General features: G+C 44.8%; 6 protein-coding genes and 2 non-coding genes across 14 annotated transcripts; 1 reads left to right on the forward strand and 7 right to left on the reverse strand.

The window, feature by feature from the left end:
* Positions 1-4,724: 4,724 nt before the first annotated feature.
* Positions 4,725-69,038, reverse strand: skia (SKI proto-oncogene a). Its single transcript, XM_006804261.3, has 7 exons — positions 67,711-69,038; positions 14,951-15,067; positions 11,896-12,011; positions 11,092-11,396; positions 10,632-10,966; positions 9,255-9,485; positions 4,725-7,771 (listed from the first exon to the last, which is right to left on the reverse strand). Exons 1-7 carry the CDS (start codon positions 68,614-68,616, stop codon positions 7,634-7,636), a joined length of 2,148 nt encoding a protein of 715 aa, XP_006804324.1. The 5' UTR covers positions 68,617-69,038; the 3' UTR covers positions 4,725-7,633.
* An 11,493-nt stretch (positions 69,039-80,531) lies between these two features.
* si:ch73-70k4.1 (uncharacterized) lies at positions 80,532-90,006 on the forward strand. 2 transcript variants are annotated; one of them, XM_087834477.1, is made up of 5 exons: positions 80,532-80,679; positions 85,302-85,449; positions 87,731-87,752; positions 87,899-88,419; positions 88,991-90,006. In XM_087834477.1, the coding sequence occupies exons 1-5, from the start codon at positions 80,565-80,567 to the stop codon at positions 89,061-89,063; spliced, it is 879 nt and encodes a 292-aa protein (XP_087690603.1). In that variant the 5' UTR covers positions 80,532-80,564; the 3' UTR covers positions 89,064-90,006. The 2 variants fall into 2 exon arrangements, with proteins under 2 accessions (XP_087690603.1, XP_006804323.1); XM_006804260.3 differs by lacking the exon at positions 87,731-87,752 and having other exon boundaries at positions 80,532-80,683.
* Positions 90,007-90,326: 320 nt separating this feature from the next.
* Positions 90,327-192,973, reverse strand: prkcz (protein kinase C, zeta). Of its 4 annotated transcripts, XR_015717055.1 has the most exons (20): positions 192,705-192,973; positions 183,685-183,806; positions 179,454-179,543; positions 177,181-177,231; positions 145,870-145,974; positions 140,974-141,059; positions 130,123-130,254; positions 128,626-128,716; positions 127,644-127,696; positions 127,321-127,515; positions 123,783-123,880; positions 121,228-121,314; positions 118,435-118,570; positions 118,232-118,319; positions 117,684-117,803; positions 111,777-111,856; positions 109,882-109,971; positions 104,352-104,467; positions 103,184-103,361; positions 92,610-92,693 (listed from the first exon to the last, which is right to left on the reverse strand). XR_015717055.1 is itself a non-coding variant. In XM_087834474.1 (19 exons), the coding sequence occupies exons 1-19, from the start codon at positions 192,779-192,781 to the stop codon at positions 92,606-92,608; spliced, it is 1,905 nt and encodes a 634-aa protein (XP_087690600.1). In that variant the 5' UTR covers positions 192,782-192,973; the 3' UTR covers positions 90,327-92,605. The 4 variants fall into 4 exon arrangements, 3 of the variants coding, with proteins under 3 accessions (XP_087690600.1, XP_087690601.1, XP_087690602.1); XM_087834474.1 differs by lacking the exon at positions 103,184-103,361 and having other exon boundaries at positions 90,327-92,693; XM_087834475.1 differs by lacking the exons at positions 103,184-103,361; positions 145,870-145,974 and having other exon boundaries at positions 90,327-92,693.
* Positions 192,974-196,898: 3,925 nt separating this feature from the next.
* On the reverse strand, positions 196,899-200,200 carry LOC102792421 (L-rhamnose-binding lectin SML-like). Its single transcript, XM_006804256.3, has 9 exons — positions 200,102-200,200; positions 199,926-199,958; positions 199,790-199,840; positions 198,885-199,020; positions 198,064-198,170; positions 197,935-197,979; positions 197,700-197,832; positions 197,176-197,279; positions 196,899-196,974 (listed from the first exon to the last, which is right to left on the reverse strand). Exons 1-9 carry the CDS (start codon positions 200,175-200,177, stop codon positions 196,958-196,960), a joined length of 702 nt encoding a protein of 233 aa, XP_006804319.2. The 5' UTR covers positions 200,178-200,200; the 3' UTR covers positions 196,899-196,957.
* Positions 200,201-203,144: 2,944 nt separating this feature from the next.
* Positions 203,145-208,887, reverse strand: dnase1l1 (deoxyribonuclease I-like 1). 3 transcript variants are annotated; one of them, XM_087834151.1, is made up of 10 exons: positions 208,814-208,887; positions 206,700-206,858; positions 206,090-206,178; positions 205,080-205,169; positions 204,885-204,997; positions 204,685-204,797; positions 204,443-204,600; positions 204,123-204,219; positions 203,814-203,962; positions 203,145-203,379 (listed from the first exon to the last, which is right to left on the reverse strand). In XM_087834151.1, the coding sequence occupies exons 2-10, from the start codon at positions 206,847-206,849 to the stop codon at positions 203,373-203,375; spliced, it is 966 nt and encodes a 321-aa protein (XP_087690277.1). In that variant the 5' UTR covers positions 206,850-206,858; positions 208,814-208,887; the 3' UTR covers positions 203,145-203,372. The 3 variants fall into 3 exon arrangements, with proteins under 3 accessions (XP_087690277.1, XP_087690275.1, XP_087690276.1); XM_087834149.1 differs by lacking the exon at positions 208,814-208,887 and having other exon boundaries at positions 206,700-206,903; XM_087834150.1 differs by lacking the exon at positions 208,814-208,887 and having other exon boundaries at positions 203,145-203,962; positions 206,700-206,903.
* A 1,771-nt stretch (positions 208,888-210,658) lies between these two features.
* Positions 210,659-214,457, reverse strand: rpl10 (ribosomal protein L10). Its single transcript, XM_006804254.3, has 6 exons — positions 214,306-214,457; positions 213,258-213,316; positions 212,404-212,511; positions 211,374-211,512; positions 211,128-211,290; positions 210,659-210,868 (listed from the first exon to the last, which is right to left on the reverse strand). Exons 1-6 carry the CDS (start codon positions 214,326-214,328, stop codon positions 210,713-210,715), a joined length of 648 nt encoding a protein of 215 aa, XP_006804317.1. The 5' UTR covers positions 214,329-214,457; the 3' UTR covers positions 210,659-210,712.
* LOC118455252 (small nucleolar RNA SNORA70) lies at positions 210,943-211,075 on the reverse strand. The gene has a single exon (XR_004844076.2). It is a non-coding gene; the product is annotated as a small nucleolar RNA SNORA70 (small nucleolar RNA).
* Positions 213,009-213,141, reverse strand: LOC118455253 (small nucleolar RNA SNORA70). Its single transcript, XR_004844077.1, has one exon. It is a non-coding gene; the product is annotated as a small nucleolar RNA SNORA70 (small nucleolar RNA).
* Positions 214,458-222,181: the final 7,724 nt, after the last annotated feature.

Genomic DNA, 222,181 nt, shown 5'->3' on the forward strand with positions numbered 1-222,181 from the left:
AGCAGGAGTGGGGCAGGTGGAGGTTTGCCCACAGCGGTCATGTAGGAATGTATATCCACCAGTGAGGCCTTTGCTTTCACGCTCTCTTTACCACAACAAACCAGTGTAACATCTGTATCAGTGCAGCTGCAGCTCCAGTCCATCTGTCAGTCTGCTGCTCCTGATAGAAAGCATCAGAATAATAAAAACTCTTTCAGTCTGAGTTTAAAATGATCCTACTGGAGAGTCATTATCCACATCCTGAGCCTTTAAAAGAAAAAACTGTTTTACCAGAGAACTGACGGCACAGTTCCCACAAGCTACACAAGAAGTTCATATGACAACATCTTTTTTTTTTAAGTAAAAAAGTGGGGGAGGGTTGAGTGTACTAGTTTAAGATGTATTTTGTTTCTTTGGATACTCAGTTCTCAGTTAACCTGCAGACATGTCCACATGCATTTGTATTCAAATTCAGGGTCTCAGAGGGCTCCTGGCTGTCTGGACTCTTAGGGTGAGGTCACTTATCAGCTTCTGCTAGTGTGATTGGTTAACAAGCTGCATTACCACAGTGATGCAACATACTGACATGTCTGCTCATTATTGACAGACATTATATCACCGAAACAAGAGTCCAAACTTGTACAGGCTGTAAAAGTCTCCACACAACAAACCGTACTATTTGTCAGATAATTCCATTAACAATGTTCTACAACACACACACACACACACACACACACACACATACAGAGAGAGAGAGAGATCCACTTTAGTGAATGCAGTAAGCAGAGGAGTGGAGGTGAGACCAAGCAGCAGGCTCTCAGCCACAGTTGCCTGCATCAGTGCGCCTGTTAGACTCAACCACAGGAGGGCAGAGCAGCCAGAAAATGTACTCAAGTAATAGTACCACTACCTCAACATAGTTTTACTCAAGTAAAAGTTAAAAGTATTTAGTAAAAAAGGCTGCTTGAGTACTGAGTAACTGATCATAACATCTGATTTAATGTTTCAAAATGAGAAAATCAGACAGACAAAAATATAAAGTTTTGTGCAAATTTTGGTATTTGAAAGACTGAAAAGCAAAAAGGATACTACATATAAATAACACTTTTCCAAATCAGTTTTCACACACACAAAAACATGTGCACACACACACACACACACACACACACACACACACACACACATATATATATATATATATATATATATATATATATATATATATATATATATATATATATATATATATGAAAGATTGCGGGGCTGACTGATTTTTGCCCCCTGCCCCAAGTGGTCATTAGAAATACTGCGGGCCAACGTGGAGTTTGATGAAGTACAGCAGCTTTGTTTGGAAGTAGCAGACGACTTCAGTTTCATCACTGCTTTGCTTGAGTCTGTGTTTGCGTCTATTGTCTTGCTTTCGCCACAGAATGAAGTTAAAAGCAACATTTGAAGGTTGAATATGTCGTAAACCTCATCAAATCTCCACTGAGCAGAGAGAGAGGAGTCTGCGGCTAACATATACTGTATACACACATCTGTGTAACGCCGCTGTGTGCACACACTAATGAATGTTTACATCAAATGCTGTAAGACTGAGTGGGCGTTAAGTGCACATTCCTGTGTAGTTCAGTGCTTGTAGCTCATCTTTTCCTTTTTAAGGTTTTCATAGTAATTACGGAGGCATCTCCAAAGCTGCCCTGAAACCACATCAGCACACACAAAGAAAACAGAAGGTGAAACTAGAAGAACGCCGTGTTTCAGTGATGCTGAAAGCGTCCTCTGCACTGGAAGAGCTCAGCTTTGTTTTACCTGACAGGAGCTCTGTGTGTATTATTTGTTTCATCATCATTATGGCCACGGTACACTTTTAATTAACTTGTTCTGGTTGGAGCGCGCTGAGCTGCTTCTTTTGCTCATTTGATTCTGTCAATCCTGTAATTAGAGATTAGAAGGATGAAACCAACGAGTCTCACGTTTGTTTATTTTGTCTTTCCAGCACATAAACAGCAGAAGCTTCTAGTTTCACATCCAACTCATACTCATATCTTCAAAATCACTCGAGTCATACTGAAAGCGAGGCACATGCCAGATGACGCTTTGTTGTAGTGATCAATCCCCAGCTTTGGACTACTTTCTTTATTTGCTTTATCTAGAGCTTTTGGATACCATGGGGGCAAAGGAAGGGCAACAGGGAAGTAGGGTGGCACATCATACTTCAGTAAAGATCCCCAACATGTAAATCCAGCAACCTATTATCCACAAAAACACAGCCGGGGCATGGGGAAGGGGCGGATCTACAGGAAGGGGTTGCCCCCCCCCATAGCTCCGCCCCACCAAAAGTCCAGGTTTCTAGGTGGAGTCTTTTACAGTAGCTTTAAATTCACAGACAAAAATAATTCTTATGTATCTTTATATTAAATGGCTTTTATAAAGTGTTGCTCAGTCCCACTGACCTCCCAGTGTGTTACACGACAGGCCACATTTGGACTGTTCAGTGGTTCAGAAGCACTTTATCCTTGAATGTTTAAACCAGCTTCACAATCATCAATTCAAATTTCATTAGAGAATCCACACAAACATGCAGACCACAGGGTGAAGCACGTCTCTGAACAATACAAATCAGAGGTCTTATGGAGCGTCACGGTTTGAAACTACAGCTCAGTTGGCGGTTAGTGATGGGATTTCTGGCTCTTTTTAGAGATCCGGCTCTTTCGGTTCGGCTCACTAAAAAGAGCCGGCTCTTTCGGCTCCGAACCGGCTCTTCAGGTTGTTTTGTTGCTTTAATTAATTTATTATTAACAATAATATAAAATTATGCACAAAAGGAATTATTAACGTAAAAAAAGTGGTTTTTGGCAGCACGGTGGCACGGTGGTTAGCACTGTTGCCGCACAGCAAGAAGGTCCTGAGTTCAATTCCAACATCAGGCCGGGGTCTTTCTGTGTGGAGTTTGCATGTTCTCCCCGTGTTTGCGTGGGTTCCCTCCGGGTACTCCGGCTTCCTCCCACTGTCCAAAGACATGCAGCTTGTGGGGATAGGTTAATTGGATAATCCAAATTGCCACTAGGTGTGAATGTGCGAATGAATGTGAGTCCGAATGGTTGTCTGTCCCTGTGTGTTAGCCCTGCGACAGACTGGCGACCTGTCCAGGGTGTACCCTGCCTCTCGCCCTATGACAGCTGGGATAGGCTCCAGCGCCCCCCGCGACCCTGAAAAGGATAAGCGGAAGCGAATGGATGGATGGGATGGAAAAAGTGGTTTTATTTATATATGTTTATATATAAATATATGCGGTGGCCCCTAGAGACAAAACACGTACAAACTCCAAAACACATTTCTAGCATGAACTGAACTTCCAAAGCAGAGCTACTAGATCACTTAAATTACACAATTGAAAGCATGTGTGTATTGTTTGTGTATTTATACACAGGCACTCATATATATTCAAATAATTTAAAAAAAAAAGTTCATTTACCTGTTACTACCACACACCAAATCCGGTCGCTGGTACTTGCTGGCTTGTGTAGCCACTAGGTAACAAAAGCTCAACACTGCACCCTAGCATCCTGGAGCACTTCTGTTGTCTTTTGTACGTGTTTTGAGTTTTTATGTGCTTCTGAGTTTTTACGTGCTTCGGAGTTTGTACGTGTTTTTACGTGTTTTGGAGTTTGTACGTGTTTTTACGTGTTTTGGAGTTTGTACGTGCTTCAGGGTTTGTACGTGCTTCAGAGTTCGTACGTGATTTTAAGTTTGTATGTGCTTTGTCTCTAGGGGCCACCGTAAATATACTTTTATTTATTCACTCCACATAAAATGTAATAAATAAATCATATAATACAAAAATCAACTATTCACATTTCAATTTGTAACTATTTAAATTTTCAGCTTTTTCCTTTTACAAATTTAAAGTGAAACAACACAAAACACTGCAAACCACAACACAATTAAATATAAATTAAAATATGAAAACAAAAAGAACATGCATATTCTCTGTCATATGGACCTGCATGAATAAACTTTCTGAATCCTTTATCATCTGCAACTGAAAATAGTTGTGGATGATTACTATACCTTTCTAATGTGACGTTGTTGTCCCTGGCTCTCTCTCTCTCCCTCTGGCTCTGTTCCTGTGCTACTGAGTGTAACTACCGCCCCTCCCCCCTCTGCCCAGCGTAAAGCACAAGGCTCGCGTGCTGAGTGAAGCAGAAAAAAAGTGCGAGAGAGAGGCTGAGAGAAAGAAAAAGAAAAAAAAACCCCACGTGACGGCTCGCGATAATGAGCCGGCTCGCGTCGTTCACGTCAAAGAACCGGCTCTTAGAGCCATTTCGTTCGCGAACGACCCATCACGGTGCTGAGTATGTTGCCAAACAACACGGTAGAAGCACACATGTAAGATTGTTGTAGTCTGCATTGAGGACATTATAGTTTTAACGGTAAAGACATGGACAGCCACGTTATTAAGCAGCCCATCTTAACTGCAGTTTGATTCTCCACAGTCTCTTTTTCCTTCACAACTTTCTTTGATGGTAAAAGGACACTTTACTTTTCTTCTCTACTGGAACACACAGATAGTAGGAACTATCAACACATGAACACTTTACAACACCAAGGTTTAGACCGAGGTATTCTTGCAGTCTCTTTGTGAACTGCACTGAATCCATCGGTCAGAAGTGAAAACAAAAAAGGCACTGAGTGCAAATAATAGCTGTTTGCTAACAAGGCACCAAAAACAGGAAGCGAGGTCATTCTATCTGGACAAACAACTTTATTTGTGGTAATGCATCTATACACTGTACATTCAGTCACTGTAGTATATAAGCATAGCTATTTTCAAACATAATCTCATAAAGTCCTTTCCTTTACAATATATCTGTATCGTTAGAGAAGGGAACAGTGGCGCTGGAAGAGAAAGGCATGAAGAATCAAGAAAATAAAGGAAATAGATGAATAAGCCAAGCCTCTTTTCATACTGTATGTGTGGCATTAATACATGGGAGCGCTCGCCTCTTACATAAAAATATTTCTAGTACTGTATATAGTATTAGCAGCAGCACAGGGCTAAAAAGATACATGAGGATGAAGGGAAAAGAATCAGCACGGTGATATAGTAGGTGTAGCTGTGTGCGACCTGTACTGCAGGTCAGCTGATCCCAAGCACACTGTTAAAAATTCATGAGTGGTGAAAAAAGTCATGTCATATAAAGACTACAGTAAAAAAAAAAAGAAAAAAAAAAAGATTAAATTCTCTTATGCATGAACTGTTTTTGAAACATCTCAGTTAAAACACAAAGTTAAAAAAACAAACTCCCCACCAGCTATTGTAAGAAAAGAGTTTTTGAAAAAGGAAACACCATGTACATATATTATTACAATATCGTAAATGAAAAAATATTTACATTTGTAAATTCTTATTCAACTCTTCACACTGGCTAGTATACTAATGTGGACTGTTATTGCTGCTTTGCTGCCGTCGTTTAGCAAAATGGTTCTTTAGAAAATAAAATGTGTTTTTAAACGTCAGGAGGACAAAAAGCCAAATGTCATTATTGTCTCCTTCTTTTGTAGAAAACCACAAGCACTGTAAGGCCATTAGCTATTTCGTAAAAACAACTACAAAATGTACCAATTTCAGCTCTGCCAAACCCAGAGTAACAATTTGCCAAAGCAGGTGGCTTTTTTGCCACAGCGTGCACATAATTGATTTCAAGTACGGGGCGAGGAAAGCAATCGCTCAGAAAAACGCCCAGAGCTTTTTAGGATTGTGAAGTTTGTTCGTTGCGCTGAAAGGGAAACATGAGTAAACTGGTGGATTCTCAGAATACTGATATAAAGCGCTGCAGAGCGAGGGTGGGGCTTAATGTGACGCCCTTCCCTCTGACAGCTTCAGCATCACCTGTCCTGCTCTGGAAACCTTTGGCCCTCCTTCAGGCACTTTAGGTTTTCCAGCATTGATTAGTTTTTTCTTTGTGTGAAGTTTGATTTTCTCTTAAGAACAACATACACGTGTTGCTTTTTTTTAATAACATTTCTAAATAAGACAAATTGCTTGATATTGCATAACACAATAAAACCCTTACATGTACAGTATCAATGCCCAATAACTGACTACAAGTATGGCAAACGCTGTCAAATTTCATGCATAAAGAAAATTAGTTTTCTATTAAAAATGTGAACAGAACTGTTAGTTTGAAGTATTCTTCTTTAGAAAGTAAAAACTTCAACACAACAGACAAATAATAAAATATTTTCACATTTAAAACAACATCAATAATTAAAGGAAAACTAGCATCAACACAATGTACATTCTGATTGTATTGCATCCACAGTGTGGCGGCTGATTCACAGCCTCCGGCTTCTGAATACAACGTTTGTTCGTGCTCCTGTTGTCAGACTGGAGAGTGTGCTGCTGCCCAACACCGGCTTCTTGCTTATTTACAATACTTGCCTAATGAAAACAGAGCAGCAATATTCTTTTGAAAATGCATATAATCAACAAAATGCTATATGGTAGTCGCGTATAAGACGATGCTTTCAAAGAAAGATTGCTGAAAATAGTGGGAGTACGATGGGGGAGGGGCTGTTTTCACCTCATGACAAAGTGCGATTCATTATTGTAAAGTTTAAAAAAAGAAAGGTATATTTATATGTACATACTTTAATTCAAATGAACACTTTGTGGTTACGGACAAGACCAACCACCCAGCCCACTGCAACGGCACGAAAACATCTGGAGTGTGTTACAGACTTCAGGACTCAAACACTCAAATAAAATGCGACTTGTATGTGAGTGTATGCAGAGCATCCAATAAAAGAGCTCGTTTAAAAACTCGTCACCAAGTGACTGGTAGGGATCAGTTTTGAGGCTTCATTTGAAATGGAAAATGTGCCTGTTGAACACAAAGCCAAACCTAATCTTTCACGTTAAAATCATTTACCATGTTTTCATATCCAATCGTGTTTGGGGAGTCACCCCAATGGGCTGCGATGGCTCCCTGACAAACCCCCGCAGCACAGTGGGAAGTCCATTTGTTCATTTTTCACTCCAATAGCACAGAAAAACAGAAAAACGCTCTTTGTGTACTCTACATATCGCTATGTAATCTCTTAAATAGCTTATAATGTCTTCAAACTCCTATGGTTCATCGTGGCAGGAGGCGCTGATGGAGGCCTTCCCTCCTGGCCACGTCACTGTAACACCTCCCAGCAGGTGCACACGTTGATGTTATATCGTTGTGAGTTTATATCACAGTCCTACAGCCTCTCCTTGTGTCCTTGTGAAGGAAAATCCAGGCACTGCCGCACTCAGCACTACAGAGCAGTTCACTGTGCTCCAGTTTTCAGTTCTACGAGTTCAGAGGTGCAAAAGTCAGTGCTTCAGAAAATGCATGCTTCCAGTCATTCCTCTACGGTACCACTAGACTTTTCATGCACAAGGACGACGCTCCTCCATTCTTCTCTGTGTCTCCATTTGAAGTCTTACGTTTTGTGTTCAGTAGACTGAGGGGCAAGCACAGGAACAGTGGTGTGATGCGGGTGATCTGTGGGACTCGTGGAGTGGAGATCATGGTGGCAAATGGAAAAGGTTCAGCTGTAAGGCTGGCTGCTTGGTTAGTTGTCACCAGTGGGAATGTCCTTGGGTGTCCCGTCTCTCTTACTGCTTGATTTGCTGCTGTAGCTCCTTCACCATCCTCTCCAGGTGCTCCCGAGCTTCTCGCTCGTGCAGCAAGTCGGCTCGAAGCTGCTCACGGTCGGCCTCGGCATGCTGCAGCTTCATCTGGAGGTCCTCGATCTGGAAAACGCAAGGCACAAATCAGCTGGGACTGTACAGCAGAAGAGAGCAGGACGGTCTGGAGTCAAAAGCACTGACCTCACTCTACACAACTCAGACTAACTGGGCTCACACTCGGGGCACACGTACTCAAAAAAAACTATAAGAATATACTGTAAAAATTTTGGTTCAGGGCTAAAGAATGAACGACCTGGGAGTTTCCTGCGTTTCCTCAAACAGCCACTTGGCAGTGGCTCCAAGTGGGAGTCAATGTTAAAACGAGCGAGGCTTACAGCCAATGCTTTAACAAGTTTGTTCAAACTGTAACAAAACTAAAAGTGATGCAGAATAAACGGTGGCTTCATTTTGACACACAGGTGTGTAGCGTTGGTACTCAAAGACACCCAAAGGAGTCCATTGGTTTGAATCTTGCTTTTCACAAGCAGAGCTGACGTCACCTCCCTGGAATATTGATCCTATATTCAGGAAGTTTCTGTCAGCAGGTTACATCCTGTCACCAGGTGCTTGCTCATAGAATACGAATGCAGTGAACTGCCAATCTCTGAAAGCTGAACTGAAACAACAACAGTGGCTGTCCCTCTTTTATCTGTGCTCTTTAAAGCAGACCAACACACACACGCACGCACGCACGCACACACACAGCCTCTGCTCTCCTGTGGAAATCAGTGTTTCCAAGCCCCATACTGCAGCACACTGTTTATATCAAGCAAGAGTTACTATGTCGATCAGTGGCCTCTGAACTCCTACAACGAATGACGTTTTATTTTCTCTGAGATCATTAGAGTCATTATTAACTGATGTGTCCACATTTGTATCAAGCTGATGTCTCCAGACTGTTGGGTTTGAGTTTTTCTCATTGAGAAAGTTCATGATCATCATGTTCATGTTCATCCTGTCTTAATGACAGCCTCTCACAGACGACTACAGTGTCTGCAGGGAGGTACACAGACACAGCTGTCTAATCTGTATTTCCATGGTGCCTGGGGGACGTCTCGTTTCCTTTTGGAGGGTGAATATCGTACGTCTCAGGGATACATCCCTTTATTTTTGACTGGGGAAAAGGAATCGTGGCTTTTTTGTTCTTGGCTTCTCTGCTGGACTTGAGAATATCTGGGACAGTGAAACATTCACATTGAGGACACTGTCTAGAGCTTCTACCATCACAACTGGTCTCACATCTCACTGTTAGTTAAGGGGATCACAGAGATATGATATGGTTTTTAAATAACAGATTCTCTACAGCAGCGGTGTCCAGGTCTAGGCCTCAAGGGCCGGTGTCCTGCAGGTTTTAGATCTCACCCTGGGTCAGCACAACTTAATTCCAATTTTGTGTTACCAGGCCTCTGGAGAACTTCAAGACATGTCTCAACATGTCCTCGAGGGCTGCAGGCCTGGAGTTGGACACCCCTGCTCTACTACAGTTTCTATCCTGATCTTTTGGCTCACAGGGATTACACACGGTATTTGAAAGCTGAATTATCACCTGTGCAGAATACTTTGCACGGAGTCGCCCAGCCTCACAGCCTTTATCACAGACCCTCAGCTGTCGGGCCTGCTCTAGCTCCCGCTTCAGGCGGATCCTTGACTCGTTGGCTTCCTTCATCTTCTTCTCACTCTCAGCTCGCAGACGCTCAATTTCCTTCCTGAGGTTCCGCTTTGCCTCAGTCGCCTCCCGCAGCTTCTCCTTCTTGGCCACCCGCAAGAACTCCAACTCCTTCAAAGTAGAGAACACAACAGCCGGGGGTTAGCAGCCTCTTACCATCCACGCTCAAACTCAGAGTTACGGCTGGTCCTGGGTCTGCTTAGCGTTCTGTCCTAAAGCAGAATATGTTGTCTTTGAAATGAATGTCTCAAATGTTACAGTCTTTCTGTTTGTCTTCCAAACAGGCACGTTTTTCAATAGAAGGAATGAACTAAACTATGTCCGTAGACATGGATGTGTCACTGAGAGAAACTTGGAGTGCCCACAGAGCTTAAACAACATCTTAAATGAGCATCGTAGGAACGTGACCCACCCTGCTGCCTGTCACAGTCCTGTCTCTGAACTGCTCACACTTCAGTGTAAGTGTTTACACTAAGCCAGTTCAGCTGACAGAGTCTGGGTTTACTTCCTGTAAATCTCTAAGAGAGAGTCAGTCTGTGCCATGGCAACACGCCCATCGCCTTCTCATGGGAAACAAGCAGCTGGGACTAACTTATCTGTCATCAAGCTTTGTTGGTTCCTACAGTGACAGCTAAAAGTCCATCCCCATCACAGCCTGCATTTCACAGAGACTTGAAATGAAAACAAAGCTATGAGGATGAACTGAGCTGAACACAGGAGGAAGGAGAGCAGAGGCTCTGCTGCTGGTTTAGCTTGTGGGGGACATGGATATGCACTAAGCTCTAATGGAAAGTGAAAGTGAAAGACTTGCATCTGGCTGCTTTTCTTTCTCTGCATGCATCTTGTGTTGCTCACCCACACCGGCTCTGTTCTGCCAAAAATGGTTCAAAAATAAAAATGGAAGTCTGGCCTTTCCCTTTGCAGCAGCATCCGCTGCCATTGTTATCATTTGCCAACTCATGCTAAGCTTTGCGAGGAACGACAGCGACTTCTACTAAAGCTCAGTGAATCTCCTGTGTGTGCACACTCTGTGGAGTGTAGAGTTTTTGTTAAGGTCAGCTAAAACAAGCCAAAACACAAGTCGTTAGTGATAAATCTAAATCTACGGCCCCTGTAGGGTAGTCCGCTTCATGTCACACAATGCAAATGTGTTAGTTCCCATTTACCTCTGCTTCCACTCTTTACCTTGCACTTTGTATTTAATGCAAATACACAAAAGTTAGGATAATACTCCTGTTGCCTTCCAACAAGGATTACCTGCTGAAGGCTTCGTTTTGCCTGCAGGGCCGATCCCAACTTCTCCTCCTGCTTCACCCTCATCTTAACAATTTCGTGCAGAAACCTCTCCTTCGACTCCTTGGAATCCAGCCCACTGTCCAGCGCCTGCCTCAGGCTCTCCAGCTCTGACTCCAGGCCCGACTCTGAAGAGGTGACAGGGGCTGGTGCTGCCACCGATGTGGCTGCGGGTGCCGTGCTTTCGGCTGACGCGATAGTGCAGATGGGACCTTGGACACCGGGCGAGCTCAAGTCTTTGGCTGAGCTGCTGGATGAGGTAAAAGATGGCGACGAGAGGGAGGACATGGACGAAACAGCTGTTGGAAAAGGCCATGGAGATGAGAGAAGATGAAACGATCACCTGACCGGGGCTACATGTATTTAGCCAAACAATGAAACAACCTTTACACATCTGATTATCGTTAAAGCGTTCTTTTCTTACCTTCGTCGCGGCTCTCCACCTCGATCTCCACCTCAGAGTCTTTGTCATCCTGAGGCAGCGGAGGTTTGCAGGCTGCTGAGGAAGCAGGCCCAGAGATTTCATGTGCTGTGGACTGGAGCTCCTCGGTAGCTCTCCTCTTGCGAGGCCTGGTGTTGGGGTGCGCGCCCTCACCTGGAGGTTCGCTTCCACTTGGGTAGGAAGTGCTGGGTATCGACGGGGACAGAGGCCCTACCTTGCCTAGTGGTAGCGGAGTGAGGGCGACGTTGGGGGCCACTGCATTCTCTAGGGTCTTGTAATTGTAGAAGCTAAAACGAAACCAGACCAGCATGACGCGTGTTGTTTTACATACAATAACCTAAATCAAGGTTACGCGATTATCAAGACAGAGATCCAATAGTACGGATTGTTACTGCTGTGTTACACGATCCAATCTGAACAGCCTCAGCAGCCAAACGCGTTGGGAAACAGTCAAAGCGCCCGCAGCTCTTTCCTCCCACTTCAGGAGAAACTGGGCCAGATCATCTGTGATATTTTGCAGACTGCGCTGGCAGCACCGTGCCAAGTGAGTGCCCACGGCATGAGTGTGTCAAATGTGTGTGAATGGTAGAGTGTGGGAAGCTGTGGAACAGTCAGACTTGACCCCTGTGACACCAGCCCACCCAGACAAGTGAGAGAGCACTCCTCTGGGTGGGAGCTCCACATACCCAGCTGAGTGAAGCAACTGCCATCCTCATGAGCAGCAGCTTCCCTTAGACCGCACATCTACTGAACCCAGGTTTATAATGGACTTGGTGCTGTTCTCACCTGTCTCTCAGCAGAGCCAGCGGGTTACTGGAGGGCTCCTTATCACCCGCAGAGATGTGGGGGGACCAGGGTCTGAAAGCTGAGGGCCTCTGCCTGGACTGAATGCAGTTCAGCCCCTGGAGAACAAAAGTGATTCAAGTTAGTGAGGAAATTACACCAAGCCACAGAGTTTAGGGTTAACAAGGACAGAGATGGCTAATCCAATTACTTTTTTCAAGTAATGAGTAAAGTAAGGGATTACTATTGCAAAAACTGTAATTAGATTACCGTTACTTTCTCGTAAGCACGCTGCGTTACTGCATTACTAAAACCGTTTTTTGCGAGAATGTCTCATGACAGTGACGTAAGCGAGTGCGACGTTCGTGACAACAGCTGTGTGCAGATCAACAACGGATCATATATCGAGTGCAGGAAAGAGTATGAGCCTGCAGCGTTTAAAGCGTGGAAGTACTGACCTTACTTTGAGTTTGATTCCATAAAAAGTGACAAAAACATTAGTGTCCGTTGTGCGTGGGAAGAAAACTTCTTTTTACAGCGAAAAAAACCCCTAAACTTCCAAGCAAGCACCGAGTAGCTACGACGTAATGAGAAACTCACAGAGAAACTCGCGGATTCTTCAACTGACCGCTGCGGCACACCTGCACCAGGGTAAACCACCACCTACGCCACTCCTGCTTTACAGGTGAAAATAGAGCAACAGGACCGCTAGTCTTTGATTTTATTTATTTTCTGTTGTTTTTTACTTGCATCTATTTGAAAGACTGAGTGTAAACAGAAAAAAAATATTTTATTTTATGTGCTGGAATGTGCAGAAAATAGGTTTAAATGTTAAACAAATTTCTTCCAGTCAGAGAATGTTGCATATAATTACATTTTTTAAAAGATTAAAAATAATAAAACAAGTTTTAAAAAGAGACTTTTCCATTTGATTACATTTTGTATGATGGATTATGTAGAAAAAGTAGAATTGGGATGAAAGATCTATCGCTTTATCACCTATTCAGGTTGTAAATCGTGTTTTTTAAAAGTAACTAAGTAACTAATACTTGCAATCAGTAAAGTAACAGGATTACTTTTTGGGGGAAGTAATCAGTAATTAGTTACTGATTACTTTTTTCAAGTAACTTGATCAACACTGAACAAGGACATTCCCATTGGTCACAACTACTAACCATTAAAAAACTACATAAAATGTATTCATTTTTACTATCACAGGAAAAGTCAATAAGCGTGTGAATATTAACATAAACATCTTTATAACTTGGCCATAACAACAATATGCAGTGAAGAAACTGTTCCCTGTTGTGATCATGGGAACTCCTGCTCACAATCACAGGTCCACTGCTACAACAAGAACAGGAGCCCACTTACACTATGAACCTTCTCTGGCTGTGGGTGAGGACGACAGCTTTTTGTTTCTACTTCATGGTATTTAATATGATTTTTTCTTACTAGTATTGGTTTACTATAATAATGGACTCTGATATGTTGGGGAAGAGAAAGAAAAGACAAACGCACAAAGAAAAATCGGTCGCAGTGTTGAGAGGTTTGTGTCACAGCGATCTCTGCTCTCTGAGAATCTCCATGAACCTCCAAACTGGGAGGTGAAATTACACCAGTGGACTGTTCAGCAGTCTTGACAGCAGTTTGGCACACGCCACCGTGGTTAAACACAACAATGACAAAGTGCCTGTTTGGGTTATATATGTATCATTTGTTTTTTGAAGACCTCTATTATGTGATTATATTTATATTTCTGAGGATTACTTGATGAGATTTTGTTTACTTCTGAAAAATCATAACTTTATTAGGACTTATTAACTTTACCATGTTACAGCTGCAAATTACTGTAAATGTTTTAGGATGTTCAAAGAAAAAGAACAAATATTAGTTTGCACAAGGTTAATATTCCCAATATTTCATTTTGACATAATGTAAATATGAAACATGGATATTAGACAGGTGTCACTGGTATCAGAACATTTCCCTCCTGTTCTTATGGTGAAAGCTGCCGTTTATTCTGGGTACAAAGAGTAGAATGAGTTACTTCAGTTGTTGGTGTAAATGTGTTACTGTGTTGGACACACTGGACATGGGTCAGCACAACCAAGCGTCACTCAGCACGTGGCCTCCATTAGCACTGCATGCCAAATCTAAAGGTAGTGCTGTGTGTCCTGATTTCACATGTTTTTGCATATTTGTCAGTTACATGTTTCACATCGTCACACAAATGTCAGTAGTAGAAAAAGACGACTGAGGTGAATACAACATTTTGACTTTTGATTTGATTCATTAAGAGAAAAACGGCTATCCAACCCTGAACTCTCAGTTCTTTCTTTAGGTTGTGGCACAAAGTCATTTCTGAGGCTCCACAGTGAGAGCCTGCATCCACACATGTGGAAAACTTGGAAGAGTACTGGACCTTCCGAGGAGAGGAAAGAGCACATCATCGACTCACAAAAGAAAGGGAAACAACATCTGAACAAGTGCAGGCCTAATTTGCCTCAGCTAAGGCTGCATTCATGATTCAACAATGAGAAAGAGACCTGTGGAAAACTGTCACCAGTGGGAGCGCTGTGAGGCAAAGCCACGCCTGAATAAAAAGAACAAAAAGGCCAGTTTCAGGTGAGCCTCAAGCACACTGAAGTCGTGCAGCAGGACAATACTCCACAAGACACCAGCAGGTCGAGGCTCCTAAAATGAATGAATAAAGTGTGGATCTGAAGTCAAAGAGCACACTTCACTCTGAATTTAAACTTCATACTCGAAAACTGTCCGATGTGGCTGACTTAAAGCACTTCTGCACAGTTACTGCAAACATTTGAGGTTTCAGGGATCAATACTTTGTCACATAGACCAGGAAGTTTGGAGAGCAGAATGAAAACTGGACTTTCTCTCCACTCTGGTTATGTGTCTGATATAAAAATGAGCTTGATGATCTGAAACAGATAAATGACAAATCTGCAAAAGAAAGCAAACCGTTCATCTTCACATGACATCACGTGTCATGTCGTGCATCATGATCACCAACACGTTCTCCTGATTTGACACTAACCTTGTTGGGAGTTGGCAGGGACTGCAGCCAGTCATGCTGCTTCGCTCTGTCGGCCAGCAGAGTTTGTGATGAGAGGTCGTCATGTTTAGACCTTTTCATCGGGATGGGATCGGACACCTGAGAACAGAAGAAGGTGTGTTTAAAGGATCAATCAGACTATGCCGATGTCTGCATCACTCCAGTGTCAGTGAACTGAGCAGCCTGTACTGGGGAGTGCCAGCAGGGGTCTCCGATGGCTGAAGTTAAATGTAGGTGTGCCGCTTTCTCTTCGTGTGTCATTCTATTTCTGGCAAAGTTCACACACCTCACAGTCCGCTTTATGGCAATGTGTCACAGAGTAACCAATGTGAGGGCATGTGCTCAGAGGCAGCCAAGAGAGGGTGTGTGTGTGTGTGTGTGTGTCATCCATATACACACACTCATACCAACGAGTGTGTGTGTGTGTCCCATCCATATACACACACGCATGTGTGTATTTATATCTTTGTGGGGACATCTCATTGACATAATGCTTTCCCTAGCTGCTTAACCTAACCATCAAAAATGGAGGCCTAACCCTGACCCTAACCTAATTGTAACCCTGACACTAAAACCACATTTTGAGTCTCAAAAATGCCTTCAAACTCGTGGGGACGGGATTTTGGTCCCCACAAGGGCTGTTTGTCCCCACAAGTATAGCAAACTACCAATTTTTGGTCCCCGTGAAGATGTTAATACCCGTCCACTCACACACTCGTTGGTATGAGTGTGAGTGTGTGCGTGTGTGCCATCGATATACCCGTACAGACAGACAAGCAGGGGTTTGTTTCTTTTCCTCCCCGTTATGCTGACTTTGTGGCTATGACCTCAGCCTCTCTAGGCTGTGACTGTCACTAGTTGCCACACACACACACACACACACACGCACACACACGCACACACACGCACGCACACACACACACACACACACACACACCAACTACGAGTGATTACAGTGACTGAACAGATTGCATTCAGCTACACTTTAAATATGATAAAGACTGTTTTAATTGTAGAGTATTTACTCAGTAGCAGCCATAGCTCCAGGAGCCACAGACTGCCCGGCCCTGTGGCCCTGTGGCCCTGTGGCCCTGTGGCCTCGGGGTTCCTGACACTCTGAGGTTGGTGAAACCTTTTTCATGACTGACCTACTGTCACACTAAAGTAGGGGTCACGGACAGTGTGCTCCACTTCATGGCTCTGCACAGGACATGGAGGAAGCCTATTTTATTCTTAGTGACTGCTGAACTTAGTCCTGGACTTTGTTGAGGTCACGGCTTGGACTGGAGGTCACATGTAACCAGGTTTGCCTCGGCTCCGTCAAACCATTAACATTTATGCATAGCTTAAATGTTTTGGCAGGCACCTAAAATAAAATGTATGGATCTCAAAATCCTTATCATCGGAGATAGATACACTCTCTCGCTGTGGTTTTCTCTGTGAGGACTTCTCTTGAGAATCAGCGATGTGTGCAGGAGTAGCACTATCTTTACACCATCACACAGAGCAGCCCTGCGTGATGTCAACAGGTGGTCATTTGTAATGGGCTGGACGCTGCTTCTGTCGACTGTTGGCAGTGTGTCACGTCTGCCACATGTCTGTGTAATAAGAGCTGCTCTCGTAGGAAAGTGGCCAGACGATCAAATACCACTGAGGTATGCCGATGTGACAGCTGGCCTCGATTTGCCTGACGTAAGACTTCATGACTTTCCATAGCAGCGTCACAGCATTGAAGCAGCCTTCATTATCTGGTCTGCTGGTGTAAGGGAACCGTTATCTGGAGGCTCGGGTCTCAGAGGAACACAGCTGTGGTTCCTTTAAATGTGAAACCACACTCAGCGCTCAGCTTGTTTAAAGACGTCTTTTCTATAAGTGTCTCAAAGGTACAGCAAGCACCAACGTACAGTCAGGTTTTGTATTCCTATTGTTTGCTAAGCTCTTTGATAGAGAACCTTAAACTATCTAACAGAGTGATTCATGGCATCATTACACTGACTGTTAATATATAAACTGCAAATTTAACCATTTTTAATTAAAAATGGGTCCAAATAGCTTTTTTTTTTTTTTTTAAACTAGGCTTTGCTCTGGTGTAAAAAACAAATATATTCACACACATTTATCACCTTTTTACCGCCTTAGCACTTCAATCAGCACAATTATAGCTTCAATTTTTCCATTAATTCTAACTAATATTTTTATCTGCTGTCATTTATAGTTGTAAACCTGCCCTGCCATGTGCTTCTATGGAGAGCATCGAGTAGGAGCCCAGAACAGAGCTCTAAGAGAACAAACACAGCACGAGGAGGAGATACAAGAACCTGTGGCCAGGTGGAGGTAGTTAAAGTAGCAGAGATGAGCAAGTGTTGGACGTAGGCTGGGACTGATGTCATTAAATATGGCGCGAGTCAGCAAACATGGGTAAGCACCCCGAACCAGCTATGACACTTTGTGTCCACTCATATATTTTCATACTATGTTACCTTTCAAACAGGCTTCCACAGTATACTGGAGTCCCACACTCACACAATAATAAAGACATTACCATTTTTCATAGAAAGTAAACAAACACACAAACCCCTATAATAGCACACAAGAGTCTTGGTCGCTATGATTGTGGGTTATCAAGAGATCAAGACGTGTCCTAGATTTGACTGCAGCCGAGCGGGCCAGAGGCAAGTGGCTAGAGCCTGCAGCTGAGAGGGAGAGGGGGGTGGCAGACAGCTCTGGCTCTGGGCAAAGTCTCCGTGCCACGTGCCAGTCCTTGTCTCGTGGATTAACAGTTGCCAACACCGCGGTCTCCATATGGTCCCGGTAATCACGGGCACACGGGAGGAACAGGGTCAACAAAGCCGGCAGCTGAGCCTGCGCGCTTCAGCGACGCAGAAATCCGAATGTCTCGTTGATTGAACAATGGGAGGCAAAGAGTCAGGAAATTCCTGTTTGAGGCATGTCAGTGGGACTGGTTCTCAGTCCAAAAGTGAGCACTGGTGTAATCTCTACTACTGTGTCTGACGTCACGGTGTGTGTCATTGTCTTGCTTTCTTCATGAGGAATAAGTCTCTAAACCAGCGATGCCTGTTGAAGCGCAGACCCAACAACTACACCAATCCTACCCCCCTAACCCTATTATAGTTTGATTTCTGACATCATCTTTATACGTGAGAGTAAACGTTATCGAAACGCTTGTGTGGGATGAATGACGAGTCTTTGAGCAAACACCAAGACCTTGACCGAGATGTGAGCGACACACATCTTGTTTATTGGAAACTTCACAGTCCTCTCCAGATAAGACGCTGCGCTCAACAGGGCTGCTGTAAGTCAGAGTTCAAAGACGTGCCAAAGTATGCAAGCGTGCACACACACTTGTGCACTTTGCAGCAAACCCACTCCCTTTATGATCCGGCGTGGATTCCACAGCAGACAGGATGTCACACTTCTAAGATAAGACTTTGTGATTAAGCAGGGCGTGTTAGACGTGTCGAAAGTGCACCATCTATGTACTGCTTTCCAGTGCTTGTATTATCTAGGCACAGGCCTTACTGCGATATCGAGAGGGTGGCAGTGGCTCTTATTGAAAGTCGCACGGGAATCGCACAAAGGATCGAGTCACGGAGGAGCATATGTTGAAAAGGTCTGTCCGTAGCATGTGTCTGGCAGAGCGGTGGTGGGTGTGTATCTCTGTTAGGAGTGTTTGCGGCAGAGACAGGAAGGGTGGAGTGAGAGCAGTCTTCTCAGTTTAAGACTGTCTGAAAATCCTCACAGTTTCACTTCCTGTGTCTGCAGGCCATCGCCGTTTGTCTCTATGAATAGAATCTTTTTGTCAGACTTTTGTGTCTAAACCATTTTTACACATATGTGGAGAAGAAAATCCTGAAAAGAGCATGACCCCGAGGTTACCACGGAATCCCCCGCACCACGAGTGCTGTGCAAAGACATTCAGTTCTTTAAAAACTTACATAAGTCTTGCAAGGACAAACGGGGAAGTGAAACTTTTAACAAGACTGACACTGCTACACTCTCACTGCGCTGACCTTTAAACGGTTAAATAACATATATACTTGTGAGGCTGGGCACAATCTGAGATGGAAAAGGAACGCTAGAGCAAGATTCCAATGTTGATGAAAGCTGTGCTTTCTTATTGTGTTGTACTCACAAACACAGAATCAGTCTGACTACAGAAACATGTTCAGTTTGTCTTAATTATTCCCTGCATGCTCCGATACATCGATGAGACGAGCAACACTAGCTGATCCTGTCTGCTGACGTCTGCTGAAAACCATGACTGAACACGGCGGACGCACACGCTCTTTCTTGACAGCCCACTGTCACCACCACATTGTTTCCTTTGCTGCCACTCCCTCCTCTTGCTTGTCTTCCCCTGAACCTCCACCCACCTACCCAGCTCTTTTCGTCTATCTGTCTGAGAGCGTTTCCTGTGTCATAGATTACAGGATGTCCTCTACAAACAAGCTAGATTCCAGCTGCAGAGAAAAGCGAGCAAAACAGAGCCTCGTAGAAGCATACTCGCAGCACAGCCTCACAGAACACGACAGCTGGCTTCAACTAAACGGTTACATTAAAAAGAAAACGTCACTGAGTGTTTTTTTTGACTCATACACAAACATTAGTGCAGGCATTAAAGTGTGCTGAATGTTGTGCGTTTCCTTGGAAAATCAATTTCCTTTTGTGATTTCTGTTTTGACTGTGTATCAGGTGGTCAGACCGCAGATGAATCAGAGGCAAACAGCTTGCACGAGTAAGGAACCAAAACAGGTCACCTAACCCAAAATCCACCACATGCCAGGCTGACATGAAAGGGGCAAATAACTCTGCTTCTCCTTCACTCAGGAGCCGCACCCTGCCTGTGACCTGACTTTGGCCTTGCTGCATGTCTTGCTAAGGGGCCCGCTGCAGTGGAAAGGGAGGGGCTCTTCCTGAAGACAAAGCGGGAGCTTAGCTGCCTTTGTACATGAGAAGCCACAAAACCCAACATATGCTGGGGAAACAAACAGGTGTGAGACAACATGCTCCATTTTTGATGCAAAAGAAAAAGGACGGACCCTGATGCTCTGGAATCAGTTCATTGGCTCTGGATGAACAAACAATCTCACTAAGTGGCTTTTATTCAAGAGATATGTGAAGGTGAACTCCTCTGTGTGTGTGTGTGTGTATGTGTGTTTCAGTGTGCGTGTGTGTGTGGTGTGCATGTGCGTGTGTGTGTATGTGTGTGCGCACACGCTGAGCTTCAGTTTTGGTTGGTAGTTCGACCCACCATCACCTCCTTGGCCGACAGGTCACAGAGAACAATCGTGCCTCTGTCCTCTATGGAGTAAACAGAAACACACTTTACATAATTACAGCACTGCATCAGATCACTCTTATTATTCAAGACTTCCCAGTGTGCTGAGGTGCAGTTTTCAACATGAACTGGTTTGCTGACTCCACTTGAAATGGCCTCATCTAATATTCACTTTGATGTGGTGCAAAGTCATTTCTCCTGCACTCAGCACATAAGTAACTGAGTTTTTCTTTTTTTGGGAAGTTTTGAGTTAGAAGGAACAAGTAATAAGTTGTTGAGTTCACTGGGTAACAGACAACTACCAGCTGTATACAGAGAGGAGGCCCACGCACGCCGGATATAAACACAGACTAGGACAACTGACACCGACAGCCAAGGACTCCCTCCTGTTATCCTTCTATGAAGTCTGCTCGAGCCTACCATCATGTGCAGTTGCTCCAATGTAAACTGGCAACAGTGCAGTCAAACCAGGCTAAACAGGACATCGGTGCAGATGGAGTTTATAAAGTCTAATCCCCACCTCCATCCATTCTCTTCCAAACAACAGGGTAGCCTATCCCAGCTACCATGGAGCAGCACCCTGGACAGGTCACCAGTGTGCCCCAGGGAGTGACCAATTAACCTGACCCCACTAACTGCATGCCTTTGGACTGTGGGAAGAAGAACCCATGCAGATGCCGTACAAAGGCCCCGGCCAGACAGGCCTCACAGCCTTGTTGCTGTGAGGCAACATTGTGCGACATGTTGCCCTAATCCCCATCTGAGACATCATTTACCCCACCAGCTGCAAAATTTCTACACTGCCAGTTTCCCCTTCTTCCTGGAACTTTGACCCAATGTTAGATCTGACGATTCTGTTTATTTGAACTGGACATGTTTTTTCCAGGAAAGATGTGGCAGCAGGTCTGTAGTTGTTTTTAGGCCTTTTCCAGGAAGACTCCTGAGAGGCCAGTAGACAAAACAGAGGTCCAACTTCCCAGAGCCGGTCTAAAGTTCAAACACTTGTAGCAACTAACCAATACAACCCCTGTACAACACTAACAGGCCAAATATAATGGTTAAATTACATACTTACATCCCTCCCACATCCTTTGTAGACATGAACTATACTATTTCAGGAGTCTCAAAATCACCTGACCCTCTAAAGGGAACGCGACGCCTCCGTCTCAAACACACATCAGTAAAATTAAAACCACCAAGTCTTTTTAATAGGTCATAAAAACCTATAAACTGACAGATTTGTGACACCTCATGGAGGGTAAGCTTTCATTTAGAGCACCAAAACTGTCAGTTTCACATGACAAGACTGATAACTGTGAGAGGAAGCATAACGAGAGGGAGGACAACACACGTATTGTGTTGTATGCAGGCCTTTCCCACTGGTGCCCTGGAGGCCGTGCAGATCCACACACACACACACACACACAGAGTTTAGGAAGGGAGAGGGGTCTCCATTTCCTGTCGCCAAATTTGCTTTGGCAACTCTCTCCGTGGGAATGGTGAGAGACTAGCTCCGCTGAGCCACAGAGTGCTGCAGATTAGCTTTCCATCCTCTCAGTGGGGCCAAACCCCCCAAAACACAGAGAGAGAAAGAAAAACTAAGATGGAGATAGAAGAGAAAAGGTGGGGGTCAGGGTAAGCACAGACATATGGGTATTTCCATAGCTGTGCTTTATTATTCTCTCCTTAGTTTTGCAGTTCAGAGGGAACTGCTACTGCTAACGTTAGCAGATGCATTGACGCTGCATGTTGGATTTGAAGGACTGACAGTGAACTGTTATATAATACAAAAGTGTTTTATCTCTTTCTTTTCTTGACCGTGCACATGAATTCCTTTGTGTGTGACGGTGCCACATCGAGCTCTTTCAGAATAAAGAAACCAAAAAATGCCTAAAATATCGCTGTGATGCAGAGAGGCAGAACCACAAATTATGGATATTATGTGCTGGCAAGCACAAAGACTTGTAGAACTACTTATATATTTTTCCTCTAAATGTATTCAAAGTATGGTCCATTGCTATGCTACATTTGCCTTTAGGAGCGTGTCCATCACAGCCTACATTATGTATGTATATGTATGCTTAGCCAGTCCATCCATTTATTAATGTCACAAAATGTGAATCAAAAGATGCAAAATTAATTCAAGTCATGTTTTATACAACAGTGACTCTGACTGGCATTTAGTAACTTATCAAGGCTCCTGTTAACAAAGTGAGAAAAGAACCCTACAGCACGGGTACATGATCTCACACAGTGGGCGTTTCCTCGGTTGGGTGAGTGTTTGCATGTATGCACTTCATGTTTTGTGACCAGTTTCACACAAAGACGTCTAAATGTTTATTATGCTCTGATATTAGGTGACAAATTTAAACCTGTACAAGCTGCAGACTGTTCAGCTGGAGGATGTTTCAGGTAAAGTATCAGCTGTTTTCATATCTCAGCTTGATTGTCAAAGGTGATGATGAGCCAGACTTGTGTTTGGAGAACTGTGGGATAGCACGGAAGAGAAGGTTGAAGAGCAAGGAGGAATGTGCTGATGAAACAGCTGTCCCATTTTAAAGACGGCCAGATGTGAATTATGGGTAATGAGGGCAGGAGTGTGATTGTGTGTAGGCTGCAGAAATGGGAAATGCAGAGCATACATCATATTTCTTCTTGGTGTGTAGTGTGCCTCATGGCTGAGCAAATACATAAGTAGCACTGTGTGTGTGTGTGTGTGTGTGTGTGTGTGTGTGTGTGTGTGTGTGTGTGTGTGTGTGTGTGTGTGTGTGTGTGTAGGAACAACTTCTTGCACACCAGTCCAGTTAGCAGCAGTATCCACACACACAGTGGTTTTCCAAATTACTGGCACTGGAACAGCAACAGGCATTCTGGGTGCCTTCATCCAGACTGTAGCACATGCCTTAACATGTGACAGCCACACACATGTTAAAGCACTCACATAAGATAAGATAAGATAACTCTTTATTGTCATTGCACAGTCATACATAGTACAGTAGTACAATGAAATTGGAAAACTGTCCTACGTCGGCTCTACATATAACACAACACGACACAATATGACACATCACAACGCAACACAAACAACACAACACAGTATAATAACTTAGTAATAAAAAATAAGAATAAGTGTATTTGTATTGCACACTGTTATTATTGCACATTAATTATTATTGCACCTTGTTATAAATATAAATATTATTATTGTTATTGTTTTAAACATTGTTACCTCCCCCCTAAAAAAGTCCAGGGAGGTAGCCAATCAGGTCAGCTATTTGCATTGATCAGGGCTATTGCCCTGTTGTAAAAGCTGTCCTTGAGTCTAATTGTTCGGGACCTCAGCAGCCTGAACCTCCTGCCAGACGGCAGCAACTTAAACACCCCATGTCCTGGGTGTGTACAGTCCCGTAGAATGCTGCGTGCCCTCTTGAGACAGCGAGTGCTGTACAGGTCCTTCAGGGAGGGAAGATGATGTCCAATGATTTTTTGGGCCATATTGATGACCCTCTGGAGTGCCTTTCTGTGTGCTGTGGTGCAGCTGGAGAACCACACACCGATGCAATATGTCAGCACACTTTCAATGGAGCAGCGGTAGAAGACGGTCAGCAGCTCCTTCTTCAGGTCCATTTTTCTGAGGATTCTCAGAAAGTGGAGACGCTGTTGGGCCTTCTTTAAGACCGCAGAGGTGTTAGAGCTCCATTGGAGGTCTGTGTCTATGTGCACACCCAGAAACTTGAAACTGGAGACCCTTTCCACGCACTCCCCGTTGATGCTGACAGGCTGCAGCTCGGACTTCCTCCTTCTGAAGTCAACTACCAGTTCTTTTGTCTTGGTGGTATTAAGGTCCAGGTTGTTATCTACACACCAATCTGACAGCCTCTGAACTTCAGCTCTGTACGTCGTCTCATCTCCCCCTGAGATGAGCCCCACCACGGTGGTATCATCTGCAAACTTGATGACTGTGTTGTCTGGGTGGGAACTAACACAGTCATGTGTGTACAGAGTGTACAGTAGAGGACTCAGTACACAGCCTTGTGGAGAGTCGGTGTTGAGGAAAGATGAGGCCCCACTCTAATTCTCTGTACACGGTCTGAGAGGAAGTCTTTGATCCAGCGGCACGTGGTAGAAGGAAGTCCGATTTCCAGCAGTTTAACTATTAGTCTGTCCGGGAGTATCGTGTTGAAAGCAGAGCTAAAGTCAACAAAGAGCAGCCTGGCGTAACGGCCCTGCACTTCCAGGTGAGAGATGGTGGTGTGGAGCGTTGTAGCAATGGCATCTTCAGTTGATCTGTTAGCTCTGTATGCGAACTGGAGCAGGTCGAGTGTGGGTGGCAAGCAGGACATGATGTGACGTCGGACCAGTTTCTCAAAGCACTTCATTATAACAGGTGTTAGAGCAACTGGTCGGTAGTCGTCGAGGCTGCTAATGTTAGTACGCTTTGGCAGTGGGACAATTGTGGCTGACTTTAGGCACGGCGGGATGCAGGACTGGGACAGTGAAGTGTTGAAGATCTTAGTGAAGACCCCAGCCAGCTGGTCTGCACACTCTTTTAGGACCTTTGCAGTTACCCCATCTGGTCCGGCGGCCTTCCTGGGATTCACTGCCCTCAGTGTGCGCCTCACCTCATATTTCTGCACTATGAGGCTTGGGCTGCTGCTGCTCTCCGATGTTTTTGCTGCTGCTACCTCTGGTCCCTTCACCTCAAAGCGTCCGAAGAAGTGGTTCAGCTCCTCCGCAAGCTCAGCGTTACCCTCAGTCAATGTGGTATTGCAAGGTTTGTAGTTGGTTAAGTGCTGAACTCCCTGCCATACCTGTCGTGAGTTGTTGGTGCTGAAGTGGCCTTCAATCCTTCTCTTGTATGCTGCCGTGGCCTCTCTGATGCCTCTTTTCAACTCAGATCTGGCTGCACTGTACTGCATACCATCACCGGATCTAAAAGCGGCATCACGTTGCTTCAGCAGGACCTGGACCTCTTTAGTCATCCAGGGTTTCTGGTTGGAATACACCCGGAGACGTTTGTCCACAGTGACACTGTTGACACAGAAGTTAATATATGAGAGCACTGATGTTGTGTGCTCTTCAAGGTCCTGATGTTCGAACACGCTCCAGTCCGTGTTTTCAAAACAGTCCTGCAGCTGATGTGATGCACCTTCTGGCCAGGTTTTCACAGTTTTTGTGACTGGGGTGGCTCTTCTCCTAATGGGAGTGTATGCAGGGATCAGCAGCATGGACATGTGGTCTGACAAACCTAGATGTGGTAGAGGGGTTGCTCTGTAGCCTTTTTGGATGTTGCTGTAGGCTTTATCCAATGTGTTTTTCCCCCTCGTTGCACATGTAACATGCTGTTCAAATCTGGGGAATACTGACCTTAAATCAGCATGGTTGAAGTCCCCAGCTATAATGTGCACTGCGTTTGGATGGGAGTTCTGCTGGTTGCTTATTGTCTTGTGCACTTCCTCCATGGCCAAGTTACCATTAGCATCGGGTGGTACATACACGGCTGTTACCATGACAACAGTAAACTTGCGCCGCCATCTTGATAGCAGACATACACACACATATATATAATAAATTGCACACTCCTAAATACACACAATGTGCACAGGTTTATGAATAAGTAAAAACACGGCCACTCTCAAGCATCAACAGAGCTGGTAGCTTTGTTGTAATAATGTGAGAGTCACCGTGAATCTCTGCAGCACTGAGCATGGCAGCATGCAGCTGACTGAAAACACACTTATTCCATTACTTAGTTGGGGGTAGTCAGCTGCAGTCACCCTCTGGTCCTTGCAGGTGGCCGGGGGTGGTCTCTGGGGCTATGGCAGTCTGGTGCCTTCCTGGGGGCTGGAGAGCTGCCGTTTTGGGGCATCTGTGCGTCTGCCTCGGCTGGTGGTGGTTGGTGGCTGGGGTGGGTGCTGCCTTGCAGTTTTGGGATGTGGGGCCTGGGGGGCTTGTGGTAGCGGGTGCTGGCACAGGGCCAGGTGGCTGGCCTCCTCTATGCGGGTGCAGGTGCAGGGCAAGGGGCCCTGGTGCCCGGGGTTACCTGATTTTCTGGCTGTGCGGGAGCGATCTGCAACCTTTGGCTGCTCGGGGAACAGTCGGAGAGGGAGCCGTTGAGATGGCGGTTTGGGGAAGTGGCTTGTCTTGGACTGGGGCCAGTCTGCATTTTTGGTCTTCGGTGTTGGTTGAATCGGTTACTGGTGTTGGAGCTCTGCGTCCGGTGGAGTCCCCAGAACTGGGGACTCCCTATTGTTTACACCTCAAAGAGGTCACCTTCAACACTGACAAGCAGGGAGAGGAGCAGGCAGGTCTTTCCACAGTATTTAGTTTGCTGTAGTGTTGACAGCAGAGCAGCAACAGAGGGACTCACTGCTCAAAGAAAGAACCTGCCCCCCACTGTACCTGTCGGGGGGGGGGGGGGGCTTGCAGCAGCAGAGTGAAGCTGCTGAGACAAGACATACTGATAAATCATAACCAACATCTAAAACAAAGCCTCTGGTCTTCTAAAGGGAGATCCAAGATGAACAACCAGAACAAACCTGGTGCTCCCAAACTCTGTACCACATTGTTCCTGCAGGAAGTTTTCCCTCATCTGAAGGACTTGGCAAAGCTTTGTGTTGTCTGGATCTATGTCACGTTAAAATTCGACATCACTGTGAGTCCACCACGTGTCCTTGAGCTGGCAGTTTGCTGTCTGTAGATCCTCCTGTCAGAGAGGAGCATGGGTGGGGGCTCACAGTTAGTCTCCCATCATCTTGCAGGCATCATTAGGCCTGATAAAGTCTTTGTCCCTGGAGCATTGCACTACCAGGACCAGGACAGACGCCAATTACAGTCTTAACCTTTCTCTTGCACTTCCTGTCTCTACTTCACTGACTCCTCTAGCTGCAGGGAGGCGGGGCCGATACAGATGCCACCTCACTGGAGACACTGAAAGCTGCCATCACTGCACACATGTAACACGCAGTGCTTCTGCTACATGGACACAGCCATCAATGGGCCGCCTTCACAGGTTCACTGTATCTACAATGCATAATTTTCATTTGACATGTTCAACCTGTCAGAAATGACACATGTGCTGTTATAGCAGATGGTAACCAAGAGGAAAAACAACCTTCTTTTAGTGAACTGCAGAACTGGTCGTGCCTCGGTCTCGAGTCTAGCCTCAAACATGTTGGACAGAGGACCAAATCTCTTCATCGAAACTGTGAGACTGTGCTGTGAGGCCTGAAATGAACCCTAATAAAGTTACATCAAAAACGTTCAGGCCAGATTCATTATTAAACATGATGTAATAGTTAACAAGAGTTACAATGTTCACAAATGTGCTTGTTTCTGGTTCTAGTTCACTTTTAATTGCAACAAGGAGAATATGGAAGAAATAGCAATGTCTGATCACATATAAAGCAAACGCTGAATGAGCTGAATAACCAACAGCTACACAGGCTGAACTGGTGAGACCTGGTGTGTAGTCGGCTCGATGCTTACACTGCACAGCTCTAATATAAATAAAACGTCTCACGGGGAGATAATTTGCAGATGGAGTGGTCTGCTGTGACTCAGTAGCTGTAAATGAATTGTTGATCGCATAAACAAGCCTCTGGCACTTGAGACAGCAAAGCTGATATGCTGAGTTGGAGGATAATGAAAGGTGTGAATGTAACGATGTGCGAGCCGTAACCACACTAAGGTCGGAGAGCCGGAGGAAACTCAGCGGCTTTGAAGAAATGACAAGAAATGTATGTGTAATGATGACACAGACTATGGGTGCATGTTATACTGCAATCATGTTTCTCATTCAACAGCAGTGACGAGCTGCAGTAACAGACGACACAAAGATCCAGCCCTCGTCACGGACGGGCTGACCTTTCCCTTAAGAGTGACCTGGTGAGAGTCAAACGTGGCGATGTGATTAGGAGTGTGTGAGGGGTGGACATCAGACGAGGTCAGCAGTGAGTCCAGTGGTAGTCAAACATCGGATTTAAAAAAGCTGCCACAGAGACGAGGTTCAAACGAATGAGCGAGAAACAAAGTAATCTAGCCTCAGCGTTTACATTACCGAGAGGATGTGGATGTGACTCCAACTTAACTTTACAGTTAACCCCACCTCATCGAGTATCAGCAGGATGGGCTCAAACAAAGCCACAGTCCACAGCACACACGCCTTGTGTCAGATGATCTTTGCCGCCTCACAATATCATTCAGGTTGTTATGGTGCAGCTATGACACAGTTTGCATGTCCATCAGTCATCTATAGCAGCTACAGCTTGCTTATAACATCATCATAACTAGTAGAATATTTAGAATACAATAAATCAAAACGGGTTGAAATTCAGATATCAAAGACTGTGTCCATAGAAGAACCTTGTAATGCTCTCACACAGTCTGAGAGCAACTAATAATTCATGTTGAAGTGTAATGAATGTGTCATATTTGTCTGTTTGACCCTTCAGCGGTTCTTTGTGCTAATCCAAATATTAAGGGTCCAGGCTGCGAGGGACCCGGGTCGCCGCTCTAAATAGTCTGACCCAAAAGTATCAGAACTGATTGCATCAGTCACAGATGAACACAAGCAAAGCTCGCCAAATCCCCTTTAGCCATGCTGGTTCTTAGATAATCTTGCTGTTTGCCCACTGACTGAACCCTCGTGTTACTCAAAAATCAGATGGGCAGAAGCTACGCTCGTTCCCTCGCTTCCTGTGTGCGTGGTAGGATGAGGTACAGCCTCCAGTTTCAGACACCGCGACTAGCCGCTCTCCTAACCAGGCTGCTGTCTGAGAGGCCCTGCTTTTTAGACAAACCGCCCTCACAGGCAGACAGCAGCTCACTGTGCGCTGCGTAAAAAGGCGGCTATATTTATTGATGGCAGTGTTTGTTGTAGTTGGGCATTAAGTGGGCCCGAGTACAGTCGCACTAATGGATCTGCAGACATGCTGGGTCAATACGAGCGCTACACTGAGCCAATCATCTGATGTGGAGAAACAAGCTTTTACACATGCTGGCTGCTGAAATGCAAGCTGTGGTCCTCAAGTGTCATTATGTAGAGAGACAGAGCACAGTCAGGGTGTGGTAGGGTTAAGTGAATGAAGTGTGCTGTGTAAAATGCAACTGCCTACATGCACAATATAAATATGAAGCTATACAGGCTGCAGAAAATGTTTGCCAGGAACTTTAGAGACTAATTACTTTGTGTGGTATACACACAATCCTCACTGCTGCTCTCATGCATTATTTCCAACCCGACCCCTCCCTCTCCACACAGCAATGTAACGTGTCAAGATTACACCAAGAACATGCTCCATCCCACTGTTAGCCACGCAGACGATTCCTCTCCTCTCTGAGATGCAGAGGACAGACGATGCCTCTCCTCTCTGAGACGCAGACAATGTCTTTCCTCTCTGAGACACTGTCTCTGCCAGCACACCTCTATTGCTGGTCCACGGTTAAGACAGCCCTCCTGCTTCTATTCCCACCACAGTGCAGTCATGTACCTGTGACAGCAGACAGTGCTTACCACTGATCTCCTGTGACAGTCGGCCATCACACAGTAAATGCTGCAGCACAGCACTCTTCTCCATACAGTTCAGTTTGGTTTATATAGCACCAAATAAAAACAGCTGTCCCACTGTGCTCTACACTGTAAGACCTTACAGTAACACACAGTCTGCATTAATACATCAGTTCCATGAGTTACAAACTTACAAACTGCGAAAAGGGCAGAGGCGATGAACCAGGCCAAAGAGACATCTATGTAAGCGGAAGTGTGCCAGACGAGAAGTTCACAGTTGCAAGGTGAGAAACGAGAAGTGTTTCAGCAAGAGACATTAGGTCACGTCCTCCTAGAGCAAAGTGAGTGTCTCGGGGGCAGGAGAGACAGCCGCCATGTTCCTGCAGTGCTACAGCAGGAAACGGTGCCTGTTACACGTTATGAGCTGAGTTCAAGCCAAGATTTATGTCCAGATTCATCCTACAGTGTGAAAGACTTCCATCTGCAGCTGTAACACTAGTTTGGTTTTAAAGAGTCAAACTCTGACAGTTATAGCATGGCTATGGTCACAGACTCTCCACTGAGCCTCTTTGACTCAGCTGAGAGGAAATGTGTGCAGCTGGACGTGTGCTTAACATGCCAACATCACACCTCAGTGCGAGGCCCGGTGACTGCTGGCCCAGTCAGGGAGTGCAGGCGTAATGGTCCGGCTTGTTAGCGAGCACTCCAGTTGTGCAGTGATGGCAACGCTCGCGACAGCACACTCATCAGTAATGACGTTGTGCCTGTGGGAGCAAACTGGGAGCTTTCTTTTTCCTCTTCCTAATCAGCGAGTCCAACCGTCGTACCTGCAGCTAACTCTACTGCACTGCTGTAGGCACTGTTAAAGTTTTACTGTCCAGCCATGTTTAGTTTAAAGTTAAAACAGACAAATGACAAAATAATCATGTTTGTGTGTTTACAGATCAAACTGGTCTCTGATGAACAAGAATGAAATGAAATCTTTAGACAGGTATAGTTTGGTAAGGCAACACTGAGGACTAACAATGTTGTTGGTATCTAATTCTCTAAATGTTTAAATGAGAAGAGCCACAGTGGAGCTATGTCCTGTCGGAGGAGCACCACCCTCCTCTGTAGGCTAATATCTATGCAAACAGACAGAACCTCTGGACCACAGAGCAGGAATGACTTCCCCCCTTGTTTTCTTTCATTCCTATCACAAAGAGACACAGGTGCTTCCATCCAACCAACGCAGTGGAAAACGTAGCGACACTTAAACAGCTGGTCTACTCTTCCCTACAAGGGCTCTATGAGCAGGTAGTGTTTGAATTAGCTGACATCCAGTTCACAGTTCAAGATGCTCACTCGGACGAGTCAAACACTTCTTAATAAGCCTCAAGTCAGCAAAACCTCTGTGATATTGATGTGGTCATTAAGGGAGCAGAGGGCCTGATTATCAGTTTGAGCTGCTTTGTGATTAATGAACAGCTGAGCAACAACAACACAATCGCCAAAGCAATAATGGATTCACAGACATTTTCCCTCTTTTCTGTTTTTCACTAGTTTTACACTTGGCTAGGGCCAGTGTCACTACTGGTAAAATGAATACTAGGTTTAAACTGGTAGTCCAACTCCTCCAGAGCAGCGCATTCAAAAGTCTGCTGTGTCTCAGGAGTATGGAGGGGACTCCTGTAGACATTCATTTAGTGTAGGAGAGCCAGACAGAGCAACACATTGGTATCTATAGTATCGCTGGGGCCACAGAGTACCAGATCTGGTAGGTCCAACACTGGCACCCTGTGCCTTTCACAGATGATTCACCCTGAGCTCGTGTGACAGACACTAAAGGGCCCGTATCAGAAAGCAGCAGTGACATGTTGACGTAGTGTAGCCTGGGTTAATGTTAGACTCCGTCAGACACAGGAAGCACAAATCAATGAGCACCACAGGCTCCCCGAGGCTCAGCATGGGAGGGGTGGGGGGTTACTGTAAATCAATTGTTGGCCAATTCATTTTCCATCGATAGCATCAGAATAATGCCATACTTTAATAATCAGGGCCTGGACAGTCAGCTGCTGGGACACAGGGCAGTGGCCCACATTTCCCCTTCTCCATTGCATTGCTGAACACGTGTGCACCTATTCATGTGTGCACAGGGGTATTAGCATGAATTATTCAATACAATGTGTCATTTGTTTTTATTATGGCTGGATAAGAGTGTGTGTTGTGTGTCCTTGGCTGGTGTGTAGCTTGCAGAGCTGCAGCTATCAATTAATCAGGCAAGTAGTTAGACATGTGTTTGCTATTAATGGGCAAAGAGAACAGACTGATCATTGGTTTCCATTTAGGAAAGTGTTTTCCTTCTGTCAGTGGACGTTACACTGCTTCTGTATTTTAACATGTTGCAGTTTGTTGAACAGGTGGTTTCAGTGAGCTTTTTCCCAGTACAGGTTTCTGTGTTTCCTCTCTGCTTTACACATCAGGTCACATTTTGGTTGCACACATGGGTGAAATGCTAACGAGGTAATAACTGGGCACTACAGAGTTTCAATGAAGCGTTGAAGCTAAAATCTTTCTTTATCTTTAAGAATAGTCACTGGAGTTACTCGATGAATAGTTGTAGCGTATATGTTGCCTCATGTGCTGCACTGCATCCAGTTTAGTCCCAGAGACGAGCGACAGATGGGCTGTGATCGCATTCAAAGCTAAGCTCAAACCTCATGCTGATCCAAACAGACAGAAAACTGAGACAAATACTGTCACATCTATAATATATGAGTGTAAGGCGAAAAGAAGACAAAAGATTACTTGGCTCAACAGAAATCAGAGTTACCCTAAACTGGCTTCAATCGATGAGTGAGGGAAACGATGCTCAGGTCAAACCAATGAGCTGGGTGTTATAAGAAGAGCGGGACCACAGGAGCAGAACGTCAGTGTCAAGGCAGAAACTGAGGATAAAGTTAGTGACTACAGCTGTCACGATGACCAACAGGTCATTTCTATAAAAAGTCGAGTTAACTTCATTTTAAAAAGTAACAATTTTAGATGAAGTTTAGAGGTTTAATTCAGTTTACAGATGATGATTTTGGTTCAGATTGTTAAAGTAAAACACATCTGAGAACCTACGAATGAACCAAGGTTACAACAAACAATTCCTCACATGTAAATAAAATTAATTTAATAAACTATTAAGTGTGAATTATGTGTGCCATTAGTTATGTTGAATTAAAGGACGTATTAAAGAAACAGTGCTCCTGCTGCTGAGTGTCAGAGATGTTAGCTACTTGATCTTTTAGTGAGGGGAGAAGCTGTGTGTCTGCAGCACTGCCTTCTGAAGTGTTTCCAATGATGATAACCATTCAATATTAATCTTAGTATTGACTAATATCTGTGTACTGATGGTTTTTTGACATCCCTACTAGTGACTGTTGTACTGCAGGACCAGCCCAAGCTTTAAATAACAGGGCCGGTATTTCAGCAGAGAGTCTGGAAACCACAGAGTTTAAATGTGAGCTCTATGTGACGTCATGTTTGTGTCCTATTGGGTGGGTGAGTAAAGTTTTTGGTGCAGGACCAGTAAAAACATACATGTACAGGTTCATTTGCTGAAACACGCACTCTTACTGCCAGTGCAGGTCGAAGTCAGATTTCCTTTTAGGAGTAAAAGCCGAGTAAAACTAAAGAACAGGACCGAACGCAGTTTTGTCTCCTTATTCTGTCAGGAAACACTGTGTGTGAGAACACTAACTGCCACTCTGCTGTTAGCCTCAGTGCCCTACTTCCACCCGTAACACACAAATCACACAATGAATGTGCCAGCCTCAACAGAGCCAGCGCCACAACCTTGGAAGTAATTTCAGGGTACTAACACTAAACGATGGCCATCCCTGGTGTTTGAGTCAAGCTCCAGTGTGGACCATCAAACACACACTCAGCTGACAACATGTATTTATACATGACTCTGTCTAAATACAGTGTTTGACAAGAGCAGCAGGAAAAAGAAACAAAGGTAAGAAAAGCAAATATGGCTGTGATTACTCACAGGTCTCAGGGAATCGCCATGGTTACTGGACTTCCACATACTGGAAACTTGGACAAAACTTGTTAGAGGCTAAGTTACTTTACATTATCTGTTGGGAAACCTAGATCCAAAGCTGTACTGAACCACAGGGAACAGAGACAGTGTCTCTCTAAACGCTGGACAGAAGCGTGAAGACACTGAAGTCATCCAGAGGGCAGAGTGGACAGGGTGAAGTTGGGGTCATGTTGTTCTGTGCTCCAATGAGAGGGAAGAGTGGTGTCTGTTGGTGGAGTTCACCGAGAGGTGAGCAAACAGACCTGCGTCATAAACAAGTCTGAAGTTTATAGCCACTATTTGGGTTTGTTGTTCTGCCACATTCTGGGGGGTTGGGGACGGCAAAGACACAACAAGAGACGGGCCGAGCAGGGACGCCGTAAAAAACAAAGGGACGTTTGGAAATAAAACCAAATGGCTCACAGCGAGGCCAACTGGCCACTAAATGTTGGGGTCATTCAGAGAGCAGCTTCTCCAGGTCAACCTGCCATCCCAGGTTTGGCTCTCGTTCTGACTCCAGGTCAGTGCTTCAGCCACATACGTCCCCACAGCAGGAAACAACGTGCAAGCTTCCAGAAATAAACAAGAGAAATAACTGACAGGATGTAATGGTTGTGTGTGTGGGCAGCGGCGTCTCTTCTTCCCTCACTGGAATCTGTCTCCATTAAATAATTTAGAATCAAGTGTGAGAGTCTGGGGGAGTCACTATAAACGTGGCCGTGCAGCCATGCTTGGAGTTTCGAACACTCACTTAAAGAAGAGCTCAGCAAGGAGACTGGCTGAAGCAGGAGTTCTCTCTGGATCCTACAAACCCACACATGCTTTTGGGATTTGTCTCTACAACCTTGAAGAAGCATGTTTATATCCAGGTGTGAGGCTGTGCCAGCAGGTGATGAAAGTTAAATGAAGTGCATTAGCAAACCTGGAAACAACTAGCTGCATGCTGCTGTTGCCATAGCAAACAGGAAACCCCGGCGTGGACGCACACACACCAGGAACGTCAGACTGGCTGCTGTCTCACCAGTTTGTTTAGTGGGATGTGTTAACTGCCATGCTTTCAGATGCTCCACACTTGCACCTGGATTAGGGCCATGCCCTTATGACTAGCAAACAGGCCTGAAGTCACAGGAGTTTTAGATCTGGAAATACCACACGACTAACCATCTGGCTGGTGTGCTGAATGACAGCAGGGCTGCAGCTAAGAAATGAATCGACTTCAGGGTTAGGTTCACGTCAGTGAGGCCTACTGCTCCCACTGGGCACAAGGGTTTTTTAGTTTATTTTATTCAGCGCGTTACCTGCCACCAGGTTGGCTACTGTGTCTCACTGACCTACCTTTGCTGCCATCCAACATACCTAAAAAAAGCTTGAAGAAGTAGCTCAGTACTGCTGTAACATCCATCCAGAGATTAGGCCACAATAACAGGATGGTGTAAGAGTAGTTCTTAAGCTCACAGGTAGTATTCCACCAAACGTGTCCCAGTGAGGGGGACCTGCCAACAACGTTAACAGTATAAATAGATCCATCATTATCAATGTGGGTTACCAGAGTCAAGCACAGTTCACTGTTTACTGGCAGTGAGCAATGGAGGAAGCTAATCAGGCAGCAGAGGACCAGAGCGTCACCATGGCAACCAGCAAACCCACAGCTTTGCCAGAGAAGCGTAGACTAAACTGTTAATACAGAGCCAAAGCAGATCCTGATGTGAATGACCTCAGAGAGTGGACACACAGACACACTGCCCACAGCAGGAAGCACAGGGGGCGGGGCCACCTCAGCCCTGGATTAAAGTGTGTCTACACACCAACCATGTGTGAGCGCTGGCACGTTTGGTGTGCGGGAGTGCTTTTACTGCAGGTGAGCTGCATGCCACAAGCTCCACTGGCAATGGATTAACTGATAACAGACAGAGACATGACGTGCACACACACACACACACACACACACACACACACACACACACACACACACACACACACACACACACACACACACACACACACACACACACACACACACCAAGGAATCAGCAGAGCTGTATCCGCAGCCAGACGCTCACAGCTGACCTTTAACTCACTTCACTCTAATTAATAAAAAGCACCCCATCAATCCAGCTTTGACACAGCAAACCTCAGCTCTGTTTCTCTCACACACACACACAAACACACGCACACACACTTATTCACTCACTATCAATCTCATGTCACCACGCACTAATGCGCCTCATCATTCATTCATGGAGGGGAAATAGCATGCACAAGCAGCAGCTTTGTTCAGAGCAAACAGTGGGATTAGTGCTGTTGGACTCAAGTGAAGCTCACACTGGATCGAAAGTGACTCACAACAGTTTACACTGAGTGGAAGTGTCTTGCATGATGTTTATATTTTCCTCTGTTATATCAAAGTGACCGGTCAACCCATCGTTGTTAGTCTGAGCACAGATGGTTCTTCTCTGTGGAAGGCAGCAGAGATTGCTGCTATACAAGAGACTGAAACTACAACACACAGGAGGTCGTGAGCACTGACCACTCCCCTTCCTGTTCAGGCTCACCTTTCAATCATCCAGCATTTGATACAGGTCATGTTAGCCCATTGGGCCATGTTGGCAAGCCTCGTATTCACTGAACATGGTGCTTCAGATTACCTCACTGACCCCATCTTTAAAAGTTAATATATAGTCAACAGTTAACAGTAAAAAAAACCCACCCAGTTAAGTGGAGACAGGGGTGTGTGGGAGGCCTGGGATTTATGCAACACTTTCACATATACTCCATGCACTGTAAGTGCTTCAGGCGTGACGCAACAACGCCTGAGTGCGTGAGCACGGCAGAGAGCAGCAGAGTCAGGAGAACACGTTTTACATGCTGTCCATGGCTCGTTGATACATGCTGTCAGTGCGCTGCAATCATTTTGTATGGTTATGTTAAGTTTACGTGTTGACTTCCTGACCTGCGACGAGGCTGAGCTCTCATATTTTGAAAAGAAATCAAAGCCACCAACTTTTTCCCTTCATCGATTTGCATAAAACAAGCAAATGATTATAGAAGTCCTCCAGACAGTGATTGTATTCATTGACAGCTCATTATACACGCTTGCTTCTTAGCTTCAGTGAGGGCAGACATATGAACCCGATTCGCCGTCTTCATTGGTGGAATAACGCACGACGTACAGCCGACAGCTTCAGTTTGTTGACAGCGTTCAGAAGTCTTGGTTTGCTGCGGTGGTTCAAAGAAGGAGCAGCTGAAACACTGGCTTTGTGCAACAGCAAAGCAGCTTCTTTGCTGCTGTTTTTCAGTCTGCTGCAAATATACTTTCTATCTGTCGCGTCATCCTCGCCATGAATCCACACCCTCTGAATTCTTGGACTCAAATTTCCCTCGCCCCCCCGCCCGCCCGCCCGTCCTTGCACATGCTTTTCTCCCGTTTTTTCACTCCTTGTACTGCTCAGAGTCTGGCATGGCCTGTGTTTTTCACCATAGAAACCGACATAACACACCAGCACAGCCAAGCCTGGGCTCAACAAACAGACCAAATAAAATCAATCATTCAGTCGGTGTGTGCAAAAGCCTTTTCTCTTCACTTCACAGCACTTCCAACAGGACGAGGAGGGTCAGGGCCAGGCTGCGCACATTTTTGACATCATTCTGGTGTTGAAGCCAGACGCAGTTTGACATAAAACAAAAGCAGTCACATACATCTGCCCCAAAAAATTTCTGCAGATGGAGACTTTATATTTGTATTTTATATGACTTGTTCTGACTGTCCCAGGCCCATCCACATAACCTGCTGAGATAGGACACTATTATGTCTATGACGTAATCTGATGATTTGACGAATCAAAACACGCTGCTATGAGATCAATCTGTTCTTTTAACAACAATCTTGTTCTAAAAACACAGTCTGGCACCTTCTTGGCACCGAGGCAAAACTAAAATCAAACCAATTTGCTCCCATTCCTATGATGTAATCCCCGAAAATGTCAGATATTTGTTTTAGTTATGTAAGCCTTCCTCAGCCCTCTCCAAACCCTCCACTGTGTCTGCCAGATGGAACAAATGACGAATCTCAAGACGTTTGGCGTTTCCTGGCCAGAGCCAGGAAAAAACAGCAGTGAAGTGTTGGTGCTCCTGCCTCCATGTCTTTCTCGGTGTACGTGGAGATGCACCATCAGTGATGCCAGAAAACTGTTCACATTATTATAAACCACCAACAGCAAAGAGTATCAGTCATGTCCATGTGACTAGATTTAGGAGGACTAAATCCAGTGTGTTCTTAGGAGGACACACAGGCTCAGCTGACAGTGGCCAGCGCCAGGCCACCCGGTCATCCTATCACTGAGGACAACCAGCTTCTCTGCCTGGAGCCAACCCTGCAACCAACCGGTGTATCCATGCTAGGAGAGAGGAAGGAAAGGGAGGGAAGACTCCTGCCGAAGGTGCCTATGGGAAAAGTGTACATGACTCTCAGACGAGAGGCAGAGAGGTCGGTGGCAGAAGATCTCGTGGACCATCAGCTGTCTGTTAACACGTCTCCTTCTCTTCCTTATCCTTAAACACCATGTGCCATCCCCTCGTCCCATCTGTCCCTAACAATTGAATATTACTACATGGGGTATGAGACTTTAGCTTGAGGCTAATCTTTCGTTTCAAACCAATTCCTTCAAATGAAAGACTGACAGAGCTCCAAGCTGCATTTACTGACTATGAAACCTAGATCTAGTAGATCTAGAAAATATAAATTTGGGGGAATAAAATGCAGAATGACACTATTTTTATAGCTAATGAGTCCTTGTTCAGCTTCTTTATGTTTCTTTGTGGAGTCTGTCTCCTACTGCATACACATTTATGTGAACTACCAGATCTTTTCTGTTGTCCTTTCCACCCTTCTTATTTCCCCAACGTCTGCAGCCATGATAGTTACATAATTGCTTTGGTAAACTGTGTGACAACCCCCCCTCTCCCCCCTCCTCCCTCCAATCTCAAATCACACTGATCTGTTATGTCTGAGGCCGAGGAGACCAGATTCCCAGACACACATATCACAGTGGGTGTTTTTAGGGCAACAGTTACTTTCATGTGTCGCTTTGAAGAACAAAAATAGAAACTAATTCCTTCAAATCAAAGATTGAATGTTGCAGGGCTGTCGTTTCTATGGTGAGAAACTCAGTGAGATAAAGTCTCCTGGGCTGTAATCTCCATTCTATCAGGTAAGCACAATGCACCACAGCTCCTCGTGCGTTTCTGTGCGCCCTCCCCTTGGTGAGCTCATTGTGTTTGGCTGTGTGGACTTTACTGGTACTGGTGGACCCAGCTGTCTTTCTCATGCTCACACTGGTTCCACAATGTAAGGCCTGACCAACAGCTCTGGATCGCCTAAGGAAATAAACATGTTGTGTCCATAGTTACCTTTATGGTAAGGTAGGCTGGTGATTGTTTTGTAGGATGATCACTTTAACCTGTAAAAACATGAACTCTTTCATGTCATCGATTTTTAATTTCTCTTTGCTATTTGGGCTGATTGGGACCTGATGAATGTAAAAACAAAGAACTACCAGATTTTTTTTTTTTTTTTACCTTATTTTTGTTTCTGAGAGAAATGAGATCCACATATGAGGACATATTTCGATAGAGCAGTGGCAGTAAAATGTCCTCGTAAGTGGATATCAGGCCCTTGTGGAGCAAAATTTTGTATTTTGGTCTAAGCAACCCCAAATGTGATGTCCACATATGTGTACGCCAGGTCCTAGGAGGCTAAAAATCTCACCCTGACATCAATCAGCTCTGCTTTGAGATTTCCAATTAAACAAAAAGTAAAGTAAACTTTGTCCTTTTTAAATGAGTCATTAGAACAAAATGTTACAAATGTAAGGTTGGCGGCTCCTTCTCATCCAGCCAGAAGGTCTAATGCACCAAATATATGTTGTTTGGTACAAACAGTGTGATACGTGATGGGATTAATGGACTTTTCCATACAGACACTTCCTGCTTGTCATTTATTAAACTCCTAATGCAAATAGTCCTTTTTACCACATTTGTTCAGTTTGACACGAGGCCTGGTGGCTGCAGCACTGGCTCCAAAAATCCAAACTCATTTTCCCACTGGGAGACTGCGAAAGGTCACGAGCAGAGGGGAATAGCCTAAGCTAAAGAGTAAAAAGATGGAACATCTGTCTTTCTCTTAAAGGACAAAGGAAATAAATGTGTTGTGTCCAGAGTGTACCAGCTGGAACTGGTGGACATTTTCCACTCGCTGTGCTTCCCCAGAGGTGTCTCTCTTTCCTCTCTCAGGCTCTCTCCTGAACTCTCCTTTACTTATCATTGTACAGTCTGCTAATTTTATCTTCACAAATACAACACGGAGCGATAAGCCCCCTACATATGAACACCAAACAAAGCCGTGTGGGGGGGGGGGGGCATGAAGTCAGTGTGGTCGGGGGGGGGAAAGGGGAAGGGGGCAAAAGCAAACAGTCCTTTCCTCCACTTCTTCATTCCTTCCTCCCAACATGAGGGAGTGAGATTACAGCTGCAGAGCACACATGCAGCCAACAGCAGCTCGTTCATCACAAACACAGTGCTGTGGAAAAGTCTTTGTCTCCTTCTTCATTTCTTGGTTTTTGTCTAATCAGCAAACTTTAATGTGTCAGACAACCAAACACACTGACTGAGATGCTTTAAATAAGCTGTTCCTGCTCCAAACACGAGTCTGAAAAGAGGAGTGGGCCAAAATTCATTAGCAGTTATGCTTGATTGCAACACTCGCAAGGGTGGTGCAAGCAGTTATTAGGTTTAGTAATGACTTCTTCACAGAGGGGCAGGTGATCCTCAATAAATGAAATCATCTTTGAAAAACTGCATTCTGTACTTTGTACGTAATATAACATTAAAACTGGTCTGAAACATTTAAGTGTGACACATATTTTTTTTTAAAAAGCTCTAATAACATTATAAAGTCGACCTACACATTAAACTATTTAAACTATAATCTGTCCCACAAGTATTGAAATATTATTACATGCTGCCTACAGAAGCATGCAGATTCACAGCACACTGTCCACAGTGCTGCGAGCACAGAGATCAGGACAGTGCATCTGTGGCCCAGCATTAGAAAAACAGAAACAAATATGCTGTTAAGTTTAAACCGCACATGAGTCTTCAGACGAGATGTAACTGCAGGGGCAGAGTTTACAAGCAGGAAGCAGGATGGACTCAGATAGCTGTGGTCAGTTTAAAGGAAGCTGAGGTGTTAATGGACCCAGACTGATAAGAGTGCTTAAGCCAATTAAGGGAGGAGTACAACCATCATTGCTTATCTGGCTTCATGTGTCTTCTTATGCAGTCGCCTACAAAGCCAACAGTTCTGTGTTATTTAACTGCATTAGTCATGTGAAATGACTTGCAGCACTGGAGCGTGTGGTCCTGTGTTGCACTGATAAATAACAAACAGGTTATCAAACAGGTTAACAAACCGGGATGTTTCACAGGTTTATCGTTGCAGCCGCAGCTCGCAGCTATCGGGGCCGAAAACTGACCAAAAGTACGCGTTTTTACAGCCACAGCTGCATGTGAGCCCCACCTAAGCACCGGGGAGGGATCAAGCAGGCAGCACAGCACTGGCAGGTCTGCACTGGCTGCACTAAGCAGTGACGCTGATCGATTTCATTGTGCAGATTAGATTTGGGGAATGCAATGGGATGGAGCTGATGGTGCACTGAGTGGAGGTGGGTGGGTTCATCATCATCATCAGGCGCCAAGTTGGTCTACTGAAGCCTTCCAAAGCCAACACACACACACACACGGGGGAGGTGGATCGGTGGGTGGGGCCATATCACGACTGGCTGGGGGGTGCAGTTAGGCAGCTGTGAGCATTTCAGAAAAGATTAGCACCAGGTTCAACTGTAAACAATGAGCTCATTCTCTCTGCTAGAGCACCGCAGAACACACCACATCTGTTTTTGAACAAGCAGGCTCATTCAAGGCCCACACTGAGGTAATCAACACCCACACTTGTAAAAATTAAACTGGGGAAAACGCTGGAGACTTAAAGTCATGCATTGTCCTGCAGCTACGGGAAAAAATATGCACGACTAGTGTTCATTAAAAGGAATATTAATGAAGACTATAGCATGGAAAGACTTGGAGCGAGGGGGAAGGACGGTGGAAGGTTTCTCAAATGTCCCTCGCTTCTTAAAAATACCAGTGTGGTGAGCACCATCGGTTTCTGTCTGAATCCTCCGAGCTGTTTTTCTGACTATTGCAGAGCCCCTGGCAATATTGTTTCATCTATTAAAATAGTACAGGACTCTAAAAGCCATTGTGCACAGCACGCTTTAAAATGGATTGAGATTATTTCATTACACTGTAAAAATCAGCTTTCCCAGATGTGACTTGCTGCAGATGCAGAAATCTTCAACACAAGCCTGCATCAGTATGTCCTGCAGGAGTTTAGACCTGGATCAAACAGAGCATTCGATGGTTAGCTTTACAAAAGGATCATTATGAGGAAACTTTTGATAAATGAAGTGGATTATGGAACAACTGTGTCCAGGATTAACAGAGGTCCAGTTAAATGTCCTTACTACAGAGGAGTGGAAACAGTAGACTGGCATGCTTTGACTCCACCGCTGGCCCCATCCCGCCCCAAAAAACAAAAGTATCATATGGCCAAGGAGGACTGTGAACCATTCAGCTCAGTTCAGCTCTAATTATATAGTGCCAGTTCACAACAGCAGTCACTGCATGGTTTCTTTACACCGTATACTTTACTGTATACAAGCCACACTGCAGCCCTGCAACTCCTTTGTCGTCTTTGACATGCTGGAGCTGTTTTGTGCAGAGATATGATGAAGATGACGAGCTTGAAGGAAACAAGCATTCACTGCTGATAATAAAGCTGTGCAGTGAGACTCAGAGACAAAACACACACGTACAGCCAGCTCACGTGCACAAATCTTTCAGTCAGTTAGGAGAGACTACTGGACGTTTTCAGAGCTGTATGCAGCACAGATCGGAAACGTGTGCGTGACTGAACTCATTTCTGACAGACTTAACTTTTCATTAAAAAACAAAAGGCTAACACAAAGAAGGCATGAAAATAGAAAATGAGAGTTTTTCATTACGTGGGTCTGTGTGTGGCAGGCACGAGGGTCAAGCAGACACCAGGAGCAGGTGTCACCGGGGTAGGTGCTGCTGGGCTGACGGGTGCTGATTGGTGAGCGCTGCCCTTTCACGATCCACGTGCCATCTGCCTCGGCCGGCAGTGACTGCATCCCCAGTGACAAACAGGCAACAGAGGGACGGAGGCTGTACTGCCACGTTAGAAAGCTTCCAGCTCTCTTGCTCATTTTCACCACCGCCCTCTGCTTGGTTGTCAGAAACAGCTCGGGCCTCTGTGGCACCGGTACCTGGGTGTAACGCTACGCCAACATCGTCTCGTCCAGCGCGTTAGCTTTGACTTACACTAACCTATCTGTTTGGCTGCATGGAGTAAAATGTAGGGAAAGGCCCGGTCTCCATAGAGAATTGATGTCACACTCTGCCAATTTAATTTGGCAAACCAATTTATGGAATAGTTAATTGCAACACTGCTCTATTTAACAGTCAAATGAGGTCTGGAAGATGTCCTCGGTCTTGTGACCTTAGAAATGTCATATAGTTTAATCAGAGCTGGGAGGCAGCAGCAGTTCACTGTGTGCACTGTCCTGAGTGGAAAAATGGCATTTTTACTTGGCAGTTTGTGTGTCTTTTGCAGCTTGGGGGAGGGGGTTGGAGGACAGTCAGAATGCCTGTGCAATCTGCTTGCAACTCACACTCACGAGCGGCTCCAACACCTGTCTTTTTTGTGGTAAAAAGGGCAACTTGCAGAAATAAAACGGGGCCTTGTTGCGGTACTTAAATCATCTCAGCTTTCTCAATCTTCCTCCCATTGGAACCGGGTTGGAGGCGGTGATGAGCTATTTACGAGGAAGGTCATGCTGAGAGGGCATGGCAAGGAGCCAGCGCTCTGTCTCTCCTGCTCCTCTTCCTCCTTCCTGCCCTTGTCTTTGTTTTCTCCCCTCTGCGTTCCTGCACCATCTCTGAATGCTAAAATCAGAGAAGGCAGAGTGTATCATGCAGCAGCATGGATACACTCTGTGTAACCACACAATCAAAAGTGAGTTTGCAATAGCTGAGACTGTTTGCTACCAGCTCTGAGGGTGATTTCACACATAACTTCAGTGGCTTTGTTTCCTATTGGTGTTCACCGTGTCACCGTGTCACCAAAGCCTCACAGTGAAGAAGAAAGAAAGAAAAACTCTAATTTGGCTGTTTGGTTTCTCAGCTGACCCTCCAACCTTCCTGCAATCTCCTCAATCTGCTCTTATCCATGAATAGGATCCATGGATGGATGCATGGATGGATGGAGTCTCTGATGAGGGTCTCAATAAAAACAGTGGGACCGGTGGGATGGGCCTAGACTGCAACCCTTCCATGCTGTAATCTTCCTTGCCTCCACCCCATCAGCACTATGAGCATCTCTCTCCCGTCTCCACCTCTGTGTTCGGTAAATTGCACTAATGTACTGTGAAAGCTCTCTCGCGCTCCTTCTCGGAGCTGCACACCTCCTTCATCTCACACCAGTTTAATTAGCGTAGCCAACAAAGCAGAAAACAGATGTCTGCTTAACACGTACTTCTGGCCAAATATGGAGTTTAATTAGAGGTCGAGCATCAGGTGCCAATGAGTATTTCACCATTTTACCCCAACCCTTACCTTTTGTTACAGTATTCCTTGTTGTGTGTTTGCAGCCGTTGCAGGCGTTGACATAAACGAGAATACGCCCTAATTTTAGGAAACGAGTCAACCTTGACTTGTTTTTTCAGAGCATCTTTGGCCACATCAAACACACACACACACTTGAAAACTGGAGATGGCACGCCATCAGGAGCAGGCAGCGGGGGATGGGGATTAGATTGGGTGTGGAATGCATTTCACTCCCAGACTTTCAAAGAAGGGAAGAAGGAGCTGTGGCATTCCTGGGTGCACCTAGTGGAGGCTCTCCCTTTGATGTTTAATTTAGAGGCAGAAGGAGGGACAGACTGAAAGGCTGGATGGAGAGAGCGATGGTGGAAGTGTTGAGTGTGCTGAAACTCTGCTGCGCTTCATCAAAGGCTTTGGGTTCCCTCTCCTCTTCATTTATTCACCGACAGCGATAAAGGCGAATATGCTCGAACGCAGCAGAGAGAAAGGCCGGGGTATGAAAGAGGAGGGAGGAGGGAGTGAAGCGAGGCTCATAAACGAGGCTCTAGTGGGGAGCTGAGCCAAATCTGACTCATGGAAGCAGTTTTGGCTGCCATTTCCTCTCTTCCTCTCTCCTTTATCGTTCCTTCCCCCTTCCTCAGCTGGGGAGACCTTCCTCCTCCTTTCTGCTCACTGAGTGAAAAGTGGAGCTGTGTGCCAGGCGGAGGAAGCGATTAAAAATTAATAGAAGCTGAGTGACAGAGAAACCTGCAAGGGCGTGTGTGTCGCTCTCTGAACACACCAATCCCCAACAGGTCAGAGTGCTCAGTGTGTAGGGTCTAACACAAGCCCCCCTCATGCTGGGGCTGCTGTTGCCACTGTAATACAGTAAGACAGGGTACTTATCAGCGTTTACTGTGGGCTGGATGGAGTACAGAGCTGCTGAGGAGTAACGCTGATGAGCGCCCACTAAGATATGGAAAAGAGCTGGTGTGAGAAGACGAGTGTTTACAGGACAGTCAGTGAGCAGCAACAGACAAAGAGTGTGCTTTGGCTGAGAGCAAAACAGACGATGAGAAGTTGGACTGTGTGTCAGGGCCTCTAAGCCCCTCCCTGTTTGTAAGAGTGATGCACATCCATCACCTTTTTTGCTGTTACAGGCAAAACAAGTTTTAAAAAGCAGAGCACCCCTGGTGACCTCCATCCACAAATACACTGGAAATTCACCAGTGTTTGGATTTTTCTAAGTACAGAAGTTGATGTTGCTAGATTTCTTCAGCGAACATGCAGCGAATGAGTTTGAAACAAACACACAATGTAGACTTTAATTTAAGATTTCTTTGTCAAACTGCTGATTGGATGGTGAGAAGCAGCGTGCTGCTCGGGATGGATGAGACTGTATAAAACGAGAGCTGAATTAGCGAAACACAATAAAATATTTCAGTTAGTCTCGGCTGTTGGCTGTGAGGAGCGCTGATGCAAAGTGAAAGTTAGCAGGTGTAGCTGAGAAACAAAGCTTGTAAGAACAAAGGCACTGCCTCGCCGTGTGCACGTTTGCAGTTTGTAGGTTGCACCATGCACCAGTGCAAAGTGGTAGATAGCAGAAGCATGTGGTTACACCCAGCTCCATCTCACAGAGGCCTGTGGCGGGTGGCCATTTTGGTTAAACCTAAGTCGGTCTGCGCTGGGGGTTTCAATACCGCACCCTTCCCCAGCCCGTTCTGCAGCTCCTCCCTCCCAGAACTACCACACAAATCTCAGTTTACAGCATCTGAAAGGTGGATGTGGGCCATCAAATTACCAGTATGTAGTCCATGTAACACAACTAACCAGGGCTGCAGCTCTACTGGCAGCCATCGCATGAAAGGCTGTAGTTATATGAGTGGCGTCAAGCACTCAAGGTGCTTTATACTGTAAGCTAAAGAGCCCAAAATGCCACAGTAACACAGAGGAAACCCCAACAATCAGACAGCTGCCTGTGAGGGGGGGGGGGCTGTAAGTGAGATCATCTTTAAGAAGAGATTTTGACCTCGTATGTGAGGAGCCGCATCTGGATTCAACAGGGAGCCAATGAAAATGAGCCATTACAGCAGAAACATGCTCTCCCTGTCAGGACTCTCACTGAAGCAGCCTTTAACTGGAGGTTTTTCACAGAGGTTTGAGAACAAACTGATAATAATGAAGCACAGCAGCCAGCCTAAAAGTCAAAGAGCCATCCTCAGAGACAGGATGGGTCTCGTTTTGGAAGTACTGCAAAGATGCAAGGAAGCACTAATGTCCTGAGTGTGACGATGGACGTGCAGGGGACCAGCAGACAGTGACACTCACCTGTAGTTGGACAACAGCAGGAACACAGCAGGCAGCCATGGAAGAGAAGAGACAAAAAAGGGGAAGTTAGTGCAAACTAATTGCATAATAAAGCATTGACTCACAAAGTGGTCATTTAGGGGGATCCAGCAAAATGAGCTTAATTTCACTCCAAGTGAAATGATCCTCATTAGCAGCATGTACATGATTCATTTCACTCATCATCTGTGCTTCCCCACAGGAAGTGCACAAACTCAGGTCTGGGACCCTGGTGGGCTCTAAACACATGAAAGTAAACAAGCTCCACTGAAATGAACCAGCACACATAATCTTTTCCATGTTATCTGTAATATATACTGAATGCATATATGCTCAGAATATACAGTGAGATCATATGAGACACCAGAAACAAGAAAAAAAACAAACACATTCGTCCTCTTCTGCTCACGGTCACATGCACATATGAAAGCTAATGTGTGCACTCACATCAGCTCAGTGTGCTGCTGTCGTTCACCAACACGAGCACTGCACATGCTCACGCTCACATATGTTAGTCAATCAGACTGAGGGTAAACCACGAGGTCATCTGTGTACACACACATTTCTCTCATTAAGGAAACACCTGGAGGTGACCTGGACCGAGTGCAGTGAGACGGACAGAAGGACGCCGTGGCTGAAGATGATTTGATAACAGTGTCTGAGGAGGAATCCAGAAAGAGGCAGCTTTTCCTCCCCGCTCTCTTTATGGCACCACAAAGATAAGAAGAAAAAAGACAAAGACCACAAGAAGAAGAAGGAACGCTGGAGGAGCAGGTGCACGGTTCCTGCAGACTTACATGTACACAGTGCTAGTACATGTGCGCCAATCTGAGCGCACATTCTGTGCCATACACACACACACACACACACACACACACACACGTTGGTGTGGCACTGACACAAACAGATGAAGTGAGATAATATTAACGGAGCTGATGACAACACTCTATGTTACTGTAAGTGCAACGACAGCTTCCCAGCAAGTGTTAGACCAAACACACGCAGAGGAGCCGCCACAGCTATCAGGGGCTCAGTGCAAAGCTCACTAAGGACGTGTAAGCATGCTGCCAGCGTCTGCAGTGCACAGCCAGCTAACGTCACCGCACACTGACTGTGCGGAGCTGTGAGGGGATGAGGCGTCTCGCTTGGTTATCAGCGCTTTTATAAACATCCCTTTAACCACAGCCCAGGTTCTTACACACACCCACACATACCTGCATGTGGGTGCTTGAATGATTAATGGGGCATACAGAGCACAGGCACCCACACGGATTAGCTACTAACACACGGCCGTGACTATCTGCAGCTAGGCTGTAGCTGCCTGGCACAATCTGCCCCACTTCCTTCTTTTTTCCTAAACTCTGCATTTCACAGGCCCGCCGACATCGCTCTCCAAGCATATGAGCACCTTCTCCTTCACTGCACCCCCTAATGAGGTAATAAGGGTAAAACTGGTCTAAATGTGTTTGTTTTTCACACCAAGGGCCTGTTAATTAGCTGCTCCTGCAACCCCACAGTTTGCACAACGCTGCCATGTGCACGTTCCTCAGGTGTGGGTCAGCATCTTATTTTGTTTCACACTGCTTTTCATACATGTGGAGACAAAAACATGAGAAAATAAAAGTACGCTGTGGTCTGTGTCCCAGACCTGAACCAACAACTGCCTTCTGTGGGAATAAAAACAGCAGCAAAAGGAGGTGTAGTTTAAGTTGAGGTGGAGCAATCCCTCAGTGGGTTTCACTTTCACATGGTGATTAATCACTTAAGAAGATTTGCCCCCCCCCCCCCCTCACTTCCCTGTGGTTGTCTGGCTAATGTCTCTCTGCTTAACCCATTTGAAGCCCCGGCTGCAAAGTGGCAAATTTTCATCTGAAAGGACAGATGACTCACTAAGACAATAGACAGAAGGGGGTGTGGGTTTGGGGGGGGTCTTTCCTCTCCCCACAGGCTCTCCTGTGTTGTCAGAGAAAGCTAGCATGTGGTCTCCACCTTCTCTGCAACTAAATGAATGATCTGTAATCGGGACAAAAGCGCTTCCCTCACTGAGCACACTCAGCTCCACTTCAGGAACTTTATCAGTTCAGATTTGTCACGTTTGTTTTGTGTGAGGTGCTTTAAGCCCAGATGCAGAAACGCTGTACTCTACATGCTGTGTGGTTTACAGGATGGGGGGGGGGGGCTGGAAAATTACCTTTGCACTTAGACCGACTGTTTCTTCTTTGTGGTGCTAAAAACACTCACATTTCCTTTCCTCGCACCTATCAGAGGCCTCAAAAGTGATGACACTAACTCTGATGTTGAATGGTGGGAAAATATCAGAAAAGTGGAAGCAGACAGTACAGGAGTGTCGAAAAGCCTGTCTGTGCACGTCGGCTATTTTAGGTCTCTGAGTCTCTTCACTTTCTCAGACAGTAAAACAGGAAACTGGATGTGCTGAACATTACAGCAACATCCTCCCTGTAACTCACAGCTCCTTCAGCAGGTTACTACAGCAGGCGCTGAGGTCAGCTACTCGTCTGAGCACACAGAACTCTTAACCAGTACAAGAGCTGGGCTGGCTTTGTTGCTGCCAGTGAGGGGGCAGTCTGTGAACGAGCCCCCACCCCTGTAAAATAGTGACCAGTTGGCCTTGAGCCTTATAAACCTACATCTAAGACAGCAAGGCCCCAACCACAGAGACTAGTCACTGCAGTCGAGTCACCTGAAGAGGCCCACTCACACAGGCTGCTGTTTGATTTCTGCTCTTTTCCACAGGGCAAAGGTCACCAGGAAGAACCTCGGGACTTCTTCCAACATGCAAACCTACAGCTGTCCTTCTTTTCTGTCACTTTGTGCTTATCACAAAGATTAACAAGCTGTTTGCTGTGTTAGGGAGCGGAGAGCACCACCCTGCCTAGGTCACACCCTGTTAGGAGCTCTAATGATGTGGCCTGATAGAGACACGTGTTGCATACAGGCCACAGATGATTGACGACCTCACAGAGAAACAGCAAAGATCCTTTAGACTAGCATCAATCTCTGAATCACTCAAAACTGCAAAACTGGGGAAAGGTGCAGGATGGTTGTATCTGGGTTTTAGACTTTATTGAGAAGTAAGGACATCCAAATGTCCTTTAACAAGCAGAAGTTAGTCCTGCAGAGGTTGGAGAGGGGTCACTGCAGCCCACTGAGAGAAGCTGCTGTGCCTTCGGGGAGCAGAGTTTGTTCTGGAGACAAGTCAGCGAAGAAAAAGCTCACGCAGCAATGCTAACAAAATGGATTCCTTTGCAGAGTGAGCAAATGAGGAAACTGTGGTTTGAGGCTAAGATATGAGGAGGCTAAATAAGGTGGAAGGGGACACACCCCCAACCTGACCACAGGACCGACTCAACCTGGAACCAGAAGACTCTTCACGCTGACGACAGTCTGTTTGTGTTGCTGCGCTCTCTTTTGTCCGGCCTGTTCTCCTCATTTCCCTTTTCTGCTCTCACATCTGGAAAGCAGGACTGGTTTCCCTGCCATTCCCCATGCATCCACACACACACACACACACACACTGACGTCATGCAGTTTGCTCTGCCTGATGGAAAGCATATGAGCTGAGAAAGGAACACTGGAGGAAGGGGTGTTGTCACTAGAACACGCAATTTATTTGCCAGAACTCGATTAAAATTCACTTTTTCCAGGACTTTTTCCCCTCTTTGTACCTTATAATGCTGCTGCTTCTTCATGACAGTCTTATTATTCCAAACTCCAACATTAGGACCTGGTGCAGTGTTGGGATTACGGATGAGTGTTACATCTGTCCTCCTGCATGTAGACCCAGGTCTGACACTTCTACCCATAGGAGCAACATTAGCTGGTTTCAGAGCCACACATCTCCAGCTTTGCATATGAAACTTTCTCCTTTTTCTCTTGCAAAATCCTGCAGGAGAGGTGGGGTGCACTGGAGAACATGCCTCCAGCTGGACAATACCATTGGCTGCCTCCCCAACGCTCACTGGCTACATTTTTCCATAACATCAAAGCCAAGAAAAACCTCCTGTGTTGCTTTCCTCTGTTTGGGAATTTGCCACCACCACCATAATCACTTCTCCTGCCGGAGCCAGAATGGTTGCTAAGAAGGAAAAATAACACCAAAGAAAGAGAAAATAATACAAACGGAGGTGGTCTGTGCGTGTTCTTGGCAAAGGACGCATCTGATCTGGTTTGGATTTTTCCTCATTGCGAGCAGCAGGACACAGATGACTCACTGTCAACTTTACAGGCCTTATTTAACATGTATGTGTTTGTGCAGGGCCTTTTTTCACTTACTGTGGTGCAGAATTTCAACACTTCCTGCAAATTTAGCCTGTGAAACTCCTGCACACAATTTTACTGACTTCATAATGTTCAGGCGCAGATTTGCACAGGTGAGGTGTGGCGTGGACAGTACCTACCCACGCTCCCCCTCTGTGAGCTCTTTCTGCTGATTCAGAACCAAATCATTACAGATTTGAACTTCAAGGCAGGTTCACATGTAAGCATGACACTTCCACCCGTCATGCTACACCCGCTCAGCTTTATAATGCTAACATGTTTGATCTGGTCAACACACAGTGCCTTTAGAGCGTTTAGTACCAACAGCACCTGCTCGCAATCCAGCGACACCAAAACAACAAAAACAAGAATGCGATTAAAGCAGCGAGTGGCACTGCACACGAACTGTAGGTACACTGCAGCTGGTGTATATAAGCCCTCTCATGCTGAGGGGTGATTACCTAGTTTGCAGCGCTGGTAATCTGAAAAGCAGCTTGGAGAGTTTTTTAAAGACGCAGCAGTGGTGGCAGTCTGTTCTCTCTCCCCCTGAGCAGCATGGCCAGCCTCACAAGCCTGCCAAAAAGAACTACCAGGAGGTATGATTCACCACATGGACAATATTTCACAATATTGTTAAAGTGCTTTGTGAAGTAGGTCAGCTGTACGAGTAGGTGCAAACGATGGTGATGAGCCTCCCACAGAGGTGCATTAGTGTTGGTGAAACGTCTAAAACTGATAAGAACGGCAAGAGAAAACACAATGAGGCTCCAACGGGCGTCAGCAAACGCTGCTGTAGTTTGGAGGCTACACCAACTCTCAGGAGAACAGAGAAAGCAGGTGAACACTGACATTTGACTTTGGCTAGGGTCAGTGTCACTCCTGACAGCACGAGACAATGCCTCGACCGCTGCACAGGTAGTCCAGCATCTCCAGGATAGAGCGCACCATTACCAGAAGGCGCAGTCACAAGACCAGGAGACAGGAGAGCTGGACAGGTCCTTAACCCGTCAGCAAGACCAGGAACTGCTCCTCTCTGCAAGGAGGAACAGGTCACAACCACAGGCCTAGAAATGACCTCCAACAGATGACTGGTGTGAATGACTCCTCCCAGCAACATGGAGCCTGATTAACATTGGTCCTTTATTTCTAACATATTACTCCACCCATATCAGCACAGACATGCAGAGTGATTATTTTCTCTTTCAGATCTGTGTTTTCAAAATGTTCCTTTCCTTTTTGTGAGCAGCATATCATCTAAAGGGTATTTATGGGCTCTTCCTTCTACAACACAATGCAGGACGAGTACAGGAAGGTAGCAGGACTCCAAGCTTGAACGCAGCCTGGGTTTCAGCATCGTGCTGCTCCTGACTCCTCGGTGACACTGCATGAGTTCTAACAGAGTCTACTGCCACTGACGACACAAACACATTAACACACATACACACAAGCGTGTGCGCATCGTCTTTCCACCAGCTCAGAGAAATGGAAATCAAAGTATTTACGCCTTGTGATCCACGCTGGCACCCTTCAGCAACACAAACTGGGCCTTCACGACTCCTCCACCAAGATGCTTTTTTATGGAAACAGTTTTCATTCATCTTTGGTAAAGACGCCATGTTTCTTAGAGTTTGTTTTAAAAGAGTAGAAAAAATGTTGTGGTTTGATATCTAAAATAGAAAACAGGATGTCCTGTTTTCTTAACTTTAACCCAGATATGGAAATTCTGTTATTCCCATCAGTGGAACAGTACGGGAGGCAGACGCCGCCATCCTTGCTCTGTCTGCCGTACAGCCACTGTGAAATTGTTCGCTTCTCTGAAGTAAGTGTGCCGGGAGCCTATGGAACCACACGTGTGGGCGTACGTATGAGTGAGCGCACTACAGAGTGTGTTCAAGTGCACAGCACGGGCACACCGTAATGTGGAGAAGACATAGACTGCAACAGAAGAACGGATGAGCGAGTGAGAGCGCGAGGAACGGATGGACGGCTGAATGAGAGAGCAGAGAGAAAGCTATGGTCAGGCATGCGATGCTCAGCCAGAATCAGGTCAGAGGCCTCCCTCACATTCACGCTCTGCAGAAACGCTCACTTCTGCACGGCTCCGCTAAGTTATACGCTGCTGCAAAGAACCACTTAAAGGTACAGTGCAACATTTTGGAAATCTGTTGTTTGCAACCTTAAACAGACACAGAAGTCACCGTGGATAGGGCCTTAAAGTAAACCGACTTATATACAGTATGTAGTGTCAAAGGTTTGCTGAGACTCTTATTTGAGCTTGAAGAAGTGTTTCACTGTCACAGGTCTAATCTCACAAACAGACCCTCACCCCATGGAGCCACAGCCATAAAATGAATGATTACTTTTGCTTTTCTATGTATTAATCAGTCACTTGTAAAAATCAAGGTATGCACGCCTCACCTTTGCAAATAGCACAGCTTCATTGAAGCTTAATTAAGTTTAATATCCACATAGTATCCTGATGGACTTCCACCAGATTGGGTCCCACAGACTGTGACGTACTTGTGAATGTAAGGACACTAGAAGCAGGTGACACGATGAACAAACAGGCACGCGCATACACAAGGAGAGCTACATTGGGGTGGCTGCAGCTCAGGAGGTAGAGCAGGTCACCTACTGATCGGAAGGTTGGAGGTTCGATCCCAGGCTCCTCCAGTCTACATGCCAAGTATCCTTGGGCAAGATACTAACCCCAAGTTGCTCTCCGATGCGTCCATCGGAGTATGAATGTGTGTGAATGTAGTTAGAAAAAGCACTAAGTATAGATAAAGTGCTTGTGAGAATGGGTGTGACTGGGTGAATGTGGCATGTTGTATAGAGCGCTTTGAGTACTCCGGGAGAGTAGAAAAGCGCTATATAAGAATCAGTCCATTTACCATTTACCATTTACATTTCTATAACATCTGACAACTCTCACTGCAGGTCTGTGGTCCCTACAGTCGACATGCATGACGTGGATGATCCAATTATTCTCCACCGTTGCTCCATCAAGGTTGGAGAGCTGCACTAATGAAGATGCGATGAATATTAATATAAAGGTTTCCCTGTATGCAGATGACATACTTCAACATATCCCTGGGAGGTTTGGACAGACAGCTGACCCACAGGTGCCTGCGTGGAGTGGGCTAGTCCACCACAAGAGACCCGACTCGATAACAAGACACTGGAAGTGTGACACTGGAGCATGGTCTCTGAGTCTAATGCCGCTGCAAGGAGCATGAGGTCACAGTATAATCCGATTGTGGGAATTTTATAATTTAGTGATTAGGTTTCAAAACACAAGCAACTATTCAGTCCAAGTGTTTGTGCTTTTTCAGCTGAATATCACAAACCCTTTGTCGTGGCCCTGATTGCCATCCAGCCCATCCTTATATTTCTGTTGTCCAGCCCTTCGGGCAGTCATGTGTTGTCTTTATTGTGCTGTATAAATAAACTATGGTGTGGTCTTCCTGCACTAATAAGTGCACCAACTTTGGCTGAAATGACCTGTTTCAATGACTTCATCCGGTCTAAGAAATATAATTACAGCTCTGAGAAACAAATAAGTACTTTTAAATGAACATAAACAGGAGATCCAGCTGGGATTATGTCTCTGTGCTCCTCCCACCAATCACCTGGAGGTCTCCTCTGCACAGAGACAGCACACAGGGCTTCTTTCTCATTGGAGTATTTACCTTATAATATAAAGCACTACATGAAATTACTGTTATTGTGAAACGGCACAACATAAATTAAGAGCTGTGCCATATCATTCCGTTGGCTCACTGACAGAGGAGGACGGCCCTCAGGCTCTCTGTACTAATAAATGCTGCCAGCCTGAAGCTGAACTGATACATTAGTTTGGTATGTTTTTCTATATCATAAATATCATTATCAAAAATGTGCTTAAAATAACACGGCATCACTCTGGGGCTGTGTGACCGATCCTAATCCAAACTAAAATGGAATTATCCAGAGCTTAACAAGGTTCCTCTGGAGATGCACTGCTCCAGCACTGAGCACTGCTCGTGCATGCACAGTGTCGCAGTGGCACTAAAGCCAGCCAGTTCCTGATTCTGCCCTAGAAGGCTGCATTCGCTTAGCAACCACATCAACGTTCAGCCGCCGCAGCAGTCAGTGTAATGTAGGCCAAAATGCTGTGTGGAAGCAGTCTGGTGCTTCTCGTCACCTTATGCTGCAGTAAGCATTAAGGAAAAGGAAGCCAGCCCCCCCCACCCACCCCCCACCCAGCGCAGGACACGTTGTAGCCCTGCCTGTGTGTGGAGCACTGAGGTCACAGCCATGTTTAGTGTCACACCACACAGCTGCTCAGGCCTCGAGACAAAGGTTATTAGATCTACTGTACAGAGGGACAAAGAGCAAACACAGGCCGGTCCAAGCAGGGTTAATGGAGCAGTCTGCAGATTGCATCTGGATTCCAGTTTGTGACTGCCAGAGGCGCTGATTGTCATGAGTTTAGGATTTCTTTTGAAAACACTATCCCTGTTTGTCATTGTTCTGCAGTGCAGTTACCTGAGGAGGTCATGTGACGGAAACATTTCACCATACGCCGGTTCAACTCAGACTAGATCCATCAGCAAGATGAGGAACATACTACCATCAAACAGGACAAACAATGACTTTAATGTGACATGTATGCAGACAGGAGGATACTCAGTGGCTGTCTCAGTACAAGGGCTGAAAACTTGACTAAACAATGAATCACCTGAATTAATTCTTACGTCTATTTTTCTCCCAGAAACACCAAACACTGACATGCTCAAGCTTGTAAACATCACAGGCCATCTTGTTTCAGTGGTAGCTGAACTTTCTTCGTGGTTCAGACTGTTGTTTCAGCAAAATACGCTGAGTGAAGACGGGCAATCGCACCAAACGACCACATGACACCGTTTTGAGACAGAATGATGATTCTCAGCTGACCACTCTGATGGCGTCACGTCAGTCGTTTCCCGCTGCACATTAAATCACTCGGACAGACTCCTGCTCTACAAGGTCTCGTTGTGTTCTGCAACCTCAGTGAGTTTAGCACGATGCAACAACAGAGCAGATCTCCACCAGGGCTGCGACGCTGATGTCAGGGTTCCAAAGTCAAAGGTCATAGTAACAGTGCACCAGTCAAGGTGACATCTCATACTGTCATCGTGGTGAAACTCATAATGAGTTTAAAGCCATAGTTTCATGTCGCACCTCCACCTATGGCCTACATTTGCAACAGAGACGTTTTTGGGCGTGTGTGTGGCTCCACTGATTCATCACGATCCTTACATGAGAGAAAACAGGAGGAAGATATTTGTGGCTGCTGATTGATTGTGAAATCAGTGTTTCCACAGTGTTGGTGAGGGGAGCACACTGAGATGATTTTACACATAAAAGCCAAATGAGCTTATCGTCAGATCACCTGGGGCTCCAAGATGAGATTGACTAAACGAGCAGATTAACTAAAACCCTGCTGGACGTGTTTGATATATGAAGCTAGCAGTTTGTGCAGATATGTAACAAGGATTGGATGAAAACCACTGACCAGAATGCAAAGAGTTCAGCTCTGTACACACAGGGAGGAGTGAGGGGAAGCCCACTACGTGGCCACTTTCAACTGTCATGGAAAACTTCCTTCCCCAGTTTTCCTCCAGCAGCTCTTAGTCATGACAGCCCCGTTTACTTGGACAGTGTGTAGGAGGCTGCATCCACCCCTGGCTGCATCCACCCCTGGCTGTGACACTGCTGTTTGTTTTTATCTTGAAGAGGACTACTTTTTTTGCTCTGCTCAGTCTACATCTTTGTGAGGCCACAACACAAAGAGCCTCTTTTGGTTGGGTGTGGGGAGCCGGGCAGCCTCAGATTCACGCCAGCACGTACTGGTGCTTTCCACTCTGGAGCCGGACATTTTGTTCCACTGCTGAACTCTGGAGCCAAATCACATGATTTCCAGTGGAAACGGAGAAGGGCTGGAAGTGAGTGAGGAAGGATTCGACTTCCACTCCATTTGATTCTAACCCATATACTTTTAACCGGGCTCCATGCTTTCTTTTATCACACATGTTGATAAGAATGTGACAGCATGGAGCTGTACTTACTCCTCAGTTCACACAGGGAGGGTTACTACAAAGCAAACAGAGATAGTAGATAACCTGCTGCAATTTTGGTTGTGAACACGATGGGTCGGGACCAAAACTGTGGAGGAACACAGAGTGATCATAGGAGACAGTTAAATGAGGAGTGCTGACGGTGCTTCCGACAGCAGGGCGGAGGCGCCACAGGAAGCCAGTGTGGTGTCGAAACCAGAAGTCTAAGGCTCGCTGCTTGCCACGGCTCTGCGGTAGACGCTCGCCCTAACAGTCTGCTGGGTTGTTGTGGCCAACAGCCGACACACCGCTCAACCCTCACTCTGTACTGAGAAAAAGGGAAGTGGGAGGGACATCGCATAGGTTCGGTTGCACACATGTGCATTCATTTTGAACAAAGAGGCCCATCCCTGAGCTTCGGCCTGTTGTCTACAAACATCACACTGACGAGGTGCAGCAAACTCGATGAGCGCACACGGGCCAGGAGCCACAGAGGGGTCCCTTACAGCTGTTTGTGCATTACATCAACGTATGGAGTCGACGGGGTTATAGTGGATGGTCTTTACAGTCCAGTGAGTCCAACGATGCTCCTCCCTGCTGGCAGCGACATTTTTATCAGCTTAAAAAGCTAAAGCCAATGATAATGAGACTGAATTCAGACAACAAAAATGTTAAAAATGTCACATTTCCTGCCCTCTGTCTCTTTCACCAGGTTGGTCTCTGCTCTAATGGACACATTAGCCGCCGGCTTGTCACTCCATCACAATTAGGTGGCCATGAGGTCATCCCTTCACTCCTACTCCCATCTACATCAGGGAGCTATCATTTCATTAGTCCTGTTGGGGAGGGCGGTGGATGGGTGGAGAGTCTAGCCCTTCCTCGGGCCTCTCTGATTCACGACATGAAGGAGAGAAGGACAGGATGAGGATTTTACTGGATGATGTGAGAAGGAATTTAGCTGAATAAACCTTGGAGTCAGCTGTACAAACACGTCAGAGAACTGTGCTTCTTGGCATTTCAAAGGTTGAACGAGCTGCCCATCAGGGCTTTGCAACCAGGTCTTCTGGCCTTTTGGAGCTGAGGAACAAGAACACGACTGTGCTGCGTTATGTCTCAGCAGCGTTTGCACCTGCTGAACCTGAAACGTATCGATCGCTGCAGGAAGTGGAATCTGATGTTTCACTGCACTTCCCCAGCTGGACGGTTTGGCCACGAGCAGCGGAGCTCTGGTGGAGCACAAGACGGGGCTCAAATCAGGTTAACAGAAAGAACTATACTCGAAAACACAGAGCACTCATGACTCTGTCCTTGTGCTGAGACTAAACACTGGCTCACACAGACCTGTGCTCTGCAGAGAGTCAGACGCTGGCCTGTGTCACACCGGGTTTCCTCTACCATCAGATAGCATCCAGCTCCAGAATAAACCTCAGTCTTCCTTGAAAACCGCCTTTGATCAGATCGACCATCCTCACATTTTACAACTAGAAAATTGTAACCACTTCTAAAAAAAACCACATCGACACTCAGACATGCTGCCAGGGAGAAGAAGATACACTGTCACAGATTTTCCATATCCCAGTCAACATGAGTGATTTGTGGGAATTTAGTGATTTTGTCTCGCCGGTTGTTTTTGCCCATCACGTTGTTGTGTGACGGTGTTAACCCCGCAGGACAGGCTGTAGACAAGCACAGTCCAAGAAAACATGCACTGACACTACACTGGTGGGATGGTGGGAAAAAGTGTGACAGCTACGCAAACCACAAGTGCTTTCACACACTCTCACACACACACACACACACACACACACACTTTAATCCTCTAAAAAACATACAGATAAGCGGCTTTCATGCAGGGAGAGAGGGAGAACTGTGAGATGAGTGGGCGGAAGAATGGGAGTGGGAGTGGAGGTGGCGTGGCAAGGTTCAGCTGCAGAAGCCCTGACCTCTGCACGTGTGAGAGGGGATAATTAAAGCCGAAGGTCACACTCGTCCAAACGTGACACACACCTGAGCGGCAGCATAAAAGCTGCAGCGGGGTTTAAATAAACAGATGTGCTGCTGCTCCAGACAGCCGTGGCAGCGTTTCTATGAAAGAAGATGCTGAGAGTAACGCCTCTGTGCCCGGAGGTGTTACACATGCAATGCATTACCTCGTCTCAGAGATCTACAATTACATTAATTATAAGCAGAGGGCTTCGAGAGGTCTATTGTCTGCTGTGCAGGATGAGAATGAGCATGGATGCCTAAACAACCGTATGCACGTTTACAATAAGACACAAGCAAGAAGCGCGTAAAAGGAAGTGTGCAACGTACAAAATCAATGAGATAGGCTGAAGCAGAGGAGCAAGTCTGGGCCTGGCTGGAGACGGCTTCCTGAACCTGAGAAGCAGGCATCGGTGCCAAGAGGAGGGATCGTCTTTCAGCGTATTGTTTTATTTAGCATTCCTTCATTTGCCAGAGTGAGGCTGGCTGATTTCATTCAGAAGATTGGTGACTTGGAAAGCAGGAACAGCCCAGCCGGCCTGATAAGCACATTAAAAGCCTTTGTTTCCAACACTCGGTTCCTGAGGAGTAACCTTAGCCTCCGAACCCCTGATTGCCTCTACCAAGACGCCCTAATTTGCTCGCACACATCCATCTTCCACCTCAACTTCCTGACAAACTGAGGCGAGGTGTGGCTCCACTTTATAAACTATGTTACCGAAGCGGTGTCGTCCTGTTCTGCCCGGCTGTGCGCTCCCGTCTGCGCTCAGCAAATCGAACCAGCCCAAAGCTTCTTTGCTGGTTTCACCTCAATATCACTGATGGCTGCGTTTGATGAAGCAGCACTTATAAAAGCGTGAGAACACTCGAACGGTGAGTCAAAGTTCACCGCCGTGCCAATTAATCCTGTTTAACATTAACTCGCTCAGCTCTAACATAACTAACAGCGGCTAGACATCACAATGACTCAGAGCAGACTAAACAACAGTAAAGATCAGATGTGTTTGTGCTGCGTGCAGCCAGGAAACACACCATTTCTGAGAAAAGACATGCGCATGCACTCGAGTCTGCTGCATACTTTCGCAACTTTGCCTTCTCTCGCAAAGCTGCCATTTGATTTCACAAAGGTGAAGTTTAAGGGATCAAAAAGGTGCATCCAGAAACAAAGACGGAGTTTTCTGTCTTTTATTAGCAGACTTTGTTTCAGTGTGAGACAAACAAAGTGCAACACTTGCGTCTTACACAAAGGGTGACTCACGTTTGTTTGTCATTCCATAAAGTGGGTTTGATTGATGCATACAGCAGCTCTCCCCCCACGCCTCGCCTGTGCGCCTCCTGTCCTACAGACGCGGTCCTTCCTGCAGCAACTTGTCTCTGGTTGTGCCTCGGGCCCTTCACCCAACGTGTCCCCCTCATCTCTCACAAGCACATACTTTCATCAGATTGCTGTTATTGTTTTTCCGACTATCTGTTAAATAAGTCAAATGACTAAAAATACCATCAAATGTCAGAAGTAGACGGGCTGTGTGGTGAGGAATATGTGTCTGAACAAAGACAGGACAGGAAGCATTTAATGATAGAAAAGATAAATGATGTTTTAGCTCATTTCCATCTGCAGGCAGAAGGTGAGATGTAATTAAAATCAATAACAAACACACACATACTTACCTACACACATATATCCACACACACAGGTTTAAGCACCCATGATAACAAATATCAAGCATCCAAATGTTAATCATGGTGGGTTATTATGGGTATCAGAAGCAGACTGATATGATAGGATAATTACATTTTGTCACTCAGTAGTAAACCTGCGTTAGCCTCCTGACACGAGAGCCCACTGCTCCCTAACCAGCAGTGCTGGAACCAAAAACCTAAAGCTAAATGTCTCTTAACATCCACATGCAGTGGTAGAAAGCAGACAGCGTCCACACTTTCTGCTTTCTACCACTAAAGATGAAAAACAGGGGGACACAGGGTTGAAGGGGGGAGTCAGGCACTTTGGGATCACTGATCCCCGCAATGAAGGGGGATGGGACTCAAAGCAACAGATCCACAGCTGATACTGGTCACAAAGGATGTGACAATAGCTAGCCAGTGGACAACTGCCCCGAAACCACACACATAACACAAACACCACCCCATACCTCCACAACAATACCCCGCCAACCTCCTGGGAGCTGCCCTTCCACATGGCTGAGGCCAAACCAGTGCACCCTCCCTCCCCACCTCTGCACCCCCCCCCCCCCCCCCCCGCCCCCAAAATCCCTTGAAGATTGAAAAAGAAAGAAAGGTTTCCAAGAACCGAGCCTTTCTCTTAAGAACAGAAAGTATACCTGATGCCCTTTCTCTCTCTTTGCTCTGACTGCTTTGGACAAATGCTTATTTGGAAAGCTGATATACTGTTACTGCATTTCAGTACATTTAACGTCCCCTTTGGTGACAGACAATCAAGCTCCCCAACTAACAGAGTGCACCATCATGGAGAGGACAAACAAAAGATGGCTAAGGTCAATCAGCTTTATTTTTAGCATTATAAACCTAGCTGTAAAGTTTGGTAGTGCATGCAATGTGGACTAGATTTAAGAATTTCAAATAGAAATGAATGTGAGTCACATGATGTCTCTTTCAGTGGGATTTTTTGGAGCAGTGTAAAGAAAAAGGACGACAATGCTATTCTACATATTTTCAGCCAGAGTAGAAACATGAAGCTTTGCTGCTCTGCTTCTTAAACATAAAAGTTTCTCACTGCTGTCCCATCCACTTGACAGAGACTTTGTTGCTTAGTTGACTTGGCAGCTCCTGCTCGGAGGAACCGTGCCCGTTCAATCAGACGTACGATTAGCACCGTTTATTATTAGATTGACAATCTCCCGGCATCTGCCTCTACCTGTCCTTCCCAAACTTTGAGATGATTCCGGAGATGAGCTAGCACTCATCCCATGGACTGAGCTGGACCACTGGCTCGTGACATGATCTTAAAGGAGGACATTGTGGATGTTGTATTAGAGAGCTGCAAGGCTGTAAATGCGTGCACGTATGATTCTTTGGGCTTCTGTATCATTTATAAGACTTAAAAGGAATTGCGGGGGTGGAATCGGGTTGCTGTGTGGAAGTCTAAGCTCAGTATGTGTGGCTGGGATGGGGGAGGGATGGGAAGCATCACTGTGGGAGACAGGCAGATGGAGATGGAAATGAGTAGGCATTGAGCTCATGTTAATCTCCTCCTACAGCTGATGCAGGCACAAAACAAGAACACATATTTGTCCACATGCGCACTCGCATGACAGATCATAGACCCGACCGGGCCTGTGCGCCATCGCGCTCCAAATGAGGCTTTTGCTATTCACACGTTCCCATGTGTGCTTTGTGGAAAAGTTTGCAGCCAAATCTGAAATGCATCTGAGCACAACTTCCACTGTGCAGCATTCAGTTTACTGTATCACGGTGGATCTCATTTATTTGATAGTATGTGAGACTAGCTGCCTTCATCAGACAGCCATCTGCCCCGTGGGAGCGGCTAAGCCACACGCCATTGGCCGACTGGTCGTCAAGAGAGGCGAGGGGTGAGGCGGGTCACCTCTTTATTTGGGGAGGGAAAGGTCATGCAATACTAGCTGCCCTACAAACAGCATGAGGGGGGATGGGGTACCTCCAGTGGCTGCTATCATACACAAAGGCTGCTCCTGGTCTGACACAGCAGAAAGTAACCTCCCCCCTCCCATCTGACTCCAGTTCATCCTGGATCCATCTAGACGGCATCCCTCACCAACGATGGCGGCGTTTATTGTCAAAGATTAAGAAAAGCTTAAAGAAAGACAGCAAGAGGGCAGAAGATTGGAATTTTCCATGGAAACGCATGTCCTACATACACATCAGATTATCTCCACAGCCTGATCTCGCATCTTCCTTTGCACTTTATACAGACATGGGGAAAAAAAACTTTTACAGATATGACTCTCTTTTAATCATCCATGCACTCCATACACAGAGTGTGGACAGGCTGCACCATTCAGTTAACATCACCCAGGTGCTGGGTTAGGCTTCAGTGAGTCAGGCTAATGTTCACCTGTCTTTGTAGGACTCACACTGAAATCTTTTTACTGAAAAACCTGTAAGAAGAAAATGTGACATGTCTCAACATTCAGCACTGGTGAGCTCACCAGCAGGAGGACTGGAGGAAGCCTGACTGCTTGATTCACTGATGTTAAAGACCAAAAAACTGTCAAACTTTTTGACCAACTTATTTTCATGCACATCACTAACACTGTCCCCTCTTGACAGCTCAACCTATGTAAACACTCCCGGGGAAGGAGCTGCAGGGGAGAGCGCGCTGCTTGGGCACGTCCAGTTATGCTGATGAATAATTCACAGACCACCTCATTAAACAAAAATGCCTATGGTTACCTACCATCAGCTGTGGCTAACAGCCAAACTAGACACCAAATTCCATAATTTGGCTGAGAAAGAGCTTCTGTCCCACGAGACACCTGTATCAGGTCACTGGGTCTTCTCTTACCTGTGCTATAATCCCAATGAGACACACTTAAGGTCCTTTGAAAACGTAAGAACAGCCACAGCCAGCCGTGTGTGCTTGTGTTATCATACGGCTCGGAATATTCTCACAGGAATGTCAAAGACTGGAAGGAAACACTTGATTGTCACGCACGCTACTGGCTCGTCAAACCGATATTCAAACTTTCCCAGATGACCTGCATGCAGCCACGCACAAACCTTATCTGGCCTTCTCTTTTTTCACCCCTCCATCTTCTTGAAATGGACAGGCAGACACTTATTGACTTCAAGCAAGTATGTGTCCATAGCAGGCAGAGATATGACTGCAGCGCCGTGTTTCGGCACCACTGCTCTTTGTATATTTCACCAAAGATTTCACTTCTCACATGTTGGAAGAAATAGTTCTTCTCAGCTGTGAATCCAATCAAATCTTACTCAAGCAACGTGTTGCCACTGAACATCTCACAGCTTCTGTAAATTTGAAGCCCTATTTGAAATAGCTGATAATCAGAAATAAGGACTGTGCACAGTACATGAGGAAAGAAAAGTCCTTTTGTTTGCACAAGTGAAAAACTGTTGATACAAATGGCTTGTAGCAAGGAGACATGCTGTATGAAGACAATCACTGCACCCAGTTCATTTCCACCACCGCTGGAGTCGCAGCCTTTTGAGAAACGTTCCAAGCAAACCTAATAGCCGTACACCCTGCTCCCACAGAGAGGCCTGTCCTGAGAGCAGCTGCAGTGGAAACAGACTTTTCATCTTATGGCTGGTCCTGAGAGTTTTTGTCATGGAGCACAATGATTCATCGCTGATGTGTTTTTCCATATAAGAGAGCAAAACACATGCTTTTTGTTGTTCACTGCCAGCATAGAAGAAGAAAGCAGCAACCCTGAATGAAACACTCTTTTTAAATATTCTTAGAAAGTGAAGAATACTTTTGTCTTTGAATGTGCTCCATACCTTCAAGCAAAGACTGAAGCACCATTCACACAGTGAGGTGGTTCATTTCCAACACTGTTCTGACCCACAGCTCGAACCAGAGACACGACTCTATAATGTTAGTCGTGTTTTTAATGGGACGGCCCAAAATATAGTATTTAATACAGCAGCAGAACTCATTACAGAGCCCTGACTGAATGGGTGTCCTCTCCCAGCACAGGGCACAAAATGCACTTTTTATGAAAAGGAAAATAGGAAAGTATACAAACTGACCGAAACAGCCACACAGTTGGGCTCCATTGCAAACTGCTGCACAGGATCAGAATGGAAATATTCCCTGAACAGCCACTGAAACGCACAGCTCCCAGCTGTTGTTCTGTCTGCTGTGTGGACATGGCTGACTGTCAGCAGGCTTAGCCAGCACTGCGCCTTGCATATGAAACAGGACATGGGCCTATATCCCCTGTGGGAGTTCACTTCCTCTGAGCCCCCACCACCACAGCCCCACGTCTCTCCTGAAACAAGCAGCTCCTTCAGCTGGAGGCCAGATATTCCAAGCACCGGGGGTAGGAGGGTGGGGGCAGCAGAAAGGGAAGTGCTGGCTTCTGCACGTTAGAGATTTAAGAAGTGCCCTGACTTGGAAGGATATATTCAGACTCGACAGTTGTGCGTTCCAACCCTACACAGGTTTGGTTTGAGCCTTTCCTCAGCCACACGTGGAAACAGCCTGCAGGAATGTGTTGGTTGTCAGCACAACAACGCAGCATATGTGGAGCATCGATGCAAAATGGCCTCTGCTATTGTTCTGGCTGGTTTTTAGTGCACATCTGTCTCTGAACAAATCCCATCCCAGCACTTTAGGAGGAACCTGGAAGCTCCGCAGACACACACATGCTTCGCTCACGACCAGTTACAGTCGTGTACACATGCTCACCACTCTGAGGAGGCGCACATCTGCAATATGAGCACAGACCGATGAAGCAACAATAATAATAATAATACAGTAACCAAGAAGCCCGAGGACGACCCTCTCCACGTAGGAAGGTGCCAAAACCCAAACAAACCAAAAAAGTCTGAGGTAAACTTTTTTCAAAGCCAAGCACGAGTCGAGCTTCAGCTGCCCACCACCATCCACCACAGCCACCCTCAGTCCTCATATCTCTCTAAACCAGGCAGACTGTGCAGAGCCGACGTCACCGTGAGGCCAAATTATAAAGTTAGTGTCACACTAAATCTGCAACCACAAGCCTTATCTCCACATCCTGATGTGGAAACCCACTCATTATGTGTGCCAGCCAGAAAGCAGAAGCCTGGCATGGCAACCTGGGGCAGGCCTGCGCAGGAAAACCTTCCCCAACCTACGTGGAACGCTTCAATGCATTTGTGCAGCCTGCACTGTGTATGCATCCTACAAGACAAAAAAAGTAAAAGTGAACTTGAAGTTCACACTTTCTCCACAACTGGAGGCACGCTGCTAAATGTGGACAGCTTTTTTTACTCTGTGATTCACTCGTCTCAGGAGGAAGCTTTCTAAAGAGCGTCTGCAAGGAGGGAAGTGTGGCAATATCGCTTCCTGTGTCTGTCTGCTATGCGAGACTGCTGCTGACACTTCTCTATCAGTCTTATTAATATTCACTGAGCTGCCCTCCTTTGACAACAGTGACGCATTTCAAAATAAGGCGTTGTGGCGACATCCTCCACAAACATTTCCTCAGCTGTGCCCAAATGTGTTGAGAAAAAGGAGAGCAACAATATTTCTCAACCTGTGTGCAGTCCCTCAGATGCTCGGGGGCGGGGCTTGAATTAAAAAGCATTTCAAACAAGCCTTGAGCTTAACATTCGGGCGCCCCGTCAGCACTTGGAAAAACACAAGAGCCCCCTGAAAGTGGAGCTCCTTGAGGTGTGTCCACTCAAGTCTGAATGAAAGTGTGTGCCAAGAGTGTGTGTTCACCGTGCATGGTAGGACTCTGGCACTCTTCAGGACTTCAAGGGCCTCCCTGATCTCCCTTTCTTTGGCAGGTTTTTCTGAAAGAAGCCTCAGTGGAGAAGTGGAGGAAAACTCTTGTAAACACTTGTGCTGTTGCTTTCTGAGCCTCATCAACAACTCCGCTCTGCTCTACAAGTCCACCGAGGAGAGGGAGAGTAGGCAAAAGGAGGAGCCCTGTCAGAGGTGGGTGGCTGGCCTGGTAGAGGGGGTTCTGATGTTTGCTGAATGCTTCCCTTTGTTGGGATCATGTTATGTTTCCACCACAATACTCCTAAACCCCGCTTCATCAGCTCCATTCATGTGTAACAGTTCATGCAAATGGGATCACTAGCCTTTTTCCCCCTACAGGGGTGGGATCAGTCTGCAAACACCAAAGCTAACACAGAGTCCTTCCATGCAGCTTTAAAGCTCAGAAAAACAAACCTGATGATTGAGGCTGGAGGTGTGTGACCACTGAAAGCACGCAGAACCTAAAACCTGATTACTGGGACTGTTCAAACAAGAACACAAGAGAACATGGATAAGACTAGAGAGAGGGGAAAATGACATCAGCACTGATTAAACCACAGACAAGTAAAATGACACATATGATACCAGCTTGGTCTGTCACACTAACAGTCAGGTCTAGCTCACCCACTGGAGATAGAGACAGTCACAGACAGCAACCCACTGAACCACAGTGTTCTGAAGAAGGGACAACATTATCTCACAACTGTTGTTTACTATTTCCCATTGAGCCATTTGTTGGGAAATGAGATTATATTTATTGTACAGGCCAATAAAAAGCGACCCTTTAAGGTCAGATAATGGCTTTATTGCCACCAGAGGCATATTGTTGTCGCTGCTGGATGACGCCCAATTAGTAAGACCACAGTAGCAGCAGTGACCAGACACTGTCAGGCTCAGCATCCACTCCTGAAACGTGTTTGCTCGGACATGTTTCAAGTTTAGTGGCCCACGCTCGTTTTAACGTTAAGGAGAAGGGTGGCGGATAACAAGCTGCAACAGTTAGAGCTCGGAGACCAGCTCACCTTGGATGATGCTTTCCTCTTGTACTTGTTGGCGAAGTCGAATTTCTCCTTAATCTCGTCCAGGAAGAGCTCGAGGCGGGCCTTCTCCTCTTTCTCCGTGTAATCCTGGCCCAGGAGGATGTACGCCCTCCAGTTGGCCGAGTCGAAGCCCCAGTGGCAAGTCCTGTTCTCCTGCGCCTTGTGGCCGTGCACCACGAACTTGTGGGTCGGGTACATTAGTCTGCAGTCCATGCACTGGATGCACGCTGCGTTCGGGTTGGTGTACAGCTCCGGCACGAATAAGCCTTTGCACTTGCCGAAGCACTCGTGGTAGACTTTGAAGCTCCTGTCGGTGAACTGCAGCTCCAGCGAGCCTCCGTTCATCTCTTTCTTGCAGCGCGGCGGGTAAGCGCCTCCGTAGATCAGGGCGTTGCAGAGCCGCTCTGCGTCCGTCTTGGTGATGAGACCGCAGGACGGCGCCGAGAAGGGCAGGATCCCCATGACTTTGAGGATCTCCAGCTGGTCGGCCGTGCAGCGGGAGCAGTAGATGTGCAGCTCGTCGCACACGGAGTTGATCTGCTGCAGGGTAAAGTCCCGCAGCACCGTGTTGAGAATCTGCGGCAGGCACAGCCGTTTCTCCCCGCCGACCACAAAGCAGGAGATGGTCTCCCCCTCCAGGACCGTCTCGCACCTCTCCGTGGAGCGGTCCGACGGGATGAAGAGCGGGCCGGGCATCACGGGCGGCGGCAGATGCTGCAGAACCGGCTCGGGCTCCTTCCCGTCCTTCTTAAAGAGCAGCTCATGTTGCCAGCGAGCAGAGAAAGCGGCCGGTCCACCCAACGAGCTCATAGAGCTGAGGTGAAACTGCTTGAGAGTTTGTTGCAGTCCCGGATGAGGCTGGAAGCTCGGCCGACTTACAGTCTCCATGCTTTTCCTGCAACTTTAGATGCGTAAATCCTTCCTACGGTCGACCGGGAATCACAACCAGCTAGGCGTCCTTCAACCTGGTAAATCCACCGCGTCCCAGAGCTGATCAGATGTGCGAAACGCCTCATCAACCATCCAGGAAAAAAGTCCCAGCTGCAGTTTTATTCCCGTGTGTGAGTCAACACCGACCAGTCGCTCCCTGTAGCAGTGAGCCGACTGTCCATATTTGAAAAAACGGCTTCCAAACTCCACCGAGGCGAAAAGTTCCGTTTGTCAGGCTTGAAAACGAAATGTAAAAATCCTTATTTCAGGTTCTTTCCGCTGTCGAGGACGAAACATCCACCTCGTTTGCCCCCGCAGTTCACTCTGACTGCGCGGAGAGAAGTCTGAAGAGCCAGTCCGCTCGCGAGAGCTCTCTCTCCCCCAGTCTGAGTGCGCGTGTCTCTCTCTCTCGCTCTCCCTCGCGCTCCGTCTAGGTCTCTCTGTCGCGCGCTCACTCACACGCCCCCTCCCTTTGCGTTTGTGTGTCTGGCTCAGTCATTGAATCCCGGCCAGGAATGTGAGTGACTCTGCAGGCAGGCCGGGCTCTTCCAGGAACAAGCCGCCACCCCCCGCACGTACACGCGCGCACGTGCACACAGAAAAGAGAACAGCAAAGAAGAAAAAGAAACCAACTGAGCAAAGCAAAGACAACGACGCATTCAGGCCGTGGAAGAAAGGGAGAATTTAGACGTTTTCCTACTTTTTCTAAGGCGTAGATGGGAAATGGTGTTCTTTTTACTACGTGGCACCCCAAGCTGTGACTATACAGTCTAATATAAGATTGACTGCATGGTTGGATCTTAAAGGAGAGACTCTTCTTTTGATGAAGAAGCTTTATTTGTCACTCGCAGTTGCCTGCAGCGAAACAGGACCTCTTCCGACTATACATACATTACACAAACGTCACGCCGGTGAGACAAGTCAGAACAGGTAGCATAAAGAAAAACAATGAAATGTACAACACAATAGGCAGAGGAGGAGAGAAAAAGTAAAATATTTTAAAATATTATTGCATTTACTTTTTTATTTTGTACTCTGTTCCTTTATTATTACTATACACCTTTATCTGAATGATTTTAGACTGCTAATAACGTTTTTGCATAATCTTTTGCATAACAACATTTTTTGCATCTTAAAAATTATTATCATTAAGTTATTTAAAACCCAATTAAGCATATCCTATTACTGCTGCAATATTATAACGTGGGTAAACATCTGGAGCACACAGTTTACACATTGGTGACCAATTTCGACTTTTGTCTGCATTTTAACTCAACATGCAGTTTGTTTACAGCAGCGGTGCAGTAATCCACTGACGAAACCCCGACGGGAACGGAATTTTCACGCAAACCAGGAGTGCTCGTATTTACCACATTTCCCGTGTACCCTGAATCTAGCAGAAGAGCTGGGCGTCTATGTGAATCATTTGGTTCACGGCTGCTGTCAAGACAGAGAGAAAAAATCGAAAGAGGATGGGTGGTGTTTTGCGAGACAAGACAAATTTAGCTTTGGAAGAGGAAACGCAAATTGCACGGCTGACTGCGGTTTATTTATTTTCCCTTCTGCCTGAATGTGTTAAAACTGTTTGGCAAGAGGCGCCGAGTAAACAAGTTTCATGTGTTGGCGACCTTGAGAAACCATCCTGCTAATGAAATGGCTAGAGTTTTGTTTTTTTCCACAGACCAGCTATAATAAGTTGTTAGTGGACATTTGAACGTGTACCTGCGCTCTCGGCATCTCAATTGTAGCCTACATTTAAAACTTTTCTTGTATTTGCTTTAAGTAGCAGGTCGCCTAATATATCAGATCTGTAAATACCAACCATATAAATAGACAGAGGCCGTGCACGGTTGACTTATTTGTTTTCCCTGAACTTTGCTATAACAAGTGAAGAGGAGAAAAATAAATGGCTGATTCAAACATACAAGCTCAACCTCAGCGGGTCCGAGTCGAAGTTCAACTCCAGTACGAGTTTGCTGTTCCTGTGGCGTCCCCTACCCACACAGTGTTGTAACTGCAACGTTATGGCAGGATCGGGGGTCAAGGATCTCCCGCTGCAGACCAGCAACAAGTCTGACTAAACATGATTAAATATCTCTACTGCAGCATTTTATTATTTAGTCACCAAAAACTCTATAGCACTGAAATTATTTATTCATTAATTAGTTACACTAATAGAAAAGTATCTTTATCCCGCCTGTAACAATAAAATAACATATTTAAATTACAGTAGTTCTCAGTATTTGTAGAACTGCAGAGTAACTACTCAGTTATATGAACCCCAAAGAGTTTGTGGTTCTGACTATCAGTGTGCTGTCTGCAGCAAGACAGAACATGAGATTTATGACTGCACAGTAATCTGTGCTCTTTGACTGTATGTGTTAATACAGCGAGAGATGGCTTTAAAAGGAATGGGGTGAGTTAATAGACACAGCCCCAACAGTGACTGATTAGGTGTAAAGTTTTAAAATAACCGTTATACAGTGTGCAGCCAGTGGACCTGATGTGTTGGAGGCACCGGTCTGGGCTCCAGCCCTTACAAATGGCAGATTTCTTAGCAGCAGGACACCATCCTCTTAGCCAGCATACAGCTGTGGCACCGATTCTGGCACACTGTGTTTGCTGGCTGTGTGTGGATTTTGTCTTCTCTCACCCACAGTTTCAAGTGAGATACAAAGCTTTTGTTTCCTTTAGGCTTCTCATTCCATCAAGGCCAAAGCTGTTAGACAGTGCAGAGTGTGTGCCAAGCCTCATTTTCAATGATTCATGTTCTTACCAGCAAGCAGTGCTTGTTACCCCCCCCCCCCCCCCCCCAAACATCCAGCGAGCTCATCTGTGATTATCATTTACTCATGTGGTTAGTGAGGTAAGTTCGAATTCAGACCTTCAGTGTCACAACAGTGGCTCGCTTCTTATCAGGGTACATCACCATGGTAACTTGTGCTGTACACTAGCACGCTCTGCAGCAGGTTATTTTTGACAGAGCTGAGACAGTGCTTAGAGCTAATGCTTAAAATCTTTCCTCCCAGGACTAATCCAGAAAACCCCAAAGAACGACGGCAGCCTTTCCTCACATGGTCATGGCTGCAATTCCATGTTTTTGGAACGTAGGCATAACCAATTCCTTTTTTTTTTTTTTTTTTTTTTTTTTTTTTTTTTTTTTTTTGCCTGTCCCATTTGGTTCTTTAGCCGTCAGAATTGTTGTCTGAAGACCAACAAGGATACCCAATGGATTTATTTTGCCAAATGGATCATCATGGCATTGCCGTATTGGTCCATTTGATCGACCTTTGTTTTTATTATTTATTTTATTTTATTTTCAGTTCTGACAGACGGGACAGACATGAGTGAGGGATAGGAAAGGGAGAAAGAAAGAGGAAGGAAAAGAAAAACAGAAGGGGAGAGGGACAGTGAGAAAGGGGGGGGAAAAAAATATCTCCGGGATCACCTGTTGAGAGAAAAAGAATAGAAAACAAGCAAAAAAAACCCAAAACAAAGCAACATACTATACACAACACCATCGCATTAATCTAGCTAAGTGTAAACAGCAGTAAATACTAAATATTGAATGTTGTTGTGCAGCACGCAGGACAGACAGCGCACAATGTGCTTTGAAGTAGCAGCCAAGAAAGGTGTGATTTAAGTCTACGAACAGTGAACACCTGTGTGCACACCTGTGTGGATCGGCGCGCTTGTATTCAAATGGTTTCCCCATGTAATGGTCTGCAAGAGGATGTAGAGAGCCATAGCCCTGTCCCCCAGGGCATGAAGCAGGCATGGGGGAGATCCAGGCCCCAGACATCCAGAGGTCCCAGAGTGCAAGAGCCCAAGGAGGACCACCGGAGGGGCATCCGTGCCACCTTCATGGGAAGGGCTGAGGATACCCAGGCGAGGGGTCACCCAGTAGCCACTGGGCAGAAACTAGAGGGGGCTGCACCGGCGTGCCCGCCGGCTCCGCCGGCAGCCAGCTGTGCCAGAGTGAACCGAGCCGCAGGCACAGAGGCCGGAGGCCCAAGGGCCCTCCGCGCCCCGGAAGAGGCCTGACTGAGCAGCAGGCGCCAGGCCCCGCCAAGTAGCCACCGGGAGTGAGCTGGCACATGACCTGAGCGCCCAGCCCCGGACACCAAGAACCAACAATGCACCGACCCCTGAGGGCATCAGTCACCGGCAGGGAGTGTGGTGAGGGGAGATAGGCCTCCACACTTGGAGGGCCTGGGAGTTCCCAGAGAGGTGGAGTCTAAGACCCGACCTGACATATAGACACAGACAAACAGGCACACACAGACACAGACATGCATTCCCACCCTCATGCACACATATACAAACACTCAGCACTCACCCAACGTAGGAATAAACGTAAATGGACATGTACACACAATCACACTCCCCAAACATACTCTATACCCCGGGTCCAGGTATCCTCGCCCCCAGAGGGGGAAACGGCACCCAGACCCAAGAGATGTTACCCTTCCCTCCGGGGTGGAGGCCAGCAGACCGCCCCAGGCTCCGCAGCAGCAGGGAGGCCAATTGGACAGCCAGCATCTCTTCCCAGCCCCCCCGCCCCGATGGCTAGCAGAGAACGGGGGTGTGTTAAGACCCCATACCCTCCTCCTCCCGCTCAAGTGTAGTGTTGCTGCGTGTTGCTCTGAAGTGTATTTAAAACAAGGGAGAGCATGGTGCTGCTGCCAGAGAGCAGCAGGTGTTAGCACGGCCCCTCCCGAGAACCCTCAATGTCTACATGGATTTAAAATTGAGAGGTGGGCACCGGCGCCAGAGGTAGGTTTGAATACACAGACCGTCTACTGGACGCCGTTAACGTGCCCACCCTCAAGGCCCTATATATATATATATATATATGTGTGTGTGTTATGAGAGTGTAAGTAATGTGGATGTCTAAGTTGTGAGATAAAATTGAGGCACAGGTGGCCAGAAGAGGACAAAGGGGGGGGGAATGTCTCCCCTGCACCCTGGTGACACACCCGCACCCCAAAGCCCTACCTGTGTGGGTGGGTGTGGTGGAGCGGGAAGAGGGAGGCAGCCGGGGATGGGGAGGAAAAGAAGGGAGGGGAGGGTGTCCCTCCCTAGGGCCAGCTCCCCCGCTGACCCCAATAGGCACCCCCGTCCTCTGGTATCCACCAAGGCAAGGGAGCCCAGGCCCATCCAGACCGGGGCCTACGGCAGCAGCACCGCCAAGCCCCACAGGACCCGGGGCAGCCCACCCCACCCCACCGCAGAGGAAACTGTACCCACCCCAACATTCAATCATCTCCCAGACTACACAAGACACAGACACCCAGGTTAAGTTTATTCTCCACCTCTCCTATGTCTCTCCCCCACCTGCAGAGTGGACTCCTGCAAAGATGGAACAACCTCCCTGCCAGTTGAAGAGCCCCCCGGTTAGGCCGATGCATAAGAGGCCCCCTGCGCCAGGGCTGAGCCCCCGTGCACCCACCCGCCCACAACCTCGGCGACACACCGACGAGGACCGAAGCCCCCAAGGCCCAGCCAGAGCCCCAGCACGGAGGCGAAGCACCCCCGAACCCCAAACCCCCACGCCCGCCCCGGATCCACTCAGGGGCAGCCAGGCCACCAGGCCAGTAACCTACGTCCGCCAGCACAGACCATCCTCCAGCCCCGCTGCACGCGGCCACGAGGAGAACAACCTCTGAGAGCGACCAGAGCCACTAACCAGGTTATGAAAACAACCCCCGGGTTAAGCCCTCCAGGGATAACGTCTCTAGGGGTCCTCTAGGTGTCCTAAGCCCATCCCAACCTCCACATCAACCACAATAGCCAAGGCGGGACCAAACCACGACCCCCCTAACCCCGCTAGGTGATGGAGCCGATCAAAGGAGCCCAGAGGGATTGATCTAATGTGGTGGCAGAGGCTATATCGAGACTAATGTGATCTATTAGATAGTTTCTATATTGGCTAGAATTAAGATTATTTTTATTTTTCCAGTTCATGAGGACCGTTTTCTTGGCGATGCATAGGGCAGTAAAAACCATGTGGACTGTATTAGTTTCTGTAGTGACATCATCCAAATTTCCCAACAAGCATACTAAAGGGGAGGTTGGAATTTTACATTTCAGACACTTTGATAAGTCTTCACATATCTCGTGCCAAAACTTCTGCACTGGTGGACAGAACCAAAGAGCGTGGATGTAATTGTCTGGTGTATTGCCTTGACAGTGTGAGCAGTTGTTGGCGGATGTAAAGCCCATCTTGAACATTCGATGACCTGTATAGTGCACTCTATGCAGTATTTTGTATTGTATTAATTGCAGATTGGGATTTTTAATCAATTTAAAGGTTTTTAAGCACATCTGAGACCAGACGTTTTGGTCTAAGCTGACTGATAAATCTGCTTCCCACTTTGCAATAGGAAGGGATATTGATTCATCTATTTTAGAAAGTGTTCTGTATATTTTAGATAATAGTTTGGGGGATTTAAGAGTAAGAAATTGAACCACACTTGGTGGTGTTTGTAATTCAACTTGACTGAGGTTAAATTTCTTTTTTACTATGGATTTAATTTGTTGATATTCTAAAAATCTTTTCTTGTTGATCCCATATTGTGTAACTAGTCTGTCAAATGGAATAAATTCTGTTCCCTCTAATATATGTTCTAAGTATTTAATTCCTTTACAACTCCATTCTGGGAAATTAATCATATTATTGTTTTGTAATATGTCAGGGTTATTCCAGATAGGTGTACGTTTGCATGGGATTAATGAAGACTCCGGCATAACCAATTCCAAAGGCTGTCTCCAGATAAAAGAGAGTCTGGACGACCAATGGTGAAATGGAGCAGATGTGTGGTACAGTGTATATAATGTTACAGTGAATGTTCGAGTAATATGGAACCAGGTTTCAAATAATGGGGTAAGAAAAAAACATGTAAGTGTATATTATAAAACATACAGACACATAAACCGCAAACACAATCAGCCATAACAACAGACACTGGTTCCAACATGCATGCATGCATTGTTGCAAACTATGGCCAAAAATAAAGGGGAGAAGATTAAAGAAAGCCTAACCCATAAAATCCAGCTTTGCTGCTGTGTGCTGCACCAGCTGGAGATGAGCTATGGAGGACTGAGAGATGCATGTGAAAAATCAGTTGCAATAAGACAGAATTGAGCTGTGAGGATCTTCTCCTGTGGAACCAGCTTCCAGTTTGGATTGTGGAGGCAGACACGTCTCTAATTTAAGGATTAGGCTTAAAGCTGTCCTTTTTGACAGAGCATACACCTCATAGACTCTTAACCATCTCTTAGTTATGTTATTATAGTCTGAGGCTGTTGGGGGAACTTTCCACAATGAATCGAGCAACTGTTTCTATTCCACTCTCACTCCTCACGGTTATAGTGCCATCACAAAATATCTGCATCCTTCTTCATTTCTTAGTTTTCTGCATATTTGTTGCATAACCAGCACTTGGGCCACGGAAATAGATCTCGGGGGGGCAGAGACCATGCAGTTTAGTTTAATATATTTATCTAAATTAATATTAATGGTCCTGGGTCTGTTACCCTGTGTTACTGATTCTCTTTTCTGATCCTTCCAGTTCTGTGTATTATTATATAGCTTGTTTCTTAAGTTTGCTTTTCAGGTATTATTCCAGAACTTTGGTTTTATCTGTTTTGTAGGTTACATTTGTTATTTATAGTAACCCTGTAAGTTTGTAATCTGGTTTATGTTCATGGTTGTAGTTTGTTGTTATTTTTGTTTTTCCTGCCTTCCCTGTTTTTAATTAAGTCTCCATCACTCTGTTATTGTTCCTTGTTTATTACCGTCCATGTTATTTTGATAGTCACGTGTTCCTGTGCTTTGTATTTTGTTTATTTCCATGTTTCATTTTATTAGTTACAACTGTATCATCTCCATTTCCCCTGATTGCCTCATTCGTGTATGTGAGGTGTCGGTTTGTCTCCGTCCTTTGTTGTGTCGTGCTGTTTGCTCGCTGTGGTTCTTCCTGTCTGTGTCTTCTGGTTTGAGTTTGTTGGATTTTGTTACTTGGTGCTGTCAGACTTTCCATTTGTCTAAATAAAGGTTTGTGTTTTTGTTTTTTTTTAACTCTGTAAACCAGTCTGTATCTGGGTCCACATCTGCACTCTACATGATACCACATCACTGGAGATGTTGCACTTGCAACATCCATCAACCTCACATCCCACTTTTTCCTCAAGGCCACAAGACACTCAAAACACATCCACTTGAGACAAAAACATCCACTTGAGACATGCAATCCAGACTTTCCTAGCGATGAACCCTAGTTTGACATGTAGTAGTGTGACTCTGCCCCCGTGGAACCTGGGGTTCACTGCTCAGTGAAGCCAACAGGACCACTTCATCTACTAAACGCAAGCCCAAGTAGCCAGAACTGGATATTCTCTTAGCTAAGCCAAGAACTTGTATTCATATGATAAATCACAGACACTAGGCTGGCTCAGTGGCAACAAATCTAACTCACTGCTGCCAATGTGAACCAAGCCCTCACTAAGCACTCCCAAAGGATCCCCATAAGAGAGTCTGATGGATGCAGTGATACGCTTCTTCAAGTCCTCAAGTACTTGGGGAAACTCTCACATGAGATCCCCCAATCAAACATGAAGTATTCCTAGATGTGGAACAGCTAACCCAAAGACTCCAGTGAGCAACTCTTCCTCACATTCACCAGGGGGAAAGCATGTACGCAGCACACTATTGAGCAAACATATTAACAGTGTCTTTTTAGATAGAAATGTTCATAGTGTACACTCTGCACTGTCCCTGGGGCTGCCTCTTAGCAGTCGTCCGGAAGTTGGCAGATTGAGTTTTTTTGTTAAACGGTGACTCCAAAGCTGTTGTTGTGAAGTCACAGGAAAAAAAGAGTGAGCTGCAAATGAGGATAATAGAGGAATTGTTACAATTGGCTACAATCGATCAGAAGCTGTGAATAGTTAGTTGTGGAGCGATGTTTTCATCACTCCATAGGAAAACTGCTAGCAGTGTACCCTTCCAAACTATTGGTGCTGCTGCTGAGGCTTCCTCATCGTCTCTATGGAAGCCGAGCACAACACAGCATCATGTGTGAGGAGTGACATAATGTTTCTTTCCAGGCGCCGGGTTACTTCTATGTACCACAGTCCTGGCCCACAGCCCTGCTTTGTGTGTTCCCCCTCTGTGGCTGAGGTAAAAAAAACAAAAAAAACATTGTGAAGTCTTTCTGCAATACTCATCTTACAGGGAACCAGTTCAAAAAAAAGCTCTCATCTTATTTTAAAGTAGCAAGTTTTCACATAGTTCTGTTTTCCATTATTTTGAATAATGCTGTCTTCTTTCCTTTCTTTGCTTTTCCTTTCATTCAGTCCAGCTTTGCCTCGTCTTTTTCCATTGCATAATTGTAGCCGCTCTCCGTTGGTCCCTGTCCTCTGGCCAAAAGCATAAAAGGCTCAGAAAGTCCCACCACTTCAAGTTTCCACTTTATGTGTGTCCTAGCAAAGGAACAAAGTCTCATGATTACAGTAACATTTCTTATGATGTAATCTTGCACTGAATGAATCCTTGAGCAAGACTGACACAATATTGTTAGTGTATTAAGTGTGACAGTTGGTGATTAGGTCATGCATTCAAAGGCTGCTTTTCCATTTGATTGATGCTTTAAGTCACATCAGGTCATAATCACATCACACAGTTTGCCTGGATTGTGCGTTACATGATAAAGCTTGCAAACATTTTGTGAAACGAGGATTTTCCTTCCTAAGCGCTGCTGTTTAAGCTTATTTTACAATATCAGTTCAAAAACAGACAAAGTGTAGCACAGAGCTGGGCATGTCCTTACTATGACAAGTGGAAATGAACTTGGAGCACTTTGCAGTCTTACTGACGACTAATAATGGATTGCACACAAGTACAGGTGCAGCTTTTTCCAACCGGACATGATGGAGACAACAGATTTGACAGCTGTTCGACTCAAGCCTGCTGTCAAAAGCAACAGCCACCTCTGGACACGACAGTGCAAAAACAGGATGAGTGTAAACAGGTGAGGTATGAAGCCATTTAGGGGCCGACCAATGTTCTGGGCTTCCTTCATTGTCTGCCTTCTGCGTCCTGACCGTATGCCCATGAAGTGAAGACATAGAATAGGTTAGGCTCACATAATCTGAATGGTTCATTTTGTTCATGCTGTAAAAATCCAAAGATCCCTTTGATTTTTATCAAGTTCACTTGTCGTTTCCAGTGGTCGTTTTTAATAAGCACAGATTAACAGAGCTGATCTTCTGCTAGCTGCATTAAGGACAGCAATGCCAACTGACCTGTGTGGATCTGCTCCTGCTGGTTTATTGACAAATACCTTAAAGACTACTATATCTTAAAGAACTCATTGTGTCTTACAGTCACAACAGAGCACTTTTTCATGAGGCCACCACACACCAGCCTTTGTGAAGTTCAGTACCCACCGGGAACAAACCCAGCCTGCTGCAGTAAAGCCTGCAGCCCAGGCTCTCACTCTGGTTTACAGGGACTAAAGAGCACGCAACAATGGACCAGATATTCCACTCTCCCCAAGTGGTTAAAGCCTTCTCCATGTAAACAATGAAATGGATAGACTCTCCTCTTCAGTACCCTGCCATTAACCTTACCAGGAAAGCTGAGTAATGTGAGCACCCCCTTATGAAAGATGGGAACCTCCATTTCAGCCTATCCAAAGGCACTGCCCCAGATCGCCATTCAACATTGCACAAGTGTGCCAGCCAGTACAGCCCCACAACATCCAAGGCTGAATCTCATTCACCCCAGGGGCCCTGCCAACAAGGAGTTGTTTAACCACCTCAGTGAGCTCGCCCCCGATTCATGGACGAGTCTTTTTTCTGTCATGCCATGAAATTTGTCCATTTTCTTTCCTGTAGTTTGTGCTTTGCTTGGGTCACAATTAGCAGAGGCAGATCGTGTGAAGTTGAGGTGTGGACCCAAAAACAGACGCGTGGAACAGCGTGGGATGGGAGATGAGACACGGAATACAGAGAACGTGACAGCTAGGCTGAACACAGCTGACAGACTCGAACACTGAAGATGCGACACCATAACCAACATAGTGGAGAAGACACAGACCTGGGAGGAACCTAAACAGACCTAAACAGGAAACAGAGAACTAACTAAAGCCTAAACCAGAACTTCATAACACAAAAAGGCATGAAAGTGGAAATGCTAGCTCAAAAGCCCCAGAACCATGACAGCTCCCGTGTTTCTGCACACATCCCTGTCTCCACAGTTAGAATGATGTATGTGAGGATGTGGATAACTTTCCATAAGGTGTGTGAAGGTGCTGCAGAAGTCATAGAAAAATCAAAAAATCTCACATGTATGTTATTCTTCTCTGGGTCTTACTGAGTCAGAGTACTTCTAAGGAACATATCTATTACTACCTGTCTCATTAAGTTTTGTAACTTTTCTTTTTATGCCATTAATATTTGTAAAAACAGTATGCTGGTCCAGTCCACTTAAAACACACATGTTCTACAAGTCCCAGTTTAGCCCAGCCCTAAATAGTTAAGACTACTTAATCCGAGGCCAGTGATGTAAGTGCCACAGCGTCAGTGAAGCTTCAAATTCATATTTTCCCTCTCTCAGTATCTAAAGTAAAGCCAAAGTTGAACATTTTATTATTATTAATATTCATAAATCTGTGAAATCCACTAAGAAGAAAAGAAATCTTTGAACGAGCCCTGATTCTTCTGTATCAGTTCGTGCAGGACTTTCACGTGACTGCTCCGTTATCGTTGTAGAATTCTATTGGTTCGAGTTCTCGTGCTAGACGTAGCTGATTGGATGTAATCGAGTGACGTCAGGTTGCGGGATACGGAAGTCGTTGTTAGAATAGCTGGCGGGGAGCTGTGAGTTGTTGTGAAACGCAGATATGGAAGAAAATCACTTGAAGTCCAGACTGAAGCGAAAGAAGTCAACGGTCGAAGCTTCCGGGGGAGCACCGAAGAGGAGCCCGACAACGTCCAGCAACAACCCGGCAAAGAGCGGTGGGTGAGTCTGTTTGCACCGACAACTTTATCTTAAAGGTTGAGAAAACACAGTCTGGGCTGTTAACGGTAGTGATGGGCAGATGAAGCTTCATGAAGCACTGAAGCTTTTCATCCAATTGGTTCACCCCAGCGCAAAGCGTCTTGAAGCTTCATTTGCTCTAGTAGGACATCTACTGGACGTAAAAATATTAGTTGGCATGAATTTGAAGAGTGTGGCCTTTTGCACACAGCCCGTAAATGTCAACAACAAAAGGAGTGTGTAAAACATGTATATTGTAGTGATGGCAGTATACTGTGTATATTTATACTGGCAGTATGGAAAATGATCATTTGGAAATCCTTAAAATGGAAATGATCATTTACTGTGAGGTGAGGTGTGGTTGGGGTGTGGACAGTGGTTGTGCTTTTGTAACGTTGAGGTATGGACAGCTAGCCTCAGTCCTGCCTGTTCACATTTTATTCTGTAAAAACTAAATTTTCACTGCTTTTATGGCCTTTTTAGTGGAGAGAACATAGCTAGGATGTAATGATTTAACAAATCTTTTAAGTCTTTTGTCCTCCACAATGCTAAATGGCTGGGAGTCCTCAATCACCATGCTAACCAGGTCTTCATCTATTTGAGATTGTTCTCCTGAGGAAAGACAATAAAAACAAAGCACAAATATAAATATCACACACGTAACTTATTACAGTTGTATAATATTGTTATATCATTTAGTAACATTACGGCATGCTATATTATCATGGCATTTGATGGCTCACCTGGTCTTGCTTGTTGGGAGGAATAAGATCAAAATGTTCCCACACAGCGGAGGACATCCTCCTCTTCTTAGCTGGCTCCATTCTCTCCTGACTTTCTCTCCTCACTCTCCTAAACTTCCACACTGTCTCCAAACTCTCACTAACCGCAACTCTCCATCAAACACACACATTTTGAATGAAGTCTGAGGGGTTTATATCGCTGTCAAGTTCGAACCGCTTCCTGAACCAGTCACGTGGTACAGCCGGGCAGCGAGGCTTCGGACGTCATCATTTTCAGCTCCTCCCATAAATGAAGCAAGCCTCGCGGAAACGCCCCCTTCATTACTCGACACAAGCTTTGAATCCTCGATACAGAACGTCACATCACTAGTTAACGGCATTTGATCTGCACTGGGGAAACGTAACGCGTAACTCACAAGCCGAGTAACGCGAATCACTGAACTCTGCTCATTAAAGAGCAACAAAGTAGTGATGGGATTTCTGGCTCTTTTTAGAGATCCGGCTCTTTCGGTTCGGCTCACTAAAAAGAGCCGGCTCTTTTGGCTCCGAACGGGCTCTTCAGGTGGTTTTGTTGCTTTAATTAATTAATTATTAACAATAATATAAAATTATGCACAAAAGGAATTATTAACGTAAAAAAAGTGGTTTTATTTATATATGTTTATATATAAATATATGCGGTGGCCCCTAGAGACAAAACACGTACAAACTCCAAAACACATTTCTAGCATGAACTGAACTTCCAAAGCAGAGCTACTAGATCACTTAAATTACACAATTGAAAGCATGTGTGTACTGTTTGTGTATTTATACACAGGCACTCATATATATTCAAATAATTAAAAAAAAAAAAAAAAGTTCATTTACCTGTTACTACCACACACCAAATCCGGTCGTTGGTACTTGCTGGCTTGTGTAGCCACTAGGTAACAAAAGCTCAACACTGCGCCCTAGCATCCTGGAGCACTTCTGTTGTCTTTTGTACGTGTTTTGAGTTTTTATGTGCTTCTGAGTTTTTACGTGCTTCGGAGTTTGTACGTGTTTTTACGTGTTTTGGAGTTTGTACGTGTTTTTACGTGTTTTGGAGTTTGTACGTGCTTCAGGGTTTGTACGTGCTTCAGAGTTCGTACGTGATTTTAAGTTTGTATGTGCTTTGTCTCTAGGGGCCACCGTAAATATACTTTTATTTATTCACTCCACATAAAATGCAATAAATAAATCATATAATACAAAAATCAACTATTCACATTTCAATTTTTAACTATTTAAATTTTCAGCTTTTTCCTTTTACAAATTTAAAGTGAAACAACACAAAACACTGCAAACCACAACACAATTAAATATAAATTAAAATATGAAAACAAAAAGAACATGCATATTCTCTGTCATATGGACCTGCATGAATAAACTTTCATAATCCTTTATCATCTGCAACTGAAAATAGTTGTGGATGATTACTATACCTTTCTAATGTGACGTTGTTGTCCCTGGCTCTCTCTCTCTCCCTCTGGCTCTGTTCCTGTGCTACTGAATGTAACTACCGCCCCTCCCCCCTCTGCCCAGCGTAAAGCACAAGGCTCGCGTGCTGAGTGAAGCGGAAAAAAGTGCGAGAGAGAGAGGCTGAGAGAAAAAAAACAACAAAAACCCACGTGACGGCTCGCGATAATGAGCCGGCTCGCGTCGTTCACGTCAAAGAACGGCTCTTAGAGCCATTTCGTTCGCGAACGACCCATCACTACAACAAAGGCACATCCGGTTTGTTTATGGTCGAAACGGTTCCTGCTGCCTGGAATAAACTGTATGTAGCTACAACCCGGGCCTGTAGGAGAGTCAAACATAAGATGATAATAATGATAAATATATGATATATGAAAGCTCTTTGAAGTAACCATGCACCGATCCGACTTTTTGCATTTCCGGTACCATAGCTTGGCTTTAGATATGTGTTGATGATGCTGCCAACCTGTTATCAGACTTCAATGACTGAGCGGTCCTCATGGAGGACAGGACTGAGATCTGTTACTGTAACGACAGCAGGCTCCACTCAAACCTTCTTTTACTAACACTCTCAAATTAAGCGGAACTAGTCGGGATCCAAGTTAACCGAATGATTTTTACTAAACAAACAGGCAACAGAATTCCAGTCAGTAAAACGATCTACTTTTGTTTGATTTTTACAGTAAATGTGAATTTCTCCTTCTGTGTTAAATCAAAGTATTTCATAACCACAGAGCTTAAACTCTGCTGTAACCTGATGTGCACCTCCCTGCACCTGACACTAGGTTTGCACTGAATTAGATCCAGTACTGTACGTAAAGACCCCCTATGTTAGAGAGAAAACCCCAGCAGTCCCCTCTGAGCAAGCACTGGGCCCTTATGGGGAGGAAGAGTCTGTCTTTTAATGGGAAGAAACCACAGCAAGGCTCGCAGGGAGGGGGATGTGTCGGGGGTTGGGGGACAAGGACAAAACAGAAACAAGAAAAGACAGAAGTTATTGACATACAGCAGTGAATGCTCGCACCCTGAGCCCTGCAACAGAAGTAAGGCTGGCTCAGGGTCACGTCTGAGCTGCAAGCTTTATCCAAAGAAAGCAAGTTTGGGTGTAATCGTAAAAGTAGAGAGAGGCTCCGAAGGCTCTGCTCCCCGATCTACTTGTAGTCTGAGAGAATTTTACATTACATTCAGAATTTAACAGGAAACCAAAGAAGAGAAGCCAGGGTGGGAAAAATCGTCTGTTTTTCTAGCCCCTGTTTCTGCGTCTAATGTAGCATTATTCTCAAACAGGATAATTCTCGTTTCACAAAGATGATAGATATCAGCTCTGGGTGTTTAATGGGCCCACTGAAGCACATTTCCGGCTCAAAAACTGCTTTAGAAAACAGTGACAGTCACAGTGTTAGTGGAGGTCATCCAGAGTATCTGGTTCGACACTGAGGCTTTCAGGGCAGAGAACAATAACAACAATAGTACAGTTTTACAGAAGAAAATTATAGGTGTTTAGGACGTGTCTGTAGTTTAACCAGCTGTCATCTGTGGCTCCATAGACAAAGATAACTAAGTATCAGTTTGTATATTATCATTGGTCACGATTCAAGAAAGAGACTGAAGGACAACAGCGACACATCAAGTGTCCTCTCACATCCTGAAGAGCCTCAATACTTCCAAAAAAGTTGTGTTATAAGGTATTTGTGCGTGGCGTGGTTGTGATGTCTATGGATGTCATGTGACAGCTCGTATCCATTTAACTGCTCGAGGCTGAGACATCGGAGCGTGTTGATGTCATCCAGGCATCATTAAACCGGACTCTACGCCCGATCTCACCACTGCTGCCTTTGGGGAAAATTTATTTCACTGAAAAAAATATGACTTGCTGTCCTTGTTTATGTTTTAGTTTTGCTCAGTGGAATTCTGGTATTTTATTAGTCTGTTGTTGTTTTTAGTATCTGATGTGATGGCTGGAGTTTGGTAACCAGCCATCAAGCAAATTCAACATTTTTAATTGAATTTTCTTCCCTAATGGAAACAAAGAAAGTAAAAAGGCACACATACAACTATTTACAATGAGGTGTTTTTAATGCAGTTAATTAAAAACCAGCTGTGAAGCTTTGCTGTGTTATTAAATCTGTTTCGTTTCGTTTGCAGTGTGCACCAGATCAAAGAGCAGCTTCAGAAATAATCTGATTGACTAAAAATTCCTACAGATTGATTAATAAAAGGAAAAATAACAAATGTGTGTGGAAATACTCGAGTCAAAGTTGTGTCGTATTTGTTTAGTGATGGTTTGTATGGAGATGCATGCATGAGGAGCGATGTGAGGAGAATGCAGCAGTTCACAGTGTGGATGATCTGCTTCACAGGCCGACGCTTCCTGCAGGAGCGTGGTGGAACAGACAGCAGCTGCTTGCTGTGGAGAGCCTGTGGGCATTCACACTCCAGGCTGCTCTGCCATGCCTGGAGGAGCAGCTCTGGGACCAGGTTCCTGATCTTCCACATGCATCTGCAGCGGTATGTTACTGCATTACACAGCTCCTGCAGGGAATATGATGAAGCTCCCAACAAGACACGAGCACACAAAGTGCCAAATGCTCACAGTTCTAATATTCCAGAGTGTTCCTGCTGTGTACTCTGTATGACAGCGTGTCCGCTGGCCTCTGACAGGTGGAGTTTCTCTGTCAGACACAGGAGCCTGTGTGCTGTGATGCTCCTGTGCAATTTGGAGACAACAGGGAGAACATAGTGATGTTGCAAGTTCTCGGTAGGCAGTGTGGAGAAGATGGGGCGGGAATTATCCACCTCAGGGGTTCATATCATTTCAATCATTGTGATATTTTATTGGGATGCATTGCACATTATAGAGATGTCACCATGATACAGCACATAACAAAAAGCCATTTGAGGTTAACATCTTCTTTGTCTTGTTTTTCGTTTGATAGTCGCCACTGTCAGAAATCCTGACTTACTGCTCAGACACTAAAGGAGCACATCTGAATCAGAGTATAGCAGCAGGTCATTTCAGCTGATGTTATGAAGTTAACTTCAGGTGCATTCGAGGGGCAACGATCCCAAAAAACAGGCATGCTTTCACAAGTGGAGGCCGGTGACTCTGTGCACCAGTTATGCATTTGAGGGTCAGAATCACTGCTGGTAAGTCATACCTGGACCCTATAAAAGTTGCAAGGGTAGTACAACTCCTCCAGGATGTGACATCACTAAGTGCTATTCGCAGATTGTTTGTTGTGTGTCATAGCTGTCTTTAGCTCATCAGCAGGGCTGCTATCTGCTCCTTTGTGCAAAGAGGAACTGGATGAACACTGCCAGAGTCCTGTTAAATGATACCTAGTAGACTACTGGTACAGATGTTTCTGAAAATGAACTCCTATGACACTCGATTTTCAGTTTGAAGATTTTCCGGCTGCTTTTGATGAACCTATAGAGGGCTTAATTATTTGTAGCATTCTCTTATTCCTTACATGTTAGCGTGTCCACAGCAGTATAGATATCAGCAGGATTATTTTCTTTTTCCGACATCTGATGTGTTTTCTTAGTGTTGCTTTCATTTTTTGAGCAGTATATTTCTGTATCCATGTGTTGACCCACTCCTAAATACATCTCAAAGGATGCAGGACTAGATAGGATGTAAAAGAAGGCCACCATGTATGAATGTATGAACCCCAAACATGTTTCATTGTGTCAGGAGCATAGAAGTTATCAGAAAAGACTAACAAGCTTGGTAATTAGGTTGCATCCACAAACTGCATTGTATTGCACTGATGTGTGTCTGTATAGATATAATGTACAAATATATGTGGTAATTGGTTTAAACGAACAGGAGGGGAAGAGAGAGAGCCAGGAAGCGAGCAGCCTTCATTGCCAACCCCTAAACGGGCAAAGTGATTGGTTGAAGTGTTCCATAGGGGAAGTGAATGGTGTCCTCCAGGTCACTTTGAAGGATGCTGAGGAGGTGATTAAGGCAGCTTGCTCAGCATCTGCTCCAGGCATATGTTAGATCTACAAATGTTGCCCAGAGCTTCTTCAGCATGTATGGAAGACCTTAAAGATGACTTGATGGGAAGGTCAGCAACCAGTGGAGGATGTTTAGATTCCCAAAGAGAGGAACTCATCCAGTTTGGGCAATATTGCTGTTGAGTGTTGGAGGGAGGATGTTTTTAAGCACTGTATTATGAAAACTGAATTTTTCCAAGAACAACTATATCAACCCATTTATTGAGAAGGGTGGGATTCCTGGTTTTGTATGAAGTTGATTAGGGGGTGGTTCTCGTACACCAAGAGTCAGATTAAAATGCTAATTCTATTCAAATGTTCAAAAGGGTCCAATCAGTGAAGTTAAAGGATGGATGATAGCTTATATTAAAGCTGATGTGCCCCTTCCTTCCAAAGTATAGTAACACTTGTTACCAGGGGGAAACCACACCCCTGACTTTGAGAAACACCAGGCACCAAACATCCTTAGTTCAGCTGTAAAGTTGGACATCAGAACATGGAGGACCTGCAGAGCTGCTCTCCAGGGTGGCTGTTAGAGCAACCGTGTTTGTTTGACACCTCTGTCTCATTTTTGAGCCCTTGAGGTTGAACCAACACTTAGTTAAACACTGACACTATAGAATAAAGTCTTTTTTTTTTCCTTTTTGAAGGGAATATAGGGAAATGTAACTTCTTTTGTAGATCTAATCTTCATGATGAAACTAATATCTTTGGACTTTTGGTTGGTTAAAACATTCAAAATGACACCTAAACAAGTAATTGTAATTTTTTTCTATAATGTTAGAGCTGCTGGCCTATTTCCATTGGTGAGGAACATTTACATGACACACACACACCTGTGTATTCATGTAATCATCCAAAGATCAACTGTCCACAGCACGCTCCGCATGACTGGCTGAAGTTCCACACACCCGTTGTCAGACCCTTATTCCTGTTTTCTCCTTGTTTTTAGAGACCTGCGGGACTTTGGGTGGAGGAACAGGGGTGGTGCGACCTCAGCAGTGAGGTTTCTACCTTCCCTGAACCGTCTCATCTTTCTCTGAGTACATCACGGATCCCAGATCCTGTCGGGCTCAGCTCCTCTCCAGAGGACCCCACAGCACACACCAGTGCGGTGCCAGAGCCACCTGTCAGAGGCCCGTCCTCCCACAGCATGGAGAGCTCCACTCACTCTCCTCAAACCCTCAGCAAAACACGGCGGCCGTCCCTGCACAGCTGGGAGGAGGCGCTGCCATCACCAGGATTTTCCAGTGCTGGGAAGGAGGAGGGGAGGAAAGCGACTGGACCAGTCAGTAGGAAGCTTCCAACATACTGGGTGAAGGTATCTGACAGAGTTCCTCTGCAGAATGAGGTCGAAGCTAAAAAGGAAGAGGAGGTGCAGGGCTGCAGCAAAAAAGATGGAGGAGGAGCAGGTGGAGGAGCAGGAGGAGGACTGCAGAGTTGTCCCATGTGTCTCCAAGTGTTCCCTGCTGGGTAAGAACTGATCGGGTGCTTTTCTTTCTTCATTCACATCAGCATAGGGACTTTTTTCCTTCGTGCGTTGTTGCTGATTTTTATGAATTTCTTTTTTAATGATTTTTTTATGACATCAGCAACCAGCCAGATGGCATCCAGCTGAAGCTGGTCACCAGTTAGATGTTTGCAGTGTGTGTAGCTCTTGTTAGTTAAATGGATAACGACAAGTAAACAAACTAGTTTAAGTTTTAGAGGTTTAAAAGTGACAGCATCACAAAGCTGACTGCCCAGCCTCCAAAGGATCAACATTACCTTACAGCAGAACTTCCATATATGTTTTTATTGTGCAGGTCTTGCATAGCATCATCCCGTGACCTCTGCTTTCATGTCAGAATCAACATGACATAATTACATAAATATAAAGATGTTTATATGCTGTCTGAGGTGCAGTGCAGTTTCAGCACAAGGTCCAAACAAATAGTTGTCCAGATTCTGCTGCATAAGTGGTGCCCACAGATGGAGAGGTCCAGGATTCAGTCAGGTCCAGTTCACCACATCCAGTACAGTCCAGTTGTTCTTGGCTCTCCAGGTTCACGCAGATGGACTGCGATGGTCACCTGGCCCAGTGTCTGTCTGAAATGAATGTGGACATGACCTGGTAAGCTGAATCGATGCCGACGGTCTACAAGGCGCCCGGTTGCTGCTCCGGGGTCGTATCGCACAGAGGACGACGGTGCAGACAGCAGCCTGTGCAGAGAACTCAGCTGACTGAACTGCAGTGAGATCAGGAAACCAGAGTCCACCTCTTCGGTGCACGAGCACACCATGTTTTCATGAGTGATTAGTCGTAATGAGTGTTCATTCATGACGGCACTGCAGTGCACGTACACCCACTCAAGTAGAGCTGTGCTCGCAAGGTCACCCACCCTGGTATAGACTCTGCAGCTATCTAATGCAGTTCTACAATGTCATGTTCTTCATTTCTCTGCATTGATGGTGTGACTGCAGTGTAACACATGAGCCTGACTATTCTCATTCAGTCCTGATTCTTGCTGCCTGGATTTCCAGCTGCTGTTTCTATAGTCCCAGGGAGCAGGTGCAAGCGGTGCTTTTACTGGACAAATGTACATGATGTATGATCCTTACTGCTCTTTTTGCATTGTGCATATGTTTTGTGGGGAATATCCAGAGTTTACCACTATAATATAAATATGGCAGTAACAGTGTGTGCAGTCTTTCATTGGTTAGGATGAGCCTTGGTTTTCCCAAAATCCCGACGGTATTTGCCATCTCGTTACACACCTGTTTGTTATGTGGTTCCCATATAGGAAAGACCCTTTCAGTGGATACCTTATCAACATCTAGTTCCACATTTATATACATTTCTCAATTTAATTTACAAACAACATAAATTTGGTTTGGGATAAATTCAAAGAGAACTTATTTTATCAGTTTCTTCACTGACAACCTCCAAGAACGGCTGTATCATGTGCAACACAAACCTCAGTATGTCTGTCACTCTACACATGTCATTGATACACACAGGAAACAGTCTGGGACCCAATACTGAACCTTGTGGGACACCACAACTAATGTTCAACCAGTTATGCAAACCTGCCTTTTCACAAAAGGCAGATCTTAATAAATAAATGATATAATACTCAGATTATTTGTCTAATATTAAATTATTTGTTTGATAAATCAGGAAGGGGCAAATCATTTTTCACCGAGTGTGACTGAGCCCGGTGTCGTTAGGTTCAGGGTGACTGTGCTTCTTCTCCTCTGCACGAACAGAGCTGAGGGCTGATCAGAGGAGCTGTATGCGCCCAAGTGTTCACTCGCATGCAAATCTGTAGCATCTGCACAGATCTTCCTGCTGTCGTCAGCACAAATAAAGGACGTCAGTGAGAGAAAAAAGGACTCGGTTCACAGAAAACCAGTTTGATTTTTAATAATTACACATATTTACAAAGATGCGATGAAGCTAAATGAAGCAGACCTGGCCAGCATTATGTAAAAGCAGAACTGTAGTTGAATAATCCTTCATGGGGTTTGAGCAGCCTTCATGTTCTGTAAGGTGGAGTCAAGAGCTTCCAGTTTATCCATTGGTCCCTTAAGGGGAAAAAAAGCATCACTAATGTATCACCTGTGTGCAGGTAATAAAATACAGTCTGTGAGATGGAGTGTCGGGGTTGGAGGAGGAGGATGCTTCTTTAGATTAGAGGTGTGTATTTTCATTGTGACTGGAACTTCATTACGCCGTCTCCCTGCCTGTACAGGGCCTGCAGCTAATTGAGGCCCTGTGACTGATCAGCTAATTAATCCTATTATGAGGTTATTAAATTAGCGTCGGTCAGGTTTCATCACAAACAGCCAATTGAGAGCTTCTCCCTCAGAAGAACATGTATGCAGATACACACAGCTTGCATCAGAAGCACCAAGTTGTGTTGGAGACATGAATGTGTGCTCACTGATGTCCCAGCATTAAAACATCAAAGCTTCAGTTAGGTACTGATATGTTGCTTGCTGTGTATAAAAGGAGGCAGTATACAGAGTTAAAGTGTCCTGAAAACTTCATTATATAGTAAAGACAAACTCATGGCTTCGTACTGGTTTTATAGCTGTTGTGCACCAGCAGCTGCATGGTGGAGGGCATGAATTATAATAGTGACCTAATCCTCCAACCCCTGACTAGCACTCATCCAGAACATTCCAGCTGAGACTGGGAATGACCCACTTTTCTTTCTTTAGCGCCCCAGCAGTTGTCTCAGGGCACTTTTTTACAGTATCTCTAGTACTGTAGGCATAGTCCTCAACAATCAGATGATCCTCTATAAACAGAGCTTGGCAACAGTAGGGAGGAAGAACGCCCGTTTAATGGGAACAGACCTCTGCCAGAACCAGGCTCAGGGAGGGCGGCGAGACAAACTCCAAAGTAAGACACCTGGAATTTAACCCAAAATAGCTTTGTTCCCCCACACAGGGAAGACCCACTAATGTCTGTGAACACCACGGAAAAGCTCTCATGGCTTTTCTGCTGTTCTCCCATTTCATTTAGACTTGCAAACAGATTTCCAGCTGTCGTTGCAGCAGGTCACTGTAGACATGGAACCACACAGTGAGCCCATAAAGGAAACGGTGACCAGTTTCCCCCAGCAGGTCACACAGATGGTCACGCAGCAGCACCTGGTGAGGAGGAACCCAAAGCTGCATTTACTGTGAAAGCTGAAGCCAACGTCTGACAGCAGGCATGGGCCAAGTCTGTCTGCTGCTCCTCACCTATGTGACGATAACGCGGACCTTCACTGGGAAATATTACAATTACACATGTGTAAGGAAAGAGGTCAGGTCTCCTCCCAGCTGCTCGTGTCAATTACATATTCACAGGAAATGTTGATTATTTGAACGATTGGTTAAAAATAAGAAGGTTTGTTTGTGTGTGGGGACTGAGGCAGCTTAGCGAGCTCCACACGCTGGACGAGAGTTCAGACATACCCTGGCAGAGTTTCAGCTGCGTTACCTGCTGCAGCCATAACAGGTGAACAGAGAGGTGCAATCAGAGACACGGGAAATCATTTGATCTTTGAGGCACTTCTTAAATAAAAAGTTGTCACCCCCTTGTTTGTGAAAACAACAGAACACAAAGAAAAGTTTGTGGTTATGGAGGAACATGTGCCGCTTGCATCAATAAAAGGCATCAATTTTGGATTCACTAGCTACATCATAATACACAATAACAACATTTTCTCCTTTGTCATTGTACATTCTTGTGTGTGTGAGGCGTGGCCCCCCTACCAAGATAGAAAAAAAAGAAGAATAAAAAATTGCACGTAAAATTATTTAAAGTTGTTTCGCAAAGCCGTCGTATTCATCCAGGGCGTGAGATGGGCTGAAACGTGTTGATGGTGGCAGGCACAGAATGAAACGCTCACACAGCCAGTCCTGCTCTGACACAAGGATGGACTGACAGGGACAACAGGACCGAACAAAGAAAAGGAGAAGACAGCATAAAGTCAGGGAATGTTCCTGTAGTCCGGCGTCCGGCTCCCCAGGGAAAAACTCTCCGTCCTCCCGTTTGCCTTGTGGACAGGTCCAGGGGGAACTTCCTCCTTGTTGTCGCCTTTCTGAGTTGAGTTGGCTTGCAAGTTTGTTTGTTTGTTTCTGTTTTTGAACAGCAGCTCGGAGGAGGACGCTGGTTTCTCCTTCATACAGACTCTTCTGTGGCTAGCAGCAGGGGGTTGATGTATTCAAATCCCTCAAACTCGGACTGGTCTATTCTCTTGATGACGTCCCTGAGGAGAGAAGGATGGAAAGAACAATTAGAGGACTTGCTTTACCACGGAGCTACTGAGAGTAAACCAGGTTTGCTCCTGGCGTCTCTCAGGTGAGCGTCACCACATCTTTTTCCAGGTTTGGAATCTGAAGGAAGTAAAATTATGTTTTTGGGAGGGGTGGGGGAATGTCCATGGTGATTTGCAGACCATTGTTTAGACCATTTTCGGGCTCTGTACCGAGTTATGGTTCTGTTTTCATTTTCTTGGCAATCAGTACAGGTATCAATAGAACGTACCTACTGATACAAATACCACTAAATTTGCTTTAAGAAAGATGATTGAAATGATAGAATGTAGCAAGGTGATTAACTCAGTAATTCAGAAAGTGTAGCTCTGCGGGGATTTTCCACACAATCATCTTTCTGGTTTTAGAGAATGGTTGAGGGAAAAAAGAAAATATGAGTGAGTGGCGGTTCTCTCGGCACAAATTGTTGATGCCAGAGGTCAGAGCAGAATGCACAGACCACAGTGTATGCTCCTCCTGTCAGCTATGAACAGGAAACTGAGGCTACAGTTCACATAAGCTCACCAACACTGGACAATAGAAGATTAGAAAAACACTGCCTAGTCTGCTGAGTCTCCATTTCTGCTACAATGGTCACAAACTGCTAATCAGCATAAAGCATGGATCCATTCTTCCTTGTAGCAGCACTTGGTGTAATGTGGTGTGGGAGACAGTTTTTTGGCACAGCTCAGATCAGCCTGAACTAGTTTTTAACTGGCTTGAACCTTTCAAATGGATTCCACAATGACCAAATTTGAAATGTGTACCATGACGACTCTGTAGTATCTGTGTGATACTATCATGTAAATATGGACCAACACGTCTGAGCAACGCACAAAGAATTAGCAGAGTTGTGAGGATGAAGCGAGGTCCAAGCTGTTAATATCAAGGTTTACCTAATGAAGTGGCCTGAGCCACTTGTTGACCTTGATGCCTAAAGTTTGGCATTTGTCCATGTGCCAGCCTGTCCTATAAGGTGAAGGCTGCAGCAGGGTGGGGAGTGTGTGGACAGAAGAGTGCCCACAACAGCGTAACAGAGATCTGAAACATGCCCTGCTGTTCTTACTCTGATTGGGATAAACGTCGTGCTGCTGAAAATGATTTTAACCCTGGAGAACCCATGGGGTCAGAGCCGACCCCATTGGTTTACTAGGGAACCCATGGGGTCAAATTTGACCCCATGGGTTCTCCAGGGTTAAAGGAAAATGCTGACGTATGACATCAGGTTTGTTTTTGGAGGATTCATTAGAAAGGCTGCAGGTCTGTGGAGACACAGCAGGTTTTTAAGCTTGTTTTACTCTGAAACTTTTGCACGTTTATTAGCTTCAACTGCAAACACTGTGGATCAGTGTGTGGATCCCTCTGTGGATCGCTCTGTGGATCAGAGTGATCCACACACTGATCCGCGGTGTGATCCACAGAGCGATCCACACACTGTGGATCGCTCTGTGGATCACACCGTGGATCGCTCTGTGGATGACACCGCGGATCGCTCTGTGGATCAGTGTGTCCACGGCTCTTTCTGCACTCTCTCTTCTTCGTCTCCATCTGGTAACGCTTTCACGTTTTCCAAGTCAGCAAAAAGAACCATTTACATTGGTTGAACACACTGTTTGTTTTGGTCGTCTCCCAAACCTTCTCCACTCTCCTTTGTGTTTCCCCCTCTGTGGTCTTTCACTCTGCCTCCTTGTTCTCCCTGAAACTTGAAAACAAAAAAGCCCACTTTCTAAATCTAATGGCGTTATTGTTGCTTGACCTACTCCCACAGTGCGAGTCCTTCACATGAGATCAGATGGAGAGAAAATATTTGCTTCATCAATATTCCAGTCTGCACACTCAAAGACACTATAGCGTTTCATTCACTTGTGCCGGTGCTCTCTGTGGGTGGGATCTGCAAGCTATCTGACAAAGCGGTGGCCCTTAAAGTGAGACTCCCACCCACCTGGTGGAGCAGGGAGAGGACCAGTGAACGTACCTATTGTTTTAACTTCAAAGCCCCCTGCTCCATGTCTGCAGCGAGAAAACATCTTGGCCTTTCCCAGCAAGAGGCCTCCCTTCGGCAAGAGCTTAACCATGCCCCGCTCCCTTCCATTGGCCAACACAACCACACACACACACACACACACACACACACACACACACACACACACACACACACACACACACACACACACACACACACACACAGATGCACGAGTAAACAGCCTGTTGCTGCAGTAGGGAGAAGGCGGTAGTGTTGCTAAGGGACTGCATTTTTTTACCCAGCTGCTCCTAATCCACAGTTTATAAAGTTCCACCTGAGATTATTCCTTCGTTAGTGGAAGAAACAAACACATAAAGTATTCAGCCAGTTCCTGATTCATCTGCACAGTGGTTTTTGTTTTCCTGACATCATGTCAGGGTCTTACAAGGATGGAAGGATCAAACGAACCAGCAGTGTGGAGGCTAACACAGCTCAAAAACACATCCTCTGTGGGAACGTGCAGCTGAGCCATCAGCTGATGTGGGCTGAGATCAGTGGACCAGTCTGAGCTAACGCTAACTGATGGCAATGTTTCAGCTGGGCTGGACGAGCACAAGGGTGATTAATAAAACGTTACACATTAGGTTATTCTTCAACATTACTAACCTCAGCTGTGCTATGCATTTTTGGAGACTGTGTGTGTTTCATTGCAGAACTGATCCAGAACTTCATATGAATGAATCGAGGCAGATATACCATCATCACAGCACACAGGCAGGTTTCACAGGAACTGAGGAGCCTCTGGGGTTCAGTTTGGCCAAAACTTGAACTCAAAGGTTTGATTAGTGCAGTGGTTCCCAAACTTTTTTTGCTAGGCCCCCCTTTGTTTTACAAGAAAAATGTCCCCCCCGCACAAACACATCCGCCAACCACACACACCCATATTTTGCTCCATTGCGGTTTATTTCACACCTCAAACATTTAGTAAACAATTAAGCAAATACAAGTAATCTGCAATAAATTAAGGTAGTAATAAAATAAACTAACTCTTTTACGCTACGTCCACGCCTACACGGGTATTTTTGAAAACGCAGCTGTTTCGTCCACACGTAAACGGCGTTTCGAATCACCGAAAACCGAGATTTTTTAAAACTCCTTTCTTGCGTTTACATGTGGACGAGGAATACAGAGTTCGTCACACAACATCAAAGGTATGTGCCTTTGTTCGCGTCATGCTGTGCGCCACGTTATTGTTTACATGAGATAAATTGCAGAATGACAGAGACAAAATACTGTTAATCTTACTATCTTCAAGTTTTACACGCTTACATATAAACACGCAGTTACTGTCCCTCCATTTAGAAAGGCAGAGGCATCACGGTGTAATTATTTTACGTGTAGTTGTTTTTTTCCTGTGTAATAATGTTCAACATTGCTATCAATACATTTTTCAAAAAAATGTCTCTCTGTGCAAAAATGGGTTCAAAAAAATAAACAGCTGTAGGATACTGTTAGTCCGTGATTTAGACAGGGGGAACAAAGTGTGGCAGGATCAGACTGATTTTATTTGTATCTCACTGTAACTTTACTGTATAAAGAGCTAACATCTCCAAAATGTCAGGAGTAGTTAGTCATTACAACAAGTGTTTGTGAACTAAAAATCAAGAATGTGGGATACTGTTTGTCTGTGATTTGAACAACCCAGTGCTGCTCCCCACGAAGGGAAAACCAATTCTGCAGGGGAGACCTACCTTGGCACTTGTGCAGGTGAAACCAAAGGGCAGATATGCTTCACCATATTTTCTAGTCTTTGGCTTAGAATGAAGTTGGTTTGGAAACATATTCAGCGATGCTTCATCTCCTGCTTTGCGTTTGTGTGGGCGCCCCGTGCTAGCAGTGTCCAAGAGTTTTTTGGATTTTTTTCCCCTTTCCATACCGCGCCTCCCCCTGCAATGGCTCTGCGCCCCCTGTAGGGGGCGGGCCCCACACTCTGGGAAGCTCTGGATTAGTGGGAGCTAATCCATCTAATCTTTTCACACCAAAAAACAACAGGCTAGGTTTGTAAGCTGGAAGCTCTCCTCTCTAAGCCCACGCTGAAGACGTTAGCGCTGACACGTCCGTGTTAAAGTGGACAAAGAGAGAAAAATACAAACGTGTTGCTCAAGTTTATGTCTGCATCGTTTCCTCAAATTTGTCTCATGTCCATCTCAGTCACAGTTGTAGCTGAACACTAAGCTGATGCACATACTTACAGGTGTACACTACCAGCTGTAATTCACACAGCTGTCTCCATTAGGTAAATGGAAGCTAAGGTGTGGCCTGGACATGTTTCCCCAACTATAAATGGAGCAGCTGAGCCATCGGTGATGTGGGCTGGCATTCAGATCAGTGGACCGCTCTGTAGTGCAGCTCTGTAAGTGCAGCTTTGTAGTGCAGCTCTGTAGGTGCAGCTTTGTAGTGCAGCTCTGAAGTGCAGCTCTGTAAGTGCTTTTAGCTGAGTAAGAATGTGTTGTGTTGACAGTGGTGACTTAGATAGCCACACTTCATTTTAGAAACAGCCAAAGCAAATATCCTAGTAAATGTCCCAGTAAAAGAGTTTCGTTTTCTCAGATCTAAAGGTATATTACACTACGTGCGACTTCATTATCATCATCCATACTATTATTGAGTTGAATCTCCTCCCACCCTCAGAACCATTTTAATTCTTAATGACAGATTAACAGACACAGTGGTACATATTAGAGATGGACCAATCCGATATTACGTATCGGTCCGATACTGACCCAAATTACTGGATCGGATATCAGCGAGAAATAAAAAATGTAATCCGATCCATTAAATATCAAAAAAGCACCTCACAAAACTTGCTACACGGCGTAACTCGGCTCATAACCGTAGCACGTTGCAGCAGCACGTGATAGAGCGGCTGTGTGTATTTGTAGCATCCTACCAAACCAGCATTTCATCTCCGAGGAAGTTTTCCCAGAGAGAAGTAAAGCAAGTGTGTAAGTTCATCTCTGAATATTTGTAAAGCATTCCCACGTTAAGCGTAACAACCGATATATGGAGTGACTGCCTCTCTCCCTCTCTCCTGCTGCTACTTCAATCGTGAAACTGCTTAATGATCAGCTGATCGGCTTTTCTGTGGCGAGTCTGTCTCTCTTCTTTGTTTTTGGCCCACTTTGCACCAGAAAGAGGAAACCAGCAGCTGAACAACAGCAGCACGTTTAAGCTTGATAAGCTGTTGTTAGAATTTATTTAATATTACTTTCTACACCAGGATCGTTTTCTACGTAGCTGACGGCTGGTAACTGTGCAGGGGCGGATCTAGCAAAGTTTAGCCAGGGGGGCCGATAGGGCATGAACAGGGAAAAGGGGGCACAAAGACATACTTTTCTTTCTTATTCTCATTTAAAATATGTAGCTTTTAATAAATAATTATCTGAATCGTACACCCAAAGTTTTAATCTGATGTAAAATATATAGAAGTCCATTACTGTATATAGTAACTGTTAAGTCTAATATACCCTAGTAAGCTATAGTACTTTTTCCTTTGGGAAGGTACCATCTGTGCAGTCTGCAATTCTGTTGAAGAAAGATTTTGAATCTATTTAATTATTCTTGAAAAATAATTTATTTCTGTGCATTTTCCCCCCTGCATCAAATTAAATTTGATTACATCGATTAAGCATCATGAGCTGGAGGGTGGTTCCCTATTTTTTTTTTGCTGGGAGTTTGCAACCCTATTAGTTAGGTTGTTTAATATTTCTGCTAAGTACTCTTTAAAATACCAGAATAGGGAGGATGGAGTAGGTTTAAGTTTATTAGATTGATCAGTTTTGCTGAACTATGAAATATTTTGGGCGCAGTGTATTTTTTACATACAGGTATAACAGAATAGCTTTAGTGTTGTTATTTATTTAAACTTGACTATGAACTTATACAAAATGCAGCAAGATATTAAAAAAACATTTTATTGATTAAAAAACACACTATATCGGATTCATATCGGTATCGGCAGCTATCCAAATTTATAATATCGGTATCGGACATAAAAAAGTGGTATCGTGCCATCTCTAGTACATATACACAGCTTTAATACTTTCTTACTACAAGCCTCATACACACACACACAAACACACACACTCTTTCACCCTGACCCTTGCACTTGCCCTGGATGCATCTATCACACTGTGTGAGTGTGTAAACAGGTGCTACCCCTCAGCCTCCACGTAGCTGTGCGTACAGTTACATTTGAATGTCCTTGGTGACTTCCTGCTTCAGTTATCACAGTCACAAGAGTTTCAGAAAGCTTGACCTCTGACCTTGAGGCTGACCTCACTGAAATTCAAACTTTGAGTAGCGGCACCTTTGGTGTGAATTTCAAAACCCTGCATCATCTTCTCACACTCACAGTCGTGTCAGACACATTTTAATTCAATTCCATTTTGCTTCTATAGTGCCAATTCACAACAAGGCGCTTTATTGTAATAAGCTAACAGTCGGCAAAGGTAGGAGGGAAAAACAGCCTTTAAACAGGAAGTTGATCAGAACCAGGCTCAGGTGTGGCAGCCATCCAGTGCGACCTGCTGGTAGGTGAGAGCAGAGACAAGACAGAAAGTCTCACAGTTTGAAATATGACCAGTTTATCCTTATTAAAGGCCTTAAGGTGGTGGTAATGAAACAATTTCAGTCTTCCTTTTCATGGCAGATGGCTGCCCCTGAGCTGAGACAGACAAACCACTCACATTCACACCTGTATGCAATTACAATCACCAGTTAACCTCCAATAACTGCTCGTCTTGGACTGTGGGAGAAAGCCACATCAGTCGGAAAGAAGCGAGGAAAACATGCAAGCTCCACACAGATGGTGGATTCCAACCAGGACCTTCTTGCTGTGAGGCATCAGTGCTGAGCACCTGGTTATTTCTCTGTGTTAGCCCTGTGACAGACTGACAGCCTGTCCACAGTGTACCTGGCTCTCCCCCTGTGGCCCTGAATTCAATGCATAGATAGGTGGTCTCACCAAGGGCTTGCTGATAGCAGGTTGTCTGATTGTTGGGTTTTTTAGCTACGATGTGGTTGACTGTGAGCTGGCATTATGTAAGGGAAGATGAAGTGAATATATCAGAGATTTAGTCCATAATGATACAACAGCATCACACAGTTGGGGCTGGATGTACATGCATGATTCAAATTATTCGTGCAATCACTAAAACAATGCAACTAGCTGCAACACCTGCCGGTGAACATCACAGACAGACATGCAGCATCAGTGAATGCAAAGTAACGTAGGGAAGAGTATGACTGCACAAGTCTGGAAAGATCTGTTCATCCAAGAACGGGAAAAAAGGATTTAACAAAAAAAGTGAGCTGCTGCAAACACGTCATCGGCTCTGTGAGGACGTGCCACACTAAAGCAGTACTATAGTCCTAGCTGCTATATATTCAGGCCCTTGAAATCCATCACTAAGGATCAAGGCTAGTGAAGACAAAGGCCTCGTTTCCTAAGCACAGGCAGAGCTTGGCCATTTTCTAAGATAGGGAGCTGGCACAGAAAGCCTCTCCTGCACTCCTCTCACACGCTGCCGAGGGCCCCCAGCCATCCTGGCTTTTAATGTCGCAATGTAAATCTCTAACATGGAGGGTTTACCCTTCTCTCTCCTTTCATGGCTTTCACTTCTCTTTCTTCTTGTGCCAAAGCCATCATGAGTGGGAGAGAGGGGAGACTGGAGAGCTTTTGCATCACCCCCTCCTAGCGAGAGTGGGCAACGTCAGCCCCTCTCCTTGGTAACAGGGAAGAGGAGGGGGTGGGGAGATAAAGTGCGAGACACAGGGAGGAGCCGTGCATCTTCTTTTGACGTGCTGCAGTTTTTGATGCCAACTTGCTATCTCTGCTGCTGAACTGGTCACGTACTCCCCACCCCGTTCTCCCACTCATCTCCCTCTTCTCACCACTGCACAATTTGGACTTCTTCTACGATCGTCTTCCTAAGAGTTAGTCGCAGACTCCCGTCATCAAAGTCTGACACAAACGAGCTGGGATAAACTTCAGAGACATCTCGCTGCAGCCCCTTAATGAGCTGCGAGACACAGCCACTCCGAGGCTGGTTTTGAACATCGATATCTGCTGAACAGCACAAACTTCAAACTGGATGCTTCCCAAAGACATCTGCCGTGGGTGCAGATCATGACGGGCATGTAATAAGGCCGCCAAGTGCAGCACAGTCAACAGCTCTGCAGTGATAATACCAATTACTGACAGCACGAAGGGCGTCATTTATTTTGGAGTGAATTCCAAGTCAAGACACTGCGGAGGTACAGATGATCACGAGCAATGACAGACAGGCCCCCGGCAGGCGGACAGCTCCAGGAGTTACACAATCTAGAGGTTTTTCAGCCATACTTTGTAAAATTCTGCTGAATTCCACATAAACTGTATATGAAATATGGAGGGACCATGAGCTATGTGGTGCTGCAGTGGGCATGCATTGTTCTTAAACACAGTTTAACGCATGTTACAACTTCACTCTGAAAGACCAAAAACAGCCCAAACAAGACCAGCTGTGTGTAGCACGCCACCAACACCCACATGTCCTTCAGTTTTCAGGCCCCTCTTCTGTGGAACCAGCTTCCAGTTTGGATTCAGGAGACAGACACTATCTCTACTTTTAAGATTAGGCTTCAAACGTTCCTTTTTGCTAAAGCATATAGTTAGGGCTGGACCAGGTGACCCTGAATCCTCCCTTAGTTATGCTGCAATAGATGTAGGCTGCCGGGGATTCCCATGATGCATTGGGTGTTTGTTCTTCACTCACTATGTGTTAATAGACCTCTCTGCATTGAATCATACTTATTATTAACCTCTGTCTCTCTTCCACAGCGTGTCTTTATCCTGTCTTCCTTCTCTCACCCCAACTCGTCGCAGCAGATGGCCCCGCCCCTCCCTGAGCCTGGTTCTGCCGGAGGTTTCTTCCTGTTTAAAGGGAGTTTTTCCTTCCCACTGTCGCCAAAGTGCTTGCTCATAGTGGGTCATATGATTGTTGGGTTTTCTCTGTATGTAGTATTGTAGGGTCTACCTTACAATATAAAGCTCCTTGAATCGACTGTTGTGATTTGGTGCTGTGTAAATAAAATTGAATTGAAAATTGAACGTCCATGCAAACAAAAATTACACAGTCCAGCAGTGTGCCAGATCCAATTATTTTAGAAGGCTTCTTAGTCTGTCGTCATGCTAGCAGGGATCCCATTATTTAAAGGTGCCTAATGGATTTAATTATAGGTTCGGCTTCTGCTTCTGAGCAACAGTTGTGCTGAGTAACAGCAGGCTTGGACCGGCCTTATAAAGCTCAGAAAGTGCAGATAGTCATTAAGTTATTCACATAAAAGAAAGACAGATGCCAACAGGAAACAGGGAGGGAAACAATAATGAAGAGCAGGGCTGTTAGCAGGGAAACAATGCTACCAGTGCACATGCTCCAGGAAAACCGTTCACAGTGTACACCAACGCACGAAACAAGTCACCAAGGCCACTGAAGTGTGGCTCGATCACACGTGCTGACAGGGTTTCCTACTCTGCAGTGACATTTTGTTTAATACTGCACTGTCATATTTTGGTTTTGGTGACCTCAGCTTTTTGTTGCTGCACAAACATCTTACTCCATCCTGTAAGAGCCTTCAGTCAGAGCCCAGCAGTGTTTACCACACAGTAGCTCTCTAATGTCCACCATGTAACTGTCACAGCCAGACAGTAACACCTCTGTCTGTATTATCAACTCGGACTTATGTGAACCGTTCCATAAAGGCATTGTGTTCCTGCCATCATGATCACAAGCTCCATAAATCCTCAGAAGGAGAAATTCAAGTTTTGGAGCATCGAGAATCAAACCAACATGATGTTTTCTAACATTGGCTGGGATAGATCTGCTGCCAAAGCCTTATGGAATCTATTTAGTGACACAGAAAGGAAAACAGGATGATGTGTTCCTTCAGTGTGTCCGTGCTTGTGTAATATCTTTAAGCCTTTTCTCTTCAAAGTTCAGCCTTAAACAAGGGCTCCACTCAGATCCTGGAGCTGCATGTTTGCATTAATCAAAACAAGCCCCCAACATTGGAAACTCACATGGGGGCATTCTTTATTGGATGCAGGAGTCTGCTGGGAAGATGGTCCACCCAGTGTTTGTGTGACGTTACAGAGTGAGCTCTGTTTTTAGGCTCTGTGTGACCAAGACAGGATGGACTGTTGTCTCCACTGAACACCTCTATAGTGGCTGCTGAACATCTGTATGAGAAACACAGAAGCAGCAGTCCTGGGACTTACATCTTTCCTCTTCCTTTCAGTTGACCTGATCTACTCATTTCAAATTCTGTCCATCCTGGTCATTCCCAGTGAATCTCTCCCACCTCCAGCTCATTACAATCTTCTGAATATTTGCTTTCACAAATCACCCATAACACACATCTGCACCTACTCCACTCTACCTGCACGCTCTTCTTCTGTCTGTTGTTGGATGGTTGACTACAGGCATTTAAACTCTTCTCTGCTCCTTGTAGCTGCCCGTGCCTCTGTCTCATTCACACTCATTATTCTGTCATATTCTGCTGATTTTCATTCCTCTCTCTCCAGATCTTGCCTCCACCTCTCAACGGTCTCATCCACCTGTATTAGAGCGATTAGAACATGCTGTAGGTATTACAGGTACTGCGCTGCAGTGGTTTGTATCATATCTATCTAATAGACTCCAATTTGTGCATGTAAATGGAGAGTCCTCTTTACACACTGAGGTTAATTATGGTGTTCCACAGGGTTCAGTGCTAGGACCAATTCTGTTTACATTATACATGCTTCCCTTAGGCAGTATCATTAGAAGACATAGCATAAATTTTCACTGCTATGCAGATGACACCCAGCTCTATCTATCTATGAAGCCAGATAACACACACCAATTAGTTAAACTGCAGGAATGTCTTAAAGACATAAAGACCTGCCTTCCCACTGTCACCAAAGTGTTTGCTTATATGACTGATGTATTATTGTAGGGTCTACTGTACAACATAAAGCACCTTGAGGCGACTGTTGTTGTGATTTGGCGCTGTATAAATAAAACTGAATTGAATCGGATTGATCGTGCTCCGGCAGATCCCACTGTCCTTTGGGAACATCAGTGTCTATGGATAGTTGTGACCTCACTAGCTGTCTATCACTGCTGCAAACTAGAGGAGCTCAGAGCCGACCCCGATGTTATCCCACCCCCACCTTGAACCATATGTTACTCCCTCTATCATATGGTATGATCCACAAAGAGACAGGACAACTTGTGTTTAAACTGTGATATTATTATGTTTTCACTGCTGCACACAGCGCTGAATGCTCCGTATAAGAAAAACAAAGACTTATTCTGAACTGGGAATCATGCAAAGCTACTCTAAGGGAGTCCAAGAACAAAAATATGGAGTTATCTGTGAGAACCCTCCATACAGTTCTTCTGAGTGCTTGATGATGGCAGTAACTGATCACAGTAAAGAGTTATCATGACAAAACAACAGTCATGCTTACATTAAGACAGATGTGCAGTTCCACACATGAAACTTTATTCACATAAGCTTGACTTTAATGAAGGCTGTGTTTGAGCTGAAAAGCAGTACTTACTCATCGTCTGGTGTTAGCTGCACTGGTTCATTAGTAAACTGCGTGTCAAAGTTTTCTAGGCCGTACTCATCAGAGATTTGAGGTTTGAAGGGCGGCGTCACTTCTTTCTTCTCCAGCTGAGTGAAAACAAACAGAGTGTATTATATATAACAGTTGCTTTTACTCACTGAGAGTGGAGCCATGAAGTCAAATAAAAAAGGCACATTTTCACAAGTGTAGACACCCCCACACCCACATTTCCACAGTGGAGGAGTTTGTGTCCCCTCTGATCCTGGGAGCTGTGTTACCCAGGGAAACAGCCCCTGGTAGGGTCTGACATGTCCACTTGGTCCCGGGGAGGCAGGGAGGGAGGGGGCGAGGCAAAGAGCAAAACCCAGTGAGTGATTCTGTGTGAATCAAAATCACCAAAAAGACAAAGGACTTAATGGCACATATTTGACATCCATCATCAGTGTGTGATAGCCTGATGTCACTGAACAGGTAACGTGAAAGCACAAACATATTCTAACACATCTGCACCAACATTTGGCCAGATGTGAAACAGTGAAGCTTGGGCTCGTGTTGCTGTATTTCTGCGTGGCGATGAAGCCAAACAACAGAACGAAGAAGGTTGAGGCAGCAGAATAATTATGCCTGAGTGATTCAGCCAGAGTTTTTGTCTGATTTGTTTCCATGGTTTCACATTCGTCCCTCATCCTGTTCAAATGTGTGCTGAGGACATTTTCTAAGAACACAATGAAGTCAGACGGGCACAGAAAGACCACAGGTACCCAGCTTCGCTCGTCATGCTGCGTTTCACTGTTTTCTCTTTAGAAAGCTGGGTGAAAAGAAGCCCTAAAATAGATGTGACCATCTGGGATTTGGAGGCTGAGCCAGACCACGGGTACCATTTTCTTATAGTTGAACATTAAACAATGACCATATTACGTGACGTCATAGATCAAGGCGTGTGCCCAGCCTCATGCTTCACACAGTGAACATGGGCTCCAGCTATTCTGCCAAAAAGTTGTATTCTTATTTTAAAGTATTTTAATGTCTACACTGGATCAGTGGGGACGCACAACCCACAGCATCTGTGTTCTGAGACACTGCTGCTGGAGACATTTCCATTTTATCTACTGTGTGTCATCGGTGACACATACTGGTTCTCCTCCACTGAGTCATCTTTCAACTGGGATTTCATTTAAAACAGAGAATCACAGAAGCTAAATGTGGTGTGTAGGAAGGGTGATGAGCGTCAATTGTGTTGGTGTGGTTGAAAAAGTCTGAGCAGGTGGAGTGTTCGAGGACGGCTGATTGAGCCTTACCACTGTTCAGATGGTTCGGGCTTAGTGTTGGTGGGTGGAGTCTAAAAGGATGATGATGCTCCTTGTAAAGGCTGAATCATCCAAGACTTTTACACAATGTGTCTGGTGTTATGTACCTACAAGAGAATCTCGATGTTTAACATTTGACACCATGTGAAATCCAGACTTCCCAAAGCCTGCAGGAAACTGCAGCTCCTCTCCAAGAATGAGTCTATTATCACCTCTACTACATTAAAAACCATCTTTATGACCTGATACAGGAGCTAAACAAACAGTTTCCCATCATAGAAACTTTGTGGAGGGCATGTTCTCCACACCAGGTGGTGTGAAAAACATTACAGATGAAGAACATTACAGACATTACAGATGTGACAGGCAGCTGTCTGTAGGCCTTACTTTCAGGACCTGGACTCACAAAAACCTGGCCCTGATCACAGGGTGGGTCAATCCTAGCACCACAGCTGGGAACCAGCCAGCTGTGGTGCTTAGCTGTGATTACTGTGTGTGTGTGTGTGTGTGTGTGTGTGTGTGTGTGTGTGTGTGGTTTAGTAGTTGAGGCACTTTCTAATGTTATTGGTTCAAAGTGTTTTCAGCTTCAAACAGATAAACACCAAATAACTCACTTTGTATGTTTTTCTATCCATCAAATTTGCCCACATTCTCCCAAACACACACACACACACACACTCTATTTGTTCATTTCTTTTTCAGGTTTTCGGCGCCTACCTACACACTCTGTCAGTTTCACCCCCTCACATCCTGTCTCCATCTTTCTCCTCTCGCCTCTATCTTTCTTACTCATTCTCCATTCTTTTATCTTGTTACACTGCTCTCCTCTCTCCTCCTACTTTCCCCACTCTTTCTGATGTGTTGCTGGGCAGGCTTAATCACTGTGTGTTGGTAATGAAGTGAAAGCCTGGAGTGAGCCCACACACACACACACACACACACACACACACACACACACACACACAGGCAGGATCTGAAACATTAGTACTACACACATGTTGAAGTGTGGGGAAAGTGTCCCTGAGACCACAGTGGGAGATGCAAGAGGTCAGTGAACGTCAGGGCTGTGCAGGTGTCTGAGATCACAACACTGACCGTGTGTGTGTGTATGTGCGCAGGCGTTAGTGTCAGTGACGAGCTGTCATACATGTCTTTCTCACACATGTAAAATGACGGTGTGCCACGCTCGCTGTCTGAGTGCTGCTCTCAGCCTCTCCATCATTCTCCAAAACAAGGACAACATCAGGGAGGCCAGTCACCATTCATTTACTGTTGGTTTGTTTTTTTTATCAGTGAACGTCCCACAAAGAAACGTCCTGCATTGTTGGTCCACAGCTGGAGACAAAGGGACCCCACGGCTGTGAGACCCTCTGTGTTTCATCGAACCTTTGAAATGTGGGAGGAGCTGTGACAGCAGTAGCTGGGCACCTACCTGGTGTCTTGTGTCAGCCTTTGCTGCTCACTACTTTTAACTTCACACTTGGCCTTGGACTAAAATAAAAGAACTGTGGAGAACGGACGTATTACAGAGAGAAAACTTCCCTCAGGAAACGTGATGAATATTAATATGTGGTAACACAGTGGTGGTACACCACGCCTGTCAGGTCCTGAGACAGGTCTGGGGGCAGAGAGCGTTACCTCTCCAGCTCGCTCAGCTCGCTGTCCCTCTGCTCTGTGTGGACTCTGCTCAGGAGCTCTGCTTCCACACATCACCCACTGTGTCCTTGGTGTGCACACAGACACACTAAGACTTAGATAAGTTTAAAACATATCCTGATACATAGTTTTTTTTAATGTGATACTTAGAGATCAACATTTCCATATGCACCATCGTGAAACTGACAACACAGCTGTGTTTTCTGTTTGGAGACTATCCTCAGCATCCACGTGTATCATGTATCATCCAATGAAAAAGCTGAAAACTGTCAGCCTCCAGTCTGCATGGTAAGGGCCTCCGACTTCGGGCCTCCGACTTCGGGCCTCCGACTTCGGGCCTCTGACTTTAGCCTCCGGGGTAGTTCACGTCTCACTACTCCAGGTATCATGTCTTCTAATAGTATGTTCAAAGTGCACACATGTAATTTTCATCAGAGTTATGAGAGCAGCCACAAACAGAATGCTTCAATTTGAATCCCAGTTATTGTGCACCACCATTCCTATCTCGAGTCCCGCGTGGACACTCCCTGAAATCACCATTTTCATAGTAGATGTTTGTTAAACCTCAAATTAAGACAGCAGAAAAGTGTAATTACCCTCCTAAGAAAAGTGGAGAAGAGGAAGCGTGGGTCTGAGACGGAGGTGGGGGGACGGGGAAACATAGCTGTGAAGAAATCTGCAGACATTACATGTGTAGTTCTGTTTGTCAGCACACAGCCATCACCTCTCTTCCTAAGCTCGCTGAAACAGCTCTTTCCCCACACCTTCATGGTATGACTCTGCACATCATCTTTGTTGATCAGAACCACCACTCGCTCCTCGACTGCTCGGGCCTCCTCTGACTGCAGGCTTATGTTAAACAATCCTGTCAAAGGAGCTGCTCTTTCTCCACAGGTGCTTCACCTGGACCAACCACCTGTCTCCATTCATTGGCTTTGTTTTTATAAGTGCTGGATAAAGTGCTGTGGTATGGTACTGTCCACTGTCTCCTGTCTGTAAGTCTTTTTCCTTTTGCCAGCTGTTTGCTGTTCGCCTGGTCTCTTGTTTATGTTGATCTTCCTGACTTTTCCACTTTTCCTTTGCTAACCTCGTCCTTTGAATACTTATACTTCCTCAAGTCTGCTTGTCCTCTTTCCTCCACACACACCAAACACCTTCTTAGCAGTTTTCCTAACCATTTCAAATATACTTTCCCAGTCATCAGGCAATATTTTCTTACCACTCTGAGCCTGTCTCCAGTTTTCCTTCCTCAGCTTCCATCATTTAATCATTGGCTTTATCTTCACTTCCTCTTCTTGGTTTCATCCTACAGACTGTTCACTGCTGCCTAAGAAGATTTCCTCCTTGCAGTCTCACATCTCTTTCTTAATGCACTTTCAACATAAGATACAGTCTACCTGTGTGCACCTTCCTCCACCCTTATAAGTCATTTATTGTTCCCCCTCTTCTTCAAATGTGTGTTTACTGCAGCTGTTTCTGTCCTTTTTGTCTACTATCATCTGTCTGTCTCCATTTCTCTCCACAAGCAGAAACCTCCTCATCACCTCTGTTTCCTTCACATACATGTAATTCTATTCTATTTTATTTACACAGCGCCAAATCACAACAACAGTCGCCTTGAGGCGCTTTATATTGTACAGTAGATTGTACAATAACACATACAGAGAAAAACCCAACAATCATATGACCCCCTATGAGCAAGCACTTTGGTGACAGTGGGAAGGAAAAACTCCCTTTTAACAGGAAGAAACCTCAGGCTCAGGGAGGGGCGGGGCCATCTGCTGTGATTGGTTGGGGGTGTCCACTGAAGTCTGCTCCAATCAATTCAAGTCAGTTTTATATAGTGCTTATAGTTAGTTGCTTAAATCACCTCTCTCCACCATTTCATCCACCCCAGTATTCCTTTTTCTCTTCTGACGCCGAGCTTGTGGGGCACACACACTAACAACACTCAACAAGTCATGGTCCTGTCTGTGTGACACAGTCCCTATCCTCACGTCCATGCTTCTCCCAGCACCACACACAGTTGTTGTTAACTTGGATCCCAAATGATCTGGTACAGGAATCTCATTCTTTACGGTCCCATATCATCAGACCTTGGCACTCGGAGTACACTGGCTTGTCACCTCCATGTGGCTGGGTGACTGTAGTACTTTTATATAACATTTCACATTACAGCTCTGAGATGGAAGAATAGTATTGATTATATTGATCTTGAGAAAACTGTTTTCTTAACCATCTCAGGAACTGATCTGAAACCAAAGGCAGAGAGTGAGACAAGCTGCAAACCAGTAAAAACATCTTTACCAGCACGCTGTCATCAGCAGTTGTCCAAGAGCTCCATACAATGACTTTATGTAAAATCAGTTAAAAATGCTGATGATAGCCGTAGCAGGTGATTTAATAGAAGACTGCAGTAACCGAGTAGATTTGTTCCCTGCTCCTTTCCAAGCCCATGCATTTGGAAATCATTGTGAGACTGCAGTGTGTATGTTGTGTTTAAGATGAAATAACTTTAATACACAACGATGCGTTTTCACTCAGACTTTAGTTCTTACCTGTTCCCAGTCTATACTGCGGAAAAACGTGTGGGACTTGATGTCTGTGAAGCCTGTCTGGACCTGACAACCCAGCCGCTCCTTGGGATCCTGTTGGAGCCAAAACAGCTGGTCAGGAACATCAACAGAAGCTGCTGTAGTACACATACTGTAAGAACTGCCAGGAGTGTGATGAAAAAGACCAATTATTATATTTTATTATCATTCAAATGTTGAACTATACATGAAATGACTGTCTTGAGGACAACAACAAGAATTTCATTAAGTACTACAAAGGTATGTGTACATGTGGCACAGCCTCCCTGTGCACTGCTCATCACAACAATCATGCAGGTGACATACAGAGGTTTAAACAGGACATGGAAAAATGAAACCACAGGCTCAAATGCAGTAACGGTCGTTGTTCTGTAACCTGGTCTTTAACCAAAGACACCTTTGCCTTTGTCTCCTGTGCACGTGGTTTTTCTCGTTGTCTAAATATCCCACAGTAAAGTGATGCATCCATCACGGACACTTTTTATCCAGCTATCCAATCACAGCAGAGGGGAAAAACTACAGTCATCAACTCTTACTTGTAGTCCACAGGGCTGCTTGTACCAAATGAAAGTTTCATGTGCTTACAACACATTTATTTCTGCTATTCTGCATCACTGCAACCAAAGCATCTCAGGTTCAAACAATAAGTGCTGAGTAGGGATCTCATCTGGACGTTTGCAGTAGAGCACCTGGTTCTTCAGCTGATTGATATGTACACCCCTGACTCTGGTCACAAGAGAATTAGCTTTTATCAGAGATGGTTGAATATGTCAAAATAAACTGTGAGTAACAACATGGCTCTCAGATGAGCTCTTATACAGAGTAGATGATGAATGGTCTGCATTTATAAAGCATGGTCATCCAGGGTTATGCTTGACCAGTTTACTGTGGACTTTCTGCTGAATCATGCTGGTTATTAATCTCTGTCTCTCTTCCAAAGCATGTCTTTATCCTGTCTTCCTTCTCTCACTTCAACCAATCGCAGCAGATGGCCCCGCCCCTCCCTGAGCCTGGTTCTGCCGGAGGTTTCTTCCTGTTTAAAGGGTGTTTTTCCTTCCCACTGTCGCCAAAGTGCCTGGAAAAACTCCCTTTAAAAACTCCTGAAACTATGTGTCAGCCTCAGGCCAGACTGCTACTGGGTCTGTGGTGTGCCTGCTTTCACTCCTGGCTTTAGCCTTGTACTTAGTGCACAGACATGATGCTGTTCTTAAAAAGCATGTGAAATTAAGTCACTACATTCAGTTTCACACATGGACTAAAGTTTTCTTGGCCTGACAGAGGTGCCTGCCTTTAAGCAGCAGCAGCTGCAGCAGCAGCAGCCTGGTCCAAAGACGTCGTGTGAATAGTTCAGCTTGTATTTTGGTGCTTTCACTGTTATCGTGTGTGCTGCTTCTGTGGAGCCAGCTCTCTAAATGAAATCATGCTGGAAGTTTCCCTCATCAGAGTGGGTCTGAGGTGGACTAGTTCCTGTCAGTGTTACATGTGAGAAAGTGCTGCTTATCCCAGCAGTAATCTAATTACTGTGTCACTTTCACCCTCTTTATCGTCCACTTTCAATGATAAGAAACAACCAGTCTGGCAGGAGTAGCAGTCTGTGTTGTTGTTCTTCCAAGTCGAGTGATCCAGCACGGTCCTGACCCCGGTGCCAAGAAACCCTCGAGTGGATTACCACATATCCTTTGTTGGGTAACTGAGTTGTACTGTGTAAATACTAAAATAACAGCGGCACAACCGTCCACTCAGAACTAAACACCGAGGCCTACATTGTAACATAGCCCATGCTCTGGGCCACAATCCCACACAGTGAGCAGCAGAGTGCACGCAGGAGGAGAGGGTGCTTATGGGAGGGACTGTCTCACCTTGTTTAGAAAGCCCTTGAGCACGCCGGCAGCTTTCACCGACAGAGACCTTGGGATCCGAATGGGCTTCTCGAGAATAACTGTTGGCAAAAAGAAGGACGGCAACAAAAGAGAGAGCGAGTGAATTAAAAGGACAATCGTGAGGAGGGAGGAGAATGATTCACAGTCCAACCTGCCTGTGGGTGACTGTGTCTGCTGCGTGGGAGGCAGAGAAAGGGCGGAGATGCAGAGGACACTGTTCTATTCTCTCTCTCACACTTTTTGTGGTCTACTAATAGCCTTGAGACTCCCACAGCTAACAAGAACAAAATGCAGTAAAAACAGTTTCTCCCTCAAAACCCAAATCCAGAGATGAAGAACTGCATCACAGCTCCTTTTTAAACATGCTATTCACCCATTTTATTATTATTTTAAACCAGTGTGCGTGAACACTCACCATCTGAGATCCAGTTTCTCTTAAACCCAAAAGACATCTGCACCCAGGACAAGGCAAACACAAAAAGAGGAGAGCTATGTTTTGTGACTAGAAAGACGGGTATTTTACTAGCTCGATGTTCCACTTAACTCAAGTTTTATTTATGCAGCACAGAATCACAACAGCAGAGCCTTTAAGGAGCTTATCCTGTGTAGATATTACAGAACTGACAGTAAAGTTGACCTTGAGATGTGCTGATGCTCTGAACTGCAGATCTGATGTGAGAAATGAAAGTTGTCCTGTTGTGCATCTATAAAATAAAGTCTTATTTATCTGATACTGCTGTGTGGTGCTGTGCCTTTGACCAGGTGATTAAAGTTGATGGTCAGCTGTAGTAGAAACAATCAGACAGGTAGTTTCAGGTGAGTCATGACACTTAGAGAGAGGAGAACTCCCAGTTGCTAGTGCTTAAAGGCTACTGGGAAAACTCATTACAATGCAATCATTATGCCAACGTTAATGACAAAACCTTGGCAAGAATAATGGGCCAGTTTCATTGGCCGCACATTCAGGGGTCGTTGTGAGCATCCTGACCTGAATGCCACTGCAGCCTTTACAGGTGGAGGGTCCATCTGAGCAAATTAGCATGGACCTGATTGGGCCATTTCACCAAAGTCAACATGGGTATCAGTGTGCAGAGCATTCAAAGCCAATAGTAGCACCTACCCACTGGCACCCTGCTGGCCAACAGCATCAACGGCACTCTTTAATCCAGGGATGGAAATGTCATTTCTGATGGCAGACGTGTTTGCTTTGGCAGGGTGCCCTGCCTGATGCAGCCCTCCATATTTATCGAGGCTTGGAAACGACACTAGGAGTAAACCAGCTCGTGGTCTCCCTGGAAACCACGGAGCTAAGACAAACAAAACATGTCAACAAAATCAAATAATCGCTGGTGCTGACCTTTTCATGATTTGTTGAATAACTAGAAAGAATTATAAATGTTACCAACAATAAACATTTCTGGTTTATGTCATTTTTTAAGAAGGAGGCCAATTACATGAAAAGGGAAAGACCATCTCTGAATCGAGGAGGGGGTCTAAGGGTACATCTGTCACCATCTTACAATGCTGTGACTGCAGCCATTCCCCAACTCTGTGTGAATGGGACTCATGGACATTGATCAGTGGGTTTTGATCAATTTGGATATTAATTATCATAAACTGACCTCCCAGCCCATTGTTAATCAGTGGGCTGGTTTCAGTCATTGTGCAAATGTGCTGTTTATAAGGTTGGAAAGCTGCAGTCAGCTGAGACTGAAGAAGCCACCTGATGATGAGGAAATGTTTGTTCCACTGAGAACGTCCAGATGAACAGAATCAACCTTCTGGGAAAATGTTCAATTGCTCCCAGTAACATATCAGAGCCACAACAGAGAGATAATCAGTGTTGTTCACCTCATCTGTCAGTGCTCATAATGTTGTGCCTGATTGATCTCTGTCACTGTGTTTACATATTAATAATCTTTTAATCTTGGCAGCCGACCTGCTTCAAACATGGACGTGTTTACTGGTACTTGGTTTTGTTTTTTCAGACAGAAACTGTTGTTATATCATGAAGGTAAACTACATCATTTATCACTGTATGTGTGTGTATGTATATATATATATATATATATATATATGTATAGTTGCTATCCTGTTGGTATACACAGTTGTCTTTCTGAAGCCAGTCTTAAACCATGACGACTCCTTTCAGTGTAAAGGAGAAAGCCCAGTAAATTCTCTCTGTTGTCTGCGTTGGTTCAGCTGAAGAAATTTCAGATATTGCTACAAAACAGTGAGTTGAGACGGCTGATGAATGCCAGCTGGAGCCAAACTGACATGGGGGGTGGCTGCTATTGGCCAGTTTTAACAGACAGATAGTCTGCTGTATTAGCCCATTTTATTTTCACTTCAGCTTTAAAAGTAAAGAGCAAGCTTTACGTTACACGTCTCTGAGGTTTAGATTTAACCATTACATTCAGGTCTTGTACATGTTAGCTGTGAATACAGCCTTGTGGCTGATTCCTGAATCAAATGTTTCTGAGTGTCTATCTAAAGCTCCAGGGTTAGCATGAGGTGCACAGATACCCAGAGTAAGGCCTGGCTCAGTCTAGCTCGGCGGCATATGGCTGGGAGCTCCTATAGTGAAGGGTTGGTTTCCATTGGCAGGCATTGATCCAGGAACCTGCTGCTGTACTGGTAAGGCCGCCAGGAGGACGGTGACAGATGCTAGCTGTGGTGCCGCACTATCCTCCTTTGACACAATGTGTAGCATGGAGGAATTTCTGTCACAGAGGACAGTCTGGGTGGCTTCGTGCTATGTAAAGAGACCATATGGCTCGAGGAAACACATGCAAGTAGAAGTTCCTGAGGTTTCTCTATTATAAACATGCGATCACACCAAGGTTATTTTCTGCTGACTTCTACTTCTTCTACTTGTCACTGAGTTTAAGATCTGGGACACTGTAAAGATCGGCTAAAACTCCACCATGATGAAGCACTCTGCTCTGTCTGCATGTGAAGATTAATGACCAGACTGACTGTGGATCGCTTCATTACGCACCAAAGTCTAAGTTGTGCACAGTTCAGTAACAAGCAGTGGGTATCCTGAGTGCTGTCATTGTGTGTACTTCAGTTCTACTAATGAGCACTGCAAACATGCTGCAGGCCATGAAGAAGAGTGAAAGCAGCAGCGTGATGCTGAAAGTGTGAGCAGGTACCAGTGTGAGGAACAGGTTTACGATGTAGTGAGATATATACAGTGGGGCAAAAAAGTATTTAGTCAGCCACCGATTGTGCAAGTTCCCCCACTTAAAATGATGACAGAGGTCAGTAATTTGCACCAGAGGTACACTTCAACTGTGAGAGACAGAATGTGAAAAAAAAATCCATGAATTCACATGGTAGGATTTGTAAAGAATTTATTCGTAAATCAGGGTGGAAAATAAGTATTTGGTCACCTCAAACAAGGAAAATCCCTGGCTCTCACAGACCTGTAACGTCTTCTGTAAGAAGCTTTTCTGTCCCCCACTCGTTACCTGTATGAATGGCACCTGTTTGACCTCATCATCTGTATAAAAGACACCTGTCCACAGCCTCAACCAGTCAGACTCCAAACTCCGCCATGGCCAAGACCAAAGAGCTTTCGAAGGACACCAGGAAAAGAATTGTAGACCTGCACCAGACTGGGAAGAGTGAATCTACAATAGGCAAGCAGCTTGGTGTGAAAAAATCAACTGTGGGAGCAATCATCAGAAAATGGAAGACATACAAGACCACTGATAATCTCCCTCGATCTGGGGCTCCACGCAAGATCTCATCCCGTGGGGTCAAAATGATCATGAGAACGGTGAGCAAAGATCCCAGAACCACACAGGGGGACCTGGTGAATGACCTGCAGAGAGCTGGGACCAAAGTAACAAAGGTCACCATCAGTAACACACTACAACGGCAGGGAATCAAATCCCGCAGTGCCAGACGTGTTCCGCTGCTGAAGCCAGTGCATGTCCAGGCCCGTCTGAAGTTTGCCAGAGAGCACATGGATGATACAGCAGAGGATTGGGAGAATGTCATGTGGTCAGATGAAACCAAAGTAGAACTTTTTGGTATAAACTCAACTCGTCGTGTTTGGAGGAAGAAGAATACTGAGTTGCATCCCAAGAACACCATACCTACTGTGAAGCATGGGGGTGGAAACATCATGCTATGGGGCTGTTTTTCTGCCAAGGGGACAGGACGACTGATCCGTGTTAAGGACAGAATGAATGGGGCCAAGTATCGTGAGATTTTGAGCCAAAACCTCCTTCCATCAGTGAGAACTTTGAAGATGAAACGAGGCTGGGTCTTCCAACATGACAATGATCCAAAACACACCGCCCGGGCAACAAAGGAGTGGCTCCGTAAGAAGCATTTGAAAGTCCTGGAGTGGCCTAGCCAGTCTCCAGACCTCAACCCCATAGAAAATCTGTGGCGGGAGTTGAAAGTCCGTGTTGCTCGGCGACAGCCCCAAAACATCACTGCTCTTGAGAAGATCTGCATGGAGGAATGGGCCAAAATACCAGCTACTGTGTGTGCAAACCTGGTAAAGACCTATAGTAAATGTTTGACCTCTGTTATTGCCAACAAAGGTTATGTTACAAAGTATTGAGTTGTATTTTTGTTATTGACCAAATACTTATTTTCCACCCTGATTTACGAATAAATTCTTTACAAATCCTACCATGTGAATTCATGGATTTTTTTTTCACATTCTGTCTCTCACAGTTGAAGTGTACCTCTGGTGCAAATTACTGACCTCTGTCATCATTTTAAGCGGGGGAACTTGCACAATCGGTGGCTGACTAAATACTTTTTTGCCCCACTGTATATAACTTGTTGCTTTTTTAAAAGTACTCTGTCGGGAATGTGTGTTTGCTACAGCTTTACTGCACTGCTGGATGATGACACTGTGATGTATAGAAGGATGTCGCTCTCTGAATGCTAATCCTTTTGTTCCACTTGGAAAGGCTGAATTTCTGCATCCTTATCCTTATAGGAAGAGAAATGCAATCAGGTGTAAGCATCGGAGGGAAGTAACTAACACCTCTTTAAGAGATAAAAATCACAACCTGAAACACTGTAAATAAGATTATGATGGATGGAAGATTACTTTAACATGAATGCCAGTTTGAGCACAGCTTGATAGAAACATATAGATCTTCTTCCCCCAAACAGTTTCAGTTAGAAATGATTTAGAATGGAGTTTAACGGACGTCAAAACAAAAAGCTGCATATTTAGACTCAACAGTCAAACTGTAAATGACTGTGAGCAGCTACAGGAGGAAGCTCTCGTGTGCCCTGACTTTTACCAATGAACAGGATGTGCACCTTACTCATTTTCTTCTAACAGATGATGAAAGGCTTCAGATAAAACTGCACCCCCGCTCATTTTGTTTCATGACGCTTTAAAAGTAACCGCCGTCCATCAGATTTACACCTCCTGATTATGACACAGCGTGTCAGTAAACATGCTCATGAACCTCTACAGTAGCCTCAGTGTGATTGCACACGTTGTGTAAGGGGCGTGGTCTCCGGCCTGCGTCAGTGGAGGAAGCCACGGAGAGAGCCGGCTCCGGGCTACGACACAGCGGCGAACATAAGAGGAGAGCTGGAACCACAACAATGGCTCTCTGTGTGGGTCGTTCACACACATCAGTGCACGTGTTTGCAGCAGGGCATCAATCCTGTTCGTTTCACTATATTATAATATTCAAACTCACCCAGCCCTTTTTTATTTTGGAGACATTAGGTCGAAAGAATTCAAAAAGCCAAAGTGCAGATTAGATTTCCTCGACCTGTAAAAGCTCCCTGTAATCTGTAGACTGAGTCATTATTGATGATGATCAGTGATATCTCCTTAAACAACAGGCTTGAGTCTAACAGTCAGTATTGATCATTTGTCTGGCTCACCCTGAAAGAGGTACTCCTCTGTGTTCATGTCAGGATTGTCAGTGATGATGTCGAACGGGGACCTTCCAGCCATCATCTCAAACATCAGCACGCCCAAAGCCCACCAGTCCACGCTAAAGCCTGGGAGGAACATCACATCACATTCAGACTGGATGTGACATGTGATCAATAAGCTATAAACCAGGGGTGAGAACAGAGGTCAGGTCTCTGTGGTGTTTGGTACACTACATGGCTCTGCACATGTACAGACACACAACACGACATGCAGTGTGGACAGGCTGACACACGGCTAACGTTAGAAAGAGATTTAAAGACACACAGAAAATGTCACACATGCAGGAGTTACTGCTGTATCATATACATACATACATGTTTTTATGATGTTACTTAATAAGGTAGCACAGGAGCACATTTGGACCAATTAAACACATTCACATGTATAACATGAAATGTTGTTAGACAGCACATATTAGTTTGTAATTGTCTGTGAATGGCTTGATTTAGTAGGATTGTCAAAGTGTAACCCTTTACACTGCTCCTGTACTCACCATAGTCTTCTCCTCTCAGGATCTCAGGCGCTATGTAGTTTGGAGTGCCACAGAAAGTACTGGTGGTATCACCTGGTCTGATCCCCTCCTAAGAAGAAGAAGACAGCAGCGTTTGGAGAGATCAACAAGAGCGTGCCAGATTTTCCAGTCAATACTGACCTAATGCATTATTGATAATGCTACAGCTGCCCGCACTCTGTTACCTTGCACATGCCATAGTCTGTGAGCTTGATGTGTCCCTCGTGGTCCAAGAGCACGTTGTCCAGCTTCAGATCACGGTAGATGATGCCCTTTTCATGTAGGAAGTTCAAAGCGATGCAGATTTCAGCAGCATAGAATCTGTGACGAGATGAGAGGTGAACATTTCCACTCGCACATGATAACATGTTCAAATCCTTCCTGCACAGCTGCATGGATTTAGTGACAACGCAAATCGATGTTTACAGACCGTGACTAAGAGTGACTCGTCTCAATCGTTCAGAATCGTTCTCCAGCATCTGCTCGTGATGCTGTCGAGCGTTTGTGTTACATTTACAGAAGCTACCTGTGCTACAGCCATAAGAACAGCAGTGACTTAAGTGAACCACAGGGTTGGAGGGCGCATGTAAAACACTCTCCAAAGCCTGATAGCATCCACACATTTACTTAACGAAAATAAGAGACGCAGCAGGAAGGTTGTTAGATTTCTAACCTGTGTGTGTTTTGGGGCCAGGTCAATGCAAAACGATGACGGCCCTCAGTGCACTAATGCCTGCGGTGCTATATCTAACCTGACTGAATGACTGTTTCTCTTCCTGTTTCTGATTAGTTGTTGGGATTTTTATTGTTCTTCTTTTTTCTTATAATGTAGGAATTGTGAAGATTTGGCCTTGAAGACACAAACACTCATTAGTTTTGGTTGTTTTTTTTTTAAAACCTGAAGCACACCTGCCACCTGGTTCAGTGTATGCAAAACTTTAAAAAGCTGAAAGACCAACAAAAGTCCAGCAGGTTCAAATCTGTAGCAGGCAGTGTTCACCTCTGCAGAAATGTAAGACATGTCCTCCCAACAGCTGTGCACATCAGTGGGACTCAGCATCTGCTGCAGGACTCTTTGTTTGTCTTATAGAACTAATGAAAACTGTTTTTTATAGCTCTGGCTAAATGTTGGTGTCATGCTCCAAACAGAGCCTGCGACGGATAAGTACAGTTTACAGTTCCCAGAGAAGGACGTCCCCACGTGGCCTCTGTCCTCGTTCCCTGCATATAATTTACTCAGCTGCTGCCAGAGCGCTTAGAAAGCTAAAGAAGCCATCGATAACACCTCCAGCCGTGTTACAGTGGGCTTTGTAAACACTACTATTTACTACTGATAGCTGTCACTGGGTGAGAGGACACCCTGGACTGAGACGTAACTGAATTTGTGCGTCACATTTGCAAAGTGTGTGTGCGTTTCATGCAAAAGCAAAGCCACTGTGTAGTGGCCGTGTCTCCAGCTGTGTGTACATGAAGGCCCACTTCACAGGTGTAGTTTATTCCCTGTCAGACGGAGGTCTGTCAGTACCATCACTCCTCTCTGAGGCCACGGTTCCTAACAGGTCAGCATGTGTCAAAGCACCTGCAATACTCTGATACGCTTTGACTCCTGGGTCCACACAAAGTAACAGACATTAAAGAGACCATGTTCCTCGTGCCAAACATTTCTTCTTCTACTATGTCTATTGTTATGACAGCTAGTCTATAAAGTGTTTGTAGTTTGGGCCATCATTAGATGTACTTGGAGTGCTTCTTCGGTGAGTCAGTCAAATGTTTTCTCTCCATGTGTAGGTTGTGTGTATTCTGTCTCTAGGAGATAAGCCTTCATTAAACCTGACAAGCCTCTCGCTGTCTGCTGCTATAAATCTGTGAAACACTGAGGCAAAAGACTGCAGTGGAGAAGTCCCACGTCGCTCCCCCACATTTTCACGGTGACAGCCTCCATTGTACGCTGTTGTTTCTTTGTTGCCATCAGACTGATGGAAGCTATGGCCTATCAGCAGCACAATCCCCTGCCCACCAGCCCGCCTCCCCCACGGTGTGGGGGAATGTGGCAGGGCGCTCTCTCCAAGAGCGCTGCTCATGAATATGTACCATCATTATGAGTAATTAACATGCTGCTTTGCATATGTACAGCCACTGCCTCCACAATCCAGATTGCATGAGCTGATAGGGGTCCAACGGTGCCTCTGTAAATTACACAGCCTTTGATCCACTATTTATCAGAGACGCAGCTGGAGCGCCCCGCGAGTAGACAGCCACAATGAATTATGGGTGCTCATTATATTTTAAAAGGAGGGTAAAAGTGTTGAGACCTGTTAAAGCATCCTATGAAGCATATCTTCAAACATATGTGTTTAAAAGAAGACACACCCAGTATGAATGTGTAGACCATCGTGAAAACCGCTGATCTAGTGTGGTTCAGGCATGCAGCTGCTACCTGAGGGCTCTGACGTCTAATACTCACAACACTTTTGACAAAGACAGCTGAACATGAGTCTGCCTGCTCTGCACAGCCGTGACTTGAACCGGCCCAATGCTGCACGTACACATGGCTGTATCGTCAGAGCTGCCCTCACGAGTTCCTGCGTGTAAACTGAGGCTACGTGAAAATATAGGTTACGCTGTCCCTGAACTCGCTCCGCTCCAGGGATGCAGATACAATGGTTTGACCCTTCTGGAAGTCGTTTACCCCAAAATTGTTCACAATTATACAAATGGGTTTTCTGTGTCATGTCAGTGTAACCAAAATCAAGTGTACCCACTTCAGTGTCATCCTGCTATCACAGAGGCCTCATTTACCACCTCAGACTGAATCAGCTGCTGTTCAGTCTTCATTCAAACATGCGACCTGTTCATAATGCACATGTGGGAGTACACCTAAACACCATGTACCCTCTAAAGATTCTCACATTGTGGACAGGGACCATATTTTATGTGGATAATGCCTGGAAACAGCTGGCGTACATCTGGAGGTTTACCTTGCGTGCTCTTCCGGGAGCTTCCTTTGTCGTTGCATATGAAACATCAAATCCCCACCGTTCACATACTCGATCACTAGAAATAACCTGGAAACAGAGCGAGAACATTTATGAACAGACGTTACATCAAATACTCTTAATATGAACGTTATGCAAAAGTTTAAAAAGAGCATTTCTTGCTGGTCTTCATTATATCAAAAGAAAACATGCACCTTGACTCAAAAGCCCTGTTTGATGTTATTTAATCAATAAGAAAATATTATTGTATTATGATAGTATTAAGGTACTATTATGATAGTATTAAGGTACTATTGTGATAGTATTAAGGTACTATTGTGATAGTATTAAGCTAGTATTATCATAGTATTATGATAGTATTAAGGTAGTATTGTGATAGTATTGAGGTAGGATTGTGATAGTATTGAGGTAGTATTGTGATAGTATTATGATAGTATTAAGGTAGTATTAAGCTAGTATTGTGATAGTATTAAGCTAGTATTGTGATAGTATTATGATAGTATTGTGATAGTATTAAGCTAGTATTGTGATAGTGTTAAGCTAGTATTATCATAGTATTGTGATAGAATTAAGCTAGTATTGTGATAGTATTATGATAGTATTGTGATAGTATTATGATAGTATTGTGATAGTATTAAGCTAGTATTGTGATAGTGTTAAGCTAGTATTATCATAGTATTGTGATAGAATTAAGCTAGTATTGTGATAGAATTAAGCTAGTATTGTGATAGTATTATGATAGTATTGTGATAGTATTATGATAGTATTGTGATAGTATTACGGTAGTATTGTGATAGAATTAAGCTAGTATTATGATAGTATTAAGCTAGTATTAAGCTAGTATTACGGTAGTATTGTGATAGTATTAAGGTAGTATTGTGATAGTATTAAGATGCTGGAAATACGACGTGGGTGGATCCTGACATACACTTTTCACAAATGGGAGTCGAGCGATTGAAGCGACTGAAATGTGAGCCAAAAATAAGAGGGAGTAGAAAACACATTAGTGGGTTGCCTAGGCAACCGAAGCCTGGGCTATCCTCTGGTGACCAACCGTCGATTAAAGCAATGCACAACGAGTGAATCTCTTCATATGTGCACGCAGTTTAGAGGTGGGACACAAACGACCTGAGCAGTTCCACAGCATGTGCATGTTACATCGTAACCACGTGTTTCCAGCACTGTCTTTTCTTCCTCTTCCCCACTGAAAAATTCATGATGGAGAGTCACTGTTTTAAAAGAGTGGAGGAAATATAGTACAGCTGCAGGTGGTGCCTGGAGGGGTGTTGCTCCACATGTGACACTGCATGTTGTATGCATGTCTTTATCCTGTCTTCCTTCTCTCACCCCAACCAATCACAGCAGATGGCCCCGCCCCTCCCTGAGCCTGGTTCTGCCGGAGGTTTCCTCCTGTTAAAAGGGAGTTTTTCCTTCCCACTGTCGCCAAAGTGCTTGCTCATAGGAGGTCATATGGTTGTTGGGTTTTTCTCTGTATGTATTATTGTAGGATCTTCCTTACAATATAAAGCACCTTGAGGCGACTGTTGTTGTGATGTATAAATAAATTGAATGCATGAAAATGTCCTCATATAAATTTTGAACTTTTGGGGAAGTTGTCAGTGTTTATTACAAATCATAACAAAAACAATAGTAAAGTAAAAAAAAGTTCAGCTGTTTGATGTGACAGCTGTTGGTCACGTGATCCTTATGAAGGGCTGTTATGGGTGCAGCCCTGCTGGGTTCAGCACTGTTTGAGGAAAACAGTAAAGTCCTGAGTGTGAACTTTAGTCCTCACATCATGAACAGGTTTTAATAGATCTGCAGAACCATCGAATGGAGCACATTACAAACCTGAGCCGTGGTTATTTCCCAACTACAACAATGACCTCACTGTGAAAACACACCACAATGTCTAATCGCTTTCAATTCAGTTAATTTAGACACACAATGTAAACCTAGTGACACAAACTACAACTCATTTGAACTTTGACCTCGGTGCATGATGGAGCTCCGGGGCTGCCTTGAGCTGGACCCTGCACAGAGTTGAATCAGTGTCAGAGTGCAGCGGCATTGTTGCTGTGACACAACCCTAACGACACACAACATTGTGCTTTCTTACTAAACACTGAGGCCCAGAAAGCAGTTTGAAGACTTCACTACGCAAAGTTAAAAAAGGGAGGAGCTTCTGGAAAACTGTCAACCTGTCTTCAGATACGTGTGGAGCTACTCAGGAACAGCCTTCCTCTGTTTGTCAGGTCGCCTGAATCTGTGCTTTGTTTTAAACAACGGCTCAAAGCTCATTTTTATACTTCACAGCCGTGAGCCACAGTTTACAGCTAATGTGTGTATGTAGGAAGACGTACAACTAAATATGTGACTGTATGCTGGAACATATACTTTGGATCTGTGTGTTAATACGAAGTTAGACGTTAAGCTTACGTCAGCAGACTGAGGTAAGAACGGGCCATGGTCAAAGGAGTATTTAGTGAAAAGCACTGTACCCGACAGCGCTCACAGTGTCAGCTTTATCCTCTTACCGACTTTCTGTCTGGAAACAGGAGTGGAGGCCAACTAAGAAGGGATTGGTCGAGGCCTGCTCAAAAACATGCTTCTCTGTCTGCACCCAGTCAATATCCTGCAGAGATGAGACAGACACAGCATGAAAGACAGATAATGTGGGAACAATCGGTTTGTCAGTAGGTTTTCTCAGACAGATCGATGGAGATACATCAGGTCACTGGTGTCACTGGTTTGAACAGCCCTCACACACAGAATGGGAGATTAATGGAGTGCAAGCCATGAACTCAGGAAACAGAAGAGCTCTCTATTGTCCTTTAACACGATGGCAGGTTTAAGGCACTTGAACCACAGTGGCTTACATTCACTTCCCAAAGTCCATCTTTTATCTACAGTTTGTGATTTTGGACTAAAATACTGCCAATAGTAAGTGACGTTATTACAGGTATGCAATCTACAGTGTTTGCTGCAAAATTTTACATTATTTTGTGACATCAGCATCTCATCGTATCCAAGCTTTTATACTGAATCGCCTTTCTAAATCAGGTGTCACAAAATAACAGCTGAAAGCACTCCAACTCCCAGAAGTCCTTCAGAGTACCCAGGATGTCATGGATGATGCTCAGTGCTTCGCCTGCAGCGAGGACTCTGAATCTGGAGTTAAAGCATCATTAAACTGTGATCAGGTGTGTGTACACTGTGCCGTGATACAAAATTCCTTTTGGTCAAGTCATTACTGCATCCAGCCATTATTATTATTGTTATTATGCAAAATAAGTCATTGTAACACGTCTGACATTTCAGACTATTTGCCTCTCAGTGGAATCACCTTCCTGCTGTCCGTGGATTGTTGTTTGTACAGAAAGTGAAACTTTGTCATGGAATAAAACGTGTCCATGTGGGACAACGTGAGCTGGTCAGATCATGGACGATGCTGTATTATAGGACGCTGGTCCTCGGCCTATATGTTGAGCAATATTGCCATCTAGTGGACTTTCATCACACAACCACAGCACAGTCAGTAAGCTTTCTTTATTCAGGCCTATCTCACCTCCTTACCAATCTCTCTCTCTGTCTTTCTTTTAACATATGTTCCAGCTATGATGTTCTAGGACTACCTGATGACTTTTGAGGCAGAGAAGTCACAGAGTCTAAAGAATGTGATCAGAGTCTGTTAACATAAGCTAAGCTTTGAGTTATCAGACCAGCAAGCCAGACGAGTCGAGAGCAAGAAGTGAAATCAGAGTAACACAGAAAACAGAGCTGACTCAAAGTATTTCAAAGTCACTGAGTCTTATTGTATCCACAATCCACCCACAGAAGTCACGTGTTGTTTCTAAGGTTATGATCAGTCCTGGAGGACAGGGAGCTGTCAGTACTGCTAACGTACCATGCAGACAGACTCTGTGTCACAGACACTTTCAAAGAAAGCTGTAGGTGTGGGCATCACTCGTGGAAAATGAAAAGACACTTTGGCTCTTGTAATGCTTCTGTTTCTATGAATATAACATGTTTTTGCCTATGGAACATTATTTATGCAGACTTCATGTTCATCTGGTTATTCATCCCTGCAAAGAGGATGTTATACCTGGATTTCATCTGCTGCTTTCAGTCACCCACTCACTTCTTCCTCCTGAGCAGCTCTGTGCCACCTCCACTCCATATTTCCCCTTCTTTGTTCCATTCCCTTCCTTTAGCCAATCCTGATTCTCATATTTTCATACATCCCCACTGTTTCATCGTCACCCTTCACTTCCAACTTTTACCCTCCTCTCTCCTCTGAATATTGACCTGTTACATAGTCTAGTGCTCCTAAATCTCTCCAGAGCCCTGCTGTCTCCATGCAAGGTCAAAATAATGAAACAGACAGCGTGCAAAACCAGCTGCCCTCTGAGTATTAGAGAAAATATAAACAGAAGTATTGAAAATTCCCCACATTCTCGATGAAATGTGTCCTGCTATCCACCACTGGTCCAGTTCAACCCTACATGTAAGACAGAAAAAAGCAGTCCGTGGCTGGGATGTGCCAACATCACAGATCCTGACATCATCTGTGTATGTGGACTTCAGTGGAAATCACTGGGTGCTGAAGCTGCTGTTTACACACTTTTATACAAGAATTTACTAATGATTACCAAATCTGTTCCAAAGCATTTCAAAAGGAAAACAGCAACAGCTGTCTCCACGTAGGCTGACTTGTAGAGTTATATCCCCTCCTGAAGGCAAACATTACACACTCAGTCTTTGTGCTTAGAAATCTTTGAAACCTTCAGTGTTTGGAGTTTGTAGTTTCCTTCTCTTGTTTTTCTTTTACGCTTGCAGCTGTGGTGGTTAATGTTTTCAGTCAGTTGTTCTGGACTGTTACAACACAATGAAGATGGATGAAGTCTCCAGGTCTGAAAACTCACAGCAGTATAAATTCTGCATTCTCTCTAATGTCCAGCAGGGGGTACATTACCTGTTGTAAAACTAATAGTACAGAAGTCAGTGAGAAACACTAATTCTGATGTTTTCAATCACTAACTCAGTCTTCTGTATAACACACGGTGGTAAATTCAGGCCTCTCAGTGGGATGCTGCACAAGAAGCCTGTTGTTGTAAAGCATATATTTTATACAATATTTGATCCTCTACATAAACCTAGGATTCAGGCTCTCACAGACCAGCTGTGCGCCACATATAATACTCCTACTGTTTACAAAGCACACCTGTCCACAGAAACCCATTGGAAGACCAACAAATGTCAACCAATGTCAGCCTCCATAAGGCTGGAATGCAGCTGGATAGGGTAGTGGTAAGACTACACACCTTTGGAGCAGGAGTCGCAAGTTTGATTCTCACCCAGTATCCAGTAAGGGTCCTGGCTAGACCCCCGATGCTAAAAACCAGGCCTAAACTTGTTAATGATCTAAAGGCAGCTGGCACCACAGTCACCAAGAACACCACTGGTAACACAACACACTGCCATGAACTGAAGTCCTGCAGCAAAGTCACCCTTCAGAAGAAGGCACGTGTCATCTGACATTTGTCAGTAAAGATCTCAATGATTCAGAGAAAGCTCAGGAGAGAGTGCTGCGGACAGATGAAACAAAGAAATGAGGTTTTTGGCATCAACCCGCCCTGCAGTGTTTTGGAGGGAAGAGAAGTGCTGAGTATGAACCAAACAACACCAACCACACCCTCAAGCACACAGATGGAAACATTATGCTTTGAATGGAGCCGTGACCTCCTCTCCTCAGCCAGAACACTCAGGACGGGTCATGGATGGGTCTTCTACCAACAAAGAAGTGTCTAAAGGAAACGCGCACTAAGGTCATGTATTGGCTTAGCCCGATTCCAGACATTAATTCTTAATTAAAAACCTGTGGAGGGAGGTGAAGCTTCACGCTGCCAAGCGGCAGGATTTCGCGAGTTTCTATAGAGAGGAGTGTGCTAAAATCCCTCCTGACATGTGTGCAAACCTGGTGACCAGCTACAAGAAACCTATTACTGCTAATGAGTACTCATGTGGTTCTAGGGGTTTAAGTACTACAGTCAGAGTTTCTCCGGGTGTTCTCACCTCGTCATCATGGACCAGCTCCTTTTTCACCACCTTCATGGCGTACATCTGCTCGTTCTTCTTTAGCCGCACCAGCAGAACTTTGGCATAGCTGCCTCGTCCTATTACTCGAATCAGGTCAAAGTCAGCCAGCCCAAGAGCCAGTCCCTGGGATATCTTAATGCCATCGATGCCATCAACTACTGCTTTGATGTCCTACAGGGGCAGAGGTCAGAATAGCATCATCAGCATAGTTTATGTAGAAGAATGATCGCACAGTCATTTTCAAAGGGATGGGCAGCTTTTACATTATCAGCGTATTATCCTTAATGAGTCGGTCTTACCTCTGTCTCGTCTTCTGCTTTATTCACTGCGCAGTTGTGTGGTAAAAACGGTACTGCAAAACACAGATCCACACCAAACTATGACCATCTGGAGACTGTCGCAAATGCTTTCTTTCCCTCAACCAGCAGAGGGAGGCAGAGCACACAAAATAAAGACCCCTGTTCTTACCAAACTAGGCTAATCCACAAGGGGCCCCGGAGCATCTCATGGGCACAAGTTTACACATAAGCATCTCAGAGTTACATAAGTGATGACAGCGAATGAGAAGTGAAGAGACCAGGCCCACTGGTCCAAGCAGCCACTCTGGTACTCATTTCTTTGAGGACTCGTAAAATGACAGCGAGGGCCACTGAGGGCTCCTCAGTTATAAATTGTACAAGTAGCCGTCGTTTAAGGCAACACTAAAGAAACTGGTGTAGTGGTGCACATCTCTGTAGAGAACAGCACTCTACTTTATTTTTTATTCACTCTCAAATTTAAGTTTGTGTACTTTCAAAGAGATTTTGTCACCCTGTTTATCCACAGATATCACAGTTTACTCTGAGACAAACTCAAATGCATTCTTATGCTAAATATTTGTAGTCATTTCAAACAAAATTACACTATTATATTTTATTGTGACATATTTCTTAGGGCCCACCCAACGGTCAGTTCACCGCCTACGAAGGACCACAGAAGACATCAGAAAGTGTGAAAAGTGTTAAATGTCCTATGTGTTAGAGTCCAAACAGTCCAGGACATGAATGCAGTCAGACTGGGACATGTAGTCCACAGTTTCTAGACTTGCATGGACTGGGTTTGGATGCTGTGTCCAGGATCCTGTCACGCTCTCTGCTGACTTATGTCTCATAAAAATGTAGCAGAGTTCAGAATTTCCCTTTTTCATCTGGATGTCAAAGAAACCTGCACTCATACAACGATTAGCTTCTCGTTATAGCTTTCTTAGGTAACTCAGTGGCATATAAAAGAAATGCATCTTACTCCCATCTGTGTCCTCTGTGTCATCCAGTGGAAGGTCCACCTCGGCACTCTGGGCATCTGAAGGGGGCTTCTGTGATGGCATGACTGGATCCTGAAGAAACGATTTCAGATATTCACCTACATTTCTTTGCAACATGCCCTATCAGATATCCCGTCATGGCTGTGCAGTCCTGGACGAGTGGATGATGGCTCATGTTTACGCTCAGGATGAGGTCTGTATTTCAGCTCATGGGCAGAAATTTGCTGCTCTAATGAAGTGTGGGGGTTTCTCCAGGAAAGGGATTTAATCTTATCCAGGAAAAAAGGCAGTGAAGATAGCAGCACAGTCACGGAGCACATACTCCATTGACTGCATTGATTTTCTGCTCAGGATTTGGGTGACTGGGGTCAAAATTTTGGATCTTCCTGTTTGGCCAGACGCTCGCCTAGCGCTCTAATGGATTGACTACGTGGAGCACACTGGTCTGTGGTCACGCCGTCCTTGTTTTGTATCAGTTAGGATATCGCTATATTGCTGGTCTTTGAAGAAAGACTTGTTTGAAAGACTAGCTTGTTGTTTCCCAGCTGTTTCAAAACCATTTTAATTCCTTTTTATAAACTGCTTCACTGATAAGATAAGAAGGAAGACATAACTACTTGATCTTTGAATCTCATGTAAAGCAGCACACATACCAAACACAAGTACATTTTAAAGACATTTGTGACAAACTGTTCTGCTGTGTTTTGTTGTTGCTCCTGTGCAGATCCTGTGTGGTTCCACTTGATGCTGAGGCCCGAAAGGTGTTACTGTGAAGCAAGATTAGCACGGTATGCTGAGCCCAAAGCAAGAGGTTTCAGTTTCACTCACTTTATTTACACTGAGAGCTGACTGACTCAGAATGACACCGAGTAATGAATTAACCCTGAGAGAGTCAAACTTCAGTTTAACATATAGAGTTTGAGAGCTCTAAAATGTTAACCTGATACTTAAAACAACTACTTGTTACACTGTTTCCAGCGTTGGTCTGACACTGTGTTCACTCTGATGGGAAAGGAGATTGAATGTTCCCAAATAGTGCAATCTGATTGGTTGGGAGGGACTTTGATGCAGTAGCTGTTCAACAATCCCTGCCATGGCCTCCACCTTAATGTTTGACAACAGCTTGAGAACATAATTAGTCCCATCAGTAACACTGACTAGCTAACTTTTGCTCTACATCATTAGCCTACTGCTAACAAATTAAAGAGAGATTAAACAACAGGGCCAGTGTAGCAGCTGCTCTCTATCCACCTATGACCAAAGAAGGGTCAATCACTGAGTGCACCTAAGGTTAAACATTATTCTTTGCATGTCCACAGTTTACGCACACCCCTCACTGATATGAGTGTCATGGTAATTTGGGGCTTTTGATGGTTTCTTTGAACAGTTCTTTGGCCAGGGAGGGAAAGGCTTCCACAATGATCCATGCAGACAACAAGAGCCTCTGTGCAATTTAATGGGCATAATCACATACTCACCATAAGCCTTTGGCAGGTCTGAGGGATGAGTCTGTGACAGCGCTTATGGACCAGCAGTTTGCAGGTGATACACTTGTAGCCCTGACTGCCCAGCCCCCATATCCTGTCACTACAGTGGGCACAGTAGGCTTTCTGTAAGACAAAAACATGCACCCTTTTTTAGCAGAACATATATGTCAAAGTCAAACTTTGACATTACAGGACGGACAATGAGACTCTTCATCGTTTAAATGAGGAGTCTGATTTTCATAGTTAGCCTTTATGGCTGAATAGCACAAAACACAGCTGCAAACATCCACATTTGTAATCAGTATTTATTTTAATACAATTATTATCATGACAGAATAAATACACATCGTGCATTTATAACAGAGAAAGTCAAAAGACATTTTCAACAATAGAACTCTGTCTTCATAAACAACAAGACGGCGACTGTGCTGTCTGCTTGTTCACACTACAAATAAAATGTGACAGCAAACGTGCTCTAGTGTGAACCCTCAAAGCGGCCCGCATGCGCAAAAGAAGACATCACACACAACGCGCTCTGTTTACACCCAGACCAACAGTATTGTTTGACTGATGGCCCTTAATATAAAGACTTGTTTCGGACTTTCCGTTTCCCAATTTTGCTTTAAGTTATAAAGTTATTTTGTTATTTACATATGGCCTAATAATGATCATTATTGCTGTTTTAGAGAGGAGCGGTGCTTCAAAGGATCGTTGCAGATTTCTGTCAGAATCTGCAGATTATACAGTACAAATAAAATGTTCACGTTTCTCCAACGTTGTCTTCCCAACAGTTCATGGGAAGGAAGCGTTCACGATGTCTTATCGGGCGCTTCTCCGGCGCTGATAATTGGCATCTGTCTTGTGTCAGTGATGTAAAAGACGGATTTAATGGGACATGACCATTCAAATAGCCTCGCTTTCTAAAACATCAGATATGTATCGGATTCAGTCTTGGCAGCCGGGGGTCAGTCCGCCAGGGCCTCCGCTCCTGGCCGCCACCCGGCACACAATGCACCCGACCCCTATGGCGCCTCCTGCGGGTGGTGGGCCTGCGGGAGGATGGGCCCATGTCTCCTCTTCGGGCTGTGCCCGGCCGGGCCCCATGGCCTAAGGCCCGGCCACCAGACGCTCGCCCTCGGGCACCCTCCCCGGGCCTGGCTCCAGGGCGGGGCCCCGGTAACCCTATCCCGGGCAGGGTAAACTGTTCCCTCGGTGTTCTTTTCATTAGGGTCTTCGGTCGATCTACGTCCCTACCCTCACCTATGGCCACGAGCTGTGGGTAGTGACCGAAAGAACGAGATCGCGGATACAAGCGGCAGAAATGAGCTTCCTCCGAAGGGTGGCTGGCCTCTCCCTTAGAGATAGGGTGAGAAGTTCGGCCATCCGGGAGGGGCTCAGAGTAGAGCCGCTGCTGCTCCACATCGAAAGGAGCCAGCTGAGGTGGTTTGGGCATCTGACAAGGATGCCCCCTGGGCGCCTCCTGGGTGAGGTGTTCCAGGCATGTCCCACCGGGAGGAGGCCCCGGGGCAGACCCAGGACACGCTGGAGAGATTATATCTCTCGGCTGGCCTGGGAACGTCTTGGTGTTTCCCCGGATAAGCTGGAGGAGGTGGCTGGGGAGAGGGAGGTCTGGGCCTCTTTGCTTAGGCTGCTGCCCCCGCGACCCGGCCCCGGATAAAGCGGATGAAGATGGATGGATGGATGGATGGATGTATCGGATTCAGCACCACATACGAAAGCGACCCAGATCAGATTTGAAAATATCGAATTTGTGCCGTTCACACTGTCATACCATGATCGGATATGGGTCGCATAGGGTCAAAAATGTCAAATTTGATGCGCTTTCGCCTGCAGTGTGAACGTAGCCTTAGACATGTCATCACCGCCAACCCAGGAGGGTGATGACATCACACCTTTTTATGGCTGAGGCGTAAAAACTGCAGTTTGTGTTTATTCCTGTTTGTCTAATGTTAATATTTGTTTGATAATCTGAAACATGGAAGTGTGACAACATGCATCTAATACTAATGTTTCAAATGCTGCGTGTGTGAGTGTGTGAGAAAAAGGTGATTAACAATGGAAGAGAGACAGACCATCATAACACTTATAAATGTCGGTCTGTCCTACAGAGAAACTGCAAAGAAAGTCAAGGTGTCAGTGAGTACAGTTTCCTTCACCATCCAAAGGCTCAGAAACAAACTGTGACAGGAAGAGGTCTGCAGACCCAAAGACACGACTGAATCAGAGGACAAGTTTCTGAGAGTTAACAGCTGTGTGATAGGCGGCTGACAGGACAACAGCTTCAAGCAGCTTTACAGTGGTCGTAGTAAGAAAGTCTCAGTTTCAACTGTGAAGAGAAGACTTTGAGCTGCAGGTTTGACAGGATGAGTTGCAGCAAGAAAGCCAGACGTCAGAATAAGACAAAGAGGCTTTGTTTGTTCTGTGAAACGCCACCATTGGACTACTGAAGACTGGAAGAAGGTATTATGGACTGATGGATCACATTTGAAACCTTGTGTTCATCACACAGGATCTTTGTGGTCGAGTAGGTAAAGGATGGTTCCACAGTGTGTGGTATCAACTGTCAAGCATGGAGGAGGAAGTGTGATGGTCTGGGGCTGTTTGCTGGATCCAGGGTCAGTGACTTGTACAGAGTGAGAGGCTCCCTGAACCAAAACGCGTACCACAGCGTTGTGCAGCACCATGCAGGACCCTCTGGTATGAGCCTAGTTGGTCAGGGCTTCATCCTACAGCAACATAAAGACCCAAAACATAGATCCAAGCTGTGCCAGAACTACCTCAGGAACAAAGAACAAGGTGGTGAGCTTGAAAACATGGAGTGTCCAGCACAGTCTCCAGACTTAAACCCCATCGAGCTGGTTTGAACTGGACAGAAGAGTGAAAGCAAAGCAACCTACAAGGTCCACGTTTATGGGAACTTCTGCTACAGATATGGGAGAATATTTGATTTCTATTGTAGAAAGAAGCCACGGCTGTATTCAGCTGCTATATCTGCCAAAGGAGGCGACTCTGATGGGTCAAAGGTTAGAATACAGTTTGGTCTATAAACTGATTCCATGATTTCATTTTTAATTCCAATTACTTATTTGTGCTATGCTTTCATTTCAGAGTTCAATGAGACATTAAACTGCATCATTTTCAATAAAAAACTGGAAAATTTTGGGTTTTCTTAAACTTTTGAGCGGTAGTGTGTATACACATTACATTTCCAGAACGTGTTTAAAAGAAAACAGCATGTATACAGTGTGACATTCAGTCAAATCAACCACAGACACTACTTCATGCTGAAAATATGGTTTTGTAATGTTATTAATACGATAGATTTCTAACTGGACTGCACAACCTCAGCCTCACCCTTTATGTACGTGTCTCTAACTCAGACTCGTCCTTCCTCCTCGTGTCCTCGGCCAGGCCAAGGCTTATTGTAAGTTTACTCTGTTACATGACTTGGTGTGGAGTCCTTTCTGTGTAGTTGTACCAAAGCTGCTCGGTGTCTCTGGGGAGGCTGTCACCAAACCGTCTCCCTGGGAAGTGAACACTTGAGATGCAGAGTGTGTGCTCGGCTGTACTGACATCATTGTAAAGAACAAAGTCCCAGTCAGTACTCTATTACCATGGAAATGCTTCAGCAAAGACTTCAAGTCCTTTTCCTCTAACACTAAACAGAGTTAAAGCACAAACCTTCACCCACACCCAGCCTAACAGCGATGTCAATCTAAGCTTCGGGTTCTTTTTAGGATTTTTTTGGATGATACAAACACCAACATGAGAATAATCACAGGTGCACCTGTACGCTGACTGGATATCAGCCCTTGATTGACATCAGCATAAAAATACCAAAATAACTGACCCATATTTACACTGGTTAAATGATTAAATATTACATGGCCATGATGAGTGTACGTACACGTCTGTACATGATAATACACGCAGTCTCCTTGAGACAGAACAGTGAAACACTGTAAAACAGACTAAAGTTGCTCTAGTTTCTCTGGTGCATCAGAACGGCTCACCCCAAACGCTGTCCCTGACTTAGCTGGACCACATCTCACTGCTCTGAGCTGCTGCAGAGCACATACATGTGGCTGTACGGGGAACCCTGCAGTGTCAGGCTCCAGGACATTAGAGAACAGTAAGTGGTGTATTAGTGCACACCACTCTTCTCTAACATACTGACTCTGCAAACCACACCTTGGCCTCTGCCACTGTTTTTTTTTTTTTTTTGCCTGTCCCATTTGGTTCTTTAGCCGTCAGAATTGTTGTCTGAAGACCAACAAGGATACCCAATGGATTTATTTTGCCAAATGGATCATCATGGCATTGCCGTATTGGTCCATTTGATCGACCTTTGTTTTTATTATTTATTTTATTTTATTTTCAGTTGTTACAGACGGGACAGACATGAGTGAGGGATAGGAAAAGGAGAAAGAAAGAGGAAGGAAAAGAAAAACAGAAGGGGAGAGGGACAGTGAGAAAGGGGAAAAAAAAATATCTCCTGGATCACCTGTTGAGAGAAAAAGAATAGAAAACAAGCAAAAAAAAAAAACAAAACAACATACTAAACACAACACCATCGCATTAATCTAGCTAAGTGTAAACAGCAGTAAATACTAAATATTGAATGTTGTTGTGCAGCACGCAGGACAGACAGCGCACAATGTGCTTTGAAGTAGCAGCCAAGAAAGGTGTGATTTAAGTCTACGAACAGTGAACACCCGTGTGCACACCTGTGTGGATCGGCGTGCTTGTATTCAAATGGTTTCCCCATGTAATGGTCTGCAAGAGGATGTAGAGAGCCATAGCCCTGTCCCTCAGGGCATGAAGCAGGCATGGAGGAGATCCAGGCCCCAGACATCCAGAGGCCCCAGAGTGCAAGAGCCCAAGGAGGACCACCGGAGGGGCATCCGTGCAACCCTCATGGGAAGGGCTGAGGATCCCCAGACGAGGGGTCACCCAGTAGCCACCGGGCAGAAGCTAAAGGGGGCTGCACCGGCGTGCCCGCCAGCTCTGCCGGCAGCCAGCTGTGCCAGAGTGAACCGAGCCGCAGGCACAGAGGCCGGAGGCCCGAGGGCCCCCCGCGCCCCGGAAGAGGCCTGACCGAGCAACAGGCGCCAGGCCCCGACAAATAGCCACCGGGAGTGAGCTGGTACATACCTGAGCGCCCAGCCCCGGACACCAAGAACCACCAATGCACCGACCCCTGAGGGCATCAGTCACCGGCAGGGAGTGTGGTGAGGGGAGATAGGCCTCCACACTTGGAGGGCCTGGGAGTTCCCAGAGAGGTGGAGTCTAAGACCCGACCTGACATATAGACACAGACAAACAGGCACACACAGACACAGACATGCATTCCCACCCTCATGCACACATATACAAACACTCAGCACTCACCCAACGTAGGAATAAACGTAAATGGACATGTACACACAATCACACTCCCCAAACATACTCTATACCCCGGGTCCAGGTATCCTCGCCCCCAGAGGGGGAAACGGCACCCAGACCCAAGAGATGTTACCCTTCCCTCCGGGGTGGAGGCAAGCAGACCGCCCCAGGCTCCGCAGCAGCAGGGAGGCCAATCGGACAGCCAACATCTCCTCCCAGCCCCCCCACCCCGATGGCTAGTAGAGAACGGGGGTGTGTTAAGACCCCATACCCCCCCTGCGCCAGGGCTGAGCCGCCTCTGCCACTGTTAATGTGATGATCAACAATGTTCATGATGACCCATGTGTATTCTTGTCATCTACGTGGCAGCATGTGGTGTTTCCAAGACTCAGAGAGGTCACCAGCTTTTAAGAACACGTAATAAACCAGCCAGAATAAGCTGGGATAGAAACCAGCACAGGGGAGAAGCATCTCTCAGAGCTGTGCTTGTCACGTGGAGGTCCAAAGTCCTGCCTGCAGCTGCCTGCAGCTGCCTGCAGCCTGCAGGCAGCTGCCTGCAGCCTGCAGGCAGCTGCCTGCAGGCTTCCTGCTGCAGGCTTCCTCTTTAATCTGAAGCCTGCAGCTTCAGATTAAAGAGCAGAAGGCGCTTTATCGATTGATCCCAGCAGGCAGTGGTACAGATCGTGCGAGTGCCCGCACACTGACGGGTCCTAATATTGCTGAGAAATGATGTGCTGTCTGCTTTGCTTTTAAGAAAACTCATCAGCGCAAAATAAGTGATAACACCTGCACAGAATCAGGCCGTTACAACAGCAAAGCATCATTTACAACAGGGGTGTCGCACTCCAGGCCTTGAGGGCCGGTGTCCTGCAGGGTTTAGATCTCACCCTGGGTCAACACACCTAAATCAAATGATTAGTTCATTAGCAGGCTTCTGGAGAACTTCAAGACATGCTGAGGAATTCATTTAGCCATTTGAATCAGCTGTGTTGGATCAAGGACACATCTAAAACCTGCAGGACACCGGCCCTCGAGGCCTGGAGTTCGACACCTGTGATTTACAGAATATAATGTGCCCCAGAAACCACCATCCTTACTACTGTACTGAACTCCAGCATGGTACAGTTACAGGATGCCACGTGTGCAAACAGTCCAGTCAGAAAGTTTCATCACTACTAAACACTCCAAAACTGTTAGAGGTATTATAACAAAGAGGAAGTGATTGGGAATGACAGCAACTCAGCAACAGTGATATGGCACGTAAAACCACAGAGTGGGGTCCGAGGATGCAGAGGTCGTGACCTTCATGTTAGCTGAAGAACAGCTGAGCAGCTCCATCCAAGCCTTACACCACCGAGCTCAAAGCAAAGCCTCACATGCATTTCAGCTGGCAGAAGCACAGAGTAACAAATGGGAACTGGTCTGATTCTTACAAAACACTTTTCTACTCTCCCAGAGAGCTCAAAGCACCTCAATACAACATGCTACATTCCCCCATCCACTTCCTTCTATGGCTTTAAGTCCTTACTAACCCAAGAGAGACAGGACTCGAACCCCCAACCTCCGATCACTGTATGACCTGCTCTACCTCCTGAGCCACTTCTCCATCTGGCAATTCGATGGGTGAATATGAGTTTGACTGTTGCCATGAGAACGGTGCTTATCTGACTACATGTGCCAGGTTTTAGGTTTGGTGTAGGAGGTATTTTGGTGTGGGGTTGTGTGTCAGCAGTTTCCCTTAAAGAAATGCTTCAGCATACCAAGACATCTGGGACGACTTCATGTTTCCAACTTTGTGGGAACAGTTTGGGGATGGCCTCTAAGACTGCACACCAGTGCACAAAGCAGCTCCTGAGCTGACTGGCCTGCACAGAGTCCTGACCTCAACCCAAGATCTCATCCACCTTTGGGATGAATCAGAGCAGCGACTGCGAGACACTCGTGTGTGCTGTGCACAGATTCTGGAAGAATACTCAAAAATCCTATGAACACTCCTAAACTTCAACATTCCCAGATGAGATGAAACTGTTATAGCTGCCAAGGTTGGGCCACCATTGTATATGAAACCCTATGGATTAACAATGGGGTGTGACTCAAGTTCATATGCATGTGAAGGCAGATGAGTGAATACATGTGGCAAACCTGTGTCTGCCTGAAAATGGCTTTGTTTTAAGCCCAGTGCCCAACACCTGCAGGTCCTGTATATGGATGCTGTTCACTGAGGAGACAAAGGTCAACCATGAACCATGAACAACTCTCTGTCCCACTCCTCATTACGCCCTTTTCCCACTGATGTCACTGTGGGAAAAGACCAGGCTAGAAAGCTAAAGATACAATATAATATACTTCATCTGATTCGGATTACAGATCTGTAACCAGCAGTCACAAACATGCCCCTCTCATGTTTGAGCTAGCATGTTTTGTGGTTGCTTGTGTGGATTTTATTCCATGAGAGGACGCTGTCAGTCATCCTCCAACGCCGTCCTCATCACATGGGAAACAGGAGCTAAAGACTGCCCACGATGTCAGAGGGGAGAGAGCCAGAGAGCAGCTTTGCCTCTGCAACATCAGACGGAGAGGGAGGGACGCAGATGTAAAGAGAGAGAGTGAGAGAAAGGAGGAGAAATTTGGCCTACTTCTCCTCAGCTCTTATTTATATGCTAAGGACAACACAGTAACCAACCAGAATCCTGGGAGCTGGCATAGCAACAGTCACACAAGTCCCAGTCTGAGAGGCAGCTGCTTAACAATTCAGGCGCCTGCTGTTATGAATTCATGAAGGAAACAGCAGGAACATCTCCTGACTTGATGTACATTTCCTAACGTGCCCCAGTCTGTAAATCTAAATATCTATACACAACACTCCTTACATGCCACAGCTGCACAGTCTTTGTATGCTAAATTAGTTAAATGCCTGATTAATATGCACCACAAAGCTCATGAAGGTTCAGTAAAACTAGGAATGTGAAGCTGTGTGTCTCATTGCCTCGTGTGTTCAGCCTTTGGAAGCAATGACAAGCTGAGCTCACAGAACAGCTCTGGCTGATGCTTTCAATATGCTGTCCAATCAAACTGATTTACCACATGTGGAAAAGACTTGAGTGGTGACAAGCAGTGGGCAGCTGGTGAATACATGTGTGCAGCGTAATGTTTGGCTTCTAATAAAGGTTTAATCGTGTTACCTGTAAGAGCTGCGGAGTCACTGAAAGCATTTTAGATTAAAGCTGTGATAGAAGTAAACGTGACTTGGTGTAGTGTGGGTTCTGTATGTTCCCATCTTCACAGCTGTGTGGGTTCTCTGGGGGTACACCAGCTTCCTCTCGCAGTGAAAGACACACATGTCAGGTTAACTGGTCATTGTGACATTGGCTGTAGTGAAGAATGGGAGCACGGCTGCTGCTCGCCTACCTAAGGTGGAACCACCTCTGGTCCAGTGATGGGGGGAATGGATCGAGAGATTTGTGCCAGGAATCTGATGAAACCACCTGTACACTATCCCACCCACCTGATTGTGCCTCTCAGTCTACATCCTACCAGCTTTCATCTTACATCCTGGAATTCTGTCCTGGATAGTCTCTGGAAGACCTCTGCACCATATCCCCACTATCACCACCATGGAAACCAGTGAGTTTATATATACCACTGCCACAGTAATGCCAGAAGCACTTGAGTATAAGATAAAGCTAGAAATGCAGGCAGATGACGCCCCCTGTGGAGAAAAGACCGCTGTCAGGCTGTTAGCAGCTGAGTGTTCAGCTGTGGTGAACACTTTGGGCTATCTTGGAGAAAGTTCAGCAGGATTACGACAGGAAACGACCGTGGATGGAATATTTCCTCCCACGTCACTCTGCCATGGTGGTAGATGTGAGGGGTTTAGGGGAGTGTTCCACATCTGCTTTTCATTCTATGCAGCCAGGCAGGAGACCTGTCTCTGCTCATCCTCTCCTAAACTAGTGGTAGTTGTGCAGTGTCAAATTCATTTACAGTTCTTAGAGTTTGTTTTGTTTTGAGTTTGTTTGTTCTGTCTCTGTGGTGAGTCTGGGTCTGGGTCCCAGGGTTTAGATCCCGTCGTACTGTTTCTCCTTCCCTGTGTCAGCACGCTGTGTATTAGGGTGCATTAGTCCCGGAGACTCTGGGCAACTGGTCCTGTTAAAGCTTCTGTACACTGTGTAGCAAGTCCTCCACCTTTATGTCATTCTTAGGACCTCAGTGCAAATATTAAAGGTCCTGAATGGGAACATAATCAACATAATCAAGGCAGGGATTACACTTTCTCCTACATATTTGGTATTTTAAGATGAAAACTGGTCTTATTTGTATAGGCAGCAGTGAAACTGTACACGACAGCAGCATGAAGCGAACAGCAGCTCTTTCACTGTGATGATAGTTGTTGTATGTCACTATAGTGTATACCTGCATACAGTTTATTTCTTCATTGACTAAGGCAGAGTGCATCAGTAATAATAACCCTGAGAGCCATAGTGCTGAGCCAGCACTCTGCCTGCACTCAGCTTATCCACTTTCTGGTCCGTACATTAAGACCATCTCACTCCAAGCTGGATTACAAACCAGGAAAACAAGCACACAGCTCTGTCTGTGAAACTGTGTGCACTGATTGGAGGGCGTTTACATTTCCATGATCATGGGCATATTGTCCTGACACAGGAACACCAAATATCATCCTCTGAACCACAGGGCTGGCCTCATTCATCATCATGTTCGCTGAGGCAACATCAAATGGAAAACTAGCCCACACAGAGACACCCACTTGTTTCCAGGTCTGAGCTGAGATGAGGGAACCAGCCACAACGAGGACACCGTGAATTATGCACCAGTGTTCAAACAGCTTAGCTGTGAGGTGACTGGGTTACCTGTCATCATTTAAATGCAGGATGTTTATGACACAAACATACCAGTGTAACACACTAAATCATGATATTTCTAAATAATTACCACAAAGTAACAGTTTCCCCAACTAAACCTTTTATTTTCACAGTAATAGACAGTCCAGGTCAGAGCCTGTATTCACCCTTCTGACACATCGCTCAGCAGCATCTTGCACTAACACCACTAGCTCTTCAGTAGTTAGCAGTCCTTACTGTGTCTGCAGCAGCTAGGTGCTGTCATTCAGGTGTGTACGTCACACCCTGTAACGCTCAGGGTTAAACACACCTGAACACAGCCTGACCCGTCTGGACGCTCTTTGGACACATGAGGCCAACAATACAGCAGCACAAACACCAGTGTCAGTATTTCGTGACTATATGTTGCAAGTCCAGACTGGCACAGGGCAGATGTTCATACGCACGGCTACAGCAATGGTTAACATTATATATCTCCAGTGGCTCGAATGACCCTGAGCGAGGCAGAGTGCAGGCGTTACCCAGTGTTCTCCTCAGCTGCCAGTGAGCATTAGTAAGACCTGAGGACACTCACCCTGTTAAAGCGTTTGGCCTGGAAGAGATGTCCGTTCACTCGGTAGAGCTTCCTCCATCTTCTGGCCCCCCGTCGGTAGATCGATTCTAGGAGAGAGAGGAAACGGTTGTAGAGCTGTAGCATGATGAGGGACTAATTGAGAGAGGGATGGAGGGGGTGCTAAGATAAAAGAAAAAAGTGATACAATCAGGTAAAAAGTGAGGTAAAGGTCCAGGTTTCATGCACAACATCAGAGTTTGAGTGAGGGGGGAAGATCAGCGTCGGGATTCTCTACAGCAGTAGAAGCTCACACTGCTCTGCCTTATCCACTCCCTCCTTCACCACTCTTCAAACTCCTCCCTTCATGTTTCTCCCTCAGCACCTCCATCACTGCTTGTTTTACCTGATGAATAGACTCATCAGTACCTTATAATTCCTTTTATTCAGACGACACTGTAACGGTGGAGCTATTTATAACAGGACCGTGCAGTCTGCTAAAAATAAACTGCTGCTTCATTTAGATGTGTGAGAGCTGCTGCTGTTGGAAACAATATTTAACATTATTACAAAGGCTTTTCTGGGCTCATCAATAGTGTGACCGTCTGAAACAATCCTATCAGACACACTGTTATTAATATTATCAGGCTCATTGAATGGAATGAAGAAGCACTATAAAGACTTCTGTTTGTGTTTATTCTCTGCAGGATTATTTCATCACATTGCTGTCATGTGTGCTTCCATCCTCACACAATGCTGCTTTGTCAGATGTTGCCTCACCTGCTGCACACAAAGGTGTTGATGGCTTAATACAGAGAAACTCTTCTGGTATCCAAACTGGAGAACAACAACAAGTCCTCACATTTGTAATCAAACCGACCTGCTAACATTTTCAACATAATGCATGAAGCTGAGTCGTGTGGGCAGTTTTCTTATAACATCAACAATACTAAATCCTCTAAACTATGAAGGAATAAAAAAGAAACGGTCTCCTACAACCCAAATCCTGATCCTGATACACTCACTCAAACCAACACTATTGAAAACACCTCTGTATGAAAGAGGACTCCAACCCCCAAACATGAAACTGTATTATTGGCCACCACAGACTGCTACTATACCAGCCACCGCAGTGAGAGGGGTTATATGCATATGGGAACTATGGGTGAGAAGCACCGAGTAGCTCACTGCAATAATAATAGAAGACAGCTACAGCACAGTGGGAACAACAGTATGGAGCCAGCCCTGGGAGAACAGAGCAGAAGTGAACTGGTTAATGCACAGTCACCAATGACAGACGGACCTGCTGAGCTGAGGATGAAGATTGTGGTGAGACTCAGGTAAGACCCCAACAAAGAGCACAAAGTCCTCGTGCAGATACTTGCATATGCTGCCTCACAGATCACTCCTAGTACCAAGTGTCCATGAGTGTGGCTCTAGAAGCTGCCAAACACAGGCTCACAGCTCCGGCCAAGAGAATAAATCACCTGTTCTCCAAAGACCCATCCAGGCTGCACCATCATCCAACAAGGGAATAATAGCAGAGAGTCACCCAGAGCCAAAACTGTAAAAAAGTCACCATCCAGTCCTCACACTGACTTCCAAACTGGTGACATCATCGGGGTTTAAGCCTTTAGTCAGAAGACGACACCGTTTCCACGGGCTGCTACACCACTCAACACGCTGTAGTTATTTTTACTATGGCTGAATTCACCATGAGTGTCATTAACTTGAATCAAAATGTACGCTGACAGTTAGCATTACACCAGTCAATATTACCTGTGACCAGTTCATTAAAACAAAAGCAGAAATAAGCATGATGACATCTTACACCCACAAAGCTGATCTGTCCCTGTCAGGTCAGATACCTTCTCACTGAAAAGAACAATACTAGTTTTCATTTCATTAAACTCAATCTTCATAAGACTTCATAGAGATGTTATTAAAGAGCATAGTGCTGAGCAGCAGCACGTTACACAGCCTCAGGCACAGCCTGTGTGTGCCGCCTCCTGCAGTTTACTCCAACAAGCCAACACAACCACCTCACCACAGTATGAGCCACAGCCATGTGGCATCACCATCTCCCCTCTCACTAATTATTCATTAGCTGCTCTCCCAGTGTACCCCCCCCCCCCTCCCCATCTGTACTAGCTTTCAGTCTAGTTAGTTTCTCCAGTGATGGGCGTGGCCTAATAACGTCCTCCACTCACACATCTTTTGCCTCTGTTGCCATGGTAACCCCAGCCCATGCTCATGTTGTCATGAGAATGTCAGAACCTGTCAGTAAAGATGCACCCTGACGATAAATCTTCTGAAAGCAGACCTCACTGTGGTGCTGAATCTGATTTCTACTCTGCGTCGTGTACACGTCTGTGCATTCTCATGTTCAGCATCACTGTGTGTGTAATATATAAAACAGTATTTGTGTGTTCATCAGGCTCAGGTCCTCTACCACAGGCCAGGCAGTGTGAGGGATCTGTGCAGCTGCTCCAGTTGTTCCTTCAGTCCCTGTTACTCCTCAGATTTTCGGTGTAGATGTTAGCGAGGTGGATCAGTGAGTCCTCCACAGGAGGCAGCTGATGGCCACGCCACTCCTGAATCGATATCCTTATCCACTCTTAGTGCTGAGCTGACGTAGGGGGGCTGACACCTCTGCAGAGCAGCAGCTGGGACAGTGCATCACCTCCATATACTGCATGCTTGTGCTGTTGCCTGGGAGCTGGCCTCCATGGTGCGTGCATGCTGTGCACATAGATAAAATGGGCACGCTGTGGTCACCATGGATGGTCGAGGTTAGCCACACAGAATTCTAATGTTTACTTTGAATTTCTGCAGGTCGTCCATGTTTACAGGCTTAAAGCTATGTGACTGGCTGATTAACGAGCAGCTGGTGTAGCTAACTTGCTTGCACGTCACTTTAAAGCGTGCAGTGTGGTGCGAGCCTCGACCAAGCCAAAAACAAAGCGCTCGTTTCTATTTGCAAATGAGAACCATAGAAACAAGGACTGAAATGCACCAAAGCACGACCAGCTTACTGGGCATTAAAGGCAAAACTGAAGTCACAGAGACCTCGTGTCACTAAAGTAGCCCTGCTGTAGAGTGACTCTGCTATGTTCAATGCACAAACAACAAGAAGCTGTGGCTGCTTTGGGTCTGTGTGAAGCCAGGCTGTGGAGATCTGAAGCACAAACAGGCCTCGCTCTTTACAGTTTTGTCTGTGAACTCCCTTAAATCTTCTTAAGCCCTCCAAAGAAAAAGAGAACCACTGCAGTGTGTTTCCATAGTTACCCACTATTTTCTTCTTACTGGTGGGTGAGGGAGATGGGGATGAGACACCACATGCTAATGTGGGGAGATGTGTGAGGAAACCTATGTGTGATTTAACACACAGCACATGCCCACACTAAATGCTAAATACAGTATGATTAAATCATTAAGTGCAAAGTGGTAAATTGCAGCAATTAGCTCAGTGTGTTGATAAAACCATGAGACAGAAGGAGCTTCAGCACACGAGTTTCCTCCTTTGTGCCATACAGACTTGTCTGGGGGAACCTTCATAATCAGAGCATTAATAATAAATCAGTAGAAAGACTCTGATGGTTACAGCCTGCTGCAAACACTGCTTTGGTGTCTGTGCACCACAGCTGCACTGTGGAATGTTTTATCCACTCAGATCCTGTGTGGACCTGTGTCACTGACACGTGTGTCACGCATGTCCCCTCTGACATGGCCAGGATCATTAGGACACACTCTCAGTTTCAGTGTTTTCATTCTCAGTGCACTGTATTTGATTCCTGTGTTAACAGAGTGGCTCTACCACTCAAACTAATACATCACAATCGATCAATATTCAATGGCTGTGAATATGTAAACGGCTTCTTTAAAGGCACTGGCCCCAAAAGAGATGCTTCAAAGAATACACCTGCGTGTAAGCATGTAAAGGCCACCTGTGGAACCAGGTCCTGGTGTGGATTCAGGAGACAGATTAGACTGAAAGCTGTGTGATAAAGCTTATAGTTGGGCTGGATCAGGTGATCCTGAACCATCCCCTACTTATGGTGCAATATGCTTGGGCTGCTGAGGGACTTCCCATGATACACTGAGCATTTCCTCTTTGCTCCTCTGTGTTTATAAATCGGTTAAAGTGTGGCCGTCTCTCCTACAGTTTGTCCCGTCTCTACCCCGACCCTCTCTCCTGAACCTGCTTCTGCCGCAGGTTTCTTCCTCTTAAACGGTAGTTTTTCCTTCCCATTGTCAACAACTGCTTGCTAATGATTTGCTTCCTAATACTGCAGGGTCTTTACCTTACAATATAAAGTGGCTTGAGGCAAGAACTGAGTTGAATTTATAATGACTGCCTGATTCGACTCCTGGCCTCAGACACAGCAGGAGCACATCTCAGTCAGCCAGTGAAAAGATCATGTGCTTGGTAAAGTAAGAGTATTGTTGAAGGAACCAGTAGATGCATAGTGCTGGAGAACAACGGTAATGTTAACCTGAGAGTTAGCATGATGCCCCTGTCAGCATCGTGATATTGTGCAGTTTTAACTCAAACATTGGTGTTAACCACAAGATATGGTAAATAGACCAATGGGATTCCCCGGTCTCATCCATGTTCCTTTAGTTCCTTTAGGTGTTAAAATTCAGATGAGCAGCTGTGAAACACAAACAGTCGACTGTGGTTAGAGCTCCATGCCTCCCTTTAAAGAACCATCACAGGACCTCTCACAGCCCAAATGTGCTGTAAACTCTGCTACACTTCACTTGCACTAACTGGCAAAGCTTCAAAGAGCTGACCTAGTACAGCATACCCCTGAGGAGAACAAGTGTTGCATTGTCCCACATTTCTCCCAAGGTGATAGTAAGAATGGCCCAAAGTGAATGAGCAAAGCAGAGCAGGCGAATCAAACGATACCATACCTCCAGATGCAAAGGCCAAAGCACACAATCCCGCCATCTTGTCCACTGGAGGGATGAAGACGAGCAGACAGCCTATCGGAGATATACTGTGACTTACGCAGCGAGCTGTGGAGCAGGAGAGCAGGGTGGTACTACCAAATCTCTCCAGAACAGGACATTTACAAGGGTTTGACTCACTTCCAGACATTGTTCCTCTCACTAACAGGAAAGTAGCAGCATATACGTTACCAACAACACCCGCCCCTCCCCTCAGACTCACGCAGAAAAAAGGAAACAGCGAGCTTTAAGAGTCAAACTGTTTGTTTTCACTGACTCTTAAAGGAATTAACAGCAGCGTTCATCAGCGACACAGCGAGCACGTTCTCAGGAAATACAGACCGACTGGGCCAAGTTACTCTCTGCTGCCAGTTTTTAAGGCTGTTACATAAAGCGAGGCTATTATTGGCTCCCAAAGAAGCTGAAGCAGATCAATAAAACAGCCCCGAGGTGTTTTTGACACCGTTAGACCGTCTGTGATAACACAACAGACTTACTGTGCTGGAAGAGACGGAGACAAAACTACACAACAAAGTCCCATAAAATCTTTATTATTAGTATTATTATTATTATTATGGGATTATTATGGACAACTTTATACAAACTTTCTATGGAATCAAATGAACTGTGACAATATGAACTATTTATTTATTTATGAGCAGTTTTTATTCAGGAGCCATCTTTGAATCTTATCCTGAGATAATCACAGATGCAGGGTGTGTCCTCAGGTTTGTTTGCTGCACCCTCTGCTGTTAAAGCAAACACTCGCCAACATGCTGCCTTAGAAATCTGTGAAAAGTTCTTGTTTCATAAAATAATATGTGAGCATGGTGTGATTGGGAACTTCAGCCTATGAAACAAATTTAAGCATGTATGAACTTATAAATGCTCATCATAGTCAACAACACAGATTGTTTCCAGCGGTACCTTCAAAGTGTCTGTTTTAAAGTCAGATGCTCAGTCTGTCGTGCTCAGTGATGCATCTCAGCTGTAACATCTGAATAAATGACTTTCAGCAGGAATACAGCGTGTAGAGCGTGTACGGGAACTTAACTAAAGCCATCAAGTCACAAAGCTGAAATACAGACACAGCCTTACTCCTGGTCCCAACTGAGGATAGGGAGACACTGTGGGTTTGACACTGGTTGTACTGGGAACGAGGCTGTCAGAGAGACTCCCATACTCGCAGCAAAACAGCGTTCAGTTAAAAATACTTCCTGTTATTCTCTCTAACTGATATAATGAGATGGATCTCGTTCTTGTGTCTTTGCGCAACCAAACCAAAGGAAGTGTTCAACAATTCCACTAATTCCAGGATTAAAACGCAGAAACATCCAAACAAGCCATTTCTTTTAATGACATCATCATCGCTGGCACCTTCGCTCAGCCCTCGTGTGACCTTTCTCTGCACACGCCTCAGATGACCCGACGTGCTCCACGCTCACCTTACCTTTGACTCGAATGTAGAACAGCAGCAGGAGCAGCATCCCTCCAGCTGAATGTTCCGGCTCCTTCATACTGGGAATTTCATGGTGCTCTCCTGCTGCTGCTCCCCTCACGCTGCCTTTCTCCTCCTACTCCTGCTCTCAGCGAACAGCTCCGTGTTCTCCTTCTCTGTTTTTCCTCCACAGTCCCCTGTGGCTGCTCCTCTTCAGCCTCCTGTCACCTCAAATGAAGCTCCGTGCCATACAAACACCATTTTTCCTATTCCTTCTTGCCGTTGAGCATCAAATGTTTCTCACTGAGAAAGGATCACATCACATGACTGAGGCTTTTCATCGTCTGCACCCACGCTGCAGTTACAGCTGGCTGCCCACAAGATGGCAGAGCAAGCTCTGACTCCAGCAGCACCACCCTGCTCTGCAGGCAACACGTTTTACCCTAAATATAAAGCTCACCTCTATTTTTAGTGACTGTGCCTATTGCAGCACATCCTGCATGACACTTCCAGCCCTGATTCTGGACACGGCCTGAAGAGCGTATGTGACAATGTTATTTTACTCCATCATAAAAAAGGACTGTGAGATCAAAACTGTGCTGGACAAAGATAATTATTCAGTTATTGAAAGCACAACGATCATTATATGAAGGTCAGCCAACAGTAATGTTTGTTTCTTTGGACATACGTTGGGTCAGTTCAGCTCTAACGCTTCGTGTTGTTGGTTTGCATCACTGTGTGGACCTTTGCAGTGACGCACAAACAACTTTTAACTATTATTCTACTGAGACACAGAAGCAGCAGCGCTGCTCACTGAGACCATGTGACCCTTTTCTGTTTAATGCCACACGTTCAAATTCAAGGCTTCTGGTGAAGGTTGAGGCAAAAAAATGAATTACAATAAATAATCTACTTGGTGGCAACATGAAATATAAATACATGAACAACTTCTCAGAGACGAGAGTAAAAACATTACCAATAGCTAATACTGTCCTGCTGCTATATGTGTGTGAATGCCCTGAGCGCTGAGGCCAGCCTATCAGCTCAGCCCTGTTCGTTTTCTGCTCTGGGCCAGTGCAAAAACATTTTTATCAAACAAAATGAGACAAAAACAAAGACGCTGAGAACGATCACTTCCACCTGTAGCATGAAGACAACATACGTGTGTATGCTGATACTCCAACAGGAAAATAGTGTTCAGAAAGCAACTGTGTGATGTATCAGGATGTGAGCAATAAACAAAAAACATCTGTGATTTGGCTTCAACACCGTTTATCAGGTAACAGCCTCTCTGTGACTGAACTAAGTCTCTGTTTGAGTCTCTGTGTTTCACATGTGACCACGATCAAGTCCACCATAAGAACACGCTTGCCTGCCCGTGTTGCAACACCAGGGGAGGCTGAGCAAACATTTTTTGCATTCCTTCACAGTGACGGAGAAAGGTTATACACAGTGTTAGAAAAGCAGCACTGCAGAAGCGGTCAGTGCAATGCTTCCACTCTGAACGAAGACGAGCTGCACGGCTGTAAAGAGGCGCTCTGCTGGGATGGGACAGGCTAACATCACCCAGCTTTTGTTCACATGACTTAATACTATTCACTGTCACACAGCTTTATTTATTTCACACTGATGAGAAACAGGGTTGTAAAGTAACTTTTAATTTTGGACACCCTGTCAAAGCTAATGAAGTTCTTGATTTGAAGGCTGGACTAAAGTCATGGTAAAATCAAAAAGTACACCCTCTTTAAATCCTCAGGTTTTACATATAATGAAACAAAATCATCTAGCAGATAGCTATAAGCTCAAATGGACTACTGCTATAATATGATAACGCCATGCTGCACTAAGTCAAAATGCAGAAGAAGAAAGCACAGCTGTGTTCCACAGCTTTAGGAGCAGCAAGCTGCTGCTAATCAAATGACTTAACTAATCATCAACGAGCATTACAGCCACCATACGACGGTCCAGAGCATTTACACTGATAAGGAGGAAGGACGACAACAAAGGAGTAACTCTTGCTGCCGCCAATGAGGCTGTCGAAGTTTAAAAGGTGATTTCCAGTTAATCTGAATCAATCATTCTACAGTGAGAGGGCTTACTCAGAAGTGGAACAAATTTAAGACAGTGGTCAATATTTCCAGCAAATTTTACCTCAATGTCAGACTATGGGATGCTCAAAGTCACATCTCACACTCTACAGGCCTTAGTTAGGATGTGTTACGGCCCAGCTCTGCTAGGCCACCGTAACAGGATGTTAAATATTACAGTTTGTGGCTTCTTTGTAAGGGTTGCCAGGGGAACGCCTCTGTTCAGTACAGAGAACACAGCAGCACAGGTTAGTGTTGGAAAGTAGCCTCTGAACAAACCAGGAGATTTCTGGAACAATGTCCTTTTGGACAGACGAGACCAAAGTGGAGACGTTTGGCTATCACGCACAGTGACTCCTTTGGCAAACCCAAGAACAGCACCAACACATCATACAAGCTATCAAGCACAGCGCTGATGATTTGGGCTTGAATGCAACCACAGGACCTGATCATGAACTCGTCTGTACAACAAAGCATTGTAGAGTCAGATGTGAGGCAATGCAACAGGACACTGATCCAAGCACACCAACAAGTCTACATGAAGCAACGTTGTAGAGTAGAGGGGGCTAAAACGGATGAAGTCATTAAAAACCATAGGACACTGAATGACTGTTTTACTGTTTGAATGACTGGTGATTTTGAATTTTACAAAGACCTAGTCTGTTTGGACACATATTCATACAAACCTCCATTTGTCTTATACGTAGTCTATACAGTGGTTGATCTTATTAGATTGCTTATTATTAGGCTGCTGAAACCTCGTAATGTTAAGAGCTGGAACACACGCTGCACATACACAACAATATACCAGACTACACAAATCTTTGGTCAAATGCTCCTTTGTGTGTGCTTCTTCTGGACCAGATCAGGTGGTGGATGCTGACTTCAGAACTTCTACAACAACAGAGCAAAGCAAAGTGACCTGATCAGGCATGTGGTGCAATGAACAGAGAAATTAAACATAAATGTGAGTAAAACAGTGATGCAGTGAAGAAAGAGACACTGCAGGGTAGATAATGGGGAAACCCAGAGTGAAGCTTTGGAAACCAGCTTGCTTAGCAGAGCAGCTTAGCCTAGCTCTCTTTGGCCAACGCTAGCTTCAGCAACACTATTGTTGTACAGCTTGTTTGTGCCAGCTGAAGGGGTTGCTCAGTGGGCGCACAGAGACCAGCCTTTTGTGGATTAGCCCTTTGAACAGATGTGCTCCAGGCTAACACTATTTACTGCAGAAGTTCAATAGTGGGACATGCCAACCACTTTAAATGCAGGAGATTCATCAGATCAGATGTTTTCTTCAATTAGATATTTGCAGAATTAAAAATTAGACACATTTTCATTAAATGGTAAATGGCCTGCATTTGTATAGCGCTTCTACTAGTCCCTAAAGACCCCAAAGCGACCAGTCATCCACCCATTCACACACTGGTGATGGCAAGCTACATTGTAGCCACAGCCACCCTGGGGCGCACTGACAGAGGCGAGGCTGCCAGACACTGGTGGCACCGGGCCCTCTGACCACCACCAGTAGGCAAACGGGTGAAGTGTCTTGCCCAAGGACACAACGACCGAGACTGTCCAAGCCGGGGCTCGAACCGGCAACCTTCCGATTACAAGGCAAACTCCCAAATCTTGAGCCACGATCACCCCAGCAATTACAGCAAAGTTTTGTTTGGAAGTCAGGGTTATGAGAACAAAATATTGACTTTCAGTTACTCACAATTATGATCAGTTGTGACACCGTCAGTATCAACAGTGTCTGTGGTGTTCCAGCTGCAAACCACCTCACCATCACCTGAAGCAGCTGAGCTTCACAACACTTTGTCTCAAGGCGGCAGTAAAGCTGCCTGGCTAGCACACACAGTAATGTTAGCTGCTCAGCTATTAGCAATTACCCAATAGCTATTAGCTAGCTCGGAAAGACACAAGCTAGTGTACTCCCATTGCTGGTCCCAAGCCCAGATAACTGGGAGGGTTGCACCAGGAAGCACATCCAGCGTCAAAGCTTTGTCAGATGGAAAAAGCAGATCCATCTGATCCATCAGACAGGGATGCAGCCAAAGTTATCATTACCCAATATTAGCGATCTGTTAAGCTGTCATTAAGGTAGCATTGAGTGACCATCTGTTAACAGTAATGTGGGTCATCAGTCCTGGCAGTTTGTAACAGTGTATTAGATGGGGTAACAGGATGAGAGTTTTTTGTGTCTAAATCTGTTGTGTTTCTGACTAAAGCTGAAAAACCAACAACTGAACAAAGAGTCAGCTGTATGTGATGAGCAGGAGCACAGTACCACCTCACACCTAACAACATGTTTCTGGATCTACACAACACAATTATAAAGTAACTGTCAAACAATATTTATAATACGATGTGAAAATGTGAAAGAGTAAGAGCAACGGGGTGTGTATTTCATCACATGTCTGTCTGAACGCTCTGTGAATGTAAGGCTATAATTCCTTCACTGTCATCTTCCTCAGTGCCATGGGCCGACACAGAGCAGCTACTCCCACAGACGCACAGCATTAACACTGTGTACCATTCTGCATACTGTGGCTCCTCTCAAATAGAAAACCTCACATCAGAAGTACTGGAATAACTCTCAAACTCACACCTGCGAGCTGGAGAGGAAACAGTGCGTCACTAACTCACAACAACTTCCTTCACAGCACAGCTTTAGTCTGATTACTCCGACTGTGACAACTGGCCTCTGTCAGCGGTATCATACACCACCATCTTTAACAGGTGTGTTTCATCATGTTTGACAATCAATGTTGTAACACTGGATTATTTATTCATTTTTACAGTGAGCAGAATAATAAATGAAGCTTGTTTTTAAATATCAGGCACAGTCAGCAGTAGGCATCATTATTACTGTCAGTCAGATGTGCAGGTAGAACTGTTCAGGTGTATCAGGTGTCCTCAAATCCTGTCACACTCAGGTGTGTTCAGTTTGTCAGGCTCCAGTAATTAAAAGCAGCGTGTAATGTGTGTATGGGTGTTAATAGTTCAACAGACACTGACATGTCACACATCTCCAGTTCAATAATTCTTTAAAACAATGCAAACTCACTGCAGACCTCAGCTGGCAATGCTGTGATTGTGCATCTACAGTCACACTACACACATTTCACCTGTAGAACAAAACTGCTGCTTACTAACGGACACAGACAATAACCAGGCCTTGTGGAATAATCCTCCTGCAGAGCTGTGGTCAGTGTCTAACATGGTTGTGTCTATACTGGTTTAAGCGTCTCTTCATTGAAACCTTGGCTTCCAATCACCTGCAGCTCACTGTCAGGCTTCCAGTGTAGGAACGTTCTTGTCTTTAGACTTGGAAACAGAACCGAGAACAGCGAGTAGAACACAGAGCAAAACACGTGACCAGCAGCACTGCAGTAAATCAGTAACAAGGTTGGTGTTAGCTGACAGCGATAACCAGTTTATGTAAGACAAACACTTCCTGTTCCTTATTCAGACTGCGTTTCCTTAAAGATTTGGACTTTGCCCACATTATGCCCCTGTGGTAATGATGTACAACAGCTGCACAGGTGCAAACCTAACAGGTAACAGGTTCCCATCACTCTGATTCATGCTCCTTGTTTTTAGCACCTAAACTCCTCCCTTTCAGTTTTTTCATGAGCCTCCTAACTCATCAGCTCTACCTGGAGAAACTCATCAGATCTGTCAGAGAGGAGAAAGCTTCAAACATGCATAAATCCAAGCACAACAGAGCCCAGAGGGCCTTTATATGACATGGCCCAGTTCTCAAAGCTCTAATCATGTGTTTCCTGCAGAACGGTCAGAGAGATTCAAAACAGCTTCAATCATCAGCTTTTAATACAACATTTTCTTATCCGAAGGGTGACGTGACCCAAATTCTGGATGGATCAGACAATTGCTGTGTTACTTAAAGGTTTATTTCCAACCCAGTTAGCAAAAATAAAAAGAGCGCTCCTCCCAGAAGACCGTGACCACGGGCTTTTCCACTTACAAAAGATAAAATAGATTATTGATCTGAAGGAGGAGGAGGGTGAGTGTGTGTCCTAGAAAAAGCATGTGTCTCTGACAGTGTCTCAGGCTGAGTGAGTCACTGAGCCTCTGTCAGGCTGACGTGAGATCAGGGTTAGGGTTAGGGTTAAACACCAGTCATCAATCACGTATCCAACCACGACACAGTGATATCAACTATTCACATTAAATCATTTCTCAATTTTCGTACCTGCGAGTCGCCCAAGCTGAGACTGTCCTCCCATTAAAACCACAGCTGTTTATTTATACCAGTCTATGGCCGTGTACTGGAGCAGCACTCGGAGACAGACAGCCATCCCCACAGGCTCAAAGGAAATGCAAAAAATTGCAACCAGGAAGACTCTAGGAAAGGAAACTACTAAGGAAACATGAGCAGAGGGCGGCAGAGGACACGAACACACTGAGGATAACCAGACCACAGGTGGGAACACGGCTCAAACTAAGGGGAAACGGAGACAGAGACTATCAAAATAAAACAAGAAGTAAGGTTATTGCTTTAGTTTTGACTATAGTTCTCCCTCTACAGTGATTTCACTGACTGACTGTTAAGCCACTCCACAGTGCATACACTGACCCTCCTGTGCCAGCCTCAACAGTGATTAGCAACAAGCCAAAGTATAATTTATCCCAAACTGGACGAGCTTTTCCAAAAACACAGCTCTGCACAGGGAAACTGATGAATTAACATATCTAATATTTAACCAGTATTAACTCAGTGCATACCATGAAGTCAGCACACTGAGTCCTTATCAAGCTAACTTCAGCCTGCCGTTCATCTGTTTGCTCCTCGAGGTGGCCGGGCTCTTTTTCTCTGGTCCTCTGCTTCAGGTGGACTGATGGGCGGCCGTCACCTGCTCTGTGCTCCTGGGTGGAGCTGTTCCTCCATCTGCTCGTCTGACTCTCAGATCACTGTTCATCATTCCTGATGCTGCTCACTTTCATTCTCACCAGCCTCCTGCTCTCCACCTCTACAGGCCAGTTTCCACTGGACAGCAGCCCACGCCCTCAATAAGCTTTACACAGGTGTCTTCATCCAGAACATAAGTAAGAGATCCACACACCCACACTAACTGGAAATCTGCCTGACTGCCACTGTCGTTCTCTTCACCACGCTCATCTTAATATCACTGTGTAAACTTTGAATTTCAGTCTGATTCTTGGGTCCAAATAATACATCAAAGATCATCAAACTCATTCTAATATTAGACAAACTGAGCTCCATGATGCATGTATCAGCATTTTTCAGCCAGGTTCATGAATCACATCCAGCCTCCATTATTTCTAAACCAGCTAAATAAAGAAATCACTGACATGTGTTAGCAGGATCACAGAGCTGCATCACTCAGGTTCACTAACTTATATAAACTGCTGTGTGGTTCCAGTTTATCCAGTTTACAGTGGTGAAAATGTGGCCTTGGTTACAGCTACAGCACTCGTTGATTAAAACCAGAATGGCTTTAATCAAGTGAGACAAACGAGTGCATCTGTATAAATATGAAAAGGCTTTTCTATATGAAAGGTGAGCTTTCCTATATTCATTACACTGAATCACACACTTTGTTTTACGTTTGCTGATTGTGACCCTGACGAAACACTGATAACTCCAGTTTCCTCCACTCAGGGGATTCCCATGTGCACCAGTAGGAAACCAGCTCCCCACCACTGAACGACACACAGACCAGCTGATTACATTAGTTCAGCATCCAAGAGTCGGTGTTGAGCCTGCAGTTTGGACCTTAGCACGATTTAAAAACAGGGATTATTAGTGTGTGTACATTGACAGTGACTCGTCCATACTAAGAACTGAAGACATCAGTCCTCCATCTTTTCTTAGCCTGTCTCAGAAGGTTCGCCTAACTCTTGGACTCTGGACATGAGGATCCATCGTTATTCCATCAGAGAGTTAGCAGCATCTGCAGGAACGACCAAATCAACCATTCGATCCAATCTTACCAGAAGTTAACACTCATCAGTTCAGCAGGACAAAAGGAAGACCACTCAATGGAGACCATCTTTCCCTGGGTTGGCAGAGAAAGGTTTACTACATCAGGTTACGGATCAAAGCATACTGCAAAAACATCCAAGACTTTCCAAAGAGATAGAAAGTTCCTCAATTATCTGAGCCCAACAGGGCATCTGTACAGAAGAAACAGAGAATTTTTATGTTCATGGTTTCTAGACTTCAGAGAGTCATTAACTACCAAACAAACAAGAACCTACATTTAAAATGATGTTTTCCCATTTTTAGTGTCTGAAATTGAGTTCTTGTTTATAAAAATGGCTTTAATTTTGAACCGTGAGCCCAATACGTTTGTTCTCCTTAAAGGAAAGCACTCGACTGCAGACACATGTTGACTGCAGTACTTCAGGACCCAGCAGCACACTGGTCTCTGGTTCCAGTTCCATGGTAACCATGTGAACACCAGTCTGTAGATGCCCAGAAGAACAGTCCCTGTTACGGACACTGGCTTCCACACAGGAAGTGATGACATATGGCTTTGCTGCTGATGCCTTATCACAGGTACAGTGGGGCAAAAAAGTATTTAGTCAGCCACCGATTGTGCAAGTTCCCCCACTTAAAATGATGACAGAGGTCAGTAATTTGCACCAGAGGTACACTTCAACTGTGAGAGACAGAATGTGAAAAAAAAAATCCATGAATTCACATGGTAGGATTTGTAAAGAATTTATTCGTAAATCAGGGTGGAAAATAAGTATTTGGTCAATAACAAAAATACAACTCAATACTTTGTAACATAACCTTTGTTGGCAATAACAGAGGTCAAACGTTTACTATAGGTCTTTACCAGGTTTGCACACACAGTAGCTGGTATTTTGGCCCATTCCTCCATGCAGATCTTCTCAAGAGCAGTGATGTTTTGGGGCTGTCGCCGAGCAACACGGACTTTCAACTCCCGCCACAGATTTTCTATGGGGTTGAGGTCTGGAGACTGGCTAGGCCACTCCAGGACTTTCAAATGCTTCTTACGGAGCCACTCCTTTGTTGCCCGGGCGGTGTGTTTTGGATCATTGTCATGTTGGAAGACCCAGCCTCGTTTCATCTTCAAAGTTCTCACTGATGGAAGGAGGTTTTGGCTCAAAATCTCACGATACTTGGCCCCATTCATTCTGTCCTTAACACGGATCAGTCGTCCTGTCCCCTTGGCAGAAAAACAGCCCCATAGCATGATGTTTCCACCCCCATGCTTCACAGTAGGTATGGTGTTCTTGGGATGCAACTCGGTATTCTTCTTCCTCCAAACACGACGAGTTGAGTTTATACCAAAAAGTTCTACTTTGGTTTCATCTGACCACATGACATTCTCCCAATCCTCTGCTGTATCATCCATGTGCTCTCTGGCAAACTTCAGACGGGCCTGGACATGCACTGGCTTCAGCAGCGGAACACGTCTGGCACTGCGGGATTTGATTCCCTGCCGTTGTAGTGTGTTACTGATGGTGACCTTTGTTACTTTGGTCCCAGCTCTCTGCAGGTCATTCACCAGGTCCCCCCGTGTGGTTCTGGGATCTTTGCTCACCGTTCTCATGATCATTTTGACCCCACGGGATGAGATCTTGCGTGGAGCCCCAGATCGAGGGAGATTATCAGTGGTCTTGTATGTCTTCCATTTTCTGATGATTGCTCCCACAGTTGATTTTTTCACACCAAGCTGCTTGCCTATTGTAGATTCACTCTTCCCAGTCTGGTGCAGGTCTACAATTCTTTTCCTGGTGTCCTTCGAAAGCTCTTTGGTCTTGGCCATGGCGGAGTTTGGAGTCTGACTGGTTGAGGCTGTGGACAGGTGTCTTTTATACAGATGATGAGGTCAAACAGGTGCCATTCATACAGGTAACGAGTGGGGGACAGAAAAGCTTCTTACAGAAGACGTTACAGGTCTGTGAGAGCCAGGGATTTTCCTTGTTTGAGGTGACCAAATACTTATTTTCCACCCTGATTTACGAATAAATTCTTTACAAATCCTACCATGTGAATTCATGGATTTTTTTTTCACATTCTGTCTCTCACAGTTGAAGTGTACCTCTGGTGCAAATTACTGACCTCTGTCATCATTTTAAGTGGGGGAACTTGCACAATCGGTGGTTGACTAAATACTTTTTTGCCCCACTGTAAATCAAAGCAAACATGTTCTTCAAGTGTGACTTTGAAGGCCCAGCCCTGCCTTATTATCAGTTAAATGACTTTTCAGTCCATGCATGAAAACCAGTAACACAATTCCATCAGCTCTGGCAGGCTCTGCAAGAAAACCCTCCTGGAGACTGGAAGCTCTTATATGAAGAGACTGGTGCATCATAATCAGAGGCAGGCTGTGTGTACAAGCCTCATCTGTCTGCTCTCACAGTGACTCAGGCTCTGCTCTGACTCGATTTACTGCTGAGGGCAGCCAGCAGGAAAACATCAGATGCTAGAGCTTCATACCAAAGTAGTAAAGAATCACACTGGGCTTCATGGCACCTGGGTCATACAGGCTGAGTGGGAAGACGATGGGATGACACCCAGAAGTCCCTGTGGTAGCAGGTGTGAAGATTTATTACCACATGAGGGTCTGCAGGTTCTTGTGTCCCACAGCAGGAACCCACAGACTGTCATGTGGACATCAGCAGACACAAAGTCACTGCAAATACTTCTTTACATCAACGGAATCACTGAATCTCTGCTTTTTATTTGTTACGCTTTGTTTCAACCAAGTCCCAGGAGACATTGCTGTGTGACCCTCTGCATTCTGTTCTGTTAACAGTCTAGCCATTAGTCTGTATAACACAGACCCTTCCTGTGTCCATCTGCACAGGAGGGACGTACCTTTTGCTACTATTTCACCAGAATATGCAGATAACTGTCCATCACATAGTCAAGCTAGGACAGCTGCATGGACACAAGAACACACAAAAGTATCTGACTGCAATTAAGCCTGAAAGCGTTTCTTTACATCTAAAAAAATAAAACAAATCTCCAAACTGAGCTGAGAATAGTTCTGCTACTGTAGGCCAACAGTAGAAGGCTGCCTCAGACACATCCTGTGGACAGCTCAGTGATGTGCATGGGAACAACGAGAAGCAGGCAAGCCATCGACTTTTTCTCTGGTGGTTTGTGCACAAACTGCTGCTCTCTGACTGTAAGCTGATGGCAGACCAGCATGCTGTGAGCTCAGTCTGTGCTTCAGAAACACAGCCAGCCTGAGTAAGTGGAGGCTTTTCAGTGATGTGTCAGTGTGACACAGTAACCGCTGGGCCAGCGTGTGTGATGCAGAGAAGCTGGAGTTTGATAACGCTGTTATTAACTCATTTAGTACATTAGCAATGACAGCTGACCATGTCCCAGCAACAGTTTGTCTGTACACATCGATAGCCAACTGTCACACTCATGAACAGCTGATTGTACTCTGACACGTTCCTTATGGACGGCTGCTATAAACACAATATAAAGTCTTTAACATGATCTCATCTTTAAACATACGCAGCAGTAAGATTAACCTGTTCAACACTGACAGGGAACATTTTTATGAAGATATTTAACTTTGATACACAGTAGTACAGTTTGATGTGTTCTCAGGTGTTTTCATCATGTTTTGTTGCTTCTCTTTCTACAGTGTTGTTTGTCATTTTCAGCTCATAGTAAATAAATAAATAAATAAATAAATATCTACTATAGCAGTAATAATAATTTACAGCTGTTCAGCCAATGCAGACTAAACAGGTAAATGGAGATGTTTTTATTTGGGTGTGTCCTTCTTGTCTATAAGTTCCTGCATCACACCATCAGATCTCTGCTCACAGTCTATTCTAGACTTGGACCATGCTCAATTGAAAAATAATAACTGAGGTCATTTTTAGCTTTTCCAAAGCTTTCAACAAGAGACACAGAAATACAGTGTAGCCACATGTAGACACTGTGCATTACCACAGAAGGAATAACAGTACCTCAGTGTCTGCACTGTTTGAAGGCCACCACTGTAAGTAGCGCTCACACTCACAGTGCCAGCTGCTTAAAAACATGGCACAGGGCAGGCAGGTCAACTAGGAAGCTACCAGCACGCAGCAGTTAGTCCCAGCCTACAGCAGTGTAGTGCCAGCCTACAGCAGCCACAAGTGGATTTAGGTGATAACAAGAACGCTCCTTATGAAGACGGCAATGCAACTAAACATACACAGTGCTACACTGACTGTTTCCTAGCTTATTATTTTTAGCCTTACTGAGCTTCTATTTACTGATTTTGCAGCATTTGTATCTGCGGCTCCTGCGGTTGGTTATACGTGAGCCGTTTTGTACGTAACAGTTATTTTTTGGAAGAGCTTATTCTCTCTGTGTGCGAGGGTGGCTTCACACAGTGTAACTAATCGTCTCACTGGGACTGACGGGGCCATAAACTGATGCCAAGCCAAAATTTGAATTTGTTTGGTAAAACATCCTGATGTTCTTGTGTACAATAGCACACACTGTAATTCTTTAAGAATCAGAATCAGAATACTTTATTGATCCCTAGGGGAAATTATTTTTCGTTACAGTGCTCCATTATAAACAAACATTAACAGAGACAGACAATAACTAAGAATAGCACAATATATACAGGCATATATATACATAAAAGTCACTTATTAATAAATAGCTGAAAAAATCATAAGATTTACTGTCATCATTGGAATAACTTTATCAGAACAAATGCTTATCCTCAGTGTTTCAGTGAGACGTCCAGTCTTATTGCCCAGCGCTGTCTCAGCAGACACCACAATGCATCATTCTGATAAGTATAGAAGCTACAGTGTGTTGGAGAGAGAACAATGGTGCTCTGCTGTGCCACAGTCCACGCTAACAAAGCTACCACTGAGAGCGTTTTAGTGTTGATAGATGCAGATCGAGAGATGTCCAGCAAACACACAGGCTTCACCCGCTGTAATCTTTAACATGCTAAATCTGCAGTGTGTCTCTGAAACTGATTCAAAGTCTGATTTAAACCGGTCCTCACAAAATGAACAAAATTCTCTCACAAAATCCATTTTAAAAATCTGTGACTGAATTTTCCTGAATATGTGTAACTTGAGTAACAGGTTAAGGAGGCAGCATTACACTGATATTGAACATCTGAATAATTCGGTCACAGACTACAAAACAATGGACACAAAGTCCATCTAAAGAAAAGATTCAAACGCTGCTCTTGTTCCTGAGCTGCTGATAATATTTGGGCTCTGGATTAGTCTCAGTCAACATGTGACCAGATGATTAATGCTGCATGAAATTCAGCTCCATGCACTTAAATAGTAACAAATTATGTCACGTCTGTGCAAATCAAATACATCCAAGCAGATGTGGGGCGCAAGCAGATTCCACATTCAGATCAATGGCAGAAAGCTTCCCAGCTGCTTCGTTAGAACAAGCAGCGAGAACATATGGGTGTGCTGCAGTGCAGCAGGAGGCCTGACACATTACTAAACTACTGTTGCTATTTCTGGAGCTAGAGATGCTTAAAAGTGAAGAGGTGTGCTCAGTGTTGTGGGTGTGGAGCCCGGACATCCAGCTGCCTTATTAGAGAAAACTACAGCAAACTGAGCTACAGCTGAAATAAACGGTGACATATCTGTTAGGTCGCTTCTGCAGCTTACACAGAATGTCCTCCTGAGTGGACGATGAACCTCAGAACAGCCGGGCTTTGTAATCAAATCAAATTTCTAAATCCTGTTAACAAATCAGTTCATACAGAAATCCATCCATTTGATTGGATGGCAGTGAACCAGGTCAGAGTTTAAAGGATAAACTAAAACCTGAAGAGAGCATGTGAAGCACCTTCCATGGCCGGGGTTACCTTCATTGATCTGATGCACAGAGACAGATAATACAAAGTACAATTAATAGTTTCATCATGACGAAACTGAACCAGGTTGTTTTAGCCACATCTAAATAGCTGCACTGATAAACATCTGCAGGAGAAGAGATGTTTGCAAACCCATGTACACACACTTATTATTACAAAAGTATGAGCTCATTCTCAATTTGCTGGCAGCGATACGTCTTTAAAAAAGTTGGATGTGGCAACAAAAAACAACAAGAAACAGCTGAAGGCAATTTTGTAACTAATTACGTTAACTGGTGACAGGTTAGTAACATGATTGGGTATAAAAGAGCATCTTAGAGGCAGAGAAAGGCAGAGGGTCATTAAGCTTCAGAAAACTGACAGTTTCAGCATTTGGCTCGTCCTCTATACTATAACAGCAGGACGCCAAGTGAATGCCTGTGATAGGCGGGTCCTCACTGCATAGAAACAGACGTGTGGTAAGTCACTGCATGAGCTCAGGAACGGTTACAGAAATCACAGTGTGTGAACATGTGTGATGTAACATCACGTATGACCGTACAAGACACTAGAGCAGGGCGATATGACCAAAAACATGATATACATTTGAAAATTTGCGATAATGATATAACTGACGATATAATTGACACTAGACAAAATACTTTACAACTCCACAACTTTATTCGTGCCAAAAAAAAAAAAATCTATGTATTTTCACTTAAAGAAGCAGCTGTTTTTTTATGTGCTTTAAAGTTATATAAAATTTAACAGTGCAAATGCAAATTCCTTGCTGACAGTTTAACCAAAAGGCATTTCCAGTGGAAATTGGCCGACATATCCTCAGCATAACCATGTATAATATCCACAAAACTTAAAAAAGAGGTTATACACACACAATACGGTAATATTATGTTGAAGCACAGTACGTATCACTCCACGAGGCTCCTGCCTACGATAGCCGTAATGCCCATCAAGCGGTGCGGGTTCGTAGCTTAGCAAAGTCGTACTAAAACATTTTCCAGCGCCGTGTACATAAAATCGTTTCGAGGTCAGTAAACACAACCAGAATTCATACATAAGGCACACGGGATTATAAGGGGCACTGTCGATTTTCAGAAAAATCAAAGGAATGATTTTAAATGTGCCGTATTTTCCAAAAAACACGGTAATAACGACGGCCCGCTAGCATGCTCTACCAAAAATAGTGCTTTGTTGTGTAGCTGACAGACGAAAGCTAAACCAGTTCTACACCACTGAAGTTGCAGCATTTTTACAAACCAATTCTGGCTCATCTGTTTCATTCAACGATCCACTTTCGCCCTTCTCATTCTCTGTCGCCGGCACGCGTTTTCATACGCCGTTTGCGTATGAAAACAAAGGCACTGCGCATGCGCGTTTTACCCATATTCTATTGCAATATTTCATTTTCTTATCGTTGCCCGACATTATACCGGTATGATATGAACGGACATAACAGATAACGGTGAATACTTTTCTGGGCACAATTGTACTTCGTTATCACTCTGCACGTTAAGAAACATAAACCTGAATATTGTTTATTGAGCATTTTAATGATCGGTGTGAGTCTGACCTGAGCAGCTCCTTGGTGTATGATAGAGGTGGGAATCACCATACATCCCACGATACGATATTATCACAATACTTAACGCACGATACGATATTATTGCAATTTTTAAAAATATTTTGCGATATTCAGATTCTGTACATAAAGGTAAACTTTATCAATATTCATTTTATCTAATATCAAAGTCTCACACTCAGTCTTTCTCTCATTTCAGTTTTATTGTTGACAAACTGAACGGTTTGTATTACAGTCTAGTCCAACTTAACTGAATGCAACCATCTGGTACAATTATAGCTATTCTGAACTATGCAATTTATGAAAACTATGCAGCCCATTCAACAACTGAAGAATTTGAAAGTAAATTAAAACAAAATATAATTTTGCATTAAATAAAAAAGTTTTAAACTTAATTAAAATAAAACATGTCTTAAATTAAAATAAGTAAACTGTCATGTTTATTGCTGCCAAAAAAAAGTTAAACACATTTGGACAGTGAAGGAATGTCAGGATTCTTGCTCAGAAAAAGGATCAACATGCTCTGAAGTCAGAGCATGTTCCAGTCCACAAAACCTTTTTTGTAACAAAATATCTATTTCTGCTGTCCCTGTATCGATACATTATTAGCAAACAAAATATCACCATACTACACAGTATCGATTTTTTCCCCCACCCCTAGTGTATGACTGACAGAGGTGTAACTGACTGATGTGGTTAACCCTCTCTGTCATGTTCAGCATGTCCCAGACTGAACTAAGTCATCGCCGGCTCCTGCTCTTTGACAGCTGAGCTCTGTGATGTGTGACTGTCACACTCACACACACTTTTCTTTTCAAACAGGGCTTTTAAACTGAACCATGTACAGAACAACTGCTTAACTAGCAAAGACAAAATGACAACGTTACGACCACTCGGACCACAGCAAAGCTTGAGAAGAAGTGCACACCTGGGTCGGGAGATACGATCAAACATCGACTAAACCCCACAGATTCACGTGCAGAGCAATCACACTGCAATCAACGTACAAAGATCACCTGGTACTTTTGTCCTGAACTGGAAAAAAATGCAAGATGTCCTTCAGACTTCCCAAACGGGAGCTGATAACAGGTGAAAATTATTTATTTTCCAGACAGCTGATTACTGTTACTACCTGATATACGTGCATGTTCTACTCCTTACAGTTTCAAAACTCTTGCTGCTTTAACAGTTTAACAGATTTGAGTTTTTATTCCATGTCATTGTGCATCTTCCAACATCAAACATGTGGGCACAGTGACACATCCAACAGCAATCCTACTGATGCCTTCATCACCAGGGAAAGAGGAATAAATGTCCCATTTATGGATCATCTATAGTTCGATACTTGAGGCTTAAAGTGGGCAGCACATTTCAGCAAACACACAAACTGCTTGGATGAAGTTTGTCACCGTGTGTTTGCTAACTGTACAACAATGAGACATAACTGCACTTAGAGCTGGAAAAAGTTTACTGCAGGACAAATAAGTTAGTTAGTTGTACTTTGATGAATCTACAGCAAAGCAGTGTGTGGGACTGTTCACAGTGACTGTGGGGTTCATGGTCAAAGTTGGGTCACATCAAGAACACAGATGAATTTGGATTTAAGCTGATGATCCATTCACTGAATAACACACACCAATTAGTTAAACTGCAGGAATGTCTTAAAGACATAAAGACCTGGATGGCCACTAACTTTCTGCTTCTTAATTCAGATCAAACTGAGGTTATTCTACTCGGCCCTGAAAATCTTAGAAATATGGTATCTAACCAGATTCTTACTCTGGATGGCATTACCTTGGCCTCCAGTAACACTGTGAGGAACCTTGGAGTCATTTTTGACCAGGATATGTCCTTCAACGCACATATTAAACAAATATGTAAGACTGCTTTCTTCCATTTGTGCAACATCTCTAAAATTAGAAATATCCTGTCTCAGAGTGACGCTGAAAAACTAGTTCATGCATTTATTACTTCCAGGCTGGACTACTGCAATTCATTATTATCAGGAAGTCCTAAAAACTCCCTGAAAGCCTTCAGCTAATCAAAAATGCTGCAGCAAGAGTACTGACAGGGACTAGAAAGAGAGAGCAGATTTCTCCTGTATTGACTTCCCTTCATTGGCTCCCTGTTAAATCCAGAATTCAAAATCCTGCTCCTCACATACAAGGTCTTAAATAATCAGGCCCCATCTTATCTTAATGACCGTTTAGCCTCATTAGAGCACATCGCTCTTGCACTGCAGGCTTACTTGTGCTTCCTGGATCTATGAAAGTAGAAGAGGAGGCAGAGCCTTCATCTTCTGATGAACCAGCTCCCACCCTCTCTGGTTTTAAGGTTAGGTTTAAAACTTTCTGACAAAGTGTACAGTTAGAGCTGATTCAGGTTGTCCTGTGTGTATCCTGAGTGTTTACACACCACTCTGCATTTAATTATTAGCTGTTATTATTAAGACGAGCTGTGAAATGTATACGTTAGAAATGTGCAAAGAAAAGAAGAATCACAAAGCGGCAGCCATGCACATGGTTTGAACAGCATTCAGCTGTCCTCAGATAAGCACAGTAAAATTCTTGATTTTAGGTCATTAAAACTATCACCATGGATGTGGGAAAAGTGTTCCTTATACTCGCATTATCGGATGAACTGCAGGGGTTGGATAATGTGGTAACTGTACAGGATGGGTCAGTGATTCCTGAGAGCCACCTAAACAGCTAAACTGTGTTTCTGCATTTATCAGTAAAAGCCTGCTTACTTTTTGCCAGGACAAACAAAGCTAGCAGGCTGCACAATGTGTGCCGCTGCAGTTGTTGCTTTTTGTTTCCAAGGTACAAAAATTCTTCGATCAAGGTTCCTCAGCTCTGACCTGCTGTTGTGGGAAGGAGCTTGAAAAGCATCCTAATTTTTTCAGGATTCCTTCTGCTGCACCAGCGACAGCTCCTCACAACACTCAAGCATTTTAAACCATATTTCTATCTGGTATCAAACCTGTTGACAGTTGTCAGCAGCTGCAGCTTCTGATGAGCGACATTAAAAAGAGCTTTTAAACCAGGACGTCATGTGACATCAGGCTGGGGCTCTGGCCTAAAGCCTCCTTTAGTTTGTGTCGTTATTATAACTGTTGCTGCAGGTGCAGCTAATGTGCTGGTTCCACTGTGCAGCATGCAACAATAGATCAGGCTGCACTGTTGCTCTGAAGTGAAGCAGTTTGTTCAGTACTGCCTATAACACATCACTGACTCACACATGATACTCTGTGAGGGAAACACTGGAATCCAAGGTGTACCGGGGCTTTAAGAAGTATTTAAGATCACTCAGTGAATTTTTTAATTAATACAAGCGATAATGATGGTTTCTGTTAAGCCACATTATAGACATTAGACTGGCACAGTCCTGCTACTTAAATGAGGAAACAGCCCACGAGCAAAGCTGGTCATAGAAAAGATGATTTGGGGGTTTAGATTGTGATTCATGCAAAACTGATTTGGTTCCAGTTTTGAACTGAACTTAAATGTTTTTAAGCCCTGAGAATTTCATGACCCTGGTTCATGTATTTAAGTTATCAGGGATCCTAAAAAAGGGAGCAGCGACTGATTCCGCCTATGCTTTGAGCCCACACTCGACTCTTTGAAGAAGTGTGTCAGCAAGCACAGAGGACAGTTTCCTTTCAGTGGAGGTCACGATAATGACCCTGTCACAGCTGAAATACAGGCTGACAGCAGAGGCTCAGACTGGCTGCAAACTTCATCTGAACGATTAGGAGGTAAACATGAAGTACTGTCTTTCCAACTTATTTCTGCTGAAACATTACTCAGCGGCCTCTTTAGTTTGATGTGTTCACTGTTGATATTCTTGGACTTTATAAACTCCAGCTGGTAGAATGAAGATGTCAGCTGTCAGAAGCATGAAGCATCTTGACTATACATACATGACCTGGATTAGTTGGTCAGATAAAAACACTTGACTTGACTTGAACGACTACCAATATGAGCTATAGTGTATAAACCAGTCGTTAGTTTTGGGTTGCCATGGAGCTACATCAGTTTACAGAAGCAATCAGATTATATCGGTGAGCTGAGGCATCCCACAGGATTACATTAGTGACTTCAACTTAAAGCAAGTAATGAGTACGCTGAAAGTGGATTTTCAAAGCACTGCCTAAGCCAGGGCTGATGAGATGATGTAATCCCCAAGTATGCCAGTACTCAGCCAAATCAATGCATTCCTCATTATAATGTAAATAATACATTGGGACAATAAAGGGCTCAGTTTAAGGGACTATATTACATCAACAGTGAAAGCTGTGCAGACTATCACTCGACACTGTTTGTACATATTAATGCTAATCAGTATATAGAAACGCTCCAAAGAAAGGTCAACCAGCATGGTGATTAGGACCAGGATGAGTGCTGTGTGCATTTCTAATTGGGGTGTTATCTGAAGTGCTGATGATGGAAACACTGTGGTCTCTGCACAGAACACCTCCCAGCACGGACAGAGCCATCCTTGCCTTTAAGGTTCAGTAATAAGTAACAAAAGGCAGACAGTGACCAATACACAGCCTTTAGTTTGTGGCCTGCTCTGTCACATATCCTCTCACGCTGATCTTTTAACACTTGGAAGTGTGTGCACATGCTGGGACTGCAGTAGCTGCACAATACCATTACACGCCACATGCATCAGCTTCTAACAACAGTGTGGCAACACAAAGACTGGAAACAGATGCTGCTCCCTCTTTAAATTAGGGACTCGTTGTAGAAGAGTAACATGAAGAGGTTTCCTACTCCACGGTTAGCCTGATATTAAAGCAGCAGTTCACTGGGCCAGTTTAACCAGATTAACCACTTGCAGGCTGACTGGAGCCCCATAATGCAATATCAATGGGCCCTGCAAAGGAAGAAAACCAGGAGACAGCTGTTGTACATGGTACAGATGATACTGACAGTCACATCACTATCCAGCACATCTGTTATTATGTAGCATTACATATCAGTGGCTACACTGCTGATAGACAAAGCTGTTCAGCTGATCCATAAAGAGCTAATAATAGGTCAGTGTCCAGTCAGCAAAACTGGCACGCATGACAGAAACTTCCAACAAACCTTCTGTGCCAGTCCCACTCAGAAATAGTTAGAAAGGATCAATATCCAGCATGACTCACGTTGCATAGAGCACAGCCACTATAGGCCCAAGAAACCCAGAATGTTTCCAGAGCCAGATATAGCCTCTGAGATGTAATACTCCCCCCAGCGCTGCAGAGAACAAGCCAAGGAAGGAGAAGCTGAACGCTAAAGTGCCTCGTCACTTTGGGCAAAGAAACATTCAAAGTACGAGCAACTGATCAAGCACAGGAAGAGCGTGCTGTAGTAACACCCACAGAGCATGCCATTAAACCATGAGCACCGCGGTTTGGAGATGCTGTCCACATGGATGCAAACCTTTTATCTACATGACATGGATGCACCTTGCTAATCAGCTGCACCACAATCTCCTCAAACATTGACAGGTTTCTCTCCAAGAAACAACCTGGTGGGAAACCAGTGGTAACATCACAGCAGGGTGTCCACAGTGGACACTAAATACCAGGACATGATCACCATGAAGCTGCTTTGGATCCTCATTCTGCCGAGCTGCTCAACCTGGTGACAAATACCATTGTTGCTATATGACTATAATGTAATGTCTCCAGACAGACTGTGACCCAAGTGTGTGTTTACAACCCGAGATAACCCCGATGATGTCACCAAGTTCATTTTCTCAGATTTGATAAAGCTCCTGCACACACAGACAGAGACACTTCCAGTATTGTCATGTAAGCCTTGTATGGCATGTGTGTGCGCATTATTTGACAATATACACACAGAGAAAATGAAGATTTGGGGCTTTTTAGGACATTGATCCTTACACATCCTGTGTAAGGCACAGAGAGAAACAGTGACAGGTTTGTGAAGGTCACCCATAGCATCAACAGACTGATCACTGCCCTGTTTTCTATCCTAGCTTTAATTGTTATTGCATTTTATACCAGTGACATTTGTGTCAGACAGAGACACAGTCTCAGTCACAAAGGATTAGCTTTCCCAGTCAATCTAGGTTAAGAAATCCCAGTGCATCCAGTGGAACAGAGCTCTGATGTGCCAGTCTGCATCGCTGCCATTAAATCCCGTTGATGTCACTGAAACACCTCTGAATCGCAGCACTAGCAGACACCATAACAATGCAAGCCCTCACTCACATGTAAAGCAGCACTGTGTCACCCTCGTCGGCAGGTGTAGCCTCTCGTTTAAGTGGCACACAGTCGGCCCTTCGTGACTGCGATACAAACACTGCCCTGCTAGCGCTGTTAGCAGCTTACATTCAGTCCTTGCCTGCTGTGCGTGGCCCAACCGGCTATAACGCAGACATCAATCACACATCCTTGTTATGGATGAAGATTCACACGCTCGGCACAGATCCATTGTCTCTGTGGTGTGACATGGAAGCACAGACTGATGAAAGATGGATGGGTGGAAGGATGGATAGCTGATAAGATAGCTCACCGCCCGGTGTGCCTTCTCCTCTCTGTCCTCCTCTGTCAGCACATAATCCACGCTCAGTGTTTGTGAGTGTGTGTTCATGTATGTGTGTGTGGCGAGCTGGCGAGGATACACACTGCTACATCCCTCTGACGATCCCTCCCTCTCTCTCTCCTCTCTGGGATTTATTTCATTATATCCTCGCCTCCCTCCCTCCCTCTGAGATATTCTCCTTGCTCTTCACAAGGCTCTTTGATTCTCTCGCTCTGTCTCTTTCTCCCGTCTGCTTGCAGAGCTCGTCCTTGATGAAGTCACATCTCAGCCATTTTTTTTTCTTGGCTTTTGCAGGCAGAACAAAAACCAGAGAAGCAGGGAGGAAAGCGAGTGCCCGTGTTGGAGCCGATGTCTGTACGGTACAATGCACCCGCCCTCGCTCTCGCACCACATCTCATGTCAACCTATGTTGTGATGCAGCAGCACTCGAGGCTCCTCCCTTGCCAGACAGCGGTGCCACAGAGAGAGGGAGGTGCTAGGGTGGTGTGGGGGTTTGTGCTGGGAGGAGGGGAGGGGGGATGGGTAGGGCTTGGTGGTGGTGAGGGGGAATGCTTTATCACAGAATCTGGTGCAAGGCAGGGCAGCCTCCATCCACTGAGCACATCATCCGGGATTTCAGTGCCTCCTCCCACCTTCCATCGCTCTGTGTGCACACAGGAGAGTCTGTTTCCTCTTCACACACACACACACACACACACACACACACACACACACAGAAAAAGAAAGCCAGCTGCTTTCAAGCGGAGCCTCATCTGTTGTCAGCACAGAGCTTCACATTAGTAACACGTTGGATTTTCTTGGTATAATTTTGGTCAATTTACGAAAAACCACAGTTTTATAAGGAAGTGAGCTGAAAGCCACCTACAGTTTCCAGGTTTGATCTGAGAGGAAACCAAAGGAGAGGTGTATGGGCAGAAATCTGTGCCATCAGAAACTGAAGTTAAATTCATATTTGAATTGCTAGGATTGAATCTGAATTGTAACTTGAATAAATACTTTTAAAAACTGAATTTGAATTAGCCTAATTTGAAATTCAATTTATTGGTTTGAAAATGATCATCACTAAATTGAAATTGAATTTTATATTTTGAAAATGAATTCATTTGCTTTGAAATCGTATTTTATCCTTTAAAAATTTAGTTCTCGAATAATTTCAGATTCACTTCTCACCATTCAGTTTCAGTTCCAAAATTCAGTTTTTTTCGGACTTACATCCTGTTCCGGTTCAAGAGTAATTGAACGCAGATTAATAGAACTACGTTTTACTAGCGGACCGAAAGCATTACTGACGGGAATCTACAGCATCTTGAGCTGAATTAAGACTTCAGAAGTCATTCGTCATGTCAAATGACCAGCGGATAAACTCAGGTTGGTAATAAATGTATTACATGTATAAGAACAAGCATCATGTTAACAAATGATAGCCGTACAGTAACTTTTATGCTTATTGTAGCTGTTAGCTAAAAATGCTAATTTAGCGTAGTTCGCCCTGGATTCAGCTTTGACAAACAAATATGATCGACTGTTTCTAGTAGAAATCCAAAGTTGTCATGAGTTAATGTAGCGGCCACTGGATGGATTTATTTAATCCAAACCAATTCCTTTATCTTACTCAGGCTCCAAACCATAGCAGGACCCATGATATTAGAGGGAAATCCCAATAATCCCCAAGAGCCCCTTCATCTGGAACCTGGAATCTGTGCAGGGAACAATGAATTCTCAAGACGACCAAAAGAGCAAAACACACCGAACAAAGTCACAAAGTCAGGCCTCAGGTGTCCACAGAGCTTCTGACAACAGCAGAATTACACGGAGAAGCACGAACACAAACTAGGCACACTTTTATTAACAGCAGTGTTAAATGTAACCCGCTGCAAGGTTTAATTATTCAGTTCAATTCAATTTTATTTACAGTGGCTTGCAAAAGTATTCAGCCCCCTTGAACTTTTCCACATTTTGTCACATTACAGCCACAAACATGAATCAATTTGATTGGAATTCCACATGAAAGAACAATACAAAGTGGTGTACACGTGAGAAGTGGAACGAAAATCCTACATGATTCCAAACATTTTTTACAAATAAATAACTGAAAAGTGGGGTGTGCATAATTATTCAGCCCCCTGAGTCAATACTTTGTAGAACCACCTTTTGCTGCAATTCCAGCTGCCAGTCTTTTAAGGTATGTCTCTACCAGCTTTGCACATCTAGAGACTGAAATCCTTGCCCATTATTCTTTGCAAAACAGCTCCAGCTCAGTCAGATTAGATGGACAGCGTTTGTGAACAGCAGTTTTCAGATCTTGCCACAGATTCTCGATTGGATTTAGATCTGGACTTTGACTGGGCCATTCTAACACATGGATAGGTTTTGTTTTAAACCATTCCATTGTTGCCCTGGCTTTATGTTTAGGGTCGTTGTCCTGCTGGAAGGTGAACCTCCGCCCCAGTCTCAAGTCTTTTGCAGATTCCAAGAGGTTTTCTTCCAAGATTGCCCTGTATTTGGCTCCATCCATCTCCCCATCAACTCTGACCAGCTTCCCTGTCCCTGCTGAAGAGAAGCACCCCCAGAGCATGATGCTGCCACCACCATATTTGACAGTGGGGGTGGTGTGTTCAGAGTGATGTGCAGTGTTAGTTTTCCGCCACACATAGCATTTTGCATTTTGGCCAAAAAGTTCCATTTTGGTCTCATCTGACCAGAGCACCTTCTTCCACATGTTTGCTGTGTCCCCCACATGGCTTGTGGCAAACTGCAAACAGGACTTCTTATGGTTTTCAGTTAACAATAGCTTTCTTCTTGCCACTCTTCCATATAGGCCAATTTTGTGCAGTGCACGACTAATAGTTGTCCTATGGACAGAATCCCCCACCTGAGCTGTAGATCTCTGCAGCTCGTCCAGAGTCACCATGGGCCTCTTGGCTGCATTTCTGATCAGCGCTCTCCTTGTTCGGCCTGAGTTTAGGTGGACGGCCTTGTCTTGGTAGGTTTACAGTTGTGCCATACTCCTTCCATTTCTGAATGATCACTTGAACAGTGCTCCGTGGGATGTTCAAGGCTTGGGAAATCTTTTTGTAGCCTAAGCCTGCTTTAAATTTCTCAATAACTTTATTCCTGACCTGTCTGGTGTGTTCGTTGGACTTCATGGTGTTGTTGCTCCCAATATTCTCTTAGACAGCCTCTGAGGCCGTCACAGAGCAGCTGTATTTGCACTGACATTAGATTACACACTGGTGCACTCTATTTAGTCATTAGCACTCATCAGGCAATGTCTATGGGCAACTGACTGCACTCAGACCAAAGGGGGCTGAATAATTACACACACCCCACTTTGCAGTTATTTATTTGTAAAAAATGTTTGGAATCATGTATGATTTTTGTTCCACTTCTCCACACCACTTTGTATTGGTCTTTCACGTGGAATTCCAATAAAATTGATTCATGTTTGTGGCTGTAATGTGACAAAATGTGTGAAAGTTCAAGGGGGCCGAATACTTTTGCAAGCCACTGTATATAGCACCAAATTTCCAACCAAGAGCGATGAGAGGAAGACAGGATAAAGAGTGCTAGAGATTGATAAGAGAGCCAGAAACTGAAAATAGTTATTAATGTAATCATCTTGATCCATTCTCAATCATCCAGGAAAATAAATCTCCAAAAGTTTATTCTGTTCATCTGGACGTAGCGTTTTCTGGGAGAAACGTTTCGTCACTCATCCAAGTGACTTCTTCAGTCTCAGCTGATTGCAGGTTTCCCCAATCTTATAAACAGTACATTTGCATAATGACTGAAACCAGCCCACTGAACGAACAATGGGCTGGGAGGTCAGTTCCTTCATCATAATTATGCAAATTCTCATGACCATTGATCAACAACCACTGACCAAAACCCACTGATTAAGGACCACTGATCAATGGCCATGAGTACCATTCACAGAGAGTTGGGGAATGGCTGCAATCACAGCATTGTAAGATGGCGAAAGATGTACCCTTAGGCCCCCTCCTCGATTCAGAGATGGTCTTTCCCTTTTCACGTAAATGGCCTCCTTGACTCCACGCTCAAACCAGCGTTCTTCCCTGTCCAGGATGTGTACATCCTCATCCTTGAAAGAGTGTCCACTAGCCTGTAGGTGTAAATAGACTGCAGAGTCCTGGCCTGACGAGGTAGCTCTTCTGTGTTGTGCCATCCGCTTCGCCAGAGGTTGTTTGGTTTCCCCGATGTATAAATCCTGGCAATCCTCCTGGCACTTAACAGCGTACGCTATGTTATTCTGTTTGTGTCGGGGGACCCGATCCTTGGGGTGGACCAATTTTTGGCGCAGCATGTTTTGGGGTTTAAAAGCCACAGAGACCCGGTGTTTCGAAAAAAATGCGTCTCAACTGTTCCGATACTCCTGACACATATGGGATCACTACAGGTTTTCGCTTGGGCAACGGTTGTCCTTCTCTCCTGGATCGGCTGGAGCTTTCTTGGATGAGTAACGAAACGTTTCTCCCAGAAAACGCTACGTCCAGATGAACAGAATCAACTTTTGGAGATTAATGTAATCACATTACATTACATTATATTACATGTAATAAAGTAATGAAACTACAAACAGCCATCCATTGCTGTGAGCTACTGCACATACAGCATGCTAACACAAAGCTCGTAGCAAACAACCCAAAGCTAAATATGTGGAAACTCCAGCTCAGAAGCCAAAGGATGAACTTCAGCAGATAACAAGATGAGCAACACCGGCTGATCCCAGTGATCCTTTCTACCAGTATCCTCACAGTGACAGCTGCTCTCACCTGCTCTTTGTGACAGTTTTCAATGTGAGTTGAGTTGCAGAACAATTACATTACTACTTAAGTATGGCGTTACTTTTGTGACACTATTGTGAGCGCACGTAAAAAAAATTTGAGGGCACGTAAAAAAAAATTGCAGGTGCAAGTGTTGCATTTTGAGGAGAAATTTATTTTGAGCGAAGAAAAGCTAAATTCGAGTGAACAAAATTCATTGCTGCGTGCAAAAGATGTATTTCAGTGTTTGCTATTATCTACACACATACACACAACAGCAGCTCCTCTCGCTCAGTGTTTGCATTTGCGCTTGCTCACAGTTTACACAGCAACATTCTTGCATGAAAATATCTTAAAAGTTTATTTTGTGACCCAGAAAGAGTAATATTTCAAACTCTGCCACTCTGTGTTCCTCCGCCACTGCCTCGTTTGAGTTTTGGATGAAATGGATTCTGGGATTGGAGACCAAAACAGCTAATCAGATTTTTTTTGCATCCAAGTCTGTGATTGGCTGGTTTTGTGGCACAAATATAACGGTGTACAGAAAGAGTTGAGAGCGCGAGCAACACATTGCGAGCGAGCGCAAATGCAAAACCTGAGTGCGAGGGGCTGCTATTGTGTGTGTGTGTGTATAATAGCAAACACTGAAATACATCTTTTGCACGCAGCAATGAATTTTGTTCACTCAAATTTTGCTTTTCTTCACTCAAAATAAATTTCTCCTCAAAATGCAACACTTGCACCTGCAAATTGTTTTACGTGCGCTCAGAATAGTGGGACAAAAATAACGCCATACTTAAAAAGTATGAAATAATCTGTGATACCTTTTGAGAATATCTAAACCATAAGACCAATGTAGGCTGAACCAAAGTTAAAGACATGAAGAACAGAACTACACATAATTATAAATCAGACAAACAAGAACAAAGTCCATGGCTCAGTCCCACAACGGAAAACTGGGAATTATTTTAAAGCATTTTGTTTGAAGTGAACAAAGCCTTGAAAACTGCTTCAGTACATTCAGTTTAGTAGCTACTAGTGCTGTCAGCGCTGAGTCTGCCTTGAAAAACAGACACAGTCTAAACATTAATGAGCAACAATGTTTCCCTGCTTCCTCATTCTTATTCTGTCCTCCTCCCTTCAGGAGAAAGCAGCTCAGTCCTTCAGTCCTTGTTTCCTCCTATCAACACCAGCACTACGTTAAGGAGGGTTAAATGACAAACAGCCAAACAGGAAGCCACAATTAGTACAATGTTAATGTACATTATTACATGTGTCCACAGGGTGTGACCAGCACAGCTTAGAGCACAAGAGTGATCTAACTCAGTGTGTGTGACCCTGATCCAGATCCCTCATTACCTACCTACAGCTGTGGTCTTCACACTGGTTCAAGTGGTATGGCACAGGAAAACAGCACAGGGCTCACCTCCCCTCAAACACATACACACAGGCTTTTCTGCACATGCACACTCAGGAGCGCCCAACACAAGCTGCTGAAACATGCTGTCACAGCAAATAGGCAGCGAGGGAGTGTAGCAGCAACCTGACAGTACACTGGTGGGGATGGGGAGCCAGCAGCGGTGACGACTCCACACATGAACTCAGCAAAAACACAAATGACACAGAAACATCTTTGCAGAAAAGCTTCCTGACCGACACGTCTAAACTAGTTCTGCATGTGTTACACGGACAGGATAAACTCCTGGTTACCTCAAACTGCTTCTCAAGTCCAACCATAAAATCCCCTCATACACCAAAAAGATTCAGTTAAGGTGCTTTCTTACTGAAATCCACCCATATGGAAAAGAAATAGTAAAAACTTATAAAAGACTTGCATCAGATGTGGCCTACTTCATATAGTGAATCATATAAGCCTTATATGATTTACTCATGAAAGTGGCCATTTTCTCATTACTTTCATATATTGTTTTAGTAAGTATCCAAAACATACAAGTTTCATTTATATAATTATTCAAGGGATCTTATATCTGTTTTCACTCTTGTATGCTTTTCATACAAGTTTCACACAAGACAGATACAAACTTTATATGATTTATATATATCTTTTCCGTATAGGCATGCTTGCCATATCATGCTCAATTCTTCAAGAACCAGCTGATGATCACCCTTAAGAAGTTTAATATAGAGTGTTTGATGTTCAGAGCCCTGCACCTGCAGACTTACATGAAGGCCCAAAATCCACAGAAATGAAATATCAGCCAGAACATTAAATGTTGCAGTCTGGCAGGGCACACACACTCAACCCAGGAAGGTGTTCATGGTGTCTGGCAGCAGGTATACTGGGACTGGGGATATATGGACTGGGTTGGCTCTACACACCAATCCACTGCCACCAGCTTGGACTGAGATCTAGGGTCAACACCACTGCTGCACAACATGTTCCTGTTATACTCCCATCAGAGTGTATACAAGAACCAGAACGCACACACACGGGTGTCAATGCACTGAAACACACATGCATGGACTGAGATGGACACGTTCATTTTATTGCTACAGTAATCGCACACGTGTAGGATGGAACTGCAGGGGCAACAACAACAATGACAGGAGAGGTGCAAAACAGGTCAACACACCTGATTATTGAGACAGAGCGCACACATCAGCTGTGGAAACAAAGAAAATGAACGCGTGGATATTAGAGCTGTCAGCGTTAAGATGTTAATGCAGCATCAGGATTAACGTGATTCGAATCTTTAACCCATCTGCAGCGCAGCACGGACAAACTTCGGCCAGACTGTCTGAAATGTGTTGACAGAGTCATTGCAGGGATTTTGAGTCACTCTGCGCTCCAGACGGGTTACATGTGCTACACATTTGAATTGTGATGACACGTTAACGCTGACAGCCCTACTGGATATCTATGTGTCCAGGTGTCACGTGGACACATACGTGTCCAAGGACATCCACTCTCACTTGGTCTCACAGAATGAAAGCAGAGCAGGTTTACTCACTGTCTTCTCCGGGGCAGAGCATTCCCGGCTGCTCTGGAATACTGGGGAATACTGGAAAAACAGGAAAGGAAAGCAGACATTTGTTGTTGTCCTCATACCAAGCAGCACAGTTTGTTTTGTCAATGTCATTACTTCTATTTGAAGAAAAGACAAATAAACATTTGAGGACCAAACCACTAAATGAAAACTAAATAACAGTGTGAAAGGTCAATGAGCAGAACTTGTCTGTTTACACACACCTATAGAGTCAAACAGCGTTCCTCCTGAGTGAGATGGTTTCCACCCAGAGTGGACGGGTTCATACACAGTGCTTCCTGCTGAGCTCTGAGCGCAGGCTTTTATACAAAGGTTCACCCAGTCATACCTTTTCTAACATTCATACTCCTTTGGATGCAGACACTTGGGGTTTGAATCTTGCCCAAGGGTTTTTGGCAGCCGGGTGTCGACTCTACCTTCTGAGCTACAGCCACCCCGTTAATACAGTTTTTAAAAAAGCAGTGCGGCATGCATTAAAGTAATATTTAAGTAATCTTATCTGATATCAGTATACAGTATGGACCGGTAAGCTTACACTGGCAATGTTATTTCAGTCAGTCTTAACTCAGAGGCCTGAGACCTGAATACTTATGCATGATGCATGTGTCAGAAGAAACAGGAACAAACAAAGTTCAAGCTGTTTTATAGACCCTAAAGGAACTCAGCTGAAATTAAACTCGGGGCTAACTCCATGGCTAATGGTGACTGGCCAGCAGCCCAGCCTTGGACCAACACCGTGCTTAAGCACCTCCTACCAGAACAAACCATAGAAACATTGACTCACATTAACTCATAAAAGCAAAAAGAAGATACTATAATTATCATTTTAAAAATCATGGTAATTAGTAAATATATAAAATATCCAACCACTTAAAAATACACACTACCGCTCAAAAGTTTAAGAAAACCCAACATTTTCCAGTTTTTTATTGAAAATGATACAGTTTAATGTCTCATTGTTAGCACAAATAAGTAATTGGAAAGAAATCATGGAATCAGTTTATAGACCAAACTGTATTCTAACCTTTGACCCATCAGAGTCGCCTCCTTTGGCAGATATAGCAGCTGAACACAGCCGTGGCTTCTTTCTACAAAAGAAATCAAATATTCTCCCATATCTGTAGCAGAAGTTCCCATAAACGTGGACCTTGTAGGTTGCTTTGCTTTCACTCTTCTGTCCAGTTCAAACCAGCTCGATGGGGTTTAAGTCTGGAGACTGTGCTGGACACTCCATGTTTTCAAGCTCACCACCTTGTTCTTTGTTCCTGAGGTAGTTCTGGCACAGCTTGGATCTATGTTTTGGGTCTTTATGTTGCTGTAGGATGAAGCCCTGACCAACTAGGCTCATACCAGAGGGTCCTGCATGGTGCTGCACAACGCTGTGGTACGCGTTTTGGTTCAGGGAGCCTCTCACTCTGTACAAGTCACCGACCCTGGATCCAGCAAACAGCCCCAGACCATCACACTTCCTCCTCCATGTTTGACAGTCGATACCACACACTGTGGAACCATCATTTACCTACTCGACCACAAAGATCCTGTGTGATGAACACAAGATTTCAAATGTGATCCATCAGTCCATAATACCTTCTTCCAGTCTTCAGTAGTCCAATGGTGGCGTTTCACGGCCCAGCCAAGCCTCTTTGTCTTATTCTGATGTCTGACTTTTTTGCTGCAACTCTTCCTGTCAAACCTGCAGCTCAAAGTCTTCTCTTCACAGTTGAAACTGAGACTTTCTTACTACGACCACTGTAAAGCTGCTTAAAACTGTTGTCCTGTGAGTCGCCTATCCAACTCTCAGAAACTTGTCCTCTGATTGAGTCGTGTCTTTGGGTCTGCAGACCTCTTCCTGTCACAGTTTGTTTCTGAGCCTTTGGATGCTGAAGGAAACTGTACTCACTGACACCTTGACTTTCTTTGCAGTTTCTCTGTAGGACAGACCGACATTTATATGATGGTCTGTCTCTCTTCCATTGTTAATCACCTTTTTCTCCCCATTCTTGTACCATCACACTACTTTCTGCAGTACAACACTGTTCAACGGATGCTGACGAGCTTATGGTACCACAGTGTGGCAGTTCACCCTTTGTACCATTTTAAACTATTCACTGGACTTGAACGACTTGAATTGCAATAAATAACTGGAAAAATTGGGGTGTTGTAAACCTTTGACCGGTAGTGTATTCCTGGAAATATGCATGCAGATCCTCTTTAATGAAAAGTTTTCCCAAACTCACCATGCAACAGTAATCCAGACCTTTTGGTTCGACTGTAAATCCGTAGCGCCTCCTCTAGCTCCATCTGAGAGGAGATGGTACACGGGTCCCCTACACAGACAAACACATGCATGCAATCTTATCAATATAATCTTCTGATCAGGACTACAGACTGTTCAAGGTTTAACGGTCCAATTCAGTTTAAGTTCTCAGGAGTTTTTACTTTTGACTGGGGCTGCAACCATCGATTAGAGTAATAGTAATATGTAATAGAGTAATCTAGCCTTAATTTATCAAGTAAACTGAATTTCCCAGAGGAACCCACCTGAAGGATTAATAAAGTTTCATCTAACCTAAGTAATTGGATACAATACTTTTATTACTGAGCAATAATAAATATTCAAAAGAGAAAAAACCCACAGATCCTTCATAGGTTTCCATTTTAGAAAATATAACAACACAATAACAACATCCTTCATCTGTGGAAACAAACCGAACGCTTTAATTGTATTAATGGATCGTCTGCATGAGGCCGATTTTACATGTGTGTGTGTCTGTGTGCTTGTGTCTGTCTGTCTGTGTCTGCAGGTGTCTGTCTGTGTGTTTGTGTCTATGTGTGTGTGTCTGTCTGTGTGTGTCTGTCTGTGTGTTTGTGTGTGTGTCTGTGTGTGTGTGTCTGTCTGTGTGTTTGTGTGTCTGTCTGTGTGTGTGTGTCTGTCTGTGTGTGTGCGTGCGTGTGTCTGTCTGTGTGTGTGTGTGTGCGTGTGTCTGTGTGTGCGTGCGTGTGTGCAGTGGCGGTCCTAGCCTGTTTGGCGCCCTGGGCGAAGACTCCCTCATTCAAATCATGAATACATAATGGGCTTGGATTTACAACATTATGAATGAAATGTGTTCTATTTGGAAGCAGCAGGGCCCCCCTCCCCTTCCCACGGGTTGTGTGTGAGACATTAAATCATCAAAATATAAAATATAAATTTTAAATTGTTAGTGATCCCTTTGCCTCGAGTTCTAAAGTGTGTATTTATTTTCTTACTCTTCTTATATTTATTGTTTGTTTACTTGCACTGCTGTAACTGGAGCCTCGTCGTCTCGTCTCTCTATATACTGCACTGTATGTAGCAGAGATGACAATAAAGTTTACTTTGAATTCAGCAGCGAGCAGGCGCACCGAGGAAAAACATCGGTGCAAATTATAAGTCTGTATCATAATGTCTGGTGTTTTCGTGTTTGTTGGTTTGTTTTTATTTTCTTTCATTTTGCGAGCTGGTTATTAGATGCTACTCCAGCCAGCCAGAGAATCCTTGCCACCCCTCCCTCTCCTCCCTGTGCCGCCAGCAGCAGGTGCACCTCGCAAACGGAGGGCGCCCTTACTCCCAGCAAATGGGCGATAGAAAACCGATCGGTGCCTATGCCATTCCGAATATGCGCTGGCATGACGTCGCACAGCATGAGTACGAGCAACTTTTTAAATTTTATTTATTTATTTTTTATGCCGCCCCCCACCATGATGCCACCCCGGGCAACCGCCCGTGTAGCCCGTATCTAAAACCGCTACTGCGTGTGTGTGTGTCTGTCTGTGTCTATCTGTGTGTGTGTGTCTGTGTGTCTGCAGATGTCTGTGTGTGTCTGTGTGTCTGCAGGTGTCTGTGTGTCCGTGTGTGTCTGTAGGTGTGTGTGTTGCAGTGAAGGTTAACCTCTGCAGGAACAGCGCTGCACTGTTTACTCGACCTGAGGTCACCGGCTCTGTAACGGCTCCGCCTCTTTGCTCTTCACTGTGTATAGCTGGACTCCATGTTAAACTACATCATCATCATCACTGCTGCTGTTGTGTGATCAGTGTTTTGGTTGAAAAACCTGCAAGTCTATGTTGAGTCACAAATGTGGGCGAAACACACGTCAACATGGTGACAGCTGAGCGCTACAGAGCGTGTTTTTATAATCACGTTATTCAAATTACTCAAAGGGTGCAGCCCTGTTCCTATAGTGGCCAAAGATCTAGACAGTACTGAAAGCGCTTCACTTCTTCACATTTTTAATGCTACAGCCATATTCCAAAGTGGATTCAATTCATTTTTCACCTCAACATTCAACATATCCCAATATGATGACAATTTAAAAAAAAATTCGCTTCAAATTCTTGCAAACTTATTTTACAAATGATTAAAAATGAAAAACAAAAATATTACAGTTACATTAAAACATGTTCATTTTAGACGTACTGAAAGGTTGTTACATCCTGTCTCATCTGTGAAGCGCTTCTACAACTTGACTGGAGTCCAGTGGTTAACTCTGCTTGTCCCCATATTCAACCATCCATCATCCAGCACGATGTGCCAGGACCTGTCTGTACACCTCTGAGTTATATCAAGCAAAAGAAACATTTGTGCAGCCAATATCCACAAAGGCAACAAGTTTGTAACAACAAAGGACTGTTCCCAGACCACCCCACCCATCTGAGTGATCTGGGTAGAAGGCCTTACTCAAGGAGCGGACTAAAACCCAGACGATCACTCTGACAGAGCTCCAGAGAGGAGAAGCTTCTCTGCAGCACTCCACCAATCAGGCCTGTTTGTTCGAGCGGCCAAGAAAAAGGTTCAGCAACATCACATGTGCTCTGGAGCCACATTGTGATGTTGCCCAGCCAGAGCCCAGACTCGATGTGAAGATGGCATAAAATGCTGCCCGTCCCCCGTGATGGAGTCTGAGAGGACAAAGAAGGACGCGAAACAGCCAGGCTTACAGTGTCATACCCAGTCCTCAGACTGTAAGTGCTGCCAGAGGTGCTCCAAAGCAAACACTGTGACTATCCATGTACATGATGTGTTTTTATTTGTGATACGTTTTCTTTGTTATTATGGGATGTGCTGTGTGCAGAACATTAAGGAGAAAAATAAAGTCTCATTTCCAAGGATAAACATGGAAAAACAAAAGTCACGGGTCTTTGTTTCTATCACTTTTTTATCTTGACAATATTAGACAGCATCTCTTTGAATTACTGTGGTGTGTTTGGTAACAATACTAATGATCAGTCACTGTGACTGTGAGTATTTCCATTGTAGTCGAGGCTTAGTGGACTTGGAACACAATAACAACATTTATTTGGTTTATTCATCATAAACTGTGTGACAAACGTTGGATCCATTTTCCTGACACAGCTTTGAGGGAAATGTGCAGACAGTGAAGTTACGATAACACAGGAACTTGTAGAAAGTCCACTTGCTCCTCACTGTGTCGCTTCTGTGCACAGTCTGCATTGTTAGTCTGCGTCTTTGGACAGCCTTTTACATGGTGTGTGACATTTATGTATCAGTTGATGCTAGCATGACATAACTACTTAATACTACCAACAACAACTCAGGTACTGTCCAGGAGCTGCAGGATACTGTCACATCATCAAAGTGAACCTCCTGTGTCTCAAAGCCTATTTGCATTGGATGATGTGTTTTTGCCTCAAGTGGTGACACAAGTTTAATGTTTCCACCTATCGCAGGAACAGTTTTCATGTAGAATTTTGCCAACCATGGTGCTTTAATGGAGGTTATTGAAACAGCTGACCTTCTCTGTCTCTCTCTACAATACATACAGACATTCTTATAGGACACTTCACTGTCTAAGCTAACACAGCACAGACATGCTTCGCCCTGCACTGCTTTATTCTCTGTTACGTGACATTCATCACTGATTGTGTTTTCACATACAAATGCTGCTCTCAATGCAACAAGTGCCACACCACACTCAGATGTGACACACACACAATCCAGAGAGTCTCTGCTGTGAGGGTACCCTGCTACATGGGGCACTTATCAGACAAACCGGTTGGGTGCAGGGTATTTTTTAAAAATATGAAACTGATGTGCACTGGAATCATTAATACTTATCTGTTTATCAGTTGGTTTTGATTGATAAGCAGCTTGTATTTTTTACAGGAGACGACCACAAAGCCAAAACTGACCAGGAAACCAGGCAAAGTGAATGGCAACAATGCAGGCTAAACATGTGTCAGGTGGGGGAATGTTAAGAGACGCCTCAGAGTCAAGGGTGTGAAGAGAGGCTGGGAAGTTGTTCCAGAATTTTAGAGCTAAGGACAGGAATGTACAATTCCCTATAGTTTTCACTGGAAGTCTAAGAATCTGGCTTGGAAAATAGAGGTGGAGTAGTTTGAAAATATAGGTGGGGTCTCATCTCCTACAGCCATGAAACCAAAAGTAAAGTGAAATCTGACAGGAAGCCTGTGACTGTGAGGCACACCCACCTTCATCATCGATCCATTTGAGTGTGATGGGCTGCTGGCTGGCAACACTGCACATGGTTTTCACCTCCTCACACAGTTCCACAAAGGTTACTGTTGCAGCCAAGTCTGTGATTAAAATGTCCCTGAAAGTACACAAACACACAGACGTCAGGACCCAGTCGCTCTGTCGCCTCTGCAGACATTCCTCTTTGGCCCAATCAGCTGTTATCCTTTAAAGCAGGGGCTGGAACTGTCATCTCATTGGAGGGCCGCTTTAGTGTTCAAGTAGTACAAAACAAAGAAACAATTAAACACCCACAAATATTAGTGAAAATGTAGTGTTTTATACAATATTTAAATTTAAACAAAGACAAAACTGCAAACGTGAGCGCAGATGTCACTGAACTGTCCGATAAACACACTGCTCTTTCAGGACAGACACGTGTTCGTATTTAACAAAATAAAACACAGACATAAGTGTGCACATATGTGTGTGTCACTGCACTAACACAGCCTCAGTGTGTGCTCCCTGCTCATGTCACCTTCATATTCAATCACTTTTGGCTTTTTAAAGAACTTATTTTAACATTCAACAACAAACAAAAAGTCGCTTCAAGGGACAAACTGCATTAGATTATATTCTGTCAATATACAGGCCGCAAGTGGCCCCCGGGCCACGAGTTTGACACCCCTGTTTTAGGGTATTTACACTGGGAGAAGTCTGACAGAGAGAAAGATGTTGGCTGGCCTCTGCAGCGGAGTTAATAATTCACTGTGGGCCCAGGTCTGTGGGCTCAGGACTGTGGGCCCGGGTCTGTGGGCCCGGGTCTGTGGGCCCGGGTCTGTGGGCCCGGGACTGTGGGCTCGGGACTGTGGGCCCGGGTCTGTGGGCTCGGGTCTGTGGGCTCGGGTCTGTCTTAACGGTGCACCAACTGACACAATCACACTAAGTGTTACAGGTGTGAAATGAACCACCCACTCAATCCACTCACAGCTGAGAAAGATAAGCACCAAGATTCTCTTTCTTAACTGTTTTCAGACTGTACTGAACAATATCTGTTACCTTTAGGCATTAAGTAAAGTGCTGCCTTAATCTGGACCACCTCCTTATTCCAGGCAGTTTTTACTAGAGCCCAAACACTTGGTGTCTGGTTGATGATTTCTTGCTGTAACACTGCTTCTTGGCAGAAATCGTACACCAGTGGAGTTCCCTGTTAAATGGAGCTGCTTGTAGGGAAATGTTGAGCAGCAGAGTGGAGCAGGTGGATTGTGCCCACAGAAAACTTGCCAAATGTTCTCTGCCAATGCCAAGATTAACAAAAAGGAAATACTCAACCCAACAGGTCCCTTCTTTCTGTGCTAAGGTTATATAAATCCACAGAGCGATGGATGACATGTACGAGCCAATAAGCATGGCTGAATCTGTCGGCCTGAAAATGAAAGCACTGATTTCATATCAGCACTGACCTCACAGCCCTTATCAGCTGTCAGCATTAAATAAGGGTGCGTATGTTGAGTGTCAACATCGGCCTCACTGCTGTGCTGCTGACTAGGGCTGCCACAAACAATTATTTTGATAGTCGACTAGTCACCGATTATTTTTGCGATTAGTCGACTAATCAGATCATGCATCCATTGGACGTAAAACGTACAGCTTATTGCACCAGCATGCATCTGCTCTTATATAACTATCATTAGCTTACAGCTTGAAGTGTTTAAGGTATGTGCTAACTAAAAATAAAGACAAGATGAGAGTTTATTAAAGTTTAATGAAATCTGCAGATTGTTTCGGTGGAGTTTAATAAACTCAGTCTCATCTGCTCCTTGCTATCTAAAATATAACGGGACACCGGAGTATATTCTCGAGCATCTCACACTTCTGATAATCAGTCGTCTGCTTGACGTTTATTCAGCTGTGTAAAAACTATAACTTTATTTCTCAGCCAAAACAATTTACTCAGGAACAAATAAAATACTAAAAAAAAAAAGCCAAACAATAACATTTTTAAGTTATCTAAGTGACTTATATTACATGTTTAACCTGAGTAGCGAAAGACAGCGGTGGCTTTGAAAACGATTTGCCGGGAGTCCGGTGTTCTCACGGGCTCTAGTGAGCCTAGCCCCCGGCTAGCTATCGAGCTGGTGGGTAACAGACGTCTCCGAAAACGTCGGCGCGCTTTTGAAAATATGTGGTGTCTTGATAAACTGAGCAGATATTTGAGGTTTACACAGATAAATTCTCGCCTGAAAATATGTTAAACGTTTATTTTGTGACCCAGAAAGAATAATAAGAGTAACATTAAAACTAACTAGCTGCCGCCATTGTTGGCAACTGCGCTGGGCCGTGCTATGAATTCTGGGACAGAGCTTCTTCTTCTTCAGGGTTTAACGGCAGCTGGCATCCTTGTACATGCAGTGCTGCCATCTTCTGTTTCAGTCCATTATTACACTCTTAAATGCTACTACTTATTCCTGCGTCTTTTGGGCTCTTACAAAGCTTCAAACGACGCGTCGACTATTAAATCAGTCGTCGACGATTTTAATAGTCGACGTAATCGTGACTAGTCGACTAATCGTGGCAGCCCTACTGATGACTGGAGCAAAGTCTGCAGCCTGCACATACCACACTGTTAGAATAAACCTTGAGTTAGTCAGCTGTGCGTTAGAGCTGTGTGAGCAGGTGCTGCACTGACAGCTCCCAGGCAGTCTGTCGGACAGGTTTCTGGGTGTGTGTGCACAACAGTTTATGGCCAGTGTTTGTTGGACTCTGACGAGGTGGGGCACAGACAGCTTGCTTCCCAGCAGGCATTGCTCCACGCAGCCGGCCAACACACAGGTCAGCGTGGAATTACATCACACATACACACATTGTTTATCATGCTAGCTCATATTTATCCAGAAGCTCTTTGGCTTTAAACAGCTCTCATTAAATGTGTTTAATGTCGTTTAAACGGTGCCACAGTTTTGGGTGTGAATGTATTACTGTCATCCAACATCACACTGAACAGTTTACAATGCATCTCTCTTTTTACCAGAAAATCTGAAATTATTACATATTTTAATTCAACTAATGTGGATTCAAAGCAGCCAGGAGTGAAATCCTGAGAGGCAGTCATCATCAGCAGTCAGCACACAGTCTGGTCGGTCTAATAAACACGAGCACCTGATGCAGTCTGGAGTCAATTGTCAAAAAATGAATAAATAAAAAACACTTAAAAATCTGATCCTCAGATATTAATTGACTCTAAAATCAACAGACAATTCAGATATTTCTGTGCTAACATAAACCTGACAAGGGGAACAAGGTAAGATTAGTGGTTTAACTAGCACCAGTTACCCGACAGCCACATTTGGATGTGTTATCACTAACACTGTGGGGTAGTGGACTGTAGTGGGAGAAAAGAGGAATAATTATTGCAGGCTGTGGCAGAGCGGGTTACAGATGGGCAGCTCAGCGGCTGTAGATGTACTGAGCAGAGTGTGCAGAGCTAACGTGAGCTCTAACCTGGGTGCAAAGAGCTACAGACGGAGGCAGAGCAGTGGGAACTGTGAGGCAGAACATTTAACTTTAAATACATTAAAAATTACTGACAGGCGGAGCCCACAGAGAGAGCACCTCTAACAAAGTGTTTCTCTTTTTGTTGTTCATGATCCAGGACCAGTGAGTGCTGTGTTACACATCTGTATTTATCCACATCTGTACAGCTTCCATCATGACCTGCTGCTGTAATCATTTCATTATGAAGTTACTATTACATTACTTCTGTTGTTGCAGGATGAGATTAAGGTTTCCCCATGGTACACATATACTCAACTGAAAGGAACGTTTACTCAAATATAACCTCTAACACTGCCTTCCATTACACATGATATTGGTAGAGTTATTAATATTACTGTAGTAGTAGTAAAATGTGTGGTAATTTGCTGTGTGAATTACATAATGTTTCATTGTTTTATTCACCTGCAGCAGGAGCAGCACTGAGCTTTCAGTTTACACTGACTGTTGTGCTGTTTCCCACTCAGCAGCAGCTCCTGTCTCCACCACTACACTCTTAACTCTTTATGCATTAATGCAAACACTGCTATAACAATGTTATTAACTCATTAATAAGTAAGTAGCTAAGTCGATAAGTAAAAGGTAAACAGTAATTACAAAGTTGTTTTTTATGATATAAAATGTCTCCAGAACAGGAGGAGATGTGAGCAGCATGAACTCTGGTTATCCTCCCGTCTGCAGTATTCCTGTGAAACCCTTCCTGCTCTGCTGTTGTAATAAACTTAAACAGCTGAAGCCAAATGTGCATTAAACTCTCTCAGTCTTTAACTAAAGGCTAGCTGAATGCTGACCCTTGCACTGTGTGAACATACTGAAGAATGCTCTCAGGGATTGGTCATGTATCAGAGCATAAACATGCAGCACCGTGATCTTTGACCCCACTGATGAGAACACTTCACACACTTTAGTGATTGTGTGCTGGGTCGATCACACGCTGCATTACTGACTTTAGTTTTCACAGAAACTTTCTCTACTTTGAACCTTTTTGGGGAAACTCCATAAAGACCAACAAGTTGTTATACCACTCAAATAAATCCAGGTTTTAGTCAGATCCCTGCAGGGTCGGCACATCTGTCAGCAGCTGTAAGTCATCTCAGACATGATGCTGACAGCCTTCACTCATCCTAGTTATTCATACTCATATTGTTTGCTATTGTTTACTATCACTGACTTACTTGAATGAATGTCATTCACATCATTTGCATAAAGCTATGCATGCTGCAGAGGGAATGTTATTAGCAATAAGAATATATATTTAATTAGGACGATTCATTTCAAAGAGTCGGGTAAACATTGAATTGTTGCCTTACAGATAAAAGAAGTGGGAAACGCTGGACTGGTTTGTCTCCTGATATCAATATTTACAGAACAGCTCCGGCTTAAGACACACTTTAGTGATTAAAACACACACACTTAAAACGATTTGGGACAAATCAGATTAAGGTATCTTCCAGTTGGCCTGTCTCACACGTAGCACACAACACGAAAGACTGCAAAGACTGTATGTGGATGCTACACACCTGACTCCCACCCATGCTGGAAAAACCCACTCCACTCCCACACCGCCCCAAACGTTGGCAGAATGAGTCTGGGTAAATGCATCTGTAGCAAACGTGCTCAGACGCCGGGTTGCTGTAGAAGCAGCTCTTTGGTGCTGGTTATCACCAACACAGAGTGAAGCTGGGCCTGAACCGTCTGCTGTGCAGCAGGTAGATCAGGCAGGAAGCTGAACACAGAGAAAGGCTGACTGTCTGAACTCAACATGAAAAATCATTTCAGAGCGTTGTGATTAAAGATTATACTGGTAGGATTAACCTGAACAACACTGGTGACATCACCACTGGCTCCTTAACACACAGGCCTCCAAAAATATGTGGAAGGGTTTTAACACGCCGAGAGCTGAGCAGCGTTTCTGAGCCAGAGTTTGGAGACAACAACAACAACAGTGCTGACATTCAGAGGAAACGTGATGGTTCAGTCACTCGGTCGGGATCTCCTCTTACAACAGAACAGAAGAAAACTCATCACATCCATATTTAAGCCCAATGCCCCTTTAAGGGGGATAACTAGATTAAAACATCAAATCATCTACTGCGGGGTCAGAGGTCAGAAGACAGTAGGCTCGACCGGGGAATCAGAAGAAAAGACGTGATGAGCTTTGAACAGAGACAGCGCCATCAGCAAACACGTGTGACGACTGGTCGCTATGGTGACTCCTGCCACACACGCGTGTCTGTGTCTCAGGTTCAAACTCAGAGAGCCTGGCACACAATAAATCTGTGAGCGGCAGAAACTTCTAGTCTACAAAACAGTCATCGCTGATGTTTGTGGCGTTCATCACACAGACGCTGTGACGGTGCAGAGGCAGCCCCCCATGCTGGTTTCACAGGAGCACACTGTGGCAGAGGACACCAGGCTGCACCGTGTGCAGAACCACACCGGTGCATACGCTCGGCACACTGTGCTATTCCAGCACTCATTCACTCAGTGAAACAGCAGTATACAAGCAGATTAATGGGATAAATACTTGCTGTGCCTCATCTTCAAACACAAACTAAGGACAGTGTGATATAGTCATCATCATCCATTCTCTTCGGGGTCGCGGGAGGTGGAGCCTATCCCAGCTGTCATGGGGAGAGAGGCGGGGTACACCCGGACAGGTCGCCAGTTTGTCACAGGGCTAAAACACAGACACACACAACCATTCACACCTGTGGGCAATTTAGTGTCACCGACTAATCCCACTGACTGCATGAGTTTGGACTGTGGGAGGAAGCCGGAGTAGAACCCACGCAAACACACGGAGAGCAAACTCCACAGAAAGACCCCGGCCTGATGTTGCTGTGAGGCAACAGTGCTAACTGCCATGCTCCTAACTGCCATGCTGCTAACCGCCGCGCTGCCCATATCTGCGTCTCATCTTGAACCACAAAACTAAGGACACAGGCCAGTGCCATGTAGCTGTCATGCTAGCTTTAACCGTCGACCGTTACGATGCTGATTCTCATGTTTTAACTTTTAGATTGTACTTTTTTACTCTTGAGTGAAGATGTTGTTTCATTTTGATGTAAATATTTTTTCCCGTCACAAACTGAACATATGTTGTACACAGCTGTGTTTTAAATAAACAGCATTGGTATGTGCAATAAAATAAAACTAACCAATCAGAAAATCCAAGTGTTGTAGGAAATGAAACTAAACTCTGAGTGTGTCTTTGTTGTAAGGTGTGGGGCAGGATCCTGTACCTGGGAATGTAAAGTCGTACACTGAGCGTGTGACAGCCGGGACTCAGCCCGGCACAGTCAACAATCTGGGCCGCTTTGGAAAATGTGAAGAACGGCATACATTTTGGACTTTTAGCTGTACTTTCACAGGTTTTACAACTTTATCTTTATTGATACTCATGTTACACCAAAGTAATTAGGTAATAGGTACACAAAACAGAACCACACATAACAGAGTATCGTCTGCTTCGTCCAAACATCTTTCAAAAAGTGTCAATTAGAACAAAGTCTGGACACTGGGCTGTCATGATGGACAACTTTGTACTTTAGCTGTTCATATCTTAGTGTTTGACCATCACATTATTATGAATGTGTAGCACAAACACTGCCTTTGCTAACGAACAGAAAAACAAGGATTCAAGAGAAAGACATAGCAGACTGCTAAGTCTCTGGTATGAGACTGCTCCATCTAAACACAGTTTGGGTGGAGGCACAAGAAGCCGAAAAAGCGCCCGAAGAATAATAAACCTAAATCTGTGAGTGGATTCTGTAATGCAAAGATGGCAGTGTGTTTGCTCCTCGCTCTCACGAGGTCACCAGCAGCACGTGTTGTTTTCCATATTCACACAAAAGTAGTTTGGAAAACTGATCAAACTGTGACTGTTTCCCCAAGTGCAGTCGCAAAGACATCAAGCGCTACAACGACACTGAGTGCCCCAACAAAGGAAGACCAGCAGTCACCTCTGCTGCTGAGCATATAGACATGACCAGCCTCAGAAATCACAGATTAACAGCAGCTCAGATTAGAGCCACACTCCAGTAGCAGACTCATCTCTACATGTTCAGACTGTGTGAATCAGGCCTTTATGGTCAAAGAGCTGCTGAGAAACCATGACTCAGCAACAAGGAGCAGAGATTTGTTTGGGCCAAGAAACACGAGGAGTGGACATTAGACCAGTGGACATCTGGGCTTTGGTCTGATGGGTCCACATCTGACATCTTTGGTTCCAAAAGGTGAACGGAGGGTCTCTGCATGCACGGTTCCCACCGTGAAGCATGGAGCAGGTGTGATGGTGACACATCTATGTGCCAGCAACCATTATAGCGCATTATTACAGCTCCAGTACTACAGTCAGTATAAATGAGACCATATCACCCTAATTCTTCAACAGGTTGCCCATAGGAGTCAAGGTAAAGTGTAAAATCTTAGTCCTCACATTAAAGTGCATCCATAACCTTGGCCTCCTTATCTGTGTGATCTGCTTCATATCTCCACTGTTTCCTGCTCTGTCAGAGCTTTCACTCATCTTGTTCCTTCTGCTCTTCTGCCCACTGTGGGAGCAGAGCTTCAGTCGCTCGGCTCTGGACTCACTTCCTCCGCTCATTAGAAATATAGATTCCCTTATTTAAGTCACAGCTCCAAACCTACTTGTTTAAACTGGTTTACTTTAGTACAGATCTTACTCACTGTAAAATCTTTGTTTTTAGTTTTTATTTGATGGTTTTTTATTTTAATCTACTGTTTTATTGATATCTTTTTCTCTTTGTAAGGTGACCTTGGGTTTTAGAAAGGCACCCTCAAATAAAATGTATTTTTCTTTACTTATTTATTTGTGTCATTTTGGCAGCATTTGGGGCATTGTGTGCTTTAACAAACTCCTCCTGGAGATGTAATTGGTTCAACCTAAAGATCCTGCAAAGCTTTTGAGTTTTGGTTTTGGAGCCCTCCGTGACGGGACGTCACACCTCCAGTCCAGTCTGTCCCACACACGTGTGTCAGTATTAGGTTACACTCAGGCTTTATCAGATATACGTGAGATTTTCACTGTGGACTCGATACCATATGTGACATACAGCAACATGGCGTGTAATCTGCGTGTTCTGTCATGGTGATGGTACACGGACTGGTTTTCTGCTTCCACGATAATAAACTTGCCTCGTTCATACAAACACTGTTCCTGCGTGATGAGGTGATTCCACAGATAACTGCAGGAAACTCCTCTAACCAGCAGCGGCCCACTTCCACTGCACCTCCACATGTCCCCATCTTCAACACAAACGCTGACTTTATGTGAGGGTGAAAAATATTCTCGAAGCTTCCTCTGATGTCATTTTTCACGCACACAGTGGGTTAAACACAGGTGCCACAGGTACTAAAGCCTCTCTGACTCACGAGCTCCAAGAAGCCCAGGCTGCGTGCTGAATAGCTGTTAGTGTCCATTCCACAGGTGTTTCCTGCTTACCCACGGAGAGTTACTTACCCGCAGTAGTGCGCTTTAATCTTCACAAACTCCGAGTTCAGGTCCATTATGGATCCGTTTGACGCTAGCATATGCATCGTACAGTTCAGCTCCCCCGTGTCTACGTGAACAGGCCCACGCTCGCTGTGTGATACGTGGATAGAAAGTGGTTTCCACTCGCCGATGACAGAGGACCCTGTACGCCCAGTGCGCTGAAAACTAACCCGAGCGGAGCAGCTTCAAACTTTCTGTCGTTAAGGTAACATCGGGGACTTTGGGGAAGTCTGTCACGTCGCGTGAATAACGGTGGTGTTTCCGGCCCCGACTTTCAGAATAAAAGCTAATGCGCAAGGTTTAAAGTAGCGCTCTTATTCTGAAACGGAAAACTCTTCACCTGTCATCTGTCGAGCTCGGAGTGTGATCACACTTGACGGGCTTTCTTCCGGCTCACTATGGTTACCGTAATCTAAATTCACCTGTTCACCTACCGGGGCTTCCCGCCCGTCCCGGCAAACACCGTGCTAATAATCTGAAAAGATACGGACAGTGTGCGGTCGGGTTCATGACTACTGTTCTCTTTTTATGCAGTTTTCCCTCATAGAAATTATCCTCTAATACTGTAACTAATACTCTAATATGTTCTTATCATCTCCCAGCGTTACAGTCGGTTCCTACGACATATTTAAATAAACAATCACATTAAATGTACGCGTTCATTAACACTCTGGTCAGTATCACGCGATCCGTGTACACACCAGGTATGGACAACCTCTGGGCAAACAGAAAAAATTCCGACATAACCAGTCGTGTTAATATGGTGTTTAGCGCCCCCTAGTGGTTAATGGCAAAAACGTTATATGCATGAAGTGTGGAAAGTGACGCTCGTGGTCAGGCTAAAGAGTGACCTGCTGTAATGCTTTAATGGTCGGTGCTGAGCCCAGAGAGGAAGCTGTTGTTTGTGCATCAAAAACCAGAACAGATGTCCTTCTGCAGAGGCTGAAAGTACGGACACTGCCCCTGCTCACCGAGAGGAGCCCGCTCAGACCGCGTAGCCGTCTGAAGGATACCGCCTGGACACCTCCCAGATAAGATAAGAAGGGCACACTGAGCCAAACCCAGGACACGCTGGGGAGATTGTTTCGTGGCTATTTTAGGGACACCTCGATGTCCCCCAGAAGAGCTGCAGCGGAGGAGAGAGACATCCGGGTACCCAGACGAGCAGCGGATGGAGGATTCACGAGTTATTAATCATGTAGTTCACTGTTTCACATTTAGCGCCATAATTATTTGGATAAAGTAACAACTTTGGTCGTTTTGCCAGCCTATACCATCAGAGTGATCAGAGATGTAAATATCAGGAAAAAATGGAAATGAAAATCCAAACCTGTGAGGACAGAGAAGCTGAGTTTGCAGCTCCAGACAGACTATGAAGATGTTCACCCTGAGTTAATTGCATGGGTCAGTAATTTACTAATAACAATAATAATTAGTGAGGTCTGACACCAGGATTCACTGCCTGAACGGTTAAGTAAAGAGCAGTTGGCCCTGGGCCCACATCCAGATCTATACTGCTTTTACAAAATCAAATTATTACCTGATAGAGTACAGTAATCAGATATTACCTGATAGAGACCAAACAGACATAACAATTCTCAAAGATAAAGATATGAACAAAACTGATAAGATATAACAGTCAATATGAGCTTTGGCGAATTCAATCTAAAGATGATGATATTATGTGATATTAGTCAGACACAGGATGATGGACTTTGTTGATTTTCAGTGAAAAAGATATTGAGGTTTGATTTTTAGTTGTATTCAAAATGCTGTTTAATAGCACTTACTGACTATGAAATTTCAAAATAAAATGCTATCAGAGAACATTCAGGCTGGGTTCAAAAAGTCCTCAAACAGGGATTCATTGGTTTGTTCGTACCCTCAAATATGACCCATATGAGTGTTTCCAAAATGAGCCCACACAGGTCACAGGACGTAGCTGCAGCATGGTGCCATGCAGATGTAATACGTGACACGGTTTGCATTTTAAGCTTGTTTCCTGGCATCTAAAGCAGCTCTGCACGAAGAGAAGGCAACCAGCTCTCACTAAATGGACGACAGGCCTTTTCTACTCTAATTAAACACTCCAGCACATTCTACACGTGATCTCACACAAACACAAGTATTGTCTTTATTGTGCAGGCACATCGACAAGCAGATATATGGTAGACGGCTTCGGAACAAACATTACAAATTAGAAATAAATAAGCGTGACTAGTAGTAGAGTTTGAAAATGAAAACGTTAAAAATCCACCAATGAGCGTGACCAGTTTAAACTGAGTCATCCATTAATCAGCTGACTGTGGTTAAGTGGGCAGGTGGATGACTTCCCTGCCTCTCCACTTGTGCCCAGTGACACCTCCTTAAATGAACATGAATACAAGCATGTCAGTGTTGCTATAGTTTCTCCTCAGCTGATGATTCACTTTTCATCAGTGAGACGGCTGCTCTGTTATCAGATGGTGCTGAGACCTGGACCTGGTGTCTGCAGTATAGATCATTTATTTATGCTGTAAAACCTGGACGCACCACGGCGACAAGAACTGATTATTAAACATTTGCAACAGCATTCATGTTACATTTTATGAAGGGAAAAGAAAGGAAATACAATGTTAGTATGTTGTTTAGACACTAGAAATAAACTAATAGATCACCCATCAAATCAGTTTCACTTGATCATTTTTCAGATTGTTTTTACAAAGATTATAGATCAGCATGTTTTATTTGCACTTTGTCCACTGATTATGTCACTGATAAACACAAGCAGATTGTTTTAGACTTTTCAAAGGTTAAAATATGGATTCAAATTTAAAAGGTGACTCTGTGATCCAGGTGTTTGTGGGTTTTGGTAGAATCTACATGGATCTGATTGTGTTTCCGTTCTGTTAATCTCATGTATTTCACTAATATTCCTAAACGTACCAGCCAACAGTGAGAGAAGGAAATCTTATTGTATGTTATATGTGTAGTGTTGTTGGTCCTGACGAGGAGCACCTCAGGGTACCGACTCACACATTCTTTATTATTCAGTGAAAAGCCACTGACGAGGCTGCAGCTTTGTGTAACTCAGCTGTGAGTCTGTATTTCTGCATTCATCGTGACATAATGTTCATCACTTGCTTATTTCAACTAATTTTCTTTTCATGAATCTGATGGTTTCTAATGAAAGTGGATATGACAAAGATCAGGAGACAGAAGAAAAGGAAGCAAACGGGTGAAGGGCGGAGCCGCTGACCCCTCACAGAAACCTTGCTAGGATTTTGTTTTCTTTGCATACATTTATTTTGTTCATTTAATTTAAATTTTTAGCACTTTGTTGCTTGTGGGTTGTTTTTTACATACCTGTAAATAATGACCAAAGGCCAAGGCAACTATTATCAACTTCTAGTACTAGTGCTATTACTGGTAGTATTACCTTTAGACTTCTGTGTAACACTGCCATGGTAGTCAACCGTCCCCGTATTCCAGCTTGTCCAGCATGCTTGAGTCTGTCAGAGCTCCTGTTGGTCTGTCACGTCCGCTCCTGTTCAGGGTTCTAGCGATTGTCTTATTTGAGACTGAGGTCCTCGGGTCTCGTGGCACCTCTGGGGTCCTCAGACAGATCTCCCAGACTCGCCCTGTGTGCTTCTCTTTGACTTTCAGTCCAGCTGCTGACACACTGTGATCAGCTTGTATCAAACCTGCTTTGTGAGAATCGCCTCTTTTTCTCCCGTCTGTTTCTTTTGTAGTTTGAACTTGATTGAGTGCTCAGCAGCAGTTTGCTTGTGTCATAGCTCAAAAAAGGTCAACTTTTTTTATTCATTTTAGTTTTTTGTGTGTAAATAGAAATCATTTCTCCAGGAAAACAAGTATTTTTATAAATGTCATGTTGTTGCACTAAAGATTAAATTTCATTTCATGTCTTCACTTTGATCCTCTTGTCACCTCTGACCTGAGCGATCAGTAAGAATAGAAATTGGAGATAAAGTATCTGAATTTCAGGAGCGGGACCACGCCTCCAAACACGCCCCCTCCGGTTCTCATCTCTATACGTTCCCCCAGTTCTACAAGCTGATTGTTCTCGTTCTTAAATGAGGACGTGGGCCCAGTGAGTGAAAGCTCTGTATAGATGTGAGGACACATGAAAACGCTGACGAGTCACAAACACACAGAAACCTGTTGTTTTTCATGTATTTTATTTAGTGAAGGATACTGTTACTGCAGGATCTTTATTCCTCTCAAGCACCTACAGATCCTGCAACAGATCAAACACACACAGTCAGATGTGGTTGGCTGTTCACTGTAACAGTTCACATGAAGAAGGACGCTAAATAAAGCAGCCTGTTATTGTTGGCATCACAGGTGGATCACTGAGCAACTGTTTGGCTCTGCTGCTGGTTTTCCTTCCCCTTGTGTCATGAACGTTCACATACTCTTCATCCTTTGAGCTACTTACTCAGACAGTTGTAGGTCAGCTCCAGGTATTTGTACATACGCGGACAGGTGTCGCCAAGCATTCCACTGCTTGCTCTCATGGAACAGGTGCGTTTCCCATTACACCTGTGGATGCAGAGCAGCACAGTGCAGATGAAACACTTAAAGGTAGTTAGTAAAGATCCCCAGCTGACAATGCAAATTAAAGACACGTTTGTTTGTTGTTTATCTCATACTAGACGATGTGTATGAATGATGTGCAAAAGAAGTACAACACTAATTATGTAAATCCAAATACTGCTGATTAATAACACTGATCAAACCCAGGCTATAACCCCTGGCTGTGTGGGGACAGCAAACGCTGTGAACACAAAGTGATGGTTGCACGTCCCAGCTCACCCAAATCATACTTTCAGCTCCGCTAGCTTCAGAAATATGTGTCGTTAGCTACGAGAGGAAAGTGCCAAAGACCAAAGACTTCATAGTCATGTTTAAGATCTCGTTGGTCACTCACAGTAAAATATCACATTAATGTTAAAGCTGTACCTTTCAGCAACTTTGCTAGTGGGGTTTGAACACTTGATGTTTTCCAGGCGTGAGGCGTCCCGTCTGAAGGAGCATATGTGTGGATCACGGCGCCCAAAATCAGCATGGTACACGTGGATGACATGGCCCTGGTCTGTCAAAGAAAGCAGTGCGTGCTGTTGAAAACTGAAGAAGGGTGCTTGGAGAGGCAGTTATCAGGACACGTCAAAGTTTGTCGGGTCACATGTGATCTTACCGCACTGCAGTTCGACCATAGACTGCTCGCAGGTTATCAGGTGAACTGCCAAAGTAACATCAGTCAGATTAGGTGGAGCACTCAGAGCCTAAGTGATGCTTTACTGTTTAAAGCAGGTGCGTGACTCACTTGCTGGTATACAGGTGTAGGTGGTCTGGATGTATTTAAAGGTGTCATTGCAGGGATCTCTTGCAAAGATGGCCGGGGTTACTTCACACACCTTCTTGCCGTCACACCTGAACAGATAATAGAAAGTAGAGTCAGCAGTGAAGCACCATGGGAAATCCCACCAACGCTGAGAAGAACAATCTTTCATTGGGTTCTACGTGATTATGGGGTCTTGTAAGGTAAAAGGAATTCCCCACAAATATCATCAAAGTGAAATCGTCTGTTTTGTCTGAGGCGAAAGGCTCGCAGTCCCAGCTTTGCACTGGATCTGATAACCTGGCATTTCTTACTCCACGATCACTATCCATGAAAGCAAGAAGGCACGCTGATTCTTTTATATTCACTTTTCAAAAAGCATCTCGTCTTCCAGACATGATCTCTCACATCACTGAAGTTTCACACTATACATGCAGCACATTTCATCCCCTGTTATTCTACAGGACCTGTCCCGACTTCTTTGATGTTGGGCTGAGAAACAAACTCAGAGCAGGTCCAGTCAATCAACAATCATTTATTAAGCACATGCATGTGGCGATGTACACAATACCACCTTCTGTGTCGATCTCAAGAGGAAGCACTTAGATACACAGTTTCATATGTCAGGGTTAACGCTCCTTCATGCGTAGGCAGATAACATAACATGCATCAGTTACAGTTAGCGACAGTTAGACATAATTCCTTTTTTGGTAATCTTCTATAACACTTAGAAATATCTATATGTGGTGATCAGCAGCAGTGACATCCATTGATAACAAATACCAGTGTGTTATTGGGACGTATACCTTGTCCTGATGGTGTCTTCGGCACCCTCCAGAGAGCACGTAGTATTGATGGCCACCTCTTCAGCTTTCTGTCCACTGCACGTGTTCCGGTCTCTTCGTCCATACATGGACTCCTGGACACGAATCACTCCAGTTTCTGTTGGACATCACAGAGGCAGGTATTCAAACACAACGACAGAGCTTACCAACCAGGGACGTCTGCAGCTGCCGTCAGCCTCACAAACTCACAAACACAAACTGCAGAGCTGCTCACTCGCTGCTTTGTATGCTTCCCAAACCCAAATGTCATTCCTGTCTTACTCTTCAGTACTCTGTACTCATAGAACCAAATCAAGGATCCCTTAAAGAAACGGGAGTGTTTTCCAAATCTAACTTGGTGGTGATTATATTAAACTCATGTATGCCACTTATTTAGTTTTGATGCAATGTTGTGTGGAGGTTCTTCCAGGCGGTGAATGACAGTGTATGTTTGTTGAAACACTTCACAGGGTTTAAAATCCACCCGTCCATTCTCTCCCGCCTATCCTCAGAGTGGGGGAGGGGGGTAATGTACCACCGTGTGTGGCTCCTGGCTCTATACGACCACTGTGGCGTTCTGTATGGACACAGCTGAAGAAATGTGAATAAAAACTGGAGGAATAGGACACTATGGTGTAAAGCTTCTGCTGGATATCAATTCAATTCAATTTTATTTATATAGCGCCAAATCACAACAAAAGTCGCCTCAAGGCGCTGCATGTGGAGTTCTGTATTCATGGTTTAAAGTCGGTCCTGAGTGTTTCTGCTCTCGTACCTCACTGTGTGTCTATGATGTGATTCGTGTTCGATATTTGTCCCCAATGAATAAATAACAATAACACGTAGAAACACTGCAGCGCTGAGAAACACGAGTGGTTGGGTCTTACCACAGCTCAGCCGGTGGACGTGGTTCCCACACGTGGTGACTCTCTGCGCACCTTTAAAGCACACATGGAGCTATTAGTCTAACATACATATTAAAACTAAGCACACTGAGAAACAATCAGACTAGCAGACACTTACCTGTGCTAACAAGCAGACAGGCTGCTGCCAACACTGAAAAACAAAGGAGCAGCACTCTCAATTTATAATGTGGCCAAATATGAAAACACGTGATACTTTACCCTTAAATACATGAACTGAAGAAATCTTCTTCAGCTAGAAAACAACATGAATGAGAAAATGCTGACTGTACTCACAGAGCGTGCTGCTGAGGCGGAGCATGGTTTCAGGGGACTCAGTGAGACTGATGCTTGCAGCAGAAACACGCAGCATTTATAGCTTTGAGTCTGTTTGCAGTCTCATCTTATCGTGCTAAACAAACCTTACCCCCCAGACTTTTGTTCAGCTGGATACGTGCCCAAACATGTGGTCAGGTGCTCGCCCAGTGAAGGATTTGACATGATTATACACACATGCAAAGAGCATACAGTCCTGATCATGGAAATGCTTGGATCAAACATGCTGCAATGAATGTTTGAAGTGATCGATAACAGTGGAGCTCTTTACTGAGTTCATGTTTGGACCTTTGCTTTCTTTTCTTTCTTTTTTTTTTGGGGGGGGGGGGGGGGGGGGGGGGGGGTTACAGGGTTTACAGGGGGTTACAGCCTGTTTCAGTTTAAATGTTGTTTTCAATAAATTGCATGCTCAACAAAATGTTTTGTCTCAGTAACATTTCTTCTTGTTGCATGTTGAAGCTCGACCTGGAACCTTGTTCAGATCCAGCCATGCAAAACAGGATTTAGTCATTTTTCATGTGGTCTATGTGGTAGAGGGCCCAGGCCTGAAGGATAGACCGACAGGTCTGTGTAACAATGACACTTGGCTCACTGTAACTTCAAAAAGTCATTTATTGATTTATTAACCTTACAATGTTTCACAGAGCTCAGGGTGTTCGTCAGCTCAAAAACACAGCAAGCATCCCACCTCGGTCACTTTCCCCGCTGATGCTGACATCAGCCTGCTCACGATGCCCAAATTCCCTTTTTGCTGATGGGCTCCATAAAATACTGTTTCCACTGAAGAAGGTGTGTTTTTATTTTATGGCCAACAGCTAAACTACTCTTTATGCTGTTTGATTGTCTGCACAAAGTAGAGAAATTGATATCTACCTCAGTTTTATTCTATTGTATTTATTTATGCCTTTTTTATTTGATCTATTTGTACATATTAACCTGCATCTGTGTGTGGACAGCAGAGAAAGACTTTCATTGCACAGAGAAATGCTTTTCTTTGTACACGTGACAATAAACGCTTGAATCTTTGAATCTTGAATCTTTGAGGACACATGGTTTCAGTGAATCAGGAAATACTGAACTGGCTGACACACGATTTACAAAGTGAAAAAAGACAAACCTGCAGATTTTCCAAATGTAAGTGTGCAGGTTTGTTTCTGTTATCTGTGCGCTTCTGTTTCTATTAGGATTGCATACCAGAATAAACAGAGCAGAAGAAGAGCAAACAGACAAGACAAATAGGACACAAAAAGCAGATAACTCAGCACAAACACAGGCACGCTGCCACCACACGCAAGCATCACTGACAGTAAATCTGATCCTTGCAAGACACAGTCTGCACTATGTCCTAAATAACATGGAATTGTAACCCTGATACTGTGCAATGCATGCATGCCAGCACTGCTTTAGAGCAGTTTGATGTGCAGAAAAATAAATCAGATATTTTAAAAATAGAGGTCGTTTCCTTTGATCTGACTTGAGACATTCAGCTCCATGCAAAAGTCTGGACAACTCGAACTTATGCAGCAGACACACAAAATGTCTTCTTCTTCTTATCTTCTAATGTTTACGCCAACAGAAATACAAAAAGTATTTCTTATTTCCAAAGGTCAACACAGCCGTAATATCTATGTTACAGCTCCGTCTCGGAGGATATGACGATGATACTGTCACAGTTACAGCTGCAGGCGACATCCCACAGGTCAGCCGGGCACTCCCAGGCCTGACTCTGACGTAACACAGTTAATATAAGTGTGTAATGCAAAGTGACCACATCATAAGAGTTCTGCTCTGTGTCATAGTTTTTACAGCACACGTTGTTCTGATCAGGATTATTTTCAAATCTGTCCTTACTTATTTTACACGACACTGATTAAAGTATACACCTATTCAGGAAAGCTGTGATGGCACAGATGCATGCTGGGAAATATAGTACTGGTACCTTCTGAACTTGCTGCCTGGTCCTCAAACAATTAGATCCTCAAAGAATTTTGCCTGAGAATTTGGCAAAATCCCTGCAGACCTGCTGACGTCAACCATGTGACAGTTTTGTCTTATACAGCAGCATTTTATTTCATGTTGAGCGAGCAAAGAGAAAAATGGTGCTCAAAAGAGGAGAGAGAGAAGAGAGCAGGATGAGTACAACGACCCGCAAGGCTCAAAAGATACAGTCTGAAACATCGTTACTACTGTTGTTATAATATGCGCTCATACTGTAATATGAGTGGCTGTTCCACTGTAAAGTAACACAGACTGAGGATGAGGTGACCCACACAGTGGGTTTGTGGACACTTCTTTGTTCCATGATTACAGACATCGTGGTGTGACCTTATATGACGTGTACGCTCCCACAGCCTGGGATTGCTGTTGTTATTTTCCACGTGTGATTTAGAGAGAGAGTGCTTCAGTACAACATGATGGTGAGGATCTATCAAAGTTACGACTTCACATTCATGTAACGCCAACACTTTCATGTCAGAGTAACAAACGACAAGCTCTGTAGCTGCAATAAAACAAAGACTGGGAGGCTTTGTTTGTATATTAAGCAAGAAAAATGAAGCCTGTCTGTTTGGGTTGTGCTCGGCGTGTATGTCACACTGTGTCTGTCTAATACTGATCGATTGGGAAAGGAGCAGAGTTCAGCAGGAAGTGTGAAAACATCAAAGACGGTCAAACAAATAAGAAAAGTGCGAACGGCTGTTACAGTTTTCAGGTTTTCACACTTTTTTCACTTTGTCTCTGTGGCCGACGTGTGGACGATCAGAGCAGCAGCAGCACATACAGACGCTCTCTGTACGCGGACCAAAGCTATGCACCTCTGTTGTAAACTTCTCACTCAGAATTAATCAAACAGTCTTCTGCTGCACAGCTGAGGATTCTGACACTATGTAAGAACACAGGCAGGATCTAAGCCCACAGAGCAGTCGTCCACAGTGTCCAGTCTGACACATGATGATCTGCAAACTGTCCATGAAAACATCTCAAGAAGCTGGTCATGACACAATAATGGGAATCAATGATAGTTTAATAGTGTGTGCAGGAGTAGAAAAGTCCAATTTGGCTGTCCAATCAGAAACAAGAAAGGAAACGAGGTTAGCGTGTCCTCGATCGTATTTAGAAACTCCCCTGCTCATCCTGGGAACACACTAAAGTTTACGGCCTTTAGGCCTGTGTTTGAATCGAGCCTGCAGCCGTGAGCTGCATGTCTTACTCCTCGTCTTTCTGTCCTGTCGCACTAAAGGCTGAAAAAACAAACAGAAAACAGCGAAACATGAAGTTTACACATACCTCTGCACTGAAAACAAACCTGGCCTCACTCATAAATATTTACAGCAGGTGAGAAACTTTCATTGTCAGTTGTGTGTACAGTTTTGTGTGCTGTGGATGAAATCATGTGTATTTGATCTTTGAACACTTTGGGTCCAGCTGCCATAAACTGAGTGAATCTGCAGCCTAACACTGAAGTCACGCATACACATCCACACACAGCTCGGCCATTGTACACTGCAGTCAAAGACATATTGTTGAAGGTAAATAGTTGTGTAATTTTATCTTTTTTAACCTGCAGACCAACATCAGGGGTATTTGGAAAGTTCAGCTCCGCATGTTCTCATCAGTTCATGAACTTGGTTATAACACAGACCTATCTCATCCTTGAGGTTTATTATTTAACTACCTTGTCAATATTTGAAAGGCAACATGGCTTAGGACAAACAAAGTCATAAACTGGTTTCCACTGGTAATAGATGAGCTTCCAAGAAAGGCTCTGGAATCCTTGACCTTTAGCAGGACCTCCACCGGGTAATGGTCGCTGACACCCAGCGCCTGAATAAAACAGGAAGAACAGCCAGTGTCAACTAATGAACAGAGTTTGATCTGCTTCAGTAACAAAATCACAGCACACCGTGTTTAACACACTCTGTAGGTGTGTGTTTCTGTACAGTCCACACACACTGGTACAGACATGCAGAGCGTGGACTGTTACCTGCTCCTCCGTCAGTCCGTATTCCTCTTGAAAGTTAAACGGTTTGGCTGAAGCAGGCACGATGGCTCTGTGAAAGGTTTCCCCATTCACAACAATCCTGTTGGCACAAGCAGAGAGCAGCACACATTTACTCATGTCTCTTATTTCATTCACACGGTCACATTTAAGTCTGCTATAGTCTGCTTACATTTACATATTGCATATCAGCTGCAGTAAACAACAACGCACCTTTTTTAATCAAAGGAAACTTTGTTTCTTGAAAAGTTCCAGGGATCCTAAAATCTTGGGAACCCTCTTGAATCAAATCTTTGTGCGTTTACCTGTCGTAGGGGCAGGATGTGGTTGATCGCACGGTGGTGTCAGCGTCGTCTGGGATGAGCCAAATAAGATTCGTGTCTGTGATTAGGCGCACATTCTTCCTGTTCTTCTTAGCGAGGTAGCCACAGCCCGCATTAAAGTCTCCAAGAAGCATCACATTCTGCCCATTACAGCACAGCGGTCACCATGTACACCTGTGGTATTGACTTCTTATCTGTTTGATGAATGCCAAAATAGTCTTTACCTCAGTTTTCCACATGTTTCTCACATGCTGTAGAACATCATAGAGGGCATCGAGCTCCTTGGTGGTGTTGGAGGGCGTGGTGTGCTGAGGTATGAGAACAAACTCCTTTATAGCTGAGGATGGAAATGAGGGTTAGAGGGAGAATCCATCCAACAGCACCAATATTTCCATTCTGTCACAGGGAAGCATCGGGGACCGACCTGTGCGGTCCGCTCTGAAGCGGACAGCAAACGGCTCTCTGGAGAAAGCGTCGACGTCTCCTGGTTTATTATCAGGGTACTGATACTGGTCCGTGACCCTCACCGTCTCCTTCCTGAACACATTCAGGTTCAGTGAAGCCAGACTCAGTCACTATATCTGCACTTAGATGTCCTCTGCACAGAGGTGTAGCTCACCTGTACACAAACACGTACTGCTCCTGGTATGTCTCAGACCTGCCCAGTCTCTCGCTGGCCACAGTCTCATATTTATACTTGGTGTCAAACCTGAGAGTGAAACAGCACAGACGGGACGGGGATGCAGTCACTGCATGTGTCAGTCGCTAAGTTTGAACATTTAGAGTCCAAACCACTCACCTCCAAACTGATGCAATAACATGTGTCTGTGGGTGTGTGTGGGTGTCTGTGTGTGTGTGTGTGTGTGGGTGACTTTGGGTCTCGGTGGGTGTCTGTGGGGGTGGGTCTGTGTGTGGGTATCTGTGTGTGTGCGTGTGTGTGTGTGTGCGGATGTCTGTGTGTGTGTGTGTGTGGGCGGATGTCTGTGTGTGTGTGTGTGTGTGTGTGTGTGTGTGTGGGTGACTTTGGGTCTCGGTGGGTGTCTGTGGGGGTGGGTCTGTGTGTGGGTATCTGTGGGTGTGCGTGTGTGTGTGTGTGTGTGTTTGGGTGTCTGTGTGTGTGTGTGTGGGGGGGGGGGGGGTGTCTGTGGGTGTGTGTGTGTTTGGGTGTCTGTGGGTGTCTGTGGGTATGTGGGTGTGTGTGTGTGTGTGTGGGTGTCTGTGGATGTCTGTGGGTCTGTGTATGTGTGGGTGGGTGTCTGTGTGTTTTTGTGGGTGTGTGTGTGGGTGTCTGTGTGTGTGTGTGTGTGTGTGTGGGTGACTTTGGGTCTCGGTGGGTGTCTGTGGGGGTGGGTCTGTGTGTGGGTATCTGTGGGTGTGCGTGTGTGTGTGTGTGTTTGGGTGTCTGTGTGTGTGCGTGTGTGTGTGTGGGGGGGGGGTGTCTGTGGGTGTGTGTGTGTTTGGGTGTCTGTGGGTGTCTGTGGGTATGTGGGTGTGTGTGTGTGTGTGTGGGTGTCTGTGGATGTCTGTGGGTCTGTGTATGTGTGGGTGGATGTCTGTGTGTTTTTGTGGGTGTGTGTGTGGGTGTCTGTGTGTTTGTGTGGGTGTGTGTGGAAGCGAATGAATAATCACCGTTTTAGGGAGTCGAGCAGCAGTGGTAAAGCTTTTCCTCCACTGTCTCTCACTTCCTGGAGCAAACACACATCACAGCGTGTGATGATCTGAAATGGAGACACAGCACAGCCATGAAAAGGCGAGTGGGAGTGGGACACACAGAGGAGCCACTCATTATTCGTCCCGCTGGTCACCTGCAATAAAATAAAAATGTCCTGCATCCCTAAAAATATTTGTTATATTTGTTCTTTTTGGTCCTTTTCCCAGACCACCGCGCTAAATTAGAACGTGTTCATTCCGACTGATGTAATAAGGAACGCGTTGGCATTGACTCTGCGCCACCTTGTGGTGCTAAATGATAATGCATAGAAGTGTCTTCATAGCCTTTGTTTGGTTGCTTTGGTTAATTTCACAATGTGGTGAACAAATTTTCAAACAGGAAACAAGTTTCTCTAAACAAATCATTTTTACTGATTCACTGAGTAATTCTGTCAGTTTATTAGTGTCCCCACTAGCTACAGCCATGTAGTGACTATCGTCCACTAAAGAACCACGACACTGTCCCTCAGCTGTTTGAGCCAAATACAAGAACACAAGCACTCTTACCCAGTCTTTCTTTTTACCTTACCCTGGCAAGAGTCCCCATAACGTCACTCTTCTTCGACTTGGATTCACCAAAGTGTTGTGTGTTGAAGGCACAGATCCTAAAATCTGAACCAGCTTTGGTATCAGTCACCTCCACGAGGACGGCGAGCAGCAGGAGGAGAGACAGACTCATAGCCCACAGCTGGAAGGAAGCACAGTCCCCATCGAGAAACATGATGAAACACATGAGCTGAGGGCTGCTACGGGACAAATTCAGTTTTGTTTGGTGTTAAAAAAAACAAAACTTTTTATGGAAGCTTTGATGTCAACATAACTGAGACATGGACTAAAGATGAGACAGACCACTGCATCTCTGATGGTGCAAAGAAGACGGGAGTTTGTTGCTGCCATCAAATCCAGAATATTTTCCTCTAATGGTGTTTCACCATCTCTGTGTTTTCCATGTTTGATTTGGGAACAACATTTTTGGAGCTGGGGTTGTATAACTAATAAAGGTTTTTAATTTGAATGATTTTAATTGATAAAAAGAATTAAACAGCAAACCAGCACAAATCTAATGGCTGTTGTTTCTTGTGGTTTGACTCAGCAGTGAAACTTCCTGTTTCTTGTGAAGTTAAAATTATTCACTTCTCCAATTCCTCCTGACGACCAACGATAGCTTTAGCATAAATCTTAGACATGAACCACATATTTGTTCTTCCCCTTATCTAAGGTCAGGTGACTTGGGAGGGGGGGTCCATCCTGAACACGTCACTACCCTGTCACAGGGCCAATGCAAAGGCTCACATTTACCCGTTCTATGGGCAATTTACAGTCTCCAGTTAAGCTAAAGCTGCATGTCTTTGGACTGAGGGAGCAGAGGGAACCCAGGAAGGCACAGCTAGAACATATAGCAACCTCGGCCAGATGATGGACTGCCACCCAGGGCCTTCTGCTGGTGAGGCAACAGTGCTAACCCCGGCACCACCGTATTGCCCTGCATCATTATCTTTTTAAAACCCACTAGTATAAAAAGGGTCAAACTGAGTTAAATCGTGTGTATGTATAAAACCTGTCCACATGTAAACACTTGTTGCCCACAGAGATGATGTTTGCTCTGTGTCCTCTGTCTGTGTTTCTTAAATTTGTTACCATTTCAGCTCCTTAAAAATGTTCTCACATAAATAACTAATAGTGTGTTCATTAATAAAGTCCACTCATATTTACTTTCAGACAAAATAACATAGCCAGTTAGCTTTCAGTCTGTTGGTCACGATGGTTTCACCCGAAACCCCTGCTGATGATGACCCACACATTCACACTTTGGCTCACGAGATGATGCACATGATCAGTAGTGGGTCCTCTTAAGGGACAAATCCACTCGGGTTCTTAGAGCTGAAGATGAGAGCTGACACGTCTTCAGGAAACCAAACTAGTCCAGGTCTGTCCAAGGTCCCCCCTCAGCCACAGATGTTTTGCATTAATGAGTGCAATCACATCAAGAGGGCAAACATCTGTGGACTGATGAGTCCCTGACAGGAAGACCACGGTGTTCAGTTACTTCAGTCTGTCACTGCTCTTAGTGTCCTGCAGCGACTGTAACCACATCATTTCCTCAGGGCCTGGAGAACAATGTCCAGAAACCCAAATATCCGAAATATGAAGGAAAACAAACAAACATAACAGTCCAGTCAGTATGAAACAGGACACACATGGAAACAATCATGGAAAACCCACGGCACACATCTGAAACGAACGTGGAAAACAAGAAGCAAAACTTCAGAAAACAAGACGATAAAATCCTAAAATCAAACAGAAAACACGGAGCAGTGACCATTGCAGGAATGATCCTGGCGTCATGGGAAACATGGAGAACTGACTCTAGTTCAGCTCTGTTAGCTCTAAAGCTGTTACACTTCTACTTTCAGCACAACACATGAAACTACAGCGTGTGTGTAGCAGGCTGTACCAGCTGCTGTAATGTGAGCTCCAGCTGTCAGGTCTTGAACCCAGACACAAAGCTGAGCGTGTAGGAGAGTGCAGCTCTGTGCAGCTCTGTAGTCATAAACACACAGCAGCAGATTACAGGTCACACGCTCCACTGAGACGGCTTTTCCTTCGCTCGCTCCTTCTGTGGGTCGTCAAACTACAGCTTACCAGCTCTGGGACTTCTTGGACTTGTAGGGTGTGTTCGCTTCTTACTCCCGTCTCTCGACTGAAACTCAAAGCTACCCCCGCCACTCTGTTTCCTGTAGGAGGGACTACAAGGAGGAAGCAGCAGGAGATCTGCTGCTGTGTGAAACTTTCTTCTGTTTGTCAGAGATCAAGTCTTTATCAGGAAAATCACTGCAGACATTAACATTTGAATACTTCAAAGTAAAAAACCACAAACCTGTCTGGTTACACATATATGACTTAAGTATTTACCGTGAGGAAGCAAAAGGCAAGTGAAACAGTCCACAAATGAACAGATCAGGTGTGGGAAGTTTAAGACAGCCTGCAGGTTAAAGACGTGTACACTGCTCCAAAACATTCAAAGAAGACTTTTTCATCAGAGCTTAGGAGCGTGTCAATTACACTTCAGAGATATTGATCTGGTCAGTTAGCAGAAAGGGCTGTTAAACTAACAGCAGGGGGCAACACTGAGGAACCTGAAACAGGAACAGCTTTACAGGTGGAGGCACCTGACGTGGTTCACTCCTCAGCGTTTCTAACTCGGATCAGTGTCCTGCTGGGAATCTGGGATGACACCTGGAGCCTCCACAGGTCGCACAGGTAGGCGAGCTCCTCAGTAATGTCACTGCCACCTTCAGGAGCATGGAGGAGATTACAGGCTGCTGTAGGTCCTCGACATGCATGCACACGTTATTAAAACGTTACACGGTGCTTATTCTGTATTTATTTCAGCATGGTGGTGTATGCACGGCAACGGAAACAGATGAACGAACCAGTTTCACATCAGTGGTCCTTAAAAACACACGTTTAGTCAAAGAGCTCCGGTCTCCAGCGGACAGGTCGGCCTGAATGAAGCAGGCACACACAGCTGGCAAACAGATGGATGAAAACAAACGTTACGGACTCCAAACGTGCTGTAAAAACTGTTTTTCACAGAAATGTCCCACGAGAAGCGCAACAGTGAGCACTGAACTACATACAGCAGTACAGCTGGTGCTATGGTGGGAGCCGCAGACGCTGAACCAGGACCTTAATTTGGTCTCCTTAAAAACAGAAACAGTAGCTCCACCTACTGGACATATCCCTAAATTAACCACAGCGATGGCAGCAAAAATGTGTTTGAGCATCTTCTAATCCTGATTTGCTATCCTGATTAGCTGCCCGCTGTTCCCGATGCTCCAGCAGCTCATCAATAAGAACACAGACGCAAGTTCATTTAAAGCTCTTAACCTGAAACGCAGCAACAAGTCAAACTGAGCTGAGCGCATGGACACGTCACAGGTCTGGTCACTGCAGAGCACCCATCCTACTGAGCCGCTGTTCTTTAATGTTACAACTTTCTTCTTATTATTATTCTTATTTTGGTTAAACTGGTGTTTACAGTACAGCTGCAGCTCCATGTGACTGTTACCTGTCAGAAGGTAACATCTACCTGTGTTCAGTATCAATGAATGTGGATACCTGTTCATGTCATTTGTGGGACAGCACACAGAGAAGACAGACGAGGCTTTCAGCGTGTTACCTTTACAGTCCAAAGCGTGTTCAGTGTTTCCTCAGCTGTAAATTAACAGAATTAAAGGCTGAATACAACTTTCAGCCCCATAAAGGAGACAATCAGCTGTTAGTGTGGGACTGTATGCAGTTAGAGGTTTGGATCTGTAACGATCCTCACAGATCTCACACACTGCTCACACTTCAGTATAACTCCTAACACCTGTGGTAAAATTAATGTGTCCAGTCTCAAGTGCAACTGGACACCACATTAGAAAACCTCCCCGAGACTTGTTGTGCGATTTCATGTTCAATGAAGACAAAGCCACGACCTCATCACTTTTGTAATCAAAGCCATCTTTATTGATTATGTGGGCACAGAGAGCAGCCTCAGACTGCGTGCAGGGCTCTCCAGCGGGCCAGAGGGCCTCTGTTGGGGATGTATTTAACCCCACAGCCATCAGGAATCAGACGCTTCTCGGCCATCATGTCATCAAAGTCACAGGCGTTGAACTTGGTGAAGCCGTACTTCTTGGAAATGTGGATCTGAGGGCGAGAGCACAGACATGGGTTCAGCCTTTCAGTACACTTACTTACACTAAGCCCCTGATGAAGACACATTTTGTCTCAGTGGTCCCTTAAAGCACTCAGCACCTCCCAGCTGAGGACATACACAACCAAAGAGTCAGTGTCTGCAGCCTTTGCACACCAGAACCGCACCGCAGCGAGACCGGTCGGCTTAATAAGCTGCAGAGGACTCACGTCACTTTACATTTATTACAGCAGGAGCTTTGGGAGCGTTTACCTTCTGACGACCAGGGAACTTGAACTTGGCTCTGCGCAGAGCCTCCACCACGTGCTCCTTGTTTTGGGCCTTGGTACGCACGGACATGATCACCTGACCGATGTGCACGCGGGCCACGGTGCCCTGGGGTTTACCAAAAGCACCACGCATTCCAGTCTGGAGCCTGCCCGACACAAAACAAGAGGATTACAGGATGAGCCAGACTGCGCTCAGTGCAGCAGGGCTACGGGTCAGTCAGCCTCTCACCTGTCAGCTCCAGCACAGGACAACATTTTGTTGATGCGGATGACGTGGAAGGGGTGCAGACGCATGCGGATGTGGAAACCGTCCTTACCGCAGGTCTTCACCATGTACTTGTTAGCACAGATACGGGCAGCTTCCAGAGCTACAGGGGTTGAAGCATAACATGCATGAAGTTAGAGGCACCGCTGTTTGTGTTTGCCAACAACCCTGACTGACTGCAGCATTAACACGAGCCAGACAAACTGAGGAGGAGGAGCTTACTGAGGTCATCACACGAGTGAGAGCTGTGCTCTGACGTCTCTCTGAACCCAGGACTCGAACGCAGTCAAGACAAACTTCACTGTTCTAACCTGGAACCTTTACTTTCCCTTAAGACCCAACACTGCAGCTACCAGGCTCAGTGCATCCTCTAACAGTAACGTACTCATGCAGGCAGCAGTGCATGCTTCCTTACTGAGTAAAGTGCTCAGGGTGTGGCTGAGCAGCCTTCCTCCTGTTAGCCACTGTGATACAGCAGACCCTCCACCGACGAGTCACACATTAGCACCAAGTCTATCTGCCTAATGCACTGAACCTGTGACGAGCCCAGTTTAATGTTCCTGGGGCCAGTAAGCAGCTGTGGCCCAGTTTAACTGGCTCATTCCTCATGTACACGAGTCTTTATGGGGCAGCTTTAAAGCTTGCAGAGAGTGTGTGTGCTGTATACTAGGATAGTTTTTATATTTAATATACAAGCTGTTACATTAGGTTACAAACATCTCACAGCTATACAATAGTTTCCCGCAGTAGTAATCAGTAACACCCCCCCCCCCAACAAACACTGGGAACAGCCAGTGATCTAAACTGGAAAACGAGACTGGCTCATTCAGCTGTAACACCTCTAACAAAACATTTAAAGCAACCTGGTCTTTTAACCACAGAGGCCATCGTCTCACTTTATCAGTAAACTACACTCATGGGCCAAAGTGTGCTCCTACAAAGAAGCACACACGTTACCAACAGGTGTGTTAGTCGTGGCTCCTGGTCTCCTCACCTTCTGATGACAGCTGCTCGTACTCATCAGAGACCATGTGGCCGCACAGGGGGAACTCGTCCACCTTTGCCTTCTTCCTGCCCAGGTCAAAGATCCTGATCTTGGGGTCTGATGAGAACAGAAGAGGAAGGATAAGAACACTGAAACTCACACGTCTGCATCAGCGAGACCAACTTATGGCCTTTTCCATCAGCGCCTACTCGGATCGACTGGAGTCACCTAACGCCCGGCTGTCGTCATAGCAACACGTCCCAAATAAACGTGTGACACAAACACTCCAACAAAGGTGGACGTGGAGAAGGTACCTGCTGCTCGGCCTGTGGCACGTCGTCAGACTCGGGGAACGAGACGCTCTCGTGATGCTACTGACCAGCCAATCAGTGGCGTGCAGTCTGATGACATCACATTTTAGTACTTGCTCGGATCGTTTGAAACCCGGGCCAAGCAGGTACTATAAAGGTACCAGGTACTATAAAGGTACCTTTATAGTACCTGGTACTACTATGACCTAATGGAAAGCCGATCTGAGTAGGTACCAATGGAAAAGCAGCTTTAAAAAGGAAACAGTGATGACCAACTAAGTAATTATGAGCCACACAGCAGCATTTTGTCTCAGTGGTCCCTTAAAGCACTCAGCACCTCCCAGCTGAGGACATACACAACCAAAGAGTCAGTGTCTGCAGCCTTTGCACACCAGAACCGCACCGCAGCGAGACTGGTCGGCTTAATAAGCTGCAGGACTCACAGCAGCCCACTGTGACAGTTCGGTCCAGAGGGGTGACCGTGATGTCACCTGAACATGGTCCCACTGAAGTGTTACAGACTGAAACAGGAAACATGGAGAGAGAACGTACCAGGCACACCCCTGCAGAAGCGGGACTTGGGGTACGGCTTGTTCTTGCAGTACCTGTAGCTGTGAGAGGAAACACACACGTCACCAACATTGAATCTTAGTGTAAGAGGTGGACAATCTAACAACCCTTCAGCCAGCACGCTGGACTACATCAATCACATGCTGGCTACGCAGCTGTAACACCATCCGATTGACTGTAATCACAGAGTTTATGATGTCAGAGCAGGAAAGAGGAGACAAAAACTAAAACAGCCAGAGTCTGTTCAGATACACATTAATCCTGTGATGTCTGACCTGTCAGGGACTGAGAGACTGCTGTAACCAAGTATTCTTAAAAAAAAAAACGACAATTATCCCTTTTATCTGATTGTTCATCAGCAAAACCTGTTTGAAGCATAGCAACAACGTGTGTCTGACCCCAACTCCGTCTATTTAAAACTAACAGCTAAATATAAAAGTGTCTTCTCCCAGCGGGTGTTTTAAAGCAGGACAAACAGAACATACGGCAGCCTACCCTGGAGTCAGTAACACAGCTGAGACTGATTCACACCGACGATCAGGACATTTCCTGTTTTACAGCCGTTAAATCAAAACCAACAATTCATTTATAAAAGAAACCGCGCAGTGAGCACTCTCACAGTCAGGTGACATTCATGGGCTTATAACAGGGTCAGAATATTTGGTGACGGAATTATTTTATACCACAATAAGCTGTGACTCGGAGCTTTTAAGTCTCTTCACGGCTTCAAACAGACTCTGGCTTGGGCTGAAAGTAGTAGCATTTAGCTTGTACTGTTATCGCACCGTGCTAGCGTGTCCCGTGAACGGACTGCTTTACGGCGCTCGTTGTGAACACAACATTTAAATGGAGTTAACAGTGTAGGACGACAGAAACGCCGGGTTTTATAGCACATATTATTTTTATTCTTATTCCTCAGGCCCGGGGGCAGGCCAGCGCCGTGCACATGGCGCCGAGCAGGAGCCGCTGCCATTTTCCTCTGAAACACTCGCTCGGCCCTTCGCTCAACCGGGGTCAGAAAATGACTTACCAGCGGGCTGGTCGGCGGCCCATGGTTGCAATCTGAAAATTAACGAATAAAAACAAGTTACTAAGCTTAATTTGGACAAAGATAAGTCAAAAAATAGCTTTAAATTAACCGGTATGATGGAGAGCCGAAGAAAACGCGACTTCACCACGCACTCACCTAATGGAGGAAAGGAAGAAGACGTCACTTCCGCTTTGTCATATGGACAGAATGTTTCACGAGGGAAATCTTTATATTCATGTTCGCGTTATTTTTGCTTCAGCGTAGTTTTATTATAACAATAAATTATTACTATATGGCTTTTATTTAAAAACATTTAAGTAAAAATTCATTTAAGGGCTGTTAACGAGCGCCAAGTGAATGCTGGGAAGTGTAGTTGTATGCAACGTCAATGAGGCGGGTTAGCTACATTTAATTCAAACATAATTTTATTTAGTAGAACATACTGTAAATCTTCTCTGAGCCCAGACTCATTTAAAATGGGCCTTGGCCAGGAATACATTACATTAGGATTAAACAAGAAATGTATCTGTGCTCAGAGAAAATATAATGTTTTTAGGATCACAGCCTGTTGTCTGACTTGGTGTCAGTGTGGTCCTCTTCCAAAAGTCTAGCAGCTGATCTCAGTTCACAGACATTTGCTGACTTTTGTTAGAAGAAGAGGAGATGCTACACAGTAGCAAACTTTTTCTCAAATGTTGCTGCCATCAAATTCAAAATACAGGGCAAAAGTCTCAAGAAAGTCTGATAGTGTTACTCTGCTACTCTTAGTATTTAAACTGTCTTTGAATAAGCTGGCTGGGAAACACAATGCCCGGCCCTGGAGACCTGGGAAGCACACAGATCAGGTTTCTGGAGACCTGGCAGAAACAGAAACCATACTGTCTGAGGCTGGCACAGAAACGAAATTAGCAAAGGCTCAGTGGCAACCTGGGGCGGCCTCCGGCTGGGGCGGCTGTTGGGGCACCACTGGAGCGGCCTCTGGGTCCGTGGCAGGCTGGAGGCTACATTAGTTTTAGGACCTCCGGGGTTCCAGAGTTGGCTAGGGCCACCAAGTTGTCTGGGTAGGCCCTGGGCACAGCCTCAGTGTCTGGGGAACCATTTTAGCAGCACACAGTCTGGGGAGATCCAGAGGTCGTGTCCAAATTCATGGGCTGCATCCTCCTGAGGTCCCGGCCTTCGCGGTCTACGTGGGCCGGGTCCTCAGGAGGTCGGGTAGGCCGGAAGTAAACGGCTATGGAATTGGACGGTCTAGCCTTCTCGATCTACTCCCGCCCTTAATTCAGAGTATTTCCGGTTGTCAGCGCCACGGCACGAAAATCGAAAATGGACCCCGAAATCTTTCTCCGTTATTGTGTTCATTTTTAATTATCAACGAGCTAACCCACATTCTCCCCTGAAAATATGTTTAAAGTTTATTTTGTGGCCCAGAAAGATTAATAAGAGTAATTTTAAAACTTAGTAGCGGCCGCCATTGCCGGAAACTGGAGCTTGGCTGGGCCGCGCTATGAATTCTGGGATATGGTGGGCCAAGAAGGACACACCCGACCCATCCTTCAAATTCGGGGAAAAGGAGGACGCATTTGTCGGCTGCATTCGGAGGAGTCTACGAATTTGGACAGCCTTCGGCGCGTCGCTGTGACGTAATCGGTCTACAAATGCGGCCTCAGGAGGATGCAGCCCATGAATTTGGACACGACCAGAGATACCTGGATGGGGGCCTATCCCAGCTGTGTTAGGGCGAGAGGCAGGGTAGCCCTGGACAGGTGGCCAGTGTGTCAACACAGACAACCACTGGCACTCACATTCACACGCATTCTTTCCAGTGTCAGTAACTACAGCTTACGACTTTTTCACTTACTTTTCGGCCACTGAACAAATGTTTTCTTGCAATTCATAAGTTAAAAATTTCCAGTTAATATCTCAAACTTATTCAGAAGTAAATCTAAATGTAAACACAGCCAGTGAGTAGGTCACAGACTTACCTACAGAGTGGAATAACTGTTTTCATTTCCAGTGAAGCTGTGCAACATCACATCCACGGCACTAACAAAACTAGACAGATTATATATTTACATGTATCAGCAGTGAAAAGGCGTGCACATCCTTTACCTGTAACAGTAATTCTGTTAGCTCAGTGTGTAGTGAAAATCAGCACGTTCCAATGCCATTCCGCTGGTTGGCCAATAGGGGGCACTATCATACCATATGTCTCGAGTCTCCTTCACTGTACCCTTCTTTGGCTACTTCCTAAAAGGAACAATGAGCTCATATCTGAAGTTTTGTTAATAGAGAACAAATGTTCTGTTGCTGAAGCATGTAAGGAATCCGAGCTTTAGTCTTACTCCAATATAACTCGACATAACAAGGAGTGTTCAGCAGTGCAGGACCAGCTGAAGGTTGGTCATGCTTGGGTCTGGCTCGTACAGGCTAGTACAGGCATTATCACATGCCTGTGAGATTCCTGACTCATCATGTGCACTCGGCGTTTGTTAAAGTTTTATCCTTTTGCAAGTAGATGTATTTAGGAAGTGGCAAAACACTGCGACTCCCTCGTGACTCTTTCAAAAACGCCCATGAACTCTTTCTGACATTCCCGTATAGCCTCGTGTGAAGGTCAGCTATGAGTTCTCTGTCTTGTATGTTGCTTCTGTTTTGTCTGAATTTGCTCCTGACTCTGGCAGAGCTCAAGGCCAGTGATGACGGTGGGACGATGGAAAAGGAGCAAGGACCAAAAATGGTGCTACAGTATGTGCCCGTTCTGGTGACAAATGACAGACACACACACACACACACACACACCTACACACACACACACACACACACACACACACACACACACCTACACACACACACACACACACACACACACACACACACACACTGTAACAGAAATAGACCAGTCGTTTTCAGGCTTTAAGGCATCCCAGGTTGCAAAATAAAAAAGGTGCTTCTGTTTTAGTACAAGTACTGATACAACTGATGGTCCTGTTCATCCCTTTATTGCCTTGGCATGTGGTTATTAAGACGACTCTTTGTATTACCCACAGACGATGTTTGTGAGTTAAACAGGCTGTTCATATGCCAGCATCGGCCTTCGCTCCCATTAGTATCTGAAAGTCTGATTTCTCATAGATGCTAATTTGAAAGTGCTAGCTGATATCCTTTCTATCTCGTTAGCATGTTAGTGAGGCTTTTCTTGCTAACATGCTAACAGGCTTATCAAAAACATGTTTTGCATCAAAGCTGGCCAACAAGGAGGTTAAAAAGAGGAAGCATTAGCTGCCATGATCAATCACAGTAGCTTGCTTACTTGCTAATGCTAGCTCTGTATACACACAATGCACAGAAACCACAGCCAGCAGCAGGTTGCCTTCCATGCTGGTCAATCATCAGTTTGCACATATGTGCTAACAACCAGAAACAAAGCTCCTGGCCTCTCACACTGAGGCATAGTTTCCAATGAGATGCAAAGCAAATGATGCTTCCAGTGACAATAGCCAACTGTGTGCACAGATTTAATTTAAAGAGTGGACACATGTGTGAGAAACTTTTGGAAAGTTATTAATGAAATGAAACCTACCATTGTTCTGCTATGGATAGCTGTGGGTCATCTATGAATTAGAAGGTCGGTAAACTGATCCCCAACATGACCAATATCTGAGTGTGAACGTTAGATAAACTGCTTCACCGTGGATTGAGGTATTGAGGCTTGTAGTAAAACGTGCTACATAAATACTAGTCCATTTACCATGATGAACAGAGAAAATATCTAGAGATCCTTTTTCTTCTTTTTGGAGCAGGCTGTAAAACAGCAGATCATTTCTGCTGTAAAACTGGGAGTCTGTAGGGATCGACTCAGTTTAGCAGTCAGCCTTGTGACATTTTTGCTCTGGCTTCATTTTTCAAAAGTTGCCACTTTGTCACCTCATGAAGTCTCTCAAGACTTAAGCCAGTGCAACGTACCACTGATGGCACCACTGCATACTTGGTTCAAAGCCTCAGATGTTATTCAAATATCTCAACAAGAGGAACTAACTCAGACATTTAACTAAATTCATTGGCTGAATCACGGTCATTTTAGGAATTACTGCTGTTCTGATAGGTTCAGAAGTCTGTGAAGCCTTTGACCACTAACTGACCAACCAAGTTACCAGTAAACTAATCTTATTATTCCAGATATTATTCCGACTCCTTCAGAGACGATTGTGCCATATGATTAAAAACACACAAATGTTTAAAAGCTGACTTTGTACCTCGGCTACGGGACGTGTTAAACCTTACTTTCAGAGTAATTCTACGCCCGTCTGCAGTTGTGGAATTCCCCGTTGATTCTGAATCAGGATTCCTTGAGTGCTGTGTGTTTCTTCTATAATGTCTCTGCTTGCAAACTGCAAATCAATTTTCTGAATTCGACAGTCCTCATGGTTCCTTCGATATGCTAAAGATGCCACAATCACCACAAGGGACATTGCAAGTCGCAGCTTGCACACTGCAAACTGAACTTCAGATGCAAACCAACATGATGCCACAGCTCGTCCTTTATATTCTGTCTATGAATTCAGTTTTCATGCTGTTTCCTGCCTCATATCTTCAGACACAAGAGTCAGATCATTCTCTCTGTCTACTCCTCCAAAGGTAAAAAGCTTAAAGTTTGAAGAAATACAGTGAATTATTAGTGTATTTGTATTAGAATACATAAGGAGGACTGTGCAACAAGCAGAAGACGGCAACAATCCTGTTGTCAAAACAATTGCTTTTTCTGTGGTTTAGTGGCTACATGCTGCTCTCTTGGCAACCCAAATAAAGAAATACACTATCGGCATTGAGTTGCTCATTCTGCCAACCACACCCTCGCACACTGACACAGTTATGTTTCCATCACCACAGAGGATTCTGAACGACTTCTTCTTTTATAAAAACCGACCCTGGCCCTGACTCCCACATGCTTCACTCTAACACTCCACTAGGTGTTTGTCTATAAAAGGGATTTGAGCGCCCACAGTGTGACTGTGTAAAAACAAAGTATGTCCCCACAACATGCCCAATGCAAATATACACACACACACACACACACAAAATTACACACTGACCAGTGTGGCTGCTGTAGGGTGTGGTAGGTGACACAGTGTGTGCTGATGTTAAAACGGAAGTGTGCTGGGAGGTGTATCTGTTAGAGTGTGCTGCCTAGAGCTCAGGGCCATCTATGCTCTTCATCAGTCTGAACACTCCGTGGACAAAGAACAAATCCACAGTGGAATCATTTCTCCCACTGAGAATAAGCTCTATGTGTTTGTATTTATATGATTATGTCATAATGAATGTGATGCCTTATTTCACAGCAACATGTTACTCCAAGGATCCAGGAACCATGATGGTGTATAATGGTAACAGTTACTATTAGAGAGACATATGTCTGTGAAGGTTCTCAGTCATCCAGGTCATCATAGTCAAAGGAGCTTTGAAGCATCTGGACTTCTTTAAGTTGCTTGAAGACGTTTCACCTCTCATCTGAGAAGCTTCTTCAGGATGCATCTAAGGATAAAGGACACTCTTTTGAGGATGCCAATGTTCACATTTTGGACAGAGAGGACAGATGGTTTGAAAGAGGAGTAAAAGAAGCCATCTATGTCCACTGTGAGCGACCATCTTTGAACAGAGGCGGTGGTTTACGAAACCAACTGTCTGCCATCTATAATCCAGTTTTGAGTTCCCTCCCCAGACGCCTTAACGCCCACTCACATCCTGGGCCATCTGACCTCAGGAAATCGCATGATAAGGTGGGGCCAGGTTTCACAATGAGCTCACCCGAAACCCTGGCGAACTGGGACCCACACCCGTTTTCATACCTTGGCTCAGATGATTAGAAGATCATCAGGGGGTCCTTTTGTCCCTCTTTGGGGGGACACTCCCACTGGGTTTAAATCTGGGACTATCCGCCATTTGACCTTAGAACTGAAGAAGCTTCTCGGATGAGAGGTGAAACGTCTTCAAGCAACTTAAAGAAGTCCAGATGCTTTTCTTTGCAAGCTCCTTTGATTAAAGAGACATCAAAATGAGAGGTGGGCGGGTCACCTTTCAGCTGTCAGTCAGTGAGCTGTGGTCCACTCAGTGTCGTCACGTAAAATCTGAAACCGTTATCAGGAGGCTGAGGAAAGCTGGCTGCTGCCACATGAGCAGCAGCTGCACTGTGACATGTGTCGATTAACACAAATGAGTAAAGCATGCAGGCTTCTGCATGCAGCAGCAAGTGTTCTCAGCCTCAGGTTCAGTGCTTGTTTGCATGTCAGTCATATTCTAGTGCAAACAGTTCCTAGTTACCATACAGCAGTCACAGGACCCACATAGCCTTTGGGACAAGAATCAAGTCCGTGTCGTCAGTTTGATCATGAGAACAGTAAAGGTTCAGTGTGAGTTAAAGTTCAGCCAGTTGCTCAGTTTGCTGAATCTCGACACCAGTTTTGATCACTTTGTTCTGATGTTTAAGCTCAGACAAAGAATAAAGATTAATACTGACTCCTCAGCAGGTTGCCTTGATGATGCACTGCCCAGTTTCACATTAGCGTCTGTGGGCTCGTCCTTTCTACTCGCCCCTCTGCATTCATCCAGGGGCAGAGCTGGTTATGACGTGGTTATACTGTCTCACTCAGTTCCTGACTTTCTGGGATTTGTTAAATTCAAACCTTTCAGCTTTCAGGTCAACACTCAGACCTCGAGGTAAGATAAATGCCCAAAATTTATCTTTGAGACACTATATGTAGTACATTACTATTTTGGACCATTTGCTAATAAAACCACACAGATAGATAAACCTCCGGGTTGGCTGGGATTTTCCAGTGTGGATGTGAAAGTGTGTGGTTTCTGATAACACATCAGGGTATTTAGCCACTTAGTTTGCAGGGTCCCTCCTACACAACTGGATTTGAAAAACTGTAAGAATGCAAAAATGTTAAATGTGAGGCTTCATAACGGCGCGGTGGTGGTTAGCACTGTTGCCTGATCCAAGAAGGTCCTGGGTTTGAATCCACCATCTGGTCGAGCTTGCGAGTGGGGTCAGGTTCATTAGTGATTCTAAATTAGGCGTGATTGTGAACTGGTTTTTCTCTGTGTGTTTGCCCTGTAACAAACTGGTGACCTGTTCAGGGTGTACAGTTCCCATTGCCCTGTGGCAGCTGGGATAGCCCCCCACAGCCTATTCCTTTACTACTGTGATTCCAGGTAGTTTACCCCACACATCAGCAACACATGGTCCCCAGAGGAAAGGATGGCACACAGCGCTCTCAACAGTGGGGATTTCTGCTGATTGTGCAATTGATGCCCACATGTTGTTGACTGGGAAGTGAAAACAAAGTGTTGCTACAGAGACTGGGAGCAAGAAAAACAGAAACAAATGAATCTGACTCACTCCTGCTTGCTCATCTTCCTCATCACTTGTTTGTTCTTCATGTTTGTCCATTGGTGGCCTCACATATCAGCCAGCATCACAGGGAAAAGCAGGCTGAGAGAGTAACTGTGCCGTCCTCTGTCACACATATTTAGCAACGTTTCCAAGTAAAGGCTGATCATATTGCAGTCACATCTCCTGAATTCTGTTGAGACATATCCACCCCTACTGACACTTTCATTCTGCTACGCATGGCAAGTACATTCATGTGTCGTTACAGCAAAGGCACCAAAATTATTTCACTCAATCTGAAAATAACAGTAAACTCAGTAAACAGAAGTAAAGCGTATGTTATAAACCTAATACAGACAGATAGAGAGGCTCTTTTCCACATGGCTTGGGGAGGACGCTGAACCTCGGCTGTTTATGTTAAACTCTGTTGTGTGTGTGTGTGTGTGTTTGTGTGTGTGTGTGTGTGTATGAATGAGAAACACA

This window comes from Neolamprologus brichardi, chromosome 20 (assembly GCF_056152115.1).
Source record: "Neolamprologus brichardi isolate AB-2024 chromosome 20, ASM5615211v1, whole genome shotgun sequence".
Classification (NCBI taxonomy): domain Eukaryota; kingdom Metazoa; phylum Chordata; class Actinopteri; order Cichliformes; family Cichlidae; genus Neolamprologus; species Neolamprologus brichardi.

Bases quoted from the DNA above. Each gene is read 5' to 3' on its own strand.
- si:ch73-70k4.1 (XM_087834477.1), top strand. From the start codon at position 80,565: ATGGAAGAAAATCACTTGAAGTCCAGACTGAAGCGAAAGAAGTCAACG. The intron at 80,680-85,301 runs GTGGGTGAGTCT...TCTGCTTCACAG, and splicing joins CAACAACCCGGCAAAGAGCG to GCCGACGCTTCCTGCAGGAG. The intron at 85,450-87,730 runs GTATGTTACTGC...CTATAATGTTAG, and splicing joins TTCCACATGCATCTGCAGCG to AGCTGCTGGCCTATTTCCAT.
- prkcz (XM_087834474.1), bottom strand. From the start codon at position 192,781: ATGCATATGCTAGCGTCAAACGGATCCATAATGGACCTGAACTCGGAG. The intron at 130,255-140,973 runs GTGAGTGTCCTC...TTTGTCTTACAG, and splicing joins AGGCCAAACGCTTTAACAGG to AAAGCCTACTGTGCCCACTG. The intron at 118,320-118,434 runs GTAACAGAGTGC...TCTTCTTCTTAG, and splicing joins CAGACTATGGCATGTGCAAG to GAGGGGATCAGACCAGGTGA.
- skia (XM_006804261.3), bottom strand. From the start codon at position 68,616: ATGGAGACTGTAAGTCGGCCGAGCTTCCAGCCTCATCCGGGACTGCAA. The intron at 15,068-67,710 runs GTGAGCTGGTCT...TTCTGTTCTCAG, and splicing joins AGAGGAAAGCATCATCCAAG to GTGTCCGATCCCATCCCGAT. The intron at 11,397-11,895 runs GTGAGAACAGCA...GTTTCGTTTTAG, and splicing joins CTGGCTCTGCTGAGAGACAG to CTTCTACAATTACAAGACCC.
- rpl10 (XM_006804254.3), bottom strand. From the start codon at position 214,328: ATGGGCCGCCGACCAGCCCGCTG. The intron at 213,317-214,305 runs GTAAGTCATTTT...TTCCTCTCACAG, and splicing joins GGCCGCCGACCAGCCCGCTG to CTACAGGTACTGCAAGAACA. The intron at 210,869-211,127 runs GTAAACGCTCCC...TCTCGCCCTCAG, and splicing joins AGTTCCCTGGTCGTCAGAAG to ATCCACATTTCCAAGAAGTA.
- LOC102792421 (XM_006804256.3), bottom strand. From the start codon at position 200,177: ATGCTGCGTGTTTCTGCTGCAAGCATCAGTCTCACTGAGTCCCCTGAA. The intron at 199,959-200,101 runs GTGAGTACAGTC...TTTGTTTTTCAG, and splicing joins CCGCCTCAGCAGCACGCTCT to TGTTGGCAGCAGCCTGTCTG. The intron at 198,171-198,884 runs GTATACGTCCCA...TTATCTGTTCAG, and splicing joins GAAGACACCATCAGGACAAG to GTGTGACGGCAAGAAGGTGT.
- dnase1l1 (XM_087834149.1), bottom strand. From the start codon at position 206,903: ATGTGTTTCATCATGTTTCTCGATGGGGACTGTGCTTCCTTCCAGCTG. The intron at 205,170-206,089 runs GTGATTATTCAT...TTTCACTCTCAG, and splicing joins CTGCTCGACTCCCTAAAACG to GTTTGACACCAAGTATAAAT. The intron at 204,601-204,684 runs GTAAAGACTATT...TGTAATGGGCAG, and splicing joins GAAACATGTGGAAAACTGAG to AATGTGATGCTTCTTGGAGA.